Below are 287,749 nucleotides of genomic sequence, written 5' to 3'. Positions count from 1 at the left end.
AGAACAGAGAGGGATAGAAAATAACAGATACACTGCATATAGTAAAATTTTTGTGAACCTTCATACACGTGCATACACACAAACACAGTCCATGATGTTAAATGTAGTTTTCACTGTGGACTATGAATAAAATAATTTTAAAAACACTAATCTACATTGCATTATAATTACATTTAGTCTTATTTCTTAGAAGTAAGAAATTCCAATCTACCTTTATTTTAAAACAAAGACACGGAAAGCACTGACAGATAATGAAAACATTCCATAATAAGCTCTTTAAAATACCACGAATGTCATGCATGAAGAATGATCACTCTTAAGTTAATGAAATCTAAATGCTCTGCTTTCTTACAATCGACTATAATATTTGAGCTAGAGAGAAATATAACAACACAGAAAACAGAAGAGAATTCAAAGTCACCCAAATAATTTTATAATGTGGAATTTTACTGATCCTTAGGTGATCTATTTTTTAAAATTTCATATGACTTTCACTAATTTCTAAATTTCTGATCTACAAAGATACTTGAGCAGAAGGTGCCATCCTAGAAGCCTTTGGAATAGCAGGGAAAGCCAGCTTGGAAGAAAAAAAAAAAAAAACTACAACATACAATACATAAACTAGAAAATATATACACAGTTGACTAAGACATAGCTTTCTCCCACAGACCAAGCATACCCTTTACAAGCTACACCACACATCCCGCAGTATGGAAAAATCGGTCAAGAAGCTAAAACTTTGATGCTTTTTTACTAAGAGCCTAAATTTAGCCCATTTTTCTTTCCACCTAGCTGGGTTATACATGCACATTGCTGTGAATGCTTACCCAACAATTCACTTACATAAAATAAGATCAAAACATCTACAGAAACAAGTTCCATTATACTCTTCATAATAAAGCTTCACTTCCTAAAAGTTATAAAATCAGGTTCATAAGCTACCCATCTGTGTTTTTAAAACCACCACTCCCATCCAAACTGGACATAAAAAAAGAATGAGTATTAACATATGGGTATTTAAAGATATTTGTTGAAATATACATAAACAATAGATTCACATGTGTGTATGTATGTGTATCTAAAAATATACATTGTTTCGGAGAGATGAGGGGATGTGAGAACCAGGGAGACAGCAGGGTGAAAGAGTTTGCACGATGTGTCTCTTGATACTTTGATTTTTAAACTATTACCTGTTTTGGCAATTAGGGCTTCTTATTCTCTTCCTCTTCCTGAACTGCCTTCCTTCTGCATCCTAGTCCATGTGCTGTGTGCATAGACACACAATCAGCCAGAAATAATCTGTGGCAGGTGTGTTTTCAAGCTTTCTTTGACAAAGAGGACTTTCTCCTGATCTTGAAGATGTGAACCTACACTCTTAGCAACCACAAGGCCAACACAAATGCTATCATCTGTCCCTGCAGGATGCCAGGACCCTTGGTCACTTCCTCAGCCCTTCCTCAGTACCCCCATCACACTGGGGGACCTAACTCAGTGCAGACATTTGCTGAGTGCCTGCTGTGTGCCAGGTGCTATTTGGAGGCATGGGACACAAAGGGAAGTAAGATAAGGTACCTGCCTTCAGGGAGCCTGCAAACTCAAAAGGAGACAGAAGAGGAAACAGGTAATTTCCAAATGATATGGTACATATCAAAAATATTGTGGGCCCATAGTGATCTTTGGATCCCCTGTGCCGAGAGAGGTACCTAAATGATCTGAACATCGTAAATATCTCCTGAATGGTAAATGCAATAGAATTTTAAGAAACATATTCACATATGTCTTAATATTTCAAAAAGGTGATGAGTATATGTGTCAACTATTAACCTGATATTGTATTATATATTATATATATTATATATATGTCAACTATTAACTCTGTAGTGTATTTTCTTATAATTTCAACACAAATATCTTTAACCTCAGAAGCCCCATGATCTTTTGGTCCTTAACATGTAGTCTTGGCTTTGATTCCATAAAGGAGGAAAGTTGTGAAAGCTAAGCCTGTTTCTTTCCCTGGAAATCAAAGCACCCTTGCTTGGTTTTACTTGTTAAGACTGAAAACTTTCACCCACTAATTTAAATTTTCTACTCATGGTTAATACATTGCAACTTCTTGCAATTTTCAGCAAAATAATAATTCTCACTTTGACATAGGTCTGCCAATATTATTTAAACACTTGAACTTCTAGGTAAGAAAAATAATATTCCCACCTTGCCCTGAGCTCTGTCCCAAAACAGATGATAGAAATGAACTGCAAACATAATATGAAGCATGGCTGTAATTAATCAACCCAGAGCCCAAGGGAGGAATCATTTCTATTTTTAAATGCACTGTTGCTTTAAGTGAAAACCTGGTGGAGAAATAGGACACCAAGCCGCATAATGAAAATCAAAATGCATTTGATGTCTCCATCCTTGCAAAGACAATAGTCCTAACCTACAAGCGGCTCTGTGGAGTTGACTCCACTCAAGTATTCTGCAAACTGCATGACCGGTACCCAGGCAGAATTCCACAGAAGGGTCCATCCACCAAAGAATCCTATCTGTCAGGAGGACAAAACAAGAGAACTCCCATGTTTCAATGCTATTCTTACAGCTTCAGAGAAGGGGCTATTCCAATAAGCAAGCAGATGGATAAATTCCCAAATCGTCCTACAAACCTTTACTTAAAAGACCCTGATTAGTATCTGCAGTGGTGGCCCTAAAAATGATCAACTAGTTATTGAGCATTTCTAAACAACCGTCTACAGTTATCATTTCTATCCAAGTTCCACAGAATTAAATGTTTCTCTCCACGAATCACAAAGCTCATTTCATTAAACAGTAGCTAACAGTAGCACTCCCTACCGTTAAGAGTGGCAAGGAGCAGGTGCCAAACCAGCAAAGGAAACAGAAGCTACAACTACATAATAGAAGCTAATATTAATGTTCTACCTGTTTCCCCCGCTGCTTTGAAGAATCTGACCTGGCAGAATTTGGGGGGGGGGGGGGACAACATAAAAATACCCAGTTTTAGAAAAAAATGTTGATGCTGTGTGCACCTAATTTAATCTGTAAATATTTAAATTTACTCAGTTGGCTCGTTAGCACCATGAAATATACAACTATAGTACTACGAATGTATCTAAAAATAATATAAATATTTACAATGCATCCAAAAATATTATCCAAGGATAGATCCATTACTGAAAGCATTTAACAAACATTTGAAGTATAACTTAGCAATTTACTATCACCATAACAATCTGCTATAGGTAGTCTGAAAACTGAATAAAAATTTCTAGCCTCAGTACAAAATGCAAAGAACTCCCAATCTCACGTCCTGACACCTTCTTCCCCAAAATTTAGCAAAACTGTGCCTGAACACCACATGATTATGTATTTCATTAAACAGTAGCTAACAGTAGAGCACTCCTTATGGTTAAGAGTTGCTTCCTTTAGCAATAAAATAACAAATCCTACTTCAGTCTCTATTCAGTGCCAAACCTCCCAAGAGCACAAATCACTAAATTGTAGCGCGTAGATCAACAGGTGACTTTTAGAAACACACTTAATACTCATGTCCCAGAGGAATTAATTCTGTCAAACTTACAGTTTTCATCTTTCCTATTTTTACAAGCTACTGCACTGCGATGCTGAATGAATTCCAACCGTTTTCTTCTCAGGGGCTTACCAGAAAAATGCCAAATATTCAAATTATTTTAAGGCATTTTCCCATACTGCTGCGTGGAATAGAGCAGAATTAATAAGGATCCAAGAGTTACCACTTTTCAAATGCAAATATGTTGCCATCTAGTAAATGCAGCCCCTTTTTAAACATCCCCCCAGTGTCTATGCAGCTCAGGGCACTACTTTTGTTTCCTTGAAAATCAAAATTCGCGCATTACATTCAGGCATTATCTAGACCCAGCACCAACAAAATAATAGACTTTAAATGGTCCACGCCTCAGCCTGCATCATACAATACTGTTCGGCTTTATTACGCCCCCCCCCCCCCTTCATTTTACATACAAAGTCCCTAAGCAATTCTGCCAAATAAAGCACACTGTGAAGTGGTAGGGGCAAAACGAGGGGCAATGGGTTTCACGAAAACAAGGCCTTGGGATGGTCCCTTGCCCCCTCAGGCCTCAGTCTTCTTTTCTGTAAAATGTGGGGCTGGTCGTCCGTAGGGTTCCCTCCGGCCCCCTCTGTCCGGGTGCCGCGAAGCCGGCCGGGGACGCAGCGGACTGGTGCCGGCGGTGGCCCGGGGTGCCCTGCCTGAAGCCACTCTAGACGGGAGGGGACAAGGGGGGGGGGTGCCGCGGGAGGAGAGGAACTTGGACTTGTAACAGCTTCAGACAGGAGCGTGCGACAAACTTGAAGCCGTCCCCGTAACCATACGGAAGAGCCATCCCATTTTCCGGGCTCCCACTTGTAGGAGACTGCGGGTGGGACCCCCCTGCCCGCCCTCTCGGCTCCCCTTTACCTTTCTCCCTGTTTGGTGTTAGAAGGAGGAGGGTGCAGGACCGTTTGATTCCCTTCCATTTCCACCACGCACTTGGTGTTCAGTTCCAGTTCTGAAAGCAAGAGGGGAAGGGGGCCGCTGCCGCAAGCCGAGCATCCGCGCCTGCAGCCCCCAGGGCGCGGGGCTCTCCCGGGGGGCGGCCGAGCCGGGAGCCCGGAGCCGGGAGCCGCGCGCCCGGGAGGGGGGGGGGGGGGCTCCGCGGCCAGTGCGGCGCCGCCTCCGCCCCGGCCCCGCCGCGCTCTCGCCGCGCCCCCCCCCCCACCGGCCCCGCGGCCCGCACTTTCCAAAGTTGCCCCCGCCCTCGGCCCGACCACAGAGAAAAACGAGCGGAAAGCTGCTCACCTCGCCGGTTCATGGGCCGGACCCGGACGGCAACTTTTACCTTCGTATCCGACATGTTGGCGGCGCCCGCTCGGCCCCAGGCGGCCCCTCACGCGCCGCGCCGCCGCCGCCGCAGCCGCGCGCCCCCCGAGCGCGGCCGCCGCCGCTCCGCCGTGTGCTCCGCGAGGCAGCGCCGAGGCGCGCGGGCCATCCCGGGGGAGCGCGACGCGGGGCACGGCCGGGCCCGGGGAGGGGCGGGCGGGCGGGCGGGAGCGCGGGGCGGGGCGCGCGGCGGCGGCGCGGGCGGGAGGAGGCCGCGCGGCCGGGCCCAGGCGCCGCTCTAGCCGCGCCGGCCCAGCCGAGCGCGCCGCGCCGCCGCCCCTCGCGCCCGCCCCGGGCCCGGCCGCGCCGCCATCTTCCGCGCCCCGCCCCGCCCCACCGGGGCCCGGGGCGCTGGGGAGGCCAGGCCTGGAGCGGGGGGCGCTCGGCGGGGTCCGGAGCGCTGGGGAGTCCTGGCCGGGGGTGGGGCGCGCGGCGGGGCCTCCGGCGCTGGGGAGTCCGGGGCGCTGGGGAGACTGGGGCGCTGGGGAGGCTGGGCCGGGGGAGGGGGCGCGCGGCGGGGCCTGGGGCGCTGGGGAGGCCGGGCCGGGCGGGGGGCGCGCGGCGGGGCCCGGGCGCTGGGGAGACTGGACCGGGGTGGGGGGGCCGGGGGCCTGGGGAGCCCCGGGCCAAGCCTGTGCCGGCACCCGCGGCCGCGGGGACCCCCAGGAGCACCGCCTGGAACTTGAGTCCCCCAGGGGGACCGCTGTCACCCGCAGACCGGGAGCCCCAGGGCGCACCGGGTGGGCAGGCCTTACCCACGGAATGAAATACGCTGCGACCGCACTGCCAGCACACCGCCCCCTCCGCCCGCCCCACACCCGGTGCAGCGGTCTTTTCGGGTCCAAGTGGGGGCCCGAGGCTAGAAATGAATCTGTGCATCTGTCGCCGACAGAGTGTGTGCTTCTCAACACCGCTCTCGCTTCCCTTCCCTTCCCTTCCCCTCCACTTCTCCTGGGCGAGAGACGTCAAGTAGGCTGGGAGGGTCATTCGCTCTTACATAAGAATTTAATAGCAATGGATTCTGTCGTCCTGCCAAATGCAGACCTCGCTGCCAGGGCGGAACTGAGTGAATCTGATTGATTCTGTTTGGTTCAACAAGTGCTTATCGGGAGCTTACTGTGTGCCAGGCAATTCTGAAGCGCACCGAAGTTTAAAATTCAGACTTTAAATCTGGGAGAAATATTTCTATTTTGCTTACATGTAGAAATTCAGTCATTCACAAGTTCATTGAAATTTGTGGGACTTGGGGACCTACTGTGCGCACGGTGCCATAAAGGGTGCACACAGCATGAATAAAACAATGTATGTGTCCTGTTCTGTAGACACTCTGATGGGAAAACAGCACTGGATTCAGGTATAATGCCAGACCGTGTGACCAAGCGGTGGGAGAGAGGTTCCCTGCTGTCTCCCAACAGGTGCCACGTTGTGGGCTTGACTCTAAGTAGTGCTCATTTCTATCTTTTTTTTTTTTAATTCTTTTGTTTATTTATTTTTGAGAGACTGTGAGTCGGGGAGGAGCAAAAAGAGAGGGAGACACAGAATCCGAAGCAGGCTCCAGGCTCTGAGCTGTCGGCACTGAGCCCGCGCAGGGCTTGAACTCATGAACTGTGAGATCATGACCTGAGCTGAAGTCTGATGTTCAACGGACTGAGCCACCCAGGTGCTCCCCTCCTCATTTCTGTCCTGTTGCAGGGTCTGCTAACTCAGTCCACCCATTCATCTACCCAACAGATGAGTACTGAGGACCTACTATGTGACAGACACTGTTCTAGGCTCTTGGAATATAATGCTGAGCAAAAGAGGCAAGCTAGGGATGGATGCCCAGGTAGCCCAATTGGTTAAGCATCCAACTCTTGATTTTCGGCTCAGGTCATGATCTCATATTTCATGAGTTCAAGGGCACTGAGGGTGGTGCCTGCTTGGGATTCTCTCTACGTCTTTCTCTGCCCCTCTCCCACGAATTCTTCCTCTCTCTCTCAATCTCTCCAAAATACATAAATAAAACTTAAAAAAAAAGAAGAGAGGCAAGGTTAACAACTTCCTGGGGCTAACCATCTAGTTCTATGCCTTTCTCCTCACTTTCTGGCTACTCAGACATCCTCTTAGACTGAGCTTCCTAGGGGCGCCTGGATAGTTGTCGATTAAGCCTCTGACTTCAGCTCAGGTCATGATCTCCCAGTTTGTCGGTTCAAGCCCCGCATCAGGCTCTGTGCTGACAGCTCAGAGCCTGGAACCTGCTTCCTATTCTCTGTCTCCCTCTTTCTCTGCCCCTCCCCTGTTTGTGTTCTCTCTCAAAAATAAATAAATATTAAAAAAAACAAAACAAAACTGAACTTCCTAGTTTTACCCTCTACAATCTCTCCTATACCCAGCTTCCAAGCTGATTTTTTTTTCCTGATTAAAATTTTATCCTTTGATCATGCATGCTATTCTATCGCTCAAAAAAACTGCCTCCTGGTAATCTAGTACCCTATTTAATATTACCTCCCCTGTTCCTGAAATCCTTCACTTCACCCAGAACCTTTTCACAAGTAAGATTCCATCCCCATGCTATGCCAATGTTCTCTAGTGTCCATCAGAGTGAATTAGAGAGGGTTGAATAGTGCCTCCCAATGATATGTTCAAGTTCTAATCCCCTAGTACCTGCAAATGTGACCTTATTTGGAAAAACAGGGTCTTTGTAGGCATTAATCAAGTTAAAATGAGGTCATCCTGGGATAAACCTTAAATCTAATGGCTGGCATCTTTAGAAAGAACCGGGAGGTTTGGACCTCCACACATGGAGAAGATACCCATGTGAAAATGAGGGCAGAGATAGGAGGGATGGAAGCCACAAGCCAAGGAATGCCAAGAATTTCCAGAAGCTCTGAGAGGCTAGAAAGAGGCAAGGAAAGATTCTTTCCTCGAACCTTCACAGGGAGTATAGCTTTTTCAACACCTTGATTTTGGACTTGTAGCCTCCAAAACTGTGAGAGAATAAATTTCTGTTGGGTTAAGCCACACAGTTGGTGGTAATTTGTAACAGCAGCTGTAGGAAAGTAATACAGGGATTAGCGTCTCTTTCCCTCTTCCCCAAACCCTTCTCATTTCATGTCCCTCCACCCTTCATTTTAATTCATTGTCATGTCATGAAAGTCTTGAATGCCTGACTAAGAAGTTTCAGCTCCAGAGGTCCTTGGGTGGCTCAGCTGGTTAAGATTCTGATTCTCGGTTTTGGATCTTAAAGTTTGTGAGTTCAAGTCCCACATCAGGCTCTGTGCTGACAGCTCGGAGCCTCGAGCCTGCTTCGGATTCTGTGTCTCCCTCTCACTGCTCCTGTCCCACTCACACTCTGTCACTGTCTCTCTCTCTCTCAAAAATGAATAAACATTACAAAAATTTTAGTAATAAAAAATAATAAATTTTAATTAAAAAATTAAAAGATAAATTTCAGCTCTATTCTTTTTTTTTTTTAACGTTTATTTATTTTTGAGACAGAGAGAGACAGAGCATGAATGGGGGAGGGTCAGAGAGAGGGAGACACAGAATTGAAACAGGCTCCGGGCTCTGAGCTGTCAGCACAGGGGCCCGATGCGGGGCTCGAACTCACGGACCGTGAGATCGTGACCTGAGCGAAGTCGGCGCTCAACCGACTGAGCCACCCAGGCGCCCCTCAGCTCTATTCTAAAGGCAATGGGAACTGAACCAAGATTTCGGTTTGGAAGCCAGGGACTGACACGTTCAGAGCATCCTGAGGAATGATTCAGAGCACTGTTGTAGTCCTCTTGATGACAGGTGGTGACGGCTAGAACAAAGCCAATGACAATGCAGGGGGAACAGGTGCAGGGTGTATTGTAGAGAGTGGAATGAATGACTTAGCATCCAACGGGATATGATATGAGGACTGGGAGAGGCAAAAGGGTTGCTGGTGACTGGGGAAAGGTCCAGAAAAATGATGCCCATAACCCACCACAAATGGATGAGAAGTCTTAAGATGAGCGGGGAATGATTAACAGGGTGCTGCTAGTTAAATAGCCCCCAGGGGCTCTTTGCTGAGTCGTCTTTCCTTCCATTTCCTTTCCCACTGCTCTCCAACTTGAAAGGTCCAGATTAGTCCTCACCTCTTCTAAGAGGGCTTACTAAACATTTATTCTTCAAAACAGTCTAGCCTGAACTCACTCGGAATCAGATCTACTCAGAGTGAGAAAGTGCCTGTTTGGGGTCTTCTAGACCCTTCTACAACATCCCCCAAAGTGGTCACCCCTCTGCTTGAGTATGTGTGGTGGCAGCATGCTCACTGCTGGGTGACTCGGTTCTAATGTTGTATAGTTAAAGGAGATCTCGGAAGAATCCAACCTGCCTCTCTGTAAATCCCAACCGTCGACACTCCGAGTGGGACTCCTCATACACGCGACAACCCTTCACAGTGAGAGCCACCTCCAAGCGGCTCTCACTCCACGTGAAGACTTCTGTTCCTCAGAATATGCTGTTCTGGTTATTGCTGTTGTACCTCACATCCTCCCCAAAACCTAGCAGCTTAAAACAATCTGAGAAGAGCTCACCTGGGCAGTTGGGGCTCTGGTTTTATCACAAGGTTGCAGTCAGATGGGATCTGGAGCTGGAACCGTGAGGGGGTCAGAACAGCCGGAGCAGGCCGGGTTTTTCTCTGTGTCTAAGTAGTCTCAAGGTTCTGTCTCCATGTGGTCTTTCTGCATGGGTAGCCCTTGAGCTTGCTTCCAGCGTGGTAGTTAGGCTGCAGGGGCGAGCATCTCAAGAGCACATGTTGTATCAGCCTTTATGACCTTACTTTACAAGTCCTGTGGCATCACTTCTGCCATAGCCACACAGCCCTCCCAAACCCAACGTGAGGACTATCGTTCCCTTATTGCAATGGGGGAAATAGCAAAGTTGGTATTTTCAGAAGATCATGCAAGGTGGGTGATATTCGCAGCCCTTTTTGGAAAATACAGTCTGCCATGTAACCCCTTCTTTCTCGACTCCCCTGGCCATCCTCTTCCGAAAGTGTGTCGTAATAAAGTCAGGCTGAGGAATAAGATGGGCTGTGTTCGAATCTCGTCTCGCATGCAGCCTGGAACACGCTGTTTAACCCCCATCAATCTTCAATAGGTTCATGCGGAAATGGGGAATCTGAGCTCCTACCACACAGGACGTAGTAGACGCCTTTTGAGTAAGTGCCTGACATGCAATGTTCCCCGTTTCTCCTTCCCTCTCCCCCTACTCCTCACTCCTTGGCTCCCAGGCTTCAGCTGCCACGATTGTACTATAGAACCACATCTGCCTGGAACAGCTCATCGGAGCCTGAATATTCTGGGCTATTCTGCCACAAGCTGAGTCCATCAGGTTCCTCTCCCCTTGAATTCCAAGGGTTGGGACTGCAGATGTGACCCTTGGAATCAGGCTCTCTGGTTTGAATTCTGAACCTTCCCTTTCTGAACGAGAAAATCTGTACTAACTCTTTGGGGCCTCGGTTTCCTTGTTTGTAAAAAAGGATCATGGTGATAGGTGAGGAAAAGTACCTACTCCATAGGGTTGTTATTAGGATAAAATGAGTTAATACCTGTGACGTTCTCGGGGCGCCTGGGGGGCTCAGCAGGTTAAGGGTCCGACTCGTGGTTTTGGCTCAGGTCATGATCTCACAGTTTGTGGGTGAGATCCCACAACCCCCAGCTGGGCTCCAGACTGATGGTATGGAGCCTGCCTGGGAGCTTCTCTCTCTGCCCCTCCCCCTGCTCTCTCTCTCTCGAAAATAAATAAACTTTAAAAAAAGTATTTAAAAATAGCTGTGAAGTTGTCATCACAGCATTGTGAATGGGGGCTGGCACCCTCTGTAATCAACCTGAGGGCTATGGAATGGCTGTATTTTGCATGGTTACAGGAGGCCCAGAACGCTGCTCTGAAGGATAGTCATGAGGCTGTTGTGCAGGACATTTAGAGAACAGAGGACTGTCAGGGTTTCTAAAACCTTCCAGGTTCCACTTCTAGGCTGTGTCAAGGCTGAGCTACTTTCCTGCTCCTAGATTCTTACAGCAAGGATAGAATTGACCTGGGAAAAGTGCCAATGTGAGTGAGAAGACAAAAAGATCCTCAGTGAGCAGCAGCTAATATACTCTGTCAGCATGGAGAATGTCAATAACTTACACGAAATGTTGCTGACATTGAGCTCCATCCATTAAGTCCCTTCAGAAGGGGGGGAGCATTTACAGCTGGAGCCACAGATGATAAACATGAGGAAGAAAGAAAGGGAAAGCTTGCACTCTGGGGTCGTGCGGCCCAGGTTCAAGTTCCATCTCTGTTGCTTGCAGGCTGTGTGACCTTGTTCCAGTCACGTATCCTCTCCCTGCTTCCATTTCCTGATCTCTAAATGGTGATGATGATGGTACTTACCTTGCTGGGCCAGGATCTGACCAGGGTAAGGGTGAAACAAACATCAGGTGTTGTTACCATTATCATCACTATCACTATGATTAATTGATCAGGACTCCCTTCCGTGAGCTTAAGATTTTTAACTGGATGGACTTCTTAAGGAGAATCTGGAACTTTCTAACGCATCTCTGCTTGGTTTTTCTTATTCCTGCCTATTTAAGTGAAGAAAGCAGAAAAAAAAAATAGAATAAAATAAAAAATAAATAACAAAAGTATGCACATGCTCTTCTCCGGCAACATCAGGGAAAGTTTTGAGAGCCAGACAATGTCCCATGTGGAAGTCAGAAAAAGAAGCTTAGGGCTCGGAAGGTAGCTCATGGAGACATGAGCCTGCTGCATAGAAGTAAAGGCTCATGTGAGAGCTGGCTTAGCCCGAGAAGAACCCTGACTAGAGCTGAGCTATGGAAAGGCTGGTGGAACTTCCCTGACAGCACAGCCTGGTCCAGATGTTCCTTTCAACCGTCTCTACAACCCCCAAAGACTGGCTTCATTCACTAATACAGCTGCTGTGTGCCCCGTATATACACGTTATGCATATGCTCTTTGTTAGGAGGAGTTCGTTAATAGGGCTTTCTTTACCTTAGGAACTGGAAATGCCATGGGTTCTGAAGAACTGGCAGATACCTGATAGCAAATATCCCAGGGATTCTGGAAACATCTGTCGTGGTTCCAAAGCTAGCCCAGTTGGAAGTGGACTAGCACTTGATGCAAAAACTGCTAATGCCTTTGGTCTACAAAGAGCCAAAGAGTAATGATGGAGCAGACAAATCCTTAAGTAAGAGGCTTTCTATAAATCTTGTTTAACGACTGTATTTTTCAGCCTAGGCTAAGTGACATCACGGTGACCAGCAATCTTAGTGGCTTATAAAGACAGGGCTTTATGTCTCGCTCACGTGATATCCATCACAGCCTGCCTGGTGGTGACTCTGGGGCCATCATTTGCATTCAGCCTCCTATGCTGATGAAACGGCCCCTTGCCAGGACAATGCTAAATTTGTGGCAGAAGGAAAGGAAAAAGTGTCAGACCACACAATGGCTCTTCAAGCTTTGGCTCAGAAATGGCACATATCACTTCTCAGTTTTCACTGGACAAAGGAAGCCTCACACCAGTGCAGCAGGAAAGAAAATGCCTCCCCTAGAAAGGGTGTTGCATTGTCATATAATAAATATATATTTTGGTGTCCATCCGTTGCTCCTGACTCACAGCTCCTGAAACTTGTAATTACCTAAGTGATCAGAACCTAGGAGCATCTTTCCTTACAATGTTGGAGGTCTTGTCATTCATTCCTGAAGTAGCTCCAGAGCATTAACATCAACTCCAGTGAGTTGAGGTGATATTTGAACAGCCGCAGGATGGGACTGGTTACCAAGGGAGCCAACCATGTGACTGGATTGGAACTTTCAGCTCTATTTCCCATCACCCCTAACTCAGGGGTGGGGAGAGGGGCCGGAGGGTTGAATCAATCACCAATGGTCAATGATTTAATCAATCGCGCCTACACAATGAAGCCTCCGTTAAAAAAAAGGGGGGGGGGGGCGGGTGCCTGGGTAGCTCAGTTGGTTAAGTGTCTGACTCTTGATTTTGGCTCAGGTCATGATCTCACAGTTTGTGGGATTGAGCCCCGTGTCAGTCTCTGTGCTGACAGTGCGGAGCCTGCTTGAAATTCTCTCTCTCTCTCTGCTCCTCTCCCACTTGTGTGCACATGCTTTCTCTTTCTCTCAAATTAATAAATAAACGTAAAAAAAAAAAAAAGATGAAGTTTGGGAAGCTTCCCACACTGGTGAGCTCGCAGAGGTGCTAGGAGGGTGGTGTCCCCTGAGACAGCATGGGAGATCCACACCGCTGCCCACACACCTTGCCCCATGCATCTCCTCCATCTGCCTGTTCCTGAGTTGTATCCTTTTAAAATCAACCAGTAATCTAATAAGTACGGTTGATCCTTGAACAAGGTGGGTGTTGGGGGTGCTGAACCCCTGCACGGCCGAAAATTCACATATAACTTTTGACTCCCCAAAAACCAGAACTACTAATAGCCAGGAACTGATCAGAAGCCTTACTGATAACACATATAATTGACTAATACATATTTTGTACACTATATGTATTATATACTGTATTCTTCTAATAAAGTCAGCTAGAGAAAAGAAAATGTTATTAAAATCATAAGGAAGAGAAAATACATTTATAGTACTGTACTGTATGTATTGAAAAAAATCCACATACGAGTGGATCCTTGCATTTCAAACCTGTGTTGTCCAAGGGTCAACTGTAAACTGTTTTCCTGAGTTCTGTGAGCTGCTCGAGCAAATTATCAAATGGAGGAGGGGGTCATGAGAACAATGGTTGTAATTGCTGTCTGAGGTGGTAGAAGGCAGTCTTGTAGGATTCAGTCCTTCACCTGCGGGATCTGACACTAAATCCAGATGGATAGTGTCAATATTGAGTTCAGTTGTAAGACATCCAATCTGTATCCCTTGAAAATTAAAGAATTGCTTGGCGAGGGGAAAACCTTCCCTACATTTGTGGTACAAAAGTATTCAGTGGATAGTTAGTAGACAGAAAACACAGTGAGTTGTTTCCTCAACAGAAGGGCTCCAAGCCATCTGCTACGATAACATTTATATTTTGCAATAGTTAACAGTAGCAAACATCTATTAAACATTGACTACTTACCAAGCACAGTTCTATTATTTAATGCTCACAATAACCCTGTTATATTGTTAAAAATAATAATTTTTACATTATTACCATTATCTGTCATTACACTGATCAGTAAAAACTAAGGAGAAAACTTAGGTAACTTGTTCAAGGTCACATGTCTGGCGTGTGGTGGCCTTGGGATCTGAATGCACATACCCATTGAAACATGTATGTGAATGGCTTTCCTAAGGGTGATAATGGATTTGTCCTGACTCATCTGTATTTTTCTGGCACAAAAGATAAGCATTATAAATAAGTCTGTTAGGATTATGTTTTACAGTTTAATGCGTAAGGTATCTTCCACAAAAGAGTCACAGAATACTGTAGGAGATAAAAGAGAAAACAGTTTTCTTCATGGCAGTGACCTAGGATGTAGGGGGTAGAATTTGCAGAGACCATTGGGCTCACTGTGGCATCGTAGGAAAAGTAGACTTTGGTGTCCTACTGAGTGCTGTCTGTTTTCCACTTCTGTAACTTTCTTGCAGTATTTCCTGTGGATATTCAAGCCAGGAGCCCTTGCGTGTAAAGTGGCTACAATAATATCTGTTTCACAGACCTGTTGTGAGGAGGAAGTGAGATAACGTGTGCAGAATGCCTGGCTTGGTGATTGGCACATACACAAGAAATACTCAGCCAATGGTAACTGTTATTGTTACTATTGCTGCTGCTGTTATGCAGGGAAGGACAGAGGTTTGATACGCATATTTGTGGAAGTGCAATCTATGTGGAGCTCCGGGACTGCAGGAACGCGGAGGCGGGAGAACGATGGAAGCTCCTGGGGCAATGCTGGAGGGTCGGTCCGTTCCGGAGAGAAACCAGATGGTGAAAATGATCTGGGAGTGGACTGTGGCAGCTGCTGAGGAGAACCTGAAGTAGAAGACAATACTGGATGGAAGGCTTCATCTCTACTTCAGGTTGGATCAGGGCGTCCTCTTGCCCTGCCCTCTTCTGAGCGGGGCCAGTGGCTGAGCGGAACACAATCTGAGATCTCTCTCGATGCACAGACCCATAACTCACCTTCATAAGCACGGTGACCTGGCCAAGGGTCCCAGACCTGGCTGACTGTTCTTTGGAGCCTGTTGAAACAGCGATTCCTGGTCTTCTCTCACACAGAGATTCAGGAGGTCAGAGCTGGGCTGATTCTGGAACGGCACATGCCCAGACTGGCATCCGGGAATGGGTTGACAGTAGCTTGGTAAGTCACATTGGCCACAGCCCGCGATGTGAGGGCAGAGGGATCATTCCTGGCTGCTGTATAGCCTTCGTTCCCGAACATGAGCTCAGGAATGGTTTGGAACTAGACAAAACCAAAACAAAGCAAGGTGAGGAGAAGCCTAAAACAAAACATAGGCGTTTCCCAAGGAATGTAACCCTCTGCAAAGACTTCAAGTTGGAAGTTGTGTGGGTAAGTATAGGGGAATCAGAGCACTTTGGTTTTGATTCTAGAGAGATCATTGATAGAAAATGGAAAGCCCCTCCCCACCCCCCGCCCATTTATTAATGAATCCACTCATTTATCTGAGCAGCTGGCACATGAAGTATTTGTGGGAATTGCTGGAGATTCAGAAACAGACATTGTCTCTGCTAGGGATTCAGAAACAAGCATTGACTTCACTGGGGACTCAGAAACGGACACTGTTGGAGCATCTGGGTGGCTCAGTTGGTTAAGTGTCCAATTCTAGATTTCAGCTCAGGTTGCTTGATCCCAGGGCTGCGAGATCCAAGCCCCACATCAGGCAATGTGCTGAGTATGGAGCTTGCTTGAGATTCTCTCCTTCCCTCTCCCTCTTCCCCTCCTCTGCTTGTGCTCTCTCTAAATAAATAATAATAATATAATTTAATTAAAAAAAAAGAAACAAACACTGTCTCTGCTGGGGACTCAGAAACCGACATCATCGCTGATAAGGACTCAGAAACAAGGGGTTCCAGGGTAAGGGAGGAATAGCCAGACGCCATCCAAGGTGGACCACGCTTTCCTGGTTGTGTGAACCAGTTTGGTGGGGAAACAGTAATTTCCATCCTGAGGGAGGCCTCACACTAGAAAAGACATTTGAGCTGGAGCCTAATGGCTCAGGGGTAGTTTGCCAAGCAGGGAAAGCGAATATCTTAATCAGGAGTCACTGGGCTGCAAGAAACTCAAACTGGCTGAAGCAAAAAGAGGAGTGTGTTAGAAGAACACATCTCCTTGGGGAGATAAATACCACAGGCCTCATGAAGGGCTGTGGCCATAGTCTGGAAAGTCAAGAATTCAAATTACTGCCTTGTTTCCTTTCAGCCCTGTGTACTTTCATCTGTCTCTGTGTGCTTAATTTAGTCTTCTCTCTCTCTAGATGAGCTTTGTATGCGTCATGAAAAATGGCCACCTTGACACCTTTGTGCGTGGCCCTCTTGTTCTGCCTCCCAGGACTGGCTAAGCACACAGAGCAGCAAGCAATCGCTTGTCTTGTAAGTAAACTCGGGTCCAGTTAAAGTCAGAGTGTGTGTGTGTGTGTGTGCGCATGTGTGTTGGAGGGGAGGGACCACTGATAGAGACAAGGAACCACAAGTGTTCACAGACTGAAGAAATGGCTGAGTCAACTGGGCAGAAGACATGGGTATGCAGGGGGGAATGGGTGGCCAGCAGAGTGGAGGAGGGAGAGGAAGACTGGGATCATGAAGTAGGGGGTCAGGGAGTCAAAGGCACTGAGGAGGGAGGGAGGCTGTGGATGGAACCCAAAATTTTCTGGTCTTGGGTGTGGTGGGATTGGTAGTGAACTTCCCCATCTCATCATGCTTATTCTGCTGTTGCAATTTCCCCCAGAAGAGGGTTTTTTTTTTTTTCATTTGGCAGAAAAATATTTGCTGATTTTTTCCCCTATGTCACTTTTTTAAAGTTTCGGTATTTAAGTAATCGCCACACCCAATGTGGGGCTCGAACTCACGACCCTGAGATCAAGAGCCACACGCTCTTCCCAGTGAGCCAGCCAGGTGCCCCCTCTGTATCACTTTTTTTTTTTTTTTTTTAATTTTTTTTTTTTTAACGTTTATTTATTTTTGAGACAGAGAGAGACAGAGCATGAACGGGGGAGGAGCAGAGAGAGAGGGAGACACAGAATCAGAAGCAGGTTCCAGGCTCTTGGCCATCAGCCCAGAGCCCTACGCGGGGCTTGAACTCACAGACCATGAGATCGTGACCTGAGCTGAAGTCAGAGGCTCAACCAACTGAGCCACTCAGGCGCCCCCTCTCTGTATCACTTTTAAGTGTGAGATCATTCAGTCAGATTCCTGTCCCTATGATCCTGCCTGCCATTTCTCTTCTAGATGTGACCCACGTCTAAGCAACCACAGGAAGCAGCCTGAGTAGGAACGAGGAGCTCCTAGAACAAGCATGGAGGGGACCAAGTCGGGGCTGTTCCATACCTTCTGCACATTGTGCAAGTGTTGGTTTTCAGGGGACGGGGCGTGCCGGGGAGGGGGTGTGTGAAGGAAGCATAGTCTATGAAACATAAAGAAATAGTCTGGAAAACATGGAGTGATGCGTGGAGATCCTTTTGAACCATCTTGTCACCTATGGGTCATATACAAAGTGTCCTGTCCCAGAAGCAGAAGGTCCCAGAACATTCACTCAGTGACACAGAAGGAGAGGATGAGTATCTCAAGGAGAAAGAAGTTTGGGGCTGGAATGCTGGTCTTTGGTGCTCTGCTCATTACTACTTTCCCCAGGCCACTTGGGTTACCCCATTGCCCTAGCCTGCTTCCTTCTGCAGGGACATCTGTCCGTTTCTTGGCTTGTGACCTGCATACGCTATGACACTCTCACACTGTTCAAATATTAGATAGTGTAGAGGATTTATAAAGTCATCAGCCCTTGTCCAACTTTTTCTCCCTCCTACATTATCCCCCGGCCTTATTGGGATGTTCAGTCAGAACAGTGCTCTGGTCAACAAACATGTAGTGATACATATTTTAAGTTTTCTTTCAGTCAAGTTAACACCAAGACTGACAACTAGTGAAAATTCCATTGGGAAAGCGCAAATTAACTTTGTTTGGAGTCCGTTAACGGCAGCTGTAACTTAAAGAATATTTCCCTCTTCGTGGAAGCGAAAAGACCTTTTTTTGCTTCACTAGAAGACTTGGGATACCTCTCCACTCCCTTGAACTATGACTCCTAACCTCCTGGGGGCCTTGTTAAACACTTAACGTAGATCCTTGCCTGGGTCGCACACTCCTGGAAAGTGTGTAAGATGGAAGGAAACAATACTGTGCAAAGTGTTTCTCCAGGAAAACGTGTGTTGGTGGGAGCTAGGGGGAGTTCGGGTTCCAGATGAAGCCCGCTTGCTGGCCTGCTTTCTAGGTATCACTGTAGGTACGGCTTGGTAACTTTAGAAACTATGTCCTGAAGATTCTGTCAAAATCCTGGGACAAATGGAAGAGATACAGCTCTGAAAATGAGTGTCCCTTTTTAAACAAGAAAATCCCATGTTTTTGTGGAGGAAATCCTGTACACAGTGTCAGCGGATAAATGTGTTTCCAAAAAAAGGATTGTAAGGCAGCATTTGTAAGACCATCGAGAACCCCTCTGGCCCCATGAATGCTTTCTCCAAACAAGATAAACCAAGTTCAAGCATCCATTGGCCTTAAAAAGGCTTTAGCTGCATCCGTATGAACTGCCTCCACAGTCTACGAAATCATTATTATAAAAGGTCAAAGATCCTCGCATACTTGACAGGAGGAACAATACGTTTTCCTGTAAGAGCTTTCAGTTCAAAACTTAACCAAACGCAGCATGTGGAGTGCCAGATCCCCATTCACACAAACTGACCGGAGACAGGTATTTGGGGGCGCATCAGAAAAATTTCAATATGGATTGGGTATTTGATGATAATTACAGAATAATTATTACTTTTGTGAAGCAATAATAAGATTCTGGTTATGTAATTAAATGTCATTTTTTCTTTCAATGTTTTATTTATTTTTGAGAGAGTGCAAGCGGGGGAGGGGCAGAGAGAGAGAGACACAGAATCCGAAGCAGGCTCCAGGCTCCGAGCTGTCAGCACAGAGCCCGACGCGGGGCTTGAACTCATAAACCATGATATCATGACCTGAACCAAAGTCAGACGCTCAACCAACTGAGCCACCCAGGTGCCCCTCAAATGTCATTTTTAAAAAATGTTTATTTATTTATTTTGAGAGGAAGAGACAAAGGGAGGGCAGAGGAAGAGAGAGAATCCCAAACTGGCTCTGTGCTGACAGTGCGGGGCTCGATCTCATGACCCTGGGATCACAACCTGAGCTGAAGTTAAAGAGTCGGGGGCTTAACCAACTGAGCCGCTCAGGCACCCTGAAATGTCACTTTTAAGATGATGTACACTGAAGGGGCGCCTGGGTGGCTCAGTTGGTTGTGTCCAACTTCAGCTCAGGTCATAATCTCACAGTTGGTGGGTTTGAGCCCCACATCGGGCTCACTACTGTCAGCACTGAGCCGACTTCAGAGCCTCAGTCTTCCTCTCTCTCTGCCCCTCCCCCACTCACATTCTCCCTCTCTCTCTCTCTCTCAAGTAAAATAAATAAACATCAAAAAAAGTAGATGTAGGGGCACCTGGGTGGCTCAGCCGGTTAAGCATCCGACTTCAGCTCAGGTCATGATCGTGCGGTTCGTGAGTTTGAGCCCCGCGTCAGCCTCTCGCGGTTCTGTGCTGACAGCTCAGAGCCCGGAGCCTGCTTCAGATTCTGTGTCTCCCTCTCTCTCTGCCCCTCCCCTGCTCATGCTCTGTCTCTCTCTGTCTCAAAAATAAATAAAACATTTAAAAAAAATTTTTTTTAAAGTAGAAGTATCATGATGTCTGGGACTTGTTTTAAACACTTTATCAAATATGTATAACAGATGGTACAAATGTGGCTAAATGTCAATTATTAAACAGGTGGCATTACGTTGGGGGTTATTATAATATTCTCTTGATTTGGAATGTTTGAAAATAAAATAGATACAAATAAAAACTTTAAAGAGAGGCTCTAATACTATAAATAGTTGATTTCTCACAAAAGAAGTGGAAGGAAGCGTTTTGTAAATGGAAGTGATAATGAACCTGAAATAGGTCATTTGTCATCGTGCAAAGCAAATTTAGTTTTTTAATGAACTTTGTCAATAATTCATGATCAGACACAATGATGGTATTGAACACAGGAGCCTGACCAGAATAAAGAGATCAGAAGGTTAAAATAATATAAAATATGCTTTATTTACATTAATCCCAAAATGCACTTTTAGGTTGAAAAAAAGAAAAGTCAGAGGGGTTTTCTTTAGTATAGCTTTGATAATTTCTAACAAAAATTGTTCTTGTCCATGTAAATTAACTATAGTGTTAATATTTTTAGTGTTGATTGATTTTTTTAAAACATGTGAGTTAAATTTACAGGTTTGTTTACATTAGTGGAAAAGTAAAACCAAATTTCCTGAGCCCCACCAGTGAGAAACAAGGTTATTCCATTTGTGTCTGACGTGGTAACAGGAGGATCTCATATGACACTGTGTGTTACCGCGTGGACCACATTGATTCATTTGCATCTGACATGGTAACACTAGGATCTCATGCAGCACTGTGTATTACCGCGTCGATTCCCATTGCCCCTGAGGTTGCTACTGGTGGAGAATGCTTCCCCATGACCAGACTTACCTCAGCAGGACTTCACATACTTAACAGTAGTGGGATTTCAGCTTACATCGCAGCCTTATTCTGCCCACTGCGGGGTGCAGGCACATCTAGACTGTTTTCTGAAGCCTACGAGGACCGACCTGAAGGCCGTGGATTTGAAGAGCATCCTAGGACAGAGCTCACTCTAAGGGGAGAAGAAATGAGGCATAGAGCCTTAGTCACTGAATGATGGGGAGCGTTCTGAATAAAATAGAGGGGACTGTGCTGTAAGTCTGTATCAGTCAGAATACAAAGATAAAACAGAGGGTCCCCTTAAATTAGGATAAGTTGAGGAGAGTTTGGGGACCTTGAACAGGGTGAGGGGGACCTAGGGACAGTATAGTAACCTGGGTTAGAACCAGTGGAACCAATCAGAATGGCTAAAATGAACAACTCAGACAACAACAGATGTTGGCGAGGATGCAGAGAAAGAGAACACTTTCGTACTCCTGGTGGGAATGCAAGCTGGTGCAGCTACTCTGGAAAACAGTATGGAGGTTCCTCAGAAAATTAAAAATAGAACTACACTACGACCCAGCAATTGCACTACTAGGCATTTACCCAAGGGATACAGGTGAGCTGTTTAAAGGGTCAGATGCACCCCAATGTTTATAGCAGCCCTATAGACAATAGCCAAAGTATGGAAAGAGCCCAAATGTCCATCAACAGGTGAACGGATAAAGAAGATGTGGTATATATCTGCAATGGAGTATTACTCGGCAATCAAGAATGAAATCTTGCCATTTGCAACAACGTGGGTGGAACTTGAGGGTATTATGTCTTTCAGAGAAAGACAAATGTATGACTTCACGCATATGTGGAATTTAGGATACAAAACAGATGAACATAAGGGAAGAGAAGCAAAAATAATATAAAAACAGGGAGGGGGACAAAACATAAGAGACTCTTAAATATAGAGAACAAACAGAGGGTTGCTGGAGAGGCTGTGGGTGGGGGATGGGCTAGATGGACAAGGGGCGGTAAGGAGGACACTTGTTGGGATGAGCGCTGGGTGTTATTTGTGGGGGGGTGAATGACTGGACTCTACCCCTGAAATCATTGTCGCACTATACGCTAACTAACTTAGGTGTAAATTAAAAAAAAAAAAAACCCAGAACCAGTGGAGATCTTGCTACACAGAAGCATGCAGCCAACGGCGACTCCCCTTCCCCCAGGGAAAGTGACAGGAGAAATACTGCCTCCCTGAGGGACATACACCTCCCACGGGTTGACCCGGCTGGAATGAGAAGGGAAGAGAGCCCACCTGAGGCAGAGCAGGAGGGGGGCTCCTGGAGGGTGGGTGTGGGGTGCACATACAAGAGGTCTGGCATACGCTTTACTCTTCTGTCCAATATCCGCAGAGCAGCTAGAGCAGTGTTTCTAAAACTTTTCTTCGATTGTGTCATTCCTATATTCAAAACCTCCCAGTAGCGGGGTGCCTGGGTGGCTCCGTCGGTTAAGCGTCCGACTTCGGCTCGGGTCACGATCTCACGGTCCGTGAGTTTGAGCCCCGCATCCGGCTCTGTGCTGACAGCTCGGAGCCCGGAGCCTGTTTCAGGTTCTGTGTCTCCCTCTCTCTCTGACCCTCCCCCGTTCATGCTCTGTCTCTGTCTCAAAAATCAATAAACGTTAAAAAAAAAAAAAAGAAAACCTCCCAGTAGCTTCCACTCACACCTGGAATTCGTCTAACCTCCTTGGCGGAGCCCATGGCACCATCATGTCTGGATGCTGCCTGCCTCCAGCCTTGCCTCCGAGCCCTCAGCTCAGCCACACTGGCCTTCCAGCTGTCCCAGGACACACCAGGCTTTCTGGATGCAGAGTTTTATCCTAGCCTCCTTCTGGAAGATTCTTTGAATCGTCATGTGACAGCTCAAAGGCCTTCCCTGACCACCCTACCTTCTTCCAGGTACCTTCTCTCCTCTTGCCCTGGGTTCAGCAGTCCCCTTACTCCTGGGCACCTGAGACCCCAACCTGAGTGCCAGATGTTAAAGGATGGCCCTGCTCCAGCCATGCCCGTCCCATAGGGCAAGGGGTCCACAAGGCCAAGGCGATGTACTTACCAAGAGCTCACACCTTTGAATTAGGTTTCAATCTGGGAAGCAGAATCACTAGGGGACGTATGTGCCTACACACACACACACACACACACACACACACACAGACATGCACACACACGTACATATATAGAGGTGGGGAGCAGTGGAGGGAGGGAGATTCTTCATGGGGATTTGCCTCTGCACAGTTGTGGGAGTGACTAAGCGCCTCTGTCTGGTGTCACAGCTGGGAGTCCACAGGACACTCAGTCAATAAGGGAGGATGGATGTAAAGGGGGACGATCAAGAGGCAGCCAGAATCCACAGCATGAGCTGGAACCCGTGAGGACACACGGAAACCTGTGTTGGCTCTGACCTCTGGGTACGGGTGTCCTGCAGGAGCCAGGGTCCCTTGTCACAGAGCTAAAACACACTCACCTGAACTAAAGTTCAGAGAGTCTGAAGGAGGAGCAGCGGGGGCAGGGATCGGGGGAGCTCTCAGGATGCTGCCTCATGGGCGTGAGGTGAACTGGAAGATTAGCAACTGTGGGAGGTACTTAACAACACGGCTGCTGTTTCCTTCCAGGCACTAAATCTCCCTCAAAAACCACAGGAAAGGGATTCTGGGAAATTGAATTCAGCCTGGCCACCTTGATACATTAAAAAACTTTTCATCCCTTGGGGCGCCTGGCTGGTGTTGGACTCTTGGTTTCGGCTCAGGTCATGATCTCACGACTTGTGAGTTTAGCCCCGCAGCAGGCTCTGAGCTGACAGCTTGGGATTCTCTGTCTCCCTCTCCTTTTGCCTCTCCCCTGCTCTCGCTTCTTTCTTTCTCTCTGTCTCAAAAATAAATAAATAAATAAGCATTAAAAAAAAATCCATCATCCCTGTTTTTGACTACTCTAGGGCATCTTACACCCTGAAATTCCCAAGTGGCCTCAGTGCTACAGGGAGCCCTTTCCTGGTTCCATCTTTCTTTGGGCCACCCGTGCTGCCCTGAGACATGACCAAGAGCATTCCTGGAGGTGTGAATTGAGTTTGAACAGGCAGGCTGGTCCACACATGTGTGTGGAGGCCACTCATGATTCAGGACAGGGTGGGAGGTGGCAAGAGAAAAGGGAAGGCCACAGGCCAACCTTCCCCCATTATTACATTCCTGACTGAAATCCTAAAGAAACCAAGAATCCCAATTTTGAACATGGCAGACCTTTGTGAAGGCGTGTTTGTCAAGGTTGATGGATCAAACATGCTTTTGTTAGTTTTTTTATATTGATTTATACATTTTAAATATTTAAACTTTTTGTGAGGGGAGCATATTCGTGTCAGTAGCTGGGAGGCTTAACCCAAGGTAATTAACGTTGAGTAAATATCCCTTACAAGCACAGTATCTATCCACTTTTCACTTATTTAGGAGAGCGATAGCACATATCAAGTCAGAAAGACTCGAATTCTTTTGAAATTTTATTTATTTTTTGAGGGGTGCCTGGGTGGCTCAGTCAGTTGAGTGTCCAACTTCTGCTCAGGTCATGATCTCAAGGTTCATGAGTTCGAGCCCCTCATCAGGCTTGATGCTGTCAGCACAGAGCCTGCTTCAGATCCTGTCCCCCATCTCTCTGCCCCTCCCCTGCTCTCTCTCTTTCTCTCTCGCTCTCTCAAAAATAAAAAAAATAAAACATTAACAAAATTTTAATTGAAATTTGCATTTATTTTTTGAATTCACATGACTCAAAATTTCTGTCTCCCGAGATCCAAGTTCCTGTCTTCAGGACAAGAAATGTTGCCTGTTTCTTATGCTCTCTTCCAGAGACACGCTCTGCATATACAAATAAATTTGTACATGTGTAATCCCCCCTTTAAAAGTTTTAACGTCAGGGAGCCTGGGTGGCTCAGTTGGTTAAGCGCCTGACTCTTGATTTCGGCTCAGGCCTTAATCTCAGGGTCCTGAGTTCAAGCCCAACGTTGGGGGGGGCGTGGATGGAGCCTACTAGAATAAAAACGTTAACCTCAATTGTAGTGCATTGCTTGCTCCGCTCTTCACCTTGCCTTTGTCACTTCATAAGGCATCTTAAAGATCACTCTATGTCAGCGCACAAAGACCTTCCTTCTTTGTTTACCGCTGAACGATATCTTAGAATTTATTTAACTAGTGCCTTAGGTTGTCACCAATCTTTTGCTATGACAAATAATGCCGCAGTGACTGAATTGAATAGACATACGTCTCTAGGAAAAATTTTGTAGGAGGGGGGCCGCTGGCTCAAATGGCTTGCACATTTAACATTTTGAGAGGTGCTACCTTCCATGGAGGTTATTCCAAGTTCACTGCCATCCTCAGTGTAGGAGGATGCCTGTTTCCCTCCACCTTTGCTAACAGAGCATGCACGGTGGCCTGGAAAATGCACCACTCAGACTTCTTGCTGCAGAAACTGTCATTAGTGCTGTGCTCAGCATCCACCGCTGCGAAAGCACTGGGGCCAGACTTCTGGCAGGCTGCTCCCAGCCAGGGGCTGAGTGCAAAGGAAGACCCATTCCTGCAGGATGTGGGATTCCTCAGCTCAGGGGCTCTCCCTCGCCCCGGCCAACCCCCCGTACAACCGTGCTGCAGCCTGAGACTCACCCTCTCCAGCCCTCCCTCCTTCCTTCCCTCTCCCCTTCGTGGGGGTCAGGTCGGCAGCCTGGTCCCAGCCTGGTACTAAGATTCTCTCCACCTCCTCCGGCTTCCTTCCCCTTTTTTCTTCCCAGGACTGTCCCCCAATTCATCTGTTGCATGTTTAATCCCCTCTTGGTGCCTGCTTCTCAGAGACCCCGAGATAACATAGCATGTGGTTCCATCTTTAATAGTACAATAGGTGAAATAAACACAAACCAGCAACTCAGAAGACTCCATTTTTTCACTTTTTACTATCATTTTGACTTAAATTTTTCTGATTATGTGTGAAGGTGGTCATGTTTATATATTTAAGAACCATTTATACACTTTTTCATGAGATATCCCTTCATCTCCTTTGCCCGTTTTTCTTTTTTTTAATTAAAAAAATTTTTTTAATGTTTGTTTATATTTGAGAGAGAGACAGAACCAGAGCAGGGGAGAGGCACAGAGACAGAGACAGAATCTGAAGCAGGATCCAGTCTCCAAGCTGTGAGCTGTCAGCACAGAGCCCGACATGGGGCTGAAACTCACGAACCGTGAGTCATGACCTGAGCTGATGTCGGGCACTTAACTGACTGAGCCACCCAGGTGCCCCTTTTTAAATTTTTTAATTTACTTTTTGAGAGAGGAGACACAAACCACGAGTGGGGGAGGGGCAGAGAGACAGGGAGACAAAGGCTCCAGGCTCTGAGCTGTCAGCATAGAGCCCGACGTGGGGCTTGAACTCAAGAACCGGGAGATCGTGACCTGAGCCGAAGTCAGCGCTCAACCAACTGAACCACCGAGGTGCCCCAACATATTCTTTAGTAGCTTCCTTAGAAAGGGTGTTTGGAAGGTAAAGTTTTGGGTTTTTGTTTTAATTTTTTTTTAATGTTTATTTATTCTTGAGACAGAGAGAGACAGAGAATGAGCGGGGGAGGGTCAGAGAGAGTGGGAGACACAGAATCTGAAACAGGCTCCAGGCTCTGAGCTGTCAGCACAGAACCTGACGCGGGGCTCAAACCCACAGACCGTGAGATCATGACCTGAGCCGAAGTCGGCCGCTTAACTGACTGAGCCACCCAGGCGCCCCAACCAGGACTTTTATTTTATCACGATGTCATTTTTAAGTAATCTCTATGCCCAGTGTGGGGCTCGAACTCACAGCCCAAGAGTTGCATGCTCCATCACTGAGCCAAGCAGGAGCACCTACATTTATTTTATTTTTAACATTTAAAACATTAATCCTTCCTAAAAAAAAAAAAATCCTTCCTGAATTTGTTGGATAACATACGAAGTAAGAATTCGAATTTATTTTTTTCCAGATGGCTTCCAGTCGTTCCAACTCAGTTTATCAAACAATCCTTTTCTGCTAATTAGAAATGCCACCTTTATCAAATAGTAAGCCTCTATTTGCACTTGGCTCTTTGCTGTGTTTCATTTGATTCTACTAATCTGTCTTAGAGAGAAGCTTTGGCCCATATTATATTAGTCTGGTATTATAAAAAATAAACAGGCAGATATCCAAGACTCTAACATAAATTTATTCAAACTGCATCCAGAGCAATATATTCAACAGATGAATCGTTCTTTGGGGAATATATTCTAAAACTCTACATTGGCTAAAGTCCAAACCATAACTATTGTCAGTATTAGTTAATGAATCTTGACTTTTCTGTAGCAAAAGAGTGTCAGTTGTGTTTGTTTTTGTGGGTCCAGTTAGCATGTTAGTGGACTCTGCTCATAGTTAGGGAAGAAATTGGTCCTACCATTTCTCTGCTCATCATCTTTCTCCCAAAGCATGGTCTGGTTTTTATTCTGTTTTGTTTCCTCAGTGGCCTATATACGCTTAATCTATATCCCTACCACAAATCATGCTTTTTTTCTCAGTGCTAGTGGAGTTTTGGTTTGTAGGCAGCTTTGAGACAGCCCTGATTCTGTGCGTTATAGACCTCCAGCTTTGGGGAGTGTAACTGACCAAGGACCCCTACTACAGTGCTCTGAACTTTATTGAAGCATGTATGCTGAGATGATGCCCCCCAAGGACTGCTCCCAGCTGGTGCCTGAGGGAAGGCAGGCTGTTCTGGCACGTAGGGAAGACTCTAGAGCTGGACTTCAGCTTCCAGACTATCCAGTGGCCTTGTTGAGTCTTCCTTTGCACGGCAGTGTAGGACACGTCTACTCACCTTCCACGTGCTTGGTGGTCTGACGGTTCTCCCAGCCTTACCCGGACTTCTCCCGATTTCCTCTCACACAGGCATTGTCCCTACTAAAACCCTTGCACGTTGAATCCAAATTTGACATCGTATTGTTGGAAGAAGCTGCATGATATAAGCTTCTTATTCTCACATATCCATGAAATGTATTTATTGGTGCTTTCCCTATATACACAATGTAACTGCACTTGGATGTTGGGTCTTTGGCTCTTGGCCACCTGCTTCATTCTCCGTGCGTTAGGAACAGCCCTTTCTCTCAGTTGAGCACAGCATCCTGCCTCTTAACCACAGAGATGCAATTCAAGATCATTAATCCATACAACAGTACATTGGGACTTTCAGCCTTTAGAGCTCACATGGCAAAGATGAGTGGAATACTCATCTTAAGAATAATTCGTGCCTAATATAACAAAGACACATTTTCCACCTGAGCTTCATGAGGGGTGTACACAAGGTACAGAGGGGCTCCTGGGGGCTAAGATCACCCTTTTGCTCATAGGGGAAGTAATAGTAATGCATCATCTTGATCCTCCCAATGACCAATAGACACACCCTTCAAGTTAGTCAAATATCCATCCCTCCTGCCTTTTCTAAAATCCAGGATTCCTAATGCTACGCTGTAACTGCAAACCTTCTTCCTCTTTCCATCTTTAGAGATTCTGATATTCTGGAGAAACCAAGTGTGATCTGAAGGTTAAAGCTCAACAATCAATCCTTTCCAGAGTTCCAGGGTAACGTTATTCATTTCCAAGCGTGAAATGCTTCGCAAAAGAGCTGTGGACTTGCAGCCTGACCAACTCTTTTCACGTCGTAGCGTGCAGGATGCATAATCCTTGTGGAATGTCTCTGAGATGACTTCTGCAGGTGAGTCCTCCCTTTCAGTGTCCTTGGGGCTAGATCGGTCATGTCCACTTCCTTGCTGACGAGGTGTTTGTGTGAAAAAGAATTTTCAAACAGTCTACTTAACAGCTCTGATTAACATTTATTATCTGGATCCCAATGTGTCAGTTATAGACATTAAATCTCTCATCATTAAAAGTTCTTACCTCGTTCACTGTGCAGAGGAGGCTGCATATGAGCAACACATGGGTGGAGTTGGTCTTAGAAAGAATGTAGGCAGGAGAAAATGATACAATCGCCAATTTGTTTAGGGAGAGACTGAATTTTTACCAGGCTGCCTCACTTATTTTTACCAGGCTTGCCTCAAAGGTTCCTGTCCATTTCAAGAGACCATCCCAGCTTGGTACTCCAGCTGAAATGACATGCGACTCAACCCCATTTCCTTTTTCCCTTGGCCCTTCATGCTCCTCATCAATGGGATGTACTTATCCCAAACTAAGTTGTCTAGTAGGTTACTCTCGATACAAGGTTTGTTGAGCAAGCCAGCACTCAGGGCTTGATGCCCAAGGCTGGCACTCCTCACTGGAGTAGATGGTGAAGAGTCATTGCCACGTATAGATGAACTCAGGTATTAATGAAAAGACCAGTACCCTTAGAACTGCCACAGAACTTCAGCAATTTACCAGTTCATCATTGTTTAAATGTTGCAAAGAAATTGTAATTAAAAAAATAGGAAATCTCCACCCATCCTCAGATCGCAAAATCCATTCCAATCTGTATTGATATATGAATGTAGCTTTCGCATAGTTGGATATAGAATTGGGTTCTACTTTTTTCACGTGTTTCAGTGTTATGACATGTTTATTCATATTTATTACTTTTTAAAATGTTTATTTATATATTTTGAGAGAGATGTGGGGCCTAATCTCACAAACCATAAGATCATGACCTGAGCCAAAATCAAGAGTCAAACACTTAACTGACTGAGTCACCCAGGCACCCCTCATATTTATTATTTTTAATAGCTATCTAATATCCCATCACTCAGATATCATTTACATGACCATCCCCAACTGCTAAACATCTAGGTTTCTTTGGGTCTTTGACTTTTAAATGTGCTGTCAATGCCAATATAAATGTCACGACATGTGGCTTTTCCCCTTGTGATCAATTCCCAGGAATGGTACAAGTAAAGAAAGAAATATAAATGCTTTCATAACTTCTGCTAGGGTAGCCAAATAATCCACACCCAAGACACAATACAGATTTACAAAAGTACTAGTGTAAACAGCATAGAAGACATACATTTAGAAAGTAATTCCTTATGTGCTGCTATCCCTTATAGAGAAGATTATAATAAAGTGCTGATGAGCAAATGAGCAAGACTTCAGTTCATGCTAGCAGGACTGGAGAAGGAACAGCACACAGGACAGGCGAAGAGCTTAAAGAGGGCTGTCGTGTCTTAACTCAGGAGGCTCTGAGGGTAAGAATGTCACGTGGGAGGCATTAGTCTTGTTGGCAGATTCTCTTTGAGAAAGATTGGCTTTACGTTGGGCCTGGGAGAAAGTTATGGTTTTAATAGCAAAAGAACCCTTACAGGAGAATCAGGACAGTTGAGTATAACAAGGATGGATTTTGGATACAGACAGACATGGGTTGAAATCCCAGATCCACTGTCTTAACCACATGGCCTTTGGCAAGTTACATATGCTTTCTCAGCCTCAGGGAGGGATTAGAGATGGTACATGCAAGGAGGAAATGGGTGATGCCTCTCATCATCATCAAGACTTGACCTTATTAGTGGCAGAGGATGACACAATCTAGGGAGTGTTACAACTTTGGCAACAAGAGCATAAAGTATCCAAAGGGCTGTGCAGGGTGAGGAGGTGAAGAGGGAGAAGGGAGGGAAAGAGGGAGACAGAAGGAGCAGAGGAAGCACAGGTAGAATAGGAGGCACGGGAGAAGGAAGAAGGAAGGGTGGCCATATGGGACGGGGGGAAGACAAGGCAGCCAAGTAGTTTCTAAGGTTTGCTCCTTGGGAAAAGGAAGCGTACCTAGTGGCCCTGCAGAGGGTATTCTCAAAGGTCTGGGTGTTTCAGTTCAGTGCAATGGGATGTCTAAATCTGGTGATGGGAGAATACGTTTGAGTCACTGTGACCACTCTGACGGGGGGTTTTGATAAGGGACAGGTCTGCTTGCCTGGTGGCCCAGGTGCTTTGGTGGAGGATCCCAGACAGTGACTGAAAGGTTTCAAGTTGGGCACCTCTCCAGAGTGGATGGTGGTGGCTGGATAAATTTGTGAAGGATTCAGGAATCAGAAGAGGGGACTGGAATTCAGGCAGGCTTCAGTCTCAAAAGGAAACTGAAGAATTAATTAGGAGGCTATGGCCAAACAACCAACCAACCAACCAAACAAACAAAACCTTGGGTTTTCAGACTGGATAACAAAGGCAGGGATCAGGGAGAGGTATCAGGTCCCAAGGAAGAGGGTACCCAGGCATCGCCCCACACAAGACAACGGTCAAACGTTGGAAAACTAATTTCAGGCATCGTGATCTGCCAGTTCATGCATTTCTTTCTTTTCTTTTTTAAGGTAATACCATAAAGGAGAAGATTTTAATTTATTTTTTTAAGTATACTCAACCCCCAACGTGAGGCTCGAACTCACCCTAAGATCAAGAGTCGCATGCTCTACCAATTGAGTCAGCCGGGCAGCCCATTCGTTTATTTCTTATATATCTTTTGACTGAGGGTCAGACTCCAGGCTCAGTCCTGGGAACATAAAGGTGAGGAAGTCATTGTCTTAACTTAAGGAGATCTCTGTTGTGGGAGACAGAAATATAAATACAGAGTGCTCAAGGAATCAAAAACTTTACAATGAAGATGAAGTTGCAGCTAAATGTTAAAAAATGAATACAGAGAAACTGGAGCCCTCATATGCTGCTGGTGGAAAAGCAAAATGGTGTAGCCACCGTGGAAAAGAGTTTGGCAAGTCCTCAAAAAGTTAAACAGAATCACCATAGTTCCATCAGTTCTACCACTAGGTATACACCCAACAGAATTAAAAATGTGTATCGACACAAAAACCTATACGTGAATGCAGGGCACCTGGGTGGCTCAGTCAGTTAAGCATCCGACTTCGGCTTAGGTCATGATCTCGCGGTCTGTGAGTTCGAGCCCCACGTCGGGCTCTATGCCGACAGCTCAGAGCCTGGAGCCTGCTTCGGATTCTGTGTCTCCCTCTCTCTCTGCCCCTCTCCCGCTCACACTCTGTCTCTCCCTCTCTCTCAAAAATAAATAAACATTACGAAAAAAACCTGTATGTGAATGCACATAGCAGCATTATTCATAACAGTCAAAAGGTGTAAACAACCCAAATGTCTATAAACTAACAAATGGTTAAACAAAATGTGGCCCATCGTTACAATGAATGGTATTCAACCACAAAAAGGAATAAACTACTAACACATGCTACAGAGTGGATGTGCTAAGTGATAGGAGCCAGTCACAAAGGCCACATGTTATATGATTCCATTTATATGAAATATCCAGCATAGAGACAGAAAACAGGTGGTTACAGGGATGGAGGGAGAGGGAAAAGGAGAGTGACTGGTAATGGTTGCACAACATTGTGAATGTATTAAATGCCACGAAATTGTATAATTTTAAAGTTAATCCTATGTTATGTGAAGTTTTAAATGTTTATCTATTTTGAGAGTGAGAAAGAGACAGACAGAGAGAGAGAGAGAGAGAGAGAGAGAGAGTGGGCAAGCAGGGGAGAGGCAGAGAGGAGAGAATCCTAAGCAGGCTCCACACTGTCAGCACAGAGCTCAATGCAGGGCTCAATCCCACAAACCATGAGATCATGACCTGAGCCGAAGTGAAGAGTTGGACACCCAACCGACTGAGCCACCCAGGCGCCCCTCATATTACGTGAATTTTACTTCCAAAGAAAACGAACAGAGAGTCGCAGTGCACAAGGTGAAGGAGGACGTTCTACAGAGTTCACATCATATGCCAAGGCCCAGGGGCACAAGCATGGGTCATTTGGAAACGTGGTACTTCAATGTGGCTGGAACGCACAGGGAGCCGCACGAGATGAGACTGGGAATGTGGGTGGAGGTCAAAATCTAATGGGATATGGGGACTTTATTTTGTAAAAATAGGCGCCTTGTACCATGAAGGCTCAAGAACTGGGCAGGGCTGAGACTGTAGGTGAAGACACTGTCCAAGGTTAGGGTGGCTAAAATGGCTGCTTGTTGTTCACAGAATGTCAGAAATGGAAGGGACTTGAAAATATTCAGCAGGGTCTTTCCCATGGCAGAGTCATGAAACACTGGGCTGGGATGGTGTTCTGGGGGAAGAAGCCTCTGTGGGCAAGTTGTTCATTCACGGCTGTGTTCCCAAGCATCTAGAACAGTGCCTGGTACATAGTAGACATTCAAGGAATAATTGTTAAATACATGAACTAAGCGGGGCGCCTGGGTGGCTCAGTCGGTTGGGTGGCCGACTTCGGCTCAGGTCATGATCTCTCAGTCCATGAGTTCGAGTCCCGCATCGGGCTCTGTGCTGACGGCTCAGAGCCTGGAGCCTGTTTCGGATTCTGTGTCTCCCTCTCTCTGACCCTCCCCCATTCATGCTCTGTCTCTCTCTATCTCAAAAATAAATAAACGTTAAAAAAAAATACATGAACTAAGCTTGGGAAAAGCTGCATCATATATTTCCTTCTTGGAGGACAATTATGCAATTTTTGGCAATGTCTATATTCATTTAAAATAAATATTTGGAAGCCCCTGGGTGGCTCAGTTGGTTTCAGCTCAGGTTCTGATCTCATGGCTTGGGAGTTGGAGCCCTGTATCTGCACTGTCAGTACAGAGCCTGCTTGGGATTCTCTCTCTCTGCCCTTCTTGCTCTCTCTCTCTCAATCTCTCTCTCTCAAAATAAATAAACTGAAAAAAAAAAATAAAATTAAAATTTGGCATAGTAAATATATATTATTTTTCTTAAACAGCCCTACCCCACCAATCGTATGCACTTCACACCCCATGCAACTCAGATCCCACACTCACGAAGCCCATTATGTGACCAGATGGAAAGCTCCTTGAAGGCAAGGATCTCTTTTACCCGGCACTCAGAGTCTATTTGATGGTTAGTAGGGCTCAAAGATCTGTTAAAGATTGACTGTGTAGAGATCATGTATATATATTTTTTTAAATTTTTCAATGTTTATTTATTTATGAGAGAGAGAGAGAGCTCAAGTACAGAGGGACAGAGAGAGGGAGGGAGACACAGAATCTGAAGCAGGCTCCAGGCTCCACACTGTCAGCTGAGACCGATGTGGGACCACAAGCCGTGGGACCATGACCTGACCCGACGTTAGATGCTTAACCGACTGAGCCACCCCAGGAGCCTCAGACCATGTATATTAAGCTCTTGGCAACTAGTTCTCATTACATGGAATTTTTAATGAATGAGTCGTCAGAAACGGAAAGGGAAAATGCACCCAAAGGTGTTTCAATGCAGAATATGCAAATGTCATTCATTTTTGCACCAACCCATAATGCCCTTGAAGAATATTCAATGTCACAGGAACAAATTGCAGATTTAGGAATGTAAACTTGTCCCTTTGCTCCAAAATGAATGTGCTCTTTCCAAACATTTGCTGTCGTATAATCTACCCTTCCTCCTTGGAAGGCAGCTGGGGCAGTCCGCCCTTATCTGCAGAAGCATGACAAAACAAAGGGGACTTTGATACAAAGTTAATCATATTCTAAGCTCCATACAGTGCAGATGAAGTCATTAGAACAGCAAACACTGTGTCTGATGTTCCTTAAGAGACGGGTGATTTTCTCATTCAGTGATGATTGACAATCTTTATAGTAATGATGGGGAGGGAGAGGGCTTCCCAGAAAGCCAATCACAAGGCAGCTGGAGGAGTAGGACTAGTGGTGTGTGTGTGCGTGTGTGTGTGCACTTCTGTTATAGCTGCCTCTGTAAATGGAAACCCAGCTGAATCCTCTGGGAATAGTAATTAACCAGAGCAGTCAATGCCTGAGCTATTAATATTGAGAGCACTAGGCAGGTCGGGGCTTTGCTCTCTCTCCCTTTCTCCTCCAGCCCTCCCACCTTCTCCAGAATCTTTCCTAGAAGGTGTTCACACTTCGCATCCTTATCATGAAGAATGGCTGGAACGTGAGGGTGGCTGGAAGGAACCCCCGGCGTTTCGTTGCCCGAGTCTTAAACACTGCTACAGTCTAGTCAAAGGAGATGAAAGCCGAGGGACAGCCCAGCTTATAAACGCTGGGGACAAGATGTCAGCGCCGTTCTCTGCTGGACTGAAACACTGGGCTATTTATCACACACAGCCCCATCTGTTCAAGGCAGAGAGGCATGCTCTTTGCTTGGGGAGGAAAGGAAGAATTGATAGCAATATTCCCTCGCCTTTTCATTAGAGGGTTTGAAAAAATAGCCTTTCAAAAGAAAGACACCTTCATATTCTAAGTGAGTTCTGTGTTTAAAAGCATCACTAGGCTGAGGTTCATTTCTGCCTTAGTCGACCCTAAAATACAGCAGGGCTCCAAAGCTTTGCTTTGAGAATTCTGCTCTGTGAATGAATCCTCTGAATCTTTGGCAATTTCTTGCCACCAAAAAAAAAAAAAAAAAAAAAAAAAAAGGCTTATTATTTTATGGGGAGGAGAATTCAAAGGTCAAAAGGAAAGAAAATAACAGTTTTAGATAAGAGAAGGAAACATTTGCATAAAACATGCACACCAACATCTCAATCCTTAGCAAGGACCGTCTTTGAAGATGATTGTCTAAAATTAACTCAACCATCCCTTAACTGACAGTTTTCGGAATATTTATGATGATGTGCCTTAGTCCTTCATCATTACCATCACTACCTTAATCATCTTCATTATTCTGTTGGGATTTTGCAGTGCCTTTAAGTCTGGAAATCTCTATCTTGCAGTTCAGAAACATTTCTGTATTATTTCATTGATAATTTTCTCCATTCTCTCTGAGTTTAGCCAGGTTTTGGGTCTCTTGGAATGATTTCCAAATATTCTTCTTCTTTTTTTTCTTCATTCTATTTTCCACCTTGTTCTATGTCCTGAGAGATTGCTGTCAACATCACTATCCAACATTTCTATAGATTTTTTCCCTTTGTTAACCTATTTATTTTTTTATTTATAAGAGCTCTTTCTTGAATTTTGTTTTTTTTTCTTAGAATCTCGTTATTGTTGGGGCGCCTGGGTGGCTCAGTCGGTTAAGCGTCCGACTTCGGCTCAGGTCACGATCTCGCGGTCCGTGAGTTCGAGCCCTGCGTCAGGCTCTGGGCAGATGGCTCAGAGCCTGGAGCCTGTTTCCGATTCTGTGTCTCCCTCTCTCTCTGCCCCTCCCCCGTCCATGCTCTGTCTCTCTCTGTCGCAAAAATAAAAAAACGTTAAAAAAAAAATTAAAAAAAAAAAAAAAGAATCTCGTTATTGTTGCTGTTATTATTCTCTAATGTTTTAGCATTCTGTTTTTTTTTTCTTTATTGTTCTCGAAGATATTAATTCTAGCACTGTTTTTGAAGGTTTTCTTCTGGGGCGCCTGGTTGCTCAGTCAGTTGAGTGTGCTACTCTTGATATCGGCTCAGGTCATGATCCCAGGGTCATGGGATCAGGCCCCTGAGTTGGGCTCTGTGCTGAGGGTGGAGCCTGGCTGAGATTCTCTCTCTCCCCCTCTTCCCCTCTGCCCTGCTCGTGCTTTCTAAATACATAAATACATACACAAATAAAATTTGTCTTCTGTCCTTTGCATTGTGTTTGTTTCTTTTGGATTATTTTGCCGGTGTGTTTGTTTTGGACTTCCTCACAGCCATGCCATTAGCTATTACCCATGGCAAGATACAGAATTCTCCCTCTGGAAATTTCTCTTTCAGACAAAAAGAACAACTGGAGATCCTGAGATGCCCTTTCCCTTCCCCCTAGTCCCCTGAGATGCCCTTTCCCTTCCCCCTAGTTCCCCCACAGTCACTCCTGTTCAGCTGGTGTCAGCATGCAGCGTGAAACAATCTATACGCTGTTCTTGAATTTTAATGGGAACTCTGGTGAGGCCATAGGTATGGAAGAAGGAAAGGGAGCAACACAGCAGGAGTAGGTGCGATGGACGCACGTCATGCTTTATAAGCTGCTCAAGGCCAGTCTTGTGTATCCCATTCCCATTTGATAGTAGATGAAGCAGTAAAAGGCTGATTGGAAGTGGTGTGAGTGTGTTCGTGTGTGAGTGTATGTGTATGAGATGATTGTCAACTAGCGGGTCTCAGAACAGAGTGGTCATGTCCCAGGCTAGCTTTTTCACTGGGACATTGAACTATTGGAACATTGAGCATTGGGACTGCCAGTTTCTGGAAGTGTTTTTCTGGGACTGTTTTTTTTTCTTCTCTTCTCTTCTCTTCTCTTCTCTTCTCTTCTCTTCTCTTCTCTTCACAACGCCAAGGTAAATAGTCAGTTGCATGTTCTACCGACTGAGCCAGTCAGGCACACATAGGACTGTTTTTTTTTGTTTTTTTTTTTAATTTTTTTTTTTTTCAACATTTTTTATTTTTATTTTTGGGACAGAGAGAGACAGAGCATGAACGGGGGAGGGGCAGAGAGAGATGGAGACACAGAATTGGAAACAGGCTCCAGGCTCCGAGCCATCAGCTCAGAGCCCGACGCGGGGCTCGAACTCACAGACCGCGAGATCGTGACCTGGCCGAAGTCGGACGCTTAACTGACTGCGCCACCCAGGCGCCCCAGGACTGTTTTTTATAGAGAAGATTCCTCCTCCTCTCTTCTTCCTAAGGAATATGAGCCTGAGTGCAAGCTTTCTAGAAACAACAGAACCCCACTATGCAACAGTAAGATATTCACTTACTGTTCCTCTGACCCCTCCCTTGTGCCTGATAGTCTTGTCTAGAGACATTCTGGTTCAATTTGTCCAGAGAATAAGTTTCTAGGGTCAGTGGAGAAAGTATAACTTGCCCATCTGCCACGAGTTGGGGGGGGGGGTCCTCACTGCTTCTTATATAGACGTTCAACAAGTACACAGATTCTTAGCCCATGTATCAATCTTGCTTTCTACAATATCTTGCACTTCTAAAACCTGATGTTTTCTTTTGTAATTTCCCCCCAAGTTTACTGAGATATAAGTGACATACAACATTGTGCAAGTTTAAGGTGTACAATGTGATGATTTGATACACATATATATTGCAGAATGATGACCCCAGTAAAGGTCATTAACGTATCCATCAGCTCACATAATTACCTTTTGTGTGTCATGAGAACATTTAAAATCCACTCTTTTAGCAACTTTCAGGTGTCTGACACAGTACTGTTGGAGCCATCATGCTGAATATTAGATCTCCAGAATTTATCTTTAACTGGAACTTTGTACCCTTTGTTTTTTTTTTTAAATTTGTGATGTCCCTCCTTTTTTTTTTTTTAATTTTTTTTTAACATTTTATTTATTTTTGAGACAGGGAGAGACAGAGCATGAACGGGGGAGGGTCAGAGAGAGAGGGAGACACAGAATCTGAAACAGGCTCCAGGTTCTGAGCAGTAAGCACAGAGCCCGACGCGGGGCTCGAACTCACGGACCGCGAGCTCGTGACCTGAGCCGAAGTCGGATGCTTAACCGACTGAGCCACCCAGGCGCCCCAACTTTGTACCCTTTGACCATCTTCCCATAACCCCAACATCCCAGTCCCTGGCAGCTATGGTTCTGGACTCTGTTTCTATGACTTTGGCTTTTTTTAGATTCCATATGTAAGTGAGGTGATATAATATTTGTCCTTCTTTGTCTGACAGAACCAGAGTCAAATGGAGCTGTTGCTGGGTTCCTCAGGGTCTGTAGCCAGGACTGCAGCTGGTGAGTCAGTCACTTGCTGTGAGCCCGCTCTCTCGAAATAGCTGTCCCTGCTCTTGGACTGCACTGGAGTTTCAGAGTCTTCCACCTGGACCCCAAAGCTCCCAGAAAAGCACTTTTGTCCATGGATGGATGCCAGGTTATTGTTGCTGAGGGAGGAAAACTAGTGAGGAATATTTTATTTGGCCATCTTGCTGATGTCACATCCAAACCCTGAGATTTTCTGGGCTCTATATAGAGCATGTGACCTGAACGCTCACCCTTTGCAGGCAGGCACATTTGCTGGAATAACTCACCCACAGTTGTCTCTATTGCCCTTCTGTTTGAAGATTTGTCTTTTTTTTTTTTTTTTTTTTGTAGTTTTCAGTGAGTGGTTGTAGATAACAGCATTCTAAGATGACACTCAAGATTCCCACCCTCTTATGTACACACTTTGTATAATTTCCTTCCCATGAGTGTGGGTGGGGTCAGTGAAAATGCTGGGATACCACTGCCATGATTAGGCTACTAATTAGTTGACTTTTAGTTAAACAAAAGGGAGAGTATCCTGGGTGTGCCTGACCTAATCAGGCGAGCCTTGTAACAAAAGGTAAATCATCAGAGAGACACTCCTGTCGGTCTGGAAGAAAAAGCAAACTGGCATGTTGTGAACTGCGTATGGAAAGGTCCACACAGTTAGGGTCTGTAGGGACTCTAGTGCTGAGAGTGGTTCCCAGCCAGTGACCAATAACAAAGCAGGGACCTCAACCCTACAACTGCAAGGAACTGAATTCTGCCAACAACTCATGTGAGTTTAGAAGGGAACACTAAGCCTCAGGTAATATCACAGTCCCCAATAACACCTGGATTTTAGCCTGATGACACTCTGGGCAGAGAACGTGGCCTGTGCCCAGACACACAGAAATTGTGAAGTAATAAATTTGTCTTTGTTTAGCCCATGAAGTTTGTGACAATTTGTTATGTCGAAGTACAAGTAGGAGTAGACAATATGTTATTTAGAAGTAGACAATTAATACAGTGGGGTTTCAGAGATACAGGAAATAGTTTATACTTACACAGTAAACATGTATTTACCATTATCTTTCCTTGAAGAAAACCACCCTTCTATTCTATGTAGTGCCAATGGGGATGTCAGCAGTGCCAATGGGGTGTCCCTCCCCATCCCTACCAGGGTGTATGGACTCCAACCAGCCACAGTGATCATCTTAGGGATGGGTAGGTGATCCTGGCTTCATTACTCAGAGACTCTCCCAGAGACTGAAGCTTGTTTCCCTCTGGGGTTGTTAGACTAGAAAATCATGAGCCTAGGGTGGCTGCGTAAGTTATTTTCGGTTGTGTTTCTGACATCACAACCAAAAAATCTGACAAATACATTCCATCTGATAGATTCAGAAACAATATTCAGGGATACTGAAGGATTTGACCAAAATTCTATCATGAGATGAGTAGATAGGTTCCTACTGTCTAACCAAGAGCCAGAAATGTTTGGCACATGAAAACCATGAGACAGCTTGCCTATCCTGCCCACGATCTTTGCATCTGTCACTTGGCCATAATTGTGGCACCATCTCCCATCCCATTTTCCCTTCTCATCTTCTGCTCTGTTATGGGGTTTTTTTGTTGTTGTTGTTCTGCATCTGATTAGGTCACAGAGACAAGGCCAACTGTGCTATACTATAACAATGTCAGTGCCATCAATAGCAAAGCTGTCTGTACTCAGAATGATTCCTGTGCACAGAATCCACATACTGGTGCAAGAGTGAGTCTTAGAAATATTTTTTTTAATTTGCCCTTTATTTTAAATGTTTATGAGAGAGAGAGAGAGAGAGAGAGAGAGAGAGAGCAAGGGAGGTGCAGAGAGAGTCGGGGACAGAGAATCCCAAGCAGACTCCATGCTGACAGCAGAGAGCCCAATGCGGGGCTCACACACACTGTGAGATCATGACCTGAGCCGAAGTCGGATGCTTAACCCACTGAGCCACCCAAGCGCCCCTGAGTCTTAGAAATCTTATGAGTACATTTCCTTCATTTTAGAAATGAGCAAGCTAGTGCCTGGTGGCTTATCCAAAAGATAGGCAGCTTTTCATGGAAGTGTGAATAGACTACAGATCGCCAGATTTTTCTGTCCACATTGATCTCAAGGGAAAGTTGGAGGATCCTTATATGAATGGTTACGTCCAAGGATAGTTTGTGACTTTGGTGTGAGGGAGTGGAAGTTTGGTGTGACAATCAGATAGTACAGCTGTTGAGAATAAGTGGTGGTCTTCTTCTTGGACTGACCCCTTTGGATTGGTTTCCCCTACATAGCTGACCATGCCAGGGCTGTCTCCTACCCAAGGGACCCCTGGGAGAGCTGGGGAAACATTTTAGATTGGTTTTGCTCAAAGCTTTAGATTCTGGAAGCTCTCTTCTTTCCTTGGTGCACAACCCTCAGGCATGTCCCTTCTTGTCTCTTCTTTATACCAGAACACTGTGATCTAGGGGACTGATAACAAAATGAGGGCTTGAAGCAGGGATGATAAATGGATTTCAGCTTGTTCGTCATTCCAGTTGATTTCTTGCAGATACTTAGAGGGCTGTTTTGAGAAGGACCTTAAGATTTACCCAGGCTCAGCAAGAAAAAGCAAGTGATACGATTAATTAGTCATGTATTCTGATATTGCCACTGTTTTGGATTCCACAGAAACAGACTCTGAGACTCAGAGAATGGCTTGCAGGGGGTTTATTAGGGAGTATACTCAAGAACCACACTTGTAAGGAAAAGAGGGAAGCAATATGAGACATTGCCGTTGCAGTGAAGGCCTTAGGCAATCCCATGGGCCATCTCTGGAGCCAGGGTGTCCCAAATAAGACAAAGTGCCAGACCTTAGCATTAATCCTCTTCCCCAGTCTCTACAACATTGACCCCAGAGGCCTGTGACCTTGGGGAAAGCAGCTCCCTTTGATGCAATTATGAGCCACCAGTGGCCAACACTCAAGGCAGCTGAGGGGATACATACATGGGTCCAGAAAGGGGGGATTTCAGTGGCATACCAAGACATCCACTACAGCCACAGAATGGGAGTGGCAGTGCATATGCGAGAGATTTGTCTTTCCGGCCTAGGGAAGAAGGCCAAAGAAGTTACTCTGGTGCTCAAAGTTTATGTTCCAGACCAGGGAAGCAAGATAAGATCACGAAACATATAAGGTCCAGTCTGTGAGGTTTGGGACCCAGAGTCATCAGTCATAAAGTGCTCCTGCACCTGCTCTTGTCTGCTGTGCCTATACTTCCCTTGGGAAACTCACATGGGTTGGCAGCTGTTTTATTAGCAACCGGAGAGGATTTAGGAATTTGAGGCCCCGAATTCTGGTTGTCTTTCTCAATATCTTTCCACATTGGAGCATGACTCACATCTATTTCATGCCAGCTCATCATAACTAATGATATGATTCTCTTTTGCTTACCCCACCCTGACTCTCCTCCGTGCCTCCGGCTCTGGAGGTGTCCAGGTCAGAGGATGCCAGGGACCCAGCTGGGCTTTCCCCAGAACCTACACTGACTTCAGAAGAAGCCCAGAGATGAGATGGGTCTGAGCCTTGGAGTGGGAGTCATTTCAAGCCCATTTACTTAAAATTCTATTTATTCCAAATCCCCCCCCCCCCAAAATTCCGTAAATCTTCTCCCAAACCTTAAGTATAAGAAACTCCAGGTACAGCTTGTTTATGGGGCCAAAGTTAGAATGAGAATGTTCTATAAACTCATGGTGCTTTTTCTTCAACTCAGGTAGAGTCAGACTGTGTTACTGCCAGAATCTCAACATTCCCCAATGTAAATAATAGATAAACTCACTAATAGCCCACCATTTATACTTCTTTGATGAAGCTTAAGTTCTTTTCTCCCTTATGTTAAAAAAGGTAAACAAATAACCATAGACTTAAACATGAAAGCTAAAACTCTAAAGCTTCCAGGAGAAACCATCAAGAAATGTCTTCATACTTTTGGGTGGGAAAAGATTTCTTAGACAAGGCACAAACAGCAGAGAACACAAAACTGATAATTAGACTTTATCAATGTTAAACACCTCTATCAGAAGAAATGAAGAAAGGGAAAAGATGTAGGTCTGGAGAAAAGATCTGTAGTGTATGTATCTAACAGAGGAATTGCATTCAGAATATAGTAATTTTTTAAATGTTTATTTGTTTTGAGAGAGAGAGAGAGAGAGCAGGGAAGGGGCAGAGAGAGAGGGAGAAGGAGAGAACCCCAACAGGCTCCACACTGTTAGTACAGAGCCCAATGTAGGGTTCGATCTCATGAACCTTGAGACCATCACCTGAGCCAAAATCAAGAGTCAGATGCTCAACCGACTAAGCCACCCAGGAGAATATTTTATATTAATATAAATATTTCATATTATTATAATAATTTTTTTTTAAACCTCCTATACGCCATTAATAAAAGGGCAATTCCATTACAAAATAGGCAGTATACTTGAACTGGTTCTTCACAAAAGAAAATAACCAAAAGACTCTGAAGCCACAATGACATACCACGACAGACCTGAGCGAATGAATAAAAGTAGAAAGTCTGACAATAATATGGATGGCAAGAATGTACGGTCATACGTTACTGGGGTGAATAGAAAATGGTGCAGCCACCACGGAAAGCTGTTGCTCAGTTTCCAATGACATTCCACACATATCTACCTTACAACTCCGCAATTCCACTTCTAGATACATACCCGTAAATGGGTGTAAAAAGATTTGCATGTGAATGTTCATAGCAGTCTTATTTGTGATAGCCCCAAACTGGAAATAATGAAAATGTCCATTGGTAGGAAAATGGATAAACAAATCGTGGTATAAGAATACAGTGGAGGGGTGCCCAAGTGACTCAGTCAGTTGAGCATCCAAATCTTGATTTCAGCTCAGGTCATGATCTCATGGTTCGTGGGTTCAAGCCCCACGTTAGACTTCTCTCTCCCTTTCTCTCTGCCCCTCTCTCACTCGTGCTCTGTTTCTCTCCCTCAAAATAAATAAATTAATAAAAAAATAAAGAATACAATGGAATACTACTCAGCAATGAAAAATTACAAGCCACTGATTCAGGCAACAAAAGGAATGACTTTGAAGAACTAACCTATGGTGATAAAAGTCAGAAGGTAGATAGGTGAATGTTAACTGGAGACAGGAGGGAACTTTCTGGGGTGATGGAAACATGCTAGATCTTGATTGATGGTATTCACACAGGAGCACAGATATACAACTATTTATACATTTTTTTGAAAAATACATCGTGGGGGCACCTGGCTGGCTTGGTTAGTAGAGCATAAGACTCTTGATCTCAGGGTTGTGAGTTGAGCCCTATATTGGATGTAGAGATTACTTAAAAATAAAATCCTAAAAAAAAAGAAAAGAAAAATTCATCTTAAAACTTAAACATTTTACTGTATGTAAGTTCCCTCTCAGTAAAGTCCTAGTAAAAGAATCCATGATCTTAACATAAAAACTGAAAGTATAAAAAAAGCAGAAAACAATTGTCCACAATCCAATCACTCAAACGCAATCACTGCTAACACTTTCCCCCAAAATTGCTTCAATGTGTGTTTTCTGTGGATGAAATATTATGGCATGTAGGAGGATCCAAGATGGCGGAACAGCATGGACATTTTTTGTGTGTCTCCATCCATGAAACACAGCCAGACCAACACTAAACCATCCTGCACACCTAGAAATACTATGGCATGTACATTTTTTATTTTGCTTTCTCTCCTTATCATCACATTTTAAGTGTTTCCTTATGATATTAAAAACTTCTTGTGAATATGATTTTAAATGGCTGTATCGTACTCCAGCATAGACAGTGAATTTCTCCACCATCCCTTAATTGGTTGGATTTTCTGGTTTTGCTTTTCACTGCTATAAATAATGCTTAGATTTTTTAAAACTGTGTACCTCAAGTTTTATTTCCTGAATTTCAGGTTATTTTCTTAGGTAACATTCCCAGACATGTATCAGCTGTAATTTTATTAAAAAAAAATTTTTTTAATGTTTTCATTTTTGAAACAGAGAGAGCACAAGCAGGGGTGGGGCGGAGAGAGAGGGGGACACAGAATCTGAAGCAGCCTCCAGGCTCTGAGCCGTCAGCACAGAGTCTGACGCGGGGCTTGAACTCAAGAACCGCAAGATTATGACCTGAGCCGAGGTTGGACACTCAACCGACTGAGCCACGCAGGCGCCCCTCAGCTGTAATTTTATAAAAGAGTAGAAGGGGTGGGGCACCTGGGTGGTTCAGTCAGTTAAGCGTCCAATTCTTGATTTGGGCTCAGGTCATGACCTCACAGTTTGTGACTCCGAGCCACATATCAGGCTCTGCGCTGTCAGTGCAGAGCCTGCTTAGGATTCTATTTCTGCCCCTCCCCTGCTCATGTGTTCTTTCTCTCAAAATAAATAAATAAACTTAAAAAATAAAATAAAATAAAATAAAATAAAATAAAATAAAAGAGAAGAGGAAATAGCAAAAGCCCGTCTTGAACATCTACCCAGCAGTGTAGTACCCTGGTGTCCTGCCGCAGAGTTGAATGTAGCTCCAGGCTGACTCAGAGTAATTAGTGCATCACTAAATGTTATTGATATTCACTGGAGATTCTTCTCTGTGCCAAACATTGGAAAACATGGAAGACAGACTGGAAGAAGATGGCATGGTCTCTGCTCTTACAAACTGATGGTTCTGGGAACAGGGAAGACTTCAGGAAAGCTTCCCAGAAGAAGTCACATTTTAACTGGCCAGCAGAATAAGTAGAACTTTGCTGGACAAGAAGTGAGCTACAGTGAACGAGCAAAGACATAAAGGTACAATATCCTTAGGTGCTGGGATCATGGAGGTGTTTAAGCATCCAAGTGAAGCCATCATATTTGTGTTTTAGAATTCTTCTCTGGCAATGTTCTAGGGCGAGGAGGCTGGATTTGACATGGAAACGGAGACAAATTAGGGGACTCTTGACAAATAGGCAGGATTAGTAGAGTTGGGGTGGAAGAAATGTTTGGGGAGGTATCTGAGGACAAAGCTCTAGCACAACTGGGTGCTGGGGATGAAGGGGAGAACTTTATTTAAGAACAGCTTCCTACTGGATTTACTATGCTCCTAGTAACCCCACCTATGCCACTGACTCATGGTGTAGACTTACGGCAAGTCTCTTAATCTCTCATGGCTGCCATTTCTAACCTGTAAAATGAAGAGATTGGACCAGATCAGGACTTGACTCAACTCACAACATGCCTTTTCCCTTCTGTATACAAAGGGACTGGACAGAGTCCTTTTCCCTGTTGAGCAGGGCAGAACTCCAAGTAGTCACCACAAACAAGAGGATTCTGAAGAATTGAAATCTGCATGGTTTCCCTGGACACAATAATCTCCACAATTATCCCTGGCTCTAAAGTATGATTATAAATTTCCATGAAATGCAAAGTGGAATTTGAAAAACAACTATTAAATAAGTACTTCTAAATAGTACCCCAGTTGAAATAATGTGAGCTTGTTCCCACATTTGGGGGATTTGATTTTAAGAAGAGAAATTTCTCACAGTCAGACTGCCAATAACAATCACCACCGAACCATGAAAATGACACTTGACTTCCTATCATAGAAGATACTTAGTTTCTCAGTTCCTATCATTTTTCACCACTATGTTATCAGATGACTTTATTATCTAAAAATATATGTAAAAAAAAAAAAAAAACAACTTACAACCTTTCTCTTAAACTGATTTTTTGAAAATCAGGTGCATTTTGCTATCTTTAATCCTGAATACAAGTAAAACCAAGTAAATAACACCGTGCTTACAATTTAATATTTTTATTTTTAAATGTTTATTTTTAAGAGGGAGAGAATGAGTGGGGGAGGGACAGAGAGACAGGGACAGAGGATCTGAAGAGACCTTCACACTGATGGCAGCAATCCCAGTGTGGGGCTCAAACTCATGAACTGTGAGATCATGAGCTGAGCCAAAGTTGGATGCTCAACTGTCTGAGCCACCCAGGCACCCCATAATTTAATATTTTTAAAGGAGAAAGTGAGAAATTTCTGAAACTAACACGAAAATATTTTTCTTCAAATAGAAGTACATCTTTAGGCTTTTTCTTTTTTGTTTTTAACATTTAAGTGATTGTTTTCAGTGTTGGATACTAATAGCCTAATAAAAGAAAAGGAATGGCAGTCAATCCATTCTTATATGTATCTAGGCCTTAGGGATGCTAACAGGAGTAAGAGTAACTGTGATACATCAAAATTACACAGACTCCTGAGAGTGAGCCTTGACACATCTCTCACTTGTTCCAAAGTGGGTTGGGAGAAAGCCCCGATCTGTAGTGTTTGCCAATTTCTGTGGTGTAAATACCCCCACCACCAAGGCTGATTTCAAGCCACCAGCTTTATGTAACATAATACAGAGTTGTAGATGTAATTAAGTTAAGGATCTTGAGATAAGATCATCCTGGGTTATCCAGTGGGTCCTAAATCAAATGACAAGTGTTCTTGTAAGAGACAGAAGAGAAGACACAGACACAGAGAAGAAGGCCAGGTGACTATGGAGGCAGAGACTGGAATGGGGCAGCCACAGGCCAAGACTGAAGTCATCAGAAGTTGAAAGAGGTAAGGAAGGATGACCCCCTAGAGCCTCCAGAGGGAGCATGGCCCTGCTGATACCTTGATTTCAGACTTCTGCTCTCCAGAACTGTGAGAGAGTAAGTTTTTCTCGGGTTAAACCTCTAAACTTGGATTACAGTAAAACCTTGGTTTGCGAGCATAATTCGTTCCGGAAACATGCCTGTAATCCAAAGCATTCGTATATCAAAGAGAACTTCCAAGAACCATTGGCTCAGTTGTGATCATGTGACACTCGGCATCACACTACTCATAGTACAAGATGTCGCTCATTTATCAAGTTAGAATTTATTAGACATGTTTGCTCGTCTTGCGGAATATTTACAGAACAAGTTACTCACGATCCAAGGTTTCACTGTATTTTATTATGATAGCTCCAGGAATTGAATATTCCCCATAATACCCATCTCACATTTTCAAAATCACAATTTTGTCTTATTCACTTCATCTGTTTCTCTCTCTCTTCCAAAGTCTTATAAAGCAAATTCCAAATATCCTATCATTTCAACCCCTTTATACTTCAGTATCCATCTCAGAATCTGTGGACTTTTAAAAATTTAACCACAATACCACTGTAACTAAATACATCTGAACAATGCAACTAAACAAATAAAAATAAGTCCTTGATATCCAAAATGTCTTTTATTTTATTTATTTATTTTTTTAAATTTTTTAACGTTTATTTATTTTTGAGACAGAGAGAGACAGAGCATGAACAGGTGAGGGGCAGAGAGAGAGGGAGACACAGAATCTGAAACAGGCTCCAGGCTCTGAGCGGTCAGCACAGAGCCCGACGCGAGGCTCGAACTCACAGACCGTGAGATCATGACCTGAGCCAAAGTTGGACGCTTAACCAACCGAGCCACCCAGGCACCCCCAAAATGTCTTTTAATATTTACCTTTAGCTCTATCTCTAAAACCTTATTAGATTGATCATTCCTCTTTGAATTACCCTTTGTTTTCTGGCTATCTTTCTAGAAAAAAAAAAAAAATGCCGGGGATTAAATACTGCATTATAGGTTTTGGCTCCTAGGTGTAAGGGTGACAGGCATCTCAATGTCTTCCCCACTCAACGATGAAGAATTCTTGGAATTTGTTCTCCAGTGAAAAATAAAGATTTCTTTTTCTCCTTTACAATATGAGCTTTTGTCTAGGATTGACATTCAGAAGTTCCACTTCAAAGTCATGTTGGAAGTGAATAAGAATAAAGTCATGATAGACAAAAGTAAGTCGGATTCTAATTTTTCCCCCAATTGTAGAAGAGCATTGCTTTGAACAATGAAATAGGAAGGGAAAAAAAAGGTGAAAACCACAAAGTTAGTCTGCGTTAGCTTTTAAATAGTTCTCTTACAAGTTTCCCTTTTCTCTGAGAAATTTCCCTACCAGGTTAAAAATGAAAAATGTTATGTTCTGCATGATTATATCTGGCAGTCTTTTCAAGGAGAAGTATGGTAGCCATGGACTGTTTTCCATGAGTGGCACTTTACCTGTGTTCCCAAAATTACTTTTCTCTTCTAAGGAGATTAATATTGATCATTCTCCCTGCCCTCTAAGAAAAGGGGTTAAAGGTAAATCATTCTTGTGAAAAAGAGAATGGGCAACCATTTAGGGAAATAGGTACCCCTAAGGTAGGATGATTCACCTGAAAAAATACACTCTCGAGTATACTAGGTTAGTCTCTAGAAAGCTTCTCCATTCTAAAGTAAACACCCCTTGTCAAAAGTTAAATATTCCTTGAAAAGGTCATAGTTTCATGTTTTGAGACTTCTTGGGGATGGAAATCAGGAAAGTCAAGATTGTTGTGGCTGATCGCCAGCTGAGAGCCAGACTTGCTGAAATTGGGTACTGAATATTTTGGAGGGACAGAAGACAGGATCATGCCATAAGGAGTCCAGGAAGGCAGCCTGAATAACAGAAGAGTGTGAGGTGCCACAGATAAACCCCTCCAGCTTCTTCTCCCATTTTGCCTCCTTCAAACCCTGTGCCCCAGGGCTCTGGGCTGACTTGGCCACAGGGACAATAGAGTCAAGTGCAACCTTTTCTGTCTGAAAACACAGGAACCCCGTCATCTGAAGTGCGCTTAGTCAGATCTTGAGATCTAGCCAAGTGACCACTCCTTCCTTGTCTTCACTCATGTCTTCACTCCATGAATGGCTCTCTTTCAACAAGGTAACTACACCTCCCTCCCATAGACTCTGAAGCCCTTGATTTATGCGACATGTTTGTTCATGCTTAAACAAAACCTTTGGCAGAGCAGAAAAGCTCGCTCAAATCTCTTTTCCTGGTAATATTTTCTTCTATCTTAACCCAAGCATGGGGAGGGAGGAATGTTTCTGACATGCACACAGTTTACAGTGTAAAGAGTTAGGAACTAAGAACAATGCAGCTTGGATTCCTTCCCTTGCCTACCCTCCTCAGTAGCTTTCTTTCTTGGTGTTCTCAGCAATGTACCAGGAGGAAGGGAGAACGGCTCAGTTGAGGTCTTTCAAAATATAGAGAGTTTGGTTTTAGCTCTGACATGTAAAATGTCTGGAAGTCATCACTCCTGTCCTTACAAAAAAAGCTGAATATATTGAAAATCAATGACTCTATCAGAGAAACAAGGTCACAGAGCAAACCACATCCTGAAACTGAGAGAAGCAGGTGCATACAGAGAATTACGGATCAGCTCACCTGGTGCAGCAGTTTTTAGAAACATAAACTGGCAGGAATATTCAGACATTTTTTTAATAGATTATTTATTTACTTGGGGTTGGGGGTAGTGAGGCAGAGACGGGGAGAGAGAAAGAATTCCAAGCAGGCTCCATACTGTTAGTGTGGAGCCTGATGTGGGGCTTGAACCCACAAACCATGAGATCATGACCTGAGCCAAAATCTAGAGTTGGATGCTTAACTGATCGAGCCACCCAGGTGCCCTTAAACTGGCAGGAATATTTAAATGGTAGTTGCAATGAGTTGCTAATGCTGAGTGTGGATTCATTTAAGAGTAAGAAACTCAAGGGACCCTGTCTAGGGGGACCCCTCACTCTTTCATGGGTTTTTCCTCCAGGAACCCTAACAAGTTCTCAAGATGAAGATATGAGAAAAATGCCCTCATATTTCTGGCAGGGGAAGGAAAAGTAGACATTTTGAAATTCACCTAAAGTGCTATGGGCAACAACTTTATCAACTTTATTAGAAGCTTATCTACCTGAGGGAAGGGCAATTAGCCAACTTCAGCCCCTGTAGCCCTCTGTTTTCCCTAAGGGGAAGGAAAAAAGGATAAGGAAACACTTCTGAAGGTTACAGCTCAGGGACCCAAGTCTAGTAAAAGACTGAGATTTAATTATAAGATTATAGAGCACTTCCCCTTTCCCACCGCTTACCATCAAGCCAGCAGGGCTCCAGCAAAATGCCAATAGGTTAGAACTAAAGGAAAGGCAAGACAGACTCTGTTTAAGTTCTTAGGGAAGCCCAAAGAATATAGAAAGAAAGAAACCACAAGAACACCAGAGGAAACAGAAACCTTTGGCACCTACAGAAAATAGTCTAGTTCCTAGCCAGATTAACATAAAACCTTATCACAAGGCTTGTTTACTGCAGTTCTTATTGTCCAAAACATCATGTCCACTTTCAGTCAAAAAGAAAAAGATAAAGAAAAGAGAAAAGAAGAAAAGAAAAGGAGAAGCCATGCAAAAAGGCAAAGAAAAACACAGTCTGAGGAAAAAAACTACGCATCAGAATCAGACTCAGATGTGACACAGATGTTGGAATTCTCATAGAGGAAACAACTCTGATTAATGTCTTAATGGCTTTAATGAAAAGATCAGACAGCATGCAAGAATAGATGGGTAATGGAGGCACAGAGATGGAAACCTCTAGAAAGAATAGGAAGGAAATGCTAGAAATCAAAAGCACTAATGAAATAAAGTCTTTGATGGGCTCATCAGCAAACTGGACATGGCCAGACAAGGATAGAATCAGTGGACTTGAAAATATGTCAATAAAAACTTCCCAAACTGAAATGTAAAGAAAAAAAGAACAACAACAACAACAACAACAACAACAACAACAGAACAGAGTATGCAAGAATTGCGGGAAAATTGCAAAAAAGGTAAAACATGGGTGTAATTGGAATACCAGAAGGAGAAGAGGGAGAGGAAGGGGCAGAAGTATTTGAAGTAACGGCCGAGAATTTTCCCAAATTAATAACAGACATGAAACCACAGACTCAGGAAGCTTAGGTTGAATAGCAAAAAATCTATACCTACATATTTGATATTCAGACTGTGGGAAACCAAAGACAAAATCTTGAGAAAAATCCAGAGAAGGGAAAACACCTTACCTATAGCAGAGAAAAAATAGGAATCATGTCTAACTTTTCCTCAGAAACCATGCAAGCAAGAAGAGAGCGGAGTGATATAAACAAGAGGTTGAAAGAAAACCCCACCAGCCTATAATTCCATATCTGGTGAAATTATCCTTCGAAAGTGAAGGAGACTTATGCAGACAAACAAAAAATGAAGGAATTCCTCACTAGGAGACCTGCCTGCCAGAGATGTGAAAGGTAGTTCTTCAGAGAGAAGGAAGATGATATAGATCAAAAAAAAGAATGTTGAAGAGGAATAAATGAAGTTAAAATAAAATCTTTTATTTTTCTGATTCTTAATTTATCCAACGGATAACTGTTTGTTCAAAGTAATAATAGTACTAATGTACTGGATGAGTATAGCATATAGATGAGTGAAATCAATGACAGCACTGTTATAAAGGATGGGAGGAAGGAATCAGGAATATTCTGTGAAAAGCTGTATAGTATTATTTTAAAGTGGATTGAGTTAGGTGCAAATATATATTGAAAATACTAGGTTATCCACTAAAGAATGTTTTTTGGTAAGAAGTAAAAATAAAAGCATTACATAATGATAAAGGGGTCACTTAAAAAAAATTTTTTTAACATTTATTCATTTTTGAGAGATAGAGTGTGAGGGGGGAGGAGCAGAGAGAGGGAGACACAGAATCCGAAGCACGCTCCAGGCTTTGACCTGTCAGCACAGAGCCCAACGCGGAGCTCAAACCCACCAACCACGAGATCATGACCTGAGCCGAAGTCCGACTCAACCAACTAAACCACTCAGGCACCCCAAGGGGTCACTTTTTAATGAAGGCATAAGAATCCTTAATGTGTATGTGCTCAACAACAGAGAGTCAAAATTCATAAGGCAAAACCAGAGAATTGCATGAGAAATAGATGAACCCATTATTATAGTTGGAGACTTCAACAGCCCTCTATCAGTAGCAAACAGACCCAGTAGGCAGAAAATCAGAAACGACACAGTTGAACCGACGACTACTAATAACACTGGAAATATGAAAAATACATACTTGGGAAACCAACAAGCTTGGGTGTGATTATTCAATACACAAAAGAATTCTTTAAGTTACTAAAATATGTCTATTCTTTATTCTACCCAGTAATTTTTACAGATTTCCTTTAAGCATTTAAATTATGAATTCATTTCGAAGTTTCCAGTTTACCTCATCAGAAACCGAATTGTGAACTAAATCATCATAAACCCTATACATATTTGGAAAAGTGAACTCTAGAAGCACCAGTGGGTGTCACCAGGGATGTGACAAGCATACAACGCTCATATATAAGAAGCTCTCGCCAAAAGGCTTATCTTGTAATTTGTGGGGTTTTTCCTTCCTAAGTCTGAAAAACACAGTGACAGAGAGGTACTGCTTCTTCAAGCCAAAGGTCCCACTTTTTAGTGGCACTTAGGGGAGAGAGCATGTAGGAGGCAGGCTGGCCCCTTCTCCAGGCCTTCCCTGTCTGCCAGACTGCTTTTGTCTGCTCCCTGTTGGCTGCAGACATTCATCCATTCTTTCCCTAGCATTTACTGAACACCTGCTGTGGGCCAGGCACTGCCCCCAATAACTATTGACAGATAATTCAGATCAATTGGTGGGTCATTAACACCACTATATACATCAAAACAATGATGACAGATTAGGAAAAAAAAAAAGAACATTCATGGGGTGCCTGGGTGGCTTAGTTGGTTAATAGGTTAATCAGTCAATTCTTGATTTTGGCTCCGGCAATGATGTCATGGTTCGTGAATTCGAGCCCTGCATCAGGCTCCACATTGACAGTGTGGAGGCTTCTTGGGATTCTCTCCTTTTCTCTCTGTCCCTCCCCTGATCTTGCTCTCTTTTTCTCTCAAAATAAATAAACTTCTTTTTTAAATTTTTTTAACGTTTTTTTTAATTTATTTTTGAGACAGAGAGAGACAGAGCATGAACGGGGGAGGGGCAGAGAGAGAGGGAGACACAGAATTGGAAGCAGGCTCCAGGCTCTGAGCCATCAGCCCAGAGCCCGACGCGGGGCTCGAACTCAGGGACCGCGAGATCGCGACCTGCGCTGAAGTCGGACGCCCAACCGACTGAGCCACCCAGGCGCCCCAATAAACTTTTTTTAAAAAGAGAGGAAAAAATGAACATTCTTAGCACAAGTTTTCTGCCCAAATTTATATCTGTTATCAACCATATATGATTCTCAGGCGGATGGAATGAGAGTCATAGCAAATCAAGGCTAGGTAGGTCTCTCTTTCTTCCTCCCTTCCTGTTCTCTGGCTGCACAGCCACAGAGGCCCTGGTTAGCCAGTTCAGACTTTTTTCCTGGGAGAACTTCATGAAAGTTTCATTAAACTTTGAATTAAACTCTTTCTTTTTCATTTAATGTTCACTAAGTTCTCCCAGCCACATCAAACCCTTGGCGAGCTTCCTCTACGACTTTGGGAAATTGTATCCACTCATTCCTTCATCCGTTTCGTGTTTGCTGTGTGAGAGAGGCTGTGTTGAGGATTATCCAAAAGGCAAAAATAAATAAACCAGAGACAGTACCCTCTAGTGCTTTAACAATCTATCATCTTCCCTCAAATAGTTCCTGCAAGGTTCTTACCTCTGTCCCGCACTTCCCAAATTTGGTTACTTTCACTTAATTACGGTCTCACTTTTCACATCTTTTGGAAACACCGCACATGGTATGTAATAACATAATAATCTATCTTTGCATGTATAATTCTATAATCATCAACAAAGCAAAATAAAACCCTCCTTTGCACAGATTTGAGAAGAGGAAAATCTGGGGGGTGCCTGGGTGGCTCAGGTGGGTAAGCTTCTGACTCTTGATTTTGGCTCAGGTCATGATCTCCCAGTTCGTGGGATCCAGAGTTGAGTCAGGATCTATTAGCACGGGGCCTGCTTAGGATTCCCTTTCTCCCTCTCTCTCCACCCCTTCCCTGCTTGTGCTCTCTCTCTCTCTCAAAATTGAATAAATAAACTTAAAAAAAAAAAAAAAAAAAAAAGAATGAGAAACTCTGAATTTGAGTCCCATCCATGCCTGTATGGCTTTGGACCAGCCATCCAACCTCTCTGAGTCTCAGTTATTTTGCTTGTAAAAATAGGACTAAATATTTCTGCCTTATCTATTGCACAGTTTGCGTGTGTGTTTGTGTATCAAATAAGCAAATGAATGCGCAATAATTTTTTACAATATAAAATGATACACAGATGTAAATTGTTATTAGAAGTTTGTAATGGAATCAACCCCTGGGTTTGCTTATGTGTACAATACAAATGCCATAGAAATAGTAACTAAGGGCAGAATTTGGCCCAGGGCACTTAAGCACAGCAATTTTTTTTTTAAAGGACAGAAGGAAAAAAAATCAAAGACTTCTTATTCAAAGCAGAGAACTTTCAAAACAAGAGTCAATACTTGCCATGGACAAGGTTACTAAGTGGATCTCCTTGAGGGAAGTTCTGAGGATGAAGGCAGGAGCTTCAAAGCAGGAACTGAAAGAGAAAAATCTTTAATACTATCATCTTCCTCCTCCACCCTGGCTTAGAATTCCTTATCTAATCAACTGGAGACACACATCTTAACAGTCAAACAATAAAAATTTTTTGTTTGGGATTGCAGTTTAAGTGTGGATCATTACAGAGGCCCAAAAAAAACATCCTGACCAGGCTGCTGCTGACAGCATGCCCAGAGGGCACTGGGCTCTGTTTTCGCGTTTAAGTGCTACAAATAAAATGCCTTTTTCTCCTGAATTTCTGAAGTATTTTGTGGTTAAACCTGGTAAAAAATACAGTGCTGAAAATTTTGTTAGCGTTCACAGAACTAGCAAAGAGGCGAAGTTTATGCTCTGTTCCCCTGATATGAATTGGCAAGTAAAAGGGACTTAGTGAAGTGGGGGTAGAGGGGGGGGATGCACCGCGGGTACGTGGGGAGGAAAGGACCTCTGCCACTCCTAACTTTTCCAGTTTGGACTCCTGTGTGCTCTAGAAAAGTGGAAACAGGAGGGGTTAGCGGAAGTCAGCTGGTGTGAGAGATTGGGACGTCTGATATGAGAAGGAGTGAAAAGAATTGGAGACTAATCACTACTTCAATTAGACACGATGAAGACGGGGCACATGGGTGGCTCAATCAGTTAGGCGTCAGGCGTCAAGACTTTGGCTCAGGTCATGATCTCAAGGTTCCTGGGTTTCAGCCCCATGTCGGGCTCTGTGCTAACAGCTCGGAGCCTGGAGCTGGCTTCAGATTCTGTGTCTCCCTCTTTCTCTGCCCCTCTCTATGCTCACGTTCTGTGTGTGTCTCTCTCTCTCAAAAATAGATATTTAAAAAGAAAAAGAAAATCTCCCACTGGTTAGGATGGCTACTATCAAAAAGCCAGAAAGTGGAAATTCCAAACTGAAAACTTTGTGCATTTTTGGTGAGAATGTATAATGGTGCTGCTGTTGGGAGAACAGTGCAGTGGTTCCTAAAACACAGAATTTCCATAGGATCCAGCACTATCGCTTCTGGGCATAGACCCAAAAGAACTGAAAACAGGATCTCAAAAAGATATTTGCACAGCCATGTTCATAACAGCATGATTCACAATAGCCAAGAGACAGAAGCAACACAAGTGTCCACCCGTGGGTGAATGGATATAAACAAAATATATGATATATGCATGCACTGGAAGAGTATTCAGCCTTAAAAAAGGAGGGGAATTCTTTTTTTTTTTTAATAATTTTTTTTTTAACGTTTATTTATTTTTGAGACAGGGAGAGACAGAGCATGAACGGGGGAGGGTCAGAGAGAGGGAGACACAGAATATGAAGCAGGTTCCAGGCTCTGAGCTGTCAGCACAGAGCCCGACGCGGGGCTCGAACTCACGGACCGCGAGATCATGACCTGAGCCAAGGTCGGCCGCCTAACCGACTGAGCCACCCAGGTGCCCCAAAAAAGGAGGGGAATTCTGACACGTGCAACCTCATGGGTGAACCTTGATGGCATGCTAAGTGAACTAAGTCACGGAAAAGAAATACTGTATGATTCCTTTTTGTAAGAAATACCTACAGTATTCAAATTCAGAGAGTCTGAAAATAGAAAGGTAGTTGTCAATGGGGAGTTGTTGCATAGATGGGACCAAGTTCTGATTTTGCAAGAGGAAAAAAGCGTGTAGAAATTGGTTGTATAATGGTGCGAGTACACTTAACACTAATAAACTGACCATTTAAAAAAATGGTTTAGGGTGCTGACAGCTCAGATCCTGGAGCCTGCTTCGGATTCTGTCTCCTTCTTTCTCTGCCCCTCCCCAGCTCTGGGCTCTGTGTGTCTCTCACAAATAAATAAACATTAAAAAAAAAAAAAATGGTGTAGAAGGTAAGTTTTATGTGTTTTTTAAGACACTATTTTAAAAATTAAAAAAAGAAGAAGAAATGAATGAAATCTTACTGTTCAGATTATAGCTATTGCCCAAGTTCTATGCTTGTAGGTTCTGATAGTTTCCCAAGCCTTTCAGGTCCAAGCTCTTTAGAACAGCCTTCAAGGGCACTCTGGAGGCGGCCCCAGTAAGTGACCCATCCCAGGGGTCTACCCTCCAGCCACCTTCCACCCATCTCCGGGGTTCCGCGCTACCCTCCCCGCACACGCACCTCCCGGCACCTCGTCCCTTCTCCGTCGTCCCTCCCTTCATCTTTCCAAAGTCCCGACCACACCCTAGGTCCACTTAAGTGTCCTGCGGAGCCCTGGCACATCCCCTCTGGGACCATGAGCTCCCCGTGGCTGGGTCTGCGGTTAGTAACTCACCACATCCTGCCCTGCGTTCCGGGACTTGGTGAAATCCCAGCGGGGATCAGCTCTCCCCGAGATGGGTCTGCGCCCTGGTCATGCGGCATCTTCACGGCACAGGGCAACCAACAACTGCAGATTGCGTCCCTCTGCTGGAGAGTCCCCTGGTGGCCAGGCGACTTCTCCAGGCCTGCACTCCAGCTCCTTGTCCTGACCCCCCTCCCCCGCTTCGGTCCCTGCCTCCGGCTCCGTCCTGCTTGCTGCTCCTGGGACCCTCTGGGTTTGTTCTCGCTCTAGGCCTCCAAATGCGCCCATTGCTCTGCCTGGGATGTTCCTCCCCGGTCCCTCCTTCAGGTCTTTGCTGAGGCGTTACCTTCTGGAAGGAAGCACCCGTTCCTAACTCGCCGACCACCTTCCAGTCTCTGTTCTCCCCCACCGCACTCCCCAGCAGGTGACCTAGATCTCGCGTGGTTTGGGGCGTTGCTTCTTATGTGGAATGGAAGCTCCACGAGGGCTGGTATTATTATTTTTTTATTTTTTTCCACTGCCTTTTTTTTTTTTTTTTAAGTCCTCAGCTCCTCCTACGGTGCCAGCCCACAGTGGATTTCCAATAAATAGTTGTCCAATTCATTAAATAATTGAATGACCTGGGCGCCTGGGTGGCTCAGTCTGTTAGGCCTCGGACTTCAGCTCAGGTCATGACATCCAGGTCAGTTAATTCGAGCCCCGCTAGGGTTCTGTGTCTCCCTCTCTCTCTGCCCCTCCCCTGCTCGCTCTCAGTCTCTCTCTCAAAAATAAATAATTTTTAAAAATTACAAAAAATGATTGAATGACCACTGAAACTTATTGAATACTTTCTAATTGTTTGCAATCTGGATCTTTTTGTCCCTAAGTACTCATCCTCCGTGTGGGGAAGGGGGGCAGAATTTGCAATACTATTCCTTCTTTGTCTTTACTGCATGGGATTTAACCTGTGCTAAGTAGCAATTGATTGATGTTTTTCTGTTGGCAGACTCTTTAATCATTTCCTGTCAAGAATTAAAGCAAAGGTCTTGTTGGAAAAACACTCAATTAAGTCTTTAGGTGATGGGGATAAGTAAACAGACCTGTTAGTCCATACATGTGATTAATTCTCACATTACCACATGGGTTGCTTTAACACCGTGGTCACAGGATTCTTGATAACTCGCTATCTGTATTCCATTATGAGTCCCAACCTTTTGGTAAGCCTTCCCTCCCAGTATTTTGTTGTGAAAAATTTCAAAAGTATAGGCAAACTTAAAGATTTTACAGTGAATCTCTATAACCTGTCCCCTAGATTCTACGATTAACATCTTAGCATATTTGCTTCAACATTTAACTATCCATTTATCCCTAATTACATCTTTTTTTTTTCTGGATGGGGCGGTGCTGGGTACAGCATACTGTATTGGTGGTACATGACAAGGCAGGGCTCCCTAAGCCCTTCTCCTTCTTTGCGGGGTCTGGGATGAGAACTGTGTTGAGGACAGGAGATTCTCTGTGTCGCGGGATTGAGTTGGGGCAAGGACTCCCCAGCAGCTGAGGGCCTCTCTCTACCTCTCTTGCTGGGGCTGGTGGTCCAAGGGGCTCTGACTTCTGGGAAGCCATGTGGACCATAAGGTTTACTACTGTGTTGCTGTAGACAATTCATTGGCATGCCAGGAAATGAGCTTGACAAAGTTGTGGTTGAGAGCAATGCCAACCCCAGCTTTGCAGGTGGAAAAGCAGATGCCCTTTAGGGGGCGCTCTGTCATCTTCTTGATATCATCTATCATCATGGAAAGCCATAGCAATGAGCTTCCTGTTCAGCTCAGGGATGACCTTGCCCACAGCCTTGGCAGCACCAATAGAAGCAGGGATCATGTTCTAGGCAGCCTCTCAGCCATCACCCCTCAGCTTCCCAGAGGGACCGCCTCAGGATTCCGGGTGCCAGTGATGACATGGACTGTGGTCATGAGTCTCTCCATGATGCCCAAGTTGTAATGTGTCGTAGACTCTGGGTCTAAAGTTCTCTCTTGTCTAGCAAAAGAGCAGGTGCTGGATTAAAGCGAGAGATGGCTTATGTTCGGGAAAAGACAAGAGCCCCTAATAAGGGTCCTTGCCCCATTTTTATTAGGATCAGAAGGCTTACAAACATGGCGATGGACGTGCACAAAGAGACAATGAATCTGTGAACATTACCTCGTGGACGTGAGGGAAAGGGGGTCTTGAAGGTGTTTGGGTTAATACAAAACAAAATCTGGGCACCAGGCAGTCGGGAGAAAGGTTGTTTACAGCTGACAAGAGGCATCTCCTCTATCTTAACTAGCCTGGGGGATGAGACAGGTAGGGGAAATAACCTCAGAGTTAACAAGGCACGTTTCTTTTGTTAATCATCTCCCCTTGGGCTGCTTCACCGGCAGGCAGTGATCTATAGCCAATTTACCTGTTTACCTAACTTGGCCCTATCCTCCTGTGAAAGCAGCTTTCTGCTATAGTACTAAATTGGGAGGCACTTCTGCCCTGAATACCTAATCTTGGTTATTTCATATATCTATGGATTGGGCACCTTTGCGCCAGTTCCTATTTCGGGCCTCTACCCCTCCGCCTCTATTCTGGGGGCTCTACACCCCCTTTCTATTTTGGGGTGCACTCACACCTCCATATTCTTGGGTTGCCAATCCGGTTTACCCAAACTCGGGTGTGAGCATTCTATGGCTTTGTATTTCTTTTGCCTTGTTAACCCATTGGTGTAAGCCCGGGGAATTTCTAAGCTTATTCCCCACAATAGTGGATGACCTTGGCCAGTCTTCCACTATTAAGTCCTTCCTAATTAAGTCCTTTTTTCCCTCAAAGCCTGGTTCTGAGTTGGAAACACAAATTATTGAATATTACCCTAGACTTAACACATCCAAACTTGGGAAGGGGCCTGGAAGATGGGGGAGGGATCATAACCTGGTTTTTCAACAAACCTTCTGGATGATTCAGTCTCACCCAAATTTGAGGAGCACTATTTTATACAAACCAATATGATTTAATCTATTTCCATAGATATCTACTCGTGTTGTTGAAATAGGAAGTCTCCTCAGGTGTTTTATCAAAGAAAGAGACGTAACAATACAGCTACGTGCAGGAGCCTTCCCCTATCACACGCACTCCAATTTATGTCAGCATAAACTGGTGCCACGGAGTTTTAGGGGAGTGGTTAAGAAGTTCAGCCTTGGCAGGGCGCCTGGGTGGCTCAGTTGGTTAAGTGTCTCACTCTCACTTCACCTCAGGTCATGATCTCACAGTTCATGAGTTTGAGCCCCACGTTGGTCTCTGTGCTGACAGCTCAGAGCCCGGAGCCTGCTTCGGATTCTGTGTTTCCCTCTCTCTCTGCCCCTCCCCTGCTTGCACTCTCTCTCTCTCTCAAAAAAAATAAACATTAAAAAATTAAAAAAAAAAGAAGAAGTTCAGGCTTGGGAACCTCACACAGATCAGGGAGAACTCCAGTTCCACCAGATGCAAATTATATGACCTCAGCCAAGTTACTTTTCCTCCGTTAGCCTTGTTTTCTGATCTATAAAATGGATAGATCAGAATACACACCTCACACCAAATCATCATTGAGCCTCTCCTGTGTCACCAGGCACTGTAGAACCTGTTCCAGGTGCTGGGGTCACGGTGGGGAGGCAAGACACAGCCCCAGCTCTCCTGCAGCCTCCATTCCAGTGGGAGAGACTGACCACAGACACACACACAAAACAAAGAATTTCAGGGAGTGATATACGCTAAGGACAATATACAATAGAGTATCGCGACAGTGTGACTGGGATGGAGGGGGCCTACTTTTTTTTTTAAGTTTTTGTATAAATGTAAGTGTGTTAACATACGGTGTAATATTAGTTTCAGGGGTACCATATAGTGATTCAACCCTCCATACACCTGGTGCTCATCACAAGTGCACGCCCCCCACCCCACCCCCTCAGGTAACCATCAGTGTGTTTGTTCTCTATACTTAAGAGTCCACTTCTTGGATTGGAAGGAGGCTTACTTCAAAAAGCACCATCAGGAAAGATCTCTCTGAGAAGGTAAGGAAAAACGGAGGACCAGAAGCGTGGGTGCAGGACAGTGGGAGGAAGTGGGTGTAATGCCCCCATTTCGAATCCGAGAGACCACCAAGGAGCCGATACCGATGCAAACGCACGAGGGTTTATTTGCAAGCTCAAGTTTGGGCCCAAGTATACCCGACACAGCGGAGCAGGGACTTGGACCCCTAGGTTAAGAGGCGTAGCAGTTTTATAGGGGCCAGTGGCCAATGAGATTGTAACACACACAGAAAGTTGCAGTCATGTCAGTCCACACGCAGGTGGCCAATTGAATTACAATTTACCCTATAGTAACTGTTTGAACTAGCCTATCACTCTGGTCAGTATTGGCGTGCAAGTTTGGCTGGCAAAAGGCGGGGTTTACATTCTTTGGCGGTTAGGGGTTCCGCATTCCTATTTGAGCCAGTTTCCAGTAAGGGTGTGCTCAGCGGCTTCACTAGGGTGGGGGAGTGTCTTAGGCAATAAGTAGGTCATGTGGGGGTTATACATGAGATGGTGGGTGTAGCACAAAATGGAGTTAGTCTTGCTCTGCTTGTCCAGGGGTAGGGCATTTTTGTTAAATTCCTTGGGTCCCACAGTGGGCAGGGGCCAATGGAGAACCAGCTTGCATCGTGGGGAGTGTGGATTTAATTCTCAGTGCAGTGGGGGCCATTCCTGCTTCCTGTCCATCCCTGCGCCACCCCCTGAAAGAACTATTTCAGGTGCATACTCCTTGATGTGGTTGCAGTCAAGTTATGCATGCCTCTTTCCTCCTCCCCTTCTCTTCTTTCTCTCTTCCTCCATTGCTCCCCACCTTTCTCACTATCAACATCAAGTATCTGAAATGTCTTTGCTAGGTTGTAGGAATACAAAGGGGATGTTTTAAGGACTAAAATCTGTTTGGACTCGTAGAACATAAAGATAATATTGCTGGGGGGCCTGGCTGGCTCAGTCAGAGGAGCATGTGACGCTTGATCTCAGGGTTGTGAGTTTGAGCCCCACGTTGAGTGTAGAGATTACACTTAAAAAAAAAAAAAAAAAAAGAGGGGCCACTGGGTGGTTCAGTCAGTTGAGCGTCTGGTTCTTGATTTCTGCTCAGGTCATAATCTCACATTTCCTGAATTTTAGCCTCACATGGGGCTCTGCACGGACAGTGTGGAGAATCCCTGCTTGGGATTGTCTCTCTATCCCTCTGCCTCTGCCCTCCCTACCCCCCCTCAAAATAAATAAATTAAATTAAATTAAATTAAAAATAAGTAAGTAAAAAAGAGAATATTGCAAGCTCTCTTTGGCAAATGGATGGTACCCTGTCAGTAAGAGAGCTCAGGCATCTGGGCTCTTGGGCTACAAGGGGCCCATGTGCCTTTGTAGTTACAATGGTGTTGAGTGAGCCTTTGTCTAGGTAAATGGGTTTTTAAATTATTGTGCCAGAGAGAACTAAAGTGAAATTAAACTTGCATACAATCCAATTCCAGCTGACTTTGTTAGCGTCTTAGCTCCAGGCAATGATTCTGGAACAGATATTGCATTCTGCGAACAGGGGAATAGTGGAAGTCCATAAATGGTCAGGTGCCCACAAAGAATTTTTTCCAGTTTTAAATGAACACGTAAGCCCTACTTTACCAATCTTTTTTTGTTGTTGTTGAAGTTTTTATTTATTTTTGAGAGACAGAGAGAGACAGAGCGCAAGCGGGGGAGGGGCATAGAGAGAGGGAGGCACAGAATCCGAAGCAGGCTCCAGGCTCTGAGCTGTCAGCACAGAGCCCGACGCGGGGCTTGAACCCACAAACTGCGAGATCATGACCTGAGCTGAAGTTGGACGCTTAACTAACTGAGCCACCCAGGTGCCCCTTTACCAATCTTGAATTGCCTAAGAATTTGCAGAGCCAAGACCCAGAACTGCTGAAAATGTGAACACTAATGGGTGAAGTACAGTAAATGAGGGGCATCTGGGTGCTTCAGTTGGTTAAGCATCCGACTTCAGCTCAGGTCATGATCTCACAGTTCGTGGGTTCGAGCCCTGCATCCGGATCTGTGCTGACAACTCAGAGCCTGGAGCCTGCTTCGGATTCTGTGTCTCCCTCTCTCTGCCCCTCCCCTGCTCCGGCTCTGTCTTTCTCTCTCAAAAATAAGATAAAAACATTTTAAAAAATTAAAAATAAAGAAGTATAGTAGGTGAGCAAGTACAGGTAAGACGAGATGTTGTATTTGCTTGATTTTAAACCACCGGTGCTAGCTGTTTTTGGTAAACTTTTTTTTTTTTTTTAATTTAAAAAAAAAATTTTTTTTAACATTTATTCATCTTTGAAAGGCAGAGAGAGACAGAGCGTGAATGGGGGAGGGGCAGAGAGAAAGGGAGACACAGAATCTGAAACAGGCTCCAGGCTCTGAGCTGTCAGCACAGAGCCCGACGCGGGGCTCGAACTCATGGACCGTGAGATCATGACCTGAGCCGAAGCCAGCCACTCATCCGACTGAGCCACCCAGGCGCCCCTGTTTTTGGTAAACTTTTTAATTGAAGTTAGAATTTACATATAGAAAAGTACATAATTATAATTGTACATAAATCATAGGTGTACATCTTGGTGAAATTTCAGCATCCCAAAGCTTCCCTTGTACCACTTCCCAGAAATAATCACTCCCTGCAAACCTAAGGGCTACACTGATTTGTATGCCACTTTACCTGTTTCTGAATTTTTTATGTATTTATTTATTTTTCCTTTGCAATAATAGTATGTATAGAGGATCGAGTGGCTTTCATGTAGCACGGTGGGCATGAAAATGTTTGTAGTTTAGATCATCCTGTTGTGTTCGTGGGTCTGTGAGTCTGTAATGACATCACCACGCTGGGCTGAGGTACGCTTTCTAGTCACGAACTCACGAACCGTGAGATCCTGACATGAATCGAAGTCAGACACGTAACCGACTGAGCCACCCAGGCACCCCGGTTTATTTATTTTTGAGAGAGAGAGAACATGAGCAGGAGAGGGGCAGAAAGAGGGAGGCAGAGAGAGAGAGACAGGCTCCACACTGTCAGCACAAACCCTGACATGGGCCGATACCATGAAATGTGAGGTCATGGCCTGAGCCAAAATCAAGAGTCAGATGCCTAAAAAAAAAAAAGAAAAAAAAAAAAAGAGGTTAGAGTGGGAGAGAGCCAAAGCATAAGAGACTGTTAAAAACTGAGAACAAACTGAGGGTTGATGGGGGGTGGGAGGGAGGGGAGGGTGGGGGATGGGTATTGAGGAGGGCACCTTTTGGGATGAGCACTGGGTGTTGTATGGAAACCAATTTGACAATAAATTTCGTATATTGGAAAAAAAAAAAAAAGAGTCAGATGCCTAACCAACTAAGCCACCCAGGTGCCCAACTAATTTTTTTTTTTTTTGTATATAAGTTCTGTATCAAGCAACGTTGCTAAGTTCACTAATTAATTCTAATGGATTATCTGAAGATTCTTTTGAAATTTTATGTATACAGTTATGTCATCTGTGATTATGATGGTTTTACTTCTTCCCTTCCAATTTTTATGCCGATTAGGTTTTGTCTCGCCTTTTTGCACTGACTAGGCCCTCCACTAAACTGTTGAATAGGAGTGGTGATCGGGGCTATCCCTGTCCTTTTTTCAACCTTAGCTGGGAAGCTTTCAATATTTGACATTAAATATGATACTTGCTTGCAGCCCTTTTACAGACACTATAAGATGAAGGAACTCTCTTTTATTTCTATTTGGGGAGAAGTTTTTATCATAGATGAGTGAATTCCATCAAAAGGTCTTTGGGATCATCAAACACGTTTTCTCCTTTGTTCTGTTGTTGCAGTGAATTGCAATGATTAAGTTTTAATTGCTATACCAACCTTATATTCTCAAAATAATGTAACTTGGTCATGATTTTCCTATGTGTGTGTTTACATTTTTTTTTTGCATCTATGCTCATGAAAGGGATTGACCTGTAATTTTCTTGTAATGTCCTTGTCAAATATTGTTATAAAAAGTTACTCTGGCTGCAAAAAATAAGTTGTAAGGTCATGCCACTTGGGTAAATCGATGGTAGGTTAGTATTATTTCTTTATTAGATATTTGAAAAAATTCCTCATGAAGCCCTCTGGTACTAGAGTTTACTTTATAGGGAAGTTTTTATTAAGGCTTTCAAGGGGCACCTGGGTGGCTCAGTTGGTTAAGCATCTAACCCTTGACTTTGACTCATGTCATGATCTCATGGGTTTGTGAGTTCGAGCCCTGCATCAGGCTCTGTGCTGACAGTGTGGAGCCTGCTTAGGATTCTCTTTCTCTCTCTCTCTCTCTCTGTCCCTCCCCACTATCTATCTATCTATCTCTCTCTCTCTCTCTCTCTCTCTCAGAATAAATAAATAAAGTTAAAAATAAGAAAAGGCTTTCGATTTCTTATTTCCCTTTTGGTAAGTTATGGTATTCAAGAAAAGTGACTATTTTATCAAGATGTTCCATTCATTACCATGAACTCGTTCATAATATCTCCTTATTATTTTAATATGCTTAGAATCTGCAATGACACTTTTTATTCCTGGTGTTGGTAAATTTGTGCTCTTTTTTTCTTGATCAGTTCTGCTAGGAGTTACCAGTTTTTCAAAGGACCATGTTTTGACTCCCCTCCCCCCCCACCCTCATCCGCCAGTTTGTTTGTTTTGTATTTCCTTAACTTCTGCTCTCATCCGTATTACTTCTTTCCTTCTACTCTCTTTGGATTTAATTTGCTCTCCTTTTCTCTAGTTTTTTCGTTTGTTTATTTGCCTTTAGGTTTTCATCTTTTTCTAACACATATATTTAAGCCTGTAAACTTCCCTCTAATCATGGTCTTAGCTGTACATCAGAAATTTTGACATATTTGTCAAACAAGTCCTGGCAATTAGGACTTTAATATGTGAATGGGAGGGCATAATTCAGCCCATAATAGGCATTCAATTCTGTCTTCTCATTGGCTTCTCAGAGGCCAGGTTACTCTAACAAGAGACACAACCAGGTGAGGTGCTCAAAATGACCAGTGATTCTCCTCCAGTCTGACCCTGTAAATCCAATTACCAAAGAATAATTAATGTATAAAAACATGAAAAAACATAGGTTTTAATCATGAAATAAATCTCCCGTTTCTTGGGACATCCCCAATCCTTTGGAAATCTACAAAGGGATATTATAACATAGAAAGAAGTAAGCACCAAGAGAGAAGTCCGATTCTTCTTGTCAGTGGCCCAGCTAAGAGCAGATGACCCTCAGGTCAGTAGGACGTCAAGTGTGGTGGACGAGAAGAAAGCCACAGGCTTGTGCTTCTAAGTCTTGCACTGAATTCCATCACCAGCAGGGGAAGAATCTGCTCCAGCCAACATGGCAGACGCAAAGTCTAAAAATCTCGGGTTGGCAAGAATGTGAGTGAAAAATAAACTCTAGCAGAAATTTGGGGACTGTGTCATTTGTTGGCTGGCATCTGAAAATTATTGGCTGTGTTTTAGGGCATATTTTGCTGCAGCAAGTAGAGACAATGCTTTAATTGGTGCCCTTTATTTACAATTTTCATCATTCATGCCTGTGGAAAATTCCATCTTCCGTGTTCATAACTTCTGGGGGTTTGGCAGTGTACCAGACTGGCAACTGTTTCAGTTTGAGAGAGAAATCTCTCCTCTCACTCAACAAACATATTTTATTGCTTAGAGGATTGTTCTCCATTAATACTACCTGGTAAATCATTTTTTTTTTTTAACTTAAAAAAAATGTTTATTTTCAAAGAGAGGGAGACAGAGAGAGCAAGTGGGGGAGGGGCAGAGAGAGAGGGAGAGAGAATCCCAAGCACAGAGCCTAATCTTTATAGTGCAGAGTCTAATGCAGGGCTTGAACTCCCAAACTGTGACATCATGACCTGACCCAAAATCAAGAGTTGGATGCCTAACTGACTGAGCCACCCAGGCACCCCAATACTACCTGGTAAATCTTAATGTGATTCTTACAGTTCAGGGCTATCCTCCCTCATAATTTTTCTTCTATCACCTTATTTTTTAATGCTTAGTTAACATTTAATAAATGCTCATGTATGGCAAATTTTATATGAAACAGGATTGGAGTTGCTCAAGGGTAACAATCTTTGTAACCAGCAGGTGTTAGTTCTTTTTCTTGAAATCAGTTTATTTCTTTATTTAAAACAATTTTTTTTAACATTTATTTATTTCTGAGAGACAGAGACAGAGCACGAGCAGGGGTGGGGCAGAGAGAGAGAGGGAGAAACAGAATCAGAAGCAGGCTCCAGGCTCTGAGCTGTCAGCACAGAGCCCGACACAGGGCTTGAACTCACAAACCATGAGATCATGACCTGAGCTGAAGTCGGTTATTTAACTGACTGAGCCACCAGGCGCTCCTTGAAATCAGAATTTCTTAACTATACCAGGGTGACTTGGTTATTTTTACTTTTTTTACTGGGGTAAAATATATATGACCCAAAATTTACCATTTTAACCATAAAGTGTACAATTCTGTAGTATTAATTACATTCACAACGTTGTACAACCATCACCACCATCTATTCCAAAACTCATTCATTACAGAAACTCTGCACCCATTAAACAATGACTTCCCTTTTCCCCCTCCCCCTAGTTTCTGACAACTACCATTTTACTTTCGGCCTCCATGAATTTGCCTAACCTAAATCTTTCATGTAAATAGAATCTTACAATGTTTATCTGTTTGTGTCCACCTTATTTCACTTAGCATAGTGTTTTCAAGGTTCATCCATGTTATATCCTATAGCAGAAATTCATTCCTTTTATGGCTAAAATAATATTTCATTGTAAGTACATACCACATTTTGTTTATCCATTCATCTGTTGGACATTGGGTTGGTTACATCTTTTGGCTATTGTGAATAATGCTGCAACAAACATTGGCACAGAAGTATGTTTGAGTCCCTGCTTTCAATTCTTTGGGGTATATACCTAGGAGTGAAATTGCTGGGTCTTATAGCAATTTTGGGTTTCGCTTTTTGAAGAACTACCAAACTGTCTTCCACAGCAGCTGCCCCATTTTATTCTCACCAGCAACGTATGTGAGACTGAATTTCTCCTCTTCCTTACCAGTGCTTATTATTTTCCCAACATCATCATCCTCATCCTCCCCAATGCCAGCATCCTAGTGGGTATGAAGTAGTACCTCACTGTAACTCTGACTTGCATTTCCTTAATGACTAGTAATGTTGAATTTATATTTTCATGTGCTTATTAGCCACTTTACATATCTTCTTTGGAGAAATGCCTATCCAAGTCCTTTGCCTGTTTTTTAATGGAGTGTTTTGTTGTCCATGTCCTTTCATGCAAAAAAAAAAAAAAAAAAAGCATTTTAGGGGCACCTGGGTGGCTCAGTTGGTTAAGTGTCCGACTTCGGCTCAGGTCATGATCTCATGGCTCGTGAGTTCAAGCCCCACATCGGGCTCTGTGCTGACAGCTCAGAGCCTGGAGCCTGCTTCAGATTCTGTGTCTCTTTCTCTCTCTGCTCCTCCCCTACTCATGCTTTGTCTCTGTCTCTCAAAAATAAGTAAACACTAAAAAAATTTTGTTAAAGTTTTTAAATTGGTGAAGTCCAATTTATCTACTTTTTCTTTTGTTGCTTAAGTTTTTGTGTCTTATCTAAGAATCTACTGCCAAATCTGAGGTCAAGGAGATTTATGCCTATATTTTACTTGAAGAGTTTTCTAGTTTTAGCTCTTATGTATTCAGGTCATTCATCCATTCTGAATTAATGTTTCGTAGATGGTAGCAAGCAGGAGGAATCCAGCTCTATTTTTTGTACATGGATATCTAGTTGTTTCAGTACCATTTGTTAAAGAGACCGTTCTTTCCCCAGCAAATGATCTTGGCATCCTTGTCAAAAATCAATTGGCCATAGATGCACGGATTTATTTCTAGACTCTGTTTTATTCCACTGGTCTATGTGCCTATCCCTATGCTACTGCCACACTGCTCTGACTACTATAGCTTTGTAGTGAGTTTTGAAATCAAGAAGTGTGAGTCCTCTAACTTTGTTCTTTTGCAATGTTTTGGTTGAGACCCCTGCACATCTGTATGAATGTAAGGATTAGCCTTTTAATTTCTGCAAATTGACCTCTTAACAATATTAAGTCCTCTGATCCATGAACATAGGATGTCTTCCATTTTTTTAATGTGTTCTTTCATTTCTTTGAGTAATTTTTTCCAGTGTTCAGGGTACAAGTCTTATACACCCACCTGGTTACATTTATTCCCAAGCATTTCATCCTTTGTAATGCTATCATAAGTGGAATTTTAAAAAATTCACCTCTTTGCATGTACAGTGTGATGTGTTATAGTAAATTCATACTGTTGTGCAACCCTCACCACAATCCAGTCTTAGAACACTTGCATCACCCCCAAAATTCCCCTGTGTCTATTTGCAGTCAATCCCTGCCCATACCTCCCAATCCCAGGCAGCCTTTGATCTGTTCTCTCTCTCTGTAGTTTTTCCTGTTCTAGAATTATCATATAAGTGGGTGCTTACATGTATATAAAATGAGTTTATAAACAAAACACTCCCTTCTCTTTTTCCTCCCCCTGCCCTTTCACTTAGGACACAAAAATAAACATCTCAGTTTGCCTAAATCCTGGCCTGCCCAAATGACCTCACCTCGTATAGCATCGACTAGTTACCAAGTGAGAAAATTTTGGCTCATCCTTATGTCAGAAGAAGATATCGAGAGCCAGGCTAACCAGAGGAGGCTCTGAGCGGGCTGGTTCTTGAGAAAACACCAACATCTCTGTCTAGTCCTCCAGATGTTTGAGGCTTCTGAGTGTGTACTGAGTCTTTGGACAGACCCAGTGCAGAGAGAGACTCAGTAGGACTGAGGGCTGTTATGGGCTCTTTTTACATTGTTGAAAATGCAAAATCAGAGGCATTGTTCAGCCTTTGTTTAGAATCCATTTAAACTGGCATATGTGGTTAGTTCATTAGTCATGCCGTGACTGAGGTTCAAAAACTCAGACTGTGTGAAATGTGAGGTTGCACTATGGAAAGGTGGATGAAATGAAAATAGGGGCGGGGTGGATGATGGGAACCAATCACCAGTTGTCAATATCGAATTCAAATACATCTCCACAGTGTAAACCTAAACTTTCTGGATGATGGCCCAGATATCAGAATAGCCACACAGCTTCCCACGCTGCACTTTCCACCGGTAGCCTGGGTTGACCTCCCCTTCGAGTGTCCAAGATACCTTATTTGTGTTTTTGCTTAATAATTCTTCTAAGGAGGGCCAATCCCTGGCTAACATTGACTCAAAGTGCTTGCATTAGCTCAGATAAAAAGCTCAGTCACTTTAACTTACTTCTCCCTGTCAACCACAGAGGCAACCCAAGGCTCAGATGTTACTAGGAGTCCCTGAACACTTTGCTCTTCAAAAGGATAATAAGACCGGGCTTCTTAAAATACACCAAAACCTCTTATCCCAAGATTTAGAAATTGTTCAAAGGGTGGAAGATGGGGTAGTATTTTTGGTTGGGATGAGGGGCAGAGTGCCTAGAAGTTTGATTGGTATGAAATTAATTGGGGAACTATGGAGCCAGAATTCATTTGAGTTATTGTTGTATCCTTGTCAGCTCTCCAGAAACTTGAAAACAAAAACAAAAAACGCCAACTCTGTAAGTGATGAAGTGGCTGTGGGCAGGCACAAACAGAAACTAATTTAAGATGACTGCATCTGATCTGTCTACTTACAACTTCACGTTAGTTGTCATTGCCTCACTTGGCACTCTGCAGGAGTGCCCATGGACTATGGGAGAGTCTACACCTCCGAGCTGGACATTCACTCCAGCCCTGCTGTCATCTCTATAACCTACCATTCCAGCTCTTTCTTTTTAAAAAAACTTTTAAAATATTTATTTTTGAGAGAGCACGAGCAGGGGAGGGGCAGAGAGAGACAGAGACACAGAATCTGAAGTAGTCTCCAGGCTTCGAGCTGTTAGTACAGAACCCGACACGGGGCTTGAACCCACGAACTGTGAGATCATGACCTGAGCTGAAGTCGAACGCTTAACTGACCGAGCCACCCAGATGCCCCTCCAGAGCTTTCCTTCTTGTCTTCCATACTCTCAACTCTCATTGCATGTTGCACTTAGCAATCCACTGTCCTTTGGATGGTCCCGGATGCCTTCCCTCCATCATTTGACACCACTCTTTCAGCCCAGCAGAGAGCAAAATCATTACAGGCAAGAGGACACGTGAACATTCCAACTCTGGCATGTACCCACAGAACCCAGAGACGATGAAAATTTCACACGTTTCAGAGGACCACAATCCTAGCATATCGCCTCCTTGCCAGAAGTATTCAGTGGCTTCCTATTTCCTCTGGAATCCGATATCAGATTGTTAGACTGGTAATTACAATTTTCCGAGACACAACCCCAAAATACCTTTGCAAAACCATCTCCTTTACATTGCCCTCTAGCCCATATATTTTTATGTACATCGTCCTGGCACTTGGCATTACCATCTACATTCTTTGCTCAAGCTGGTTCTTTTCCTGGAATGTCCTTGTCCTCTTTAGCCATTTATCAAATGCCTGAGTTTAAATTTTTTTTTTCAACGTTTTTTATTTATTTTTGGGACAGAGAGAGACAGAGCATGAACGGGGGAGGGGCAGAGAGAGAGGGAGACACAGAATCGGAAACAGTCTCCAGGCTCTGAGCCATCAGCCCAGAGCCCGACGCGGGGCTCGAACTCACGGACCGCAAGATCGTGACCTGAGCTGAAGTCGGAAGCTTAACCGACTGCGCCACCCAGGCGTCCCTCAAATGCCCGAGTTTAAAGAGGTTCGGCAGATTGCTCAAAGTCACAGTTTGGGTCAGTCTTACTTTTTCCAGAAAAACTTCTTAGGTCAAGTTCAATCTTTTTTCCCAATACTTTTTTTTTTTTTTTAATATTTATTAATTTTGAGAGAGAGAGTGTGAGCGAGCCGGGGAGGGGCAGAGAAAGGGAGAGAGAGAATCCCAAGCAGGCTCTGAGATGCCAGCACAGAGCCTAATGTGGGACTCAATCCCACGAACCATGAGATGATAACCTGAGCCAAAATCAAGAATCAGACGCTCAACCAACTGAGCCACCCAGGCACCCCTCCTCCCAATACTTTTGCAATACTATGACCCTGGTACTTATCAAACCCTACCTTGTCTTTTAGTTATTTACATACATAAGAAGAGATGTGTGGGTAAGCAAATGGCTTCAGATTTACACAGCCTTCTTATGTTCCACCCATCAAAATAAAAAAATATGTTTAAAAATAAGTAATATGGGGTGTCTGCATGGCTTAGTCAGTGGAACATGCAACTCTTGATCTCAGGATTGTAAGTTCGAGCCCCGTGTTGGGTATAGAGATTACACAAAAAAAATTTTAGGGGTACTTGGGCAGCTCAGTCAGTTAAGCATCCGACTTCGGCTCTGGTCATGATCTCACAGCTCGTGAGTTCGAGCCCCGCATCAGGCTCTGTGCTGACAGCTCAGAGCCTGGAGCCTGCTTCAGATTCTGTGTCTCCCTCCCTGTCTGCCCCTCCCCACTCATGCTCTGTCTCTCTCCCAAAAATAATAAAATAAGACTTTGAAAAAAAACTTTACGTAAAAAAATTTAAAAAAATAAAATCTTTAAAAAAACCCCAAATCATATCATCATTAATAAGGAATAGGGAGAAATTAATATTTTAAATTAGGAAATAGAAGTTCTCTAAAGGTCAAACCTTAGGAGTTTCCATTAAAGCTAGGGGTGCTGTTATATGTATAGCATCCTGCATATTGTCCATGCCTCACGTTATTGCAAACTTTCAAACTTTAGACTAAAACTTCCAGAGGAAGAAAATTGTAAACAACAGGATGTTAAACTGAGACCCCCACTGGCTTGATTTCAGCTGAGCTCCCCAAAGCAGAGGGCCATACAATCAAGCCCCAACAAGTGCCAAGTGTTCCCCAAATGACAAAGTGGGGGGGTCTTCCCTTGCAGAGCATGACCCTCTCATGCGTGGCCTGTGAAGAGAATCAGAAACCAGTTTTGCCAGCATTAGCCAATTACCTGCACGCACTTTTCCAAGACTGAATTTGAATGATCCATACTAGAAGGAGAAGTTTTGCTGTGAGAATTTTCAGTATGCTGGGCATCCTAATCCCACAGACGGGGGGGAAAGAAGGGCTTTGAGTCAAAGAAGGAGAGTTTGAAGAGATCCATATGCAAGGCTTGGGGTTTGTCTAGTGTCTGATTCTTGCCAAGGGACACCTAGAGGTGAGAGAACTCAGCTGGAATGGCTCCCGCCTTGCAGTGGAGTGAAGGCAGGGTGCCTGGTGGGTCAGCTGTATTCCTGCTGCCTTCTTGCAGAAACTGGATTTGAAGGTGGCTGGCCTGGGGTTTGCTTAAACACCATTCTTCCCAAGAGGCCTGCCTAGAAGGGCAATGTGACCCAGGCAGAGGGAGTGAACGCTGGGGGCCCAGAGGACGTGAGCAACCAGGGGAAGTCACATTGTCTCCATCAAGGAGTCGTTAGGCTGATCTCTAGTCTGCACAAGCTCACTGTGAGAGAAAGCATCTGCCTTCCAGAGGGACCAGCCGCGGGGTCACCGCAGGCCAACCAAGCACTGCTGTGTCCTTATCCCAAAACCCTCTCCCCAGGCTGCAGCCGGGCGGGGTTACAGAAGGCAGCTCATAAGCGGGGAAGCAGGAGACTGGGAAAGAGAGTGAAAATTTGATTCTACCCTCTCTCCTGCCTCCTGGCTTGGGCTGGGCCCAGACTAGAGAAAGAAAAGTCTTAATTGGGTAAGATACGGAGTTCCTGGACTCAATGAGAATTATGTGCTTATGAAACAGATTTGCTTTTTATGCCAAAAACAAGGGGCTTTTCATTGATCTGACTGGGAAAGCCATGGGGGATGCTCATGATTCCGTCCTCCGGCAAGGAAGAATTAGACCATGGAGTGGTTTGAAAGGACGGTGGAAGAAAGAATAAAGTTATGTTATGCTTTTCCTCTGCCAAGTCCAGCTCTTTCAACAAAATGATCACAAGTGTTTATGGAAAGAAGGAAGGGAGGTCCTGCTGTCAGGAACCTGCCTCTGGCCGCAGAGGATATACCGATCACCAAAGATAAGAGTTTCCCAGTGAAGGTCCTAAGTACCTTCCTCTTGAGGAGAAATGACTCCTACCCGTACGGATCAGGTCCTGCAGAGGATGCACGGAACACCACTGCCAACAGCTGCTAAGGGAATTTGTCTCGTCGTGCAATGAGAAGAATCCCGATCTCCAGGAGGGCTAGGCCTCTCTTCCTCTAGTACAAAGCCTACATCTGTGTTTTTTCACAAAGCATGATATCCACAGGATATGAAAAGGCATTCTGAAGGAAAAGAGGGTCCCAGGGTCCAAAAGCTTGAAAAATGCTAAGTTAACGCTAAGAGCCTTCTCAGAGCCTTTAGCATGCTAACGTATGCTGGTCATGTTTCTCTAAAAAGAGACCCCCATTGTGCAACGTTGCCTGCAACTTCTTGTACTGCAGAACACTTTTCTTCATTCCAAGGACTACACCATAGGAAACACTGATCTAGAGAGTTGTACCCAGGAACGGCAGTAACGAGAAAACGCACCCACAGCTGCTGGAGAGTGTAGATTACAGTCCTGGGGAATCTGGCACCTTCCTTGGTTCTTGTCCTGGCCCCCTTGAGGTATCTGCTTTTCCCACCCGGCCTCTGACACTGTCCTGCCAACCTCCCTCTGGCTCCATGAATCACCTCTGCTTTTGTCCCCTATGCTCATACCTACTACCCAAGCCTGATGGATTGTTCTCTGATAAAAGAAAGCCCTATATCCTTGTGTCCTGGATGCCTACTCCAGCTTGCTGGGGCTTGCAAAGCTTTGAATGAAAGAGAAATTTCATCTCCCCAAACATCGTATGTTTACACAAGATCTATTGTTGGAAATTCAAGCTCTAGGGGATAATCTAAGATTTTATGTTTAAATCCCTGCTTGAACATTTCCACGCCCCCCTGTTCTTCCCCCTCATACCCTACCACATGTCTGGCCCTGATGGCCTCGTTAGCCTCATTTTTTGTCCCCTCCGACACCGTTCCCTGAGCTCTTGCCACATTTCTCTATTTCAGCCCTTTGCAAGTACTTGGTCATCCTCTTTCTTTCCGTCCTGTTTCTCCCTCTCCGTGTCACTCACACACCCGGGGGCACTGGTGCACCTCCCGGTTTAGGAACAGGCTCCTCCCTCCTCCTCTTTATTTGGAGACCTCCTACCTATTCTCCTGGCTCGCCTGTCCCACCCTAACCAAATTAGAGACCTCTCCTCTGTGTTACAGCCACTCTGTGGTTGCTCCAGGAACTCTTATCCCTGTGAACCAAGATCACCTGCTCCCTGGTCTCTATTTTTCTCTAGACTATAAACTGCTTGAAGGTAGGAAGTGTGTCTTAATCACTGCCGCACTGGGTCTGGCACATCGTAGGTGTATAGTAAATAAGTAAATGGGTAGTCACTTTAATGGATGGATGTAAGCAGAAAGCAACTTTATTCTTTATTTTTATTTTACTTATTTTTTTAAGAGAGAGAGAGCGTTGGGGCGCCTGGGTGGCTCAGTCGGTTGAGCATCCGACTTCGGCTCAGGTCATGATCTCACAATCTGTGAGTTCGAGCCCCGTGTTGGGCTCTGTGCTGACAGCTCGGAGCCTGGAGCCTGCTTCAGATTCTGTGTCTCCCTCTCTCTCTGCCCCTCCCACACTCATGCTCTGTTCCTCTGTCTCTCAAAAATGAATAAATATCGAAAATTTTAAGAGAGAGAGAGTGTGAGTGGGGGAGACGGGCAGAGGGAGAGAGAGAATCTCAAGCCAGCCCCATGCTTAGTACAGAGCCCCATGTGGCCCTCGATCCCACGACCCTGGGATCATGACCTGAGCTGAAATCAAGAGTCAGATGCTCAACTGACTGAGCCACCCAGGCTCCCCCTTTACTGTTGTTTTTAAATTCCACTCCATCAAAAGTTGCCTGAAGAACCATCCTTCCCCACCCCTAAATGAAATATTTAGCAAACGATAGAACTTTTTTGCTTGTTAGAATAAAAAAAAAAAAAAAAAAGTCCTCAGGTCACAGGCCTAGAATTCAACACAGTCTGATCACACAAGTCTGGTGTAGTATCATATCAAAACTAAAATTATCTCCTGTTTAAACTTCTCCCGTCCCCCACTGAGCTTCCTTAACCTTGGCAGTGCAGGGTGGGAAATGTAGGTCCTCCTTATGTACTTTCTCCCTTAATGAAGAGACAATGCTTCTACACCAGCTTCCATCTTTGTCTCTGCCTTTCTCCTGCCCCCCAAGAGCAGGCCCAGAGCCAGGAGAGGGGAGATGAGTGGAAAAGGTCCTGGTCCTCAGTGGCTGGGTAAGTTGTGCCTGGCGTTGGTGCCCTTCCGGACACGTACATGCTGATGGCTGCAGTTGTGGGCTGCACTTCCCCAGGCTCTTTAGAGACTTCCCCACTGGTGGCCTTTACTGTTGTGTATTAGCGATCCGTTGCTACATAACAAATTACTCCAAACCTTAGTGGCTTAATATCATAAATGTATATGGGTGCCTGCGTGGCTCAGTCATTTGAGTGTCTGACTCTTTTTTTTTTTTTTTAAGTTTATTTCTTTATGTTGAGAGAAACAGAGACAGTGTGAGCGGGGGAGGAACAGAGAGAGACATAGAGAGAGAGTTCTGAAGCAGACTCCACACTGTCAATGCAGAGCCTGATGCGGGGCTTGAATTCAAGCTGTGAGCCAAAATCAAGAGTCGGATGCTTAACCGACTTAGCCACCCAGGCGTCCCAAGCGTCTCAGACTCTTGATTTTGGCTCAGGTCATGATCCCAGGGTCATGGGATCAAGCCCCGCGTTGGGCTCTGCACTGAACGGGGAGCCTGCTTGAGATTCTTTCTCTCTTTCTCTCTCTCTCTTTCCCTCTGCTCTTCTCCCCTGCTCTCGCTTGCTCTCTCTCAAAAAATAAAAATAAAAGAGATAAACCATAAATGTTTATTATCTCACAGTCTCTGTGGGTCAGGAATTCAGTTGCTGCCTAACAGGGTGGTTCTGACTCAGAGTCTCTTACGAGGCTACTGTCAAATGTTGGTTGGGGCCGCCGTTATCTCAGGGCTACACTGGGGCTGGAAGACCCACTTCTCCGGTGGTTCTTCAACACATGGACCTCTCTGCACAGTTACTTACCCCAGAGTGCGCGATTCAAGAGAGCGAGCAAGGAGGAAGCCACACAGCCCTGGTCTCTGAAGTCACACCGTCACTTCTGGTGGTCCCCGTCTTTGTCAGCTCGGGCTGCTATAACAAAATCCCTAGAATGGATGGCTAGAATGACAAATGTATTTCTCACTGTTCTGAAGGCTGGGAAGGCCAAGAGCAGAGTGACAACGTGGCCAGTTTCTGGTGACAGCTCTCTTCCTGGCTCACAGATGGCTGCCTTCTCCCTGTGTCCTCACATGGTGGAGAGAGAGAGATGGCAAGCTGTCTTGTATCTCTTCTCACAAAGGGCTCTAATCCCATCATGAGGACCCCATCCTCAAGTCCTCGTCTAATCCTGATTACTTCTCGGGGCACCTGGGTGGCTCAGACTCTTGATTTCAGCTCAGATCATGAGCTCAACGGGAGCCTGCTTGGGATCCTCTCTCTCCCTCTCTCTTGCCCCCCACCCCTCCTTTCTCTCAAAATAAATAAAAAATACTAACAAAAAAAAAAATCTTTAAACCTAATTACGTCTCATAGACCCCATCTTCAAATACTATCACATTAGGGTTAAGACTTCAAAATATGAATTTTGGGGAGACTGTTATGCCCAGAATTCGTGATCCCCAAAGACCACTAGGGAGCCCAGTCCGATGCAAAAGCAAAAGAACCTTTATTCGAGCTAGCTCGAGCTCAATCCCCTACCTGCACCGACGCAGCGGTGAGATACCAGGGAGAGAGAGCGAGTTTCAAAAGCACAAAGGTTTTATAGGGGTCTAGGGGCAGTTGGTGAGGTAATGGCTGTGGCCTCAGCCGATTGGCTGGGGAAGGGTCGTGGCCTCGGCCGATTGGCTGGGGAAGGGTCGGAGTCCTGTTACGCAGGTCGCTGGGCGTGTTTTGATCGGGAAGTTTGAACGGGTGAGCGGGAGGTTACTCAAGGGGAGGAGGCGCGGTCTGAGGTTTCTGTGATTTTCCCGGAAAAGGGGTCAGGTCGAGGACATAGTCACTCAAGGTGGAGAACACAGAACAAGATGGAGTCGGCCGGCGTAGGCCCGCCCTTTCAAGATACCGTTCAGTCCGTAGCAATCGCACAGACCAACCCCAATATGATATGGGAGGGGACTGCGCGAGAGTGTGAATACCAGGAGGCAGGGGTCGTTGGGGCTGTCTTGCAGGCTGGCTCCTGTACACAGGCAAACCCCGTCCTCTAGACGGCCCCCTCTGTCTCCTGGCTCAGCCCCTGGGCTTCTGAAAGACCCCTCACCAACCCTCTGTTGGAGGCTCTCTGCCCTTCCGAGTGACCCCTTGGTGAGACTCATCACTGCAAGCTCAGGCTGGCTCCCTTCTATAGGTCCCCATGTCGTCCCTGGGAAATAGGCATGTCTACGGCGTGCTGCCTGGAAGCACAACTCGCTCCCAGCGCACCTGCTCCAGGTTCTGTCCGCATCGGCCACACTCTTGCCTTTAGTCTTCTCAGGTGTGTTTTAGACACCAGGTCCTGAATCTCCAGCTTCAGGTAAAGATATCAAGTTCTTTGAGTGCTCTTCTTGAACTCCTATTCTCACTCAGCTTAAGGGAAAGAAGAGAACCGACTGATCTTCTCCTTTGGAAGGGGTACCGAGCATTTATTGTACACTGAAAATTTCTCCCAAATATCCCATTTTCTTCCACTGTCTTCTACCGTGACTCTCTTATAAGCTGGGGTGAACTAATTCCAGATTCTGAATCTCTCCGCCCAACCCGTAGATGTGGTTGTAGCAGACGCTTTTGGTGCCCTGCCCTTGGCCCTCATGGTTGCCCACCCATGGTCCTACTATCAGTGCCTGTGACTCTGCCTAGGGAACACGATCGGCCTGGGAATGGACAAAGCCAGCATGCCTGGAAGTTCGTACCCTCTAGAGCAGCCCTCAGCTCATGACAAATACGAGTTGGTGATTATATTATCCCTTCCTTGCATAGGACATCACTGAGTCATAGTCTACACCGCCTCTCAGAGGTCTCCAGTAGCCGAGCACAGTGGTAACCTGCTTATTAATACACCCTAAAGTGACTTCCCACCTTTCTGTGTCACTTCCTCAGTCCTGTTGACACTTCCTGGAATCAATTCCCAAATAAACGATAGCCACAGATCTGCAATGGGAAGAACCAACTAGGGCCAGCTGTGAAGGACTTTTTTATGCTGTTGCCATCTTGAAATTATTAATAAATTAACAAACGGCTCCCATTTTCATTTTTGACTGGGTCCCACAAATTTTGTAGTCATTCCTGAACCTAACCTAAGACAGTGGTCCAGTGCTTCCACTTAGGATTGGAGTACGTAACACTTTCTGTATTATGGAGAGTCTTTGGGATTATAGTTCATCATTCTCTTATAAATGCACAGCTGAGAATTCAGAGAGCAACTGAGTTTTCTGTTTGGCAAAATGTTACACTTGATTTTGTGTTAGGTGATTTCCATTTCTTATCACATAGCTTGGATTGTGATTATTCCTTAAAGTTCAAAAGAAAGCTTATAATATCCTAATGTGTTATCATTAGTGTTTCACTAGGTCTGTGTTCATTATTGTAACTTCACACTTTTATTTCCCTGCAGAAAATTTTCCGTGGCTTCTTCTCCCTTTTCTCAGCTTTTTCAATCAATTCCTAAACGTGTTGGAGGCCTTTCATGAGGGAATCATCAGTTGGCTCAGATTCTTCTGTTTCCCATCATATTTGTATTAATATAGACTCTCGATCCATAAAAATCTGTTCTCATGAGGAAGTGATCAAAAGAAATGTGGGACAGCGTGTCTGTGGAGCTGGGCCCACTCAGAAAGACAAAAGGTGTAGCTGAAAATTCAGACTTAAGCAAAAAGAATCCTTCTCATTTGTTGGTGGTTGTCCAAGCCAATTTCACCCCTGCAGGGGTGTTGGGGGGCAGTGTGCAGGGTTGAGAGCGCTTGGCTCCTGGGGGCCCAAACAGACTGACAAAACCCAAGAGCAGAGAGAGGAATGGTGGTGGAACAAAAAAAGAATTTACATCTCAAAGACTATCTCTAAAGTGCTGAAAATACTCTGGGTTTAAATGGGGCAAAGGTAGGTGGGTACCTGCAGCTGGGCGGGAAAGGTCAGGTCAGTCATTGTCATGGGCAAGGTCTTGCTGACCTCAGGGCAGTCCTTATTGCCTGAGGGGGTGGTATCAGTTCCCATCTCGGGATGCTTTGCTGCAGGGTCCTTTGCAGGAGTCAAGGGATAAGCTGGAAAGAACTTAATGGATGAGAAAGTACCGGCTGTGTTTTGAACTGACAGGGAATCCCTGCCCTCAGAGTCAAAACACCTATTCAAGAAACCTTTCCAGTCTCCAGGTAGAACATCAATGTATAGATTTACTCCTTTCCTCTCACCCTGCATTAATTAATCAAATAAGATAGTTTCAGCCATTTCAACTGAAAATCTCCCCCCAGCAGAATGTCTAAATATTTTTTTAACTTTTATTTATTTTTGAGAGACAGAGAGAGCACGAGCAGGGGAGGGGCAGAGAGAGAGACAGAATCTAAAGCAGGCTCCAGGCTCCAGGCTCCAGGCTGTCAGCACAGAGCCTGCAGCAGGGCTTGAACCCACGAACCGTGAGATCATGACCTGAGTCGAAGCCGGCTACTTAATCGTCTGAGCCACCCAGGTGCCCCAGAATGTCTGAATATTAGGACATTATCAAATGCAGAGGGAAAGTGAACTCTGAATTCTTTAAACTTGAAATGGAAAAAAAAAAAAAAAAAGGCAATTTCTGCATGGGAGGGAAAGGTGGACTTTTCAGTTAAATTTAGAGTTAATACCAGGGTCAGGAAAAGCACCGAGAGCAGTAGCCAAAAGACCTTTGGGGAAGTAATGTCTTTGGAAAAATCCTCTGCAAAATGGCGTGCTGATACAGCCATACGGAAGTGCTTGGTGGGGTCTTGGTGGTAGGTGCAGCTTTTTTCTGTTGGTCTGAGCGCATTTTGTTTCCGCTCATGCTGTCTGCTCCACCAGCCTCCTGCATCTGGTCACTCCTACTCAGTCCCTTCTAAGCCTCTGTGGCTTCCTCCGGGAAAGCCTTCCCCACCCCCCCCCGCCGCTCTGATTCATCATCGCTCCGCAGTGTTCCCCAAACTCCCTGTCCGTGTATCTATGACAACTAAAACGGACCGTCTACTGGCTAGGGATCTGCTTCCCCCACTGGACTCTAAACTCCCTGCAGGCATGTGTGATGCCTTCTGCGTCTTTAACTTCTGCACATAGTCGCGGCTGCTTTCTAAACCCTTGTGGAATGACTATCTGACTGGCTCACTGCCTGATGGAACACAGGATCTCCTTCCCAGGAACCGTGACCACCTGAGCCTGTCCGAGGTGGAGGATGTGAGGGAGGAGGCGTGGGCTGCATCGAGCTCGGAAAGTAGAACTCTTCCTGGTGAACGAAAACAACAGCTGGTCAAAGCCCAAGCATGATATGAAAGAGAACGTTTGCTATCAGACCACACCCTTGGACTTGGCTCCCTTCTTTCTTATTTGAGGGTGTGTCGCTCCCTTTTGTCACGTCACACCTCATAAGAAGGAGTCATTTGTTTTGTTTTTTTAATTTTTTTTTTTTTTTAAGAAGGCTTCATGTCCAACACAGAGCCCAAAATGGGGCTTGAACTCACAACCCTGAGATCAAGACCTGAGCTGAGAATAGGGGTTGGATGTTTAACTGACTGAGCCATCCAGGCACCTCAATTTGCTTCTATTTTAAGCGTGGGAAGCTACAGGTGTCCCTGAGGGTCTTTGAGCCTCATATTGACTGAAGGACTTTGAAAACAGATATACTGGTATCTTGGTATAATGGGCTCAAATGAATACAAGGCCTAGAGGTAAATATGAGACAGCCACCTGACTTCCATCATTTTATCATCCGCTAGGCTCCACGGATACAAAAAAGTGGACAGATTCTGGGACTGGACACATCGATGGGTTTGTTCAGAACTGGATTCAAGTTTAGTTTCTTGGAGTTCTTGGACAAGTCTTAGCCTCCCTCAGTCTCCCACTGATCAACTTCAAAGTCGAGATTATAATATACTTACTTGATAATTATGTTGTGAAGTCGAAATGACATACAAGTTACTGAAAAAGAGATCATTAATGAATATGTTTCCTCCTTTGTGTCCGAAAGATCTTGGTTAGCTTAAGACCATTCACTCTGAAGCTTCTCTCTGGCAACCTTCCTCTGAAGATTATTTTTCAGTCCTCGATGGTTGAAGAATCGCGCAAGACCCTTGTTCAAAGGCAACGTCCCAGCCCATCCCCAGAGATTCTGGTGCAGTATTTCTGGGTTCCAAGAAGTTTCACTTCTCTCCAGGTAATTTTGAGTCAACTGGACGGCTGTCCATACCCCTAGAAACATGATTGAAAATGGCAGTCTTTTTTTTTTTTAATCTTAGCACTAAGACTATTACCACTTTCCTTCCATCAGTAACAGTCTGAAGAAAAGCCCCTTTAAGCCAAATATTTCTTTATGTACTTATTTAATTTTTTAAGTTTATTTATTTTTGAGAGAGAGAGAACCAGCAGGGGAGAGGCAGGCGGGCGGGGGAGGGGGCGGGGTACGGAGGATGTGAAGCAGGCTCACTGACAGACAACCTCATGCAGGGCTCGAACTCCTGAACCGCAAGATCATGACCTGAGCCACCCAGGTGCCCCGAGCCAAATATTTAACTATACACTCTGTCCTCAGAAGTTGTGAGAAAGACAGTAAGCTGGGGAGGCGGTGGAGGTGAGGGTGGACGATGGGGAAAGTTGCATCGGCCTACAGAGCGTGCAGTCCAGTCTCCGGGGGAGGAGAGAACCAGAGAAGGCGGCCTATACTGGAAGTAGGGATGCAGAGAGGGGAACCCACGGGGTCGGAGACTTGGAGCTTATACCAAGTCAGCGCTTGGAGCACTGTTATCTTCTGTTAAGGGCTATAAATTCCCTCTGCATCAGACCCATTCACCTGTAAGCATCAGTATTCATGCATATTCCCAAACCAAATAGAGACTCTGCTATCACCGATGCCTTGGGGTTGCCCCGTCCCTGCGGCTTCAATAAAATGGAAATGGGAGACAGAAGTACACCTCTGCTCAGCCTGCCTCTTGCAAAATCCCCCCTGAGGCCTGCAGTAGCGGATTAAGGGCTGCCTCTGCTTCCCAGGTGCTCAGCGGGGAATTTTGCCAAAAAACACCTGCTGGGGTCTCCCCAAAAGGCTGATCCTCACCGGGTGTGGGCTGTTCCTGGACTTTCTCTCCCAGTTCTTATTTTCAGCCCTTCCCCCTCTTCTTGAACACCATTGGAATTTGGAATTCTCTACCCTTGAAAGAAATGCAATCTGTTACCTTCAGGTTCCCCCACCCCGTGTAGCTTCCCTGCCTCTGTCCTGCCACTGCTCCCCTGAGTCACTGGTCTAGAAAGCAAGTGGCTTTCTCAGGTCTGCATCCATTCAACAAACATTTTTTTTAAACTGTAGTAAAATACATAATATTAAATTTACCATCTCCACCATTTTTAAGTGTACAGTGTGGGAGTGTCAAGTGTATTCATTGTGCCCAAACTCTTTTTATCCTGGAAAGCTAAAACTGAGCTCATTAGAAAACTCTCTAATCCCCCTTCCTCCAGCCCCTGGCACCCCCCACTCTGCTTTCTGTCTGTGGATTTGACTGCTGCAGGTACTTGATGTTCAAGTGGTATCATAACAGTATTTGCTTTTTGTGACTGGCCTGTTTCCCTGGCATGATGTCCTCAAGTTTCCCCCACGTTGTAGCAGGTGTCAGAATTTCCTTCCATGTTAAGGCCGAGTCCTATGTCATGGTCTGTGTAGACCACATTTTGTTTAGCCACTCATCTGTTAGGGGACCTTTGAGTTGCTTCCACCTTTTGGCTATTGTGAATAATAATGGTGGACAAATACCTCTTCAAGACCTTGTTTTCAATTCTTTAGGGTATCTACCCAGGAGTGGCACTGCTGGGTCATATGGTAATTCTATTTTAAATGCTTTGAGGAACTACCCTACTGTTTGTTTTCCATAGCAGCTGCACCATTTTGCATTCCCACCAGCAGGGCACATGGGTTCCAATTTCTCCCTACTCCAATGACACTTGGGATTTTCTGATTTTTTGATAGTAGCCGTCCTAATGGGTGTGAGGTGGTATCCCATTGTGGTTTTCATTTGCATTTTCCTAAAGATCAGTGATGTTCAATGTCTTTTCATGTGCTTTTTGGCTATTTGTATATCTTTTTTGGAGAAATTCAATGAGCATTTTTTGGTCCTCTGCAAGTTGGCCTATCCAATAGCCATTTCCTCTCATCCTCCTAGTTGACCTTTGATTTCATTTCCCCAATGTGGTTCAGGGATAAGTCCTAATTAAACTAAGCTAGTGGTTCTCAATCCTGGCTGCACATTAGAGTTAGTGGGGGTAGCTTTAAAAAATACCCATGCTGGCACTTGTACCCCAATGTTTATAGCAGCACTTTCAACAATAGCCAAATTATGGAAAGAGCCTGAATGTCTGTCAACGGATGAATGGATAAAGAAATTGTGGTTTATATACACAATGGAATATTACTTGGCAATGAGAAAGAATGAAATATGGCTTTTGTAGCAACGTGGATAGAACTGGACAGTGTTACGCTAAGTGAAATAAGTCATACAGAGAAAGACAGATACCATAGGTTTTCACTCTTATGTGGACCCTGAGAAACTTAACAGAAGACCATGGGGGAGGGGAAGGAAAAAAAAAAAAAACGTTAGAGAGGGAGAGAACCAAACCATAAGAGACTCTTAAAAACTGAGAATAAACTGAGGGTTGATGGGGGGTGGGAGGGAGGGGAGGGTGGGTGATGGGCATTGAGGAGGGCATCTGTTGGGAATGAGCTCTGGGTGTTGTATGGAAACCAATTTGACAATAAATTAAAAAAAAATACCCATGCCTAGGGGTGCCTGGGTGGCTCAGTCCGTTAAGTGTTCAGCTTCGGCTCAGGTCATGATCTCGCGGTTCATGAGTTCGAGCCCCGTGTCAGGCTCTGTGTTGACAGCTCAGAGTCTGGAGCCTGCTTCAAATTCTGTGTCTCCCTCTCTCTCTGCCCCTCCCCTGCTTATGCTCTGTCTCTCCTCTCTCAGAAATAAATAAAACATAAAAAAAAAAAATTAAAAAACCCATGCCTGGACCCCCTCCCCAGAGAAATTAAATCAGAATATCTGGAGGTGGCCCTGGATATTGTTATTTTTAGAAGTTCCCTGTTCAGCCCCAGATGTTAAAATATGCTGCCAGGAGTATGGTGCACAGTTCTAAACCAGCCATGGTGTTCCCATTCCTCTTGTTGGTGATTGGGTTAGTATGGGTCATATGTCTTGGTTATAGTCAATGTGGTACGATGGCTTCTAGCAAAGAGTTAACTTTTCCTGAAATGAGACACGAGACATAGCGGGAGGTGGGATGGAATGGCTTCTGTTCCTCCCTGTTAGAATTAGGGTGGTCCGCCCACAATTGTGACAGACACTGGCCTGAGGGTGTATGAGCAGGTAGGTAGAACAACACATAGGTAGCTGATGATGTTGAGCTGCTGACTTGACTCAACTTGGAGCCAGCCTACTTCTGGAATTCTGATGTAAGGCAATGTCCTTCTTACTTAAGCTGTATTGAGTAGGGTTTTCTATTGCTTGCAGTAGAAAGTATCCCAACAGTAAACTTACTGTGGGCTGGGAATTTCCAGAAGACAGACAGCTATCTTTATGGAGTAGCCCTTATCATAGAAAAAGGGAACAGAAACGTTGTCTTGAATAGACTTCAACCCTGGACTCTCATGCTGAAAGTCTGAAGCTCTACTGCCCAAAGCTTTAGGTTTCATTCAGATCCCCAGTGAGTTGGGCAGGCTGTATAATCAATACCCAGACCGGAACTGGAGGCACTCCGCTTGAATCCTGTCTCTGCCTCAGCTTGCCTTGTGGTCCAGGCTAAGTCCTTATATCTGGGTCAGTTAACATGAGAAAGGAAAGAAGTTGTATTTATGAGAACATTCTGAGTCCAAACCACATACGTCTTTAGAGATTAAATTTAACACCTTGGTGTGATACCTGAGTCCAAACAAGTCACTTACTTAAATTAATGGCCAGCCAGGTAGTACTTATCAGGTTACAAGGTTCTCAGGTTCAGAACAGGAGTAACCTTTTTTAGACTCTTCTTTCCTGGCTCTAGGTGTTATCAGGTCAGGCATCATTTCCACTGCACTTTCCAGCAATTATGTCTGTGGAAGTGGCTGATGAGTATGCAATGGATGTCACCATTCAGTGAGTCCAAGAGGCCAGGCTGAGTAAGGGGGTCCACTGGGAATTGTGTTGGCTGGCCACTGTTCTCTGCCTATGTGCCAACTGGAGCTTATTCATGACTGACAAACCCCAAGACACATTAAAATTTTTGAAAATGACAAATGGTCAGCTGCTCCCTGACAGCACTGTGTGACAAGAGCCAGTCACAGGAAGGTCTGGTTCAGTGTAAAGTAGGGAAAAGGGTAGGCACGTCTCTAGGAAAGTCATCCAAGGGAGAAATGCTAAAAGCGTACTTATCCTCAACTTTGTAGAATCCACTTTCTGATTTATTCTTGTAGATAGCATCGAAATTTGAAACGAACACTGGTGAGTCTAAAGTGTGTCCAGCTTGCCAGCAGTCAATAATTCACACCTGGCCTTTGGAATCGCTTCTTTGTCTTCACTGGGCTTTCCAGTGAATACTGCATTAGTATTCCTGAAAACTCCTCAAAAGAGAGATTTGCATAAAATGCATCTCAGTTTCAGAAAGAATGTGAAAAATGTTGGGGGAAAAGGTGAGGAGAAAAGTCATGGGGAGTTCATTTAATTGGATCAGCATTAATGTTGGTTCAACCACCGCTTTGCCTGGATGCTCCCAACTCTTTTTAGGGCCGTGAAGAATCTTAAAAATAAGGGAGTTTTGAATGTGAAAACTATAAACGATGATAAATCCTACTCATTTGCCAAATGTATTCTGAATTATTGATACAATCTTGAGGACACAAAAGGGTAAATATAGAAAAAACGGAACACTCTGGAAAGATGAAAGAATCCTACTCCGTGACCGTAGCTACACATCTTAATAAGGAAGGTGGATTCTTTTCGGTCCAAATACAAATGCCATCTTGGACAGAATGTCAGCTTGTCAGGAGAGAAAAGGCTAAACACTGAGCTGGAAAGGACTTGACTGTGAGGTTCTAGAAGTCAGGAGAGAAGCTTCTGATGACTGGGGAATGTGCAGAGATGTTTCACTGCCATCCTTGTGCCTGGGAAGAAGAGTGGGCTCAACAAGGGGGCAGAAGGTTTTGTGGCACTTCTGGGCAAACCTTTGAAGGCATCTGTATGGGCGACTCTTTCCCACAAGCCCACCTTGGAGTGCGGGAATACTGAGCTAAAACTAAGTCAGGGGAGTGAGTCCACGCTGGTCAGTCTTCCTTAAATCCACCAGAGACATGGCCCCATGATATACCTCTTTATCCCCCAAATAAAGCCACACACAAAGAGACTGAGAAAGAGAACTAGCCACAGAGAAGCAACCAAACATAGAAATTTGCACGAAAGGCAAGGGTGGGGGGGGGGTACGTCTAGCTGGATCAGTGGACGGAGCGTGTAACTCTTGATCTCGGGGTCATGAGTTCGAGCTCCACGTTGAGTGGTAGAGGTTACTTAATTTTTTTTAAATAAAAATTTGCAGAATTGCAAGGATGGGAGGAAGGATGAGAATTGAAGGAAAGAATTAAAAACCGGGGACTAGAAAGAAGAACACCAAAGAAAAGGGCAGAACTGAACCACGCAGAAGGGCAGCTGTTCAGCCTCGGGGGGAGCAATGTGAAAACTCATGTCTCTAATACAGCATTTCCCAAAATACTTAGACCTGTGAGCAGATGAGTTTGGAAAATTCATCCTATCTAACTGTATCCTATCTAACCACCCCCCCCCCCCCCGGATTTTGCAATTTATAATGCAAAATAGCTTATTAATGGTTCTGAGAAGGGCTCCAATGAAGACACCCATTTAACTTATACATTTTTCTTTAAACACAGATCCTCTTTTTCCATATACCCCACGCTGGTAACATCCTCTAGGGCTAGAATCCTACTACGCCTTTGTTATATGCTGCTATGGTAGCTTCAGTAAATGTAGCAGCCGCACGTAAAGCATTTACTTTCCAGAAGGAAGGAGCGTGCTATGTTGGGAAAACCAAACTAGGTTAGGAGTCAGGAGAGCTGACATCAGCTGATGGCTGTCTCCAGTTTCTGCATATCTATGGAGGAAAAAAAATATGCTGTGTGCAGCTTATATTGCTGAAAATCCAGACTCAGGGAGAATTCAAATGGCAGCAAAATTCAGAATTCTGGCTTTTCTCCTAAGAAGATCAATCACTTGTCCACATTACTTGACATCTTCAGGTGTCCATTTACTCATTTAGAAAGTAGAAGAGCTGAGGGGCACCTGGGTGGCTCAGTCGGTTAAGCGTCCAGTTTCAGCCCAGGTCATGATCTCACGGTTCGTGGGTTCGAGCCCCGTGTCGGGCTCTGTGCTGACAGCTCGGAGCCTGGAGCCTGCTTCGGATTCTGTGTCTCCCTCTCTCTCTGCTCCTCCCCTGCTCTCCCTCTCTCTCTCTCTCTCTCTCTCAAAAATAAATAAATATTTAAAAAATTTTTTTAAAAAAAGAAAGTGAAAGAGCTGGACATCAAGGTCTCTGTGATGCCACCAGACTTTAGAACCTTATGCATCAAAGGAGCTCTGATAAGCCAAAAAACCCTTTCAACTGGTACCAGATGACTCTCCTCCCAGTTGTCAAAAAAGTCAAATGACTTATTAGTAGTTGGGTGTCCCATTCAAAACTCAGGGAACAAATTATTTTCTTCTGTTATGGAACTGAGTACGGACTGAAAACCAGCTTCATGCTGCCTTGACAGAAGTGTGAGGTTTTCTAGATACATCTGCCTTAGATTCTCTTAAGTCTCCTTTAGGTGAAAGTCACAGACACCTAGCTCAAACTTATTTAAAGAGAAAAAGGAATTTATCAGCTTAGATAACTAGGACATCCAGGGTCACATCTAGCAGTGGGGACGAAAAGTTGTGGGACCTGTCAATGTTACACAGATGCTGTATTCTTCCATCCCTCAACTCTGCTTTCTTTTCTGTGGGTTTTGTTGTCAGGCAGTCTCTCTCCCCCTGGGAACAAAGATGGCTTCCTGCAGGTCTAAGCTTCCTGATCATTAACTTCTTTGCTTAAAAAAAAAAAAAAAAAGAAGTATTGCCTTACCACAAATAGTTCAAACAAAACAATAACTGCTGTGGAAAACAGTATGGATGGTCCTCAAAAAATTAGAAATAGAAATGCCATGTGATCCAGTAATTTCACTACTGGGTATTTACCCAAGAACATGGAAACACTAATTTGAAAAGATGTATGCACACCTATATTTATTGAAGCATTATTTACAATAGCCAAGATGTGAAAGCAATCTAAGTGTTCATCAGTGGACTAATGGATAAGGAAGATTGTGTATGTGTGTGTGTGTGTGTGTGTGTGTGTGCGCGCGTGTGTGCAGGTATATGTATGAATACTCTGTGGCCATAGAAAGGGATTTCGGATCTTGCTGTTTGCAACAACGTGAATGGACCTAGAGGGTATTGTGCTAAGTGAAATAAGTCAGAGAAAGACAAATACCGTACGATTTCACTCATACATGGGATCTAGAAAACAAAAAAAATGTGTAAACAAAAAGCAGAATCAGACCTATAAATACAGAGAACAAAACTGACGGTTGCCAGAAGAAAGGGGACTGGTGGGGGGGGTGATGGGCAAAATGGGTGAAGGAGGGTGAGAGATACAGGCTTCCAGTTATGAAGTGAATAAGTCACAGGAATAACAGTCACAGCACAGGGAATATAGTCAATGACACTGTACTAGCTTTGTATGTGACAGATGGTAGCCTACACTTGCGGTAAGCATAACATAATGTATAGAGAAGTCCAATCACTATGCTGTGCACCTGAAACTAATGTTACATTGTGTGTCAACTATGCTCAAATTTAAAAATAGGACTATCTCAACAAAAGGGGGCACCTGGGTGGCTCCGTCGGTTAAGCGTCTGACTTTGGCTGAGGTCATGATCTCACGGTTCGTGAGTTCAAGCCCCAAGTGGAGCTCTGCACTGTCAGTGTAGAGCCTGCTTGGGATTCTCAATCTCTCTCTCCCTCCCTGCCTCCCCCTCCCTCTCCCTCCCTCCCTCACTTATGAGTGTGTGCTTTCTCCCTCTCTCTCAAAAGAAAAGAAGAAAAAAGGGGAGCCTGGCTGGCTCTGTCTGTACAGCATGCAACTCTTAATCTTGGGGTTGTACATTCGAGCCCCACATTGGCCACAGAGATTACTTCGAAATAAAATCTTAAAAGAAAAAGAACATAATCTATAATGGTGATTTTTAAAATACCACCACTGCATGTTGCTTAAAACCATTTAAGATGAAACATATTAAAACTTAAACTTTCAGAATATTTTAACAAATAATAACGATTGCTAAGAATTATTGAGCACTTACCCTGTGTCAGGTACTATTCTAATGCACATGTATAAACTTATTTAGGCCTCACAACAACTCTAGAAAGTGGCTACTATGAAATCTCCATTCCACAGACAAGGACACTAAGGCTCAAGGCTCAGAGAGATTAGTTTGCCTACTTTCTGTATGTGTGGTCTTGGGCAAATTATTTGACCTCTCTGTGCCTCAGTTTCCTCATCTGTAAAAATGTCAGCAGCAACTATTTCCTAGGCTATAGTGAGGGTGAGATAAGGGTACACACTAGAACTGAAGGATAGTACCCAACATGGAGTCACTACAGTCAACAAGAAGCCAATCACTCTTGGCATCATTTCCACTTGCCCTTCTCTTACTCCATGACTCTTTCCCTGTAATGTCCAAAAAAATTCAACTTCATGCATTCCAAGATCACTAACAGCATTAGATAAGGTAGAAAGTGTCGTGATGGATCACACCCATGGAGATAAGGAAGAACACCCAAAGCCACAGAGCTAGACAAAGCTGAAAACCAGGATGTAGTATCCATGTTGGGATGATGGAGCTGGGGGAAAGAACAAAGTCAAGGCTGCCAATCTAGCCTAGGAGGGAGCCATTAACAAGGCCTATGCCCTGGACACCGGACCCCAGGGCACCAGACAGAAAAACCTTTAACTGGAAGCTTCTTATACCGCCCCTGCTGGGGCAGAAGCCAGCTTCAGAGTGTGCCAGCGGGAGAGCTGCAGGTGGGAGCCCCTTCTCCCCACGTGTGAGATGGTAATGAGTTAGCTTGGCTCGAAGAGAGAGTATGGAACCCAAGGGAAGGTCATATCCTGACAGGAAGCCTTTCATTGACGGTGATTACATGAAGAGATGGGGCTAAATATTATTCATAAATTATTTGGCAAGTTTCACAAAGAAGATAGGATCTTATAGACACTTTCACATACATCCTGGCAAAGGATACTTCTTAACTCAGTTGTGAAATATCCCCTCAACACATTAGTGAAGGTGGTTTCCATTGGAGCGGAAGAAGCTGGTCTGGATTTCCTCGCCATGTGATGGGTGCCTGGAGTCAAAACTATTGTAAGGCTCCATATTTCTCTGATGTTGTTCTTCAAAACGAATGTTTCTGACCTTGTTTTTTTTTCTTAAGTTTATTTATTTATTTTTGAGAGGGGGGGGCAGACAGAGAGAGAGAGAGAGAGAGAGAGAGAGATCGAGAATTCCAAACAGCCTCTGTGCTATCAGTGCAGAGCTCAATGTGGGGCTCAATCTCAGGAACCGTGAGATCATGACCTGAGCCAAGGTCAAGAGTCAGACGCTCAACCACCTGAGCCACCCAGGTGCCCCCTGACCTCTTCCAACCTACAGTTTGCAATCTGTTGGGCAGAGCCACCAGGTGAAACCTTGACATCTCTTTGTCGTGAATATTTTGCCTCTACTTGGTCCCTTGGTCAGTGTGCGGGAGATATGCCATCTGAGTTGCTGAAGCTCGGTTAGGAGAGGACTCAAGTGATGCCCTTGGTGCCGAGCAAAGTCCCGGTTCCTCGGTGCCCATCGGCAGGTGCCAGGCATCAAGAGATGTGCAGAGCACAGGAGGGGATAGGAGGACACCTCCAACACACATCTCTGAATTGGGGAAGTATGTATGTCATTTTGACTCCTCCTCCCACAAAATCTGTGGTTGCCATGGTGATGGGAAAGGACTAACCATGGGAGAGGGTTATAAAATATTTCACTGTGGGAAGTACTTTATAGGAATGTAAATCAGCTTTGTTCAAAAGGGCACTTTTTCTTTTTTTACCCCTTCCCCCACCCTGTGGTAACCATCTGTTTGTTATATAGTTAAGAGTTAAGGGAACTTTTGACCTAGACGGATATTAATAAATTAGCTAGTATGATGTTTAGCTAAATGGGAAAATATCAGTAAATACCTTCAGAGGCTCTGACATAGCTATCATCTTGTCTTTTTTTATGTAGTCCCAGAGACCAGACTGGCTACAGATATAGATTCCAATGTTGGTAACACAGAGAATCGGTGCAGGCTTAAACACCACTGTTCACTTTTATATTTCTTAAAGCTTATTTATTTTGGTGGGGAGAAGGGCAGAGAGAGAGAGGGAGAGAGAGAATTCCAGGCAGGTTCCCCACTATCAGTGCAGATCCCCATGTGGGGCTTGAACTCACTAACTGTGAGATCATGACCTGAACTGAATTTGGAGGCTTAACCACGTGAGCCACCCAGGAGCCCCTACTTTTAATTTGTTTGGGATAAAGCAACCAGTATTTAGGACATTGGTCAGTCTGGAATTCTTTTTTTTTTTTTTTTTTTTTTTAACAGCTTTTTTTTTAAATCTATTTTTGAGAGAGAGCGAGAGACAGAGCATGAATTGGGGGGAGGGGCAGAGAGAGGGAGACAGAATCTGAAGCAGGCACCAGGCTCTGAGCTGTCAGCACAGAGCCCGACGCGGGGCTCAAACTGACAAACCGTGAGATCATGGCTTGAACTGAAGTTAGATGCTCACTCGACTGAGCCACCCAGGTGCCCCGATCAATCTGGAATTCTAGGGTGACATCATGACTTCCAACATGCTTTGGTAACCATTTGGGGTTATTTCTCCTTCTTCATAGTGCCCAAGCATATCCTCACATCGCACTAACCATTCAGTCCAGAATGCTGATTATCTTGCCCATCTCCGCACCAGATGATTAGTGCCTGAGGGCATAATCTTTATATCCCCACTGCTTAGTACATTGCTTAACAGAGAGTGAGCACATAGGAAATATTTGTTGAGTAAATTCTTGCCAAAAAAGAAAAATCAAAGAAATTTAAAAGGTTTTTTTGTTTGTTTTTTTGTTTTTTTCCTCTAATTGATAGACTTCCTTTTCCAGCATGGTTGAGTAAGCTCCAACCAGCCAATCTTTCTAGAGAAAACAGCTCTAATCTGGACACATACACCAACACCAAGAAACCTTGCTGGCCACAAGATTTCATTGGTAAATTCTACCAAACGTTTAAGAAGAAATAACATCAATATTATATCAAGTCTTTCAGAAAATAAAAGCAGAAGGAACATTTCCCAACTTGTTTTATGAGGCTAGCCCAACCCCGGGGCCAGAAACTGCCAAAGACATGACAAAAAAAAAAAAAAAAAAGATAAACTCATAAACTTCGTACCTAATCAAAATGCATTTAAAGATTTATTTATTTTTGAGAATGAGAGCGCGAGTGGGGAAGGGGAGACGGTGGGGGTGGGTGGGGAACAGAGGGTCTGAAGCAGGCTCTGCACTGACAGGATTGACAGCAGGGAGCTCGATGTGGGACTTGAACTCACGAGCCATGACATCGTGACCTGAGCTGACGTTGGACCCTCAACTGACTGAGCCACCCAGGTGCACCCAAAATGCATTTAGATAGCCTCATGTGTACTTGTACAGACAGTGCTTTAGCAAATTTAGTAAATTCATAGAAAGTATTTGTTGAATGTTTATTTATTTATTTTGAGAGAGAGAGAGCAGGGGAGGGGCAGAGAGAGAGAGGGTGAGAGAGAATCCCAAACAGGCTCTGCACTGTCACCACAGAGCCCGACTCAAGGCTCCAACTCACGAGCAGTAAAACCATGACCTGAGCCGAACTCAAGAGTCAGAGGCTTAACTGACTGAGCCACCTAGGTGCCCCCATATAAAATATTTCTTACTGATGTACCAGAAAATAAAAGGTGCCGACTTTAAGATTTATACTTTAGTGTCCTCCAGGGGTGATAGAACCTTGTGGAAATTAACTCCAAAATGTAATGGAGTTGGCCCCTTGTATCATCAGTTTCACGGTTAGTCCAGATACATCCATCAGTGGTTTGAAAATGGAAATGAATTGCAGGGAGTCGTACATCTGGGGAGAAAGGTCATTTGGCTGAAGCCTATTTTGGAACACTTTGCTCATCAGAGTGCAAAAATGGCTAAAGAAATTGGAGCCAGAAGTCTCTCTGATTCTACCATGTGTCACCACACAGCTCACAGCTCTGCTAATGTTGATTTCACATATTAATAGCAGCCCTTCTCGTCTGTTAAGCAGTGGGGCCAAATTGCCCTCATGATTGGCAGAAAAATGTATCCCGAAAACGTATGCTAACCTGAACTTTCCTAGTGCTAATGCAAACTTCGATATGACTGAAAACATTAGGTGCTGAATCAGAACCCACCTAAATTTTACTCTATCAAATCTAAGTGCAGTCTTTTAACTCTGTAAATGACAATACTTTCGTTATGAAACCTGAGACCTCTGCTTTACCTCAATGTACCTGTATCCTTATTTTTCCTTTGTTCTCAGCTCACAGAGAGTGAACTGCTTGCTCCTGGGTTCTGCTCACAGCTAGAGCTAGTCAGTCACGTGATCATACTGAACCGCACAGGCTGGGAAACATGGAGGGTCCATGGAATATTTGGTGAGTACCCTTCTTTCTCCCTCTACCATGTAGTTTTCTCATGTTTTGGGATCTCCAAAATGGAACTTCAGTTGAATGCCACTACAATTTACTTTGCAGAAGGGCTTGCAATTTACGTGATACATTCCCTGTTTTGCAAAATCAGGGTCTCTGAAGTGATTTCCGGGAATACTGATTCCATAGTGATGAGTCAGCTCAATTCAAACATGCTAATAGTAATTTTCTCTAATTAAAAGTGATTAGATATCTTTTTAAAAAATGTTTTTTTTATCATTTTTGAAAAAGACGGCACAAGCAGGGGAGGGGCAGAGAGAGGGAGACAGAGGATTCCAAGCCAGCTCTGTGCTAATAGCACAGAACCCGATGCAGGGCTCAAACTCATGAACCACGAGCTCATGACCTGAGCTGAAGTCGGACACTTAACCGACTGAGCCACCCAGGTGTCCCAAAAGTGATGAAATATCTGCATGCTTATTTGTACTTTTGAATTCTACTATGAATGTCATGTTACTTGTACAATTGGTGGGCCTAGTGGGGAGTGACAACAGCCACGAAAGAGGCACATGGCAGGAGGGAGAAATGAAAGAGAACATTGGGCCTCAGTGTTTGGAAGGTGTGGTCTTTGATAGGCCACGCCTCTGCCACCCACACTTGGCTTTGGAAGTTCCTCCCCCACTTAACAGTGAAGGTCTACATGGCACTCCACGTCGGAGCAGAGAGCTCCTGGCACGGTGGGCAGGCAGCTAAAGAATTATATCCTCTAACTTCTAAAACTAATGAGCACATTCATATTTCTCTAACAAATAAGTCTAAGGGAAACACTGAACTTGACTTCCTTCACTCAGGAGTCCTCCTAGGACCCAGTCAGAACTCTTGTTCTTGTCGTGTAAACAGGCCTCTCTCCACAGCACTTCAGAGAGGTCACCACCATGTGGATCGTGGGGCCCTCGGGAATCGACAGGACCCGTTCGCATTAGAGGCTGGAGGTCTGAAACTCAGGAGGGTGGCAACGTTTCCCCCCAAAGAACTTGACCTAGTGCTGATACAAGTTGATGTGAACGGTAGATGTGAGCCCACCAAGGGACGGCTGGGCTTTGTTAGTTCTCTAGAGCAGTGGGACCCAACCCTGGCTGCACAGAGAGTCACCTGAGGGAGATTTAGAGGAAACACTTGTTCTTGCCCAACCCCAAACACAACAGGCTTTGGTGATGGAATCATGGTGTGACTTCATCTCTGTTAGTCTCTGCTTCTTTACTAGTAAAGTCTCCCTAACAATACCTGCCCTGTCTACCTCAGAGACACGGGGCGGGTCATGTAAATGAACAGCTTTGTGAAGCAATTTTCAAGTATTATGAAAATGTTAGTTATGTTTCAGTTTTTTAATCATGCTCCCTTGCAACCAAAGACTCCTTTTTATAACAAAGACCATGAAATATTTGGTGACCATGAAATACAGTAAAGCTATTTGGCCCCTTTGGGGCAGAGTCTCATGACTGTGGACTTATTAGGGCCTACTTAGGCAATGATAAAGAGACTGGCCTCATAGTTATGGTCTCATAGGTAATTTGGAATTACCGTGCTGTTTTCTTGGGCCAGCACACGCTCAAACCTGGGCGCTATTTGAGAAAGAAACAGTTCGAAATCCCAGTAGATACAGTGAAACAATAAAATACAAGCTGAGTTTAAAAAATACAATCTGACTTAAAGAAAGTTGGGGTAAAAAGGCCTATTTGTAAAGAACATAAGAACTTTGCCAGGAAAAGATGTAGCACGGCACATAGATGCATGTGTGTGTAGCCCCAATCCTTGACCTTCCCATCTTTTCCTACAAGAAGGGTGGAGATGGAATATGGAAGGTCCCGTTTCTGTCCCAGATCTACTATTAATCACCCGTGTGACCTAAAGCAGCCCATTTTCAACTCTGTAGGCCTCCGGTGTTATTTGAGTCATTTTGAACTTTTTTCCCGGTCCTAAAACTCTATGGTTCGAAGCAGATTTCCTACAGTCATCCTGTAAGTGATTTTAGATTTTTGTTGTGGCTACCTTTAAGACATGGGTAGGCAAACCATTGACCGATTTGACCAGAGTCCTTTCTTAGGAAATCAGCCTCCTCTCGTATCATTATTTCTGAGGGAAAATACGAGCTGTTCTCCAGCTACCGTAATGGATATACCATATGTTATAATCTTCAGCCAGTCAGTCAACAAAAGTCAGTGGTTGGGCCGCCCATGCTGTGTGAGTGGTTCTTGGAAGTTAGATTCATTATTAGCCGCATTAACCCCGAGATGACTTCAACAGTGTCCCAAGCCCACCACCAGGTGAGGCGAAGAGGGGCACTTTTGGTTCCTTCACTCTGGGAGTTGATAGCATTGTTGGATATCGGAGAACCAGCACACTGGGGCTGTCTCTGCTCTTCATGACCTGACAAGAGATGTGAGTCAGGCAACTCCATACCTCAAAGTCCCGTGTGCTTGATGAAATTGGAAATGTGGTGACTGAGAACACCAAGTTCTTCACCCAATCGTAACCAAGGCTACCGCAATGGCACCATAAGGCTTTGTGACTCTCTACAAGTTACTCGGCAAATTCACCCCAAGTTGTTGTAATTCTAGACCAACTTCCCCAAACTACCCAGCTACTAACAGCACTTCCCTTTTATGGTGAAAGGAATACAGGGTCTAGAAAAATCCCTTTGGAAAAACATATATTAATTTGACAAATATTTTTGAGTGTTTACAATGTGTCAGGCAGTGTTCTGGGCACGAGGGATACAGCTATGAACACAAACAACTTTGCTTCCTGGAGTTTATATTCTAGCTGTTAGAGGCTGACAAAAAAAACATGCTGTTTAGATTCTTCTTCAGAACTTTAATTTTTGTTTTAAGTTTATTTATCTTTTGTAATCGCTATACCCAATATGAGGCTTGAACTCATGACCCCGAGATCAAGAATCACATGCTCAGGGCACCTGGGTGGCTCAGTCGGGTAAGTGTCTGACTTTGGCTCAGGTCATGATATCGAGATTTGCGAGTTAAAGCCCCGCATCTGGCTCCATGCTGTCAGCACAGAGCCCACTTCAGATCGTCTTTCCCCCTCTCTCTCTCTCTGCCCCTCCCCTCTTGTGTTATCTCTCTTTCTCTCAAAAATAAGCATGAAAAGAGGCACCTAGGTGGCTCAGTCGATTAAGCGTCCAACTTCAACTCAGGTCATGATGTGACATCCGTGAGTCCGAGCCCTGTACCAGGCTCTGTGCTGACAGCTCAGAGCCTGGAGCCTGCTTCCGATTTGGGTCTCCCTCACTCTCAGCTCCTCCTCCACTCACAGTCTATCTCTCAAAAATGAGTAAGTGTTAAAAAATTTTTTTTAAAGAAACATTAAAAAAAGAGAGAGTCACATGTTCTTCCAATGGAGCCACCCAGGCGCCCCTTCAGATCTTTTAAATATACTCTTATCATGATCTTTCTTTAAAATGTGGCACCCCAAAATTGAGCATAAACTTCAAGTATTCTAAAATGGAAGCTGGCTTTCCAGAGTGTAATGAAAGTGCATTTAAAAATGTTTTTCTTAATGTTTATTCATTTTTAAGAGAGAGAGAGAAAGAGATAGAACATGAGCGGAGGAGGGGCAGAGAGAGAGGGAAACACAGAATCTGAAGCAGGCTCCAGGCTCTGAGCTGTCAGCACAGAGCCCGACGCAGGGCTCAAACCCACGAACCACGAGATCATCTGAGCCAAAGTTGGATGCTTAACTGACTGAGCCACCCAGGTGCCCCTGAAAGTTTATTTTAAACATTTATATTTACCTTTGTCAAAGGAGGAGGATCGGATCTATTTTATTTAACAGTTTTTGGCTCGATTTGTAACTCAAATATTTAGGCCTGTGGCCCATGGGGCTCCACTTGAACTATGGTCTCAGGACCCACCAGTGTCAGAGGTGGGGGTGCTGATGAGAGTGTGGCCCCCTCACAAATCATTCCCTACTCTTGGCATCAATATTAGTAGGTTCAAGTTGTTTTTTCCAAACAAATCAACCACACGGTATAATTTTTGTTAGGTGTTTTCTGTTGCAGAAAACGAACCCGCACACATTAGCTTCTCTGGGTGCCTTTTCCCCCTCAACTGCTACCTGGATTCCTCACCCTTGTGTCTTTTCTCTCCTCCCCCGCCCCCGCTGCCCCCAGCTGCTTCTCACTTGGGATTCCGGCTTGCTCACTGCTACTCTGTGTTTGTCTCCCAAGGAGTATGTGCTTAGCATCCCCCAAGGCTTCCACCTGCCTGATTTGGTCCATACTTCTCAATTTACAACTTCAAGGACAAACTTCTAATCAGATCTTCTTGCCCCATTTTGGGAAAACTTGTTCATCCCAGGCCAGTTTCCTGGTCCAGTCAATACATTTGGTGGGACATTGATAGATAGGCTGTGCTTTGTTGAGATGTGCAGCCTATCCAACCAGCTATTGTGGGAGAGGGTCATGCAGTGAACGCACAGTGGCCAAGGGCTGGCTCATCAGCAGGGCAGTGGGAAGGGGCACAGCAGATGCCAGGACAGTTCAGCGTGGTAGTTGTGGTGAGTCTCGGCAGCCTCCCTATCATATTTTCTTTTTTTTCATTAGTAAACTTTTTTTTTAATGTTTTATTTTTGAGAGAGAGAGGGACAGAGCATGAGTGGGGGAGGGGCAGAGAGAGAGGGAGACACAGAATCCGAAGCAGGCTCCAGGCTCTGAGCTGTCAGCACAGAGCCCGACGCGGGGCTCGAACTCACGGATCGCGAGATCAGGACCTGAGCCGAAGTTAGACTCTTAACCAACTGAGCCACCCAGGTGCCCCCTGCCTATCATATTTTCTACATATTCTTTTTTTTTTTTTTAAGTTTCTTTATTTTGAGAGAGACAGACACAGCACAAATAGGGGCAGAGAGAGAGGGAGAAAGAGAATCCCAAGCAGGTTCTGCACGGTCAGTACAGAGTCCGACGTGGGGCTAGAACCCATGAACCATGAGATCATGACCTGAGCTGAAACCAAGAGTCAGATGCTTAACTGACTGAGCCCAGGTGCTCCCCCCCCTTTTTTTCCCCTACATATTCTTCGAGAAAAGAGTTCATGTCCCTTGTAACCATGGTTCACCACCATAGTGGCTCAGTATTAGTGGAACACTGACCACCAGTATGCATTTCTTCTTCTCCCTGTGGCTGGTGGTGTAAGGATGATTAAATCTTCATTCACCCGGGGTTTTCCTCGCTTTTCTGAGATACGGAGTACTGCTTCTTCCACAAAAGAGGCATCATTCACTAAGCGGGGTGCAGACCCCAACCTGGTGAGGAGCTGGGAAAGGGCTACGTAAGGCACTAGCAAATGGGTGATGGCTTGGGTTCTGGGGTCCAGAGTGAGACCTGCTAGGGAGGAGGTTTATACATCTGAACTCAAGTTCTTAGAAAATGCCAAGGAAAAAGACTGAGAAAACAAGTCCAGGTGGTAAGTCAGAGCAAGGTCAAAAACAGGAGACAATTCAAGGATCAGGAAATGGGCAAAACTAGAACAGATGGAAGATGATGTCACAACCGCTGAGACCAGAGCCAAAGTGTCTGTGCTTGCTTTCAGGGACTCACCAGGTGGCACAGAGGACGTGGGGCTGGCCTAAACGGACATGGTGGAGGGGGACATTCAGGAAGAGACTGTTATCTCCTACGTTTACTCCTGGTCACATTCTTTTGTCTCCAGTCTCTGGAGGGTCATTCCAGTTCTCCTCCATCACCTCTGAACCTTTTACTTCTTGCTGCAATCATTTCTTCCTGCCGGTCTCAGAGGCTCCAATCTCTTTAATAGCCTGGAGTTGGGTGGGGCAATAGGGCAAGCCTTTTAACCAGCTTGCTTTAAGGAATGCAGTCCTGAAGATGAATATAGCTGCTGCGTTGCAGGTCACTGAGGCTGTTCCCTTAGCAGGTGCAGCCTGGAGACCCAAGAACGGCAAGCTTTGTGTCTTCCCCAGGAAACCCTGCTCCCCCATGATGCCACTCCTGGGAAGAGCGCCTTTGTCTTTAAGATTACTTGGTAATCGGGGCACCTGTGTGGCTCAGTCGGTTGAGCGTCCGACTTCGGCTCAGGTCACGATCTCGCGGTCTGTGAGTTCGAGCCCCGAGTCGGGCTCTGGGCTGACAGCTCAGAGCCCGGAGCCTGCTTCGGATTCTGCATCTCCCTCTCTCTCTGCCCCTCCCCTGTTCATGCTCTGTCTCTCTCTGTCTCAAAAATAAATAAACGTTAAAAAAAATTAAAAAAAAAAAAGATTACTTGGTAATCTACCAAGTAGAGGTATTACCAAGGTCATTCACTATCACCTTGTGGTGTGATTCGCTCCCACACCATCTCAAGCACTCACACCCCATACTTCCGGTAGCATAATGACAAGGTAACAAGTAATACCTTGACCACATACCTCCACACCTACTGCACATCCTACACCTGTCCTACCAGTGCTGTCTAAACCAGACACAAGCACAGCTCTCTAGTCAAAAATGATGCCACCAATAATTCCAAATAGGAGAAAGTCCCTTGAATTGTCTCCACTGACCCTGAGGTCATTAAAATGTCATTGTTCCTGGGGTGCCCGGATGGCTCAGTCGGTTGAGGGTCCAACTCTTGATTTCAGCTCAGGGCATGATCTCACAGTGTGAGGGTTCGAGCCTCACATTGGACTCTGTGCTGACAGGGCAGAGCTTGCTTGGAATTCTCGGTCTCCCTCTCTCTCTGCCCCTCTCCTTCTTCCTCTCTCTTTCTCTTTCAAAAATGAATAACTACACCTTAACAAAAATCATTGTTCCTGAGGAAAACTTTTTAAAGGTCAATCCACAGTTGTCCCACTTGCAAATGATCAAGCCTGAACATTTATCTCTGCCTGAGACAGCTTTTCTTGCTACACAACTGAGGGTATCAGTGAGGTCACTGACCTAAAGATGACTTCCAAATGTGGGGGGAAGGGGTCGTTATGAGAATCCCTGCTTGGAATGCACTTCCGAACGGTGGTCCAGTGTGCCTGAAATCTTAGTGTGGTGCATCGGAAGCAGTGAAAACACAATGGGCTTTTGTGGACTGGCACGGACCAGGCTCTCTCTTTTAGCTCCAATGGACAAATTGAACCTTCTGGAACAATTTAGGAGCTATCTCCGGTATCTACGTTGTATCTATTAAAACTGTATAATAAGGGCACCTGGGTGGCTCAGTCGTTTAAGCGTCCGACTCTTGATTTGGGGTCAGGTCATGACCTCAGAGTCCTGAGATCCAGCCCTGCACTGGGCTCCGTGCTGAATGTGGAGCCTGCTTAGGATTCTCTCTCTCTCTCTTTTTCTCTCTCTCTTCTCCTCTGTTCCTCCCCTACTCTCTCTCTCTCAAAAACAAAACAAAACCAACACTGTTTGTATAATAGAAACCTACTGTTGATAACATCAGCTATAACCTGAAGCAAACCCTCACTTTTCAGAACCAATACTTCCTCCCTGTGAAAAAAATGTATTTTGCTGCTGCTTCTAAGATGCCACTGATTTGGTACTATTCCAGTAACCCTAAACCCTGAAATGTTTACACTAGCTTAAAACACATGGTTTATAATGAACCGGCCGCCTCACCTGAAATTTCCCCCTGTGTGCTCAATCGATTGTGCCACGAAAGCAGGTGTTATCTTGGTCAAAGCTAATTCAAGAAGTATTTAAGCGTTGACCAGTGGCCTGAAGGCTGTTGGAGCCTCAAGGGAGCTGGTTCCTGAGTATACGGTGTGTGCAATGGGACAAATTTAAATGGCACAGATAAAATCTCTATCACAAAAGTGACCAGGTTACCACTGATTAGGAAAAGGAAGGCAAATTCATTTCTGCCACCAACCGGCTGTGGTGACTTAGCTCTTTATTAACACAAACAGGTAGCAAGACTGCCCTTTAGCCTTCCAACCACTGGTATGAATGTAGAATGTTCTGTGGTCCTTTAGAACTTATGCCCAGGGGTGTCTGCATGGCTATCAGTTAAGCATCTGACTTCAAATCAGGTCATGGATTTAAGAGTTCGAGCCCTGCATCGGGTTCTCTGCTGTCAGCACAGAGCCTGCTTCAGATCCCTCTGTCTCCCTCTCTCTCTGCCCTTCCCCACTTACACTCTCTTTCAAAAAAACAAAAAACAAAAAAAAAAAACCCCACAAAACTTAGGCCCACACAGGCTTTTCTCCACCAGCCAACTGGTATTTCCTGAGTGCCTGTGGTGGGGGAGACACAGATATTAACAGACACGCTTGCCTTTTAAACGGGCAGTTCAACTGTTCTTCTTACTCAAGTAACTCAGGATCTATAGTTATCCCATCTAACGTGCCATCAAAGAAGCTGCATGTTGAACGACACCGATGCACATCACATAATCCTTTTTCTCTTGAACTCTCTAAAAAAAAGTCTCCTTTCTCTGCACATCCAACCAAAAGAAATAGCTACCTGTAAATAGAGTACACATAGTAACAGTATACATTCACGTATCTCCCCCCCCCCCCGCCCCCCCACATCTGTTATCTTATTTAGGAGCAAGGGATTTGGGAGTCAGAACTCAGTTCCCATTGTGACTATCACAGTAAGTAAATGTGACCTTGGTAAAGTCTTTAAACTCTCTGGGTCTCAGTTTTCTCATCTCTAAAATGGGATTAATAATAGACATTACCTCCCCGGTAGAGCTGTAAGGATAAAATGAGCTAATATTTGCAAATTTCTTAGCACAGGGAGTACAAACTCGATAAATGGTAGATTTAACTTTTATTCTTTAATAATTACCTCAACCTTTATAAGTTTGCCAGGCAGTTATAATTATCCCTGCTGGATAGATGAGATTAACTTATCCAGGGTTCAGCAATTCATTAGCAGAAGTTCCAGGCCTTCAGATTCCAGGTCCCAGAGCGCCCCCCTCCCCCCCATACCCTATTACCCCCAGTCAGCCTTGTAGACTTTTATAGAATGGGCTGCACTGTCCAGCACAAGAAGAGAGTTCTCCTTGGTGAAGGTCAGTGCCACAGGATGGGAAAGACCATGGGTGATCATGGGCTTCAGGACTGGAAACTCCTCAGGTTTTCCTAAGCATAGGACAGCCTGACTAGAAGTATCTGCAACAATCACATTCCCCTGGTGATCAAAGGTCACCGCGGAGGCAGTTATTCTCGAGGGGAAAAAGAGGCTCAGCCCAAAGGTATCCACCTGGCCCACGAGCTGCATGCTGGGGCTGAACACCTTCACCGTGGTGCCGCAGGCTCCGGTCCCCAGGCCGGGAGGGTGCTCTAGGACTGCAATGGCCCCGGTGAGCCACGACACGGCCACCCCTCTGGGATTGCTCAGATGAACTTGCAACTTCTCGGTCCTCCTGAGGACCCCTTCTGGAAAGTCGACTTCCAGCAGGTACAGGGACCCTGCCTCCGCATCAGTTACCACGACCCCATTCTGAGGGGTCGTCTCCACACCCCAAGGTAAGGAGAACTGGCCTCCAATGACAAGCTTGACCTGGCCAAAAAAATCAAACACTTTGATGGAGCGGTCGCCGGCGTCGGTGACAACCACATGACAGTCGTTGGTGACGGTGACATCAAGTGGGTACCTAATGTCCTGAGCGCCCTCCCCCTTCTCTCCAAACTGATGAGCACATCCTCCCCCGGAATCAAAGATCTTGACCCGCCTCCTGCCGTCGTGCGCCACTACGACCCGCCCGGTCTTGGGACACAGCGCCAGCCCCGTGGGGTTGACCAGGGTCCCCCAACCTCCGAAAACGTGATGGCAGGTGAAGGCCCCGGGGGCGCTGGGGGCGGCGCGGTGGGCGGCGGGGGCTGGGCGGAGCGCCGAGCCCAGGAGCTCCAGGAGGTGAAGCACCGGCAGGCAGTCGCTGGTGTCGCAGCCCCGGCAGGCTCGGCGGCAGAAGGGGCACTCGAGGGCCAGCGTCCGCGGGTGCGCCAGCGCAGCCACGCAGGCCAGGCACACCACGTGGCCGCAGGGCAGGTTGCGTGGGCGCCGCTGCTGGCGGTGGCCGAACCTCTCAAAGCACACCTTGCACTCGAGCAGGCTGATCTCGGCCTCGCGCACGAGCTCCTGCAGCGCCGGCCCGCTCCCCGACGCCTCGGTCCCCATCGCGTTCCAGCTGCGCGGCCAGCCGGCGGGGACCGACGCTGCCGCGGCGCCGCGCTCGGTCACGGTCACGGGGCGGGGCGCTGGTCCTGACGTCGCCGGTCCAGCGCGCAGCCGCTGGGCCGCCGCCTGCTGTTCCCCCTGGTGGGCGCGCGCGGCACTGACTCGGGAGGGCCCTATCGTGGACGCTTAACAAGCTGTAACCACCGCGCGTGGGCAGACCTGTCGCCTTCACGACAGTCGTGGGTGGGTCATCCCCACTTTACGCACGAGGAAGCACACCTATTGAAGAGGCACGAGCGGGTTGCTCCCGATCACCCAGGCTGTAGGTGGCAGAGCAAGTGGAACATAGCCTTCCATCCCCGGCACCCTGCACTTTCCAATCCGCAGCGCGGGGCGCTGGATCCCGCGGCTGGCCAGGCATGACGCGTGGTCCCACAGCTCCGGGCGCTTGAGATCTGACTGGGAAACACGCATGAGGGCATTTAAACTTCAAGGGGGTGAGGCCGGTGTGCCTGTTTCTTCCATCACACCAGTAGTGAAGTAGATGCTTAGTGAATACTTGTAAAAGTGAATTCCTGTATGAACAAAGGAATGTTATAGGAAAATACAAGAAACCTGATCGGTGAGTTTCAGATCGGGGAACGATGGCTGGGAATGTCTTCCAGAGGAATATGAAATAAGAAAGCTGCTAATGAGGGGCGCCTGGGTTGTTAGGTTGGTAAGCATGGGACTTTGATTTTGGTTCAGGTGGTGATCTGCCGGGTAGGTGAGTTCGAGCCCTGGGTAGGGTCTGCACTGACAGCGCAGCCTGCTTGGGATTCACTCTCTGCCCCCACCTTTGCTTGCCTGTGCGCGCGCTTTAAAAATAAGTCAGGGGCGCCTGGGTGGCTCAGTCGGTTAAGCGTCGGACTTAGACGCAAGTCATGATCTCACGCTCCGTGAGTTTGAGCCCCGCGTCGGGCTCTGTGCTGACAGCTCAGAGCCTGGAGCCTGTTTCAGATTCTGTGTCTCCCTCTCTCTCTGTCCCTCCCCTGTTCACACTCTGTCTCAAGAATAAATAAACATTAAAAAAAAATTTTTTTTAAATAAGTAGGCAAACTGAAAAAAAAGAAAAAGAAAATAGCTGTTAGTCATAATCACTAGAGAACCTGATCAACGCCTACCTTCTTTTAAGTGGTTCACATAGATTACCTTATTTAAACCACATGACAATCCCATAAGGGCATGTTTTCCAGCCCCCCTCCCCCCTTTTCTGCAATAGAGTTCATAAAGGCTAAGTATCTTGCCCAGGGACACATGGCTAGCTAATGTCTGGGCGGTGATTTGAAGCCAGTTTGCACAGCCCACGCTCTTAACTATCCCAGAAATTCTCAAACTTGATAAATTTGGCACATGGTAAACACCTGAGTCTCATCTGGAGGTTTCTTTCATTCAGAGTGTGGTCTGGGCAGCTGGATTTTTTTTTTTTTTTTTTAATGCTCCAGGTGATTATAATGTACAGTCAAGTTTGAAAACCACTGCATTACAATCCCTTCACATCATCACCAGGTTCAATTCTTCCAACTTCAGTCAAAACTGAAAACAAAGACCATGTACCATATGTTGGAAATTTTTCAAACAGGAGATAACACCATCTCTCTCAGGAATCCATTGTGCTACTACAATTTCTCATTTTTAGGAGTCCTCCTCACCGTCCCTCCCCCGCCCCCCAATGTCTTACATGGACATTGTCTTCGTAAGACCATATATCAGATCACTTCCCTTCACTTAAATCATCATTTTTTTTCATTTAGATCATTATTATGGTCATTCATCCTCTTATTTGCTAGACTTTTGCAAAAATGGGATTTTTATCCCCTGTTAAAACCCCTGAAGGGAGCTTTAATGTAACTGAAGTCATATCAAATAGAAATTATTTCCTGAAGTAATCTTTGAGTTAAGAAATACATTCAGGGGGTTCCTGGCTGGCTCACTCCGTACAGCATGTGACTCTACATTTCAGGGTGGTGAGTTGTAGCCCCTTGTTGGGCATGGAGCCCACTAAAAAAGGGAAAAAGAAACAAAAAAGGAAGAAATACACTCTGGACACCAAAAATGGAATGCTTTTAGAACTAATATTGTCTAATAGAAATACAAGAACCACATATATAATAGAATTATTAATTATCAATTAAAATTTCAAGGAACCACATTTTTAAAAAGTAAAAAGAAATGACTGAAAATTATTTAATACATATTTTGTTTAACCCCAAATACCATTTTGACATGATATCACTATAAAAATTAATGAAATATTTTACAGCCATTATCTTTAGTACTACATAAAATCTAGTGTATAGTTTACACTCACAGCACATCCTAATTCAGACTAACCCCAAGATGGGGGGCACCTGGGTGGCTCAGTCAGTTAAGCCTCTGACTTTGACTCAGGTCATGATCATACATTCGTGAATTTGAGCCCCACATCGGGCTCTCTGTTGTCAGCACAGAGCCCGCTTCGGATCCTCTGTCTCCCTCTCTCTTACAAAACAGAACAAAACAAAAAACAAAGACAAAAACAGACAATGTCAAATGCTCAGGATCCACATGTGACTGGTGGCTACTTCATGGAACAGTACAGATGTAGATGAAGTCTATGCTGCAATAGATTGCCTTCCCAAGATGCTTTCCGGACTGATTTCATTGATCTGTGACTTTCTTCTAACTTGTCTCTACTCCAACGTTGTTTTAAGATGGACCCAAAGACCCCAACTCATTTCAAAGCTTCGACGGACGGACCCTTCAGTGGTATTCTGCCAGACTGTGTGGGACTCTCAGGCTGCCTTATAATCCTACTTTCTTTATCTTTTTATCCTTTGCTGCCCCTGCGGGGCAACCAGTCAAACTGCACCAAGAGGCCGAGGTGTTTGGTGAGGTAAACCAGAGAAAGCTTCAACACCATGTGACATATTTAAGAATGTGAACAGTAGTCGCTCTTCACTTGGTGGTTAGGCAGCATGGCGGTTCTGGAAAACCCCGGGGCGCACACACAGACCATCCCTCCCAGCGACTCATACCGTCAAGTCTTTAATGGTAAATTTAAAGCATGGAAACCTAAGTTTGTGGCGTTTGATCGAGAGGGTTTTCTCAATGATACAAGGCTTCTGAACTAAGAATTGAGGCTCTCCCCATTCTAGCTGGGCGTCCCTAGACATCGTTTTCTTCATTGTTCTCTGGTTCTCCATGGAAAGAATCACAAACTATTCCAGCATCCCTACCGACCCAACCCAGTCATCCCTCCCTCCCCACCTGTCCCTTTTCTGCTTCACCAAATACATGCAGTCCAATTTTGCTTTTTGTACGGTCTCAGAGTTACTCTTTATCATCATCCCCTCTTTCTTCCGCTCTTATCTCTGGAAAAGAAAAACTATAAGCTCCAGGAGGGCGGGAAGCACGTCTTTTTTTTTTTTTTTTTGGCTAGACACTATTATCCCCCCGTGTGCAGCATACACCTGACACACAGGAGGAGCCCAACAAATGTTTTTTTCGGATGGATGATTGGATGAATACTTAAAAGGATACAACTTACAGGGATTCAACCCAGATGTTCTATTCGTTCATAATTCTCTAGTATTACAGGAAGCGTTGTTTAAAAGGTAGCATTTATCCAGGACCCAGGCTGAGCATTTTGCTTATCTCTAGAGGCAATGCTGATAGGTTTCTCAAATACCTTATCGGGTATAATCGTCGTACATACATACACAGGTTGATTAATAAAAGAAATGCCCTGAGTCCGGCTCTGACATTTTGAGCTTGCTCTGATGGATGTGGCCTTTCCTGTGGCCGAGTCTCCGTGGATTTCCTCTGTGCTTCTCTCTGACACTCCTCACTTACAAGGTCCTGGAATAGCCTGCCGGCACCTTCCTGCTTCCACCTAGAACAAGCCTTGAGGGTTGTGGGGGCAAACGATTTGAAGAGAAGAACTTGTGGTCAGTAGGTGACCTACGTGCAAAGTACCACATGGCAGAGGAGGGGAAACAGAGACCCAGCTCCGTCCGGGTGGTTACCGCAGAGGCGGGGCTGAGGAACCTGAGGAGGGGGAGTTAGTGCCCAGGCATGTGGACTCCTGGACACTTCCACGCGGTTTCGAAGGAATCCCAGAATGACTCCAATGACACTGCTACATCCCAGAATGTACTGACAGTGATTCGAGAGACAGGAAGAGAGGAAAGCCCATTGAAAAGAAGCATCTCTGGGCACCTGACTGGCTCAGTCAGTTGAGTGTCTGACTTCAGCTCAGGTCATGATCTCGCGGTTCGTGGGTTCAAGCCCCGCATCAGGCTCTGTACTGACAGCTCAGAGCCTGGAGCCTCCTTCAGATTCCGTGTCTCCCTCTCTCTCTGCCTCTCCCCTCTTCATGCTCTGTGTCTCTCTCTCTCTCTCAAAAATAAATAAAATCAATTAAAAAAAGTTAAAAAATAAAAGAGGAGCAAAGACAGTGGGACCTTTTAGCAAGGGCTCGTGAGCCCACAAGAGCGAAAACATGCTCCCTTTGCCAACCTGAATCTCTTCTGCGCTGGTCAGGTTTGAGTTTCAGGCCAGCCTGTGATTCCTTGGACTCTATCCTCGGTTGTGGTGAAGGGGCCTGGCTTTGCCCTTCCCTAGGGCATCTTGTCTTCGAGCACCCACTCTGAGCACCTAATTTTGCAACTCATGTCCCAGGTGTGTGGCTTCCCAGGGGTGAGGGATTTGGCGAAGAGGGGAAAGGGTTGGGTATCTTGAGCGGCTGCAGAGAAATGAGCTGGGGGATGTATGCTTGGAAATGAAAATCTGGAGATTTTAATTCTCAATTTGAAAATGTGTTTCTCAGGGTGAAAATGTGTTTCTCTTCTCCTCCCACCTGCTTTCCCTGAGCAGTGTCATCCTTGCTCTTGGTGTGAGTGGCCATTTCACAGCCCTAATGCAGCCTTACCACACTCTGTAGTAACATTCAATGTGCTGTCTCTTCACCTGGAGTCTATGATTCCTCAGAACAGGACTGCCTTCAATCATCAGTGGATTTCATCTCCTAGCACTTTCAAGAGTTTTCAGGGGTACTTACATTTGCTGACTAAATCTAATAATGGAAAAGATTACATAACCATGGTACCACCATATGGGAGAACATTTATGTAGCTATGAAAACATCTTGTTTTTAAAGAATACTTAGTGACATGAGAAACGGCTGATGAAATACCAGAGAAGATAGTAAAGATACAAGAATGTCTCCTTAATCGATCTCAATTTGCAGAAACATACACATATGTTTCATATGTGAGTAGACAGAGAAAACACATTACCGTTGTAGCACTAACTCTCTCTAGAGATAGGATTTGGTTGTTCTGGTCTTTCTCTTTAGACTCTCTTATGCTTTCTGAGTTTGCAGTGTGAAAGTATTATTTTATTATTATTTCAATATAAATAAGTGTTAATATTTTATGGTGTATTTTATTTCTAAATACTTCCCTTGACTATTTTTCTTCTATCTCCTAGAGTTAACACCAATATTGAAACAAGTTTCTGTTAATATTCAGTGGTTGAGGATCATGGGTTTTAAGATACGTATTTTCAATTCACGCATTAAAGCTACACCCAATAAACAAATCTGGGATGTGATTATTTGCTGCAAACCAGCAGGGTAACTGCCTTAAGGCACATATGGCATTCCATCCTGTCCCCATCAACTTAGCCACTCTGGTGAATTTGTAATGTAATGTTTGATAAGACATAAATCACATTGGCTAAGAAGTGAGGGAAAGTCAGAGGTGTAAGGATGAAAGACAATTAAAAAATTTTTTTTAAGCGGTTGTTTTTTTAAAAAGACCTTTAAAAGGTGTGTGCCATACACATAATACATGTTTGCATAAACATACTTTTAAATTCTCCTTCTTATTAAAATAAGTGACAGGTATACACTACAATGGAGTAGGAGGAGAATTATTTGGATTACTTTTTCTATGGGTCGTTTTTTTTTATTTGTCCCTTCATTCTTTTGTCCAGAAATCCCCCTTATGTGATAGTATCTCTCACAACATACGTCTTTCAGGCAACCTTCTGTGGTCCCTGTACCATTAACCCTGTAGAGCACCAGATCTCCAGCGGGCCACAGGAGTGTAAAAGCTTTGGTTATATGCCTTTGTGTTTTTTTTTCCACATCCACCCAAATGGACTATTACACACTTTTCTTGTCTCAGCCTGCCTGCCATTGAGAACACGGAGCTTGTATACTCCTGTATTCATGCCTGCTACTTAGGCAGGGCAGGGCATTTCATAAATCACTGTTTTATAGAGGCTCAGGAAATCTATTATTTAAAACACAAAATTATGGGGCACCTGGGTGGCTCAGTCAGTTAAGTGTCCGACTCTGGCTCAGGTCATGATCTTGCGGTTGGTGAGTTTGAGCCCTGCATCCGGCTCTGTGCTGACAGCTCGGAGCCAGGAGCCTGCTTCCGATTCTGTATCCCCCCTCTCTCTGCCCTTCCCCCGCTCGCAATCTTTCTCTCATAAAAAAAATTTTTTTAAATACAAAATTAAAGGCATTTTTAGAAAACTCTGAGGACAATTCAATAGCTCTAAAATAATCTATATGTAATTTATCTCCCATCTTGAGACTTTTTATTTATTTAAAAAAATATTTTATTTTTGAAAGAGAGAGAGAGCGTGAGTAGGGGAGGGGCAGAGAGAGGAGAGACACAGAATCCGAAGCAGGCTCCAGGCTTCGAGCTGTCAGGTCAGAGCCCCACTCAGGGCTTGAACCCACGAACCATGAGATTACCATCTGAGCCAAAGTCAGACACTTAACCGACTGAGCCACCCAGGTGTCCCTTGAGACTTTTTAAAAAGTCAGTACAGAATATGTAAGAAAATCAACTACCTGAGGATATCTCAATTTTACTGTTTAAGATTCTTTGTGTGCGAGTTACAGAAATCAACCCTAGCCAGAGAAAAGAGGTATCACAGGGGCACAGGCGTTCTCCGCCCGCGTGCAGCTGGGTTTCAGGACACCCAGAACACCTGGGGCCTCTCTCCAGCTCCCATCTCTGCTTTGCTTTCGAAGATCAGCAGTGTCTGGTTCTCATACCTGCATGATGGAATGTGGCCGCTCCACAGTTCTTGGGGTCACAGTTCACTTAGATACTCTAAGTATCTAACTTGCTTTTCTTGCCACAGTCCTAAAAATCCCTGAAGAGAACCGGATTGGCCCCATTCAGGTCAGTTGTCCATCCTTGGTTCATTCCACCAGCCACAGGGGTGGAGTCAGGTAGGCATGGCCTCTGGAAGCCCACACTCGGGACTGGGGCAGGTCTCAGAGAAGCAAGGACCACTGTGAGCCAGCAGACTCCAAATCAATAGCCTGATAAGTACTAGAATCAGACCAGTGCCCGAGAGCATCTAGGGTAGCAGTTCCTACATGGAGCAAAACATGTGGGGAGGTCAATTCTGAAGTCCAAGTAAGTTTTCAGTGTTCTGCCTATGACGTATTTCAGGGGAGAGTATCTACAGATTTCATCAATACTGAAGGGGTTTATAAACTTCTGCATTAACACCCTTTACTCCTGCATATACACACGTACTGTCACACACAGAATCACACAATTTACTTTCTATAATATACACTATCCTATTAGCATGAGCTGACCACTCCAAATCATTTAGGTATTAGGTTGTATGGTCAGGGAGGAAAGTCTGACTTAACAAAGTGCGGTTGCGTATGAAAAACTGAGAGGCTTTGAATCATAATGAACAGCCAGGAATCCAGCCCTAAAATACACTGTGTTCGTAAGAGTTATCATTTAAATAAGATTAAATTAAGAGAAACAAAAAACTGCCAAACTCGGAGAAAAATCTTCTTAACTTTTTTTTCACAGTTTGAGAAAAATGTTCTTTTCCATGTAAGTTGGCTTATTTAATAAATTTTAAAATATGCTTAATTTTTTTTTTATTAAAAAAGTTTTTTTTTTAACGTTTATTTATTTTTGAGACAGAGACAGAGCATGAACGGGGGAGGGTCAGAGAGAGGGAGACACAGAATCTGAAACAGGCTCCAGGCTCTGAGCTGTCAGCACAGAGCCCGATGCGGGGCTCAAACTCATGGACCGCGAGATCATCACCTGAGCCAAAGTCGGACGCTTAACCGACTGAGCCACCCAGACGCCCAAAATATGCTTAATTTTTTTTTAATGTTTATTTATTTTTGACAGAGAGAGCACGAGTTGGGGAGGGGCAGAGAGAGAGCGAGACACAGAATCTGAAGGAGGCTCCAGGCTCCTAGCTGTCAGCACAGAGCCTGACGCAGGGCTCGAACCCACAGACTATGAGATCATGACCTGAGCCAAGTCGGACATTCAACCGACAGCCACCCAGGCACCCCATAAACTATGCTGCTTGATTCTGTTATATATATAAAATTGTAGAAGGAGAAAAAAAATGTGAAAAGGGCTGCTAGGATTGAGGATAATATGAGGGCTTCCAGTAAAGCTACATTTCATATAATTTCTTGGGCCACTATTTTTTACCTTGAACCCTATTAAAGTGTTACATGGCCTCAATGGTTCTAAATTTTCATAAAGAGGGTCAATTTTTAGAAAACTCTGGAAACAATTCAATTGCTCTAAAATAATCTATATATCCTTATTCTATTTAAGCTAACATGCATTGCATTTATTTTATTTAAAAATTACTTGTTATTTTTAATTTTACGTTTATAGAATTGTTTTTTAATTTTAATTAATTTATTTTTTTAAAGATTTTATTTTTAAGTAATCTCCACGCCCAACGTGGGGCTCAAATTTACAACCCCAAGATCAAGAGTCGTGTGCTCCACTGACTGAGCAGCAGGTACCCCTTTAAAACTTAATTTTTAAAATTATATAAGACATGCCGATTGTAAAAAATTCTTGTAATTTCTAAGCAAAACAGGTATATTCTTTCACCATCTCATCACACTCTCCTGTATAGCTACTTTACCAGCTTATTTATATGACTTTTTTCTATAAAGTTATACATATTTCTGAGCAAAGCTCTGTTATGTGATTTGTGAACAACTTTTTCTCAAGAGCCATCCAGTATATTTTCGTGCCTTAGCATAACTATCAACTGCCCAAAAACATGTTGATATTACTTGTTTTTACTGGTCTCATTTACTTTTCCGTAAGTAGATACAACTTTTCAACAATGTAGTCAATTCCCCAACTTTTATGTCGTTCTTCAAAAACATCAACCTTCTCAAGGCAATGAATGTTGCATGTTGAACCTGAAACAAGAAAGGGGAATGAGTTTCTAAGTTGATGAAGAAAGCGATAGGGAATCTTCTAAAAACACATCAAATGATTTAAAAGAAGTACTGAAGACGTTTCTTTGCCTTTGAATGACAATGGGGAAATGCTAAGAGCAAACTCTGGACTCTGAATCACCATCACTACTTACAACTCCTAAGACCTAAATTAAACATACCATCTCTCTGAAAGAATTCAGTGCCTTTAACATAACACGCCGCTTAGCTAAAAAGGCATATCACAGAGATCTGTCCCTTTTCTAGGATAAAATAGTGTTCAATAAAATGGTTTGCCATTGATTTTATACACTTCTAGACACTAATCTGGGGCGCCTGGGTGGCTCAGTGGGTTAAGCGTCTGACTCTTAATTTTGGCTCAGGTCGTGATCACACAGTTGTGAGATGGAGCCCCACATCGGGCTCTGTGCTGACGAGCCAGAGCCTGCTTGGGATTCTCTCTTTGCCTGTCGCTCTCTGCCCCTCCCTCTGCTCGCATGCTCTCACAAAATAAATAAATAAATAAATATTAAAAAAATTGCTAGACACTAATAGTTACCAGGTCAAAACAGATATTGATTTTATTTAAAATATAAGTAACTTACCAAACAAGTTTTTAATTTCAGCATCTGGAACATAAAACGGTGGGCCTAGGTGAAAGAGAAACATGGTGAAGAATAATTTCCACAGATCTAATTCTAAAGAGAAATTCTCAGGGCCCGCTTCTCAGTCTGTTTCCAGTGACCTGGGTACACTTATACTATACACAACATAATTTCCCTTACATATTAACACCCAGTGCTCATCACTACAAGTGTACTCCTTACTCCCTATCACCAATTAAACCCATTCCCCCACCCACCCCCCATCCAACAACCCTCAGTTTGTTCTCTATAGTTAAGAGTCTGTTTCCTGGCTTGCCTCTCTCTCTTTTTTTTTGCCCCATATGTTTATCTGTTTTGTTTCTTAAATTCATATATAAGTGAAATCATATGGTATTTATCTTTCTCTTACTGACTTATTTCACTTAGCATAATACTCTCTGGCTCCATCCATGTTGATGCAAATGGCAAGATTTCATTCTTTTTCGCAGCTGATTAATATTCCATGTGTGTGTGCGTATTCCACATCTTCTTTATCCATTCATTAGTCAATGAACATTTGGGCTATTTCTGTAATTTGGCTGTTGTTGATAATGCTGCTAGAAACAACACCGTGCACGTATCCCTTCGAATCTGTATTTTTGTATCCTTTGGGTAAATACCTAGTTGTGCAATTGCTGGATTACAGGGCTATTTTTAGTTTTTTAAGGAACTTCCATACTCTTTTCCAGAGTGGCTGCACCACTCTCATCAACAGTGCAAGAGGGTTCCCCTTTCTCTGCATCCTCGCTGACACCAGTTGTTTCTTTTTATTAATTTTAGCCATTTCTGACAGGTGTGAGGTGATATCGCATCATGGTTTTGACTTGTATTTCTCTGATGAAGAGTGATGTTGAGCACCTTTTCATGTGTCTGTTGGCCATCTGGATGTCTTTGGCAAAGTGTCTATTCATGTCTTCTGCCCATTTCTTAATTGGATTATACGTATTTTGGGTATTAAGTTGTATCAGTTCTTTATATATTTTGTATACTAACGTTTTATCCAGTAGGTCATTTGCAAATATTTTCTCCCATTCCATGAGCCGCCTTTTGGTTTTGTTGATTGTTTCCTTCTCTGTGGTCCAGTTTCATTCTTTTGCATCCTGTCGTCCAGTTTTCGGGACTTGGGAACTTTTAAATCAGAATGAAGCTGAGGAACAAATTCCTTAGTGTTTCCTTCATCTTCTGAGTATTGATTTTCCTTGACTCCAACACTCACTCACACTGTACACATCCCTTCCACTTGCTGCAGGCCATTTACTTTTAAGGAAATTGAGCTGCTGCCCCTTTCTGGGGTGTTGTGAGTCCCACCCTCAGATAGAGCCTGTGGTGTTCTGTGCCCAGAGGCCTGGCCTTAAGCCTCCTATTCAGGAATGGAATTTAAATCAGATTAGTAGCGCTGAGGTCTGTCTCCAATAATTTCTATTTCTATCTGATTGTTCCAGACTTAATTATGGACCCTAGGTCTCATTTTTTATATTATTATTTTTTTACATTTATTTATTTTTGAGAGACAGAGCACAAGTGGGGGAAGGGCAGAGAGAGAATGAGACGCAGAATCCGAAGCAGGTTCCAGGCTCTGAGCTGTCAGCACAGAGGCCGATGTGGGGCTCGAGCTCACAAACCATGAGATCATGACCTGAGCCAAAGTCGGATGCTTAACTGACTGAGCCACCCAGGCGCCACCCCCCCCCCCCCCGCCCCAGGTCTCATTTTTTAAATGAGGTTTTAAGATCTGATTTACTCAAATAGAAAAAAATACTAGCATATGTAAATATTTATAAAACGTCACACTTAAAACATCACTTTTCTAAGTTTAAAACAAAGGTTGTTATTCAAGAATGCAATAAATTATAAAATTTTAGAAATTAAAAAATATAGTTTAGAGATTTTTCTGCACACCTCCGACCCCCCCTCCCCCCCCCAGTATCCTCATCCTGCCCATCTTCCTGTGAGGATGTGTCTGGGCCCCAACCCATCCCTACCACCAGGGATGACCCACATATGCTCTACCCAAAGCAGGGCAACCAATCTCTCTTCCTTCTACTCCAGAGCTCATGAGATTTCTTTTACATTAGGGCCATCCGTTCCTCCTCTCCTCTACAGTCTGAGCTGTGAATGGCAAACAAAATGGAATATGAGCGAGAAAACTTGTGGGAAGTGGAAAAAAAACATTTACTGTTTCCATTAGCCCAAAGCAGACTTTTCTTCATGTATAAAAGACAGTATTCTTCCTGTGATCTAAATCAGGAGCATATAATGCTATCCATGTCATAGAATTAAATCAGGAAAAGAGGCAACATCTTTGAAAAAAAGAAAAACAACAAAAAACTTTACCTGGATGTTTAGTGGGATCATAAGAAAGAACAGCCAAGAGGTAGCGAAACCCTTTCCTCGTTAGGGACAGCATTATATCTGTATAGCTAAAAAGAACACAGCAGAGTAAGGTGTTACATTTCTCTTGTTTTTTTTTCAAGTTTATTTATTTATTTTGAGAGAGAGAGAGAGAGAATGAATCAGCAGGCAAGAGGCAGAGAGAGAGAGAGGGAGAGAGAATCCCAAGCAGGCTCTGAACTGTCAGCACAGAGCCCAATGTGGGGCTCGATCCCATGAACCACGAGATCACGACCTGAGCCAAAATCCAGAGTCAGACACTCAAGTGACTGAGCCACATTTCTCTACAAAGGCAAAGCCTGCAGGGGGGTGAGAGGCAGGGAGGGAAATCAGCTTCACTTTCACCTACATTACTGAGTTAAATTCTTGTAAGGACTATCTGCAGTCGATTCGCATTCTAAATGTCAGAAACCGGGTCTGCAAATTACGTCACCCACCTAAGCTGGGAAACAGTGAAGCTAGGAATCAAAAGGAGGCTGGCTTCCAGGGCTCACCCGATCAGAAGATGTCACATAGAAGTGAGCAGAGGCTCTTTCTGGCCTGATGGGGTACTCGGAGGCCTGTCGATTTGGAACACATACTACGGAAGCGCTGTCAGCTCTGGGGCAGGGCCTCCCAGACCAGCTGGGTATCAGTCACCTGAGCACTTGCTGAAAAAAAGGCTGCTTGCACTCCATCCTTGGAGCCTGATCCGGTAGGGGTGGGGCTAGTGGGGGCCGGGAAGGCTGTAGTTTAACAAGATTCCAGGTGACTGGGTCCTCTCCAGGGGCATAATATGTAAGACTGTGTACAAGACAAGACAATCCCTTTCCTCTACTGAGTGGGAGAGGGACAAGACTCACAAAGAGGCAAAAATTCAAGGGAGGGTGAAATCAGAGCCCTGCAGGTACAGCATGAATGATGGGTGCTATGGGCACAATCCTTGCCATACGTGTCCCGCCCGGGGAGCAGGGGATGCCACTGCCCAGCCGCGTCTGGTCGGTTCAGAAAGGGGGCCTGACTCAGACGGGCCCCATCGGCAGAGTGACCACAGTACAGCATGCTGAGTTGGGGCATCACGTGACTGCACTGGGGACCGGAATCGAGACACCCACAAAGGAGGTGCTGGTTAGCTGTCGTCATTGTACGGAAAGCTGGAGCTTTGGGGGGCTGTGCCGCAGTGCTGGTGCTGGGGGTTGTGGGAAGTCAGACATGTGGGAGCAGAAATGGAGCAAGCAGAGGAAGCTGAGGTCAGGTTAGGAGCACAGAGGAGAGGGGCACAGGGAGGTAGAGACACTGTGAGGGACAGGCAGACAGAGACAGACAGACTGTGCAGCTCTAAGAGAGGCCCCCTGACTCTTGGTACAACGGTTTCTACTGGGCTTGGATATACTGTAATCCCTGTGCACAGTTCTGGGAGTATCTGGGGAGGGGATCAGCATGGGGATTAGGAGCATGCACTTTGCCAGGTGTGTGAGCATGAAGCCCAGTTCCTGCCCTTAGTGGCTAGGAAAGCTTGACAAGCTCTCAATCTCCCTATGCCTCAGTTTTGTCCTCAGTAAAATGGGGATAAGACTAGTAACTGACTCAGGGTTTTCCGAGTAGTCAGTGAGTTTATACACATGAAATGCTTGCAACATTGCCTGGGGTGTGGTAAGCACCCAGGTTAGCTTCCGTTATTCTCTTTAGTACACTCCCCCAGTTAGGGCGGGCTTGAGTGGGTCGTATGTCCTTGTAAGGAAAGCATGGGACCAAAGCAAACTTTTTTCTTTTAAAATTTTTTAAGGTTTTTATTTATTTTTGAGACAGAGAGAGAGAGAGAGAGAGAAAGCGAGCAGGGCAGAGAGAGGGAGACACAGAATCCGAAGCAGGCTCCAGGCTCCTAGCTGTCAGCACAGAGCCTGACGTGGGGCTCAAACTCACAAACTGAGATCATGACCTGAGCCCAAGTCGGACACTTAACTGAGCCACCCATGTGCCCCACTAACAGATCTTTACTTAACTTTCTGATTCTTGGTCTTAAGAAGGAAGAATTAACTTGTCATCCCCAAGAAGGGGATCAGTCAGACTGGTTTGGCAGGGTTTCTTAGGACTGACATACTTCATTCCTTTTGGAATGTGGACTTTCTCAGCCACTTTCAAGAAATTCAGAAAAATGAGAGAGAGGTACACCCCACTGATTCATGTTAGGCAGGAGACCTGGGAGCAGCCAACATCTCAGGACTTGCCTGTAGGCGGTCAAAGCAGAAAGATGCCCAGTTTAATGACAAGAATGAGATAAGGTATTAACATGTTAAGTACAAGGACCAAGATAAAGAAAAAGATCTTTCTATTGGCTGAAAGTAAGTTGTTATTCTGGTAAGAGAGGCCAGCATGTTCTCAGGTGTACTTGGAGCTGTGATATCTCTCTCTCTCTCTCTCTCACACACACACACACACACACACACACACACACACACACACAAGGCTGGGCTCGGAGGAAAGACAGCAGGAGAATCAGGGAACCCAAGCTAGGACTGGATTCCCTACTCAAGACTTCTACATGGGGATCTCACTACTCTTTATTAACCATGAAATAACAGTCCAGAGGCCACTTAGATGGTCTTTAAAATTTTTTTTTTTAACGTTTTTTATTTATTTTTGAGACAGAGAGAGACAGAGCATGAACGGGGGAGGGACAGAGAGAGAGGGAGACACAGAATCGGAAGCAGGCTTCAGGCTCTGAGCCATCAGCCCAGAGCCCGACGCGGGGCTCGAACTCACGGACCGCGAGATCGTGACCTGAGCCGAAGTCGGATGCCCAACCGACTGAGCCACCCAGGCGCCCCAAGATGGTCCTTATATCTAGCTCAGAGGAGGTGATAGTGGCTGGTAGGAAACAGTGTGTTTTCTTTGCTCTGCATCTAGTTTGCTTTCATTTGTTTATTTTACAAGTATTTATTAAGCTCTGACTATGTGCTAAATATATACTCTGCCAGCCTGCGGGAAAATAACACAATGTGCATCATCTGTGCCCTCATAGTGAGCTCTGTGACTCCCAGTTCGCTCCCCACTGCCTTATGGATTTTAACCACACAAACCAAAGCCCCGAGAAGGGGAACCTCAGAGACGATGAACATCCTCAGGGCATAGAAAACACATACAAAGGCAGATGCTTAGCAGAATCAGGGTCAGTATACATATGTGGTGTATTATAAACAAAGAGGCTTCATGTGGTACTTTAAGTTGATAAAGCACACTGATGTCCCACAAGAAATGCAATGCAAACACTGGAATGTGATGCAGATGTTTGAGAGAAAGAACAGAGCTAGGAATATAAAAACGGTGAGGGCAAATACCATGATTTTTTCCGTGATTTCGCCATATATATTTAGAACACAGTAGGAACTCTGCGCATTTGTTGAATAACTGAATGACAGTAAAAGAATTGATGTGCTCAGTAAAGACCAAGGGTAAGAGATAGGCAGCCACAAGCAAATGCTAACGATGGTCCCTTAGGGAATTACAACTTTTAGGTACATGAGGAAGGGGAAGGTTCCAGAAAAGAGGTGAAGGAGGAGTGGCAAAGAAAGAGAGAGGGGAACAGAAGTGAGAATTATCGCCTAATGGGGCGCCTGGGTGGCTCAATTGGCTCAGGCCATGATTTCGCAGTGCGTGAGTTCAAGCCCTGCATCAGGCTTTGTGCTGACGGCTCAGAGCCTCAAGCCTGCTTCAGATTCTGTGTTTCCCTCTCTCTCTGCCCCTCCCTCAGTCATGCTCTGTCTCTGTAAATAAACATTATCACTGAAGGAAAATATATATTAAGAAAATGTGGCATGGTGGGGGGGCTGGCTGGCTCAGTCAGTGGAGCATGTGACTCTTGATCTCGAGATTGTGAGTTTGAACCCCATGATGGGTGTAGAGATTACTTGAAAATAAAATCTTTGCAGTTACACGGATGGAACTGGAGGGTATTATGCTAAGTGAAATTAGTCAGAGAAAGACAAATATCATATAACCTCACTCATATGAGGACTTTAAGAGACAAAACAGGGGCGCCTGGGTGGCTTGGTGGGTTAAGCGTCCGACTTCGGCTCAGGTCATGATCTCACGGTCTGTGAGTTCGAGCCCCGCGTCGGGCTCTGTGCTGACAGCTCGGAGCCTGGAGCCTGTTTCAGATTCTGTGTCTCCCTCTCTCTCTGCCCCTCCCCTGTTCATGCTCTGTCTCTCTCTGTCTCAAAAATACATAAACGTTAAAAAAAAAAATTAAAAAAAAAAAAAAGGGACAAAACAGAGGCACATAAGGGAAGGGAAGCAAAAATAATATAAAAACAGGGAGGGGGAAAAACCTCACAGGCTCTTAACTATGGAGAACAAACAGAGGATTACTGGAGGAGGTGTGTGTGTGTGGGGGGGGTGGGCTAAATGGGTAAGGGGCACTAAGGAATCTACTCCTGAAATCATTGTTGCACAATATGCTAACTAATTTGGATGTAAATTTTAAAAAAATTAATAAAAAAATAATTAAAAAAAAAAAAGAAAATGTGGCATGGTCTACTTAAAGGAGATTAGGTTTGGGGCAACTGGGTGGCTCAGTCGGTTAAGCATCTGACTTCGGCTCAGGTCATGATCTCGCAGTCCATGAGTTCAAGCCCCGCGTCGGGCTCTGTGCTGACCACTCAGAGCCTGGAGCCTGTTTCAGATTCTGTGTCTCCCTCTCTCTGACCCTCCCCCATTCATGCTCTGTCTCTGTCTCAAAAATAAATAAACGTTAAAAAAATTTTTTTTTAATAAATTATTTTATTTCACTGATGTGCATGGAATCCTAGTCTGCCTCTAGGGGCACCTGGGGGGCTCAGTCGGTTGGGTGTTCGACTCTTGATTTCAGCTAGGGTTGTGATCTCATGGCTCCTGGAACCCAGCCCTGGCACGGGGCTTCCTGTTGACAGAGCCTGCTTGGGATTCTCTCTCTCCTTCTCTCTCTGCCCCTCCTCTGTTTATGCTCTGTCTCTCTCAAAACAAATACACTTAAAAAAAAAAAAAAGAGTCTGCCTCTAAAGGACTAAATAATTCAACATTTATATGCTATCTCCAAGTAAGCATGTGAATGATATTTGAATTGGAAAGTACATAGGAGAGGCCATTACATAGTGTGCTTTCTCATATTTTATTTTCTAATAAGACGAGGTGAGATAAGAATGGGCAATAACAAAATCTCTGACATAATAGCAGCTAATATTTAGCAGTTATGGAGAGCAGACAGGCACTTCCCACATATGTCTTTCCTTTTAACCCCCACAAGCACCCTTGCAGATAGAATAACGTAGGGATCACGAGCGTGGGCTTTGACCAAACTCCCTCGGTCAGAATTTCAATTCTGTTGTGTTTTAGCTGCCTAACTTTGCCCAAGCAACTTAATCTCTTTGTTTGTTTTTTTAATTTTTTGTAATGTTTATTTTTTCCATTTTTGAGAGAGAGAGAGAGAGAGGGAGAGAGAGAGAGGGAGCAAGCGAGCATGAGTGGGGGAGGGGCAGAGAGAGGGAGACACAGAATCCGAAGCAGGCTCCGGGCTCCGAGCTGTCAGCACAGAGCCTGATGCGGGGTTTGAACCCACAAACTGTGAGATCATGACCTGAGCTGAAGTCGGTTGCTTCACCGACGGAGCCACCCAGGCGCCCCAAGCAAGTTAATCTCTTTGACCATAATCTCATCTGTAAAATGGGAATAATGGTAGCATATACCCCACAGGGTTGTTTGGTAGATTCCAAGTGTTGATAGAACGTTTCCAGCAATGGCTGGCGCAGCAAGTGCCAGACAGCGGCCACCTGGTGATGTCAGTGGAGGCGGACGGGGTGGTGTCAGCAGGTGAGCTGCTCTTGTGCAGAGTAAACTGAAACCTGGTGAAGGTGAATCCTTTGATCAAGGCAACACAGCTCAGAAGGGACGGTGCCACAAGCCTTGCCCCAGGCCTGCAGGGCCAAATCCTACCCTTTCACACAAAGGGGGTTTTGGACGTAGGTCTTCTGATGCCGGACACAGTAAGCTATTTCAAAATAGTAAAAGTCTAATTTTCTGGAGCTCAGAAAAAGTACAGCGTATTAAATTAAGAAGGCCAAAAAGGAAACGCCAACATAATTAAAGAAACCAAATTACTAACCATTTACGATCGCCTGGGTTAACAGCAACTAATGCTCCTCTATCCCAGATCCTGTCGAATTTGCCAATGTTCACTCTGTCAGGAAGAAAAAGAAAGAATACAACAGCTTAAATAAGAAAAATCAAGTCTTGAACAAGATGAACAGCGCCCCCCGTGGTGCATGCTGGTACTTCGCCGGCTGTTAAGGATCTCCTGTCTGCTTTTTCAGAGCCTCCAGGGACGTGTTGATGCGGGTATGGGGAGCTCCTTCCAGTCGTAGGGGCCGGTGGCAGGAGCCTCCCCCTTCCACTCTGACCTGGGAGCACGAAGGAGGCCCCGAGAACTATGTGCGACAACAAATATCCGGGACTTTCCGGAGATGGGATGTCACCACCTTCTGCACTTCGAAATTCCTTTCTGTTACAGACCAGGTGTGAAGCGTAGACATTGTCTTGCTCTCCCTTCCTTTTCCCCTACCTGCCTAGGGTTGTAAGACTGTTTTCCATGTTCTGGAAGCTATCCAGGGACAAAGATGATCTAGTGTGCAGACACGTAGGCTGTAGCAAAAAGAACGGCAGAGCACAGATTCAAATCAATGCTACTGCAAGTAAACGGGAGGAATACAAAGACCTTCCCCCACCCAGTGCTGCCTGGCAAGCACTCAAGTTACTAAAGGTGCAGAGGTGCTGGGGCGCCTGGGTGGCTCCGTGGGTTGAGCGTCTGACTTTGGCTCAGGTCATGATCTTGTGGTCCGTGAGTTCGAGCCCCGCGTCGGGCTCTGTGCCTCTCTCTCTCTCTGACCCTCCCCCGTTCATGTTCTCTCAAATGTAAATAAACATTAAAAAGGAAATTTAGAAAAAAAAGTGCAGAGGTGGTATTCGGTCCTACCTGGGAAGATCAAAAAGGTTGCAACAGTACAGTGAAATGTTCCCTGAAGAACTCTGTAATGAAAGTCAAGGAAAAAAAAATCGGTTTAGTTAGGAGATAACTGAATGGTGAAGGAAGACAAGAGGGGCAAAGTAAAAGTGGTAGGGAGAGAATATGTAGTTAAACATGAATGTGGGGAGCCTGGGTGGCTCAGTCAGTTGGATGTCTGTCTGCCTTTGGCTTGGGTCATGATCTCACGGTTCATGAGTGTAAGCCCTATATCAGGCTCACTGCTGTCAGTATAGAGCCTGCTTCAGATCCACTGTCCCCTTCTCTCTCTCTGCCCCTCCCCTACTCTCCTTCTCCCCCTTTCCCTCTGTCCCCTCCCCCAAAAGTAAATAAACATTAAAAAAAAAAAAAACATGAAGAATGTGGGGCTCCTGGGTGGCTCCGTGAGTTAAGCATCCAACTCTTGATTTCGGCTCAGGTCACGATCTCAGGGTTTGTGGGATTGAGCCCCTCATTGGGCTCTGCACTTATAGCGCAAAGCCTGCTTGGGACTCTCTCCCCCCCACCCTTCCCCTACTTGTGCTCAAGCTCTCTCTCTCTCTCAATAAATAAATAAACATTAAAAAAATGAACATGAGGGGTGCCTGGGTGGCTCAGTTGGTTAAGTGACTGACTTCAGCTCAGGTCATGATCTCATAGCTCGTGAGTTCGAGCCCTGTGTTGGGCTCTGTGCCAACAGCTCAGAGCCTGGAACCTGCTTTGGATTCTGTGTCTCCCTCTCTCTCTACCTCTCCCCCACTCACACTCTGTGTCTCTCTCTCTGTCTCTCTCTCTCTCAGAAATAAACATTAAAAAATAATAAACATGAAGAATGGAATTGAACTGCAAATAATTTTTTTAATGGTGCTCTCATTAAAAAATGGTGCTCTCATGGTGCTTTTGTTTTTTTTTTTTAAAGACCTATATGGGTTCTTTTGGATCAACTCTAAGAGAAAAATCAGAGAGAAGTTAACCCTGAAGAATTAGTTAGCTATTATACTTTTCAGAGCTTGTTCAATCTAAACAGTATTTACTTTAGCAGACCCCTGATATTTTGACACTGTTAAAGATAAGTAAACAGGCCAACCGACTACCAGGCAGGCAGATAGAGAAAGGCCAGATTTAAAAAAAATTTTTTTAATGTTTATTTATTTTTGAGGGGGAGAGAGGGAGAGACAGAATATGAGCAGGGGAGGGGCAGAGAGAGAGAGAGAGAGAGAGAGGGAGACACAGAATCCGAAGCAGGCTCCAGGCTCCGAGCTGTCAGCACAGAGCCCGACGCGGGGCTCGAACTCGCGGACTGTGAGATCACGACCTGAGCCGAAGTTGGACGCTTCACCGACTGAGCCACCCAGGTGCCCAGGTCAGGTATTTTTTTTTTTTTTAATTTATTTTTTAATATATGAAATTTACTGTCAAATTGGTTTCCATACAACACCCAGTGCTCATCCCAAAAGGTGCCCTCCTCAATAGGTCAGGTATTTTTAACATCATTTCATGCAAAGTGCAGTTGTGTGGACTGACCTCGCCTTCCTCGCCCTTCACCCTCACCCCCACCCCCCGAGGCTTCTCACATCCCTGGACAGCGGAGTCCACGGCATGTTACTCCCCCCTGGGCCACACCCCCAGCCCGCTCCCCTGTAATGTGAGCAGAGACATCCAGACACCGTTTCAGAGGCTGCCTCTCATTGGCCTTTCCCCGGGGCTTCAGGCAGCTCCCTGTTGTGTCTTCTGGGTTCTCACGTTCTCAGGCACACAACCAGAACAGTACAGGCCATCCTGTATTCAGTGTTTAGACCCGCGCGGCTCTGCTCCACCAGCCTGTCCTCACTGCGGTCAGAGGCTGTGCCAAATTCACACCTGCTCTCTAGAACCCGGGATAGTTCTGTCCACAAGGTGCTCAGGCAATGAGCTGATGAATGAAAGAGAGAAAAACCAGGGGTCCACAGGCAACTGTCGGATTTTATTCTGAAATGACGCACCAACGGAGGCTTACAAATAGACAAGGGTCTCTAAAGACCAGTCTGGAAGCACCGTGGGGGGCAACCCAGAGGGGTGGGCGTGTCAGCAGGGAGGACAGCCAGTGAGTCTCAACTCACTTTGAATAGTACTGATCCCCAGCCCCACCCTTAGAGTTTTGGATTTAACTGAGCTGGGCTGAACCCTCAGATGGGGAATTTTGAAAGATCCACAGACCTTTGCAAATGTGCCCCCGGGGCTGAGAACCACTGCCTGCTCCAAGACTAGTCTCTGACATGAGTAAACCGTGGGATTCTTAGATGACTTGAGAATGGGGGTGGGGGGCAGGGAGTGGGGAGGAAGCTGTAAAATGAAGTACTATCAAGCCTCCTACTAACCCACAATTAGTTTCAGTATTTAGAAAAGAGAGTACTTTGTGAGAGACTGAATGTAACAGTGGACAATGGCCAGACCATGTAGGACTAGAGAACTTGGACCCGTGACTTCTGTGGCCGCTAGCCTGGGAAACCAAAGCACAGCCTTTGCTGCGATGATGTGTCATTGGGTTCTAGGGGTGCCTGGGTGGCTCAGTCCGTTAAGTGTCTGACTCTTGATTTTGGCTCAGGTCGTGATCTCAGGGTCGTGGGATGGAGCCCTATGTCAGGCTCTGTGCTGAAAGCATGGAGCCTGCTCGGGATTCTGTGTGTCTCTCTTTTTCTCCCTCAGCCCTTCCTTGCTTACATGCTTTCTCTCTCTCTCTAAAAAAGTAAAACAGGGGTGCCTGGATGCCTCAGTTGCTTAAGCATCCGACTTCAGCTCAGGTCATGATCTTATGGTCCGTGGGTTCAAGCCCCACATCGGGCTCTGTACTGACAGCTCAGAGCCTGGAGCCTGCTTCAGATTCTGTGTCTTCCTCTCTCTCTCTGCCCCTCCCCACTTGCACTCTGTCTCTCTCTCTCTCAAGAATAAACATTAAAAAATTAAAAAACCAAAAAACCAAAAACCAAAAAACAGCCTCACTCATTCACTCACTGTGGTCAGAGGACAAAGACCACTCCCAAATCCGTCATTTCTAGCCCAAACGTCGCCCGGAGACATAGAGCCATTTGCCAGCTACACCTTCACCACCGCGCAGGCCTCTTAAACTCACTTTTTAAAAAAAAGTAATCTCTAACAACCCGGAGATTAAGAGTCGAACGTTCTACCAACTGAGCCAGGCAGGGGCCCCAAACTCATCATCCTGAGAGGAAAACTCATTTGCTCTGCCCTTTGAGCTTGTTTCTCGTTTATTCTCTGCCATCCATTCCAGTCATCTGGGCTGAAAGGGCAAACTCAGCTCCCCCCTGATTCCCACTCAGTTAATCTTAAATCCTGCCAGTGTAACATCCTAAACACTGCTTTGAGCCGCCTGTTCCTCTATACGCCCTGTGGCTTTCCCGGCGCCAGCCTTCAGGAGCTCTTCCCTGGACCTCCGCACGCGGCCTCCCAGCTGGTCTCTCTGCCGGGAGGCCGCTTCCCTGACGCCACAAGGGTGGTTTGTCTCAAAAGGAAATCTGGCCGCATCAGGCTCCAACTTAAAACCCTTCCTGCACAGGATGAAGGACCAGCTTCACGGGGCATCTGAGAATGTGTACTAGACTGCCTGACCGTCACCACGCTTCAGCGAGCCCTGCGAGGCTGGGTTAGGGGACTCTCCTGTCTATTCCCTTTATACCCTGTGTCGTTACACTTAGCTCTGTGTGTGACAAACAGCTTCCTCTGTGTTTCTCTTGTCAGCTAACAGATTCTTTAGGGCAGGGACTATGTTTTGATCTCTTCAATGTCCTTTGCAGGGAGTGGCACAAGAAATTCTCAGGAATGCCTGTTTATAAATAAAACTAACAAACCCAAATCAAAATCATGATTATAGATAGGCTTTGACATCAGCTATTAAAAAAAAAATTTTTTTTGTGTGTTTGTTTTCTTGAAAGAGAGAAACAGAGCACAAGCGGGGAGGGGCAGAGAGAGAGGGAGACACAGAATCCAAAGCAGGCTCCAGGCTCTGAGCTGTCAGCACAGAGCCTGATGTGGGGCTCAAACTCACAAACTGTGAGGTCACGACCTGAGCCAAAGTTGGTCACTTAACCAACTGAGCCACCCAGGCACCCCAACATCAGCTCTTTAATACATTTGTGCACATCTAGCTATCACCTTTCAAGCCCTAGTTCTTTAAACGCTATAGTGTCCTGGTGAATCTGATAAAGTGGGGTCACGTGACATCTGTACAGTAACTTAACTTTCTCTAAGAAAAACCTTTTCCTGGGGGTGGGGCGGTACGGAAATACTTATTTACCAAAAACAAAATATACCTTGAATACTTTGGCTCCAGGAATTTCCATGATGGGCTCTTCTGAGTAAGAAAGATTCTGCTCTGTAAAAAATTCCCGAATCCCAAGCTCACTGATTTCCACACCCACTACACAGTGTCCTCGGTCCGCAAACCTGCATGAAATCATGTTATTCACACTTAAAATTTTTATTTCGGATACATTACTAAATAAAAGAGCATATGCCAATAAACATTCAGTTCCCTTAATTTTAAGGGATTAGCATAAACTCAGGTTCACAGGGTTTCACAGAACTTGTAGGGAAGTGCATCTATGTATTCTCAAGCTTAGTGGTACCTGGAATTCTGAATAATTGATTTATATGACCTTAGGAAAAAATTAAAAATTTGAAAACCTATACCTTAAAACATTGGTCTGTTACAAATGGATCTGATTAGAAGAGTTTCTTGTTTAAAAGCATTCTGTGGATTAGAAATGCTTTTTAATTTCTCTAAATTAGCCCTGTCCATTAAAACTTTCTGTGATGACAGAGGGGTCTGTACCTGTATTGTCCAATCCACTGGCCACTAAGCACATTGGCTACTGGGCATTGGAGATGTGGCTAGTGTGATTTAAATTCAAATCGTCACACGTGGCTAGGAGCCATGGTACTGGGCACAGGGCTCTATGACGTTAGCGTCCATTTCTATAATCTTACAATTTCCATTTACTTACCATCAACACTATCCAGAAACGTATCGAATTGCCATATACAAATAACTAGTGTTTTCCTTCTAAGTTGTGTAATTACAGAATTCACAGCTGTAGGATCTTGACTCCGGGGGAAACAGCCCTAGTAGCACAAATATCTAGGCACAGTACTGATTCATGTCAAATTAAACAAACACATACAGTCAGTTCTGCTATAATGCAACATAGGCATCCCTAAAAATCACTGTGCAATGCAAAATTATGCAATAAAAATCGAAAGGCTTATGGGGAAAGTGTGGGTTGGGGCACAAATAAAAAAACTTTGTCACAGTGGAACATTATTCAGCCATTTGGCACGGAGCCTGCTTGGGATTCTCTCTCTGCCCTTCCCCTGCTCATGCTGTCTCTGCCTCTCTTAAAAATAAATAAATAAACTTAAAAAAAAAAAAAGAAATCTTGCCATTTGTGACTACATGAATGGACCTTAAGGGCATTGTGTTAAATGAATTAAGTTTAACAGAGAAAAACAGATACAGTATGGCCTCACTTATATGTAGAATCTAAAAAAAAAGAAAGAAAAAAAGGCTCATAGATTCAGGGAACAGACAGGTGGTTGCCAGAGGCAGGGGCAGAATGTAGTCAAAATGAGTGAAAGGGTCAAAATTCCCAGTTAGAAAATAAGTAAGCCATGGGGATGTAATGCACAGCATGTTATACAGTATTATAGTTAATGCCATACTGAATATTTGAAAGTTGCTGAAAGAGTGGGTCTTAAAAGTCCTCATCACAAGAAAAAAAAATTCTCCCACTATGTATGGTGAGGGATGTTAACTACACTTATTGTGGAGATCATTCTGCAATATATACGAATATCAAATCATTATACACCTAAAACTAATGCCATGTTATATGTCAATCAGACCTTAATTTTTTTTTTTTTTTTGAAAAGCTGTTACACATTTGCCATAACTTAACTCTGTGACTCCGGATTTTCTCAAAAATATACAGTGAAAATTTAGAAACCAACTGCATAAATAATACATAAGAAAAAAAAACAACAATTCTCGTCAGTGCCACACTATTAAAAAGACAAACAGAGGGTGCCTGGCCGTCTCAGTCAGTAGAGCATGTGACTCTTGACCTTGGGGTTGTGAGTTTGAGCCCCACGTTGGGTGTAGAGATCTCCTAAAAAATAAATAACATCTTACCAAGAAAGAGAGAAAAAGAAGAAAGACAGGAACCTGATAGAAATGGTGGCGCAGTTTTACGCCTGTTACATGGTTACAAAATATGTAAATACTAGCGTGTGGCAATGTGACATGGAGAAAGACCTGAAGCTTTACTCATCGAAGTGAATGTTGGAAGGGAGGCAACTTGTAAGTTATTGTGCACTGATAGAATGGGGGTGACCGGAAAGTTCTAACGACAGCTGTGGATAGGAGTGGCTCACAGCACACAGGTGAACTGAGGTGTCCGGGAACTGTGTGGGGTGTGTGCATGGGTGTGTTCTGTCCCTTCACACCCAGCTGCCTGTAGTTTTCTGCTCTTCCTTCATGTTTCTCGTAGACGAAATTACACGTAAGTGAAGGTGAAATTCACGTCACGCTCAAATCGTCCCCTGATTTATCAGTGGAGTTAGAGTGAAAACAGCATTTTCGAACCGAGGTACAGCAGAACGGATTGTACCTATCGTCCACACGAGACTACCACTTTCAATGAGGTCAGAGCGTGAACTGTTTTACAGCTCTAAAATAAACATATGAATAACTGGTCTTTCATATTTCCTCCTAAATTCATAAGTTAATATACAGGGAATATTTTATTTTATTATTTGTTTATATATTAAACAATTGGAAAAAAAAAAAGTTTTTTTACTTTTATTAAGTAGGTTCCATGCCCAATGTGGGGCTTGGACTCACTACCCTGAGATCAAGAGGTGCATGCTCTACTAACTGAGCCAGAGAATTCCCAGGTGTCTCCAGGGAATTTTTTTTTAATTCTTCCTACAAAGTTATCCAAACTGGCTGTGAAGATTTTTATTTATATTTGACATATGGAAAACAAAATATAGCCTATTATAGACTGGCATAGGCTGGATTATATTGGAATATACCATCCTTAAAAAAACCTAAGAAAATGTCTTAAACATTTTATTTTAACACTTTTGGGCCTCGCCTCATAGTTATCTATTCACATCTGGTATCTGTACAGACCCTAATACACAAATTAGATACATAAATGAAAAATCTTCTAATATAATAACTTACTCGCAATTCTAACAGCTTAGTTGTGGTATTTTTTTTAATGTTTATTTATTTATTTTGGAGGGGGTGTGTGCTAACATGAGTGGGGGGAGGGGCAGAGAGAGAAGAGGAAGGAATCCCAAGCAGGCTCCACATGGGGCTTGAACTCACGGACCGTGAGATCATGACCTGAGCCAAGATCAAGAGTCAGATGCTTAACCGACTGAGTCGCCCAGGCACCCCAGTTCTGGTATTTTTGTTACACATGACTTTGGATCCAAATATCTGACAATCACATTTAATTGTCTATTTACTCATTCCATTTCCTAATCTTGTCTCAAAACCTCTGCTAGTGCTAGATGGTTAGTACTTAACCACGGGGCAATAAGACCGTCTGTTTCTAGAGTTAATGCTTTTCTTGTAAGGAGTTTCCAAAGCAACTCTTCTGGTTTAGTGAGTTGGTTGGGGATATGTCTAGTAATACAGTTTAAATATTCTCAATGTCATGGCCACACTAGAATCTTAAGCCATGTCAGCCATGTCACAGGTGCTCAGCTACTACAAGTTGAGCCTGTGGGTGTGCTGGCTGCAAGAACGCCACATCTGTACTTGAAAATCAGCTCCAAACGCATTCATGTTTTGTGGGTCAGCCACCTACATTTTTATAGGAAATGGAGCATCTTCAAGTCACTAAATTTTTCATTTACTAATCTTTTTAATACTTTAAAATTTTCTTTCCTGCCTAATGATCAAAATTCTCAACATTCAAGGTTATAAATTAAAAAAAAAATTTTTTTAATGTTTATTTATTTTTGAGAGAGAGAGAGCAGAGTGTAAGCAGGGGAGGGGCAGAGAGAGAGGGAGACATAGAATCCGAAGTAGGCTCCAGGCTCTGAGCTGTCAGTGCAGAACCCAACCTGGGGCTCGAACCTACAAACCGTGAGACCGTGACCTGAGCTGAAGTCAGACACTCAACCCACTGAGCCACCCAGGCACCCCTCAAGGTAATAAATTAATGGTACTTCTTAGCAGGTCTATGCATGATTAACGCAACTGAGTCATATATAGAAGACGATTGCCAGGTTTGTGATTTTAGGATAATCTACAGTAATAGTGGCTTGCTAATTAAAGTGAGTTCTCTCCACAGAGAATTACTTACAAGAAATACTTTCCTCATCAACAGTTTTGTAACAATGATTCTTGAAAACAATTGCCTATGTGCTTGTAGTGGGAGGGGAGAGCTGAGTTGAACGGTGGGCTACATGTTGTATTGCCCAAGAGTTGTAATTTGTTTTGAATTTTTCTGACCACCTCTAATCAAACTATCTAAAATTAACTCAGCCAAATTCCTAAACCACCTACAAAAATGAAACTGCACAAAGATGTCGCAGACCTAAGAGAAAAGGCTAGCCTCCTGCACGCCTTGAGACCCCACCACTGGTTCCAAATTATAATTATATTTATAGGATTATAAATAAATGATAATTTTTCTTAGAAACCCAATAAAGAAAGGCCACACCTCTGTTTCTGCTGTGTCTTACTGAGAATATTATCTCTACGAACCCAGCAGTAATAATCCACCAAAAATAAAGGATCCCTGTATATTTCCTGAGAGTGGAGCTTTTAAACCTGTATCTTTTAAAATATTCACCTAAAGTATTTGTCATCAAGTCAAGAAAGTGTGTTAATGCTCATCTGCTCTTACCATTTCATCTCAACTGCTTTTCCACAAAGAGGAAAAAATACTCTCAGAACATTCTTGCCTTTAAGGAAAGTATCCAAATGCTTCTTTAATAATCTGGGGAGAAAAAAAAAGATTTGTTTTCTTTAGCCTAATGCACAGAGGAAAGGATTACAATCACATGATGCTAAGTACTTTTCATGCACCATCTCACTTAATATTCCCTACAACTTTACAAAATAGGTAACATTCATTGTTACACTCTCCAGTTTACATAAGAAGAAAAAGAAGGTTAAATAACTTGTTTAGTCAACAGCTAGTAAGTCATCTGACATCTGACTTAACCCTGGAACTTTCCTCATTTGTAATTAAAAGTTATTTTTCTTGGTTGATAGGTTTTAAAAATTCTTTATTAATTCCCCAATGTATGCGCGTGTGTGTGTGTGTGTGTGTGTGTGTGTGTGTCAGTGAGAGAGTGAGAGTGAGTGAGAGAGAGAGAGAGAGAGAGAGAGATGGGGAGCAGCTGGACCCACTGAATTTTTCAACATTCATTTTATGAGAAGCTATCTAAATGTGTACTCACGTCTTAGACTCTGGAAAGTTTGATTCTGTAGTTAATTCCCTCTGTAGAGATGTGGCTCTTCTAAGGCCACCCACATGACAAAGATAACCCATATAATGGCTCTGGGAAGATGCCCCAACTACCACTCAGTGATAGTGATGATGATAATGATGTCGTCATCCCCTGGGAAGTCAGAGTAGCTGCCTAGAACAAGTCTGACCACTTTACTTAGCACTGGCCCATGATACATTGCTACTGCTTCAAAGCTTACCACTACTAACACATTGCTCAGCATCCTATTTCATGTATTAATTTTTCTCAGCTTCTTTTCCTACATACAGGAAGAAAAAGTATTATATAGATAACACTTTACATTTGAACACACGCTATTGGAAAGCAAAGTCAGAACACTGCCACCTTTCAGTATAAAGAGATACACGCGTTAATGTGGGCATCTGCCATATATATAAATGTGTATGACCAACATGCAGATGCTACAGGGGCTTAAAAAAAGATATATTTCATAAATCTCAGATGCCTTCAATTGTAAGACACCATTATCTATACCCCCTGGGAAGAGCTAACATTGCTGATAAACCTAAGACATGCCAGAGATGCGCTGTATTTCAGAGACGATAAAAGGTGAAAAACTAAAAACGTACACTTTATAATCAGTCATATATTGTGTACCTATATTATTATTTCTATTTCCAAACTCAGTTTCTGATGGAGCATTTCTCTGTTATATACCAAACATTTCTTACTGATGTCCTTGTTCTTGATGAAATCCAATTTTGCCGTCCACCCACTTTTCTCGCCATTCTTCCAGAGTTAGTACTCGGTTTTTCTGTACCTCGGTATCGGGGTACTCTTTAACATCAATTAAAGTGCTTGCATCATCCATAGTTTCTTGCACACCTTTGCCTTACAAACAGATGCCTTAAATGCCTGCAAGGAAAATATTCACAATGTTGTCATTTAAGGGCATCGCAATTCTATCGATAAATGAAATAAAAACCCATTATCCTTATTCTCTGTCTCTGCACCTCCCCTACTCACAAGCACATGGCAGTGTTCTCTCTCTCAAAATAAACTTAAAAAAAGAAAACCTATTATCGTTAGCAATATGGCTTTTAAAAATATTTCAACATCCAAGGAAACGCCATCCAAAAGATTACTTCTCAGTGAGCCTAATTGTAGAAGCATACCTCATATTGCTTATTAGGAAGGATCTTTAAATAAACTGAATCGCATCTTTAAAAAAATGCTTATTTATTTTTGAGAGAGAGGGAGAGAGAGCATGCATGCAACCACACGCATGCAGGGGAGGGACAGAGGTAGAGAGAGAGAGAATCCCAAGTAGGCTCTGTACTGTCAGCATAGAGCCAGATGCAGGGCTCAAACCCATGAAACACGAGATCATGACCTAAGCCCAAACTGGGAGCTGGATTCTTAATCGACTAAGCTACCCAGATGCCCCAATAGACATGGCCTATTTTTGATCAAACATTTGGAGTGAACATTATTATGACTAGTTAAATACTATTCACAGCTGAACCACATAGTATTCTATGATTACTTTTCTGTACAACTTTTTATTTTCTAGTTAATAGCTGTCTTACTTTTTCATTTATATAAAATCCCTATGTACCTGTTACTAGTTCAACTCTAAGCTCTACCAATTGTCCCAATCTCCTATCAGTACACTCTCAATCTCTTATCAGATATTCTACCAATAGCATCATCTTGGAGGGGACTCTCTGGGAGCCTTCTGGCCTGAATGTTCCCTGTTCCCACTGCATAGCTAGCATTCTGGGATCACTCTTGTTCATCACCCTGAAGATCTCCTTCTCTTTTAATGATTCCCTTTCTTTTATCCTTTCTTTTCCTCTTTTTTTGGTTATTCACCCAAAAGGGTGAAGCACAACTTTCAACAGCTTTCTAAGAAAGGGTGCACAGGAGAAAAGGTTTTTGTGATTCTGCATGTACGACATGTCTTCATACTATTCCAGATCCTTGATGTATATAGTTTTGCTGGGTATAGAATTCTTGGTTAGAAATCTTTTCCTCTCACAATTTTGAAAAAAGTAGTTCCATTGTCTTCTAGCTTCCAGGGGTATTGCTTAAGTTCAAAGACATTCTGATCCTGATATTTTCCAGAAGGTCAATGTTTTGCTCTCTCTCAAGGCTCTTCTTTGACCCTAGTTTTTCCGATTTCATAATTCTGTGCCTTCTTTTGAATCTGCTTTCAACAATTTGGTTGAGTTTTTCAATCTGGAAATGTCATATCCCTCAATGCTGGAAACATTCTTGAATTATTCAGATAATAATTTATGCCCCTCTTTTGATTCTCTTTCTCTTTCTCAGACCTCTTTTATTTGGCTGTAGAGCCTCCTGACCTAGTATTGTAAATTTCTAGTATTTTTGTTCCCATTTTCCAGCTGTTCATCTTTTTGCTCTATTTTCTGAGAGACTGCCTTAATTTTTATCCTTCTACCTTTCTATTTAGTTTTTAAACAAAATTTTTTATTTGGTTTTTCTTTCCTGCTATCAAGTCTTTAATTTTCAAGAGCTCATTTTTTGTTTCTGATGTTCTTTTTATATTACTTTGTTATTTCATATATAGAATAGATGTAATATTTTCTCTTATTTATCTGCATAGTCTGCTGCTTATGAGTCACTTTTTCTGTTTTTTTGTCTTCTGTCTTTCCAACTAGTGACTTTCCTTAAATGCCTAGCAATTCTTTTTATCTGCTCATATTTAAGAGCAGTACCAAAAAGCTGATTAGATGTTTAAGTATGTGGGTGGGTTCACTGACTGTAAGCTGCACCTTAAGGATGATGTGAGTGGATTTCATTTGGAAACCTAGATGTCACTATCTTTGTCTTTTTTTGACTGGGCAGACTTTCCATAGATGGATCTGTCAGTCCCTGTGATAAGGATCAAGTTCTTGGAAGCCATGGTTCTATACTCACATAAGAAAAGGACAGAAGTGAGAGGGCCCCAGCATTCAGTTTGCGTGTGTTCAATTAATCTCCATTCTCAATATGGCACTCAAATCCCCAACTGTGTATTTGTATCTCCCTAGTGCAGAGACTCCTTACCTTCTGCAGGGAATAAACTCCCCAAGTCTGCTGGTGTGGCAAGAGACAGACACCTTGTTGCAGGGAGTTGGTAAAGGGATCTGGAGATTTAGTCTTTTCTGAACCAGAATTTCAAGTAATGCTCCTAGTTTCAACCACACTCTCCCACGTCCCAGAGGAACCTGGTGTTGCTAATTCCTGAGCATTTGGGGGATTCTATAATTCGAATGGGGTTGCTTATTGGCTTTCCCCAACACTGGTTTATAGCTTAGCTTTCTTGAGGGGTGCATGGCTGGCTCAGATGGTAGAACATGTGACTCTTGATCTTAGGGTCATGAGATCAAGGGTTATGAGTTCAAGCCCCATGTTGGGCATGGAGCTTACTTTAAAAAAAAAAAAAAAAGAATTTAGCTTTCCTCAGTCTGCAAAATCCTTTACCACTTGTCCATCTGCAGTTTTATGGTTTTTGTCTCACCTGTCCTCCCTACCCTATTGCTGTTTTGGTGGGGTTTTAGGAAGGCGCAAAATTAGATATGTGGGTTTGATATCCCATCTCTATTCCATAAGTTGGTGTTTTCAAATAATTTTTCTTGCAGTTTCTTTTTTGCACGGGAAAAGGCACACAATGGAACTGGGGGAAAAAAAAGACACTTGAATATAACTGCAAGTCCCTCTGAACATGAGGAAAATGCCTGTCCTTTCAATGTGAACGTTGTTATACTAAGGACAATGTAACACCAATAATTCTAACATTCTAACATAATTATTTGAATCATTAGTGAAACTATTTTAGTTTGGAGTATACTCACATGCTACTATTGGCGGGTTTAATTTAATGATTTATCAATGAGAATAGTAAACATTACATAAGAGCAGGTGTTTCTGGAAAAGTTCCCTTTACTGCAAAGTTTGGTTCTAGTGTGCTTAGGATTTAAGGAGAAGGCACCTCCCTTGCAACTGGGAACATAAATTCACTTCTCAGCCAATATTTGTTAACAAATGCTTTTGCAAGGTCCTGCTGATGTCAGGAGGTGACTTTCAGTTTTCTGAGAGGTCGGGGGAAGTATCTGATTACATTGGGTACAGAAAAGCAAAAAAGAGGAGCAGTGTTGCCATCTACATTTTCAGCAAGAAACTCTGGAACCTCAGCTTGAGCTCTCATAAAGCAGTTCTCTATTTAAAACAAAAAGGAAACAGAATTTTATCATAAAACCAGGGCAATCTGGAATTGTACACTTCTATTCCTTTCACACAAACTTGAAACAAAAGTTAACATCATGTATATAACTTAACCACCTCTTAGCTGTTCTATGAGCATCTCAGTGGATACTTGCCCACGTGCTTTTTTAGAGAAATAAAACGTTTCTTTTTATAACAAGATAAAAGTGTGAATTATAGGGTTGCCTGGGTGACTCAGTCAGTTAAGCATCCAGAGTCTTGATTTTGGGTCAGAGCATGAACGGGGGAGGGTCAGAGAGAGAGGGAGACCCAGAATCTGAAACAGGCTCCAGGCTCCGAGTGGTCAGCACAGAGCCTGAGCGGGGCTCGAACTCATGGACCGCAAGATCATGACCTGAGCCGAAGTCGGCTGCTCAACCAACTGAGCCGCCCAGGCGCCCCTCAAAAATTTTTTTTAAGAAAAGTGCAAATTATAACAGTCAGGAAAGGCAAAATTCACAATTACTCCTACCCATACACAGAAACAGATGTGCTAGTTTGGCCCCCAAGTCCTCCGTGGGTGGACTCTCAAGTCTGGTTTCCTCTCTCACCTCTTCAAAAAAAAATCTTTCTACTTTCGATTTATTTTTATTATTTTTACAGAGAGAGCTCGCATATGAGCAGGGGAGAGGGGGCAGAGGCGGAGAGAATCTTAAGCAGGCTCCAGGCTCCTGACCCGGATGCCAGGTTTCATCTCACAACCCTGGGATCATGACCTGAGCGTTAATCAAAAGTGGGCCACTCAACCCCCCTGAACCACACGGGCGCCCCCTAGATTTATTTTTAAATGTTGCTAAGTTGAAGAATAACTTCTCTAAGGTGCAAAATTTTAAGAGTATGGCTCTTAAAACATGCATACAACGGTATAACAGCCTTGGAGCAAGACAAAATCTTTACGGCACCCCAGTTCCCACCCCCCTACCCCTACCCTCACCCCTGCCCTCGCCCCCAGAGCATCACTGACCATTAAACGAGTATTTCCCTTTTCTTAAAAACTACTAATAGAGGACGATGCTTTAGGGGCACTTTAAATCCTGGACTCAGAAAGGTTATTCACGGCGCGACCTCGTTATTCCCAGATCCCACTCTGCTTCCTGATCCCGTTTCAGGGCGTACATTGCTGGGCTGCCCACGGTCGTCAGGATGCCCCATTCCGGAATCCGACCACAGGCTCGCACCCAGCAAGGCTAGCCATTTCTCCCGCACCCTCTCCGCGCGCAACAGAGCCTACCTCGCGCGCAGCTCGCAGCCGGGACCCCGCAGCTGGCTCCCGCGCCGCCTCGTGCCCGAAAGGCCGGGACTGCGCGCCCCGCCCCCGGGCCCGCCCCCTCCCCGGAGTCCAGACCCCGCCCCCCGCCCCAGGCGCCCCGGCTTGCGCAGCGGCGGAAATGGCCAGGGCGGGGCCAGCACCGCGGCAAAGGCGAAGGCGGGGACCCTACTCCTCCCTGGTCCCGCCGGCTCCTCCCACTCCGGGTCACGCCGTGACAGGGGCGGAAGCGGCGGCGGCGGCGGCGGCCGAGCGGGGGCTGCGGCTCGCGGCGCGGATCGTGCTGTCCTGTGCGCGCAGCGCGCGGCTCCGGAGAGGCGCCGGCAGCCCGGGCCGGCGTGCGGCGTCTCGCCTGCGCTCCCAGGTGTGGGGCACGCGGCTCCGGGGGCGGGCGCGGGGGCGGCGGCGGATTTCGGGTGACAGCTCCGCACAAAGCGTTTTGGCTGGGGTGCAAGCTGCCTTTCTCCCCTCGTGCAGCGCCCCTCGCCCCGGTGGGAGGTGGACGGGTGCGCCGGGGGCTGCCGGCGCCCTCCCCGGATTGGAAAGGGCGTGCGGGGTCCGAGGACGGGGTGGGGGGGGGGGGATTCCCGGGCTGGAGTGTTGCAGCGACCGGGTTCCCGGATCCGTCGCGGGGTTGAGGGTCTCACCTAATCCCCCCCTACAACGCTTCCTTTCTGTGCAGCGGTGCCTTCTCCCCCCCGACTCCTTGCACCTTTCCGGCGCAAAGGTGAGCCCCGGAGGCTGTTGCTTCTCCGACTTTGGAGAAGAGACGAGAAAGCTTTTCGGAAAGCGAGGCGGCTGCAGCTGGCGCCGGGAACGTTGGGGGTCTCTCCTGGGGACTGTCAGAGCCCTGTCACCTGGGGAGCGTCTGCCGCCGGCGGCGAGCCCACACTCCGGGGGTAGGAACTCCCTGGCTCGTCCTTCCCAGCCGAGGTGTGGCGGCGGGGCGCCCTCACAGCCCTGCAGGTGTTGCAGGAATCTTCCCGGCGCAGCCACCACGCGTTCAGACACGAGCGGCATTGCCAGGTTGCTGGGGTAACTGCTCCGGGCCCGGGGACACGGTGGGGGCGGCCGGGGTTGGGGTAGCTGTTAGTCAACAGCCTGGCAGCTGGCAGGTGAAAGAGGAAGGAAGAGAGGCAGGCCCAGCTGTAGAAAGTTAGGGTTCCGTACTGTGGAATCTAGCCAGCTGGAGGCCCAGCCCTCCCCGGGGTGGGGTGCGGGAGTCCCCAGACCACTCCATTTGGGGAGCTCCGTCACTCCACAGGTATGCACACGACCCAGGGCTTCTGCGTTTTGTTTGGTGGCTTTAAAAAAAAAACAAAAACCAAAACTCTATTGTAGTGGAAGAAAGGGGGCGGGAAGAAGGTATCTTCAGGAGGTACACGAGAAAATGACTACCAGTAATTAAATGGTCTTTCAGGCGGTGAAAGTAGTCCCTAAAGCATTCAGGCAACTGGACTGGATCCATATTTCGGAAAATTTGATTGGCGTGGGTGCAGTAAGGTGCTAGGCCTACCTTGTTTTAAATGACCCTGAGGGCAGTTCTTGTTTCTGTTGCCTCTGAAGAAGTTTCTGGTAGTTTATCTTATTTTTAGAAATTGTGCTGATGCCGCTGTAAATTTTTATTTCAATCAAAAGTCTTTTGGATTCAGATTTTTGTGAATCCTGTGGGTTTTTTTTTTTTTTAAATATTCAATAGACTACTTCAGAAAAAAACCTTGGGAATTATTAAAATAGAAATCTAGACACTGATAGATATATCCATTTATTTATCCCCGCAAAAGCCCCTCACTTTTTTCATCCTTTTGTCATGTTAAAAGAAAACCAAAGCAATAAATTTAAATTTAGAAATATATGCTTATGTAATTATATTAAACATGAAACAAATTGATAAAGTTACATGTGTTTATCAGTTTGAAAAACCAGGTGAGAGCACTTTCAGCGTACTAATTCGTTAGCACTTGCGATCAGTGTTTCTAACATTATATTTAAAGCACAAAAGCTGTAGCCTTTCCAACTTAAAAAATTTTCCCTTCATCTTAAGCCTCAAGAATCCAGTAACAGTGAAGACACAGAGCTGACCATGTCAGAAAAGGACGAGGGTGTATCACTGTTAATTCTGTGATTCAAGTTGAAAATGTAGTAACACTAAAAAATCATCACTTATGTTTTTTTCTCGACAACAGACTTAACAATGGCTTTTATAGCCAGTGTTTTCATTTCCTTTTAACCATTTCTTGAATTGTATAATTTTTCATTGCAACTAAATACATATTTTCCAGTACACAGTTGGATTAAAATGTTTGTTGAAGTTTCCAGAAACTATACTTACTTTGGAGAATGCTGGTATTTCTAGGTGATAGAGCCAAATGCTGCATGGAACTAGGCTGATGATACTGATGTTCCTAAACCCGACATTAGACTCCAATATTTTTGCTGTAATCCTTACATGTTCCATACGTTTATATATTCTATGTACATATTTACAAGTGCTTTATCTGTGGCTTTTTTTATGAATAACATAGGATGTACGTATTACATAAAGAGATTTATTAGCGTAGACAGCCTTTTGAAAATATAAACGTGATCCAGAAAGCTTTTGGGTATAAGAATTACAGGTAGACAGTAGTTCTTCTAACATTATTAGGGCGTTATCCAGTGGTATAACGAGTGGTGTAGAACCAAAAGGCAACTTATTTGATGCTTAACTGTAATGCATTTCAGAATATGTATAGAGATTATGTGTTCATAACTAATGGTTTTGAGAAAGTGAAGACCGAGTCAGAGGAAAGTCATCTGTAACACTGACGTCAAGATTCCTGAGAGTTGGTGTTGTCACACATGATGTTAGTAATCTGTGAAAAATGCTCTTATGAATGTTAGTATAATTCACGGATACAAAACAGTAGGATCACAAGGCCCTCAAAGCTTTTATCCAAGATGAAGATTATGTTTGAGGAATTTGTATCTTATGATAACACTTTTCCACTTTCAAATTTCTTACCCATAGATATGTCCTATTTTTCATACTATTATTGTGTGTGTGTGTGTGTGTGTGTGTAGTAATATGATGGATCAGGGAAGGAATTGTGTGTTAATTGTAGAATATGTTATTGAGTACTTTAAGCATTTTTCATTATTTAATTTAATTAAAAATACTAATTTGATAATTCTTAATCTTTCATGATGACTATGCATTGTTTTTCTTAGAGACTTTTGTTCTTAGTGCTTGTTTAACCATGCTAGTTATTAGACTAGTTTGAGAGCTCATAAATTTTTCTAGTAGAAGATACCAGTGACTGTTTAACCCAGATTCCTAAATGCAGTAATGACTGGACAGCGTGCCTGAGATTTTACTGAGAGGGAACCAATGAGTTTTCTTTGTGAAGTAGAAGATCAAAATTCAGGAATTACTAAGAAGATATATAGTAAGGGAGAGAGGAATGGAACAGACAAAATTCAGGTGGTTTTACTCACTGAATTTTACAAACAGTAGTGTAATTGGTTTATTGGTCATTGGTGTGTTTCTTATTTTTATACTTTGAAATGTATATGTTAGTAACGGACAACATTTATCGAGTACAGTACTTACAATATGCCAGGTCAGGTGCTTTAATAGATTATCTTAACTGCTCGCATCACTTCTGTGGGGTACACTCTTGCTGTGCCCATTTTATATACGGGAACACCGAGGCTAGGTCTTAGATTAAGTAGTTTGAAAGCAGTGGCTTCACACCAGGGCAGTCTAACTGCGGAGCGTATTCTCTTACCTAGTAAACTGGATAATAAATTTGCTCCGGAGGCTCAAAAGCGTTACTATTTACTCATTTAATTTTTTTTTTTTTTTTTTTTTTTGAAGATTTTCTGAAACAATGGCGACCCCTCGGAGGAGGACAAAGAAAAAGGCATCTTTTGATCATTCTCCAGATAGCCTGCCTTTGAGGAGCTCCGGTAGGCAGGTACCGCTCATTTGTTCACTCAGTGCACCTGTTTGGTTGTAAGTACTCTCCACACCCGGCGTGGGGCTTAAAGTCACAGCTGCACGCTCCGCCAACTGAGCCATCCTGGCACCCCACGATGCACCTGTTTTGAGCACACGAGATTGTGACGATTTGGGCTGAAGTATTAGAGAGGAAAAGATGTCTTTTCAGTCCTCAAGGAACTTGAAGCCTAGTGGAGAAATTCCCCTCGGAACGATCACAGCACAGTGTGATAAAGGGCTAGCGTGTAGAAAAACGGTACATCTGGCGGAGGAACTGCAAAGACAAAGGGGTAGAGTGTGAATCAGCATGGGCTGTTCAGAGAATCGCAGCTGTGTGGTTGCTCCCAGGATATGAGCTGCGGCCAGATCATGCTTGGCGTGGTGTCGTTCACAGGAACTTGGACTTCAGCTTGGAGCTGGTTGGGTGCCGTTGGCGGGTTCCTTGCAGCCATCTCTTTTCTACGGTTTTGTTTTGTCTTTAAAGAAAAATATTGAATGATGCAATTCTTTTTCTAAAATTACTCAATTTTGGGGGGCTGGCTCAATTGGAAGAGCATGTGACTGTTGATCTCGGGGTTGTGAGTTCGAGCCCTATGTTAGGTGTACAGATTACTTAAATACAAAAACTTAAAAAAGATAATACAATTATTCAATTTTTTTTTTATTGGCAGTGCTGAGGGTATATACCTGCTCTAATTAAAGAAAGCCTGAGAGTGGCTTTTATTTTGACCAGTACAGCTTTTCCTGAGAAAGGCTCACGTGTTTTATTTATTGTCTTATTTTCTTAAAATATTTATTTATTTTGAGAAAGAAAAAAAGAGAGCAGGGGAGGGGCAGATAGAGGGAGAGTGAGAATCCCAAGCAGGCTCTGCCCAACACAGGGCTCGATCTCATGAACCTCAAGATCATGACCTGAGCCCAAATCAAGAGTCGGCCACTTAACCCACTGAGCCACCCAGGTGCTCCGGCTCGAGTGTGTTTTAGTTTTCTCCTCAGAGACCTGTCGTTCAAGTGCTTCTTGTGTATTTCTAGCCTGTCCGTGAATTACTTGCACTCTGCTGTCTCAGGGAAGTTGCTGTCTTATCAGCCCTTCCCCTGCTGCCAGGACGTTGTTGATTTTCATAAGGTGGAAGTTATTTCAGTAGTAAAAGCCTTCTACCTCCTTCACTCCTCGCCCTTCTGGGGAAATTGTAACCTCACAGCTGGTTCTTCTTCAGGCCAAGAAGAAAGCAACAGAGACAACAGACGAGGATGAAGACGGCAGTTCAGAGAAGAAATACAGGAGATGTGAAAAGTCAGGCTGCACAGTAGCGTGTCCCGTGTGCTTTGCAAGTGCTTCTGAAAGGTCGGTGTGGATGGGGTGTGTCAGCCTCCCATTCCTGCTCAGGAGAGCATTCTTGGTGGGAACATCATCTTCCAAGATGGTTTTCCTAAAGATAGAGATAGGTAGCATAAGTCCTTTAAGAATAGAGACAGTCCCCCTGTATGCTTCCTCTGCTCGACCTAGATGTAGAAGCTCTACGCAGTGGCCAGTGTCCTCGGGTCCCATGCACCATGGCCGTATTGCTCCTGGGGGTTGAGGGTGGGGTGGGGACACTGGAGGGCAGACCATGGGCTCCCCTGGGAGCCCAGCACATGGATACTTTCCCTGTGCTTCCTCTCCTCCTCAGATAACCTGTCTCCTCTTCCAGCGGACATATACGGGTCTCACTGAAACCATGAAGCCACCAGCACTCTTGCCATTTTTATTGGGATGACCCAAGCGTGACCTTTTACTTCCAGAGAAGAGTCTTCAGATAAGGCTTCAGATTCCATAAAACCTGGCAAACAAATCCCCATTTTTATTTTCTAGTCACACAGAGGTGCTGGTGTTCGCGTTCACTGCAGCATTGTATTTCATTCTTTGGCGACATTATTGGCTGTTTGACAGGTTACGTTTGCCAGATACGTTTGCTTGATGGTCAGATTCCAGCTGGCCGGATTTGTTCACTACTCAGTATTGGGGCCATATGTTATTGCCAGAGACTGCACTTGTCTCCTTCATACACGTGAAGCTTGCAGGAAGCGCAGTGACACCCCTTGTATCATGTCATAAAACTCTATCATTGCTCCGGGGAGTCTTGGTAAAACTTCGAAGCCCCGGGTCCTTCTGGGGTCTGGGTTAGGTAACTGTGAATCTGAGCCCCTATGCCCTCACCGTGTATCATGGATGAAACATCCTTTCAGTTTCCCCTGTCATCAACTCTTGGTTGTTAGGATTCTAAGTGGAGATCGCACAAAATGGGCTTGTAGAATGTGCTTAATACACGTGTTTAAAAAGGGAGAAGAAATGCTTACTCATCACCAAAGCTGCGCGTCTTTGCTATTTTCAGATGTGCCAAAAATGGTTACACGTCCCGATGGTATCACCTCTCCTGTGGGGAACATTTCTGTAATGAATGCTTTGACCATTACTACAGAAGGTTTGTTCACTAATTGTTGGAGGTTTCCATGGTGGAGGGCACGGTGGTGGGAGTGGTGGGGGAGGCGGAAGGGGTCAGGCAGTTAAGACGGAGCCCACAGGCTTACTGAGTTACTCCCCCATTCCAACCATGCCAACTACAGCCGTGCCAGAATTTCGATGCAGTAGTTTGCTGTGTGCGTGCTTATGTGCGTGCACACTCAGGGCTCAGAAAGTATCTGCTGTGAGATAGTCATTGTTTTCACTCTGCAAGTTGTGAAAAATGTGGGCACTGCTTTGCTATTCTGTGACCGGGCATGGGTGCAGAGATTTTGGGGAGGATGCTGACGACTACAAGGTGCTGGACCTTGTGCTGAAGAAGTCATCCCTTCTTAATAGTTTTCGATACTAAACTGGAAGGACCTCACCCTTCCCGACAGCCTGTTTGAAGGGCACCAAGGTAACTTTCCCCCTTCTTAATGACAGGGCTAGTTAAATCCTTTACGTAAGACTTCCTAACCTGCTTCCTGTTTTTGAAAACCTGGTGAACTTCTAGCTTGATATATTTATTTTTATTTATTTTTTCAGCCATAAGGATGGATATGACAAATATACTACCTGGAAAAAAATATGGACTAGCAACGGGAAAACCGAACCTAGCCCCAAAGCTTTCATGGCAGACCAGCAGCTCCCGTACTGGGTAAAAAAAAATATAATGCTTTATTGTGCTGGAAAACGTTTGTGGAGCCAAAGGCAAGAATGGATGAAAATACTGATTTTTTAGGAAATCTTTCTATTATTACACTTACTCTTCTTTCTGTGTCTTAAAGCGTATCACCTTTTTTGTTTTTGTAGAAAACTTAGATAATTCACTTACTATAAAGAAGAAACTAAACTAAAACTGCCACCAGTTGATACACATCTCTCAAATCTTTTTTTTCTGTTCATATTTTTATGTGTATGTTGAAGCACAGTTGCCTACTTTTATACACAAATCCTAATTAGGTTAAAAATCATACTTTGTGTATAATTTTTTGTAGTATTTAGTTTATTAACTTTATATTACTTTTCCATGTAGCCATGCTTGAAGATATATTTTAATGATTGTGTATATTATTAAGTAAATACACCATCATTTAATAAATGGCTAATTTTTAAAATATAGGTAACTCTGAGTTTCTCTTGTACACTTAAGATTTATTAATTACTTTTTTACGTTTATTTATTTATTTTGAGAGAGAGGGAGAGAGAGAGAATCCCAAGCAGGCTCTGTCAGCACAGAGCCTGATGTGGGGCTCCAACCCACGAGCCATGAGATGATGAGCTGGACGCTCAACTGACTCAGCCACCCAGGCGCCCCTAAAAGTTTTTTTATTGATGCAAAGCTCACATAACAAACTTAACTATTCTTTCGTTAAGTTTTATTTAAGTAACCTCTATACCCAACATGCGGCTCAAACTCACAACGCTGGAACCGGGAGTCGCATGCTGTTCCACTGAGCCAAGCAGGCGTCCCTAAACTATTTTAAAGTGCACAGTGTAGAGGCATCTATTACACTGACAGTGCTGTGCAACCAAATACTAATTGCAAAGCCTCTTCATCGTTCACAGAAGAAACCTGTGCCCATCAAGCAGTCCCCTTCCATTTCCGCTCCCGCAGCTCCTGACAGCCCCTGATCTTTATGGATTACCTCTTTAGGATGTTTTACGTAAAGGAATCATGCAGCACGTGACCTTTCGTGACTGGCTTCTTTCTCAGAGCATAACGTTTTTGAGGTTTACCTATGTTGTACTTCATTCCTTTTCATGGGTGATGTTCCATAGTGTGGGGTGGTCAGATTCTATTTATCCGTTTATCTGATGACATTTGGGTTGTTGTCACCTTTTCGTTATTGCAAGTAGTTGCTGCTGTGGACATTTGTGTGTGAATATTTGAATTACCTGCTTTCAGTTCTGTTTGGTACATATATACCTTGGAATAAAATTGCTGGGTCATATGGTAATTCTATGTTTTACTCTTTGAGGGACTTGTAGACTCTTCTCCGTAGCAGATTGCTGTACTGTCTTCGTTCCCAGCGGTAGTGCATGAGGCTTCAGATTTCACCATATCCTCACTAACTCTCGTTTCCCATTAATTTGGTTCTACGTATCGTAGTGGGTGTGAGTGACAGATACCCCTCGCGGGGTGTCTTGCTGTGGTTTTGATTTCTGTAACGACTAATGCATTTTTTGTGTGTGTGCTTGTTGGTCATTTATTTATCATCTTTGGAGAAATAACTGTAAGTCTTGTGTCCATTTTGAAATATTATTGATTCCCTATGCTGTACATTTCGTTTCTGTGACTTAACTAATAATTGGAAGTTTGTAGGTCTTACCTACAATAGGTCTTCACCTATTTCGCCCATCCCTCTATCCACCTCCCTCTGGCGACCAGCAGTTCTCTGTATTTGAATCTCTTTTTGTTGTTGTTGTGATTCATTTATTTTTTAGGTTCCATGTATAAGCAAGATCATACGGTGTTTGTCTTTCTCTGACTTATTTCACTTAGCACAACACTGAGTTCATCCATGTTGTTACAAATAGCAGAGACTCATTGTTTTCTGTGGCTGTGTTCTATTGTGTATATATATCCCACATCATCATCTTTTTTATTTTGAGAGTGTGCAAGCATGTGAGAGTGGGGGAGGGGCAGAGAGAGAGAGAGAGAGAGAGAGAATATCCCAAGCAGGCTCCACGCTGCCACTGCAAAACCTGATGTGGGGCTTGATCTCACGAACCGTGAGATCATGACCTAAGCTAAAATCAAGAGACGCTTAACCAACTCAGCCACCCAGGCGCCCCCTACACCACATCTTCTTTCTCCATTCATCTATTGATTGACACTTGGGTTGCTGTCATAATTTGGTTATTGTAAACAAGGCTGCAGTAAACATAGGGGTGCATGTATCTTTTCAAATTAATGTTTTCATTTTCTTTGGGTAAATACCTAGTAGTGGAATTATTGGATCATATGGTATTTTGATTTTTTATTTTTTGAGGAAACTTCATATATTTTCCACAGTGGTTGCCCCAATTTATGTTCCTACCAACAGTGCATGAGTGTTCCCTTTTCTCCACATCCTCACCACTTACTATTTACATTATTTTTGATTTTTTTTTTTTTTTTATTTCTTTTGAGGGAGTGGGAGTGGAAGGGGCAGAGAGAGAATCCCAGGCAGGCTCCACACTGTCAGCATAGAGCCTGATGTGGGGCTCGAACTCACAAACCATGAGATCATGACCTGAGCCCAGATCAAGAGCCGGATGCTTAATTGACTGAGCCACCCAGGTGCCCCTATTTCTTGACTTAATACTAGTCTTCCTCATAGGCTTAAGGTGATATCATTATGGTTTGGATTTGTATTTCCCTGATGATGAGTGATGTTGAGCATCATTTCATGGGTCTGTTGGTCATCTGTATGTCATCTGTGGAAAAATGTCTGTTCAGGTTCTCTGCCCATTTTTTAAAAAAAAAATTTTTTTTTTTTTTTTTAACGTTTATTTATTTTTGAGACAGAGGGAGACAGAGCATGAACAGGGGAGGGGCAGAGAGAGAGGGAGACACAGAATCTGAAACAGGCTCCAGGCTCTGAGCTGTCAGCACAGAGCCCGACGTGGGGCTCGAACTCACAGACTGTGAGATCATGACCTGAGCCGAAGTCGGACGCTTAACCGACCGAGCCACCCAGGCGCCCCTATCTCTGCCCATTTTTAATCAGGTTATTTGTTTTCTTGGTGTTGAGTCGTAAAAGTTCTTTATATATAGTTTGGATATTAACTCTTTATTGGATGTATCACTTGCACATCTTCTCCTATTCACTGGATTGCCTTTGGGTTTTGTTGATGGTTTCTTCACTGTGCAAACTTTTTATTTTGATGTGTTCCCAGTAGTTTATTTTTGCTTTTGTTTCCCTTGCCTTAGGAGACCTATCCATAAATAATGTTACTAAGGCCAATGTCCATGAAATTACTGGCTATGTTTTCTTTTAGTAGTTTTATGGTTTCAGGTCTCACATTTAGATCTCTAACCCATTTTGAGTTTATTTTTGTGTATGGTGAGAGAAAGTGGTCTGGTTTCATTCTTTTGTAGGTAGCTGTCCAGTTTTCTCAGCACATTTATTGAAGAGACTGTGTTTCCCCCATTGTATATTCTTGTCTATTGTAGATTAATTAATCATATAAACATGGGTTTATTTCTGGGCTCTCTATCTTGTTCCATTGACCTGTGTGTCTGTTTTTGTGCCAGTACCGTAGTGTTTTGATTACTACAGCTTTGTGGTATATCTTGAAATCTGGGATTGTGATACCTCCAGTTCTTTTCTTTCTCAAGATTGCTTTGGATTCAAGGTCTTTTGTGGCTTCGTACAAATTTTAAGATTATTCTAGTTCTGTGAAAAATGCTGTTGGTATTTTGGTAGAGATTCCACTAAATCTGTAGATTGCTTTGGGTAGTATGGACATTTTGACAATATTCTTTCAATCCGTGAGCATGATATATCTTGCCATTTGTGTCATCTTCAGTTTTTTCCATTAATATCTTAGTTTTCAGAGTACAGATCTTTCACTTCCTTGGTTAACTTTATTCCTAGGAATTTTAATTTTGGTGTAATTGTAAATTGGGATTGTTTTTTTTTAATTTCTCTTTCTGCTACTTCGTTAATTAGCATATAGAAAGGCAACAGATTTCTTTATGTTAATCTTATATTTTGCAACTTTACTGAATTTGTTTATTCTAATAGTTTTTTGGTGGAGTTTTTAGAGTTTTCTATATATGGTATCATGTCATCTGCCAGTAGTAACAGTTTTACTTCTCCCTTACCAATTTGGATGCCTTTTATTTCTTCTTTTAAATGCTTATTTACTTTTTTGAGAGAGAGAGAGAGAGCAAGAGTGAGAGAGAGCGAGAGCGAGCACAAGCGGGGGAGGGGCAGAGAGAGATGGAGACATAGGATCCAAAGCAGGCTCCAGGCTCTGTGCTGCCAGCACAGAACCCAGCACGGGACTTGACCTCTCGAATTGCAAGATCATGACCCGAGCTGAAGGCAGACGCTTAACCGACTGAGCCACTTAGGCTCCCCTATGCTTTTTATTTCTTTATGCAGCAATCAGACAAAAAAAAAAAAAAAAAAAGGCATCTTTTTCCCATTTTTAATTGGGTTGTTTAGCTTTTGTTGTTGAATTGTAAGGGTTCTTTATATATTTTGGATCCTAAGCCCTCATGATATACGACTTGCAAATATTTTCTCCTATAGGTTGCCTTTTTACTTCTTGATAGTGTCTTTTGATGCATAAAAGTTTTTAATTTTGAAGTTCAGTTTATCCATTTTTTCTTTTGTTGCTTGTGTTTCTGGTGTCATATCCAAGAATCCATTGCCAAATCTGAGGTCCTTAAGATTGACTTCTGTGTTTTCTTCTAAGAGTTTTATCACTTTAGCTCTTCATTTAGGTATTTGATCCATTTTGAATTTTTGTATGTATGTGAAGGAGGTGTTCGACTTTATGGATAGCTGCACACTCAAAAAATAAACCTTTTACTTTGGAATAATTTTAAATTTATGGAAAAGTTGCAAGGATAGTAACAGAATTCCAATGTGTCCTTTATCCAGTTTCTCCTGATGTTATCACCCAACAGCCATGATATTGAGCTCAGAAAATAACATTCGTATAGTACCAATAACTATATTACAGAATTTATTTGGATTTCATTGTTTTTTTTTTCACTAGTGTCTTTTTTTTTTTTTTTTTTAAAAGCTGTTCCAGGATCCAGTTCTGTTTAATGTCCATACTTTTTGACTAAATTTAGCTCTGATTATTTCTTTGGGTTAAAGCTGTAAAGCCTTTATTACAACAGTACTTAGATCTCCTTTGTGCTTTCTTCGTGCCTGAGCTGGTATTGAATCAGTATTTACTTTATGCGGTAAAAGCGGATTATATGGGTGCTGGTCATGCAAGGAGGCGAAAAAGTACTTAGTGCAAAAAGGTTGGTCAGATCGGGTGGAAAAGATGGCAGACTGAGTGGTAGAGGATGGAAATGCTAGCATAAGATTAGCCAACTCATTGACCTTGACATGTTACTTTCCATGTAGGTTCAATGTACAAAACCTGAGTGTAGAAAATGGAGACAACTTACCAAGGAAATCCATCTTACTCCACAGATAGCAAGGACCTACCGATGTGGTATGAAATTGAATTCTACTACTGTTAAGGTATGATCTCTGTTGGTTTTCCTTTTGAATTAATGGATGGGTTAATTTAGTTGTAAGTAGTGATGGTGTGTATTTTTCATTTACTGTATTTTTTTCCTCATCTTTTTTGAAAGTTTATTTTGAGAGAGAAAGAGTGAGTGGGGGCGGGGCAGAGAGAGAGAATCCCAAACAGGGCTCGATCCCATGACCTGATCATGACCTGAGCCAAAGTCAGACGCTTAACTGAGTGAGCCACCCCGGCGCCCCAGTTTTTCATTTATTGTATTGATGATCGTATTGGTCCATGAATAACAGAACCCTAACTACAATGGCTTAACTGAGGATTTTATTTTTTTCTCATTATAATCAGTTTGGAAACCGTGTGTCCGGGCTTGGTGTGGCTGTCCAGGTTCGGTCTCCCTTCTAGTTTCTAGTCCCATCAGGAGATGGTTGTGGTACCATCAGCCATTGTATCCAGATTCTAAGCAGAGAAGATGAGAAAGGCAAAGAGCAAGAGGGGTGTGCCAGCTGAGCTTCACCCTTTTTTACTGGTGTAATAGTGGCTTTCCAGAAAGTTCCAACAGTAGATTTCTCTTTACATTTCATTGGCTGGAACAGGATCATGCAGCTACTCTGAACAACAGTAGAGATAAAAGAAGAAAGTATTTTAAAACTGAGCATGTTGAAATAGCAAACAAAAGCAGGATCCTTTTAGCAAGGTAGAAGGGATGGATGGATGGATAGGTTTGGGCAATTAGGAATCTGATATAGTTGGTACAGGGTCTTTTTGTTTGTTTTTGTTTTTTGACAAGTGGCAATTAGTGTTTAAAAGTGTCATTTTTGTTAGTGTTTTATTTCTTTTGTATGTTAGGTTCAGGTATATAATATAGTGATTCAGTAATTCTGTACAGTACTCAGTGTTCATCATGATAAATGTACTCTTAATCCCCATCCCCCCACTTACCTCCTCTTTGGTGATCATCTATTTGTTCTTTACATTTAAGAGTCTGTTTCTTGGTTTGTGTCTTTTTTTCCTTGATTGTTTTCTTAAATTTCACATATGTGTGGCATCATATGGTATCTGTCTTTCTCTGACTTATTTTGCTTAGCATTATATGCTAAAGCTCTGTGTTGTGCACATGGCAAGAGTTCATTTTTTATGGCTGAGTACTAATCCATTGTGTGTGTGTGTGTGTATACATATATATACCACTGCTTCTTTATCCATTCATCTATTGATGGACACTGGGCTGCTTCCATTCTTTGGCTGTTGTAAATAATACTGCAATAAACATATGGGTGCATGTATCCCTTTGCATTAGTGTTATGGTATTTTTTGGGTGAATACCCAGTAGTGCAATTACTGGATGATAAGGCACTTCTATTTTTAACTTTTTGAGGAACCTCCATACTGTTTTCCACAGTGGTTGCACCAGTTTGCATTCCCACCAACAGTACAAGAGGGTCCTTTTTCTCCACATCATTGCCAACACTTGTTTCTTGTGTTGTTGATTTTAGCCATTCTGGCAGGAGTGCCTCATTGTAGTTTTGATTTGCATTTCCCTGAGGATGAGTGATGTTGGGCATCTTGTCATGTGCCTGTTGGCCATGTGTATGTCGTCTTTAGAAAAACGTCTATTCGCGTCTTCCCCATTTTTGATTGGATTATTCATTTTTTGGGTGTTGAGTTGTATCAGTTATTTATATAGTTTGGGATCTAGCTGTTTATCAGATATGCCATTTGCAAATATCTCCCATTCATTAGGTGGCTTTGTAGTTTTGTTGATTGTTTCCTTCATCGTGCAGAAGCTTTTTATTTTGATGTAGTCCCAATAGTTTATTTTTGCTTTTGTTTCCCTTGCTTCTGGAGACATATCTAGAAAAATGTTGCTTTTGCCAGTGTCAAAGAAGTTACTGCCTGTGTTCTCTTCAAGGATTTTTATGGCTTGCGGTGTTACATTTAGGTTTTTAATGCACTTTGAGGTGTGTGTGTGTGTGTATGATGTAAGAAAGTGGTCTAGTTTCTTTCTTTTGCATGTAGCTGTCCACTTTTTTTTTAAGCACCATTTGTCGAAGAGATTGTCTTTTTCCCATTGGATATTCTTAACTGCTTTGTCAAAGATTAATTGACCATATAATTGTGGGTTCATTTCTGGCTTTTATATTCTGTTCTGTTGATCCATGTGTCTGTTTTTGTGCCAGTACCATACTGCCTGGATCACTACAGCTTTGTAGTGTAATTTGAAGTCTGGAAGTATGATGCTTCCAGCCTTTGCTTTACTTTTTCAAGATCGCTTTGGCTGTTTGGGGTCTTTTGTGGTTCCATGCAAATTTAGGGTTGTTTGTTCTAGCTCTGTAAAAAATGCTGGTGGTATTTTGGTAGAGATTGCATTAAATCTGTAGATTGCTTTTGGTGGTATGGACATTTTAACAATTTTGTTTTTCTTTTTAATATTTGTTTTTATTTTTGAGAGACAGAACGTGAGTGGGGGAGGGGCAGAGAGAAAGGGAGTCACAGAATCCGAAGCAGGTTCCAGGCTTTGAGTTGTCAGCACAGAGCCTGACGCAGGGCTCGAACTCCTGAGCCGTGAGATCATGACGTGAGCTGAAGTCGGACATTCAACCAACTGAGCCTCCCAGGGTGCCCCCAGTATTTGGTTTTCTAATCCATGGGCATGGGGTGTCTTTCCATTTCTTTATGTCATCTTCAATTTCTTTCATCAGTAGTTTATATTTTCAGAGTACAGGTCTTTTTCTTCTTAGGTTTATTCCTAGGCATCTTATTGTTTTTTGGTGCAGTTGTAAATGGGATTGTTTTCTTAATTTTTCTTTCTGCTGCTTCGTTATTGATATATAGAAATGTAACAGGTTTCTGTAGATTGATTTTGTATCCTATGATTCTAATGAATTTATCAGTTATAGCAGTTTTTTGGTAGAGTATTTTGAGTTTCCTGTGTATAGTATCATGTCGTCTGCTAGTAGTGAAAGTTTTACTTCTTCCTTACTGATTTGGATGCCATTTCTTTTTGTTGTCTGATTGCTGAGGCTAGGACTTTGAGTACTGTGTTGATCAAAAGTGGTGAGAGTGGACATCCTTGTCTTGTTTCTGACGTTAGGGGAAAAGCTCTGTTTTTTCCCATTGAGGATGATGTTAGCTGTGGGTTTTTCATACATGGCCTTTGTTATGTTGTGTTCCCTCTAAACCAGCTTTGTTATGGGTTTTTATCATGAGTTGATGTTGTACTTTGTCAGATGATTTTTCTGCATCTGTTGAAATGATAATATAGTTCTTACCCTTTTTCTTACTGGTGTGATTTATTGTGTTGATTAGTTTACACATACTGAACCACCCTTGCAACTCAGGAATAGATCCCACTTAATCATGGTGAATGGTTTGGTTTTTTTTTTAATGTTTTATTTTTGAGAGAGAGAAAGACCGAGCATGAGCGGGGGAGGGGCAGAGAGAAACGGAGACACAGAATCTGAAGTAGGCTCCAGGCTCTGAGCTGTCAGCACAGAGCCCAATGCAGGGCTTGAACCCACAAGCTGTGAGATCATGACCTGAGCCAAATTCGGATGCTTAACTGACTGAGCCACCCAGGTGCACTGAATGATTTTTTAAATGTATTGTTGGATTTGGTTTGCTAGCATTTTGTTGAGGATTTTTGCATCTTTGTTCATCACAGATACTGGTCTGTAGTTGTCTTTTTTTGTAGTGTCTTTATCTGGTTTTGGAATCCAGGTAAAGCTGGCCTCATAGAATGAATTTGGAAGTTTTCCTTCCTCTTCTATTTTTTGGAATAATTTGAGAAGAATAGGTGTTAACTTTTCTTTAAATGTTGGTAGAATTCCTCTGTGAAGCCATCTAGTCCTAGACTTTTATTTATTGGGAGTTTTTTGATTACTGATTAAATTTCTTTGCTTGATTACTGATTCAACCAGTCTGTTCAAATTTTGTATTTCTTCCTGGATCTGTTTTGGTAGGTTATATGTTTCTAGGAATTTATCCATTTCTTTGAGGTTGTCCAATTTGTTGGCATGTAGTTTTCCATAATATATTTTGCAATTGTTTATATTTCTAAGATGTTGGTTGTTTCCCCTCTCTCATTTATGATTTATTTCTTCGAGTCCTTTCTCTTTTTTTCTTGATGAGTTTGGCTGGAGGTTTATCAATTGTATTGTTTTTTGTTTTTTTTCAAAGAACCAGCTCCTGGTTTCGTTGATCTGTTATAGTGTTTTTTAGTTTCTGTAGCATTTATTTCTGCTCTGATCTTTTTTTTTTTTCTTTCCTTCCTTTTGCTGTCTTTGGGCTTCATTTGTTGTTCCTTTTCTAGCTCTCTTAGGTGCAAGGTTAGGTTGTTTAGTTGAGATTTTTCTTGCTTTTTGAAGTAAGCCTGCATTGCTATAAACTTCCCTTTTATAACTGCTTTTGTTGTGTCCCAAAGGTTTTGAACCATTGTATGTTCATTTTCGTTTGTTTCCGTGTACTTTTTCATTGTGTAATAGCATGTTATTTAACCTTCATGTATTTGTGCTCCTTCCAGATTTTTTCTTGTGGTTGACTTCAAGGTTCATAGTGTTCTGGTCCGAAAAGATGCATGGTATAGGACTTTGATCATTTTAAATTTGTTGAGGCTTGTTTTGTGGCCCAATATGTGATCTCTTCTGGGGAGAGCTCAATGTGTACTTGAACATGTATTCGGCTTTTGTTTAAAAAGTTTTTTTTTTTTAATGTTTATTTCTTTTAGAGAGAGAAAGCGCGCAAGTGTGCGCGTGAGTGGGAGAGGGGCAGAGAGAGGAAGACAGAGAATCTGAAGCTGTCAGCACAGAGCCCAACGTGGGGCTTCTTCCCACCAATGATGAGATCATGACCTGAGCCAAAGTCAGACACTTAACTGACTGAGCCACCCCAGCACCCTGAATGTGTATTCTGTTTTAGGATGGAATGTTCTGAATATATCTCTCAAACCCATCTGTTCAGTGTGTCATTCAAAGCCATTGTTTCCTTGTTTATTTTCTGTTTAGATAATCTGTCCTTTGGTGTAAGTCAGGTGTTAAAGTCCCCTATTATTTTTGTATTATCGATCAGTTCCTTTCTATTTGTTAAATATTTTATGTATTTGGGTGCTTCTATGTTGAGTGCATAAATATTTATAATTGTTAGATTTTCTTGTTGGATTATTTGCTTTGCTATAAGTGTCCTTCTTTGTCTCTTTTCTTTTAAAGTCTATTTCATCTAAGTATTGCTACTCTGGCTTTCTTTTGACATCCATTTGCGTGATGTTTCTTCATCCCCTCACTTTAAATCTGCAGGTGTTTTTAGGTCTAAAATGAGTATCTTGTGGGCAGCATATACATGGGTCTCGTTTTTTAATCCATTTTGTAAACTCGTCTTTTTTTTTTTTTTTTAAATTTATTTATTTTGAGAGAGAGTGCATGCGTGTGTGAGAGGGGCAGAGAGAGAGAGAGGGAGAGAGAATCCCAAGCAGGCTCCGTGCTTTCATCATAGAGCCGGATGCGGGGCTTGATCTCTCGAACTAGGAGATCATGATCTGAGCCCCAGTCAACTGCTTGGCTGACGGAGCCACCCAGGCGCCCCAACCTATGTCTTTTGCTTAGAGCGTTTAGTTCATTTACATTCAATGTTGTTATTGATGGCCATATATTTATTGTCATTTTATTACTTGTTTTGTGACTGTTGCTGAAGATTTTCTCTGATCCTTTCTTGTCTTTCTTTCATGGTTTGCTGGTTTTCTTTAGCTCTCTATTTGGATTTCTTTTTATCCTTTGCGTATTTGTTAGTGATTTTTGATTTGTGGTTACTATCAGGTTTGTGTATAGCCTCTTCTGCATATAGCAGTCTGTATTAAGCTGATGGTCATTTAGGTTTGAACCATTCTTTTTTCCTATCTTCGCCATGTTTTAGGTATAGTGTGTTTATTTTATATCCTTTTGTGTGTTTCTTGGCTTTTTTTTTTTTTTTTTTTAAATAGAAATACTCATTTTAACTGCATTTCTGTTTTCTACCCTCATACAGTCATTTTTGGTCTCTCCTTTCCACTTAAAGAGTCCCCTTTCATATTATTTGCAGGACTGGATTAGTGGTCATGTACTCTTTTGGTTTTTGTCTGGGAAACTTTCTATCTTTCCTTCCATTCTTGATAGTCTTTCTGGATAGAGGATTCTTGGCTACAGGTGTTTCCCATTCAGCACTTTGAATATAACATGCCACTCCTTTCTGCCTTGGAAAGTTTCTGCTGATAGCCTTATGGAGTTTCTTTTTTTCTTTCTTTCTTTCTTTTTTTTTTTTTTTTAATAAAAATTTTTAGATAGCGCAAGTTAGGGAGGGGGCAGAGGAAGGAAGAGAGAGAATCCCAAGCAGACTCTATGCCTAGTGCAGAGCTGGACGCCTGGCTATATCCCATGACCCTGGGATCATGAACCTGAGCTGAAATCAAGAGTCAGGTGCTCAACAGACTAAGCCACCAAGGCACCTCTGGGATTTCTTTTGTATGTAACAGTCTTCTTTTGTATTGCTACTTTTAATATTTTTTCCTTATCACTCTATTTTGCTGTGTTAATTACAGTGTGTTTTAGTGTGGATCTGCTTTTGTTGATTTTATTGGAGGTTCTCTGTGTCTCCTGGATCTGAGTATCTGCTTCCTTGCCTAGATAAGGGAAGTTTTCAGCTATCATTTCTTCAAGTAAATGCTCTTCCCCCTTTTCTCTCACTGCTTCTTCTGGGACTCCTAGAATAAAATTTTACTATGTTTGATGGAATCACTGAGTTCCTTAAATCTATTCTCGCTTTGCATAATTCCTTTTCGTCTCTTTTGTTCAGCTTGATTACTTTCCATTACTCTGTTAATTCGTTCCTCTGCCTCTTCCACAGTACTGTTCATTCCATCAAGTGTGTTTCTTATTTTATTGAGCCCTTTATCTTTGCTATGTTATTCTTTTTCTTAGTGTTAAGGATCTCACTGTTGTTCTCTTTTCTCAAGTCCGTTGAGTATCCTTATGATCATTGCTTTAAATTCTCCATCAGACATGTTGCTTGTATCTGTTTTGCTTAGATCTCTGACTGTGGCATTGTCCTGTTCTTTCATTTGGGGCAAATTCCTCTGTCTTCTCATCTTATGTAAGTCTGTATTCCTGTTTCTGTGTATTAGGAAAGCCAGCTACATCTGTTCTTGAGGGTAATGGTCTTATGAAGAGGAGGTCCTGTAGTGCCCTGCCATGTAGCTCCTCCTGTACCCCAGGGCCTGGAACTTCTGGGAATATCTCCAATGTGTGTTGTGAGTGCTCTGCTGTTGTGTCCTGGCCACTGTATCCTTTAGGCTCGTCATCTGCAGAGGCTCTCTTTGCCTTTTGTGGGCCGTGTTTGGTTCATGGCCTGTGTGTGCTCTAGTTTGCTTGTGAAATGGGACCTGTCACCACTGCCACTGAAACTGAGGCTTTGCAAAACTCCCAGGTGGGGAGACGTGATATGGATAAAGGTTTGCACCCGTCTTCTGGGAGACAGGGCCTGCCATGCTGGGATTGAGGCAAGCGTGACTGCGGAGGGCAAGCATGAACATGGGTGGGGGAGGCTTGGCGTAAGCAAGTTAGGTAGCAGGTGTTGGCGCTGGGTTGGTTCCTGCAGGTGGCTCTGTGTTTATGCTGAGGGGTAGGAGAGAAGTGATGCCTGACAGTTCCTTTGTTCCCAGAGGGGTCTCTCTGTGATGGCTGTGTCTCTGGGACGTGCTCTGAGATGAGCAGCGAACCTCCCCACTTTGTGTCCTGGGTGCTCTTCAGATTGCAGTTTTCATGCTGTATGTCTGAGGGCTGTTTTCCCTGCCTTCTCTCCAAGAGTAGCCCCGATGCCCTCTGGGCTCTATCCCTGCCAAGCCCACTGACCTTTCAAACTCTAGGCTTTAACTCTTGTTGGTTGCAAGAACTCACAGAATTTGTCCCTTCTTACTTTCCAAGCCATTTACTGTGGGGATATGTTTTCCCCGTGCACTCCCGTGTGCCAGTCTGTCCTTTTCCTTTCCCACTATAGTTGCTCCCTGCCTACCACAGTGGCCACGATCCATTTCTTTCCCAAGCTTCATCTCAGCACTCATACCTTCTTTAATGTGGCCTTTTCTTCATCTTTAGTTGTGGAGTTTCTTCTGCCAGTCTTCAGATCAATTTCTCAGGTAGTTAGGGTGATTTGATAGTTCACCTAGTTTTATTCGTGGGACAAGGCAAGCCTAGGGTCCTTCTACTCCACCTCCATCTTCCCCTCTGAAAATAAAGTTTTATTGGACACAGCCACGCTCATTCATTATTGGCTATGGCTACAATGGCAGAGGGGTTGTGATGTAGAAAATACGATACACAGAATTTAAAATATTTACTATCTGGCCCTTTACAGAAAATGTTTCCTGATCTCTGTTCTGACCCATGAGCATGGTATATCTCTCCATCTCTTCAGGGTCTTTAATTTCTCTCAAGAAATTGTTGAGAAATTTGTTGAGAAACAAAAAATTGTTGAGAAAAAAAAAGTGTTTTTCTCATTTCCTCTGAGGGTGTCTTTTGTTAAATTTATTTCTAGATATTCTGCTTTTTCTAATTATATGTAGGATTTATTTTTAATTTCATTGTCAAGTTGTTAAAATTATATAGAAATGCTATTTACTTCATATGTTGATTTTATACCTAGAGACTTTCTTGAATTCACTTATTAAATTTCAAAGATCGTTTATAGGTTCCTTTGGGTTTTCTACAATCACATCAACTGTGAATAAAGACTGTTTTACTCTTTTTTTTAATGTTTATTATTGAGAGAACGAGACAGAGCATGAGCGTGGGAGGGGCAGAGAGAGGAGGAGACACAGAATTTGAAGCAGGCTTCAGGCTCTGAGCTGTCTCAGCACAGAGCCTGACGTGGGGCTCGAACCCACCAACTGTGAGATCATGACCTGAGCGGAAGTTGGACGCCCAACCAACTGAGCCACCCAGGAGCCCGTTTTACTGTTTTTTAAAAACTCAATGTTTGGGGCGCCTGGGTGGCTCAGTCGGCTAAGCGTCCGACTTCAGCTCAGGTCACGATCTTGCAGTTCATGGGTTCGAGCCCCGTGTCGGGCTCCGTGCTGACAGCTCAGAGCCTGGAGCCTGTTTCAGATTGTGTGTCTCCCTCTCTCTCTGACCCATCCCGTTCACGCTCTCTCTCTCTCTCTCTCTGTCTCAAAAATAAATAAACGTTAAAAAAAAAAATTAAAAACTCAGTGTTTGGGGCACCTGGGTGGCTCAGTCGATTAAGCGTCCAACTCTTGGTTTTGGCTCAGGTCATGATCTCACACATGGGCTGGAGCCACTCGTTGGTCTCTGCATTGCTGGCGGTGTGGAGCCTGCTTGGGATCCTGTCTCTCCCTCTCTCTCTGCTCCTCTCTCACTTGCTCTGTCTCACTCTCAAAATAAATAAATTTAAAAAAAACTAAAAAGCAATGTTTTGGGACACCTGGGGTGCTCAGTCAATTACGTGTCTGACTCTTGATTTTGGCTCAGGTCATGATCTCACCATCATGAGATCGAGCCCCTCCTCACACTCCACGCAGGGTGTGGAGCCTGCTTGAGATCCTCCCTCCCTCCACCCCTTCCCTGCTTATGCACGCATGCTCTCTCTCAAAAAAAAAAAAAAAAAAAAAAAAAAAAAAAAAAATATATATATATATATATAAAATCTCGGTTGTTTTCTCTTTCTTCTTGTCTTATTACATTGGTCAGGACCACCAGTACAGGGTTGAGTAGAAGTTGGAAAACAGACATCTTTGTCTTGTTACTGACCTGAGAAGGAATGTGTTCGGTATTTTTTTCATTATGTATAGCGTTGGGTGTAGTTTTTCTTGGACCTCTTTTATCAGACTGAGAAGGTTCCTGTCTATTCCTAGGTTTCTGAGAACTTTTTATTATGAACAGATGTTGGATTTGTTTTTAATTCTTTTTAATGTTTATTAATTTTTGAGAGATAGAGAAGCACGAGCGCGGAAGGGGCAGAGAGAGAGAGAGAGACACAGAATCCAAAACGGGCTCCAGGCTCTGAGCTGTCAGCACGGAGCCCGATGTGGGGCTTGAACCCAAGAACTGGGAGATCATGCCCGGAGCTAAAGTCAGACACTTAGCCGAAGCCACCCAGGAGCCCCACAGATGTTGGATTTTGTGAAAAACTTTCTCTGCATTTTTTATGATGATCATATTGGTTTTTCACCTTTAATCTGTTAATGTAGTGAATCACACAGATTCTGGCATGTTGAAACAGCCTTGCGTTCCTGGGGGAAAAAAATCCCACTTGTGCTTAATATGTTATCCTTTTAATGTATTGTTGGATTCGGTTTGCTGATGCCTTGTTTTGGAATTCTGCACCTGTGTTCATGATGAATACTATCTGTCATTTTCTTATAATATCCTTGCCAAGTTAGTTCTGGTATCCAAGTTATGCTGGCTCCATAAGACAATTGAGAAGTATATCCTCCTCCTCTAAAGAGTTTGTGTAAGATTGATATAATTTCTTTCTTACTGTTTGGTGTGATCGGTTGTGAGGACATTAGGTCAGTTTTCTTTGGAGAAGTTTTGAAATTACAAATTCGATGTTTAAAACAGATGCATGGTTTATTCTACATGTTTTACACGGTTGTATTTATTTATTTTTATTTTTAAGTAATCTCTATACCCGATGTAGGTCTCAGTCTCACAACCCTGAGATCAAGAGTCGCACGCTCCACTGCCTGAGCCTGCCAGATGCCCCTAGGTGGTTGTGGTTTTGAAGAAATTTGTTTATTTCATCTACATTGTCAAATTTGTTAGAGTTGTTTGTACTGTTCCCTCATTCCCCGTTTAATGTCAGTGGGATCTGTGGTGGTATCCCTGTTTTATTGATGTTGGTATGTGGGAGTGAAGGGTGGAAAGTACACATGTAAGCCTGGGATCAGGGTCCCGGAAGTAGCCAGTCTTGTTCTGAAACCTTTCGATTTAGCCCTAAATTGGTGTGCAAGCTGAACCTTCAGACTAGAAAGTCTCTTAGTGGGATAGGAGAGAAAAATATGGGAGGGGGCTGATGTTCATTTTTTAGGCTGAGTGGGGACACGGACGGGAATTGGGGTTTGAGTAGTGAAGGCATGAGGAGCTTGTATGGCAAAGGGGAGCCTGTCCAGCCAGCAAAACAGTAACATGGCTGCGCTGAACTTAACTAGCACCTGTGCCCCAGATGACTTCTCAAGTGAAAAGTCGCCTCAGTCACGTTTCATTATAATATTTAAAGGAGAGCTCAAGCCAGAGATCAGTCAAAAATAGACTATTTTTTTAGGCTTCGTGCCCAGTGCAGAGCCCAATGTGGGGCTCGAACTCTCAACCCTGAGAACAAGGCCTGAGCTGAGATCAGAGTCAGATGCTTAACTGATTGAGCCACCCAGGCATGCCCCAGCTATTTTAATAGACGCTAGCCTTTGGACCGTTTTCACCCAGCCTATTTTTGTGAAGTTTCTAAACAGTTGTTCTAAACGATTAAAAAAAATATTTTGTTGTATGGAAACCAATTTGACAATAAATTTCGTATTTAAATAAATAAATAAAAATCTTTAAAAAATATATATTTTGGATAACTTGCATAATGATGTTACTTACTAAATGCTAGGTGTGTTTTACACACAAAGTTTATGTGAAAATCACTTCGTCCTGTCCTTCAACTGGCTGTGGTTTGGCTGTGGTTTAACTGTGGTTTGGAGTTACCCATGACCCCTCTTATCTTTTACATGTAATGATGGAAAATACAATTTTGACTTTGTTTCTACTGATGGTTCAGGTCATTTGTGTCCCTTTTCTCATTGAACTTGATTTTTCTTCGGGTGGTCTATGTCATTTTCACTTTCTTAAATTTAAGCAACTTTGAAAAGTCTAAGGTTTTCTTTAGAATGAGCTTGTTTTTAGAAAAATAGTATGTTTGTCATTGAAAAATTGAAGCAGTATAGAAAAGAACAAAGATGATAGCAAAAAACAAATTCATTGAGTCACCATCATGAAATAACCATTGTTAGATGAGGTTTATTCAAGAGTGTTCCCACATCTGTGCAAGGAGAAGGCCTGGTTGACAGATACCTTCATACTGAGGAAAAGTACTCTTGCTGGTTTTATGTTAAATGATTGCATTTCTTTATTCTTTAGTCTTTATTTTTTTAGATTTTGAAAAAAATTTTATTTTTAGGTAATCTCTACACCCAGTGTGTGGCTCAGACTCAACACCCCAAGATCAAGTGTTGGACGTTTCACTGACTGAGCCAGCCAGGCACCCCTAAGTGATTGTGTTTAATTCAACAAAACTTAAAAAAAAGAACAAGCCAAAGTGAAAGAAGTTGCTGAACATGGGATGATTATTTCTTCATCACAAGGGATAGTAGTTTCTAGAAACCCCCTAAACGGTTAAGATAACATACAATGAGAATGTTAGGAGGTTGGAATCGCTGTTGTTTGTTTATTTTTGAGAAAGAGAGAGAGAGCGCCCACGAGCACAAGTGGGGGAGGGGCAGAGAGAGAGAGACACACACACACACACACACACACACACATAGAATCCTAAGCAGGCTCCAGGCTCTGAGCTGTCAGCACAGAACCCAGTGTGGGGCTTGAACTCACAAACTGTGAGCTCATGGCCTGAGCTGAAGTCAGACACTTAACCAACTGAGCCACCCAGGCACCCCTCTTCTTAACCAACTGAGCCACCCAGGCTCGCCATTTTAATCATAAATGTCATAAAATGGCATATTTTAATCTTAGATGTTACAAGTTGACACCTGGCCATGAAAGGGGAGAAAAGCAAGTTACATCACACTTCAGTCCACCTCACCTTTTCCTTGCTCCTAATTCTTGTTAGTGTTTTCTTGTTTGGTTTTATTTTCTAGTTTGCCTTGTTGGGGTAGCTGTTGTGTTATTCATTTTCTGTAACCATAATTCCTCCGCTGTTTACTCTTGGTCCTGTGTTTCTGTGGCTTTACTGCTCTCCATGATTTCTTTTAGCACGGTTCCTTCTCTCCTCACATCTTTATTTTGATTCATCACATGGTTGGAAATATTTTAACACCAAGTCCTTTTTCTCAGTGGAGCTCAGAGGTGTCAGATTCCTTACGTTTTTGAAAATGTAATTGTCTTTCTCTCCTCCTGCTTCCCACCGTCTTAAAGTTCAAGGTTTTATGGTCTTCTTAAATTCCAGCTTCTAACTATGGTATCGCATTTTCCCAATCTCCTTTTTCTCTCCAGAGATCTTCCTTTGAGACCCATTGCTGTAGTCTCAATTGATTGCCATCCATAGCCTGATCTTTTGAAATATTTATTTAAATGGTGTTTATTGACCCAGAGTCACTTTGGTCTTCAGCTCAGTATTCTGTCAAGGACAAAGTCTGGAAGGGTTTATTTGTAAAACAACATTAAACAGAATGGTAGCCAGCACCACATGCTGTTTTGGAGCTTGCTTTTGTCGGTTTATATCTCTTAAAGATGCTTCTGTATCAGTGGATAAAGATCTCTTTTTTCTTAAAGACGGCATAATACAGTCCACTGAATGCATGAATCCTGATGAATTTAGTCTGATTAAAGGGTATGTGGGTGACTTTTAAATGTTTACTGTTACTGACATGCTACAGTGAATAGCTTTGTATCTATGCTGTTTTCAGTATATTTGTAGAATCATTTCCCAGAAATGAAGTTTTTTTTTTCTTTTTTTAATGTTTTTTTGAGAGAGAGAGAGAGAGAGAGAGAGAGTGTGTGAGGAAGGGTCAGAGAGAGAGAGAGGGAGACACAGAATCCTCAGGCAGGCTCCAGGCTCCGAGCTGTCAGCAGCACAGAGTCCGACACGGGGCTGGAACCCACAAACTGCGAGATCATGACTGGAGCTGAAGTTGGACGCTCAACCGACTGAGCCACCCAAGCGCCCCAAGTTTTGTGGGTTTTTTTTTTTTTTTTTTTAATGTTTATTTTTGAAAGAGAGCATGAGGGTCTGGGGGGGGGGGGGCGGCCAGAGAGAGAGGGAGACACGGAATCTGAAGCAGGTTCCAGACTCTGAGCTGTCAGCACAGAGCCCAACTTGGGGCTTGAACTCGAGAACTGTGAGATCATGACCTGAGCCGAAGTCGGAAGCTTAACCGACTGAGCCAAGTGTCCCTAGAAATGAAATTTCTGTGTCAAAGTATATACGGTCATTTTATTGTGAGCTAATGCATAGATATGAAAGAGGATTTATAATGTTATGTAAGGAACAAAAAAGCAAAGCAAGCACTCAGGTACCCAGCATCCAGTTTTAGAAACAGAGCCCTACCAAGGCCTCTGTAACTCCCTGGGTGCCCCTCGGTAGTTACCTTTCTCTTCTTCCCCTGCAAGTATTCTGCAGTATTCTGAATTCTGCATTTACTATTCCTCTGCTTTTTGTTGCAGAGTTAATTCGTATTTATGAAACTAAAACAACGTGTAAAGTGTTCTGTGTTTCTGTACTGGTTATAAATTATGTCGTATGGTTTGTATTCCTCTGCAACTTGCTTTTTCACATGCATCCATGTTGATGCTTAAGCTCTGGTTCATTAATTTTCCCTGCTGTGCGGTCTTGCCTTGCATAAATCTACCTACCACAGTGGATCTGTTCTCCTGTTTGTGGATGTGAGGATTGTTTCCCGTTTTGGGTCTGTTAGATACAGCGAGCATTCTTGCACATGTGCAAGAGTTTCTCTGGACTATATTCCAGGGGCCAGATTTGCCGGGCCATATGGGATGCCAATCTTCAGTTTATTTGGGTAACTTTCTTATTGAAGTATACCATGCAAACAGGCAATGCCCAAATCCAAACGCATAGCTCACTGAACTTTCTCAGAGTCCCCCTTTAGCCAGCTCCCAGTGAAGAAATCCAACACTTCTCAACGCCTCAGAAGCCCCCCTGCACCCCCTTTCGCTCATACCCTCCATCCCAACTCACAGTCCTGGCTTACAACACTGGACCTGTTTTGCTGGCTTCTGAGCCTTATGTAGATGGACTCCTACGGTATGTGCTCTTCTGGGCCTGGCTTCTTGGTCCCTGTTATGTGTGGGAGCGCGTCCATGTTGTAGCGTGTGCTTTGTGGCTCGTTCCTTCTGATCGCCGTGTAGTGGTCTGCTCTTTGAACGTAACACACTTTATTTATTCTACTCTTGATGGACTTCTGCGTTGTGTTTAGTTTTTTTCTATTACGGACAGTGCTCCTTTGAACATTTCTGCTATGTCTGTTGGTGCACATGTGTGAAGGTGCCTCTCGAAAATCTGGCGGAGTTTGAATCGCTGGGCATACAGCTTGTATGTCTTAAGCTGTGAGAGAGGGTGCCCAGTTATCACGCATTTAAGTGTTGCCTATTTTGTCAAATCGCTCTCTAGATCATTCTCTTCCTTTACCTTTCCACCTGGCGCATCTTTACGGGAGTGGCTGGGTCTCCCGCACTCTCACTCCTGCGGTGTTTTATCACACTTTTTGCTTGTGCTAATGGAGTAGGTGAAAAGGGGTGTCTTACGGAGGGCACATTCACACACCTGTATTTTGTAAGCAAATCTAGTTAACACTTGGTTTTCTCTTTTGCAGCCTGAGACCTCAGATCATTGTTGCCTTCCAGAGGATCTAGTGAGTATCTGTGCACGTCCTAGACTACAGTTCAGTGTGCCTTCGATGATAAGTACTGAATAAGTCAGTGACAATAACGGTTTTGTGAGTTTCTCTTTGGGTGCCGATCAAAGGCTTTTGATCTGACGTGACACCTGTATGATGGACATGTCAGCAGTAGTGGTATCATGGGTGCCCCCCCCACCACCTTAAAGAAAGAGAAGTAATTCTGTTGCTCTGAGTTAAAAGGGAAGGAGCTGATGGCTTGCCTTAGTACAAGCATCAGCCTTGTTATACTGGTTTCTTGTGGGTGACTTTGTGACCTTATCTCCATGTGAATCCTTCCAGGGAAAGAACAAGAGGCCCGTAATTTGATGGTCTTGGCCCACATTCAGCCACGAGAGTATTCTTGTGTGTTCTGACCTCTGTGTAACTGCTCTGTCCTGTCCCTGCCCACATAGGGGAGGGAAGCAGCATTTCCTGCAGGCGAAGCCGCCTCATGTTTCAATTATGGATCCTTGCTACCCGAGCTGGCAGTCTCCGTGGCCCATACAGCCCGGTCCTATGGCTGTTTCAGAAAATGACTTTTTACATTTCTGAGTTTCTAAAATTCTGAGATTCTGAGTTATTCTGCATCTCAGTAATACAGGGGTGTTACTTTGCAGTTTTTCTACATGTCTGAAACTCAGGAACTGTGACTGATTTTTAGACCAAGGGAGGATTGACACCTCTTAAATCTACTTGAAATCCATTCTGTTACATAAAGGGGTGTGTGAAGCACACGCCTATTTTTAATAATTAATTTTACCCTCAAGCATTTCCATAGGAAAGCAGTGGCCCAAATATTTTCTGGATTCAAGGTAGACAGGATGAGATTCTAGATAGAAAGGAAAAAATGACTGTAAATATAGTTGCAGTACCTTATGGATCTGTCTCCTGACATCAGACCCTTTTGCATGCAGAACAATCTGAAACTTTAGGACAGAGGCCATATTCTTGGGATGTAAGAACTTTAAAAAGTTTGGAAGAGATTGGGCCACCTGGGTGGCTCAGTTAAACATCTGCCTCTTCAGCTCAGGTCATGATCTCAGGGTTTGTGAGTTTGAGCCCCACGTTAGGCTCTGTGCTGAGTGTGGAGCCTGCTTGGGATTCTCCCTCCCTGCCTCTCTCCCTCTCTCCCTCTCTCCCTCTCTCCCTCTCTCCCTCTCTCCCTCTCTCCCTCTCTCCCTCTCCCCCTCTCTCCCTCTCTCCCTCTCTCCCTCTCTCCCTCCCTCCCTCCCTCCCTCCCTCTCTCCCTCCCCCTTTCCCTCTCCCTGTCTCTTCCTCCCCTCTCTCCCTCCCCCTCCCCTGCTTGCTCTCTGTTTCTTTCTCAAAATAAATAAAAATAAATTTAAAAATAAAAGTTGGGAAGAGTTCCCAGATTTGACCTGCCAGTTACTTGTGTTTGGCTAAGAGAGAGTCAGGAGCAGCTGCTTGACCCCGGTTCTATTCCTGTGGCTTTTAGGGTCACTTTGACAGCAGGCTGTGAACTTTGAGTGCTGTATAAGCTTCTGAGAGCTGCTGTAACAAATGATCATAACCTGAGTGGCTGATGGCCACAGAAGCCTCTTGTCTCCTAGTTTCAGAGGCTATGAGTCTGAGATGAAGGCCGCTGTCCCCCTGAAGGCTCCAGGGGAGCATTCATCCTGCATCTTCCAGCTTCCGATGTTACAAGCCACCCTGGGCGTTCCTTGGCTTGTCCAAGTATCACTGCATTCTCTGCCTTGTGACCCTCTTCCTGTGTGTCTCCCCATCCCTGTGTCTCTTTTCCTCCCCCCTTTTTTTTAAACTTTTTTTTTTTAAGTTTATTTATTTATTTATTTTGAGAGAGAGAGAGAGAGAACAGGACAGGCAGAGAGAGGAGGTGAGAGAGAGAATCCCAAGCAGGCTCTGCACCGTCAGCACAGAGCCCAGTGCGGGGCTCTAACTCACGAACAGTGAGATCAAGACCTGAGCCAAAATTAAGAGTCGGAAGCTTAACTGAGCAACCCAGGCGCCCCTCTTCTCCTCCTCTTATGTGGCCGTTAGTTGCAGTGAGTTTAGGGCTCACTCTCCTCTAGTGTGACTAATTACGCTTGTCAAGACCCTGTTTCCAAATAAGGTCACATCCTGAGGTTCTGGGTGGACACAGACTTTGGGGGAGCACCATTTAACCCAGTGTAGTGGCTACTTCATTAACTGTGCTAATCGATTCACTATGTCAAGTATGATTTCTTCTATGGCATGTGTAGTGAAAGTGAGAACTGGGTACTTGATGGTACCCAATCGTCAAGGGTACCTCAGCCGAATGGTGATGGTGCATCAGCTGAATTCTTGCCGCATGTCCAGGAGTGGCCACTGTGCCGAGTGGATGCTCTCGGAACGGCAGGATGGAGTGCTGGTGCATCAGTTGCTGTTGGAGCGGCTCACATCCCAGGGCAGAGGCTGGTTGGAGCACCTTCACGTCAGCTTCAGGGGAAGAAGGATTGGGAGCAGGTATCAGGGTGGCAGGGCCTCTCTTGGGTCCTCCGTTCACCAACAGCTGCAAGACCCAGGAAGCAGAAGAGATTGGGAAGAGCTTGGGTTCATGTTTGCTGGGGCACTTCCATTCTGACCTCTGCGCGGTCCATGTGGATGGACTGTCAGGGTCAGAACGCTCCGTGTCCTTTCTCCTTGGGGTTACGCTGGGAAGGAGTCCCCAGAGGCAGCCCTGGTGTGTCGGGGAAGGAACTGAAGTTTCTGTGCTTTTTCAGTGCAGCACAGGCAGGCCGCAAGGGTAGCCTTGAGAACAGATTGCAAATTGAAATGCCTGCAGGGGCTGAGCTGGTACAGCCAATGTGTGAAGCAGCTGGGAATAATTTATAGGGGGTGTTGGGGCCCTTAGTAAACTGAAAAGTGCTTGTCCCACGCTTGGACCCTGTGAAAGGTGAAGGGCAAGCAAAAGGCATCCGCGGACCGCGTTCGCCCTCTGGACCTCGAGTTCACAAACCCCCACTTGATGGCAGGTAGCATCTGCTCAGAGCCTGGAGAGCTGACAGCAGAGGGTCCCTGAGCTCAAGGTTCTCCTGTGTCAGATTCTTAGAATTCTTGGAACATACATTCAAGATCATGTTTAGAAAAGGCCGTCTGACACAGGATTGGAGGCAGTGTCGCTTTAGAAGCCAAGTAAATGTGATTTTTAGTGCAATAGTCATCCTGCAGATGCTTCGATCCGATGACTCCATATGTTAAATCAGCTCTGGAATGCGATCACATATTTTAAGGCCAAAAATAGCTGCTTTTTTCATTTCTACATTTAGCATCTTATTTTGATAGTTGTAGTGTACTCCTCCCTCTGAAAGTTTTTAGTACCTTCTAGCAAAAAGGAGTAATGCTTGGCTGCTTCTCAGGAGAGCTGTTTTTTTCTGCCTAGTTTCGTAATTTCCATTACCTTCCGATCCTAAGTAAAAGGGGGCGGGGGGTAGATCATGAATGATTACTGACCAGAGAGAAGTTTCTTGTGTCAGACTGAAACCTGAGCTTGCAGCGTAGTGGACTGTACTGACTCTTACGTTACGTGTAATTATGCTGCACAGATAATAACGTACTGGACGCAGCTTTATTTGGTGTTGGCGGTTGGGGGTGTTGGTGTTTGAGGGGCACAGGAGGAGGCTGTTGCTGTGCTTCTGAAAGAATTCTGTTAGGAAACGCTCTCTCCGCGGACCCTTGGCTATTTTTTCTTTTTTTTTTAATGTTTGTTTTTGAGAGAGAGTGTGAGCCGGGGAGGGGCAGAAAGAGAGAGGGGACTGAGGATCCAAAGCAGGCTCTATGCCGACAGCAGCCAGCCGATGTGGGGCTCGAACTCACAAGCTGTGAGGTCATGACCTGAGCCGAAGTCGGATGCCCAGGTGACTAAGCCACCCAGGCGCCCTGACCCTCGGCTCTTTTTGTTTCTAAATCGGAGTGTGCGGAGCTCTGGTGTAGGGTGGTTGGGTGTGAGAGGGCCGTGGGTGAATGACGCACAGCGTCCTCTGTCCTTGGCTGGGTCTGCACGTACGGTTCTTGTCTGCCATTGCGCCTCTCTGTCTTGTCTGCCCCGTTTCAGAGGGTGTCGGAAGTTTCCAACCACTGGTGGTACTCCATGCTCATCCTCCCTCCTCTGCTGAAAGACAGCGTGGCGGCACCCCTGCTCTCTGCCTACTACCCCGACTGCGTGGGCATGAGCCCCTCCTGCGCCAGCACGCACCGCGCGGCCAGCAGCACCAGCCCCGGGAAGCTGGAGCCCTCCAAGGCGGCCCCCTCTGCGCCGGGTGAGAGCCAGTCGTGGCCCTCCCTGCTTCCCCTGCCCCTCTTTCCCCGGGCACGTGTGGGCGAGCAGAACGCAAAAGACATTTTCTTAATGTGTGTGGCCTGATAGAAGGCCCCTCATTATTTCATGCATTTAGTTATGCCGTGGCTCAGTTGTATCATTTGTGTAGATCGTGCAGTTAATTTCCCCTCCATAGTGTGAAGTCTGTAACACCCGTCCAGGAATTGTGTCTACGGAGTTGAAGGAGTAATTTTTATTTATTTTTTTAACAACATTTTCTTTTTATTTCTTTTTTTTTTTCCTTTTTTACATTTATTTGTTTTTGAGAAACTGAGTGAGACAAAGTGTGAGCAGGGGAGGGGCAGAGAGAGAAGGAGACACAGAATCTGAAGCAGGCTCCAGGCCCTGAGCTGTCAGCACAGAGCCTGATGAGGGGCTCAAACCCACAAACTGTGAGATCATGACCTGAGCCTTAGTCGGACGCTTAACCGACTGAGCCACCCAGGCGCCCCATCTTTTTTTTTTTTTTTTTTTTTTTAACGTTTATTTATTTTTGACAGAGAGAGAACGAGTGGGGGAGAGACAGAGAATCCCAAGCAGTCTCTGTGCTGTCAGCACAGAGCCCGATGTGGGGCCCAACCTCATGAACTGTGAGATCATGACCTGTGCCAAAGTCAGCTGCTTAACTGACTGAGCCACCCAGTCACTCCAAGGAGTTTTTTATTTGAAATTTAGGTGGCTACATAATTTGAAGATAATGCAAACTCGGACATACTGGAAGATAGTTTTAACTGTATGAGTCGCCCTTCTTTTTTTTTTTTTTTTTTCCTCTCTCCCCAGTCTCTCTGCTTCTAATGAAGCCATTGAAAATCTCAACTAAGTGATCCACTCTTGAAAATAATCCAAAACATCAGGTCAGGCCAGACCTGCTGTTGACCGTTTACTTTAAATGGATCTTTAAAATTCTCTACTGGAATTCTTAGTGTACAAGGAACAATTTTAGACCTTCCTCTGTCTGGACACTAACAAACTTCATGTTTGGTGGTGCAAATAGATTTTGACCTGGAAGCATTTTTTTAAAGTTTTTAACCAAATAACACTGGGCCCTCTAAAAATGTGGAGGTGGTCAGAATCAAAGCTGAAGTGATAAATCCCAGGGTTAATGAAGGTACAATGAAACAGGCTTGCAAATGCTATATGTGGGTATGGGCATTTGTGAGGGACAGTTTGTGAATTGAAAACCTTAAAATAGACAGACACCCTTTATTCTAGGAATTTATCCTAAATTAATTATCGAAGTAAATTATCAAATGTGAGTCCAAAGATTTATATTGCATTGTTGATAATAGTGAAATAATTAGATGAAAATTCAATGTGCAGCAATGGGGGAGTGGTTAAATCATGGGAAAATACTCTCTGTCCATTGAAGTCATGTTTAATGACATAGGGACAATGTTCTTGAAAGGCAGATTAGGAAAAAGCATTTTTTTCTGGCTTTAGAAAAAACTAAGTACCTGTTATATTAATAGTCTCTGTTCATAGAAACAGCACTGAGGATAGATTATCCCCGTAAATGTTACCCCACTGTTCAAGGATTCTCAGAGGAGTCAGGGATTGATACGTACCTCTATGAACCTATTCATTGTTTTAAAATTTTTTAATGTTTTATTTATTTTTCAGAGAGAGAGAGAGACAGTGGGGGAGGGGCAGAGAGAGAGAAGGGGAGACAGAAGCCAAAGCAGTTTCAGGCTCTGAGCCATCAGCACAATACCTGACGTGGGGCTCGAACTTACAAGCCGTGAGATCATGACCTGAGCGGTTTAACCGCCTGAGGCACCCAGGCGCCCCATTTTTTAATCAGAAAAATTCCAATGAGTTAACACCTATTTCCATGGGGAGTTCACATTCACAGAGTTTCAGTCTTACAAGATAAAGAATTTCGGGGGATTTGTTGCACAGCAATGTGAACGTGCTCAACCTGGCTGCACGCAACACCTGAACTCGGTGAAGGTGGTCGATTTTATGGCAGGTGTTGTTACCCCAGTTAAAACTTAAAAAAAATTTTCCATGCCATGGAAATTAAATTTGTGAGGAAAGAATGGGGAAAATAGGTAGTTCGTGTGTATTTCATCGGCTGGACAGAGGAAGCAGGAAATTTATCGTAGGACAGACCATGGCGCTTGCGGTTTGGTCTTGCCCTGGCGTTTCCCTGGTTTGGGTTTGGAAGTTACGGCCGTGGGATTTGCCCGTCTGTGTCTTCTGTCAGCTCCAGGCATGAACCGGTACTTCCAGCCTTTCTATCAGCCCAACGAGTGCGGTAAAGCCCTGTGCGTGAGGCCAGACGTGATGGAGCTGGACGAGCTCTATGAGTTCCCGGAGTATTCCCGAGACCCCACCATGTACCTGGCCTTGAGGAACCTCATCCTCGCGCTGTGGTACACTAACTGCAAAGTAAGTGAAGGGACGTGAGCTGACGCGTGCGGGCGGAGGCCGCCCTGGGAAGAGAGGGGCTGCGATAGCCGTGGGGCGGGGCGGGGGGCCCTTCTAGATCGGGGATTCTCCACCTGCGCACTGCGGACATTTGGGTGGATGGTCTTTGTGTGGGGGGCTGTCCCGGGCACCGTAGGATGTTGCGCGGCATCCCTGGCCTCTGCCTTCTAGATGCCACTAGCTCACCCCTGGTCGTGACCATCAGAGGTGTCTCCAAGTATTACCCAAGGGGTGCGAAGTCTCTGTATCCTGAGAACCACCACTTCAGATCATATCAGAACTCTTGACTCTAGTGAGTGCGTGTATGGCGCAGAGTTGGTTCCGAGCGCGTTCCGCTGTGAATGCCAAGAGGAAGAGAAGTAAAACATTAAAGATTGTATCATAAACCCCCGGAGGCAGAGTCTTAACATCGTATTATCCTCCAACGCAGAGACTAGTGAGTGCTTTGCTGTTTGCTGGGACTGAAGAGATGTCAGGGGCCTCATGCAGCACCTACTTGGAAAGGGGTGAGGCTAAATGAGAAGGGAATATGAGCTTCAAAACAACAACAACAACAAAGGATTTCCTAACCCTAATATTTTTCTGATTAATTTCTTCAATTGTTTGAGGAACTGCTGAATCCAGAACCTTTGGCAAGACTGCCAAATTAATCTTGATTAAAGAAAGATACTCCAGGGGCGCCTGGGTGGCTCAGTCGGTTAAGTGTCCGACTTCGGCTCAGGTCATGATCTCACTGTTGGTGAATTCGAGTCCCACGTCCAACTCTGTGCTGACAGCTCAGAGCTTGCTTTGGATCCTCTTGTCTCCCTCACTCTCTGCCCCTCCCCTGCTCCTTCACACTCCCTCCCTCCCTGTCCGTCTGTCTGTCTGTCTCTCGCAAATATTTAAAAGAATAGATACTCCAATTCCACCCTGGTATCTCACTGGGTTAGAATCCAGTATGAGGTGGCCTGATTAGGTTATGGCTGTTACTACAACTTATATGAATTATGTAAGTGGGTTAGACAAGGCAGACTTGTTCATTTCCTCCCCAGCAGGCCTGAGGTAGATGCTCAATAAACATTTGCTGAACTGAACAAAATTGTGGTCAGAATTTTCTGTAAATAAGTTGCAAAGATACACTTTTCAGAAAAACAGTCTTGGATTCATTTTTCTTCACGTTTCTTTTCATTTGACTTTGAAAATCAATTGATACAGGTGAAGAAGCTTACAGAAAAAAATCCTGAACTTATCAGCCTGGATCTATTTTAATATTTAATAAAATAGTATGTATTACCTATGTTTAATATTTTAGTGGGAAAACACATATATAGAGGCTATGAGTCAAAGATTTTGAAATCATTTTTATTTTCATGAAAACAAATTTCTTTACCTTCTGCAGCATCGCAAGCCAATGTTATTTCTTGAATACTTTGAGCATGCACTTGACCCTTGAACAGTCTGAGGGTTAGAGGCATTGACTCCATCCCCTACCCACTCAAAAATCCACATACAACTTTTGGGTCCCCTAAAACTTCTAATAGCCTACTGTTGACTGGAAGCCTTACCAGTAACGTAAGCAGTTGATTCACACATGTTTTGTATGTTGTGTGTATTGCATAGTATATTCTTAAAGTCAGCTATAGAAAATATTATTAAGAAAATTGTAAGGGGACGCCTGGGTGGCTCAGTCTGTGAAGTGTCTGACTCTTGATTTCAGCTCAAGTCACGATCTCGTGGTTTGTGAGGTTGAGCCCCGAATCTGGCTCTGTGCTGACAGTGTGGCGCCTGCTTGGGATTCTCGCTCTCTCCGCCCCTTCCCCCACTCGCTCTCTCTGTGTGTCATGACACTGGGTCAAGGCTACGTTAATCTTGAATCTTTGAAATGTTCCGAGACCTTGCCAAAGTTGGGATGAGTAGGGAAAGGCAGTGTGTTTTGTTCTTGTTTATTTATTTTGAGGGAGAGAAAGGGGGCATGTGTGCGGGGGAGGGGCAGAGAGGGGGAGAGAAAGAATCCCAAGCAGGCTCCAGGCCGTCAGCACAGAGCCTGACATAAGGCTCGATCTTACGAACCTTGAGATCATGATTTGAGCCAAGATCATGAGTCAGACGCTCAACCTACTGAGTCATCCAGGCGCCACTCTCCCCTTTTTAAACAAGTTCCTAAATCTGTCTCCTCATATCAGTGATGAGAATCCAGCTTTTCTGCCAGTACCAGTGGCAGTGTGGGCTTCAGCAGTGGCCCTTGCTTGAGTGGTTTATTGAGTCAAGAATGTATTTACGATGTGGTCAGCCCACGCTCCCTCTAGCTGTCCTTCTGTGGGACGGGAGAGGATTAGGAGAGAAAATGCAAATTGCTGTATCTTCCTTTTGTCCCTTTCTTCTTTTTGTCCTTCACAAGGCAAACCTCCCTCTGATCTTACTATATCTTAGTGATACCTGATGGACTCATATACCCTGAAAGGTGGTTTTTTTTTTTTTTAATTGTAAAATGCAATGTAAAATTTACCATTTTTACCTTTGCAAATGTACAGTTCAGTGGCATTAAGTAAATAGTGTTATATGATTGTCTCCATATCTAGTTCTAGAACTTTTTTGTTACCCCAAGAGGAAAGCCCACACCCATTAAGCAGTGACTCTCCATTCCTCCCTTCCCCCAGTACTAGTCTGGCAACCACTAGTCTACTTCCTGTCTCTGTAGACTTGCCCAGTGCGGTAGTTTATATAAATGGAATCGTGCAACATGTGGCCTTCTGTCAGTTGCTTCTTCATTTAACATCACGTTTTCGGGGTTCATCCATGTGGTAGCAGTCATCAGAACTTCATATCATTTTTTTTAATGTTTTATTTATTTTTGAGAGAGGGTGCATGAGAGGGGGAGGGGCAGAAAGCGAGGAAGACAGAGGATCCGAAGCAGGCTCGTTGCTGACAGCGGTGAGCCCAACGTGAGACTTGAACTCACAAACTGTAAGATTATGACCTGAGCCGAGATCAGAGGTTTAACCGACTGAGCCACTCAGGCACCCCAGAACTTTCATTTCTTTTTATGGCCAGATAGTATTCCATGTATGGGTATACCCCTTTTGGCTTATCCATTCATCCGTTGATGGACACTTGGATGGTTTCCACCGTTTTGGTAGTTTGAATAGTGCTGCTGTGAGTTTTGTTGGAACCTACGTTGTCAGTTCTTTTCAGTGTATATGAGTGGAATTGCTGGGTCATATAGTCATTCTGTTTAACTTTTGGAGGAACCAAGAGTTACGTGTTGTATTTGTTTTAACAGCTTGGTTTTGTTTTCAAACACAGGAAGCTCTTACACCTCAGAAATGTATTCCTCACATCATCGTTCGGGGTCTCGTGCGCATCCGATGCGTTCAGGAAGTGGAGAGGATACTTTATTTTATGACGAGAAAAGGGCTCATCAACACGGGGGTTCTTAACGTCGGCACCGACCAGCATCTTCTTCCTAAAGATTACCACAACGTAGGTGACTGTTGCCTTAACGGGGACACCATCCACCACCATGATCAGTGCTAGCATGCAGATACTAGTGAATACTAGTTAATGATACTAGTAACAGCCACATCATCACCACAGAAGTTATAAAGCAAGACGTTTGTAGAACGTGGGTTGCTCTGGGGAAGAGTGTCAGGAACTGTAAGGAGGAGGGGACTCCTTAAGACCAGCACTTCCGTGTTCTTTAGGAAAATAGCTTTCTGTGAACATCAAAGAAATGTAGATGAGCTAACATGGCTTGGTGGTTAGTACCTTCTAGACAACTAACAGGGTATATTGTTTTATTGTTTTCATTTCTCTAATTGGATCCTTCCCCCTCCCTCCATTTTTAAATTTTTTTTAATTTTTTTTATTTTTAAAGAAATCAGTCATCATTATCGGGGCTGGTCCAGCAGGATTAGCAGCTGCTAGGCAACTGCATAACTTTGGAATTAAGGTAAGATTTTGGGACATGAAGTTGATAACAGATGGTTAACCATTCCTTTGGTCCAGATTTTCTAAGATTTAGAAACCAGTTTCTGATTTTAGTGGGCAATTCTAAATGCACTGTATCTTTGTATCTTTTTTTTTTTTTACTTTATTTTTTAAAATTTTATTTTTTAACGTTTATTTTTATTTTTTTTTTATTTATGTATCTTTAAAATCTTTGCTATTGGTTCTAGAAAAGATGAAAAAATTTTTAGAATTGGTTTAATAAAAGAAAGAGTTTAGACAGCTTTACAGAGGGTTTTAGACTCCTAATGAGCAAGTCAGAAGAGATTCTGTGCAGGTATGAAAGCAGAAATTTTTCCCAGGTGTTATTGACACTATAGAGGGGACATTGGGAAAAAGTCTTTGTTTTTGCAATAGCTTGAGACAGCTAATAGCAGCTTAGAAGTTCGCCATTTCTTGTATAAAAGTTTCTGAAACACACAATGAAATTTGCATATATATATTTTTTTTCGAGTAACCTCTGTCCTCTGTGCCCAACATGGGGCTTGAACCCACAACCCCGAGAATGGAGAGTTGCATGCTCTACCAACAGCCAGCCAGGTGCCCCTCAAAGGCACACTTTGACTCTCTGAGAAACAAAAATCCCTGCTTTTGGAAGCAAGATTGGATTAATCTGTTGTTGAGACAGAATTGCATGACTTTAAAGTGTGCTCCACCTGTTTGAGGCAGCTTGCTTCTCCAAGGTAGGGTAGTTTTTACCTAGTATGTGGCCATATTCCAATTCAAAATTAGCCAAAATAGAGACTGTTAGAAAAAAAATTGTGCAATTTAGAATCTAATTTCTATTAGGTTCATTCAAATTAGCCATCCCCTTGATTTCTGTGACTTTTTAGGTCTGACACATTTCCCCTTTTTAAACACTTATTTTTCAAGGGCTTTGGTTTTCAGTAAACCAGATATGAAAATCATCTTGGTAGAATTGAATTAATCTTCACTTTTCTCTGGCTGAAAGAAATGACAGCTTTTTTTTTTTTTAATTTTTTTTTAATGTTTATTTATTTTTGAGAGATGGAGACAGAGTGTCAGAGGGGGAGGAGCAGAGAGAGAGGGAGACACAGAATCCAAAGCAAGCTCCAGGCTCCGAGCCGTCAGCACAGAGCCCGACACGGGGCTCAAACTCATGAACCGTGAGGTCATAACCTGAGCTGAGGTCAGATGCTCAACCAACTGAGCTACCCAGGCGCCCCAAGAAATGACAGCTTCTTTTCCATGGTGTCTCTTCTGCTGGAAGAGTTTCTGAGATGAGAAAAGTTTTCAGTAACCATGTCTAAGAGCCGTTTCCCTCAGTTGAATGGAAGACGTTAAGTCTTGGATTACATTATGTTGCTAACGAAACAGAAGAACCTGAGTTGGATTTATAGGAAGTGTGTTTGCATTTCAAAATCTTCTTTTTTTTAAAAAAAATGTTTTATTTAGTTTTGAGAGAGACGGAACATGAACTGGGGAGGTGCAGAGAGTAGGGGCGACAGAGGATCCAAAGCAAGCTCTGAGCTGAGAGCAGACAGCCGGATGCAGGGCTTGAACTCACAAACTGTGAGATCATTACCTGAGCCGAAGTTGGACGGTCAACAGACTGAGCCACCCAGGCGCCCCTCAAAATATTTTCTTAATGGCGTGAAGCTAGGAAGTGTTTTAATTGATCATTTATTCCAGCATCAGATATTAGGGCCAAGATTTCTTGTTTTTACTTAGAAAACTTACAGATTATGTTACAGGGGAGATTATTAACATCGAAAGTCTAGGGTGCCGTCTTTAATGTCCTGCCTTCCTCTTATACTGAAAAAGAATCTAGAAATGGGTGGGTCTGTGTTAATCTGAATGAAATCCAAGAAAGAGGGTGGGAAGGGTAGAAATTTGGCTATAGCCTTGCTTGTTGAAGAAAATGAGGAATAAAATATTCAGAGGACTCCACCTGTTCTCTCCTTTCTTTTGCCGGGTGATAAGACAGACTCTACAGAGACCACCCATCCTTCTCATGGTCAGGAAAGAGAGTCTCCTGAGTAACCTAGGAGATGGCTAACTTGGGGAACCTCCTTGAGCAATTTGAAAGAGTGCTTTCTGGGATCCAGAAGTGGAATGGGTGGCCTTGAACTGCATAGGATTCCCATTTGCCCTGGGTCACTGCAGCCCAGAGAAGTGTAGCACTTACAGCCACAGGGCTGTCACCCACAGCCCCTCCTGCCCTCAGAAATTTGGGGGAAGTAGAGGCACCTGGCTGGCTCAGTCAGTAGAGCACACGACTCTTAATCTCAGAGTTGTAAGTTCAAGCCCCACATTGGGTCTAAAGATTACTTAAAAATAATTTTTAAAAAGTTAAAAAACGCAGATTCATCTAAGCCCTTAAAAAGAAGAAAAAAAGAAAGAAATCTGGGGGGAGGTAAAATCGTCTGGGTGTGGGGCCAGCCTGCTTAGATCAAGCCCACGAGGTCATCGTTGGGTAGAATGACATATGATTAAAAAAAAAAAAAAATGTTTATATTTTGAGAAAGAGCACAAGGAGGGAAGGGCAGAGAGAGAGAGAGGGAGACACAGAATCTGAAGCAGGCTTCAGGCTCCGATCCCGATGTGGGGCTTCCACTCACGAACCATGAGATCGTGGCCTGAGCTGAAGTCAGACGCTTAACCTACTGAGCCACCCTGGTGCCCTTGTTTTTTTTTTTTTTTTTTTAATAGTCACATCTCAGGGACATTAAAGGCCATTTGCAATGCTAAAGGAATTTTGCTACATACATAGATGTTTCATAGGACAAAATCACTGCATTAACCTAGTTTCTTTTAGTGCTTTTTAATTTGTGGGATAGTATTTCATAAAAGCTCTTAGTGCATCTCACGTGCTGGCTCAGCAAATCTTCTCATTGTGGGGTTGGAGGAGGGACAGTTTAAGGCATTCCTCCAGCAGGCTTCTCACTCCTTGCTAAAAGCGGGATTGTGTGTTTTAACATCTACTTTGGCTTCTGCTCACACCACCCTCTTTTTAAACTTTTGTTCGCAAGCGATCTAATAATTTACTACGTATGGAACTTACCTGTGTCATTTTGCCTTTGTAGTACTGTATTTAAATGGCTACTCTATTCCTGTGTAGCTTCCCTGATTGCCTATCTTTTTAGGTGACTGTCCTGGAAGCCAAAGACAGAATCGGAGGCCGAGTATGGGATGATAAATCTTTCAAAGGCGTCACAGTGGGAAGAGGGGCGCAGATTGTCAATGGCTGTATCAACAACCCGGTAGCACTCATGTGTGAACAAGTGGGTTTCTTGATGATTCGTCTCGTAGATAAGCAGAAGAAAAAACTCTCATTTTGTTTTCGTATAGTATTAATATGCTTCTGGATGATAAATAACAACCCCCAAATGGTTTCTTGCCCCCTCATCCCCGATAAAAACAGTTACAATTCTTCCTTTCTGAGAAAGTGGAGCGAGAGCACAGAGAAGATTTTTTCCTGAGATCTATAATTCTATTTGTGTGTTATTTGCAGGCCACTTGATAAGCTTGTCATTTTAAGGTTTGCTGGGTGAAGCAAATAAAAACACAGCATGCCCAGCTAAATTTGACCTTTTGGATACATAAGTAAATTTTTTTAGGATAAGTATATCCCAAGTACCACGTGGGCTATCTTGCATGCGATGTTTGGGATATACTTATACTAAAAAAACAATAACAAAAAACAACCCCCTCCCCCCCCAAACCCAAACCACTCGTTATTTATCTGAGAGTCCAGTTTTAAGAGGGCATGCTGTCTTTTATCGGGCAACCCTACATAGTTTCTTTGAAGACCTGGTAGGCCCAAGGTTTTTTTCTGAACTGCTTATTTGCCGTAAATTCGGCATCAGCTTCTGTGAGTGTTGGTGTGGTTGCGTGCTCATTCCTGTGAGGGTCCACGCAGGGGACAGGACGTCAGAGCGAGGGGAGGCCATGTGCAGGTGTAGCACCTGAAGCATTAACAGACCCTGGCCACTGGCCACAAGGCTGTAGGGTGCGTGGCATAGAAGCTGCCTGCTGTTACCTCACGTTTTCCTGAGAGAAGCGCTCCTCGATTTCCTGCTCTTTCCTCACTGCCTGACTTGGCTGCCACTCCCCAGGAGGCATGTGTAGCTTTACTTTCGGGATCTGTTAGACCATTTTCTCCATGAGAGAGCTCTGTCTGATTTCAGCTTAGAACCTGTAAGTGTTTTTTCCAGGGAAAATTTTCACCTTCTTATTCTTATTATTTTGAAGCTTGGCATCAGCATGCATAAATTTGGAGAGAGATGTGACTTAATTCAGGAAGGTGGAAGAATAACTGACCCCACTATTGACAAGCGCATGGATTTTCATTTTAATGCTCTCTTGGATGTTGTCTCTGAGTGGAGAAAGGATAAGACTCAGCTCCAAGATGTTCCGTTAGGAGGTATGGGAGAATGGGGTTCTGACTGTTCCTTGGGAGTCTCTCTGTAACCCAAAGCTGGATTAGCAGGAGCAGAGGAGTCCTCTGGAGGGGTGCCCGGCTGCCTCGGTCAGTGAAGCATGTGACTCTTGATCTCGGAGTCGTGAGTTCAGGCCCCCACGTTGGGCATAGAGCCTACTTAAAAAAAAAAAAAAAAAAAAGTGGAGTCCTTTGAACCTTCGTTTTGGACTGCTGAATTCTCCAGACTGTCCCACTCTGGAAAGCAGATCTTCCTCAGGGACCTTTAGATGCCCGTGTTCACGAGCACTCGTGGATCTTATGTTGCATAAAATAGCTGGTGTTTAAAATGATCATTTAAATGTTTAATTTGCATTTGCCCCTAGGAGCTTACTTTTAAGGAAACTGTGGTAAGCCCCTTGTGAATGGTCAATGACATAACGCCCTTTCTAGGTAAGAGAGTTTCTGTATGCCAGGATTTCCTTTCCCTGTTTTGGGCAGTAGGTTGAGATTTTTTTTTTCAGTATGTTTTAAGAATTCAAGAATGTGTATTACAGTTTAAAATTTTAAATTCAGAATCGTTAGGCTTTGGTACTAAATGGACCAAAACGTACTAAGTGTACTCTTTTCGAAAACTTGACTGTCTGTAAGAACTCATTTCCGTGAGGGTGCCAACGGAGATTTTACCATACTGCTTCTTAAATTGATATTTATTTAACCTACAATTTTTATGCCCTGAATGTATTGACTTGTAGTTCTCGGCGAATGTCTGGGTTTCTTAAAGTATGATTCCGTTCGCAAGATGTTAATTTGTTTCAGCAGTATGTTCCCTTATAAGGGTTTTTACTTCTTCATCTTGATAGATGCTGCATCACTGTTTGGAGTAAACGTCTCCGTGACAGGGACCGTCCCTTCTCTTTACTCCCCTTTTCCTCTCCTGCCCTGAGACCCACCATGTTGAACCGCCCTAACTAGTTAAGTGTTCACTGGCAGAGTCTAGCAGAACATTTTCAGAAATTTCCTGGGATGCACGGGGATCATTTAATCAAATGTAGGTAGTGTCCAGACCCAGTAGTGGGCCGTTGAATTTTCTGAAACTGGGGACAGTTACTAAGCTGACATTGTGCGGAATGTTCTCAGAGTTTGGTTAGCATTCTGCACGTGTGTGGTAGTCACTGGACAGGGTTTTCTTCACCCTCCTTTCAGGACTACCACATAAAAACATTAATAGTACTGCTTTGTCTTGGCCTTACTTAAGAAAAGTTATCAGGGCAGGATCAGCAACGCTGTGTGAGTTGGTGTTTCGTCTTATAAATGTTTTTTTGGAAAGCTTGAATAATGGCGCACACATCTCCACTTGGGGAAGGTTGCGGTTACATCCTGCCTGGTAGTATCTGAGCTGAGATTTCACCTAATTAGCACTTAGCCCAAAACACCCAAATATAAATAGTGAGAAGCTAGAGTTAATTTCACAAAGCATATGTACTAGAGCTTTTAAATGTAATTTACATAAAAGTCACATTAAGCCTTCTCCCAATCTGTTCATACTTAATTTCACATACTGTTCCAGCAGTCTTGGTTCTCCCCGAACCTCTACAAAACCTAAAGGAAAATAGAAAGTACATGGCAGGATGCAGGAATGGGACTGCAGGGTGGTAGTGAAAGTGGCAGGAAAGCCCTGTGGTCTGGGGGGGGAGAAAGCCCGGCACAAATCCAGAGGTGCTGCGAGCATCCCCGGATTAACCATCTAGCACGAGGGTGGAAAATTTTGATGAGAACCCGGAGCTGCCAAACAAATTTTTTTAAAATTCACTTTCAGTTCGTGTCTAGCTAAGCAAGTGCACAGGACTTGATAGAAAGAAGCCTGGAGTCTGTGGTGTACATGTAGGGTGGTGGTTCTCACTGGAAAGGTGATGAAGAAGGGCCCGTGCTAAGATTCTTACCATGTGTCAGGCGTGAGCCTCCCTCGCCCCCACATCCCCACAAGGGGAGTCGAAGAGCAGAATTGGAACGATTCCACAGGGCTGTGTATGTGTAGTTGAAAGTTCCGGTTGTGTGACGTGGCTGAATGCTGGGGTTGCTAGCAAGCAGGATTCCCAAGGTGCGTGGTGGCCGGGTGACGCTGGCCCGAAGGGGCGATGGGCCGGGCTGGAGGGTGCTGGCAGGGAGGCCAGTGGGGGCAGCTGCCTCCCGGGGTCGGAATTTACCGGGAAGAGACCAGGCTGCAACTTAGCAGAGCGTGAGAGCGGGCGGGTAGCAGTTGCTGTCTTTGGAAAGGCTGGAAAGGTGCTAGCAAGCGTCTGGCTGTGGGTTTTGGAATTTATTACGTAGGCGGTGAAACACCAGTAATTGGAAGGTATCAAGGCAGCAGACTGAGGTGATGAAAGGCCATAACGGAGTATTCTTGTTTTGGAGAGAATACAGCCGATAGTCTGTTGTAGGTCTCTTAGTTAAGGTGAGAGGTCCTCAGAATGTGACTTCAGGTGATTCACACTAGGACCAGAAAGGGAAGAGGATTTTTCTCTGGGTGTGTGTCTTTATATATGTGGGGGGTGGACGGGGGTGGGGGGCGGGGGTACTTTTTTCTCCATCTTGAGCCAAAAAGGAAAGTTTTTTCAACTGGGCAGAAATGAAACGTGGTTGAATGTAGCCTCCTGACCTTGTTTCCAGTTGAGATAAGCTTTTCCTTTGTGAGTGAAACCAACCTTCTCAACATATCCTCCCTCATGCCCCGAGTTGGCTTGGGAAGGGACCTGAGTTTAGCAGATTTTGCAGGTAGCAGGAGTTTGGGAACATAAGATAAGGAATTAGACAATAGTGTGACAGCCGTTCTTTTTCTGCTTTGCCCCCTTCCCCTTACAGAAAAGATCGAGGAGATCTACAAAGCCTTTATTCAGGAGTCGGGGATCCAGTTCAGTGAACTTGAACAACAGGTGCTTCACTTCCACCTGAGTAACCTGGAGTACGCCTGCGGGAGCAGCCTCCATCAGGTGTGGCTGGCTTCTGTGAAGCGCGCGCGCCCGCGTGTGTGTGTGTGTGTGTGTGTGTGTGTGTGCGCGTGTGTGTGTGTGTGTGTGCGCGTGTGTGTGTGTGCGCGCGCGCACGCGCGCTCACCCGCACCTCGCATCTAAGCACTGAACTCCCGACCAGTTTGGGTAAACAGGAAACAATGGTTCTGCTGTTGAAAAGGTCAAAAACCATGACTTCAGAGCATATTAACCCCACAGTGGTTTAGACTTTTTTTTTTTTTTTTTTAAGTGAGAGAAACCTTCCTTCCGATAATGTGTGCGAAGACTCAGTATGTGAACCAAGTGCAGGACGGCCACTGGGCTGGACCCGGGAGGGGCCCAGAGCCTTGTCCGTTCACTGCCGGTCTTCCCTTGTGCTCCACGGAGTCCCTGAAGGCATTTCTGTGGAACCGTCGTGGTCTGAGAACACTGCTCTCGGGAGACCAAAATAGAGTAGCCTTGCAGTTACGGTCTGCCTGTCTCACTGGAATAAATTTAAACTTGCCTCTGTCAGTCACTTGACCACTGTGGTCTTGATACTCAGACCCTCTGTATTTTGAATAGAGGCTCCACGGCTGACCCCGACCTCTTGTCCAACTCTGCACCTCCCTGCATCCGACTCCATTGTGGTTGGAGTAACCCTGTTTTCCAAAACTGTGCCGGGTTTCAGCCTCTGCACAGATGCCACGTTGAAGACACGTGGATGGCATATTTATAGCTGGAGTTGCTCAAACGCAGTTTTACTCATAGAGTTCTCCTTTTCCAGAATTACTGATATGTAATACACCGAGTGTGTTTATCAAGGAGTGGTGCCCGTGCCCAAATCATGTCTACCTTTTGTTCTAAGATCCGCTTTCCTGGGGCGCGTGGCTGGCTCAGTCGGTGGAGTGTGCCACTCTTGATCTTGGGGTCATGAGTTCAAGCCCTATGTTGGGAGTAGAGTTGACTTTAAAAAAAAAAAAAGAATAACATAAGCTTTCCTGCACATTATCATTTCCCAGGTGTCTGCTCGCTCCTGGGACCACAACGAATTCTTTGCTCAGTTTGCTGGTGACCACACTCTGCTAACGCCTGGCTACTCTGTAATCATTGAAAAACTGGCAGAAGGACTAGACATTCGGCTGGAGTCTCCAGTGAGTCTCCACAGCGGCCGGGAGGGGCGGCTCTGGTTTGGCCTTGGGTTTGGAGGATGGCAAGTGCGGGACACGTGGATTACACAGGAGACAGGTGCTTGCTGTGAGCCTGTTCGTCAGGCACCTCCACCCTCTGGAAGCAACAGTGGCTCAGATGCATTTTCATTGCTAATGAAGTGTTCAAGTGTCTCATGACCTCCCTGACACAATGCAGCCATTTTCACTCTCGAGTGTTCCCTTCCAGTCTTTGTCCTGCTGCATTGTATTGTGCATTGCTCTAGTCATAGAGGCCCCCGTTTACCTGTATACTTCACTCTAGACTGTGTTGTAAAGATTTTCCACTTTCTGACAAAGTGTTTATAAGTTGTAATGACTGAGCGATAGTTCCCTGAAGTCAGCTGTAAATGTCACTTAGATCTCTGAATGCCGGGAAGTGGTTCTCTGGAGTCTTGGAGGTCTAAACTCACGTGATAGAATTGGGGGAGGATCCTGGATCGTATGGGTCCGTCCCTCCTGGTTTTCATGGTGGTTTTTCTTGCGCAGGTGCAGAGCATTGATTATTCTGGAGATGAGGTGCAGGTTACCATGACGGATGGGACAGGATGTACAGCACAGAAGGTAGGTGCTAGCATTTCACGAGGTGTAGCCAGGGGCCTGGGGGTGGGGAAAACAGTGTTTTCCACCCGGAAGTTGGCCTTTGGCAGTCTGCCCGGAGCCTTGTTTGATTCCTGAAGAGTTCCCTGTCTCCACTCAGTTCTGTGTGGATGCGCAAGTCTCATTGACCTGATCTAACGCTGTATGCATTCATGGTAGACAGAATTCTGAATAGTGCTTATTGATTTACTTTTAATGGTTATTTTTGACAGAGACAGAGCCGGGGTGAGGGAGGGGCAGAGGGAGGGGGAGACACAGAATCCGAAGCAGGCTCCAGGCTCTGAGCTATGAGCACAGAGCCCAATGCGGGGCTCGAACCCACGAACCATGAGATCATGATCTGAGCCGAAGTCAGACCCTTAACCAACTGGGCCACCCAGGTGCCCCGAGTAGTGTTTCTTAAAGTAGGTTCTGTGGTACATCAGTCCTGAGAGTTGAACAAGAAGAGAAATTCTTTGGGCAAATAAGTTTGAAAGTGTTGTATATTGCAGTCTACTTTTTGAGTTAAATATGAGTGTATTAAAGGCTCTGAGAAGTCACGCATTCCAGAAAACTTAGTTTGCTTAATTCAGTACATACAAAGGTGGTGGGTTTGTTTGTTTGTTTAGTAGGTTTCTTTTGCCATGGAATCATTTTTCAGTCCAAGACAGCTCCATGTTTTCGTTTTGAAACTGGCAGAAGTACTTTTATGTTACTGGAAGTGTTTGTAAAGCACGTTAGTAGGTGGACACTGGAAGAGTGCTGTAACATGCAAAATCACACAGAGATTTCTAAGGTGTTGGAGAGCAAAGATGCTTACTTGGGGTGGAGGGGAAGTAATAAATCCTGTAAGTTTATTTCAGTTTAGCTATTTCTGACATGACCAGAATGTATAAATGACAGATCATCACTGGATTCCTAGATTAGCTGTGCTCTGCCCGTTTCAGTTCCCTAGAAGTATTTCAGAGTGCATGATACTCCTACTGAACTAAAGGATCTCATGTCAAATGAAGAGACAGGGTCTGGTGTGTGAGCCCAGGGGGTGGGTCCTCATATTATTCCTGCCATTGGCTAGCGGGGTAGTTAGGAATGGTAGTGTAGCCTTTGGACTCAGAGTGGGTCTTTAAAAATTTCTTTTTTATGTTTTATTTATTTTTGAGAGCAAGAGAGAGCATGAGTGGTGGGGGAGGGGCAGAGAGAGAGGGAAACACAGAATCCAGAACAGTCCCCAGGCTCCGAGCTGTCAGCACAGAGCCCGATGCAGGGCTCGAACTCACAGACCGTGAGAGCATGACCTGAGCCGAAGTCAGACACTTAACCGACTGAGCCACCCAGGGACCCCATGGACTGGTAGTGGTTCTCAATCCTGGCTCACGTTAGGACCACCTGGGAGGGGCCTAAAAAGAAAGGCTGCAGCACCCCCACCCCGAGATTCTCCGGGATTCAGTCTGGTCATGTTTGTGAAACTGCTCAGGTGAGTCCGATGTGTGGCTAGTGTCAGACCACTGAGCAGCCCTGCCCTTATGTGGGAGCCCCAAGCTGAGAATTTAAATTTAAAGCTCCTCGTGGTGGTAAAAATTGTTTTTAAATACCTCTCTTTAAAACTGTAAGTCAGCCGGAACGCCTGGGTGGCCAACTTGGGCTCAGGTCATGATCTCGCGGTGCGTGAGTTCGAGCCCCGCGTCGGGTTCTGCACTCACAGCTTGGAGCCAGGAGCCTGCTTCGGATCCTCTTTCTCTGCCCCTGCCTCGCTCCCACATTGTCTCTCTCTCTCTCTCTCTCTCCCTCTGTAATACACACAAACATTTAAAAAAAATTTTTAAATTGCCAGTCAGCTGATGGCTCAACCTGTGGTATTTTGTGACTCTGCCTGTCGACGGCTCTCGCTGGGTCCCCCTCTGCCTGACCCTAACCACGCACCTTTGCTCTTCTCTCTTGATGGCCAGCTCTCCGGGGTTATTAGGGCATAGCCGCAGGCTGTGTTCTCAAGTCTCTTCTGGAATGTTTACAGGAAGTATTTTTATAGTAGTCTGCAGAGATGGCATGGTTTGAGTCGGAAGCTTCCCGGACTTAGAGGTGAAAGACTTGCACCCCAGCGTGACCCACCAATAAACATCTGACACACTGTAATGCAGTTTAGGCTGGTTCCACCCAGGTCTGGCCTCAGTCCCTGACCAGAGCGGGCTCGTCCCTTTGGCCTGTTTGTTTACCTAAGTTCGTGTGCTTTTTTTTTTCCTTTTTGCTTTTTTTTTTTTTAATGTTTATTTTTGAGGGAGAGAGTGAGCCGGAGAGGGGCAGAGAGAGAGAGAGAGGGTCAGAGGATCCGAAGCAGGCTCCATGCTGACAGCAGAGAGCCTGATGCAGGGCTCGAACCCACGAGCCTCAAGATCATGATCTGAGCCGAAGTCAGACCCTTAACCGACTGAACCCCCCAGGCGCCCAGCTTCATGGGCTTTTGAGAGCGTTTTTGTTGTTAAGAAGATATCTAGATCTTATTTCCTTGAAGTTCTTCTGCATCCAAGAGAATAATTGTTCTCTTTTTTTTTTTTTTGGCTTGCTTGATGATGACCGAGAAAATGTTTTATATTTTATAAAAAGTTCCATGTGGCAGAAAATAGCGACAAAATCACAAGAAGAACTCTGGCCTTTCTGTGCTCCTGGAGTTGGGGTTCAAGCCACGTACGCTACATCTTTGCTGAGGGCTGTGGTGGATGTGGTGCTCGGCATCCAGTTCCATGGGATGCTCCTCCGGCCATGCTGCCTGCAGTGTGGACGGAAATGGACACACACACACACATACACACACACACACACACACACACACACACACACACGCTTCCTAGACTCCCTTGAAGCTGAGGTTCTAAATAGGAAATGTTGCAGCCACTCAGATGCACTGGCGTGAGATTTGGAAGGTATGGCATGGCTTTTCCTTCACTTCTGACCAGCATCGTGGTCAAGGTGTTAGGTTTTTCCGCAGAGGGGCCAGTAGAGGCTCCAGGGTCCGCTCATTAACTACAAGGGAGGCGTGAGGCAAGCACGAGGAACCCATTTCACAGTTTGTTCTAGAAGTGGTGTGCTTCTGGAGCTGGTAGCAGTGGTAATGGCTCCTCATCGTGACTGTGGTAACAGGGTTCTGGAGCCAGAAATTTTCTGATTGTGTGGAGAGACAGCAGCTGTGTTTGATGCAGGGTTTTGTGATGGGACCTCGAGAGTCTTTCTTGAAGGCTCTTAGCATCGGCACCTTCAACTCTCCTAAAGGATTGTGTAAGCCGTTGGGAGACCCTGCAATGAGTTGCTTCCTTCTTGGGGCTCCTGGGTGGCTCAATCAGTTAAGTGCCTGACTTCGGCTCAGATCATGATCTCACAGTCCATGAGTTTGAGCCCCGCGTCGGGCTCTGTGGTGACAGCTCAGAGCCTGGAGCCTGCTTCAGATTCTGTGTCTCCCTCTCTCTCTGCCCTTCCCCTGCTAGTGCTGTCTTTCTCCCTCCCTCTCACTCACTCAAAAATAAATAAAACATTAAAAAAATAAAAATAATAAACCAATTTAAAAAAAAAAGTTGCTTCCTTCTTAATAGCCCATAATGTTTTGAAGAAAATGTTTTTAAGTTTATTTATTTTGAGAGAGAGCATGAGCAGGGGAGGATCAGAGAAAGAGGGAGAGAGAGAATCAGAAGCAGGCCCCATGCTGTCTCACGGTTTGTGAGATCATGACCTGAGCCAAAATCAAGAGTCGGACACTCAACCAACTGAGCCACCCGGGCACTCCAGTAATCCATAATGTTTTTGATGGACTTTACCATTTATGAAGCATATTGATGTGTATTGTATGACTTTTAAGCATTATCCCGATTCTTTGGGGTTTGTAGGGCAGGTTTTACCTTGGCCAGGTATTAGAAAGTGTTAGTAACGATACACAAATGTAGTTCTTCTGATTCCATATTTAGGGCCATTTCCTCTTAACAGTACTGCTTTTCATAATTGGCATCTACTGACTCTTCTCACCCAGGGTTATTGTAAACCATCTAGACTTTTCTGCGAGTTCTTCCACGTGGATGCCGCTTCTGCTTAGCCAGGCGCCCTTGTGAACCGAACCGCCATGGCGGCTCTGGCTCTTCGCAGTAGAACATGGGACGTTGACAGTCTCGTGATTGGCGATAGACAGGAATTTCCTGGTCATGAACCCACTGGGTAGTTGTGCTTTTGTGTGTGAACTGTTCGTTTTCCCCCCAGGTGTTAGTCACTGTACCCCTGGCCTTACTGCAGAAAGGTGCCATTCACTTCAACCCACCGCTGTCGGACAAGAAGATGAAGGCTATCAACAGCTTAGGCGCGGGCATCATTGAAAAGGTGACCAAGTTACTGTAGCCTCAAAACCAAAGAGATGAATGTTGGGTGCCAAGGGTTCCTTACCTTCTGGTACTGGCTGAGTAGCGGATCATTTTTTCATCCAAATAAAATTCAAAGATTTTCTTTTCATTTGAGTAATTGTTGATGAAGAATACAAAAGGCTATTATCGGAACAGAAGGAGGAGAGCTGGCTGAGATCTCAGTTTTGCTTGACGTTTGGAAAATGAGTGTTGTTATTCAAGATTTGAACTTGGCATATAAATATATAAGTAAAGTGGGTTTTTTTTTTGTGTTTTTTTTTGGCTGCCTTCCAAGCCTACCCTCCATTAATTAATTGGTCTCAGTGAGGAGAATGTGTCACTTCCTCTGCCTTTAAATAAAATCTTCTCTAAGCAGAACGTGCCAGTGCTGGTGGCCCTAGGGGTAGGTGAGACTTTATCTTCAGAACATCTGCTTCAAGACCAGGTCTCGGGACTGCTTGGCATCTTCGGATTAGCCCAGGGTTTGTCAGTGGGTCCCGCCCACCCCACCCACGCTATCGGTGGGGGGATGGGACTGAATGGCCCCCAAAGCCAGATGCTCATGAGAGAACAGACGAGACAGGAGCACGGAAGGGGAGCATTTTAGGATTTTTTTGTGTATCGCTTTAGTTAACCGTAGATTGCGTCTTAGAGATTACTTCTGATTCTAGAAACTCTTAACCATCTTTCTCTTGCTCGTTTTCCAGATTGCCTTGCAGTTTCCATACAGATTTTGGGACAGTAAAGTTCAAGGGGCTGACTTTTTCGGTCACGTTCCGCCTAGTGCCGGCAAGCGGGGGCTTTTTGCTGTGTTCTATGACATGGATCCCCAGGTAAAATCGGTGGTGACATGCGGTTTGAATTCCCTTACTGCAGTTTAGAATTTGGATTGGTAATGACTCCTGCGTCAAACTCAGGAGCTAATGGACGTGGCGGATGCTGTAGATACGTACTTATATGCTGGCAGGGTACTTGGACTGGGATATTTTCCTACCGGAAAAGCCCGACATCTGCCATATTCTTTTCAAGTACTAATGTTGCTCCCTGGGAAGGGGATTCGTTCTTTGTGGAAACAGATATTTCGGGCTGATGGGGAGTCCTCTTAGGGAGAGTCAGCTCAGCACAGCACAGTAATGACTGGTGCCTGAACACTGCTCTCCCGGGTCCTGTGAGCACGGACGGAGGGCAGGGTATGGTTGGCCCCGAGGAGGACGAGGGCAGGCTCCGTGTTGGCAGATGTGACCGGTCGGGGAGCAGAGGGAGGGAGGGGCGTCCCTGGGACTTGGTAATACTAATGTCATGCAAAAGAATCACCTTTGGTGTTTTGTTCCCCCTTCTTCTCCCTTCCAAGAAACTTTCTTAATTTTTTTGTAATGTTTGTTTGTTTATTTTGAGAGAGAGTGAGCAGCACAGGGGCAGAGAGAGACCGAGGAAGAATCCCAAGCAGGCTCCGCGCCGTCAGCGCAGAGCCCGATGTGAGGCTTGATCTCACGAACCATGAGATCATGACCTGAGCTGAAATCAAGTGTCAGATACTTAACTGAATGAGCCATCCAGGCCCCTTAATTTTTTTTTTTAATGTTTATTTTTGAGAGAGAGAGAGAACAAGTAGGGGAGGGACAGAGAAAGAAGGGTCAGACAGAGGATCTGAAGCTGGCTCCATGCTGTCAGCACAGAGCCCAATGTGGGCCTTGAACTCATGAACTGAGATCATGACCTGAGCCAAAGTCAGAGGCTTAACTGACTGAGCCACCCTGGCGCCCCATCCCAAGAAACTTTGTTAAAAGGTTGCACTTGGGCAAAATTTCTTTACTGTTTGAGAAAGATTTTTTTCCCCTTATTTTATCTGCTGATCTCCCTTCTCCACCTTCTTCTGTTTCTTCTAGAACAAGTAAGGGAAAAAGCCAAGAGAACCCTGAATTTGATATTGACACTTCTTCCCGAGTTGTTCAGCCACGAACAGCAAAATGTAGAGATGAATACTGAGTTTTGTGAGGGAGACAGACCGGTGGTTGAAATGGGGCTGAGGGGCAGGGGGAAATCCTGAGATGTGTAGGACGAGGGCCTTCCCCAGTCGGAGCCGTGCATTCAGGGACCTCTGTACTGGAAGCAGGAAGTGTGAACTGTCCCTTCCGCGTCTGCAGAAGAAGCAGAGCGTGCTGATGTCGGTGGTCGCCGGGGAGGCCGTGGCGTCCGTCAGGACCCTGGATGACAAGCAGGTGCTCCAGCAGTGCATGGCCGCCCTCCGGGAGCTGTTCAAGGAGCAGGTCAGAGCCGCCTCCGGGACGGGGGAGAAGGCGGACGGCCGCGTCGGTCCCTCTCCCGTTGTCCGGCTGCCCGCTAAGTCCCCCGGCTGGCCTGCCAGGGCTGCCGTAACAAAATACCCCAATCTGGGTGGTTTCAACGATGGACATTTACGTTCTCGCAGTTCTGAGGCTGGAAGGTCCGAGATCAAGGTGCAGGCAGGTTTGGCTTCTTCCCAGGCCTCTCTCCTTGGTCTGCAGATGACCGCCTTCCCCCCGCGACCCCACATGGTCTTCCCGTTGTGCTTGGCTGTGTCCTAATTGCCTCTTCTTAGGACACCAGTCAGACTGGATTAAAGCCCACCCTCGGGACCTCATGGGAACTGAATTACCTTGTGAGAGGCCCTTTCTCAGATATGGTGATATTATGAGGTTCTGGGGGTTTAGGGTTCTGACACACGAATTTGGGGGGGCCGCAATTGAGTCTATAGCAATATTCCATACCGCCTTTCACGCCATTGTCTTCCTTTTGCTCACATCATCCGCACACCTCTTTCTTTTCCTTTTCCTTTCCCATTCCCCTTCCCTTCCCTTCTTCCTTCTTTTCCTCCCCCCACCCCCTTCCTTTCGTGCTAATCTGCAAAGGGTGGCAGTGCGCTGGGGCACAGACAGGCTTCAGGAATCTGCATGTCACGTTTGCTCAGGGGCGACGCGGAGCTTCCGTGTACCGTTCCTATTTTAGTACACGTGCTGCTGAAGCGAGCACCACATCCCCTTCCTTTCCTGAGGATGTAACAAGCTCAGCATTTTCCCTACATCCTGTATTAACCCAAACCCTAGTGAGCTTTGAGAGCAACCTTCCTTTCAAAGGGATGTTGTCCAGAATATTCTCATACCCTACAGATGCAGCTAGTCTCATTTCTGTCTTTTTCCAGAGGGGCTCAGGGTACTTCATATTTGCCAGTTGAGTACATCTCACAGTCTCTGCAGGTTGGGGAATGGCGTAGCTGTCATCTTTTTCAAATAAAGGAGTGGAAGTAGAAAGAAATGAAATGAGAGAAAAGTTACATAAAGTAGAGACAGAGACACCCGGGGGTGTTATTTTACGCGACGTGATTACATCTCACAGTAATCCCTAGTTTGTGGGTTTTTGTCCAAAAACTCATTTTCACATTCGTTGTTTGGAATTTAGCGCGTGGTTTCCATAGAACTATTTTTGTTTATTTTTTAAACGTTTATTTTTGAGAGAGGAGAGCACACGAGCAGGAAGGGGCAGAGAGAGGGGACAGAGGATCCGAAGCGGGCTCTGCACTGACAGCAGAGAACCTGTCTCGGGGCTCGAACTCACAAACCGTGAGATCGTGACCTCAGCCCAAGTCGGACACTGAACCAACTGAGCCACCCCGGCGCCCTCCGTGGAACTGTTTTTCATGGTGGTGCTCGTCAGGGGCACAGAATGACTCGAAACTTAGTGAACGTGAAACATGGCCTCGTCTGGCCGTTCCTTTGGAGCAGCCTGCTGAGAATGGAGGTCCCAGCACCGCCCCTTCCACTCTGGCCCAGACACCCCTCCGCCACCGTCCCCCGGGCACACGCCGGTCACTGGCGACGATAAGTCTCCGGCAGGATGAAGGGTGGAAGTGAGCCGTGGGGGAGGCCGCACGGTTGGGGCGGGAGATGGAGGAAGCTGCACAAATGGGGGTGGGGGAGCCCGGGGGGAGCTGCAGGGGGGCAGAGGGGCCACAGCAGAGTCTAAGAGGATTAACTCCGTCTCCAGAGGAGGCGGGAGTGTAGATTTGTGCTCTGGCTGCGCACGTCCAGGCCCCTCTTTGATCCCGGCTCCTGGTTCCCTCCGCCCCACACAGGACGTCCCCGACCCCACGAAGTATTTCGTCACTCGGTGGAGCACGGACCCCTGGATCCAGATGGCGTACAGCTTCGTGAAGACGGGAGGGAGCGGAGAAGCCTACGATATCCTCGCTGAGGAGATACAGGGAATGGTCTTCTTTGCTGGCGAGGTGCGTGTGGCCATCCTGAACCCGCTCGCTGTTGTTTTCGTGACTTTCTTTTAATGAGAGTGATGTACGTCCGGCGTTTAAAAGCAGAGTCGGATACGGTCAAAAGTATTAGGACCCTAAGACAGCAGACAGATGCCCCCTCAGCGTCCTCCTCCCACCCCCAGGGCGGCCATTTTTAATGCTTTCTGTTGTTTCTTCAGGAATTTACTTCATGTTTTCAAATATTTGTATCGTTGACTTCTGGTTCGACAAAGTAGACATTGGAGCACCTGGGTCGCTCAGTCGGTTAAGCGTCTCTTGGTTTTAGCTCAGGTCACAATCTCACGGTTTGTGGGTTCGAGCCCCACGTCGGGTTCTGTGCTGTGGGCGAGGAGACTGCCTGGGATTCTCTCACTACCTCTCTCTGCCTCTTCCTCTCTCTCTCTCTTTCTCAAAATAAACTTAAAGCAATTAAAAAAAAAGTAGACATTGCTGACTTATCAGGTGAAAGATTTAGCCTGTTTAGTGTGGTTATTTCACACTTGAAATGGTGCTCCTGTGATGTGGCTTCCTGCTGAGCCACGAAGCTCTTCATTGACTTCGTTTTTACACAGCTTCCTGTTTTCTTGACAGTCTCACTGGCCCCTTTTTTCATTAGCTTAATTCTTTCTGTGCTTCTCCTCGGGCCCCTCCGCCCTTCAGGCTTCCCTCAGTCACAGCTGAATCCCTGTGAGCTGGTGTGTTAGCTCCATTTTTGAAACCCCCTTCCTGGGGGTCCTCTTGCCTATGTTCTGGTCTATCCTGGCTGATCTCTGGGACTCCTCCTCACCATTTTCCAGGTTTTTATTTTCTAGATACCTTTCTCCTTTTTTTTTTTATGTGTATTTTTTTTAATTGTGGTAAACTATACATATCATTTACTACCTTAACTATTTTTTTAAGTTTTTAAATATTTAAGGAATTTCACATGTGATTCCTTCCACTGCCAATCGATCACCGGCGTTCCTCCAAAGTCAGAATCATAATCTTCAAAATAGCTTTTATTTTTTTAATTTTAAAAATTATTTTAAAAATGTTTGTTTTGAGAGAGAGAGTGTGTACGGGTGGGGGAGGGACAGAGAGAGAATGGGGGAGAGAAAATCCCAAGCAGGCTCTGCAGTCTCAACAAAGAGCCTGACCTGGGGGCTTGAACTCGTGAACCTGTGAGATCATGACCTGAGCCGAAAGCAAGAGTCAGGTGTTCAACCGACTGAGCCACCCAGGCGCCCACAAAGGTTCCAGTTTCTGCACATCCTCACCAGCAGTGTGCTGTTTTCTGGCTTTTGGTAACAGCCATCCTAATGGGTAGGAAGTGGCCTGGCTCCTTTCTTGGTTTACTTCTGTTGAGAAATGTTTTGCTGTTTTGATTACTGATTTTTTTCGGTGCCTGTTTTTCGCTTGCTTGTAATCTGGAAGCTCATATCCTTCCGTCCTTGATTTCTTGCTTCTGACCATTTTCTCCTCACGTTTTTTATTTCTCTTATTTCTACATCTTCCATTACATAAATTGGAACTCCTAAACTGATTTTCTGATCTTCTTTTCTTTGCTGTTACTCGTGTGTCTTATCCTGTTTGTCTCCTTGAACTGACTTTGGGAATTTTGGCTCTTTTATGAGCACTTTCTTGCCCTCAGGTTCTTCTTTTGGTAGCATCCTCTTCTTGCTTAGTGACTCCTCAGAGTTCTAGTTTGTTTCCGTCAGCCTCCTCTTCCCACACATCCAGATATCCCATCGTTGACTGCTCAGACTGGAGGGAGGCATTTTTACGAAAGCCTGTTGAGAACGCCCACGAGCTTGCCAAGGGGTGGTTGGATCCCCAGACAGTCTATCTACAGCTCTTTGGGAACATGCTGGGTGCCGGCAGCCTTGCTCTTAGTTATGAAGACCTGACTCAATCCCCACGTTCTTTGGTGCCTCACCCCCACCTCTGCGTCTGGTCTCCAGGGGGTCGTGGCCATGGGGGTAGGGAAGCTGGTGAGGAACCAGATTGCTTGCTCTTCCAGTCCTGTTTTCACCGGTGCCCCGCCTCTGCCTCCGTCCTTCCCGACGCCTCCAGTGGCTGAGATGGTTAAAAGGTTCTTTGGGGTGAATCGGCTTGCTTTGGATCACCTCCCCCCGCCCCCCGCCACCCTCCCCAAACTTCACCCAGTGAAGAGAATCCTCAGAGCTCTTTCATCTGCTTTCATCCTTTGTGGATTATAGTTTGGGACCGCCCAGGTCTTCTAGTGCCATCTAAAATAGAGTTATCTTTTCTCTCTCTGATTTTTGGATGATTACAAAAGAACGTCATTTAAAAACTGGCTGTGTGGTTTGTCCTTGGCCTGCAAAGCTTTGTGGGAACAGAGCGTGACTGCACGCCAGGCAGCAACTGTCCGCTGCTTCCAAGAGAAGCTGCATTAGGCTCGTGTGATACAGTTGTTACTTCACACTGAAAACATTAAAGAAAACATTTTTTATTAAAAAAATTTTTTTTAATGTTTATTTTTGAGACCACGTGAGTGGGGGAGGGGCAGAGAGAGAGGGAGACACAGAATCTGAAGCAGGCTCTAGGCCCTGAGCTATCAGCACAGAGCCCGACATGGGGCTCGAACCCATGAAGTGTGAGATCGTGACCTGAGTCGAAGTCGGACGCTTAACTGACTGAGCCACCCAGGCGCCCCTAAAAAATTTTTAAAGCCATTTCTCTGAGGTTTCTGCCATTTTTTGCCCCCTACTAGTAATTGTATTTTTTCTAATGTTATGTATTTAGTTTTTAAGTTTATTTTGAGAGAGAGCCAAGGGGAGGGACAGAGAGAGGGAGACAGAATCCCAAGCAGGCTCTGTGCCATCAGCACAGAGCCCAGCACGGGGCTTGAACCCACGAACCATGAGATTGTAACCTGAGCCAAGACCAAGAGTCAGACGCTTAGCCGACTGGAACCACTCCGGCACCCCGGTAATTGTATTCTTACCTCCTGACCATTCCTCTCCATTTACTGAAGTGTTTGGCACTGGCTGTTGTCCCTTGCATCCAGCCGTAAATCCAGGTGACATGGAACATACCTCAGTTCACGTGGAACTTCCTGCGTTTCCTATCCTCCTCCATCTTCTGAGATCGGCTCACCCCCGCTTCAGTGACTCTTTCCCATAGCTACATCCCAGACCTTGTCGCCGTCCCCACAAACCCCCAAGCCACAGATCAATCTGCTGCTTGCCCTGGTTTGCCGATTCTGTTCCCACTCCGACCTCCTGGAGAGCGGTCTTCTCCCACGGACAGTCCTCACCTTTCTGTCCCCTCCCCGTTGACGGACTCCTCTCTGTCCTGTGGCAGTCCTCTAGCAAAACTCCAGCCGTGGGTGAATTGGTTCGCTTTCTGTGCTCATCACTGATTCCGACAGCGAGACTACTTGTCTGGGGGGCAGCGGCGGGGACGGGCAGGGATTGTATCGTCTTCGTTCTTCTTAATTCCGGGACACGGTGTGTATGTGAGTAATATCCTAAGGAGTGCCACTCAGTCCTTCACGGGAGTGGTGAAGCAGGGTGGCACGGCCAGAGAACAGCAGGTGCAGGGTGGGGGTGGGGGGAGGTAGAGTGTTAACGTGAGCACAGAGGAGCGCCTGCCGGCAGTCTCGATTCGAGGATCAGAGAGTGTACGCTTGTTATTATGTTTCGGTGATCGCCTGAGTTCCTTATATGTGATTTCCAATTATGCAATTTTTTTCTTACAGGCAACAAACAGGCATTTCCCACAAACTGTTACAGGGGCATATTTGAGTGGTGTTCGAGAAGCAAGTAAGATCGCAGCATTCTGAATAGAATTTGTCTGGACCCAGCTTGCTTCTGTGCTCCAAATGGTAAAGTTTGAAACACATGTTAAACCTCACTTTCATAAAATCAAGACAAAAAAAACCTCCTCCTGAGAGCATTAGCCCCAAGAATCCTTTTGTAAGCACTTATATTTAATTGCATTTTCCACAGGTGTGACTAGGGCTGTCTTCTGTATTTCAGAACAAAGCAGAATATAACCTTACATTAAGACAGGATTTCTTCCACGGTTGGAGATTCCCTTTGAATTTTGACACCTTGTTTGGCTCATCAGTTTTCAAACATTGAGAAACCATTGTTTTCAAACATCAAGAAACCAAGCAGCAATCATTAAAAAGGCAGATAAAGCCACGGGTTTTTCTTCTGTCACAGTTCATCAGTATCTTTGCCAATGAGCCTTAAGATTTTTATATAGCTCCAAAATTGAGCTTTTACTTAAAATTTAGATAGAAATCTTTCCCTTTCAGATACAGCACAAACTCTTCAGTTAAAAGTAAATGAAGCTTCTAGACTATTTTATATTGTACATATTTCTTTCCATTGGGTATTCAAAAGAAATTTAAATTTGGGTCTCTTTTGTGATAAAACATTTCAGATTTGTGCACTCATTGGCAAACAGCAAAATTTTCAGTTCCTCAAACAGTATAGGCGTTCTGTGATTTTCGATGGGGTAGAGATAGTATAGTCTTCATACTTGAGACCATGTAGAGTAGGGCTATTTTTCTTAGAGCCAAGTTTGGTCCGATGGCACACTTTAGCCTTAATTTTGGCAACCACTGGCAAAAAGATCTTGTCAGAATACTTTAATAAAACTCCCTCTACTGCCTCTTTTTAAAACAACTGATCCAGTCTGTTTTTTGCAGCATGATGTTTTCAGTATTCCACAGGCAGGTCCACCGGAAAACTGCAGAAAATGTGAGATTTCCTGGTAAATATTTCACATTTAAAGCCATATCTTAAAAGCTGGAGAACATGGCACATATTCACTTTTTCCTTTTTTTCTCCTCCTGACAAAAGAATTCAATTAAACTCTGGTTTCAGGGACTTCAGGATGCTTATCTTGCCAAGAAGTTAGAAAAGCGGATGGTAACTTAAATGCTTTTGTTTTAAAAAGTCTGAACAGTTCTTTCAATTATGTTAGTCTGCATTGAAAAGACTCAAAAGGACATTTTTCAGAATATTAGGTATTTTTAAAATTTAAAGTCAGCTTGTAAGTAGAAATAGAATTTTATGGAGACGTTAGACGGTTTAGACCCCTCCCTCCTCAGCAAAGTATGATACAAACACAAGAAGGCAAACAGCAGTAAATTGGTTTCAAAGTTGGGTTAACATAGGAAAATGTTGATAGACTATCTGATGAGACTCATTGGTACTGGGAAGTATTCTGTTTTAAAAATGTTATGTGTTAAACTGTTTAAAGAATAGCATGTATTTAGTGATAAATGCAAAATATTTTAAGTTTGAAATGGTTCACGGTTAGTCTCTGGGCTCTTAAACTTGTACTGTGCTACAAGCAAACTAAGGAAAACCCTAGTTAGCTCAAGCGCAGTAAATGTGTATTTAAAAAGTTTCCTGTCCCAAGTGACATCATTTGACATTTTGTTAAGGAACCACGGTACTTTTGAGTTTTTGACTGTTTTTCACAGTTTGAAGATTTTGTAATTGAAGAGCAGTGACTACACAATGTTTTAACTGCAGATTGTGAACAGCTGGTTGTGTAAAACTGCTTAATAAAAACTAGACTTGTTTTTCAAATACCGTGCACTGTAGTGGTGAGCACTGGGTACACCTTCCCCACGACCTTTCACGCACACCACCCGTCTCCTCTCCTGCAAGCCGCCTTCAGACTTGTTTAGCTCCTGGGTCTTACACCCTTTCAAGTAAATGGTCATAAAATAAACAGTTGTGAACCGTAATCCCTTAGTTTTGTGAGGTCGCTTTCAAGTTTTCCTTCAGGATTTCTTCAGAGTTTGTGTTCAGCAATCACTGAACGACTCCAAATTAAATGGGTCATGGGGCTAAATCCATTAAAATCCCCGTCCAGGGGCGCCTGGGTGGCTCAGTCGCTTAAGAGTCTGACTCTTGGTTTCGGCTCAGGTCATGATCTCTCTCGTGGGTTCGTGAGTTTGAGCCCCGCGTCAGGCTCTGCGCTGACAGTGCAGAACCTGCCTGGGATTCTCTCTCTCCCTGCCCTGCCACTATGTGCTTTTTCTCTCTCAAAATCAACAACAAAAATCCCTGTTCTGAAATCCTCAGCTAGGGGGGAAATGCTACAGAAAGGGAAGACATTAATACAAGAGACAAGAGCATGGATTTATTAGTTTTATTGACAAGGTTTATAGGAACAAATTAAATATTTAAAATCAACGGCCAATTTTTAGGTCTCATTTAGTTGTTTCTTCATTTGTATTTATCAAGAAATACGTCAGACCTGTGAAAGTACCTGCTAACGGCCAACATTTATCATTTTTATGTATTTCATGTGCTCCGTTTAAACACACAACTGGTTTATCAAAGGCCTAATTCTCTCATAAGCAGTTATGTTTTTAAAATTCAGAAATTATTCAATAAACTGATTACGACAATGTAAAAGATGAAACAATCTAGTTCAGGAGTGGTCTGTGTGTTGATCCCCCAGAATCCTGATTGGCCAAAGTTTAAAGCCTAAAAGTCCTGATCCCACGAATACATTAAACTTCTTTAATGTTAAAAATAAGTCTTTTTATCACTTTTGAGAAATACTTTGTCGGAGATACCCACCATTGCCTACACGTTATCTTCTAGCATTATACTTGGTACATTTACCATAATTATAAAGGTGGCCAGGTTTCCTGTAAATATCCGCATTTTACATGGGCAAAAGCAGTTAATAAAAATCAGTTCATTTATTAGAAGCCAAATGTGCTTGTACTTAATCCCCTCCCCCCAATTTTGAAGTTCTGATGTGTCGATCTGGTCTACCCTAACATAAAATGTTATCTACAGACACTTGCAGAGTTAACACTAAAACTACGAATTGACACTTCTGAGGCAAAGCGGAGAACGACCTGTTCCTTCAGTGTTTTCTCCACTGAATTCTGATTTCGCTGCTCCGTCACATACCATCTGGCCGAACACTGACATTTCATAGTTTATAACTGTAAAGATACCTACCTATAGGAGTTTAAAAATTGATCTGCACAAAAGAAATAAAAAAACTTTATATACAACAAAGTTGTTTTTAAAAATACAAAAATAACATCTGTCACTTTTGTCATGCTGACGATTTGACATATATACACATGCAGCAGAAATTTTCCAATTTAATCATCTGGATAGCTGAAGCCTGTATATTTTTAATATGATGAACACACTGCCACTGTCAGATGTGTATTCAAAATATTTCATCTACTAAATACTGCCATAGTCTCTGCATGTATAAATGTCAATAATAGTTTCTTCTACTTCGTTAAAAGTATGTCTGAAACAAGCGAATACTAAGCACGCTAAAACTACGATCTCATATAAAGAAATCCAAAATGTACAAAATACAGCTATAAAAGCAAGGAACAATTACTGCCATGCAAAATTTTAAACTAAAAACTGCATAGAAATGCAATTTAAAACAACAAACTCAAATTTACTTAAAAAGATCAGCGACAGGTTCTACTAACACAACGCTTGCAAGGGGTAGAAAAGGAAATACATTCTCTTTGCTGGTATAACGGTATAAATCAGATCCTGACGTCCACGGGACAAGTTATCTCCTCTGCCTCAAGAAATCAGCTGCAACGAGAGAGAAACGTCATTTTCCTCTACCTAAAATATTAAGAACACAAAAATCATACCCCACCCTCCCTTTAAAACTTCTGTTTTACTACTGTGACCTTGGGAAATCTGTTGGGACCGATATAAAAATACAGCTACTGCTGATCTTCTGACTTCGGTGGAAAGGAATTACGCTCCAGTAGTTGGGTGAGCACCTGTGTTGAGCCTGGCCGCCCATGTATGCCGTGAGCTGGAGGTCAAGTTTTGTCACTAAGATTCAGACTTTATTTTTTTAAACTCTCTAATGAGAATGAAAAATACTTTGCCCATCTGTTTTGAGAAAATCTGAGGGTCAAATGTGATACAGTGACATGAACATTTTGAAAAATACACAGTATTTGATATATAATTTGTCTTATACATTCAAAATGACCAAAATCAGAAAAGGTGGATGTATTTACCTCTTTAACAGTTGTTTTTATGAAATCTTTTCTTTCAGTTAAATCATAAGCAGGATAATTTTCATATACCTATAGTGAAAATTAAAAGTAGATTTAAAAATACAGTAGTAACACAGTTTACCTTTGGATACAGAAGAAATGTAGGCCGCGTACAAATAGCGGCACGTCTGTTCTAAGAATTCTGGTTCACCATATGCAACTACTGCAAACGAGCAGAAACTAAACTAGGATGCAGCCATTCTCAGTGTCCTCTCTACTACTGGGAGTATCAGCTGAATTAACACACACAGGCGAGGAAAACACCTACACAGAGATGGTAGGTAAGTGGACTGAATTCATTATACCGGCAGGCTGTCGGCCAGATGTTCCGTGGAGGTAGCCTTACGTTCTTCCTTCCGTCATCCAACACTGACAGTTCCTCGACCTGAACTCGAATGAACTTCAGCCTCCGCTGCACTGCTCCACCCCGTCCCCTAAGTTAAATCACTGAGATCCAGGTGGTCTCAGGGGTCCTCTACCCCTACAGCTTGACTCTCTAAACGGCCCCTCTCTTTGGTCAACTTGCCACCTGCTTGACTTCACAATCACTCCCCGGCCTGACTCCACACAAGCCTGCCTGCTCCGCTCCTAAGGACTAGTTAAGGTAAGCAAACTTTTTCAGTTAAGGGCCAGACAGTAAGTGGTTTCAGCTTTTCCAGGAACACAGTTTGTCACAACTACTCAACTGTGCCACTGTAGCATGAAAGCTGCCGCAGACAACACTTGAATGAATGCATGTGGCTGTTGTCACATTAAACTATTTACAAAACCGGATGGTAAGAGGGATTTGGCCCACAGGCTGCGGTCTGCCAAGTCCTGCAAACAGAGTCGATCATTTACATCACTCCTGTCATTCACCCCTTGTTAGTTCCCTGCAAAACTCCGTCCCTGAACTGGTCTAACTACCACTTTTTCTATGATTGGAAAGACTGCTGTGGGAACACAGAACTTTTAAAAGACCGGTCCCATGCCAAGTTCATGGTATCCGATGTCCGAACCTTCCCGGGGTTAACCCGACTCTCTCTCAGCAGGTCCTCCTGTGCTATCAATGGCATTTTCATCCCTTCCTCCCTCTTGCTCTTGGCCAAGAATTCCTTCAATGTTGACCTATCTTCCCCTCCAGTTTACTGTATGTGGATCCATCAATATCCCCCATTTCCGTTACCTCTGCAGGGACCCTTTCTGGAACTCTCCTGTACATCAGCTTCTCCTCCTTCCCCAGCACTAGTCCCTCAGCCTAACATAAGCATGTGCTTTCTCTCCCTGACCTTAAGTATTTTATCAACTTGTATCCTCACCCCCCATTTAACTACGATTTCCCTTCTACAGCAAGATGTTTAAAACAGCTTTATTCACTTTCCTCACTATTAATTCTTGATCCAAGGGTAATTAATCCCTGCATTTATCATCCGTGGAACTGCTCTTATTACGTGAACAATCATCTTCTAATTGCGGAGTCCAAAAAACCACACAAGTCTTTCTCACTGGACCTCTCCCTGTTAAATAATCCCCTTAAAAAATTATGTAAGTGTATTCACGAAAATCAAACGCATAGGACTCCTCCCCCTTTACTCTTCCCTCGTCTCTCCCCTCAGAGGAAACCAGTTATCAGTTTGCTGTGCATTCTTCCAGACCTTTAAAAATGAGTTTCTACACAAACTCATAGATACATCAATGGCAATATGGTTTTCCCGTATTTACTTAGATAGGATAATATTCTAGGTTTTTCAAAAAGTTGACAATACCTGGAACGTTTTTCCGTGTTCTTTTGAACTGCTACATAGCATTCCAAAAATACAGACGTACCATGTTAAACATTTCCCTATCGATGGCCATTTAGGTTGTTTCTGATTTTTCAATATTACAGACATGCTGAACATTACTGTAATCATTTTGTGCAGATGTGACTATGTCTTTAGCATAGAGACCTAGAAATGGAATTTGCTAGGTTAAAGGGCATTTGCAATTTAAATTTTAAGCTACTACTTAATTGTTCTCCAAAGCTGTTACAACTTCATGCATGAGTATGTCTCCCTATACCTTTGCCAAGCATGAAGACTCGCTTAATCTTTATAAAGATTCTGTCAAGCTAAGAAGCACAAATATTTCCTTTCAATTTCTATCTTCCTCATTAGTAGGGAAAGTGTGTCTTCATGTTTATAGGGCATTTTATGTTATTCCCCCTGTGAGCTGCTTTCCATAACCATTGCCCATTGTCTCAGGTAAGGTCATGACCTTTTCTTAGCTGGCACTACCCCCTCCTGACCATTCTGGAAACTGTCTCGTCTCTTCGCTTTGACAGCACCCCTCTCTCTACGATTTTTTGTATTTTGTAGAAATTACTTCTCAACTCAGAGTCTCCAGGACTCTCTGTCCTTTGCTTTTCTCACCCTTTTTCTTCTTCCCTGGGCCACCTTATCTAGACTTTTGGTTTTAACTCCCAGCAGTAGCCCAGTTTGGCTCTCTCTCCAAACCTGGGAGAATTACAATGATCACAGTTTCTCCCCCTGGGATGTTCTAAGCACCTCATCTCACGATGTCTAGAACGAAACTCCTCTTTTCCTCAGAGGGTACCCTCTGTTGTTTTCCATCGGAAGGTTAATGCTACCGCGCCCGAACACCCACACTGAGCAACCTCTGACCAAGCTCTCCCGGCTCGCCTTGGATTACGGCCACCCTATAACTTAGATTATGACAAACTTGGCTTTCTTGCCTCGCATCCCATTCTTCATCCTGTCTTCTCAGTGTGTCCATGAGGGCTCTTGAAAATTGGACTGCGTATGCCCCTATCAATCAGCTCCCAATATCCTACCCAGCTTCCCAATTCTCCCATCAGTTTCAGGGAAAAAACTAAACTCTGCAACAAGGCATATACGAGATCTGCAAAAGTTCTCCTTTTCTTACCTAACATCTATGAAGACTACCTTCCAACTCTAGTCTTCACCCAAATGAAATTACTATTCCTCGCAGTCACTGTCCCATCTGACAGGCATGTGTCAGTACCGCTCCCCTGTATGGAACAGCTGAGGCTCCAGGACGTCTTCCCTCCTCCCAGGCTCCTTCCCTGGTGGTGCGGTGCCCTCCACACTTCCAGCCCAACCCCCACCGACTGTCCCCAACTCACTACAATAGCCATCTCCTCCCATCTCACTGATCAGTAAGCCCCCAACAGCCAAGTTAACAGATCCCCAGCTCTACCCCCAAATCTATCCCGGTGTCTGGTACACAGGAGAGGCTCAGTGAATGCTGAATGAATAAACAAAACAATAATCAAGGTCTTAACAAAAGTACAGACTATGTCACCTTAGGTACATTTGAAATTTTAATTTGGTTTTACCATCAGAAACCAGATTGTAAAATCTCCCAATTTTGATTTCAGGTATAGAATCTCTAAGGAATCCTCTTCAAGACTAGGCCATTTTATTTTCTGAGTATCAGGAAAACTTTACAGAAGTCTGAACTAAGTACCTGATACAGCATCTTAGTACAACAGTAATGCTGAAAATACGGTGGTCCGTGAGATTCTGCTTTTTACAACTAACGCAATCTAAGGATCCATCAATAAAAAGTGTCCCGATCAGGAAGAGAGTGTTCTCCCTCAAGTCTGGAATCTATCGCCTTCACTGTATTCACTGGATACATCCCACTGTTGTTTACGAAGCAGGTCCAACAGGGCAGAGACTGACTCATTTAAAGCAGTATCCCAGCACCCGCAGGAATGCCGGGCACAGAACAGTTCCACAGACATTTGTTCGCTAACGAATGCACATACAAATCTCGCACTGAACTGAGGGAAGAGTGAAAGAATTTTTCAAATAAAAGCAAAATGATCCAAGTATTTGTCCAATTACCTCCTTGCAAATCTGCTTCATTGTGACCTCCTCCAAGTTGGCACTGGCCAGTAATTTCTTCACTGTTTCCTTTAACTCTTCATCTGTAGGAGGTTTCTTCAATTTTTTAATTAAAGGTTCATCATCTGAACTGTCCTCAGATTCACTTTCTGAAAGACAAGCATTCATTAGATTTTCAAAGGAGTATTACGTAAAATTATAAATCACTACTCAATAAATTACTTATAAAACATGCATTGAAATTTCTGTCAATTCTGAAAAACTGTAACCATAAAAAACTGGTATACCACTTTCTCCAATTTTCTTTGCAGTTTATCTAATTTCCAAACACACTTCAAAACGCTTATATCATATGAATTAGATCTTTAGAGCTGTTGAAAAGGTGTCATTTCTAACCTACCTTTTTTGGAACTGTTTTGATTCTTCTTGGTGGTGCTGCTATCTGCCTTCTTAACATTAGCGCTTTTTACAGTTTTCTTACTTTTGGAAGTGGCTTTCTGTTTAGGTTTTTCTCTTTTAGAGGTCTTTTTTGGTGGCTGTTGGAAAGGAAAGCAAAGAACATATATTGATGCCATCTCTCTAAATCCTCTGTACCCAGCAAAATTAGAGAAAATTAATGTACTCAGCATCTCCAATGAAAAGTTATTAATTATCAATTTTTTAGATAACCAATACACTCAACAAACTTCACTGTATCCCAACATGAAACCAGTCATGAGAAGATTCAAACACCAAATATAAGATGCCCTGATTTATCACACAGTATAGATAGGAAACTTTATATGCATTGCCTTAATCTTAAAAAACAAAACAAAAAACCTTTAGAATATAAATGTTATTATTTTATTGTCTCTCCCAGCTAGAATGGAAGTTCCATGAGGACAGAACTTTTTTTTTGACACTCTTAAGTGCACTGTTAATATCCCTAACCCCTAAATATCACTGTGCACAGTTGTTGCTCAGTTAACTATTTCATGAATATATGAGGAAACTAAGGCTCAAGAGGTATTCTGTTCACAGCCACATAACAAAATAGTGAGATTCAAATAGATCTAACTCCAGAACCTGTTTTCTTATACACTAACTCACAGCTGATAAAACAAAAGCAAAGTATATACACATGGATAGATTAAAATGACACAATTATAATTTATACTTTGTCTCAAACAGGGTCTTTGAAATTAGGGAACATTAAGTCATTTAATTAACTTTCCCAAAGTAAAAGCAACTTATATAAAGCAAATGCCTCAAGATAACCTAAAATCTCATCTTTACATACCCAAAATACCGCAAATCACTTTTGACAGAATGTCTCTCCAAATGTTTTACAATTTGATTATCATAATTCCTTTTTAAAAAAACGATAAAGTGTATAGACCAATCTAAGATTAAAGTGGGCTCAAGCTATTTCTAAGTGCAGTTTGGATTTGAGTATTTGTCTTTCCTCTTGCCACACTGCCATTACTACATATTCATATCGGCCCACCATCATTATCGCCCTGTCCCACCTCAATAACATACTGTTGGCTGGAGCTGGGAGCTGGCCAATCTGTCTGGTTTAAGTACCACTTAAAAAATGCATCTGAGGGGCGCCTGGGTGGCTCAGTCGGTTAGGCGGCCGACTTCGGCTCAGGTCATGATCTCACGGTCCGTGAGTTTGAGCCCCGCGTCAGGCTCTGTGCTGACAGCTCAGAGCCTGGAGCCTGTTTCGGATTCTGTGTCTCCCTCTCTCTGACCCTCCCCCGTTCATGCTCTGTCTCTCTCTGTCTCAAAAATAAATAAACATTAAAAAAAATTAAAAAAAAAAAATGCATCTGAGAGGTGACAAGGGGCTAAAATGCCTTTTTTTTCCCCTCTTTTTCAAAGCTCATTATTTTGAGAGAGAACAAGTAGGGGAGGGACAGAGAGAGGGAGAAAGAAGTCCAAGAAGGCTCTGTGAGGTCAGCACAGAGCTTGACACGGGGTTCAATCTCATGAGCTGGGAGATCATGACCTGAGCCAAAATCAAAAGTCTGATGCTTAACTGACTGAATCACCTAGGCGCCCCTGCAATGCTTTATGTAAGTAAAGTATATAAGTTCTACCTATGGATGTTTGCTACTTAAGGCCATTTTTGCTTACTTCCTAATTCTTCGAGGAATTAAGAATTAGTGGAGGTTGCTGGAAAGGTATCACTAGGTCATCAATTCTCTAACTTAAACTAAGTTTTATTCAGCGTCTACCCAATTCATAAGAACCACACTAGGCTCTGAAAGGGAATACTAAAACTTTGTAAGATCTGGTGATACACTTAATACACAGAATAAAAGAATCATCACTGTGATGTATCACTCTTTAGTCAAAATTTAATAAAATCTGGATCTGTAGATGATTAAAAGATTTTATAAGAAAGTTATTACAGAAAGGGTTGAGGAAAATGAGCAAGGGATAACCATGTTAGAAGCATTATTACTTCATCCTCATCCAAATCAGATAATTAGAAGCAGGTACTTAAAATACTTCCAGAGCCTTTTCAGGCCAGGATTTACAGCTATCATTACAACTTCAAATACTTTTAGATAATATGGCACCATTTTAAAACCTGCAACCTTGGAGTAGTGATAGTTTGAAAAGCATGAGAATTTAGAGTGATAAATAAAGGGTAATCAAGCCATCTCCACAAGATGTTACCACTGGACAAACATGATTAAAACAATGCTTCTTTCTATATTTAACATCATCATCTAGCAGGGATGGTGTCCACAGTTTTTTAAGTGGACAACTAGCCTATTAAGAGAAAAACTGCAAACATACTGTCACAAGCACTACAGAAACCTAACAGAGGAGAGAGTGTGGGCTCTGAGGGTGAGCATCCTGATTTCAAATTCTGGCCCCAATGTATCTTTGGGCCCTAGTTTCCTCATTTACAAAATAAGGGAAATATGATCATACTTCATGTCTTTGGGGGAGTAAATGTATTAATACATGTAGAACACTTTTAATGTACCAGGCTCACAGGAAATGGATAATAAATATTAGCTATTATTACTATTATGAGAGCTTCCTTTTGTAAAGAAATTCTTTCATTAAGTAAATGCAGTAACTTGGAAGTTTTAAAGTTTTCTTTAAAAGCAAGGTCAATACAAAGAATAGATAAATAGAACAAAAGCAGTAAGACAGTCTCAATGACACCCGTGTTAACTAACCATGATGCATCATGCTTATTTCATTGCATTCTGGTAGACATGACTGGACCCCACAAACATCCATCCCTGTAATAACAAACTATGTTATTTACAACGGATTTCACTTATCTTTGGTAACCAGTTACAAGTTTTTCTGTGGCAAACTGAAGGTAGGAATTCAGTAAAACATCTTCCTTAGACCAGTAAATGTTGACATGGGGAAACAGCGGAGACAGAGAAACTCACACGTGTATGTTAGCCTTGTAGATGTTAACAATCATTCACCTCAGCTGCTCTGGTAAGTTTTAGGTATGAATAGGAGGAAGTTAACTTTTAAAAATGGGGCATCTTAGGAGCACCTGGGTGGCTCAGTCAGTTAAGCATCCGACTTCGGCTCAGGTCATGATCTCACGGTCCGTGGGTTCGAGCCCTGCGTCGGGCTCTGTGCTGACAGCTCGGAGCCTGGAGCCTGTTTTGGATTCTGTGCCTCCCTCTCTCTCTGCCCCTCCCCCACTTGCACTCTGTCTGTCTCTGTCTCTCTCTCTCAAAAATAAATAAAATTAAAAAAAAATTTTTTTTTTTTTAAATGGGGTATCTCAGAGGACCTGGGTACGGGGACACAATGGACGATTTTTGGCAGGTAAGGTTAACTGTGGATAACCTGGTATTTTGGAGGTAAAGGAAAGAGGCCCTGGGTGAGCTGAGAGGAGAGGAGAGTGAGAGCGTGCCCATTTACACCTTACAGGAAGCTTCAAGTCCTCATTACTTTCACCCCCTCCTCTCTATAGGAAACTCTCACCTATGAGTCTAAATCCAGCTTAACAGTCCCCTCTGAATCTCTCCCTGCACCACCACCAATTGATTCATCTGTGGTCCCACACTACTTGGCCTATAGTTTATGTATCCCTACTTCATGTGAAGCAGTACACAGGTTTCAGAGCCAAACTTCCTGGTTCAAATCTGGACTCCACTACTGACCAATTTTGTATTCTCAAACAAATCACTTACCTTCCTTCCCTGTGCCTGTTTCCTCATCTGTAAAATGGAGGTAGTAATACCAGACTTTGCTGAATTTACCACTTTTTTTTCATGTTTTCTCATCTCCGATATTGGGGTGCATTTTGTAATTTACATTAAAATGATGCCTTATAGGCATCGGAGATTTGATGAACTGTGGCTATACCTGTAGAATTGTTCTAAAGATCAAGTAAGTAAACAAATATAAGGTAGCAGAGAAAACATTTAATATACAGATTTATTAACCTAGTTACTTACAGTCTTTTCCCACCACATCACAAGTTTCTTAAAGTTGTATTTGACAATTTCCATGAGAAAAGACACCTGGCTACCTTAAAAATGTTTGGTGCAGGGGCGCACAGTCATTTAAGCATCCGACTCTTAATTTTGGCTCAGGTCACTATCTCATGGTTCACGGGATCAAGCCCCACATGGAGCTCTGTGCTGACAGCACAGAGCCTGTTTGGGATTTTTTCTCCCTCTCTCAAAATAAATAAATAAACTTAAAAAAAAGTTTGACATAAAGCAGCCATTTAAGTATTTGTCACATTCATCTCTGTATTGTTTACAGGATCTAGTTTACTACTTCTACTCTGAACCCAGGATGTGGTTAAAACATAATTAAAAGGAAAAAGAAAAAGAAAAATTTGTATGGTACTGCTCCACATACACGGTCTTATATGAGCTTAAAAAAAAAAGCAAAAAAAAAATTCAAATACAAAACAGTTTATTTTATTACAAATGAGGAAAATGTATCTGAGTAATTAAGAGAGCCAGTGCCTCATAACTAGTTAAGGAGCAAGAGGCACATTAAGCCCAGTGTGCCTCCTACTAGATTACTTGCTTACAGAAACGAGTAATGTACCTATGCATCTAAGCCAGAGTTGATATGACAAAAATAAGCCGGCGAGATCATAACCTATTTATACTGTTAAATTTAACTTTTTCCATTACATACAAATGTTACCAATGAGAACAAAGAGTAAGAAATGTTGGCAGAAAATGCAAAATGACAACAAAGGCTCACCGAATCTGTACTAGGGCTTTCTCTGGCCTTTACCCTCCAAACTTAGTGGGGACTCCAGGATCATTTCTTTAGATTGTTTCAAAGCTAAGATGGGTCTGGGGATAATCCGATGTTGTGCAAATAGTTTCTACCAAATCTTTCTTTAACTCTGCCAACCTCCCTTGTTCATCCTTTAAAGGGTCAGATCAAATTGTTACCTCCTGTGAAGCTTTCCTGTCTGGATCTTTGCTCCCCACATGTCCCTACAAAGAGGTAAATGCTCTTTTAAAATCTTCTGAGCTTCCACATGATCTTGTCCGTCTCTCTTTCCTGGCTCTTAAGTTATACTCTATGGACTTTTTTCCTCCTCATCTTTGACCTCTCCCTTTCTACCAGCTGATGAACAGAGACCCTGTCTTATTTTGTTTCTTGATCTCCAGCGCGGGGCTTAGGACTGGCACTTAGTAGGTGCTACACAATTTACTTGGAAGATTAAGATGGGAAAAGGTCTCTGGAAATTAGGTAACTGTTAAAGATCTATTCCAGCCCTGAGACTGTTTCACTAGCATTGCTATGCCTGCCACACGCTTGCTACTAATAGCAGTTAGCCAAACTTCTTGATTTTTTTTAATATAACGGTCTTCTGGCACTATTTACGTATACAGGTTGTATATTAAAGAGAGGAAAAGAGACCAATAGATAAACCCATCAAGGGTGAGGCCTATGCACTTATGTTTTCTTAAAGCCTCTCAGCAGACTCACCTAGTGATGTTTCTTTTTTTTTTTTTTTAAATGCTTATTTTTGAGAGAGAAAGAGAGAGCTAGAACATGAGTAGAGGAGGGGCAGAGAGAAAGGGAGGGACACAAAATCTGAAGCAGGCTCCAGGCCATCAGCACAGAGCCTGATGTGGGACTCGAACTCACAAACTGCAAGATCTGACTTGAGCCAAAGTCGGGTACTTGACCAACTGAGCCACCCAGGCGCCCCTAGTTATAAATTTCTAAGATAAAAGATACATTTATAGTCTGAATGCACCAAGCTTTCTCTATAAAGTGCCAGAGAATAAGTAATTTAGGCTTTGCTGGCTAAATGTGCTTACTGTTCCAACTTTCATTTTTTGTTTTAACAAATTTTAAAAATGGAAAAAACCATCCTCAGTTTCTAGGCTGTACAAAACCAGGCCACAGGCTGGATCTGGTGTATAGGCCATACACAGTTTGCCATTCCTAGTCTAGATTACACATGAGTGGAGATATGTAGGGAAAAGGCAGGAACTACATAAATTAATCAAGAGGATAATTTCTCAAGTTCTATATTTATGTCAATAGTTTTTAGTTCAGTTTTTATAAGCAGAAGTGGATATATACTTATCTAAAGCTATTGCTTAAATTCAAATTTGAATCTAAATCAGTAGTTCTTTACAGACAACTCTGAAGACAGACGCATATAAACTAGCAGCCCTGGAAAGAGTAGTATGGACAATACATTAAAAAACCTTAAGAGTACTCCTGAAACGAACGTAATACTGTGTGTCAGGAGTACCTGAATACTAACAAAATACATAGGACATGTTTATTCTAACCCTGAGGTATACAAAAATGAGGATATATCATCCTCTCTCTTGGAGTCAAGACTCACGTAGATGCACGACATGAAGTACACGGCACACAGCTGACTCTCAGTAAGTTTCCTTATATTTGCCAATAAACATTTATTGAACAAGGGGTACCTCTCCTCAGGCAGATGTTCTGGAAGACAGAGGCCAGGTCTCTCTTTCTTCCCCCCTACTCAGCCAAACAAACACTTGGCAAAATTCCGGTAGAATAAGGCAATCATTTTGAATGAGCAAGAATGATTCATCAATTACTCATACGAAAACGCCCAAGCTCACAGGCTCTCCAGTCTGGCTTCTGTGTGCCCTGCTCTGGCTTCTGCTCTCATTGCTCTACTTCTGGACACACCACCCAACCACAAACAAGTGTGTATGTCACAGGTACCCTGGACTTTCTTGCTCCCCATCTTTGTTCACAACTTTCCTTTCTATTCCCAAAGGTCAATTTCAACAGGCATTTCTGCCATTTCTCTCCAAAGCTTTCCCTCGGCAATAGACAGGGACACTTTCTTTTGGAATCCTACATCATGTACCATTCAAATGGCATTTGGGTAGAAAATATTTTCTGGAACCTCAACAGCACTTAGTGCACTCCCAATTTATTAAATTGAGTAATATAAGTGATAACATGAGAAACCCTTACTTTGAAATCTCTCTTAAAATATTTTGAAAATAAGGGGCACCTGGGTGGCTCAGTCGGTTGAGTGTCCGACTTTGGCTCAGGTCACCATCTCACAGTTTATGAGTTCGAGTCCCGCACAGGGCTCTGTGCTGACAGCTCAGAGCCTGGAGCCTGCTTCAGACTCTATGTCCCCCTCTCTCTCCGCCCCACCCCTGCTTGGGCTCTGTCTCTGTCTTCCAAAAATGAATAAACAAAGTTTTTTTGAAAATTTTAGTAATTATAACAAAACACATTATATGTCATTACAAAGGAAAAATGTTGGAGGTACTCAGAGTTAACATTTAGTTATTTAATCAAATAGGAGCCAAAACTTGAATTTTTTATTCAAAATATATGGGAAAAAATTAGGTGGTTAAATTTTTAAAAAAATGAAGGCTAGGGGCGCCTGGGTGGCGCAGTCGGTTGAGCGTCCGACTTCAGCCAGGTCACGATCTCGCGGTCTGTGAGTTCGAGCCCCGCGTCGGGCTCTGGGCTGATGGCTCGGAGCCTGGAGCCTGTTTCCGATTCTGTGTCTCCCTCTCTCTCTGCCCCTCCCCCGTTCATGCTCTATCTCTCTCTGTCCCAAAAATAAATAAAAAATGTTGAAAAAAAAAAAAAAAACGAAGGCTAGTGTCCAAGTTGTCACGGGATTTATTAAGATTCTGGCTTGCTATTTTGAATCTGCTGTGAGTAGTTCAATCAGAGCCATCTAGCATTGTAGGAAGTTTCGATGTGCTAATGGGAAACATAAAAATTGACAGCTGCCATTAATTTCAGATAGTACCATTTACTGTAATCTAAATTTGTAAAAGATTAATAATATAAATTTTTAAAAATCTGAAGAGGATTTTCCATGATCTCTGGTAACCATGAAGGTATAGAATCAGAGGAATGACACAAGCACTTTTTGAAGGAAGGCAAAAAAAAAAAAAATCTTGGGAGAAAAGGCTTACCTATCTTTTATAGGCAGCAGGGCTCTTGAAGGAGGGTCTCCAAAAAAGACGCCTGTCACAGAGCCAGAATCCTGTCCTCACAGCAGAAAGGTTGTACTGGGTGAACAGATGAACAAAATAAAAATTAGCTTAAAATACACTATTCTTTTAACAACTTGGCTGAGAAAACTCAAGAGTGCCAAGAGTAAAGAATGTGCAAGCCTTAATATAGTTCACAAAAGATTATGAAAGCAAGTTCAAGATTTTATCATGATGATTATTAACTTTGCCTTCCAATGAAAGATTTCAATAGTTTATATGGTTTTGTAATTCCTCTGATCAAATTATTATGGGGGGGGGGGGAGTTCTTATTTTTTAGAACATAATTAAGGACGAACAAAACTTTTACATTCACCCTCCCACTACCACCAAATAATTCCCTGAATGGTACAAATATAGAAGTTTACCAAACACTAGAATTCAAAGTGTCTCTGATCTGGCTGACACTGCAGGATGCCTCCTTCCCCCACAGACTCAGGAAAGCTAACACGTGGATCTCACAGCTTCCCCTGCAGTTAGAGGTAGAGAAGTAACAAAGTTCTGGCCAAGGCAATGTACACGGAGATGTCTGATAAAAGGAATCCCTTCTGGGGCAAAAAACAACAAAGTGAAACATTACTGGAAGAAAGCTCTTTGCTCTTCTCTCTCTGCCACAGGGATTCAGTGCCTTAAGGTAAAAGCACCATCTTGTGATCATGAGGTTAAGTGCCCCTTATGAAGATGGTGGCTCAGGAAGAAAGAGGATACTCAAATTCTTGACAACCTTTCTTGAGCTGTTGTACTGGCCCCAAATTGCCCGTCTGTGGATCTGTCATGGAAGAAAAAGGAATTCCTGTTTTGGACATTACTAGTAAGGTTTTTAAGTGTTCACAACTGGAGACATTCCTGATACGTATGGGAAGGTTCAGATAAATTCTAAATACTAAGTAATAATTCAGTTTGTTGTATACATTTCTAGCAATAAGAAGGTGTTATAAAAACACTAATAAGCCAAAACTGAAGATGTACTACAATAAAACTTTACAAAATCAAGTATGCTTTTAAGGGTCTAAGAGATCATGAGAACTGTTTTCTCCAATGGGAAGCACTGCTTCTTTTTCTGTACTCTCCAATAACTTCTCTGTGCCTAAGGTCTAACGCTTATGGTAAATGGCATACCTAAGCATGGCTTAAGCTCACTGGCTCATTTTAGCAATCTTCCCTGAAAGGAGCTAATCCAGTATGGGAGCCACATGATTTTCAGAGTCAGTTTATAGAAAATAACTAAACCTGTCATTTTTCTTATTCCCTCATTTTTAAGAAACTTCATCTACAAATTTTCTAATTCTAGAATTAAGCAACTCTCCTTCTACTGACCTAATTAAGCAAATTTCCAAGAACCAAAATGATAAAGAAGTTTAAAGTGGCTCTTTTATAAACGAATTACTACCCAAGTCACTCTTGGAAAGAAAGAGCAACTTATTTGAATTACTTCTCAAGAAAAGGAGGATTAAAAACTGCTGTGAACCAGGAACTACCTATCACAAAAATAGAGCTACAGGTAGGTACAGAGAACTTCCAACAAAATTTTTTAGCAATTATTGGCTAACAAGATTAAGTGTGACACGTTTTCCTATAGAAGACTTTTTAAAAAACCTGCCAATTCTGTTTCAACCATGTGGTTTTCAGTGACTTCAATCCTACAGTGAAGAAATAATAAATTTACTTTTAAATATCCTAGTCTTCCACACAGCTAACTATGAGTCACGAGCAGGTGACTAACACTCAACCTCACATAACTGGTCAATAGACAACTGTAACTTGAACTGGATTTCTGCTTGAGTAAGAGTTCTGACTTTAGCAATATGATCTAGATTATAAATAGTCCAAAGCCCTCAATTTACAGAGGAAACAAAAGATTAATCTACCCACATTCATAGTTACTTATTCCAAAAATCTAATGTTAATGGGGGAGAAATCTTTTATTTATAAAAGAAAAATCTGTCTCAAAAAATAAGAATAAGTAATATTAATTTAGTAATCTTCTATGAAAAGAATCTGCAAAATAATTCTATCTACAGGTAGTCCACAACTTTTCCAATCAACCTATCAATCTTCTTTATGACCTCTTAAAAAAAGAGGTCCTTTCATAATAATAATCAAAAATACTGCCACTTATGAAGTCCCTAACAAGGTTGCCACTTATCTCAGTCCTCGAAAAAATGAAAGAGTAAGGGAAAACACAGTTACCAGAGAAATACTGCTCCTGTTGCTAGTACTTACCTTTCAAAGGCAATCAGAGCCTTTCACAGGAACAGAATCAGTAATAAAGGTTTTGAGGAGTATAGTCCTAAATTTGAAATATCCTTTAGAGCAATGAATAATTGTATGGTTGTTGGAGGGAGACTTACCAGAAAATGAAAAAAATTTAAAAAAAAGCAATTCTCAGTCCAGATTCTATTGGATTGTATTTTATGAAGTTTGTTAGTTTTCTTTTTCTCCTACATGGCTTTTCACCATTTAACCTGGGTTTCTAGCACAAAATCCTTTTTTAATGACACTGTAGAAAGGCTTTGATTTAAAATTAGGACAAGTTCCACTTGTGATCATTATCCAGGAACCAATATGATTACAAATCAATCAGGGGTCATTTATATTCACAAGATTCAAAGAATTCTATTTGGAACAATGGGACAGTAACCTGGAAAACAAGTGAAAATGAGTATAAAATACCCTCACTTTTTAACCTACACCTTAGTCTTTAAATGGCAGGAAAATTAAATTTAGGAATATTACATATGACAAAAGTAATAGTAGCAGCTAATACTTACATACAGTACCTGTGCCAAGCACTGCTCTTAAGTGCTTTAAATAAAGTCATTTAATACAGCCCTTTAAGACTGGTACTGCCATAAACCCCATATTATAAATGAGAAGCTGAGGTACAGACTTTATAAGTAATCTGCCCAAAATCATTCTCGAAGGTACAGCTGGAATTTGTACCTAGATTGTTTCCAAAGCTCATGCTCATGCTGACCACTCAGAGCCTGGAGCCTGCTTCAGAGTCTGTGTCTCCCTCTCTCTCTCTGCCCCTCTGCCACTTGTGCTCTGTCTCTCTTAAAAACCAAATAAACATAAAAAAAATTAAAAAAAAAATTTTTTTTAAAGGTTTTAGGAAGCATAGTGAATACATGTAGTCGTAACCCAAAATTTGTTGAAGAATATTACTGCAAAATTGCTATTATTATAGATCCACATATAAACATGCTTCCCTCCTAATGTCCTTAAAATCATTCCATAAAAACCTTAGGGCTAAGATTATTCATCTTCCTTCACACCAAAAATATATTATGAAACACCTGCTAGATTTGTAATATTCTTTTTTAAGTTATGAAGCACTTTATACTTAGCTTTATAGAAATCTTTAAAAATTTGACATTAAAATAATCATGGATTTAAGTACCCAAAAACAAATACACACTCAGTTCATCACATCTTTATTCCTTCTAATCCAGTAGTTATCAACTGGAGGTGATTCCCCCCCTGCCCCACCAGGACATTTGGCAATGTCTACAGATATTTCTGATTTTCATAACTAGAAGTTGGGGCGGGGGTGCTACTGTCCTCTAGTGGGCAAACATACTATAATGCACCAGATAGCCCTCCACAAAAAAGAATCATCTTGGTCCAAAAAGTCAAGCCAATTAATCAAGTCCCTAAATAAGACAAAGGAGATGACCCAACTTACAGAGCAAATTCTGACCACTGAAGGGGACACCAAAACAAAGTATAAAAGAGTCTCTATCAAAACATTATTAGCAATAATAAGAAGTCACTTCCTTGACTGAAGCTACATACCAAGGAAAGGGTATAAGCTAACTCTTTAAATGGTTCAGAGCTCTCCTTTTCCTCAAGTTTCACTTGGGAAACTTAATGCTCTCAAAATTTTACTGATATTCCCAAGTAAAAGAAAATGGCAGGGATTCCTAAGTGGTACAAAACTTGCCCACCCACCAAATAAAACTCAAATGCTATTATGATCATTAAATCATCCCCAATGAGTTGAGAAAAACTGGTGGTTCTTAAACCCCTTGCTTTCTACATAAAACAGAATAAAATGGCTCCGTGCACGCACTCTCCCACTTCCCACTGATCTACTCTAATCTTCAAGGTCCAGTTCAAGTCCAGCCCACACCAACCTCACTCTTCCAACTCCCAAGCTCTCACATGGCCATAAAACCAAAAGCTCCAAAAGGGAAAGAATTTATACTTAACTATTTCTCTGTCTTTGTAACTAAAAACAACCAATATGGTAGATAGTTTCTAGAATCTGTTTTCTGGCCATACCTGTCATAAGACAGGAATATTTAACTCTCCCATGGAAAGAAATGAGAAAACCCACAAACACCCAACATTTTACCTCTTCTTCGCTTTCTTTATCTTCTTCATCTGAAGACTCTTCCTTGTTTTTCTTTTCATCTTCATCGCTGCTGGATTCATCTGTCAGAATTTCAGGACATTTGGTTCGCTTAGCTTTCCTTGCCATTCCAGAACTGTTCCGTTCCTTTTTGTTGCCTTTGCTAGAAGTTTTCTTAGATTTTGGCAATGGCTGTGTACAATAAAGATAACAACAATGGGCTATTATATTTCCAAGTGAATCATTTTTGGTAACTACTTCTCAACTCAGTTATTCTTCTTGTTCCTATCTCAGGGGATATTGCCAAACTTAGCAGCTTTACAGACAACAATTCATCTTTAATGTATCAAGTAAATCTTTCTGTCTGAACTACCAATACCCCTTCATTTGTGTTCTCACACCTAGGCAAGACTCTTTCCAAATGCTGAAATACATACTCTGTGTTCTGACTAGGATTAGATGCCCAAGTACACACTAGATTAAGCTCAGAGAGTTACTTACATGTGGTCAAGGGCAATATCTTGAGTTAGACTTAGAATTCATTTCATTCCTTGTAAGCATTAATGGCTATGCCAGAGGAGCTTCTTGCTTTAGGGGATGCTCTAATCAAAGACTAGAACCATCCATAAAGGAAATAAAACCTCACTTTACACATCCTGAATTTATGAACTATATAGTTTGTATTCATATTACCTCTGGGCTCTACTTTTGCTAATGTCAGGTTTATATTCTCATTGACTCTAAATATGCAATTAGTGTTGGGTATGTTAATTATGAAACTAATTAAGAAACACAAAATACATGTACTGCTATTACTTTGATATTCAATTAAAGCACGCATATTTAAAAAGCAGAGACCATGTGAAGAAACAATTTGATCATATTAACCAGCAAATTTAATTCTTAAATGCTTTCTTGGGGGAGTATTTGCTAACTTCTGAAATTGAAAACTATAAAATCTTGCATAAAAGATCTGAAAAGATATACACTGAGGAATTAAAATTATTTCCGAAATTATAGGTATCTACTATTTTTATTTTTTCCTGTTATTTTCTGCAATAAGCAGAAATTGTAAGGAAAATCCCAGAACATAACCTTATGATATACAGTTATATAAATGTTAGTGGTAACTGTAGGCACTGTCTTTCATGAAGTTGGCAAAACCGCAGGTTCTTTCTCTCCTAGAAACTTCCAGTCTAGGGGTCACTGTCACCTACACAAAAATTAAGAATAAGGTGGCTGTTTTGTGTATGTTCTGTTCTCAGGTTATGTACAGTTCATAAGATAGCCTCTAGCTGCCCAAACAACCTATTCTTCCGAGAGGCTGACTGGCCTACAGCCAATCTACGTCAGTTCAGAAATTTTAAGTTAGTATGGAGTGATTATGTGTCTCAGTTGGTTAAGCATCTGACTTCGGCTCAGGTGCTGACAGCTCAGAGCCTAGAGCCTGCTTCAGATTCTGTGTCTCGCTCTCTCTCTGCCTCTCCCCTAAATCACACACTCTCTCTCTCTCTCTCTCAAAAATAAATACACATTAAAAAAAAATAAAAAAAAAAATTAAGTTAGTAGACCAATGATATTTCTCAGAGGGGGTTCTCTGTAAGTTTCTATAAAGAAACTTCCTTGAACGTATATGGATATCCTTGTTATACAACCTGTTACAATTACCAGCTAGTACCAGGAACCAAATCCATTTGGATAAATTCTGGAGAAAAGGTGACTCTGACTGTCCAAACTCCCTATTCAATCAATATATGAAATCCAGGACTCAAATATATTAGAAAAGTGTGGTATCCCTTACCATCTCAGTTCAGGAACCAGATACAGGCAGTAAGAATATAATCTATATAAGGAATTAGTAAAGGAGAAGACTGGATGGGTGCAGAATAATCTACACAGGAAAGTGAAAGAATGTTAAACCGTTCAAGTAACCAATCAAGAAAATGCAACTTCCAAAGATAAATAAAGAAGCAGCAATATATAAATATTTTAGAGCCTTCCTGTACTGGTCCTAAAAACAGTTAAACCTTAACCAGAACCCAGTGTCAACAGCATCATCACTTGTTGGAAACAAAATCTGAAAAATAATCAAACTAGAAGTATAACAAAAAAAAGATAGTAAAACAATGTTAATTCAATAATTTTACTACTATGGGGACAAAAATTAGTTACTAATGAGTTTGTAGTGTTTTTATTAAATGACAAAAATGTAGGTAGTACAGAAAATAACTTGAGATTGATATCAATAGATTAAGAAGTAATCATCGCAGAAGCAGATATGAAAAGTGGATACAAGAGTTAGATTCCATAAGAAAGACTGAAAGAGTGGTTCTCAAAATACGGTTCATGGATCATAGGGTTTCCTGAGACCCTTTTAGAAGCCCACAGTATCAAAATTATTTTCATGATAACATCAAGACATTATTTTCTCTCTTCACTGTGTTGATATTTGTACTGACTGCAAAAGCAAAGATGGTTGTAAAATTGCTGGCACTTTAGTACTAATCAAGGCAGAGGCAGCAAACTGCTAGGAGTCATTATATTCCTCATAACCACACACTAGAAGTGAAAAGAAAAAGGTGTTTTAGAATGTCCTTGATGAATCAATAAATACTAGTGATGTTAACTCTCAACCTCTAAGTACGTGACTTTATGACATCTGGGTAACAAAATGGGAGGTACACCTCAAACACGTTTGCCACATACTGAACTTCACTGGTTTTCTCAAGAAAAAGCACTTGCACAATTGAGCTGGGAGCTGAGCCAGCCACCTTTTTCATGAAACACCATTTGTAAAAGAACCATCAAAGTATGCCTTTTCAGACTTAGGTATTTAAAAGACACGTTCTCAAAATGAACGTGAGCCTGTCCCTTTAAAGAAAATAACTGATGATATTTATTGCCAATAATAAATTTCAAAACTTCATATGGAAAATTCACGTCCATAACCATGAACTTAACAGCCTCCTAATACCTAAAGGTTTTTCTGATGAGACAGTGATTTTATTAATTAATGACTTTTTGACAGTGTTTAATGGAAACGTGCCAACATTTGGAAGATCTGCACAATTGAAAAAACCAATAATTTCCACCTGGTGAATGTTGGTTTCAGAGACCACATTACAACTAACCTTTAATAAACTACCACTGTGGAGTTCTGGTGGTCTGTCAGAGAATATCCATAATTATGTCAAAGTTTTTAAAGACACTCTTTTTTTCTAACTACATACTGGGTAAGGCTGGATTTTCTTTACATACTTCAAGCAAAACAATGTGCGATAGATTGAAATCCAGAGCAAATAACAATATAGCGGTCTTTTAAGACAGACATGAAGAGACTTGGAAAAATATAAAACAACGCCATTCTTCTAGTTTTGTTGAAAGTGTAATTTTCATATAATACATTACTTTTGTTAACATGTAGTGGGCTTACTGGTATTTAAAATTTTTTCAAAAAAATAAATAAAATTTTTTCAGTTTTACTTTATAACATAGTAAATATCAAAATAACCCACATAAACAAAAGCTTCTGGAGTCCTCATTAATTTTTAAGAGGGTAATTGGGTCTTAAAACCAACACATTCAAAATCACTGATTAAAAGAATGTAAACATATCCCTCAAAACCTAAACAACTTCTGAATGGCTTCTGGGAAAATGGTATTCAATTTGTCACATGAAATTCTTAAGTAGTACAGGTCTGTCCATAGTAAAAGTTTAAAAAATAGGGAATCTCTCATTTTTAACCAAATTCAAAACACATAAAAAACCCCAAAACCAAACCAAAAAAACCCCCACCATAGCCCTTGGATTTATAGCTATATGACAAAAATATTCTTTATCTGTCTTTCTCCAGCTAATGGTAAATCATACCAAGAGCAAATAAAACCAAAGTTCCAGAGCTATTTTCTGGTTCCTAATCCTTATGCCCTCTCCTCTCCCTCACCGATGGTTTTCCCCTAAACTCCTAGGTCCTCTAGAATTTTCCACAATTTCTTTGCTATCAAAATGAGGAAGATTATGAAAATATTTACTGACAGACTTAAACTGAAAGTGCAAAGTCAGGTAAGTAATACTTTAATAGACATTTGAAGTCAGTAACGAGTCCTATGTTAAACAATTAAGGCAAACCTAATCTGAATTTTAGGAAGAGTGGGGGAAAGTATAAGGCCATTTTACTTCCAACCATTATTCCAGTGTCTAGAAAATACCCAGTTCTATATGCCCATCTTATCTTTCCTCACCTGGTTGAAGGTTGCATATGTTCCCCATCCAGCCTAACACCTCACCCTCAATTCAACCTGTTTCTGTTCTTCCAGTTCCTTCTAGATATAAAACCCTGAATACTTAGTTTGTATTTCTGTCCATTTGACATTAACTTAGTTAATAATTATTTTTCTTAATCTTCTATCTTCTGTATCTGATAAGAAGACAAATCTATATGCCTCCTATGTTATTTCTGTCATGAAACTGGTGCATGTTCTTTGAAAGCAGAAGACACTACTGAATGTTGAGAAGCAATGCTGCTAACAAACTAAACTGTTCCATAAAAAAAGAAAGGAAGGACAGACTATAACTGACTCATTACTGAAATAGTAAAAATTGGTCCTCACTTTGCCAGAAGGCTTTGGATGCATTAAGAAATTCAAGATCCTCTTCACCAGTTCGCTATTTACACCTGATCTCTCCAAATCAAGAACCTCGCAGATGCTCTTTAACATGGCATTTCTAAACCTAAAACAGAAAATGAAAGAAACCAAGTTTGTTATGTAGCAAAGTTTATAAACATTCTCCACAACATAAAGGCAATAGCTAACCACAGTCGCTCAGGTACAAACATTAAAAAAAGCATGGGGGCAGGGGGGAGGCGCCTGGGTGGCTCAGTCAGTCAAGTCAGACTTCAGCTCCCGTCATGATCTTACGGTTATGGGTTCAAGCCCCACCATCGGGCCCTGTGCTGACAGCTCAGAGTGTGGAGCCTGCTTCAGATTCTGTCTCCCTCTCTCTCTGTCTCTCACCCACTTATGCTCTCTCTCAAACATTAAAAAAAAAAAAAAAAAAAAAAAAAAGAAAAGACATCCAACCCAGGGGGCACCTGGGTGGCTCAGTTGGTTAAGCATCTGACTCTTGACTTCAGCTCAGGTCATGATCTCACGGTCCTGATATCTGCACTGACAGTACGGAGACTGCTTGGGATTCTCTCTCATTCTGTCTGCCCCTCCCGTGCTCTCTATCAAAATAAGTAAGTTAAAAATAAGTCCTTCCTTTAAAAAAAAAAAAAAAGCATCTAATGTTTCCTAATAATCTTGATTAATGTATAAAATACAACCAGATAGGATTATTAATAAATTGAAAACACTATTTACCAGTTAAGCTTTTTAAATTAAAAAAAAAAAATTTTTTTAAACATTTCTATTTATTTTTGAGAGACAGAGAGAGACAGAGCACGAACGGGAGGAGGGGCAGAGAGAGGAGACACAGAATCTGAAGCAGGTTCCAGGCTCCGAGCTGTCAGCACAGAGCCTGACATGGGGCTTGAACGACAAACTGTGAGATCATGACCTGAGCTGAAGTCAGATGCTTAACTGGCTGAGCCACCCAGGCACCCCTTTAAAGTTTATTTATTAAGAGACAGAGAGAATGAGCACGTGCTTGCAAGCAGGGGAGGGGCAGAGACAGAGAGAGGGAGAGGAGAGAGCCTCAAGTAGGCTCCGAGATACCAGTGCAGAGCCCAACTCAGGGCTCAAACCCATGAACCAGGAGTTCATGACCTGAGATGAAATCAAGAGTTGGACACTTAACCGAATGAGCCACCCAGGTGCCCCTACCAATTAAGTTTTAAAGGTAGTAAAGGAATAAACTAAGTCAACTCACTAGAAAATAACGTAAGAAGTTTTCAATACTATAAAATTCATGGACTTAATTTTTCTGGTTGGTGATTATAAGACCAGTGCTCTAACCCCTGAGCTATGGAGCCAAACATAGTTAGTGATTAAACACTAGATTTTCCCCTCAGCACTCCTGCTGTGATGAAGGAATAATCATCTCTATTATTTACTCTTTTTAAACTATGAAGGATTTAATAAACAAAAGCTCTTAAGAATATATCATCTTGCTTGCATTGTGGCAAAGAACATGTTTTCATCAAATTGATTATTTTCAAAATAGTTTAAATGGTACCTACAAGCTGGGGGAACAGAAAGGCTGGCGGGAGATAAAGGAGGGTGGTGGATTTTTCACTCTATTCCCAAGACTTGAATTTTGAACTGTCTGAATGACTTATTTGCGTATGCTTCTAAGAAATAGAAGCATTTTTTAATGTGTTTTCAATAATCTTAACAGTAACTACTTATGGGAAACTAATGAATATCCCAAGTTAATAGCTACAAAGAATGTTAAGATCTTGGCATTAAAAGCAAAGAATTAGCAGTCCACTAAAAATGTTTGGATGGTCTTATTTAAAGGTTTAAAAATTAACTCAAAATACATTGATCAAAACACAATACATGTAAAAATAACTTACTTTTTCAACATTTCTTCCTTCTTTTTATATTGGACACTTCCTTTTTCAAATGGAAAGCCACTGAACTGACCCACATTCTTCTTTAATGAGGACACCTGAAAATGTTTCCTTTATTATTAATGCTATTTATTACCCAGTAATGTACATAAGAAAAATTCAAAGCCAACATTTGTATTTTCAAATCTGTTTCCCAGTTATAGTATTGGTTTATTCAACATTTCTTAACTCACAACTGAAAATAGTATTTGTCACTCAAATATTAACGTTATAAAAGGCTTAAAAATTTAATTCTTTAAAAATAACAATTTGAATTGAACAAATTTCCATCTGGGAATTTTTATTGACAATTAGAGAACTACAACTAAATGTTATCTGACAGTATTAGGGGATGTGGAAAGTCACTTCTTAAAAAAAGATCCTTTCCCCAAGTAATACACATTACTAGTAATATTTATTTCTTATATGAGAGAGTCATGGATTTTATTTTTTGAAAAGAACAGAAGACCTCCAAAATCCAAAAGTTATACGATTTAACAGTAATGAGACTTGTGTAAATTAGATTGTAGTGAGATCAAATGAGATAACACACAAGATTCTAACATCAAACTTCACTTTGTCCTTGCAAAACCGAAAGCAGTTTCCTCAATTATATGAAATAGATTTGTTTTAACAAATCCCCAAAGAATTACCACCTAATTTATCAGATATTTGCTCAAAATGAGATACAATTACACTTTATCATTTTTTCTGAATAGCTGGAAACCTTCCCAAAATAAATTTCTTCTAATACATTTAAAGATCACTAAAATCACCACAATTAAAAAAATTCAGTTTGGCATAAAAACTATACTACAAAGCCTGGATATTACAATCCTAACTGCTAATATCCAACTATGTATTCTGTGATAAATCATTTAATAAATGTGTGTTTCAGTTTGTTCATTTGTATGGTACAGAAACTGAACTAGTTGATTGCTGAAGTCCTTTCAAGAACTAAAATTATATGCTTCTATCGCACAGTATTGCAATACATAAATATGTTACTAGATTAAAGACATAAAAAAGGTCTTAACTGTGCCAGGTCTGTTGTAAAGTAGTTTATGCAGATTTCTAAGTTCATCCGTTTTCTTTTTACTCAGGAAGAAATGTATCCTTTCAATTTCACAAAGTTTCTGTCCTTTTCCTAGGAAAAAACACACCGTGATAATTAAAGTTAAGCACTATTATGTGTTAATAGATTTACAGTTATTTTAATGATGGTTATTTTTACAGCATAATTTATTTATAGCTTTTGCTCAATAGGGCAAACTAAATGAAATTATACCATTAATACATAACTACTTAGTAAACACTAAAAACTGAGCACTGCTGACCATAATTTTCATATTTAAACATTTTTAGTGTAAAGTGAAAAGAACAGAATAAACTTACCTTGTGCAATTGTAAATGGCTCTCTCTGTAAGGAAGAGACTTGCATGGTCAATCTCTCCACTTTTTTCTTTTCCCTCTTGCCTTCCACGATCAGACTCTTTTCTAGAAATTAATTTAATACTTCTTAAATAACCAGAGGCTTAAAGAACATACTAATTTTATTGGATAAACATATAAGGAAAAACTGCAGAAATCTCTAATACTTTACTCTTCTCCTGAGCATGGTTTTGAGAAGCAAATGAGAGATGAAAAATAGTAAGTTAACAACATCACTGAAATCTTTTTTTAGAGTAACATTTTATTTGCCTGGCAAGTCACAAGGGATCCAGTTTAAAAAAAAGATCAGAAAGCAAAAAACTTTTATTCAACTACAATCATTGCTAATGAAAGTCCAGTCACTTTGTGAACTATCACCAAGGCCGACTCTTTAATTAGACCTAATTCTGTTGATTGCAATTTAGTTTATGGTACATCATCAAATAGCTAGCTTGGGCTGAGTTTATAAGAACTTCAAAAAACATACAAAGAAAGCAATAATTCAGCAAGCTGACGAAAGAAAAACAAGGACCTTAGCTAAGGCAGAGCAGCCTAATGTTGCTATAAATAGGGCAAAATTCTACAAGTTCACATTTACTGCAACTGACTGGGAGGACATTATTTTGTAGTTCAGTAAATGTTTATAACAGTGGTCATAAATCATTCTAAAAAAAGTTAAACTGTTTATGGTGTGGACTGCTTTAAAAAAAAAAAAAGGCTACAGGGGCACTTGGGTGGCTCAGTTGGTTAAGCGTCTGACTCTTGATTTTGGCTCAGGTCATAATCTCATGGTTCCTGGGATCGAACCCCAAGTAGGGCTCATCAGCAGAGGGCCTGCTTGCGATTCTCTCTCACCCTTTCTCTTTGCGCATGCATTCTCTCTCTCAAAATAAACATTAAAAAAAAAATGCATAAACATTTAAAAACATTAAAAAAGACATATAACATATACTTAAAAACTTAAACCTTTAAACTTAAATTTCTAAAATGATTTACACCCACTGACACAAATTCAGATAAAAAAGAGAACACTCTATCACTGAACGTCTTTTCATTCATTCAGCTGAATGCTTGTTTTGTGCAAAGCCTCACTAGATACTAAGGGGGGGGGGGGATGAACAGATGATGAAGATACTGAATATCCTGAAAGACATCACCTCTACTGATGGTGTTTAGTCACAAATATACTCCAAGGAGAAGGCGATACACACCTTAGGAAAGATACAAATAAAAGTTCTCCGAGTTGAAGACGGTAATTATTTTTGGATTAAGGAAAAGCGATCAAAACATTTGGAGGTGGCTTTGAAAGATTTGGAGACGTAAGGATTCGCGCAGAAAAAACGAGTAAGGATAAAGGGATTCCGGCAGGTATATTCTGGCAATGGTGTGCAGAGGGAAGAAAACACAGTCTAAAGCAATCCCTGTTATCCTGCTGCTGAAACCCTGACGGACTTAAACCATGTGCTTGCCTCCGATTACCATCTATGAGCTAATGACTCTCCCGACCTGCATCCAGTCAAGAGCTTTCTAAGCTTCACATCAGCTGTCAGAGCCGCCAGTGGACAGCTCCCCTTCGTGTCCTCCAGGCACCGAACTCCGTGCGCTCAAACAGAACTCCGAATCCTCTCCACACTTGCTCACCTGTGTGAATTACGTTTTCCAGAAAATGGTAATATAGTCAGCTCGGCTGCCAAAGACACAAAGCTAAGAGTCATCTTTCATACTAGCCCCTCCCCACCCAAGTCAAGTCCACCCTTCTTTGGCAGACTGCGCTGTCCTGTTTCTGAGATGCCCCAGGAGTACAGTCAAATTTTCAGGGCTGACTGGGATAAAAACCTTCACAATTTTAGTTGCTCCACAAACACGTCAAAGGAAGGAAACAATAATCAATTAGAACAACTGCAGAACTCCTTGGGGGTAATTCTGGAGAAAAAAAAAAAAAAAATCGCATTCTGAACGATCATCTGGCCCCTAAGCATTACTGTATCAGCCACAGGTAGTATTTTTTCACGATTTCTGTAATTTTTTTCCTGACAGAGGAGTCCATCATCCCTGTGGTATAAAAACTTGGTCTTTAAAAAGAGACTAAACAACAAACAAAAAATCGGAGGTAAAAACACTCAGAAAATTCTGGACTAATAGTTGAGATACTGCAGCCAATTTTTAGTTATTGTATTGTAACTTGAAAATAATTTATAATTTTCTCCAACCGCTTCAGTACTTAAATGTGGAAATGCTCCAATCTCAGAGCACCTACCACGTCTAACAAACAAAAAGGCATGCCGTGTAATCTCAACCCAGATCGTAGGTATAAAATGCTGACCTGGGGCTGGCTGAGGCTTAAAAGAAATGGGACACTTAAACCCGGGTCTGGAAAGAACACTTCAAACTTCTTCCCAAGTTTGGCTGGAGCCACCTATTAAACCAACCTGGATTGGCCTAATATCATCAAAGGACGCTAAGAGGACTGTGATACAGATTTTTTTAAGCGACTGGAAAACATTTTAGGAACCTGGCATACCCGGAAGTGGTAGTGCCCCGTGCATGTTGGAGAAAGTGATGCTCTATCAGTCCCGCATCCGGTAAGGTCCTCCTGCTTCAGGCCTCCAGGCAAATAATGGTTAACAGTGCACTCCTGCAACTCCAAAACTGAGACCGGTTTCGGAGCTCTTTCACAGTTCACCGCTTTCGTATTTAACTACTTTCTCCAGCAGCAACAGCTTTCGCTGGTGTTTCCCCGTGAGAGTGAACTCCCCCGAACCTCTGCAAAGGGCCTCTGCTGAAGTTCAGCAGATGCATGAAAAGTTGTCAAAACATTTCCAGGACTAGCATGAATAACGTCTTCACGTCTGCATGTGTGGTTTCATGAAAGACCTCGCAAGAACTTCAAAGGGCAAAACACCTGTACTTAAATTAGCAGAAGATGAAATTAAAAACAGCAACCCTAGCGACTTCAAAAGCCAACAAACAAGTCTTAAAAACAGATCTGAAACTTAGAAACGTCCTGTCAAATGACGAAAACGTTACGAACGCCGATTGCTGGCCACAAGTCAACCGCAACTCCCAAATGCGTAAATAACAACGCCAACAGCTATTTTCTACCAACCGGAATTCACCAATTCTCTGCCACTGCTCAACACCAAAAAGGGATAAATCTCGCCAACATTCTCGCCAGAGATCCCTCCGATTCTGCGTCTCCAGGCGCAAAAAAGGAGGCAAGAAAACGGTTTTCTGTGAAATCCATCACCAGAGACGCGACTTTTCTCCCACCTTTTTCTTCCTCCTCCTCCTCTTCCTCCTCCTCGTCGTCCTCGTCCTCCTCTTCACTTTCCTCTCTCGGGCCGGGCATCTCGGGCTCTTTCTCGGACGCGGGCTGGGCGGGGGTTCCCTCTCCCTCTGCAGCTGGGCCCGAGGAGGACATGCTGTCGACCTGCGGGCGGGCAGAAAGCCACACGTCTCGGTCCCCTCGGCCCCGGCGGCAGGGACGGGGCGGCCACCGAGACCTGCCTGACCCTTCACGGCCCCAGGACGCCGGGGGCCGCGGGAAACCCGACCTCAAAGTTGCCTCCTCCCGCGGCCGGGACAGCAGCGCTTACTCCCCGGGGACGGCTTCCCTCCGGCTGTGGGCATTCCCGAGGCGGGAAACCGCGGGCGCCGAGCCGCCCCTCCCTCCGCCGGGCCCGCGCCGCCCCCCGCCCGCTCGCGCCGGCCCGCGCCGCCGCCGCCGCCGCCGGCCGCCCCGCGTCCCCTCCCCCCGCCCCAGGCCGCCGTCCAAATGGCCGCGGCGGTGCGGGCGGGCCCGCGGCGCCCTCTCGGCCTCCTCTGCCCCGACGCAGCCCTCACCGCCGGTGCCTGCCGCCGCGGGCCTGGCGCGCGAAGGCACGAAGAGGCTCCGGGAGGCGGCGGCGAGCGCCGAGGAGGAGGCGCGCGGGCCGCTCTCAGGCGTGACGCTCGCGCCGCGCTCTCGGCTCCCCCGAATCAACAAGATTTTCAAAATGGCGGTTCGGGAAGGAAAGCGGGAATGCGGCGGCCAATCAGGGCCGCGAGCTGGGAGTTGGCGCGCGCGGGTGGGGGAGGCGGGGCAGCCGGGCGCCTCCGCGGGGAGCCCGGGCCGGGGTGGGGCGGGGCCGCGAGGGGTCGCCCCGGTGGCGGGCGGAGGGACGGCGCGCTCCCGGGCCGCGCGGGCCGCCGCTTGGGCTCTCCGCTGGGGAGGCGTGCGGGCCGCGCGTTCCGGCCGGCCGGCCGGCCGACTTGGCGGGGCTGGCCGCGAGAACGCTAGGGGGCCTGCCAGGGCATTGTCTCCTCGGTTCCTGCCCGGAAAAGGGGGGCAGCCTGCGCCCGGGAGGGGCGGGCGGCTGGTGGTAGAGAAGTTTCCATCTCAGGAAGTCGCCACCTGCAGTATTTCACAGAGGTTGAAGGGATTGCTAAATGAGTGATCTCCATTAGGGTCCAGAGATCGTGCTGGGGGTGAGCCCTGAAACCGCTGTATTTCGGAGGACCCCATGCCTTGTTTAAGTTGCGCCCTAGGGAAAAAGACCCAACCACGTTCGAAGTTCACGTCACCAGAGACAAGTCGGTTTCCAGATCTGTAAATGTAGCGAGTGTGTTTGTGCGCGCGATTTCCAGACCTGTAAATGTAGGGGTGTGTGTGTGTGTGTGTGTGTGTGTGTGTGTGTGAGAGAGAGAGAGAGAAAGAGAAAGATACTAGAGGAAATACGGTATTGCCCAGTAACACCCGTGAATGTAGGGTGTGTGTGTGAGAGAGATAATAGAGGATGTCCAGGATTGCCCAGTCCAGACCCATAAATATGGGGGAGATAATAGAGGACATACGGTATTGCCCAATCCACGCTCGTAAATGTAGGGGAATTGTGTGTGAGATAATACAGGAAGTACGGTATTGCCCATTCTAGGCCCCTAAAAGTAGTGTGTGTGTGTGTGTGTGAGAGAGAGAGAGAGAGAGAGAGAAAGAGAGAGGGAGATAACAGGAAATACGGTATCGGCCACTCCAGACCCTCCTCCCAGAGTTCTAGGCCAGCTCCGCAGACACCTTTGAAAACTCATCGTTACCAAAACCGAATGTAGTATTTCTGCCCCTTTCTGTATGTGATGCCCTTCGTTTCTTCCCCCTACTCAACCACAGCTGTCCAAAGGATCCTATTACTCAATGGACTTCATGGAAATAGGATGAGTTAAATTTGCCTGAATGGACTCCAGATTGCAGGGCATAAATGAGACGTTTTCTTGGAATCCTCTCTTTTCCTTTTGTGCCCCTAACGAGAACAAACCAATTCAGTCGTTTCTACCCTCCAATCTTATACTATTTTCCCCACTTTACTGATGCCACTCAAATTCTGTTCACTCTTTTGCTTGGATTTCCACACAGCCTCACTGTTCAGGTGGTTTCCACATTACCACCCCCACCCCCCTGCTAGTCACACAGCAGCCAAGGTGACTTTTTTTTTTTTTTTTTTTTAATCTCAGATTGGGTACTCCCTTGCTTAAAACTCTTCAGTGGTTTCTTACCATACTTGGAAGAAAATTCAAAATACTTATGGTTTGGGGTGGGGGGTGGGGGGCGCCTGGGTGGCTCAGCCGGTTAAGCGACCAACTCTTGGTTTCAGCTCAGGTCATGATCTCATGGTTCGTGAGTTCAAGCCCCACATGGGGCTGTGTGCTGACAATGCAGATCCTGCTTGGGATCTCTCTCTCCCTCCCTCTCTCTCTCTCTCTCTGTCCCTCCCCTGCTTGCTCTGTCTCTCTCAAAATAAATAAACTTAAAAATATACTTACGGTTCACAAAGTCCTATGTAATCTAGTTGTTGACATTTCACCTCTCTGAGACCTTTGGCTGTTGCAACCACACAAGCCTTCTTTGATGTTCCCCCAGAAAGCCTGGCTCATTCCTACCTTTGAGCTTTCTACTTTTTTTCCTGCCAGGATCGTTTCTCCCTCCATCTTCAAATGGTTTGCACCTTCACATCATTTAGCTTTATGCCCATGTGCTTCTGCTACCCCTACGCCATCACTGTTCCCTTTCCATCCTTTTCCATTCCTTCATGTATCATTCAGAAGTATTTGCTGAGCACCTGCCTCCTGCCCATCACTGGGAGCTAGGGATCAGGACTAAGCCCCTGCAGTCTTCAAGCTTGCATTCTGGTTGAGACAATGAACAAATAAGTGACTGTATTGAGTGACTAATTTTGTTAAAGGTAAAGCAGGCTAAAGAAGATAGGAAGTACCAGTAAGGTGGACGGGACTTTATTTTGCATATTTGATAACTGTTAATAAGATGACATTTGAAAAGAGACCTTAAATAAATGAGATTGCTGGAGAAAGACTGGAGATTCTCAAGAATCCTCTCACGTAGTGAATGTAGGGTATAAGAAGCAGAGAGGAGTCGATGATGACTTTTGTTTTCTGGTTCAATAACTAGAAGAATGGAGTAGCTGGTTACCTAGATGAGGAAGACCTCTGGTTGAGGGGTGGGGGACAGGGCTTCCTTTTTCTTTGATGGGGGAGGTGGGGAAGGGAATCAGTTGTTTTGTTTCGGACCTACTAGGTTTGAGATTCTTATTAATCTAAATGGAGATTCAGAATAGGCAGTTGGATGTGAGAGTCTGGCATTCAGGGGAAGAAGCTCTAGTCAAGATATAAATTTAGCACTTGTCAACATGTAGATGGTATTTAAAGCCCCGGGACTGGCTGATATTATTAACAGAGTGAATATGGTAAAGATGAGGAGAGGGTCAGGATTGTACCCTGGAGCTCTCCAGTGTTTAGAAATTCAGGAGAGAAAGAAGAACCAGCAAAGGAGAGGGAGCTACTGCAGCCAGGAAAGGAGGAGGAAAATCGTGGAAAGCTGTGTCTCGGAAAGAAGCCAGATGATTGTCTAAGAGGGAGAAAGTGATCTCTTGGGTCAGAAGCTGCTAAACGATCAGGTGACAAGAGAACTGAGCATTGTCCATTGGCTATCACGATGATGCGTTATCAGTGACAACAGCTGTTTCTGTAGGGCTGATATTCGTGAAGGTGCCAGGAGTGAGGCTATAGTGAGACAGGTAGGCAAGAAATGGATTTAGACACTTTCTAGGAATTTTCCTGTTCAGTGGAGTGGAGAAATGGAGCGGGAGCTCAAAAGGAGTTTGGTTTTTAAGAAGGGAGAGGGGCGCCTGGGTGGCTCAGTCCATTGAGCATCCCACTCTTGATTTCAGCTCAGGTCATGATGTCATGGTGGTGAGATTGAGCCCTGCGTTGGGCTCTGCACTGGGCACGGAGACTGCTTGGAATTCTCTTCTTCCCTCTCCCTCTGCCCCTCTCCCCTGCTCATGTGTGCTCTCTTTCTCGAAGAAGGAGAAGAAGAAGGAGGAGGAGGAGGAGGAGATTACTGAATGTTCATATGATGATAGGAATGAATCAGTAGAGAGGGGGAAAGTTCATGGTGAAAGAGAGGGAGGGGACAGGAGCTGGAGCTGATCTAAGGTAGGTACGGTAGGGATATCAAGTTGGCTTCTCTGTAAGTGGATACTGAACCAGAAGTTGGGGTGCAGATAGTTATGGGAGATCAATACCTGTGAAAGGAAGGGAGGGATGCAAGATTGGGCAGAAGAAGAGGTCAAACCTAGGCAGAACTGATGAAGCCTCTGCCAATCCCGTGGGGAGCTCTCGAGGAGTGCTCTTCAGAGTGTCCTTCCTGGTCGGACTTTCAGAACCCTGTCTTGCTTAGCCACTGCGTGCACGCCACCCCAGAAAGGGCATGACTTCAGGCCAAGTGACTCCATGGCTGCAGCAGACCTGGAGGGAGCTGATAGATGGGCTCTCTGTGGCTGCGCAGCAGGTCCTGCCTTGACGGGGGATCTGGGTGGCACATCTCCATGTAGACCACAAATGAGAGGTTGTCCTTGGATGGGACAGTGGACATTTTCTACACAGTAACGAGAGAAAGTAGAGCCTATGGGTCCAGGCGCTGGGTGGGGTTTGGCACACAAAGTGGGAGTTTTAGAAGTTATTCCTTTACGTTTCTCAGTGAAAGCAGGAGCAGAATCACTGACAGCGAGCGTGGGAGGAGATCGTGGGAGGTTTCAGGAGAGAGGAAATGTGAGCTAGTCCTGGAGAATGGGGATGAGTGGATTAGGGAAGGTAGTGTGGTTGCCAGGATGCTTCAAGAAGGACCCAGTGACATTGGTGTTCATGAGGTCAAAGCACCAGTTAGGCTTATGGTTTTCCTCCAGCTATATTCATCTACTTGGGAGTAGCTGGGAATATGGCAAAGGTTTGGGTACAACCAGGTTGGGATTTTGCCAGGCAAGTACGAAGAAAGGAGAGAGGGAGGAGTGAGTTGAGGGTATGGACAGGACACTGGATATAATGATGGAGCACAGAATCTGAGCTGAGCAGGGAAGAAGGTCAGGCAATGAAAGGGGTGAGACTTAGTGAAAATGGGTCAAGATCCAGAATTTCACTACCCAAAAGTTTTACTGTCTTCCCCACTAAAACGTAAGCTCCTTGTAGCCGCAGGCACTTTGGTTTATTCATCGCAGTATTCTCACCCTCTGAAGCAGCCCCCCCCCCCCGCCCGCGCATAGTTAGCGGTTAATGAATATTTGCCAAAGGAATGCACACCTAATTCTTATTACTCGCTCATCACGAAGGTTCAGAACGCTTTTCGTTTAACGTGATGAGATGATGTGTTAGGACTGGGCAGGTTAATTCGGCAAAAGTTCACTTTACAGCAGTTTAGCGGCTTTGTTTAACCTCAAAAGTTTATTTCTTATGCTATAAAGCTTTCCATCAGTTGAGGCAACTCCCAGGGCTTCTATTCAAGTGGTTTACTCATTGCTCTAGGCTACTTTGATCTTGTTGAACCGCCATCTCTGCACAAGTGCTTGGAGTTCACGGGGCTAGGGGAATAGACCAGGAGGAGGACTCATTTCTGCTCTTCTAGGGTTCTGCTCACTGGCCAGTGGCCAGATTAGTCATAAGACCCCACTGAACTGCAAGGAATCCAGGCAACATGGGGGCACATGTGGAATAATTGGTGAGCGTTGCTGTCTCTGCACATAAGGGTCTGTTAATTGCAACCAGATAAGGCACAGTTGAGATGAACAGTGCTTGTGTGTTGGTTTTATTTTGGAAATACTAACAACGCTGATTCTTAAAACTTTTTTTTCTCATTTTGGCTTGAGAAAGTTTTTACATACACTGCACACATATATCTATCTTTCTCATACACATATCTAACTCTTACATGCACATATCTATCTTTCCCAGACCATAAGCTTCGCGGGCAGAGACATGTCCATGCTATTTATTATTCTCTCCCAGTTCCTGGATCAGTGCCTGATTCATAGTAGATACTTTAAAAATATTTGTTTAATTGAAATGAACCCTTTCGGTTCTTAGTGGCATGAGTCTATTGTTTGGATGCTATTTAAAGACCTTCCAGCAATATATCAACTCAGTAAATTAACATGGCTTGAATAAACTGATGACCAGATTCTTATTTAAACCTCGTCATAAATATAAATATAGTGACCCATTTGGTCCTTCTAAAAACAAGATATCATACTCTATTTTGGTAGAAAGAAGCTGGCCAAAGTACACAGTTTAGTAATTTGAGATTAGGTTTGAAAATATGTGACTGCAACAATATCCAGTTGGTTGATAGACTGGATATTCTTGCTGTGACAATGGCCAGGGAAGGCTGTTCAAGGTAAGCAGTAGGAGAAGTCGAGGGAAATAGTGGTGTGATTATAAAAGTTGGAGGACCAAGGATAAGTGGTTACCAGATTTTGGCCCTGGTATGTAATTTTGCTCTATATTTAGCAAGTATTGTTTGTAACATAGTTCATGAGTATATCCTTATCAGCTGTTCCATTGAATGAGACCAAAGAAATAGCGAAGCATGGAGCTTTGGTATTATTTCCCTTGTTGACTGTCAACTAAGATCATCTGTGGCGAAGGGGGCTTTTGTACCTATGGACTAATATTCAGTGCTTAGATTATATTTAGTGCCATCTCTGTTGGCCAGGTCATAACATCAGAGGCAGTGAAGTGTTTTCTACTACAAGTTGGCTAGAAATCATCAACATTGTCACAAGAGTATCCAAATGGGGTGTTGTCTTAGGCAATAGATATATCTAGATCACACCCATGTTTACCATTCTCAGTTGGCTTCCCATATTACACACAGGACAGAATTCAAACCTGCAACAAAATGTATGACACTCCGAGCCTTTACTTGCCCAGCTTTATCACCTACTCTTCCTTGCCATTCATACAGGCAACCTATCTTTTTTTCTCCTTCTTTCCTCCCTCATTCCTTCCTTCCTTCTTTCCTCTCTCTCTCTCTCTCTCTCTCTCTCTCTGTCTCTCTCCTTACATTTTATATGAGATATAATTGGCATGAAATAAAATGTACATAAAATATCCTAGGGGAACCTGGCTGGCTCAGTTGGTACAACATGAGTCTCTTGATCTCAGGGTTGTGAGTTTGAGCCGCACAGCAGGGGCAGGGTTTACTTAAAAAAATAATAATAAAAAGAAGGTATCCTATCAGATGAGTTTTGACATATGTTTACAGCATGGAACCATGACCACAGTCAAGACTGGGAACATATCCACCACCTCCAAGTTTTTTTGTGCCCCTTTGTTATCCTTCCTGTCACCTGTCCAATCCCTACCCCTGAATAATGACTGATCTTCTTTCTGCCACTATAGAAAAAAAATACACCTAACTCTAAAATAGTCCTATAAATTTTGTTTTGAGTATAGCCTTTTATGAACTTATTCTCTAAATGAACTAGAGAAGGCTTGGGTGAGTATTTATCCCGTAGGCATTTTGGGTTTATAAAATTAAATTTAGAATAAACACATATTTGCAAATTAGGAAAAGAAAATTGTCCCATCCACATCTCAAGTTAATGCAGTTGTTCTCAAGTGGGATGGGTGTGGGAATTTTGCCCCCAAGGGATTTCACATTGTCTGGAGACATTTCCGGTTGTCACAACTTGGGGAGGTGCTACTGGCATCTAGTGGGTGGAGGCCCAGGATGCCTAATACACAAGACAGCCCTCTCAACAAGAATTATCTGGTTCAAAACAGCAGCATTGCTGAGACTGAGAAACCCTGATAAAATGCAATGTACTTTCTTTAACTTGTGCTCCCCAAAACTGCTCTCATAAAGACCCAACAATCATCCCCAAATAGGCAATTGAAAGGCTTCTTCTGAGTGCTCCTAGAATAGTATTTAGCTTCTCTACAGCATTTGACACTCTTTACCATCCTCTTCTGTCTTTTAAAGTTTATTTCATTTATGTTAATAATCTCTACACCCAGTATGGGGCTTGCACTCATGACCCAGAGATCCAGAGTCTCATGCTCTACTGACTGAGCTAGGCAGGCACCCCATCATCCCCTTCTTTCAAAACCCCTTTCTCTTGCATGACAGTGTCTCACATGGCATTGCTTTCTCTTGGTTCTCCTCCTCTGTTAGCTATCCTGCCTCTGTTGATGTTGATGTCCTTCAGGGATCCCCATAGGCTCTTGGTTCTTATTTTACACGTGATTTTTCTGGGTGCTCTCTTCCACATCCATAGTATGAATGATCTCTAGGTTGATAAAGTCCAAATTAATGCATTTAGCAACTTTCTCTTTGAGTATCCTACTCTTACCCACTATTAGATTTCTTCACTCAGTATCCTGTCGATATCTGAAACTCAATAAATCAAAAACGAAACCCATTCTCTTCTCCAGCAAATCTCTCCCCTTTGTACTGATTCATCTCATCTCTTTGTTGTCCACCTTGTTGCTCAGACTTGAATATTTGAAGTTATCTTTGGCTTTTCCCTTTTCCCCAACTCCCCACATCAAGTTTTCTGGATTCTAAATCTCTAGATCTTTCTTTTTTTTTTTTTTTTTTTTTTTTTTTAAATTTTTTTAACGTTTATTTATTTTTTTTTGAGACAGAGAGAGACAGAGCATGAACGGGGGAGGAGCAGAGAGAGAGGGAGACACAGAATCTGAAACAGGCTCCAGGCTCCGAGCTGTCAGCACAGAGCCCGACGCGGGGCTCGAACTCACGGACCGCGAGATCGTGACCTGAGCCGAAGTCGGACGCTCAACCGACTGAGCCACCCAGGCGCCCCATCTAAATCTCTAGATCTTTCTAACACACCTTATCTTTCAGGCCGTATTAGCTCTCTCCCTAAATGCTGTAATAGAATCCTTCCTGGTCTCTGCCTGAAGCCTCATCCTTACTGAAAACCAAACAAGGAGTAATCTTGCAAGTTCTACAGACTAACTATTGCGTTTGTTTAGCAAACACAGGTTAAGCTTTCAAAACTCAAAACATTGCCTTCTCTGTGAAACATTCCTTGTGTCTCTGTGAAGTTGAGATTCCTCCTCCCCCTGCTGTATGTTCCTCTACTGCTTCCTTCCTATCATTATTACAGTACTTATGAAATTACATTGTAATTACTTATGTGCCTACCTTTATAATAAACTTTTATTAAGTTGTCTGCCTAGAGCTTTTTCTGAAGAGCTGCCTTACCCCCAACTCCACAAATACCCTTCCCTCTTCATCCCCAGTTCTGTGCTGGCCACCATCTCTATAGTCACACGAAGAACTCTTGTGGGCATGTGTTTACATCATGACCCTGACACCTCCTCTTCCTTGACCTGGGCATCTGACCCAGGTAAGGCTGGTTAATTCCCTCCCTGAAAATTTCGAATTGAGAGAGAGAGAGAGAGAGAGAGAGAGAGAGAGAGAATATGAAGATGAAAGTGAATTAGGATAAAGGAGGAACAAAGAATCATGATTATATTCAATTTGCAGCTCCAGATTGCTGAGAAATCCCGTCTGTATCCATGCATGCAGTTTCCAGGTGAGAGCCCTGCTACCTTTTAAGCAATTCCCTTTTCCCCCTTTGTTGTCTCCACTGCATTTCTGTTACTGGCAACCATAGTATCCTAATTCATATATCTACCTACTGTGAAATTCAAGGACAAAGACTCGCCCTTGGTTATCTTTGTATATCCAGTATTTACTATCAAGATACAAAACACAGTAGCTACAAAAATATCTATGGAATGAATCAAGGAAGGAAGCAAGGAGGAAAGGAAGAGAGCAGAAAGAAATGAAGAGAAAGTAAAAGGAGAAACAAATGAAAAAATATGACGGAAAATTGAGGAGAATACAATTCTAATGAGAGAGAGAGAAGGCAGTACATCACCTTGAAACAACAAAACAAAGAAAAATGAAGAGAGTGCTCTAGGGGTAAAATATTTGGCTGTCTTGGGGGACCTGGCTGGCTCAGTTGCAAGAGCATGCAACTCTTGATCTCGGGGTTGTGAGTTCTGGCCTCACGTTTGGGGGCAGAGATTACTTAAAAATGTTTGGCTGTGCTCTGTTCTCCTGTCCTAAGGTCAGCCTGCTTCCCCCTACCCCCACTGCTTTCACCTGTGCCCATTTGCTCTCAGAGGCTGGTGAGAGGACCCAGCAAGAGCCCCGGTGCCTCCCGGCACCCCAGCCCTGGCACTCATGCTTTCCTTTAGATCTGATTACAGCCCACAGTGGTTGCAGCAAGGTAGCTGAGCTCCCAGCCATATGTGTCTGCAAGCATGGCATCATAGAAGCACAGTGAACTTGGATTTCAGACAGATGGGTTCAGATTGAAGAACGTCAATAACTGTTGGTAAACAACATTTTCTCTCTAATTTCTACTTACTTCCATTGTTTCTCAGTGTTTACCACCACTGACCCTCCTCTGCCTCCACGCATCCCTTCAGGGAAAGTTTGTCTCTCTAGGGACTTGTCATAGGACTGAACTTAGATGCCACAAAGGCAGGAGGATCTGCACACTGGTATGCACCGAGTAGTGCCCGTTCTAGAGTTCTCCGCGTCTGTCTCATCCCTACCTCCCCTCCTCATTTGTTTTCTGCTTGCAGCCAGCAGTCTTTCTCAAGCAAAAATCTGATCTTGTTACCTTGCCTGTGACGTTTCAATGCCTCCCCATGATCTGTGGAATCAAGTGCAATTTTAAAGCACCGCCAGCAGGGGCGCCTGGGTAGCTCAGTCGGTTAAGCAGCCAGGCTGTTTCCGCTCAGGTCATCATCTCACAGTTTGTGAGTTTGAGCCTTGCATCAGGTTCTGTGCTGACAGTGTGGAGCCTGCTTGGGATTCTCCCTCTCTCTCCCTCTCTCTCTGCCCCTCCCCTACTCTCTCTATCTCTCTCCCTCAAAAAATAAAGCTAAAAAAAATTGTTTTTTAAAACATGGCCTAGCAGACTCTACATAATCTGGCCTCTGCTTACCTCTCCAGTTGTGTCTCTCCAGCCTTCCTCCGAACCACTGGCACTCCCTCACCCAAGAAAGAATCCAACAGCCATCATGAGCTTCTTGAAATTCACTGAATTGCCCTGTTCTTTCATACCTTTGGCTTTCCTCCACGCTTTTCCGCTACTGGAAAACTCTTTCTCCTGCTACTCTCCTGTCCCTGGCCAAGTTACATTCATTCTTCAGGTCTCAGCTTAAAAGCCACTGCCTCTGGGCTTGTTGTAGACTACCCTCCAGGTGCACCAGAATCATGCATCAGCATCGGAGCATCTACTTAGTTTTTTGTTTTGTTTTGTGTACTTATTTATTTTGAGAGAGAGAGAGAGAATGTGGGGGAGGTGCAGGAAGAGAGAGAATCCCAGGGAGGCTCTGCACCTTCAAGCATAGAGCCCGATGCGGGGCTTGAATGCAGGAACCATGAGATCATGACCTGAGCTGAAGTCGGATGCTTAACTGAGCCACCCAGGCACCCCGAGCATCTAATTTTAACAGCTGTTCACTGTGTATCCCTCTATTCAGCTCTGTGAGGTTAGGGATGTTGCTGTTCTTTTATTTTTTTATTTTTTAATGGTTATTCATTTTTGAGAGACAGAGTGCAGGCAGAGGAGGGGCAGAGAGAGAAGGAGACACAGAATCCAAAGCTGGCTCCAGGCTCCAAGCTGTCAGCACAGAGCCCCACACAGGGCTCGAAGTCACGGACTGTGAGATCATGACCTGAGCCGAAGTTGGTGACTCAACCAACTGAGCCACTCAGGCACACCATGTTGCTGTTCTTATTAATTCTTCTACCCCTAGCACCCAGCAGTGTCTTGAACTAGCAAGCTTTCAATAAATGTTGGCAGAATTAAAAAAAAAAAAAAAAACACACACACAAAAAAAACCGGAGTCTCTTTAATAGCCATTTCCATTGTCCAGGGCTCTGTTACAAACTTGTTGTTTCTTCAGTTGATTCCTGGCATCCTTAAAGTTATGAGTGACATGACTGGCTATGAATGAATAATGCTGTGATGCCTCTAACCTATTCCATAAGTATACATCACATTGATAGGTAAATGAATGAATGAATAAATGGAGTGCCAGTTAACAAATCACCTTCCACATTCCCAGTAGGGATTATGTCACCACTCCCAGCTCCTACATGTTAATGATACAGTGATGTTTCCACAGATCCCTTCCCGTCGTTCTTATCTTTTATATTATTCAGTATGCTCTGCCCATTGCTGCTTCGTTGGCCTTAGAACTCTCCTTCAATACATCCACCTGCTCCCTCCCAGAACTTTGGCTTCAGAACTGCCTCTCTCCTGAGAAACGGAGGCTCCAGACATGCTCAGTAACCAAAGCCAGGTATAATTAAATGCTTTCGCCTTGACTTGGGGCCCTGACAGGTGGCAGGTGTGGACAGTGCTGGCAAAAGAGACCTGACCTGTCTTGTCTTGCATAGCTGAACATACCCTTCTCGAGGCCAATCTAAAGTCCTGGCAACCCAAGTTTAAGTAGTGGGGACGTCTACATTTTTAAACTGATAAGAACAGATACTACACTTGATCTTAGCCAAAAGGCCGAGAAGCGATACATTTTTAAAACAGTAAGATGGAAGGAGTTATTTTGGAAACATTAAGATGACTGGCAGGCGATTCTCAGAGCACAATCAAGCGTTAAGTGATGTGGTTAAGGCTAGGGAGGACGGAGGTGGCAGGGACGAATGGAAGTGGTGCCTGCCCTGAACCTCGCTGGGTAGATGGAAGATTTTAAAAGGGGTTTTCCGAAGTCGCCCAGCCCCAGAATTTCAAGGACCACAGTCGCTGCCCCTTCCGAAAGAGAGCGCATTTCTGGGGGAGGTGTGTGCGTGCACGCGCCGGGGGGAGGGAGGGCTCGGGAGAGGGGCCACCGCTCTCCGGAATAAACAGCAGGGGGAGAAGGGGAGCGCGGCGGAGGGCGACGTGCGGGCGGGCGCCGGGGGCGCGGGCCGGAGGAGGGGGGCCCCGGGGCGGCTGGGAGCCGGCAGACCCGCGCGCCTCTGATACCTGAAGCGTCGCCCGCAGGAGCTGACAGCGGACCCTCCCGGTGTCCCTGCTCCGGACTCGGACCTCGCGCGCAAGGTAAGCAGGGGCGCGGGGTGCGCCCTCCCCGGAGCGCAGCCGGGCCGGCCGCACCAGGTGCCGGTCGGACCCCCTCGTTGCGCCCTCCGCGGTCTCCTGCGCACCGCGCCAGCCCCGGGCTGGGGGGTGGGGTGGGGGGGAGAGATACGGGATCCTCCGCCTGCTGCGCTGCTACCCCGCGGCCCGCCGGACCCTCATCCGCCTTCCCCGGGGCAGCCCCCGAAACCCCGCACCGGGCTCGGCGGCGGGGGGTGGGGTGGGGGACCGGGTGGGCTCGCAGGCGGGAGGTCGTCCACCCTCTCCAGGTGTATGGCGCAAGCTCCGGCGCGCCGTTCTCCCCTGGACTCCGCAGTAATTTCCAGGTTGAAATATCGCAGCTGCTGTCCTTCCAAAACATAACACCCCCCCCGCCCCCACCTTCTGTTTCTATTCCTAACTTTGAGGTGGGGGTGGGGGTGGTAATAACCCTCGGTCGAGGTAGGTGAACCGTCTTATCGTCCCTGTCTGCACGAAACAATAGGCGGAGGCGCTTTGGGGGTTATTTTCCCCGAAAATTAAATACTGTGATGAGTTTACAAGGTTTTCTGGGTGACTGCGGTGCCCCTAGAACTTGATCGCAGCCTAAAGCAGTAGGTCCCGCTGGAGCGCGGAGATCCTGATTCCGAAATGGGAGGAAGGCTGTGTGCGCGCGCGCCCGCGAGCTTCTGGGTCTTGAAAAATCAATCCAGGTGATGGAGACGTGCTCTTTCCCCCCCGTAATCACTTCAAAGTGTCCGAAAGGTCGGCACACGAGGGACAGGGGGCACCCAATTGATGATAAGCATCACCTGGAAATGGTAGCGTGCCCGGAGAATAAAAACCGTGAAGGCTGGTTTCCTTCAAGTTGATGAATTTGGTGGGGTGGTGGGTTTTGAGTTGGCAATTTTGGGAAGGGAGGGTTAACGTGCATTTGAAATTCAAATAGAGGGTGGAGAGAAATACCATACTTCTGAGGGCCCTTGTTAAAGAGTTAGCTTTGAAACCTCACATTTTTAAATGTGAGAATTCCTTCAAAAGTACTCTGGCGATTAGAAAGGACTGAGGCCTATTCCGTGGAAATCAGAAAATCTTCCCCTACTGTGCTTACATTGCCTGACTTTCTGCCAGTGACCCCTGGAATTTTTACATGTTGGTTCCTTTAAAGCTGAACATCCAAATGCACTCTATCTCTAGGAACCGGAAGGAAGAATTATCATGTATGTTAATTTAGATTCTGTTTACATTCCTAATTATTTGAACCAAGCTCTTCTACCCTGAATTGGTTGAGTGTCTGTAAGTTATATTGTATTTGAACTTGCACAAAATACTAAATGTTTCTCTGTCTTGCACTTTGTCATAGATGTACCTCTATTGCTTTTCATATATATCTGTATCTGAGCCATTCTAAGTACTTACCAAACACTCAGAGTTACCTCCCAGGGAAAATATTTTTATTTTGTCTGTCTTTGGAAAATTGAGGTAAAGGGCTAATTTTTTAAAAATACCATTCAGTAGGTATCCTATGAAATCCTCCAACTTTTTATGGAATGAGATGCTCATTACGAAATGGGGCTGGAATTGGGTACCTGCTTTCAAGGATATTAAGGACAAGTAGGAGACTTGAAGCGTTTTGAACTTTTAAGAAAAGAGTCACTGTCTAGGTATTGAGCCAATGTGATTGTTTTCCTGGCAAAGTTTTTCTCCTTTCTAAAATTAACTTTCCCCTAGGAAAAATAGTGCAGATTCACACGATTCAGCCAACCAAGCCGAGAAAGTACTATTTGAATTTTAAAAGTGACCTTAATTCATCCCTATGGATCTCGTGTTTGCAACCTATGCCACAAAATATGCAGAAATAGTCATCGCTTGCTGACCTTTTCAAAGCATTGGCTTAATGAGGGGTGTTATGGACAGAGTACAATATGATGTTATGACTTGCGTTGGCTTAGGCAAAACTACTATCATTATTTTCCTAAGGTTTTTGTATAGATATGTGTACACTGGGTCTGGGACTTACATAATTATGTATATATATGTAACACATGTTTTTAATAGGAACAAAAACCCACAATATTTTTCTTTGTGGCAGAACACTGTAAGCATTAGGTTTTGATTACTTTTTCATGGAAATTTTTAATATGACAGAACTAAAAACTTGAAGGAAATAATTCCATAAAGATCTATTTGGAACTGAAGGCCTTTTTAATAAAAGATGGTTGGAGCCCTTAGCTGTATGCTTAGCATACGTGGAACAGTCCTTTGTGAGTGAGGAAGGGTGATGGGTCCCATTCTGGCAGCCTCAGACAGTAGATGATTAGACCCTGCCACTCTCTTTCAGACCTTTAATTTGCTCTGTAACTTGATGCTTCACTGACCCCACACACTCCCTGCCACGCTAGCTCACAGAGGAATTGCTGGCGCTCTGGACTGAATTAAAAAAAATTTTTTTTTTCTAAGTATTTATTTTTGAGAGAGAGAGCACGTGCACGGGGGAGGGGCAGAGAGAGAGGGAGACGCAGAATCCCAAGCAGGCTCCAGGCTCTGAGCTGTCAGCACAGAGCATGATGCAGAGCTCGACCTATAAAGTGTGAGATCATGACCTGAGCTGAAGTCGAAGCTTAACCGACTCAGCCACACAGATACCCCGCGTTGAATTTTTTTTTTCTTCTCCCTCCGATCAATTAGAACATGTTTGCATTGGTTGCAGAATGCAGTTACACGTTTAGCACTGTATTCTAAGAAATACCTTTAGCCACAAAGAGAGTAACCTCAGTGTAGCCTAGATCACAAATTGCCTTATTTAGTCATGCTGTATTAATTTCCCTTGATTCAACGATGTAGAAATAATAGAGTCCTGGAGTATTAAAATTGGAAGGCATTTTAGAAATCATCTAGTTTCTAATAATTTCTTTCTACAGATGAATATTAAAGCACTCCTAGCCATAATCCAGACTTTGAAAGAAGACATTAAATTTTATATTCTTTCCAGTTCTTCTAGTAATGAGGAATTTGCTCATTTGAAATGAATTTATACATGAGTTCACTAAAGTAGGAATGGCAGCAAAGTAAGTTGCAAACCTCAGCTAGATTTCCAATGAATCTCAAAGTGTGACCTTAAACGGCATTTAAAAAAATGTTTATTTATTTTTGAGAGAGACCGAGCCTGAGCGGGGAGGGGGCAGAAAGAGGGAGACACAGAATCCGAAGCAGGCTCCAGGCTCTGAGCTGTCAGCACAGAGCCCAATGCGGGGCTCGAACTCATGAAATGCGAGATCATGACCTGAGCCGAAGTGGGACGCTTAACTGACTGAGCCACTGAGGTGCCCCTTAAAGTGTGACCTTAAAGGCAATTGTCGGTCATTTACAAAGGCGGTGAAGTACTTTAAAGTAGCATCCTGGGTTTTTCATTGTGCTGGGTGGGGACTGCTTCCACTGGCAGATGGAAAGGAAAGGAGTATCCGAAAAAGGATGAGTGTATAGATAGAAGAGTAGGCTGGTGGTGCACGTGGTGGGGGCTTACTGAGTCAGTGTATCATTCAGGAATGGTTAGCCTTCAGACCCCTCCCCAGAGATTGCAGTCTGAAATAATGGAATCAACCACTGGAGTTTCTAGACTTCAAAACCCTACTTAATTAAGGCTTGACTTTCAGAATTCCCACTTCTTGATGTCTGTGTCTTTCAAGATCATCTGTCTTAAAAATCTATCTTCCCACGCTCCTAGTGTTGAGACATTTTTCTTTTGTGACTTGTAAAAGAATTTGTCCTGATACGTAGGCACCAATCTTAAGAAATCCTATGGAATCTGGGGAAGCATTCTTACAAGGGCTGTATCTCACTGCCAATTATTTATTGAGTTGCTTTACCCACATTAAGAAAATTCCACAGCCTTCAGAGGTAGTTGTTTTTATCCCCTTTATATAGATCTATGATTCAGAGAAGTTAAGTATCTTGATCCAGGACACCTATCACTATCAACACCCACACTGCTTCCCCTAATGAGTCCAAGCTGTTGATTGAATCTATAGATGGTAGTATGCTCATTTTGGCATTTCATTTGGAATTTCCTAATTTTTTTTTTTTAATTTTTCATTTTTTGAGAGACAGAGAGAGACAGTGTGTGAGCAGGGGAGGGACAGAGAGATACACAAACAGAATCCAAAGCAGGCTCCAGGCTCTGAGCTGTCAGCACAGAGCCAGACGTGGGGCTCGAACCCATGAGCTGTGAGATCATGACCTGAGCCGAAGTCAGATGCTTAACTGACTGAGCCACCCAGGGCCCCCTAATTAAGATTTGTTTTCTGTGCACTGTTTACTTTTTTTATTTTTTATTTTTTTTTAATTTAAAAAATTTTTTTTAATGTTCATTTATTTTTGAGACAGAGAGAGACAGAGCATGAAGGGGGGAGGGGCAGAGAGAGAGGGAGACACAGAATCGGAAGCAGGCTCCAGGCTCTGAGCCATCAGCCCAGAGCCTGACGCGGGGCTCGAACTCACGAACCGTGAGATGGTGACCTGAGCTGAAGTCGGACGCTCAACCGACTGAGCCACCCAGGCGCCCCATGTTTACTTTTTTTTTAATTAACAATATAAGAATTGCCTGAGCTATTTAACATTTTTCCTTTGGCTGTCTGGACTATATTTTATTTGCTCATTTTTCTTTGGTAACTTAAAAGGTATAGATTATCTCTTTAAAAAAACCCAACTATTGATGCCTTTAAGGCTTTTGCTTGTTTTTTAATATAGGCATGATCTCATTTTTCTTAATGCCAGGAAGAAATGATATTTGACAGTTTTCTTTCTGTAAGGTGAGAAATAGGACACATATACTATTTCTCTTTGTCCAACTCCTCTATGTTCTAGTTTTTTGTTGACATAATTTAGGTTATTAAAATCAAATTATTCATAAATGCTAAAATTATTTTTTTATTTGAAGAATTGTTTTTAACATTTTATTTAAGGTTTATGCCCACATTGACCAAGTTTATTTAGACTTCATTCTGTTTAATTAATGCTTATACCCACTTAAAATTATTACTGTTCCTCCACTCTTAAATTCATATCATGACAAATTTAAGTATAGACCCAGTAAATTTTTTAGGAGGCTGTGTGTAGCTGAGGATGTTTTTAAGAAATTGCTTTCAGAAAGCCTGGTACAGATGAGACTACTTTCTGTTTTTCTTCATAGAAAACGTTTGGTGGGGGAGGGAGGGCAGCACATCGGTGACTCAGTTGGTTGGTTAAGCGTCTGACTTCGGCTCAGGTCGTGATCTCATGGCTCATGAGTTCAACCCCATGTTGGGCTCTGTGCTGACAGCTCAGAGCCTGGAGCCTGCTTCGGATTCTGTGTCTCTGTCTCTCTCTGCCCCTCCCGCATTCGTGTTCTGTCTCTCTCTCTCAAAAGTAAATAAACATAAAAATTTTCTTAAAAAAATACTTGGGTCATAGTCTTTATCTCAAGGCTCTCTAGATTGAATTCTAGCAATGAGGGTTGTGGAAGTCTGAGGTCTGATTGCTGTTCTTTTATAGGTAATCTGTTTTTCTGTCTGGATGCTTAAAGCATTGTTTTCATTTCTCTAATACTAAAAAAGATTTTTTTTTTTTTTTTACCAGACTATATCATAATGATAGTCTGTTTTATTTTTTCCTGGTACTCTTTGACTAGTATTGATTTGAAGACTTAAAATCTGTTTTTCGTCTCGGTATTCAATTATTTTCTTCTGATTTCTTTATTGATCTTTTTCTTTTTGGAGTTATGCATACATTTATGTATTCATCTCTCATATCATTGTTTATTTAATAAATGTGATCTTTTTGTTTTTTTCTCTGAATACTGGCAGAATTTCTCAAGCCTATCATCTACTCTGTTGAGATTATCGGTTATTTCCAGTATGTTACTGTGTCCGTTGCAACTTTTGATTTGGCCGTAGTATTTTTGGTTGTCTTTTCTAATCTCCAATCCTTCCTGCTTTGTGGTTTTTTACCTTGGCTTCATAGCTGAGATGCCCTTTGCTTCTTACTGGGTCCATTACACAGAAGACCTATCCAAATTTCTACCGTACAGCAACTTTATTCCAGTTCATACCATTTATGGTGATTTTTTTAGAAGAGTCTTCTTTTGAAATAGTCTTTTCACAGATGCCTGGGTGGCTCAGTTGGTTATCTGACTTCGCCTTAGGTCATGATCTCACGGTTTGTGAGTTCGGCCCCCCACATTGGGCTTGCTGCTGTCAGCCCAGTCCACTTAGGATCCTCTCCCCCTCTCTCTGCCCCTCCTCTGCTCACTCTCTCTCAAAAATAAATAAAACATTAAAAATAAGAAATACAGTCCTTCCGGACACCTAGTATTTTCAGTTTGCTCTGCCTTGGAGAAGTATTCTCTCTTGGTTGAGAATCAGGAGTTAAGATGGGTCCTGTACATCCAGAGTAGAGCCCTGGCTGACTGCATGGACAGCAAAAGGAGAAGAAGTTGAAATGTACTGTGATTTACTTTAGCTCCTCAGAGAGATGGGAGAGAGCAAGAGACAGATGGTATTAAATAAAAGAAATTTAGCTCTTCACTAAATGTTTTTTATTATACAGTGCCTGAACTTGATTAAAATGGAACACTTTGGGGATGCCTGGCTGGCTTAGTCAGTGGAGCATGGGATTCTTGAGCTCGGGGTCATGAGTTTGAGTCCAGTATTGGATGTAGAGATTACTTAAAGAAAAATAAGATAGAAATGTTTGTCTCAGTTTTCAAACACTTTTCGACATTATCTTATTTTATCCTTAAAACAGTTGTTACAGAGTCCCAGCGCCATGGCCTTTGGAGATTGTGGGTTGAATACATTCCTTAACATTAGTAATGGAAGCTTTGCATATTAGTTTTCTTAGCCTCATTTCTTCACCTAGAAGAAGTAATGTTTACCTCAGAGAGTGGCACAGGGTACAGGGAATAATTATATAGGAATTGCCAGAATATAGTTTGTGGTAGAAGGCATGAATGAGATGGCCCCCGGAGGGCACAGAACAAGAAGAGGCCCCTGAGGGCACAGAGGAAAAAGCCAACAAAGGAGACCAAGCGGGAGTGGCCAGAGCCAAGAACAAAGATCAGAAGAGTGGAATCCGGGAATCAAAGGGAATTTAGAAATTCCAGATGAAAAGAACTCTCATCAGCATCCTGAACATTGGGTTTGGCGGTTGGCTAGCGTGACCTCAGCCACAGACCCTGTGAGTAGAGATGCAGGGAGAGAGTTAACACGTGTAGAAAAGAAGATAGGAAGTGGAAGCAGCCAGTAAGAAGATGTTTCTCCCTTAGAAGAAAGGGATAAGCTAGGAAAGAAGAGAGAGAAGTCAGTAGCTAGACAGATACTCAAGACTGCAGATTTGGATTTGAAGGAATGTCACAATTTCAGAGGTGAAGAAAAAATTAGGAACTGAACGTTTGCCAAGTAAAAAAAAAATTTTTTTTCAAGCAAGGACATTAAATATGGTACCATCTACTATTAACTTATTTCCGAAAAGAGAGAAAATACTAATGTGAAAACATGGAATAAATTTAGCTTTGTGAGAAAGTATCTCCGTTGGTAAAGTTTTTCTTTTCCTGTCCAACTTAGGCTTTTCTCCCTGGGTTCAAGGTTCTATCTCTTCTTTAGAGATCTGGCTTCACCAGTGGTCTTCTCTCTCAAATATTTTCAGTCTCTTCTCTGTTGACTCTTTTCCATGATCATATGAGTGCGTTCCATTCCATCTTAAAACAAACATGACCTACATGAAAACATGGGAGGACCTACACGGAAACAGTGGCAGAGAGGATGGGCTGAGAGGCCAGACAGGAGGGAGGTCTTATAAATAGCATTAGTAGGACTTGGTGACTGATTGGAGGTGGCAGGTGGGAGAGTGAGAGGAACCTAACGTGATGTCCAGCTTGCAGAATGGCTGTGCTACGTGGTGCTGTCATAAAGGAGGAAGAGGGCTGGGACGACAAAAACTCATGGGCTCAGTGCAGTATACAGTAGGCTGTACAAGTTGGGAACTCTGTATCTTTGACTCTTCCCCTGCATCCTCCAACTAGGCCCCACCTCACCCAGCCACCCCACCTCTGCCATTGTCTTTTTATCCTTCATCGGTTGGTGCCTAAACCTTGGCGTCTACAATTATTTAACTCTTGGGAGTCCAAACCCTGCATGCAGGAGTTTGCAAGCTAACAGACTACGTGTATTTTCTACAGAAAAAAGTAAAAATGAACCAGATGATAGAAATAGAAGTCCCCCGTAACAGGATGTCAAGATGGAACCTTTTGAGTTTTCAGTTTTAAGCTGTGACTCCAGACCGTTAAGGCCGTATTCCAAAGTCAGGTCTAAGACTACAGGGCAGACTTTGTGGTTAGCTCACTGGCCACTTGCAGCTGATAAAACAGGCTGGAGAGGCTATGGAAATAATGATCAGAAGATAGTCTTTAGAGAGTTTGTAGTGAGTTTGAGTCCCCGCTCCTGAGAGAGGAGTGTGAGGTAATGCCTCTGCAACTCAAGTCTAGAGAAAGGGTTGTTATTTTTTTTTTTTAAATTTTAACGTTTATTTATTTTTGAGACAGAGAGAGACAGACCATGAACAGGGGAGGGGCAGAGAGAGAGGGAGACACAGAATCTGAAACAGGCTCCAGGCTCTGAGCGGTCAGCACAGAGCCCGACGCGGGGCTCGAACTCACGGACCTTGAGATCATGACCTGAGCTGAAGTCGGATGCTTAACCGACCGAGCCACCCAGGCGCCCCGGGTTGTTATTTTTTTAATGTTTGTTTATGTATTTTGAGAGAGAGAGAATCTCTTTTTTTTAATGTTTGTTTATTTTTGAGAGACAGAGAGAGACAGAGCTTGAGAGGGGAAGGGCCAGAGAGAGAGGGAGACACAGAATCCAAAGCAGGCTCCAAGCTGTCAGCACAGAGCCCAACGCGGGGCTCGACCTCACGGACCGTGAGATCATGACCTGAGCCGAAGTCGGATGCTCAACCAACTGAGCCACCCAGGCGCCCTGAGAATCTCTCTTTTAGGCCTCGAACCCACAACCCTGGGAACATAACCTGAGCTGAAGTCAAGAGACACTTAACCAACTGAGCCACCCCGGTGCCCCCATGTGGACTGTTTAATGATTGGGAGGCATAGTAGATGAGAGATCTAAAAGGCAAGAGACTGGCTAGTTCCACTACTGATAGATGAAAGAGATGTGGCTGCATTGTGCTATAATTTGATAGAGCACTAGCAGTCGGGTTGTTCCCCAAGAACCTAGGGTAGACTATTCTGGAGAGTTAGCTAGCCTAGCCTGGAGTCATCTCAGGCCATGTGCAAGAGGGCCACCTGTACCCTAGCAAGGTAAACTGAGGAAATGGCCCTCAGTAACCATGTTCACCAGGGGATCTGTAGGTTGTAGGTGAAACCCCCCCCCCCTCCCCCTCAAGTGATGAAGGTAGAGTTGGGATTCTCTGCCTCACAGCCCCTAGTTCCTCTCACCATCATCCCAACGCTGGCTCAAGAGGAAAAAGTAAGCTTTAAATACCCACTAAGCTCACACATCACCAGCATTAGATTATTATTCAAGGGAGACCTTTCCTTCTGCCTCTCTTCCCCCCTCCCCCGCCCATCCCACCCCTACTTTGGTATCAGAAAGTGGCATAACCTCTATATATTAGTGATCTGGCTCAAGAGAGAAGAATCTTTCCCTGTCCACCTTCTCTGGTACGAGGGGAAAATGTTCATTGAAGGTGTTCAGTGGGGCCAGAGCCGAAGGAAGAAGTTTAACTTTGCATGAAGTTGGAAGACTTGGCATGCTGCAGATGATTGGGTGTATTAATTACAGAATGGTGATCGATTTTTTTTTTTTTTTTTTTTGGATTTAGAGTGACTTGAAGTGTCTTCATTATTTATGAGGACCTGGAAAAGTCATGACAACTGTCCTGAATTTCACCCAAGGACAAGGGAAGAACAAGCCTCACATACTAAAAGAGGCAATGGAGAAAACAGATAAAGTCATCTTCTGATTATATCCCATGAGTCCTGCTTATTCACTGTAAGGGTCATACAGACAAAACCGTCTGCAGTTTTTAAAGGATACGTAATTGACAAGAGGATGGAGAGGAAATGCAGGTTATTACAGGGATTAAACAGAAATGTCATGATAACTATTTTCATTTCTTAAAAGGATGCTAGGAGAATTTTAATTAGTTGGTTAAAATATATATCAGGTAATTTAAGAATAAGGTTTGCAATCTGTTCCACAGCTGGGGAAGTGATCTGAGTTATTGCCTTTGTGAAACAGGCCCATAAGACATTTGCTCCTTTCTGTTTCCAAAGAATCACAGAAGCCATAAATGGCTAAGATTAATTGTTCACTATTTGCATTCTGCCATTGATCAATTAAAAAAAAAGTGTGCTTTCCTGTAAAACAATAAAGATGATGCCCATAAACCAATAAACTCCAGAATAAACTATGCTTTATTTTTAAAAATAAAAAATGCTAATGGATTTCTCTTTTTAGCTTTTGGGAATTTTAAACTATTAGCCTCCATATTATCTTCCCTGAATTTGTGAAGTTATTCAATCGAAATCTTTAATTTTTTTTTTATGTTTATTTTTGAGAGAGAGAGAGAGAGAGAGAGAGAGAGAGAGAGAGAGAGAGCATGAGACACAGAATCCAAAGCAGGCTCCAGGCTCTTAAGCTGTCATCACAGAGCCCAATGCAGGGCTCGAACTCACGAACCCCGGAATCATGACCTGACCCGAAGTCAGACGCTTCACTGATTGAGCCACCCAGGTGCCCCTCAGTCGAAGTCTTTAATTGTAAAGGAGTGCCAAGGGAACAATCTAAATAACATTTCTATTAATGTGTTCCTAAAAGTGGAAAAGACGACTTGAAAAACGCATAGGAGTCACCCGTAAAGTATTTACACTGACCGAGAACGAGTGCAGTTTATTCCGTAGAAGTGGAATTTTGGATCCAGAAGTTGGATAGTGGATTGACCTGACTTAGCACAGCGATGTGAGTCAGTGTCCTGTGGGTCTGGAGGAAACCCTGCTGTGCCCTCAGGGTTCTGAGGGCAGTGCCGCATTGTTCTAGTGCTCTGCTAAATGCTATGTGCAGCTCTTTTAGCTCAGTGGTAAGGGCAAAACTAGCGGTAGCATGACTTGGGCATATTACATGTCCTAGTATTGCTATTTTGCTGCGATAGGCACAATTTTAAGCTGTCTCCCAAGATCTTTGTACACCCCTGTAAATCCCTTCCCCTCGAGTGTGGTTGGAGCCCTTGAGTGTGGTTGGAGGATGATCTAGTTGCTTCCATGATTATGTCCCATTATCCACATTATCAAGACTGGAGAGAACTGTAGGTATTGTATACCTGAAACTAATATAACACTGTGTGTTAACTATGGAATTAAAAGAAAAGAAAGACTGGAGACAGGTTCACCTGCTGGCTTTGAAGAAGCAAGCTGCCATGTTGTGAAAGGGTCATGTGACTAGGACTCTCGAACAGCTGCTAAGTTTGTGGTGAGTTGTTTCATGGCTACAGAAAACTAACACTCCCCCCCCCCCCCCCCCCCAATTTTCTCTAGTCTGTTCTCTGGGAGTTAATATGAGCACAGGCTGGAAATTCTTCGTCTATTCTCGTGTCTCTCAACTTCCTGTATTTTCCATTAAATTTCTCTGTATTGTGTCCCGGGCTTTCTTCGGATTTGTCTTGAATTTCACTGATTCTCTCTTCAGCTGGCCGTATTGATTGGCTTTGCTTTAATAACACAGTAGAACAGACAACCTTCAAACCGCATGGCACGTGGTGTCAAGTCGGGGGCACCATCTTTGCTCCAGACAGAGGGTCAGGTTCAGCCCACCCCGTTGTGAGACCACGCAGTGTGAGTTTCTCGTGCTGGGCATGAGGGCTGGTGGGCTTGCAGCGTCCCCGAAAGCCTCTGCCCACAACTTGCAGCGTCACTTAGCCCGTCGACAGAAACAAGTCAGTGGCCAAGCCCATGACTGACATGGAGAACTAGACCCTTCCCCAGGGGAAGAAGAAAAGAAAAACTGTAAACACTACCACATCTGCAAATGGTGTACTTTGATCTTTCCCTTCACCGTATTTTAAATTCTAGATCTCTACGTGGTTCTTTTTTAAGTCTCATTCCTTTACTTCATGATATCTTGGTCTTGACTTACACGTGCTGGCTATGCCAGCCTTGATCTGGTGAAACCTTTTAAAAACTTTCACATTCCTAGGGTGCCCTCCTGCCTGTACGTTTGGTGGAGTAAATTGTCCTGATTCCTCCGTCAGTTCCCTGTCTCGCGGTGGCGTGCTCGCCGTGTGCCTTCTCAGCTTTGCCGGTGAGTGCGTCACATGAGTTCCACGTGCCCTGGGTGATGGAGGTGTTCCTCTGAGCCAGCTTTCCATTTCTTCTGTTGAGGTCTGCCTGCTTCCTCAGTCTGGGATCTGGTTTCCAGGCCTGTGTCGTGACGGGGCACTTGAACTCCTTCCTTGTGCCTTGAGCAGGCTAACATCTCTGATTTCTCACTGCCCATCCTTCTCCCATCTGTAGCCCGGGGCCGGTGCCCTGCTTTTGTACTGCCTCCCCACGGGGAGGATGGAGTTTTGTAGTCCTCCACCCTCCTGACTCGATGGGAGGGGCTCACCTCCAGCTCCGCAGGGTAGGGAGGCCCCATACTCCAAGGTGAATGTCTGTTCTCGCTCTCCTCCTGGGTCTTCATTTCTCAATCACGTTTGCGGGGTTTGAATTTCTTTTTCGTTTCTGGAAGATTTCCCTTTCTTGCTTTCTACTCAGCTACTCGCTTAAAAATAATTAGTTATACTTTATCCAGAACATAGAAGTGTTAGCGGAAAAGGAATTGGGATGGGAGACGGAAAGAGTTGGGGGGTGGAGTGGGCTTCTCAAGTCACCTTGGCGTGCCCTAGAGACTGGTCCTGACATGCATCTTGTGACCTGCCTCCCCCAAATTCCATTTTACTTTTTACTGGAATTACACTGAATCTATAGATTAATTTGGAGAGAATTTATGTATTTACAATATTGAGTCCTTCCGCCTATGAATCTGGTTTATACCTCATCATTCGAGACTTCTCTTTAATGTCCTGCTGAAATTATGCAATTAAAAAAATGAGTATTATATACATATTGTTAAATTTACTTCTAGATTTTATGCTTTGTTCCTGGGTATTATTCCTGGCTTGTTGAATAACCACAAGCAAATTATCTAATCATTATAGTTTTAATTTGGTTTGAACGGTTTAGTCGCTCTTATTTAACTCAGACACTTACTGAATATAAAGTGACAAACTTACGGGATAATTCAGTTTAACATTTTCATTCATGAGTTTAGTCTTACTATGTTGTAGTTCAGAGACTGTAAATATGTATTTATCAAAATCACTCAGAATATCTGTAAGTAAAACTTTTTGACGTGTAAGTAAAACTAGAAACTACCAGCAGTCAACTAAATGAATATGTATGGTTTTGTTACTTAATGCATGCCAGAGTCAGGATTTCTAAAACCATTGGCTGAAAGATGGAAATTGTGGAGGTCGGCTCTGTTGCTAGACTGGGGAGCTCGGCTTTCGGCATCAGACAGTAAGTGAGTGGTGTGGTCTTTGTTGCTAGGATGTGGTAAAAGGCAGCTCAGACACAAGAGGAATGTTACGATCCTAGAGACGCCTCTTACAGTCATCAGTGCTAACTCTGGGACAGCCCTCTCTGTTGGCAGGTTTATAACTGTCTGCCGTGGTTTCAGTGACCTTCAGTTTTAAAGGATTTTGTGGGGCACCTGCCTGGGTGGCTCAGTCAGTTGAGCATCCAACTCTTGATTTCAGCTCAGGTCATGATCCCAGGGTTGTGGGATCGAGCTCCGTGTCAGGCTCTGTGCTGAGCGTGGAGTCTGCTTAAGATTCATATTCTCTCTCTCTCTCTCTCTCTCTCTCTCTCTCTCTCTCTTCCCCCCCCTTTCCCCCACCCCTCTCCCCCCCTGCCCCTCTCCCCTGCTACTGCTCTCTCTCTCTCAAATAAAATAAAATAAAGCCTTCTGCAAAATTGTTGTGAAAATTTATCATTTCTTTTAATTAAAGAACAGATGTAGGGCACTATAGGTCAGGGGATCTAAGATCCTAAGGAGGCACCCCCAAATCAACCAGGACTAAATGGGCAAATCGTAAAATACAGTAGGGATTTCTGTGCTGCAATATTCTGTTATCTTTAGTTATTCTGGCATGCCAAGATAGCACCCTATATTAAAATTTGCTCATTTTAGAAAATTGTACCTTTGCTATTTACTTTTATTATTGTTTTCAAGTTACTGGAAAACATTTAAAATATAGAATCTTAAATAGGCATATTTAATTGTGATTCTACAAAACTATTCTGAGAGCAGCATTAGGGTGTAGTGGGAAATAAAAAAACCTCAGTACCTGATACACTAAAGCAAAATATATGTACATGAAAAGCACATCAGATATGCATTATTGAGGCTAGAACTTGTATACGGTATTATGGTCACAAATCAACGATTCCTTGGATAAATATACTTTCTTCACATTACGTTGGTTGGTTTGGTTTTTTACTGAATTCCTTGTAATATGGGGATGGAAGAAGAGAGAAAACAAGTCAAACAAGTTGCCTCTGTTGTATCTGAAAAGCCTGGCTGAAAGCTGGTAAGACCTGCTATGTAATAGCCCCCGTTTATATTTTCGTAATGTTAAATGTGCCTTAAATCACTTTGATACACAGGATCTCACTGGGCTCCCTCAGATGCTCTGAGGCAGATGTGGACAATATTAGCCCTCCTACTTGGTGCAATGAAAGCCCCTGAGAAAAGTGTCTTGCCTGAGGCCTTCTATTTAGAAAACTGGAGGGTTTGACCCAAAAGAGAAGTGACTCAAGTGAGGTGTGGGGTTTGGGAAATAGTAATCAGTAAACTGAGGCTTGTGGATTATTGAGTGCAGTATTTCATCTCCCTGTAATACACCTTTCTGTCCTTGGTAATAATTAAGACTTTACAGTTTTTTCTCTTCAAGTCAGAATGTTTCCGTTGGCTTTACAATGGAGAAAAGGCTTAGTTTTAGCAAAATGAGCCACAAGTAGGGGGTGTGTTACCTTTAGAAATTACATTCAGCCACGCTGAATGTGGCTCAGTCGGTTAAGCGTCCGTCTTCGGCTCAGGTCACAATCTTGTGGTTCTTGAAATGGAGGCCCGCGTCGGGCTTTGTGCTGACAGTTTGGAGCCTGGAACCTGCTTCGGATTCTGTGTCTTCCTCTCCCTCTACCCCTAACCCACTCGCATCACATTCTGTCTCTGACTCTCTCAAAAATAAATAAACATTAAAACAAATTTTTTAAAACCCACTTATTTAAAAAAAAAATCAGGGTGCCTGGGTGGCTCAGTCGGTTAAGCGTGCGATTTCGGCTCAGGTCATGATCTCACGGTCTGTGAGTTCGAGCCCCGTGTCGGGCTCTGTGCTGACGGCTCAGAGCCTGGATCCTCCTTCGGATTCTGTGTCTCCCCCTCTCTCTGCCCCTCCCCTGTTCACACTCTGTGTGTGTGTGTGTGTGTGTCTCTCTCTCAAAAATAAACATTAAAAAAAATACTTAAAAAAAATTACATTCAGCCAGAACCTGTTCTATGTCAAGCTGTGTGTGAGGCCCTGTGCACAAGTGAGAGATATTCTTAAAAAAAATTTTTTTTTAAAAATGTTTGTTTATTTTTCGAGAGAGACAGAGTATGAGCAGGGGAGGGGCAGAGAGAGGAGGAGACACAGAATCCGAAGCAGGCTCCAGGCTCCGAGCCATCAGCACAGAGCCCGATGCAGAGCTCAAGCAAGTGAGAGTCTTGTTCCTATTTTATATACCACAAAACTGAGGCTCAAAAAGGTTTATTTTTTAAATTTTTATTATTTTTTTAAAACAATTTTTTAATGCTTTTATATTTTTGAGAGAGGGACAGAGACAGACAGCATCCGAAGCAGGCTCTAGGCACCCAACTGTCAGCACAGAGCCCGACACAGGGCTCAAACTCACGAGCTGTGAGATCATGACCTGAGCCGAAGTCGGACGCTTAACCAACTGAGGTGCCCCATAAATTTTTATTATTTTTCTAAAGTTTTATTTATTAAAGTAATCCCCACACCCGACAGGGAGCTCGAACTCACAACCCCAGAGCAAGAGTCACACTCTCCTCCAGCTCAGCTGACCAGGTGCCCTGAGGTTTAAGTTTACTAATCAGTGCAGGGGTAGTTGCCCAGCTACTAATGAAGAAGCAAGAATTTGCACTTGGGCCAGAGTGTATTCCCCTTGTCTACTCAGACTATCAGTGAAATGCAAATCTAGCATCAGAACCTTTGCTGTAAGGGCAGCTCAACATGGAGACCAGGTGGAGTTTCTCTTTCCCAGCGATGCCACCAGGTAATCAATAAATCATGATTGCTTGCAGAGCCTTATTGATTCAACTCTGTGGAGCTCTCTCCTCATTGGCTCTGCTTATTCACATAGAGTTTAGAGCTAGCTGCAAGGGACTGTGGAGGTTAGAATTTACAGACCAAAGGCGTATATCTGAATCCTTTTGTGGAACATTTTCAGAACCTACGTGCTGCCTTCTGATTTCGTAGGTCTGAGTTGTGGATGGGTTTGTGTGTTTGGAGCGTTTCCTGGGGTAATCCGATGTACTTTTCTGGTTAAGAAATCCTTTCTCTGGTCTAACCCCTTAATTGTGGCGATGAGAGAGTTTTCTTGGAAGGGAGACAAATGCTTCTAATTTAAGATTGTCTCGGTTAATGTAGGTAGTTAGAAAATGTGAGCCTCACTGATTTGATTTCTCCAGTTCTTTCTGAGTTCCTATTTCACCACCAACAACTTGCAGTTCTCCCATCCAAGTGCTAACCAGGCCCGACCCTGCTTAGCTTCCGAGATCAGACGAGATCGGGCGCGTTCAGGGTGGTTTGGCCGTAGACCCAACAACTTGCAATTCTGATTTAATGACTTGGGGCTTTAGGTAGACTTTTATTTTCAAAACAAATCTCTGTTTTTCCGCGACGTAGATGAATGAACAATGCTGCGCACTGTGCTTTGGGTTCAGAAATCGTGAGAAGCGCTTTAATGATAATAATTCAAGTTGGTTGCAAACAGCTTCAGGAGGGGGAGACAGAGCGAGCTGCAGGGTCCAATGCCGGGAGGCACACTGAAGTCTGTATGGTGTCTGTGGGACCAAGACTTTGCTCCAGCAGGAAGAGAATTTCTTTAGACCCTCTATATTTATCTTACATTCGTATATGTCCCAAGTGATTACCAGCATGTACGATTTATGACTTGCCATCATGTCCCCCTGGGGTCATCTTTAGTGACTGTGAAACATGATTTCACAAATCTTGAGGTTTATGGGAATATAAAAGTTTATTTTTGCTGGTAGATAAAGCAGGCTCCTGGAGACAAAGGGGAAGCAAGGATATCTTTTGCTTACATTGGATAGTTGGAAAAAAGCACATGGAAGAATCTATCATTTGTGGAAGAGAAAAGAGCATAGCTGATTATAATGTTCGTTGAGACCATCCTCCTTAGTTGATCAGTAGCTTACCAGGGCTCTGTTTTCATTCATTAGGCTGCGAATCCAGCTTTCTTAAAAATTTTTTTTTAATGTTTGTTTTTGAGAGAGGGAGACAGACAGACAGAAAGGGAGGGAGACACAGAATCCAAAGCGGGCTCCAGGCTCTGAGCTGTCAGCACAGAGCCTGATGCAGGGCTTGAACCCACCAACCCCAAGATCATGATCTGAGCCGAAGTCGGATGCTTCACTGACCGAGTCACCCAGGCACCCCCCCAAACCCAGCTTTCTTAATGGCAGAGATCAAGATATTTAATAATGTGGGATTCAAATGAAGTATTATGGTTTCAGTGGCTTGCTTTATAATCTGCCTTTTATTAAAACAGATTCACTTTCTAAAGGGAGTTATATTTCTGATTTTACATTTTCCTTTCACAAAGAGGAGTTTATACTCCTCTTTCTGTATTATGTAAAACGAATTTTTTTTTCTGTTAATATTCTTAATGACAGGGAGTAAATATGAATGTCTATCTCCTCAACTCGTTGAACAGAGTGACCTTGGTTCAGGTAAAATGTTGCCAGCTGAAGTATAATGCTACATTGTTGCCTTGTAGAATTTAGAATTTTCTCAACCCTGTAGGAAAAGGCACAAATACAAGCAGGGAGAAGTAACAAGAAGAAAGTGCATTTAAGCATAGTATAGTCAGCTCTCGAATGAACAGAAAACTTTTGCTTTGGTTACTGAAACTATTCCTAAATGTTGGTGTAGGATCCTTGGGGCAAATGCTACGCAAGGTACATGCCATAATTCCTTGAGCAAAGTGAGATTTTCTTTTTTTTTTTTTTTTATTATTATTAATTTTTTTTAATTTTTTTTTTAACGTTTATTTATTTTTGAGACAGAGACAGAGCATGAACGGGGGAGGGTCAGAGAGAGAGAGGGAGACACAGAATCTGAAACAGGCTCCAGGCTCTGAGCGGTCAGCACAGAGCCCGACGCGGGGCTCGAACTCACGGACTGTGAGATCGTGACCTGAGCCGAAGTCGGCCGCTCAACCGACTGAGCCACCCAGGCACCCCAAAGTGAGATTTTCTACTTCTGTGACTATTTGAAAAAGACAACAAAACAAAGCCAAAAACAAAAAAAGAAAAAAGTAAAAGCAACCAAGTGATCACCATTTTTGTATGGTTTTTTGAAACAGGCTTCTGTGTTTGAATGTTGGATCTTCAGGAGAATAGATCTTGATTTTAGTATTGCTAATGCAACCAGTGAACAGTCTTCCTGTACATTCTCATTAACTTAATCAGCATTGTGGGTTGCATAAGGCTGGATGAGACCTCTGAAATCACCTTTTCCCATCTGCTTATTTTACAAGTCAGCAAACTGATGTGGCTTTCCAGGGTCATTGGTTATGGGGGGCGTGTGTTGAACAAAGGCCATTGCTGAAGGTTTGTGATGCTTAGTGACATTCTTTGTAGCTTCTTTCTGCTTTTGATTAAAAAATTTAGGTACTTAATAAATTCGTATATTCAGAGAAGATCAGTCTCCAGTTTTTCACTTTTCAGAAATACAGAATGTGGGGGCACCCGGGTGGCTCAGTCGGTTAAGTGTCTGCTCTGGCTCAGGTCATGATCTCATGGTTTGTGAGTTTGAGCCCCACATCAGGTTCTCTCTTGTCAGTGCAGAGGCCGCTTCAGATCCTCTGTCCCCCTGTCTCTCTGCCCCTACCCCCCCCCGGGTGCTCCCTCTCTCTCAAAAATAAACAAACATAAAAAAAAAATGGAGTGTGGTAGTCATGCTCTTCTCCAAATATTTCTGGCTTTCTGCCTTCAATATTGCATTTCCTGAGCCCTCCCCCGGCCCCCCCTCATGGTTGGGTGCGTTCATGTGACCAGTGTCACCAATGATTTGCCAGCAGAATTGCATATCGCTTCTGGGAGGGAGCATTTAATCCGTGGTATAAAACCCTGTGGAAATGGGTCTGTGGTAGCAGTCCGATTGGTCTGTGTCCCTGAGTGATAATGATGTGCAGCACCCCACTGCTGAACGGGAGTGGTCATTTCGCATGAGTGGGAAAACCTTTTAAAAAAATTACTTTTATCTGAGTATAATTGACACACAAGGTTACATTAGTTTGAAGAATGCAACATAGTGATTCCGCAAGTCAACACATTATGCGCTGCTCACCACGGTGTAGCTACCCTCTGTCACCATAGAACAGGATTACAAGACCCTTGCTGACTGTGTTCTCTGTGCTGTACCTTTTATTCCTGTGACCTAATGTAAAAACCCTTTTTGTTTTAAGCCACTGAGGTTGGGGGCTTATTTGGAAACCCTGGGTAAAAACCTCCTAAGGGGTGTCTTCTTTTAAGGAAGACAATGCTTCTAATTTAGGATATAGCATTAAAGGGGAATGAAGAATTTAGGCAACACATGTGACACTTTAGGGAAAAAACAGTGAAATGATTTTTTTGCTTATCAAGGGTTTCTTTCTTTCTTTCTTTCTTTCTTTCTTTCTTTCTTTCTTTCTTTCTTTCTTTCTTTCATGGATGGTTGTTTCTGTAGCATTATCTTGATTTACCAGTTTGGTTGTTTGAATCACTTGGGTAGCAATCTATGCAGGGAATGACAGCTGCAACCAATCTCAAAGTTTTTTGAATAATTGTCACTTTAAGTCACAATGAAGATTCAGTAAATTGAACCAAGAATCAGGAAATCTGGGTCCTAGTTTTCATATTGTCACTGCATGACCTTTATCTTGTTTGGGTCTCAGGACACTCATCTATAAATAGATGTCGAACTATATCATCTTGAACATCTTTCTAGTTCTGTTGATCTGTGATTCCAGGAAATCAGTAACATGCTGGCTAACTATTTTGGGTTAGGGATTTTTTAAAAAAATTTTCTTAAAGTTTATTTATTTTGAGAGAGCAAAGGCACAAGTGGGGAAGGGGCGGAGAGAGGGAGAGAGAGAATCCTAAGTAGGCTCTGCACAGTCAGCACAGAGCCTGATGCGGGACTGGAACTCACAAACCGTGAGAGCATGACCTGAGCCGAAATCAAGAGTCAGATGCTAAACCGACTGAGCCACCCGGGTGTCCCTTGGGCTAGGAATCTTAAACAAAATTTTAAAACATAAGAATGAGATCTAAGTATATCTCAAAATAACAACAATTCAAGGAGTAAATGATGCTTAGATCATCCAAATCGTGAACCATTTTGGAATATGCTATATTGTGTTTTCAGAGCCCTACTTCCTTCTTTTGTAAGTGCCACCCATGTTTTTTCAAACATGCATTTTCCAGGTTTTTCTGATATTTAAATTACTTTCCTTGTATTTAAGAACCTTTTTCTTCTTTGACACTCAAGAAAAAGTTTCCCAGGGTATAATGCAACTATATGTCTATCTGGCCTGATTTGTTTTCTCAGTCTCTCCAATTTCTTATAGAGACGTCATGAGATCTGTCAACTTTATCCAATTTGCCTTGCTTTCCCTTAGTTCTAGGACTTTGGGAAATTATTGGTAGGTGAGCATTACCCTCTCATTTCGATGGGAGTGCAACAGTGGGTCCATCTAAAGGTTCAGCTCTCAAATCTTCAGGTTGCTCTGCAGTCAGTTTGGATGGAAGGCTCACATGACAAAGCCTTCAGGATCAGTTGCCAGGCTGGCTCCTTAATGATGGAAACCGTCACTGGTTTCTTGCTCTCACTTTTGACTTTTGTTTTCCCAGAGCCAAAAGTAGGTGGGTCACAGAACCATAAAGCCATAGCCACTGGCCTCTGGGAGGTGCCCAAGATATGTTGATTTCATTGCTGTACTTCTGGATTGGTAAAGGGTCGAAGGGATCTATGAAAGCCAGTTTGTGGTTTTCTTTCATATATGCAATGTTCTGGTTTGTTCATTTTTATTTATTATTTTTGTGTGTGTTGCAAGTGAGTATACTTGTAACACAAGTGAGTATACTAAGTATACTTAGTATTGTCACATGATATTCTTTGATCTCAGGGACATATAATAACGAAGAAAGTTACTCACAATGACTGTCATTCTTTTAGTTGTAAAATATACTTCTAAGAATCAGAAATTGCCTAAAAATGTAAGCCAACGGAATCGCACAGAGCTCCTGGCACTTTTTTCAATTCAATGGCAAATAAAATGCTCTTTACGCAAAACTCAATTTTGAAGAAAGCAGAGGTGTGACGTTTTGACTAGTGTTACCTGTTTTGTATTCCTAAACCACTTTCATTTTTTGCTTTTATCTGAATCTTAAATATGTAGCTCAGCGCATTAAATATCTTAGCTCCGTGCATTTACTCAAAGAAATAAAAAGAACACATATACAAACATTACTCAGTCACAAGAACGCATACTGAGCTTTAAGTCTCATGTACAAAAGCACCATTCAGTGCTTTTAAAAGCTGGAGAAGACTGATTTTAGTAGCATGGTATCATCTTTGGTCAGTCCTCTTACCTGACCTTAACCATTAGATACAGTGAGGTGCAGTGTCAGCAAGGCGATTCAGTGCCTTCAGATTTCAGTGGACTCTAAGGAATGCATCAGCCCCCAAGTCCAAGGCGATGCACTGTAAGTTTTCTGTATGTTTATGAGCCACAATCTTGGGGTCTCTCCATAAGTATGAAAAGTATGCAAGGGTGAGGTATTTTACTGACTCTTCTCTGCCACCGGGCTCACAGCACTCAACTCAGCTAAGCCAGAATCCACATGTCACAACTTGGGTGGCTTAACTGGAGAGGAGAGTAAACTGGATGGAATGCAATGCACAGAAGATGTCCTGAAATATGTTCAGATTTGATGGCATGAGAGATATGTGCATTTTGCATCATTATTTTTGGTGGAACACTTGCTGTTTTAGACGTGCTTTCTTAGCCTTCTGAAAGCAAGTACTGTTGTTTGCTTGACTTGTGATCAGCCATGTTCTCCAAGTCCAATGGATAATATTAGGAGACGATGGATGTGACTGAATCTACTGTGGTAATCATTTCATAATATATGTAAATCAAACCATGATGCTGTCTACCTTCAACTTATTCAGTGAGGTATGTCAGCTACTTCTCTACAAAATGTGGAGAAAAGGAAAATCCTAACAATTACATTACTCTGGACTTCCAGTTAATAGACCTCTGTGATTTCTCTTAGCTCACCAACTCTTCACAAGGGAATGAGCTACATTCTTACGGCATTTAGCGTCTGAGGTAAGTGCAGGTTTATTTTTCATTCACACCGGAGAGGTTCTGCAACGCACTTAAGTAACTGTACCTCCGTACCCTCAGGGGAGGTTGATAATAAGAGGTTTGATACTTGGGAGAAAAATGTTTGGGCTCCTCAAAATGAAAGCATATTCGAAGAGCAAGGAAGCAGTAATTGTTGCATGCGTGATCTGTAAAAAAAACGTGTCTCTGTTGGGTTCTGAGGTCAAGAGTGAGCCGTTGCTCCTGGGTGAGCGTCGGGTGCCCAGCTCGAATCAGCTGCTGCCGCGAAGTGTCAGTTATGTGGGGCCCCTGACCCCCTTTCCACTTTCAGAACAAGAATAGAACTAATTGTAGCATCAGGATGCAAGGCATTCCAAAATACATTTACCCTGAACCAGTGATCTCTTCCACGTCCTGCAGAGCCATCAAGGGCGTATTTTTTTTGTCACTCATTTTTTTTTTTTTTTTTTGACATCGGATTTGAAATTCTAAACCTCAAATACTGAAAAAACCTAGTACACATAATCCAACTTGTATATCATCCAGATCCTTTAGTAACGAACTTTATGAAGCCATCCACGTTCTTTTACTATGTTGGAATTGTGGTAAGCTTCACTTAACATAAGGCTAATTTTAGAGAGCATCTTTTGGCGATGGTATTTGCCGTAAGGGCATGGGGTCTGCGTTCACATCCAACCCTAGCCTAAATCGTAAGTTGGCAAAGTTCGCATCTCTTTTCTTCCTTTTCTTTGTTCTTTAAACATTATCTCTTCTTGGAAGCCCTCACCCTCATTGCAAATAAACTCCCAATATTGGACAAAGTCCCTCCGTAAACAGTAAGCAAGTCTGATCTTCAGAAGACCTGTAAAACTAATGCACACAAAAGTATAATGAACCAATAAAAACGAGCAGAAATAGGAAACCTCTAACTTTGCCCCGGGACTAATTGTATCAAACAATGGGGACATTTTTTGTAGCTTCTGCTGTGCCTGGAGCCAGAAGTCCTGTGTCTGAGCTTGGCTGAGTTTCTCTCTCAGCCCTTCATCTTTCTCTGCCTCCAGTTTGTGTGTATTATTTTCATATGTACTTGAACTTGGATTACCATTTATTTTCTTCTTCTTTAAAATTTTTTTAATGTTTATTTTTGAGAGAGAGTGTGAGCGGGAGAGGGCAGAGAGAGAGGGAGACACAGAATCTGAAGCAGGTTCCAGGCTGTCAGCACAGAGCCCTATGTGGGGCTCGGACCCACGGACTGTGAGATCATGACCTGAACCGAAGTCGGATGCTTAACCGACTGAGCCACCCAGGTGCGCCTCTTTTTACGTTTTAAAGTTTATTTATTTTTCTTTTAGTAATCTCTATGCCCAATATGGGGCTAGAACACAGGACCCTGACATCAAGGGTCACATGCTTTTCTGACTGAGCCAGCCAGGCACCCCTGGATTGCCATTTGTATCTATTACTTGGATATACAGTATTCACACTTGGATGACCGTTTATTTCTATTACTAATGATTCTATAAGGTGGGTGTACAGAAGCGTTCCGTGAAACATGAAGCACTTGCCAAGTGTTCCTTTTGTAAAAAAATGCTTTGAAATCCTGTAAGGAACTCTAAGTAAGAAGTCAGAAATCCTAGGGGCATCTGGCTGTCTCTGTCGGTTGAGTGTCTGACTTTGGCTCAGGTCATGATCTCACGGTTCGTGAGTTCAAGCCCCACATCGGGCTCGCTGCTTTCAGCGCAGAGCCTGAAGCCTGCTTGGGATCCTCTGTACCCCTCTTTCTCTGCCTCCCCCTCCACCCCCCCACCCTCGCTCATAGTCTGTCTCAAAAATAAATAAACATTAAAAAAAAAATCAGAAATCCTAACCTTTGAGACCTTGGAAAAGTCTTTTAATTATAGCAGGCTTGTTTCCTTGTCCTAAAAACCTGCAGGTTGAAATTGAGTATTTCTAAAGTCCTTTTCAACCCCAGTATTTTGGAATCCATGAAATAAGATCATTTGCAGAGAAAACACTGTGGCACACCTAGTGCCGGGCATATGGAATGTGGCATGAGTTTGGACTAGGAGGTAAGTAGAGGAATAAAGAAGGTAGTGATTATGGGAGTGCCTGGGTGGCTCCATCGGTTAAATGTCTGACTCCGGATTTCAGCTCAGGTCCTGATCTCAAGTTTGTGGGATCCAGCCCCACATCAGGCTCTGTGCTGACAGCATAGAGCCTGCTTGGGATTCTCTCTCTCTGTCTCTGTCTCTCTCTCTCAAAATAAAATTAAAAAAAAAAAAAAAGAAAAGGAGGATAGTGATTACAGGGGAGTTGGGCTTCATCCTGCTGGAGGAGAGCACATGGTTGCTACAGGGCAGGAGGTAGGAGAGGCCCGTGTGTCTGGACCCCTAGAAACTGGGGCCATTGATTTGGATGGGTTCATGGGTTTGGGCTGACGATTGCGGGGATGTCTGGGAGCTGTGAATAGGATTATTACACTTTTGGGGGGCAGTGTTGCCTGGTGGGTAGTGTCTAAGGCTGCCGGGAATTTTGGTAGGGGGCAAATGCAGGGGTGAAAGTGGCATTAGTCCTCCCAATACAACAGCAACGGGCCTCTTGTCTCTCATCCAGTCCACGGGGCAGTGAGAACAGCCAGTTTCAAATGTAAACCAGGGGCCCCTGGGTGGCTCAGTCAGTTAAGCACCTGACTCTTGATCTCAGCTCAGGTCTTATCTCAGGGTTGTGAGTGGGCTGAAGATAAAATGTGACCGGAAGCCTTCTCTCCCCTGCTTCAAATCCTTTAATGGCTTTCTCTGTATTGACATTAAAATACAAATTCCTTATCGTGGGCTTTCAGGTGCCTGAGGGGATTGGTGCTTGCTTCTTTCTCTCATCTGCCCCCTCCATTCACTGTGCCTCTTTCTTCTGAATTTCAGCCCCACCCGTCAGCCAGGGGTCACCAAGGTTTTCCTGCACCAGAAACCTATTTCCCCACTATTTTTCACAGGGTTAGCTTTGATTCTTTGGGAGCTTAGCTTAAGCGTTTTCTTTTCTTTTCTTTCTTCTTTTTTTTTAATGTTTGTTTATTTTTTGAGAGGGAGTGCAAGTGGGAAAGGGGCAGAGAGAGGGACAGAGGATCTGAAGCAGGCTCTGCACTGACCCCAGAGGTCCTGATGTGGGGCTTGAACTCAACAAACTGTGAGATGGTGACCTGAGCCAAAGTTGGATGCTCAACCAACTGAGCCACCCAGACACCCCTCATATTCCTTCAGACAGGCTTTCTTTCACTATTCCACGTGTAGCACGGTCTGCCCCTGGTCTTAGCACCTGACTTGTTTCCTAACGACCACAACCACAATCTGTAGTTGCCGTGCCCTAGCATGGCGTCTGACTAAAGAGTTCTTTGTCGAATGAATGGAGGAGGAGTTCACATCCCTTCTCCTCCTTTTTTCTCTTCTCCCACCTCTTGTCTCTACTTATTTTGTCTTTTCCTCATTTTTTTTCTAAGTCAGTATAGCTTACATAATTTTTTCCTGACTGTAAAAGTCAAAAAATTAAGTGATACTTAAGTATGCAAGGAAGAACATGAAAACCACTGAAATTCCATCACCAGGGAAAACCCAGAGCTAACATTTATTTTATACACTTAAAATCTAGTTCTTAATTTTATTTTTTTTTCAATTTATTTATTTTGAGAGAGAGAGAGAGAACGAACGAATGAACAGCAGAGGGGCAGAGGGAGAGGGAGAGAGAGAATCCCAAGCAGGCTCCATGCACAGTATAGAGCCCTATTCAGGGCTTGATGTCACAAACTGTGAGATCATGACCTGAGCCGAAATCGAGTCAGACACTTAACTGACTGAGCCAGCCAGGCGCCCCCTAGTTCTGAATTTTAAAAAGAAGTTGAAATCAATACTTTTCTTTCCAGAATGTTAACAGAACCATGTTGTTTCCCCTTTAAAAGGCCTTCAATTAGTCAAATCTGTGCATCCTTCCCAGAAACCGGTTCCTTCCGTTGACATTGGTGCTATTCTCTGCCAAAGAGTTAGGCTGACCCTGGCTTTTTCAGGCATAATATGGCATTTATCTTTGGTTAAAAAAAAAGTAACTGTTATTCTTGTCTTTCACTGCCAGCACTGCAGACTGGGCATTTAAATGCCTTGGACTGTGTATTTGGAGAAGCTAACAGCTGCATGTGCTATTTGCAATACTCTTTGAGATCCACCCAGGATGTGACCATGGGAATGCTTGTCGTTTTTTTGCAAGGGGGTTGGGGGGAAGGATGTAAAATGGTGAGTGATATGCAGCGGTGAAAATTAGGTGAGAAATTCTTCAACGCATTGTAGACTTGCCATCTGGTATCTAGAGACAAGTACATTCCTTCAAGTGGCACTCAGAATGCTCATCTGCCTGGATGTGGATGCTTTAGAGACTCCGTTAATATCAGTGTGCTTCCCAGAGAAACATAGTCTGTTCACTACTGTGTGTGTGTGTGTGTGTGTGTGTGTGTGTGTGTGTGTTTGAGTATAGCACTGTTGTAAATTACCAATCAACCAACAAACCAAATGAAAGACCCTGATTTTTCTCTTTAAAAAGGAGATTAAAAAAAAACACACGGGCAAGTCCTTCCCTTCTTTGCAGCGTTGAAATACACAGCCGAATTGTGTTTCTAGTTGTTTACATTCACCTCCAGCTCAATCAATAAGTGATTCATTGACACTGGTTTGGGATCTGACTAGGCTGAGAAATCCTTGTTCTATACTGGTAGGGCCGATTTCCTGGATTTTGCAACTACAAAGCCCAATAGAAGTTTAAATTAAATCTTTATTTCTGTTCCTTTCACATAATAATATTAAATTATTTGATAATCTAAGAATTTTTGTTTGGGAAAAGATGTTTAAAATTAGAACTATGGTATTTTCCTTGGCTATAAATGCTTAGAAACCCATCACTGTTAGATTTTGAATGTTTGTTTTGGTGTGGGGAGGGGGCAGGCAGTTAGCGTGTTTGTATTTGCCTAATTACTTGATGTGAGAATATATTTTATGCTGGCAAGGCTATGGCAGACATTGTCAGCTCCCTGCCCACTTCCTTTAAGACCTTATCATTTACTTCACTGGCTTCAGACTTTCACCTGCAGGTATCTGGAAATGCTGAGGAATTTATACCAACCCCCAGAAACCCTGAACCAATAGCTGATGGCAGTTAGGGTACAGCTCCTTCACCCTTTGAGTGAGATGGTTGTGAGACTGTGTTTGTCTCTGAGTTTCCTGGTGGAGTAAACTTCTAGTCATGATTTAACCTGCCGTTATTACTCATCTTATGTTTTCTGCTGCTGTACAATTCTGTACCTTCCTAATAAACTATTTGCAATCAAACCTTCGTCTCAGGTTTGACCACATCCCTACTTTGGGGTATACCTAATCTACATCAAATCTCTTGCTTTAGGCAACATTTTAATCTCTTATCCTTGGTAGGTTAAAAAAATTCTTAGCTTAATCCACTCAATAGGTACTTTCTATATTTTCATTATCTGGTAGCACATATTGTTAATTGTCTATTAAATGATGTCTTTATTATTATTTTTCTTTGTAAAGAGAAAGCTTTTGTACCTTTAAAACATGATTAAGACAATTAAAATACAATGAAAGCATCAGAAAAATAAGTACCTTGGTTAAACACAATCCTATTTGAAGAGTTTTCCAGTCTCAATAGTGACCCTTAAAGAGAGCAGAATATGTAACACGCGATAAATTTAATGACTAAACTCATAATTAAACTTTTATTGCTTTTCATAGCATCTTCTATGTTATAGGATAGCTAGGGTCTTATAAGGAATTTGTAATTTGGGGACACCTGGGTGGCTCAGTTGGTTAAATACCTGACTTTTTTTTTTTTTTTAATGAAAACAATTCATTTTAATTAGTTATTGAATAAAGGCAAAGTGAAACAAGTGAGATACCATTTTCACCTCCTAACTTACTACAATTTTAAAATATTAGTGCTTCATTCAGTAAATATCTGTTCAAATTTTCTACATACAGGATCCGTATATACCCCTGGGAGTTGGAATCTGGAAGTGAACTGACAGTCTCTGTCCTTAAGTGTCCGACTCTTGATTTCAGCTCAGGTCATGATCTCACAGTTTGTGGGTTGAACCCCACATGAGATTCTCTCTCTCCCCCTCTCTCTGTGCCCCTCCCCCACTTGCTCTCTATCTCTCTCTCAAAATAAATTTAAAAAATAAACTTAAAAAAAAAAAAAGAGGGGTGCCTGGGTGGCTCAGTTGGTTAAGCGGCCGACTTCAGCTCAGGTCTCGCGGTCCGTGAGTTCGAGCCCCACGTCGGGCTCTGTGCTGACAGCTCGGAGCCTGGAGCCTACTTCAGATTCTGTGTCTCCCTCTCTCTGACCCTCCCCTGTTCATGCTCTGTCTCTCCCTGTCTCAGAAATAAATAAACATTAAAAAAAAAAAAAAGAATTTGTAATTTTAGTGACTGTAAAGTCTGAGGTCAAATACCATTTAATTCACATTAATATAAGAGTCCCACATTATAGTTTTCCCCTTTAGTGTCTAGGATATCACTGAAGACAGACCTGAGGATCATATGTGCAGAAGTCACTAGCACCTTGAAAGACATGGGGTAAGTGACTCTCCTAGGTTCCTTGGGAACAGTTAATTGCTTGGGTTTTCAGCTGGAGTCTGGGCTCCTAAATGTAGCTGCTATGCTGAAAATGCATAGGCTTGGCCACATGGCTGATGGGTTCAGAGGTCGAAGTGGAACCCAGTTCATACTCACTGGCTGGAAGCACGTTCTGTGTGGGCCAGCACTGTGTCCCATAATGTGGGGAGACAAGCAGTAGAACGAGGTACCTGGAGGTCCAGGGCAAAACATAGTGGAGACTTAAGAATGCAGGTAAAATGCAGTAATCCCTCTCCTTCAGTGTTTGTAAAGATTAAAGTGATAAAGCGATAAAGCACGGTGACTGATAAATAATAAGCTCTTGGTTAATGCTAGCTGTGTTTAGGGTAGCTTATTGTTCAAATCAGTACACTTCCAAATATGAAAGGAGGTACTAAAATGATACATATTGTATAACTGATGTATATATTGTATGTAGTTTACAAGTTTTTTATATACTGACCAATAAATTAGTCTTATATGGATAGGCCTCTAGAGTAGTTCTATTTATAAACTTTTAAAATGCAGTTCTTTCCAAAAAATAAAAATAAATATTCAGGTGCAGTAAAGCAAAATAAAAAAATAAAACCTTCATATGATCTTATTTGAACATGAAAAATAAGTGGAATGATTATTTTTGTTACGTATTCACTTACTTAAACAGTTTTTTAGTCCTATCTGGCTTTAATGTGCAGGTCACTGGCATTTTTGTGAAGAATGATCATTTTTTACTATGGACATACTATTTTTAATTATTCTTAATGTCTGCAATATTTCTTGAAGTACGTTGTTAATAAAGTTGAAAATTGTTGACACCTTCATTTCACTCTTACCTGTAAACCATAACGTTTTTATTTAAGCAACATAATCTCTTGGGCACCTGGCTGGCTCAGTTGGAGGAGTGAGTGATTCTTGATCTTGGGGCTGTGGGTTCAAGTCCCATGTTGGGTATAGAGATTACTTAAAAACAATCTTAAAAAAACCCATAATCTCTCTAGGAGAACTGAGTTATCTGGTAAAAACTAAGTGAATTCTACTAAATGGAGAGTATTCCCATTTGTAAGATTTTTGTATTAAAATGTGTAAGTAATCTGATACAATGTGATTTTTGATACTGATTTTTTGGCCTCCACTTGGAGTACCTTTTTTTATTAAGTTTTTAATTTTAATTCTTATATAGTTAACCTACAGTGTTGTATTAGTTTCAACGTGTACAATACAGTGATTCAACAATTTGGTACGTTAACTCAGGGCTCGTTGTAAATGTACTCTTAATCCTGGTCACCTATTTTGCCCATCCCCCCACCCATCTCTCTAGAGTCCCTTTTCTTGACAAATATTTCTAGAAGACAAAATTATCAAGTAAGTTGTGTGCAGATATGATTTCTTTTAACGTTTCCCCAAACGGAGATGCTATAAAATCGTATGAAATCATAGGCCCTCTTGATTGTGTTCCATTCCAGTGGACATTATAAAAATTTCTCTCCACAAGTGGATTTATTCCAAAGAGCAATGATGGAGTTTTAACATAACATCTTGGGCATGATTTGAATGCTCATCATTTAATCTGTTCGCTTATTTCTTTCTTGGGATTGAGAGGTTTCAGAGTCTTTTTGTTTTTTAATTTTTTTTTTAAACATTTTTTAATTTATTTCTGAGACAGGGAGAGACAGAGCATGAACAGGGGAGGGTCAGAGAGAGGGAGACACAGAATCCGAAACAGGCTCCGGGCTCTGAGCTGTCAGCACAGAGCCCGGCGCGAGGCTCCAACTCACGGACCGCGAGATCATGACCTGAGCCGAAGTCGGCCGCTTAACCGACTGAGCCACCCAGACGCCCCTTGAGTCTTTTTTGTTTTTGGCCCGTTTTGTTCTTCAATAATTATAATTCTCCAAAAGCTTAAGAAGCCAAAGATTTTGGGTACTCCTTGAATTCTTTGATGAAAAGTTCTAGCTGATCTTGAACAAAGTGCACCCCAAAACTAGAGGGTTCATTTACAAAAAAAATTCAGTACCATCAGGACATTGCAGATGGATTTACTGCCGAATTCCACTTGATGATAGCAGCAAGGAGAGAAGTCTCATTACTGCTGTGGTGAAGTGTTTGTTTTTCCCCCGCTTTTACTGAGAGACGATCGACGTGCATCACAGTATAAACTTAAAGTGCACAGCAGGAGGTTTGATTTACCGTATGTTGTGAAATGATTACAGTAGTTCCAGCTAACATCCATCTTCTAATATAGGTACAATAAAAAGAAAGAAAAAAAAAAAGGAAAAAAATGTCTCCTTTGATGAGAACACAATTTATTTTCTTATCTTCTGTGTGCCATACAGCAGTTATGTTAGTCATCATGTTGTATGTTACATCCCTAATACTTCTTTATCTTATAACTGGAAGTTTGTATCTTTGACCACTTCCCTCCATGTTTTGTTTTCCTCCTACCATCTGCCTCTGGTAACCACAGGTCTGATCTCTTTTTCTATGAGTTTCTTTCTTCCTCCCTCCCTCCCTCCCTCCTTTCCTTCTTTCCTTGCTTCCTTCCTCTCTCCCTCCCTCCCTCCCTCCCTGTCTTCCTTCCTTCCTTCCTTCCTTCCTTCCTTCCTTCCTTCTTTCCTTCCTTTCCTTCCTTCCTTCCTTCCTTCCTTCCTTCCTTCCTTCCTTCCTTCCTTCCTTATTCTTTTCTCCTCTCCCTTCTCTTCCCCTCCTGCACTGACAGTGCAAAGCCTGCTTGGGACTCTCCCCTCCCCCCCCACCCCTCCCCTGCTTGTGCTCAAGCTCTTTCTCTCTCTCAATAAATAAGTAAACATTAAAAAAATAGACATGAGGGGCGCCTGGGTGGCTCAGTCGGTTAAGTGTCCGACTTTGGCCCAGGTCATGATCTTGCAGTTCGTGAGTTCAAGCCCCGCGTCGGGCTCTGTGCTGACAGCTCAGAGCCTGGAGCCTGTTTCGGATTCTGTGTCTCCCTCTCTCTCTCCCCCTCCCCCACTCACACTCTGTCTGTCTGTCTCTCTCTCTCTCAGAATTAAAAAATAATAAACACGAAGAATGGAATTGTACTGCAAACAATCCTTCCTTCCTTCCTTCCTTCCTTCCTTCCTTCCTTCCTTCCTTCTAAGATTCCACACTTAAGTGATATCATACAGTATTTGTCTTTCTCTGACTGACTTCTTTCATTTAGCATAATGCTCTCAGGGTCTATACATGTTTTCACAAATGACAGGATTTCCTCTTTTTATGGCTGAATAATATTCTCTTGCACATGTATACCACATCTTCTTTATTCATCCATCGTCTGATGGACACTTAGGTTGTTTCCCTGTCTTGGCTCTTGTAAACGCTGCTGCTGTGAACGCAGGGGTGCGGATATCTTTTCAAGTTAGCATTTTCATTTTCTTTGGGTATATTCTGGGAGGTGGAATTGCTGGATCATCTGGTACTGTTTTTGTTTTTTGTTTTTTTAATTTGACAGCCACTTCGTCACAAAAATTATGTAGTTTAATTACTCAGCATATTCAAAACTTGTAAATTTTGACAAATAGAGTTTCTGTTTGCAACTTCTTTGGCTGAAATTATGACTTAGGTTTACAATGGTAGCCAATTCCAATGATAATTCTCCATATCTTAATTTTTTAAATGAGATAATTTAGTAAAATATTGATTTTACCATGGACAACATTCTCCACTAAAATTATTTATGTTATCACTTCAGAAACACTTTTATTTTATTTTATTTTTTTATTTTTGAGAGAGCAAGCGTGAGTGGGGGAGGAAGAGAGAGGGGAACAGAGGATCCAAAGTGGGCTCCACGCTGACAGCAGTGAGCCCGATGCGGGGCTTGAACTCACAAACTGCAGGATCATGACCTGAGCCACAGTCGGGCACTCAACCAACTTAGCCACTCAGGTGCCCCAAAAAACACTTTTATTTTTTAATTTTTTTTTACATTTATTTATTTTTGATAGAGGTAGAGCACAAGTGGGGAAGGGGCAGAGAGAGAGACAGACACAGAATCTGAAGAAGGCTCTAGGCTCTGAGCTGTCAGCACAGAGCCCGACACGGGACTCGAACCCACAAACCGCGAGATCGTGACCTGAGCCGAAGTCGGATGCTTAAACGACTGAGCCCCCCAGGCGCTCCAACACTTTTATTTTTTAATGTTGAACTTTTAAAACAAATCTACAGGAAGATTCACAATGTCAGATGTTTCACCTTAAACACACTAAATTTCCAAAAGCTTTACTTAGATTCCATGATAAAAAATTCAAACCGTTAGAATTAATTGATCTTTCTAGGCGAAGCCACCCTGATGACACTGATAATAAAGTTAGCAACATTGAACTGTTGATAAAAATCTTCTGTTTTCACTATCAACACATTATAGCATTTGCTTCATTTTTGTACATGAACACAAAAACTTGGAATAAAAGTATAAGCATAGTTGGGGCGCCCGGGTGACTCAGTTGGTTAAGCATCTGACTTTGGCTCGAGTCATGATCTCGCAGTTTGTGAGCTTGAACTCTGCATTGGGCTCTCTGCTGTCAGCACAAAGCCCCCTTCAGATCCTCTGTCCTCTCTCTCTGCCCCCTCTCCCACGCTTTTTCTCTCTCTCTCCCTCTCTCTCTCAAAAGTAAACACACAAAATTATTGGTAAAGTCAATTTAGCAGAACATTCCCCGGATCTGTATGTTATGCAAGCACCTTTTATAGCTGTATGTGATAAATCATAAACTACAAGAACAAGGTTCTTAAGATGGCTACTAACTTTTGATGTCCGGTATAATGCTTCTTCAGATTTACGTTTTTGGGTTTTCACCCAGTTATTGATTGTACTTTGTCCCCATGCTGTGTGGGGTGTCGATGATGATATTTTGTTCAGTTTCTTTTTCTTCATCCCTTTTTTTCTTCCAAGATTTTAATTAAATTCAAGTTAACATATAGTGTACTATTGGTTTCAAGAGTAGAATTTAGTGATTCATCACTTACATGTAACACCCAGTGCTCAGCCCAACAAGGGCCCCCCTTAATGCCCATCCCCCATCTAGCCTGTTCCCTCCACCCAACACCCCTCCAGCAACCCTCAGTTTGTGCTCTGTATTTAAGAGTCCCTTATGGTTTGCCTCCCTCTCTGTCTTTATCTTATTTTATTTTTTGCTTCCCTTCCCCTATGTTCATCTGTTTTGTTTCTTAAACTCCACAAATGAGTGAAATCATATGGTATTTGTCTTTCTCTAATGGACATATTTCGTTTAGCATAATACTCTCTAGTTCCAACCACATCATTGCCAATGGCAAGATTTCATTCTTTTTGATGGCTGAGTAATACTCCATTGTATGTATGTACATGTATACACACACACACACACACACACCACATCTTCTTTATCCATTCATCTATTGATGGACATTTGGGCTCTTTCCAAATGTTTACAGCACTGCTATAAACATTGGGGTGCATGTGTCCCTTCGAAACAGCACACCTGTATCCCTTGGATAAATACCTAGTAGTGCAGTTGCTGGGTCGTAGGGTAGTTCTATTTTTAATTTTGGGGGGAACCTCCACACTGTTTTCCAGAGTGGCTGCACCAGCTTGCATTCCCACCAACAATGCAAAAGAGATCCTCTTTCTCCGCATCCTCGACAACACCTGTTGTTGCCCGAGTTGTTAATTTTAGCCATTCTGACAGGTGTGAGGTGGTATCTCACTGTGGTTTTGATTTGTATTTCCCTGATGATGAGTGATGTAGAGTATTTTTTTCATGTGTCTGTTAGCCATTCGTATGTCATCTTTGGAGAAATGTCTGTTCATGTCTTCTACCTGTTTCTCAACTGGATTATATATTTGGGGGTGTTGAGTTTGATAAGGTCCTCGTAGATTTTGCATTCCAGCCCTTTATCCAATATGTCATTTGCAAATATCTTCTCCCATTCCGTAGGCTGCCTCTTAGTTGTGTTGATTGTTTCTTTTGCTGTGCAGAAGCCTTTTTATCTTGATGACGTTCCAGTAGTTCATGTTTGCTTTTGTTTCCTTTGCCTCTGGAGATGTGTCTAGTAAGAAGTTGCTCTGGCCAAGGTCAAGGAGGTTGCTGCCTGTGTTCTCTTCTAGGATTTTGATAGTTTCCTGCTTCACATTTAGGCCTTTCACCCCCTTTGAGTTTATTTTTGTGTATGGTATAAGAAAATAGTCCAGTTTCGTGCTTCTGCATGCCGCTGTCCAGTTTTCCTAACACCATTTGTTGAAGAGACTGTCTTCTTTCCATTGGATATACTTTGCTGCTTTGTCGAAGATGAATTGACCATAGAGTAGGTTCATTTCCGGCATCTCTTTGCTGTTCCATTGACCTGTGTGTCTGTTTTTGTGCCGGTACCATACTGTTTCGAGTTTTGTGCAATTTCGCATCCATCATTAACTTACTTGAGAATAAGAAGCTTAACACTTAATATTTTACTAAATGTAAGCTTCCGTTTTTGAGCTTAATGCTTCTCAAAGAGCTGGTTGCAACGTAAAGCGTCACCAAACAAGAACACAATTACTTGTAGACCTGCATCACCTAAGAAATGACCACATCGTCACGGCAGGAGCGTCCGGATTGGTCTCTGTGCTCTAAGGCAGCGTGCTCGTCCTCTTTTCCCTGGAAAGCATCTCACACACCTGTAAACCGTAATTTCCCGCCTTCACGCGGGCCCCGCCAGCCGTGCCCTGGCAGTTCATGCGTCTTGCACACGTCAGCGTGGGCATGTCACACCCGCCTGCCAGACCCAAACGGCACGGGAAAGCAGTGATCACACTTCTCTTGCTGCTGCCAGAGACCAGCCGGGTCAGCGGTCCCCGGCCGCTCCATTTTGAATGTGTTTTCTTTTGTGAGCAAATGCCCCGTGTTCTGAAAAGGAAGTGTTTGTTCCGCTGTGTTTGGGAGAGATCGGGGAAAATGGAGATGGGTCATTGCTGGTCTAACCACGTGTCAGAGTGACCTCTCTGTTCGCTGCTGGTCTCAGGCAGCTCGGGGTGCTACAACGCAATACCCTAGACCTGGTGGCTTAAACAATAAAAAACGTATTTCTCACAGTTCTAAAGACTGGGAAGTCCGAAACCAAGGTGCCAGCAGATTCCGCATCTGGTGAGAGCTCATTTCCTGGTTTGCAGATGGCCATCTTCTCGTGATGTCCTCGCATGGCCTTTCCTTGATGTGTGGAAGCAGGGAGAAGGAGAGGGGGTGAGAGGAGAGCCGGAGCGTGCTCTGATCTCCTTCTGTAAGGGCACTAATCCCATCGTGAGGGCTCTACTCTCATGACCTCATCTAAACCTGATTCCCTCCCTCAAGGTCCACCTCCAAATACCATCACACTGGGGATTAGGACTTCAACATAAGACTTTTGGGAGGACACAAACATTCAGTTCAAAGCAATACTCGTGTGCCTCACACAGTACTGACCAAGACCATGAGGAAGCTTGGAAATACAAACTTGAGGGCTACTCAGCCAATTTCAGCTTCTTTTAATGTAGCTATTAGTAGTAATTCTCTACTAAAGTGAAAATATCCAAACAGGATGGCAGGACAATAAATAGGCCTAAACCAGGATCCCCTCTCCCACCCCTTCCCAAAAAGGGACCCTAGGCGTTATTAGGTAGATTGGCACCTTATCTGAAAAGAAATTTTTACACAGGAACACTAGAGGGCGCTTTAGACTAATTAAGAATCTTGCTTTAATTTACACAAGGAAGCACTCTTCCAGAATGAGGTTATATATTTCAGTAGTGAATGACGTGTAAAAACTTAGATAAATCAATATGAGGCAGTTTTGATATTCCAAAACCATAAACAAACTCATTACAAATGTTATGGTATGTTTTCTCCCTTCCCTGGATGCTGGTGGTTGTGCATAGGATTTTTGTTTTACTTTAGAATATTCTTTTTTTTTTTTCCTCCAGAATGTTCTTTAAAAGAAAATCAAGGTTAAAGATAGGGTTGCAGTTTGCCCTCATGAACTGAGAGTTTGTTTTTTCTTGGGGCGGGGTAAGAAAGGAAGTGGTACATAGCTATTGAAAACAGCTATAGCATTGTCCTTCTTTATGGATGAACCTAATGTGACTGTCTGAGATACATGGGGCACCTATTGTTCTAATCATGTGTTGATAAGTGAGGGTGGATTATTAAGGCAAATCCTGTGGTCTTCAGGGAAGCAGTGAAAACAGAAAACATTTGACCTCACATCTGGTCTCGAGCCTGGGGGTCTGTCCCCATGTCTGTGACTTTGGGCAAATTTTACAATCTTTCTGGGTCTGTTTCTTAGTAAAGTGATGGGCTTGAACTAAATAACTCCAAAGCCTCTTTCTTTCTTTTTAAAATTTTATTTAATGATTGAAAAAAATTTTTCTTTTTTATTTGAGAGAGAAATGGTGCACAAGTGGGAGAGGGGCAGAGAGAGAGAGAGAGAGGGAGAGAGAGAGAGAGAGAGAGAGAGAGAGAGAGAGAGAGAATCCCAAGCAGGCTCTGTGCTGTCAGCACAGAACCCAATGTAGGACTCAAACTCCTAAACCTTAAGATCATGACCTGAATCAAAACCAAGAGTCAGATGCTTTACTGACTGAGCCAACCAGGTGCCAGACAGATCCTCTGTCCCCTTATCTTTCTGCCCCTCCCAGCTTGTTCTCTCTCTAATAAATAATACAAAATTTAAGAAAGTTAAAACATGTCGAATGGTGTCCTCATTGCATGGAAAGATGAAATGTTAGCAACGTGCATCTCTGTTGGCAGGAAAATAATTTGGTGGGTGGAGTAGTACCACTCCTGTCTTCTACAGAAAGAAAAAAGCGACCCCTAGCATGTTTCTAAATTTGTACAATTTTCAGTAATCTTTTGCATGTGTTGGTGTGTGTCTTTGGGCTCATGCTTCACGTGTACGGTCATTTACCATCGGTAACTCCCGGATGATAACTCGTTTTAGATCTTCAAAGTTTCCCTACCTTTCATGGTTCTGGGATGGGGAACGCAAAATTAAGGAGATCCCAAAGGGAACTCGCATCGCTGGACAATTTCTCGATGACTCGTAATGTGTGAACGCCTTGGGAGCAAAAGCAGAGTGGGGGAGGAAAGGACAGAGAGGCTGAACCAGAGAGCGGGGCGAGGTGGGGCGGGCCGTGGTGGTGTCCCTCCACAGACCTGGGGCAGGTAGGTGAATAAGTGGCGGACTGTTCCGGGAGGCCACCAGGGGAAGCTGACGAGGTCAGTGTCAGGAAGCCTCAGCCCATCCGTTCATCAGCCCTGTCTGGAGCACCTGGTTTGTGCCCGGTGCTGCGAACAGGGGAATGAATGTGGAAATTTCTTCCCTCAAGCACTTTAAGGAATAGTGGGTAGAACAGGCATACAAATCAACCACGGTGAAAATCAGAAATGCTAAGAGGATGCCGTGGGAGCCCCAGGAGTTTGGGCTATGAGCAGGAGAAGACCTCACCGAAGAGGTCATGCCTGATGTCTTCCAAGGAAAGACAGGTACCCCAGATGGACAGCAGTCTTTCCCAGGTGTGAGTGGAGGCAGCCTGAGCCCCTTTGTGCAGGGTGGCCGAGGGAAGGGTACACGTTAAGGAATGGCTGAAGTGCCTGTAGGGGACAAACTCTTAGTTCTTCTAACATTTCATAGTCTGATGAACATGCTGGCTTCAGTTCAAGATATGCTTTCTTTCCATTTTTTAAAATATATTTTTAAAAATTTTTGGTAGGCTCTATACCCAAAGCGGGGCTTGAGCTCACAACCCTGACATCAAGAGTCGCATGCTCTACTGACGGAGCCAGCCAGGTGCCCCTCAAGATGTGCTTTCGAAGGAGTGCAACTATTTCCTTGGCATTTATCCCCAAGTTAACCATGTTGCTCTTCATGGAAAATATGTCAGAAATAATACCAGGGGAAGAGAGAAATCAAATGGATATCAGTATTTCCACTGTCATTTTTTTTTTTTAAGTTTATTTTGAGAGAGAGAGAGCACACATGTGAGAAGGGGAGGGGCAGAGAGAGAGACAGAATCTCTGACAAGGGGCTTGTTTGAACCCACGAACCACGAGACATGACCTGAGCCGAAATCAGGATTGGGATGCTTAACTGACTGAGCCACCCAGGTGCCCCTCCACTGTCATGTTTAATAGGATCATTTTTGTCCAAACTGTATGCAGAAAAGGGAATTTCGAAGCTCACAGTACTGGGAAGTATAAAGGGGTGGAGACAGAAATAGCTGGGCCAGAGTTTCAAATGTTGCCACAGAACACTTCCTCTGTGACCCTCATCTCCAGTCACCTCTGCTTACAGTTTTGGATCCTACAGGGTTTTTTTTTTTTGTTGTTTTGTTTTTAACAGTGGAGCCCAAGCTTTTATTGGTGATCAGCAGATACTGCTTTACTGCATGGTACATCTCTTCTGATGGTTGGTCTTTTTTTTTTTTATTTTATTTTATTTTTTAAAATTTACATCTAAATTTGTTAGCATAGAGTGCAACAATAATTTCAGGAGTAGATTCCTTAGTGCCCCCTACCCATTTAGCCCACCCCCCTTCCGGTAACCCTCAGTTTGTTCTCCAGATTTATGACTCTCTTCTGTTTTGTCCCCCTCCCTGTTTTTATATTATTTTTGTTTCCCTTCCCTTATGTTCATCTGTTTCGTCTCTTAAAGTCCTCATAGGAGTGAAGTCATATGATTTTTGTCCTTCTCTGACTAATTTCACTTAGCATAATACCCTCCAGTTCCATCCACCTAGTTGCAGATGTCAAGATTTCATTCTTTTGGATTGCCCAGTAATACTCCATTGTATATATATATACCACATCTTCTTTATCCATTCATCCATCGATGGACATTTGGGCTCTTTCCATACTTTGGCTATTGTTGATAGTGCTGCTCTAAACATGCGGGTGCATGTGTCCCTTTGAAACACAACAGGGTTTTTTTTTTTAATTAAAAATTTGTTTTTGAATTTTACTTTAGAGCACAAGCGGGGGGATGGGAGCAGAGGGGGAGAGAGAGACTCTCAAGCGGGCCCCACACCCAGCATGGAGACCGACGTGGGGCTCAAGCCCACGAACCGTCAGATCACGACCTGAGCTGAACTCAAGAGTCGGACGCTTAAGGGACTGAGCCACCCAGGCACCACTCCCCCCCCCCCCCCCCCCCATTTATTTAAAAATAAGGGTCTTTCTGGAGAACTTAGAGAAGTGGCCGAGTTCAGTTAAATGAGATGGGCCAGATGGCTGGCTGAAGTTTTGGCCACGACAGGACCAGTGATGAAAACACCTTAGAGAAATGGATTCACTGTCAGTTCATCCTCTTGCATCCTGTTCCTCTACTTTTGTAGAAGAGAAAGGTGTTTAATGTTGGGAACAAAACTTGTCACGCGTCAGTAATGAGCAATGAGAATTGAGGGTGATTCAGATAACCGGAACAGTGACTTACTTTGCTTGATGTGTCCTAGGTATTCTTCCTCATCCTTTTACATGTAGCACATTTAATGATCACAGTGCTGTGACATAGCCAAGACTATCATCTCCACTGCACGGATGGGGAAACTTGAGGCTCCGGGAGTTGAGGAGACTGCCCAGGGTCACACGTTTAGTGCCTAGGAGCTTATCTTTGGACATGTTGTCTTAACCGTTACAGCTACACAGCGTAGTAATTAGTGAGTAATGTCTCACAAGCGATTAAATACTGTGTTACAAAGATAACAAGCACATGGTAAAGAAGGAAAGAGGAAAACTCACTTCCTACTTTTTCTCAGCACCTAGCCCAATTTTTTTTGAGTTTATTTTGAGCAAGCAAGAGAGACAGAGAGCGTGTGTGCACGTGAGTTGGGGAGGGGCAGAGAGGGAGGGAGAGAGAATCCCAAGCAGGTTCCATGCTGTTAGCACAGAGCCTGTTGTGGGGCTTGATCTCACGAAACTGTGAGATCATGACCTGAGCCAAAACCAAGAGTTGGATGCTTAATCAGCTGAGTTACCCAGGCGCCCCTAGCCCAAGGGAGTCCCAACCCTGGCCCCCAAGTCTAGTGGAGTACACTCAGGGTTGAGGATGGGTTTTCCTGGGTCCTGTCAAGGCTTACCTGAAAACGTGAATTTGGGTTCCAGGTTACCCACTAACTTAGTCCTTGGGAATTTGGCTCAGGGTTGGGATCAAGGAGCATGGGGAACCAGAATGGGGTCCACTGCACTGCACATAGGAGACACTGCTTGAACTCCCGGCACAGCTCTGCCCTGACACCAAGTCAGGAAACAGTAGAGCCTCTCCGCGTCTCTCTGCGTTGTTGTTCTGCAGCCCAACCTCCTTGGATTGACAAATGTGGCCACCCCTAGTGGAGCCAGAGAAGACAAATGGACTGAGACTGGTTTCAGTGAGGGA

At 43.6% G+C, this 287,749-nt stretch overlaps 5 protein-coding genes, 1 long non-coding RNA gene and 1 pseudogene across 29 annotated transcripts in view; 2 read left to right on the top strand and 5 right to left on the bottom strand.

Moving 5' to 3' along the window:
- KIF13A (kinesin family member 13A) overlaps positions 1 to 4,934 on the bottom strand; it is a 212,544-nt gene extending 207,610 nt beyond the window's left edge. For all 7 annotated transcript variants that reach the window (XM_042937815.1, XM_042937819.1, XM_042937816.1 and 4 more), the window contains exons 1-2: positions 4,847 to 4,934; positions 4,466 to 4,556 (exon numbers count right to left, since the gene is read on the bottom strand). In XM_042937815.1, coding sequence (XP_042793749.1) covers positions 4,466 to 4,556; positions 4,847 to 4,901 — 146 coding nt within the window. In that variant the 5' untranslated portion in view covers positions 4,902 to 4,934. The remainder of the gene's footprint in view (positions 1 to 4,465; positions 4,557 to 4,846) is intronic.
- Positions 4,935 to 14,631: 9,697 nt separating this feature from the next.
- Positions 14,632 to 17,973, top strand: LOC122218939. 2 transcript variants are annotated; one of them, XR_006202184.1, is made up of 3 exons: positions 14,632 to 15,246; positions 16,382 to 16,496; positions 17,352 to 17,973. It is a non-coding gene; the product is annotated as an uncharacterized LOC122218939 (long non-coding RNA). The 2 variants fall into 2 exon arrangements; XR_006202185.1 differs by having other exon boundaries at positions 14,632 to 15,456.
- Positions 17,974 to 104,250: 86,277 nt separating this feature from the next.
- Positions 104,251 to 105,538, bottom strand: NHLRC1 (NHL repeat containing E3 ubiquitin protein ligase 1). The gene has a single exon (XM_042937234.1). It carries the CDS (start codon positions 105,536 to 105,538, stop codon positions 104,351 to 104,353), a length of 1,188 nt encoding a protein of 395 aa, XP_042793168.1. The 3' UTR covers positions 104,251 to 104,350.
- An 8,822-nt stretch (positions 105,539 to 114,360) lies between these two features.
- On the bottom strand, positions 114,361 to 139,938 carry TPMT (thiopurine S-methyltransferase). 3 transcript variants are annotated; one of them, XM_042937812.1, is made up of 9 exons: positions 139,867 to 139,938; positions 135,098 to 135,281; positions 133,796 to 133,888; positions 129,179 to 129,311; positions 124,845 to 124,897; positions 123,978 to 124,052; positions 117,806 to 117,891; positions 115,433 to 115,477; positions 114,361 to 114,809 (listed from the first exon to the last, which is right to left on the bottom strand). In XM_042937812.1, exons 2-9 carry the CDS (start codon positions 135,235 to 135,237, stop codon positions 114,697 to 114,699), a joined length of 738 nt encoding a protein of 245 aa, XP_042793746.1. In that variant the 5' UTR covers positions 135,238 to 135,281; positions 139,867 to 139,938; the 3' UTR covers positions 114,361 to 114,696. The 3 variants fall into 3 exon arrangements, with proteins under 3 accessions (XP_042793746.1, XP_042793747.1, XP_042793748.1); XM_042937813.1 differs by lacking the exons at positions 114,361 to 114,809; positions 115,433 to 115,477 and adding an exon at positions 117,483 to 117,580; XM_042937814.1 differs by lacking the exons at positions 114,361 to 114,809; positions 115,433 to 115,477; positions 117,806 to 117,891 and adding an exon at positions 123,448 to 123,863.
- Positions 139,939 to 140,160: 222 nt separating this feature from the next.
- KDM1B (lysine demethylase 1B) lies at positions 140,161 to 208,262 on the top strand. 10 transcript variants are annotated; one of them, XR_006202425.1, is made up of 25 exons: positions 140,161 to 140,266; positions 140,585 to 140,937; positions 143,762 to 143,861; positions 145,102 to 145,229; positions 146,257 to 146,346; positions 146,913 to 147,024; positions 152,450 to 152,569; positions 168,154 to 168,192; positions 172,274 to 172,478; positions 174,744 to 174,928; positions 178,253 to 178,429; positions 178,824 to 178,898; positions 182,062 to 182,199; positions 183,170 to 183,341; positions 186,198 to 186,325; positions 187,345 to 187,476; positions 188,020 to 188,094; positions 192,343 to 192,459; positions 193,187 to 193,312; positions 194,624 to 194,746; positions 196,588 to 196,740; positions 200,465 to 200,590; positions 204,903 to 205,089; positions 205,185 to 205,412; positions 208,188 to 208,262. XR_006202425.1 is itself a non-coding variant. In XM_042937804.1 (23 exons), exons 3-22 carry the CDS (start codon positions 143,775 to 143,777, stop codon positions 200,546 to 200,548), a joined length of 2,466 nt encoding a protein of 821 aa, XP_042793738.1. In that variant the 5' UTR covers positions 140,161 to 140,266; positions 140,585 to 140,937; positions 143,762 to 143,774; the 3' UTR covers positions 200,549 to 200,590; positions 208,188 to 208,205. The 10 variants fall into 10 exon arrangements, 8 of the variants coding, with proteins under 8 accessions (XP_042793738.1, XP_042793737.1, XP_042793735.1 ...); XR_006202424.1 differs by lacking the exon at positions 204,903 to 205,089 and having other exon boundaries at positions 205,120 to 205,412; XM_042937804.1 differs by lacking the exons at positions 204,903 to 205,089; positions 205,185 to 205,412 and having other exon boundaries at positions 208,188 to 208,205.
- DEK (DEK proto-oncogene) lies at positions 202,871 to 233,524 on the bottom strand. Of its 6 annotated transcripts, none has more exons than XM_042937806.1 (12): positions 233,340 to 233,524; positions 232,767 to 232,926; positions 229,461 to 229,562; positions 229,103 to 229,212; positions 228,030 to 228,124; positions 226,120 to 226,240; positions 221,512 to 221,700; positions 217,876 to 217,920; positions 209,060 to 209,195; positions 208,660 to 208,808; positions 204,770 to 204,838; positions 202,871 to 204,326 (listed from the first exon to the last, which is right to left on the bottom strand). In XM_042937806.1, exons 2-12 carry the CDS (start codon positions 232,915 to 232,917, stop codon positions 204,315 to 204,317), a joined length of 1,179 nt encoding a protein of 392 aa, XP_042793740.1. In that variant the 5' UTR covers positions 232,918 to 232,926; positions 233,340 to 233,524; the 3' UTR covers positions 202,871 to 204,314. The 6 variants fall into 6 exon arrangements, 5 of the variants coding, with proteins under 5 accessions (XP_042793740.1, XP_042793741.1, XP_042793743.1 ...); XM_042937807.1 differs by lacking the exon at positions 233,340 to 233,524 and adding an exon at positions 233,051 to 233,148; XR_006202426.1 differs by lacking the exon at positions 202,871 to 204,326 and adding an exon at positions 206,554 to 206,736 and having other exon boundaries at positions 204,772 to 204,838.
- An 11,773-nt stretch (positions 233,525 to 245,297) lies between these two features.
- LOC122220885 lies at positions 245,298 to 245,401 on the bottom strand (annotated as a pseudogene).
- Positions 245,402 to 287,749: the final 42,348 nt, after the last annotated feature.

Source organism: Panthera leo, chromosome B2 (genome assembly GCF_018350215.1).
Source record: "Panthera leo isolate Ple1 chromosome B2, P.leo_Ple1_pat1.1, whole genome shotgun sequence".
Classification (NCBI taxonomy): Eukaryota; Metazoa; Chordata; class Mammalia; order Carnivora; family Felidae; genus Panthera; species Panthera leo.
The sequence above is the reverse complement of the archived record's forward strand: the minus strand, read 5'-3'. Positions and strand labels throughout refer to the sequence as shown.

What these genes read in the sequence shown, in the direction of transcription:
- DEK (XM_042937806.1), bottom strand. Translation starts at nt 232,917, where the DNA reads ATGTCCTCCTCGGGCCCAGCTGCAGAGGGAGAGGGAACCCCCGCCCAG. An exon ending in ATCCAAAGCCTTCTGGCAAA is followed by an intron (nt 221,701 to 226,119) that starts GTGAGGACCAAT and finishes TATTGTACACAG; the next exon opens with CCATTGCCAAAATCTAAGAA. An exon ending in AGTACAACAGCTCAAGAAAG is followed by an intron (nt 209,196 to 217,875) that starts GTTGTCAAGAAT and finishes CCTTTCCAACAG; the next exon opens with CCACCAAAAAAGACCTCTAA.
- KDM1B (XM_042937804.1), top strand. Translation starts at nt 143,775, where the DNA reads ATGGCGACCCCTCGGAGGAGGACAAAGAAAAAGGCATCTTTTGATCAT. An exon ending in GCGGGAGCAGCCTCCATCAG is followed by an intron (nt 186,326 to 187,344) that starts GTGTGGCTGGCT and finishes ATCATTTCCCAG; the next exon opens with GTGTCTGCTCGCTCCTGGGA. An exon ending in GCGCGGGCATCATTGAAAAG is followed by an intron (nt 192,460 to 193,186) that starts GTGACCAAGTTA and finishes CTCGTTTTCCAG; the next exon opens with ATTGCCTTGCAGTTTCCATA.
- TPMT (XM_042937812.1), bottom strand. Translation starts at nt 135,237, where the DNA reads ATGGATGATGCAAGCACTTTAATTGATGTTAAAGAGTACCCCGATACC. An exon ending in CATCAAGAACAAGGACATCA is followed by an intron (nt 133,889 to 135,097) that starts GTAAGAAATGTT and finishes TTTTCTCCCCAG; the next exon opens with ATTATTAAAGAAGCATTTGG. An exon ending in TGAAATTAAAAACTTGTTTG is followed by an intron (nt 114,810 to 115,432) that starts GTAAGTTACTTA and finishes TTCTTGTTTCAG; the next exon opens with GTTCAACATGCAACATTCAT.
- NHLRC1 (XM_042937234.1), bottom strand. Translation starts at nt 105,538, where the DNA reads ATGGGGACCGAGGCGTCGGGGAGCGGGCCGGCGCTGCAGGAGCTCGTG.